The 232,400-nt window shown below is 40.8% G+C and overlaps 3 protein-coding genes, 1 long non-coding RNA gene and 1 pseudogene across 9 annotated transcripts; 1 reads left to right on the top strand and 4 right to left on the bottom strand.

The window, feature by feature from the left end:
* Positions 1–8,942: 8,942 nt before the first annotated feature.
* LOC124146364 (cholesterol transporter ABCA5-like) lies at positions 8,943–137,536 on the bottom strand. 5 transcript variants are annotated; one of them, XM_048392195.1, is made up of 33 exons: positions 137,079–137,536; positions 136,732–136,847; positions 65,436–65,533; positions 64,046–64,427; positions 62,766–62,878; positions 60,788–61,008; positions 60,195–60,555; positions 58,332–58,479; positions 56,659–56,851; positions 55,802–55,860; positions 54,988–55,121; positions 51,880–52,032; positions 50,798–50,917; positions 48,584–48,722; positions 47,633–47,723; positions 46,634–46,773; positions 45,078–45,191; positions 44,132–44,542; positions 42,299–42,429; positions 39,890–40,147; positions 37,354–37,485; positions 36,471–36,623; positions 34,504–34,641; positions 26,072–26,161; positions 25,666–25,872; positions 22,831–23,049; positions 21,688–21,860; positions 21,409–21,484; positions 18,666–18,760; positions 17,548–17,667; positions 16,510–16,751; positions 15,960–16,015; positions 8,943–14,425 (listed from the first exon to the last, which is right to left on the bottom strand). In XM_048392195.1, exons 3-33 carry the CDS (start codon positions 65,517–65,519, stop codon positions 14,282–14,284), a joined length of 5,097 nt encoding a protein of 1,698 aa, XP_048248152.1. In that variant the 5' UTR covers positions 65,520–65,533; positions 136,732–136,847; positions 137,079–137,536; the 3' UTR covers positions 8,943–14,281. The 5 variants fall into 5 exon arrangements, with proteins under 5 accessions (XP_048248152.1, XP_048248151.1, XP_048248150.1 ...); XM_048392194.1 differs by lacking the exons at positions 136,732–136,847; positions 137,079–137,536 and adding exons at positions 67,717–67,720; positions 68,749–68,809 and having other exon boundaries at positions 65,436–65,537; XM_048392193.1 differs by lacking the exons at positions 136,732–136,847; positions 137,079–137,536 and adding an exon at positions 78,016–78,121.
* Positions 20,190–21,044, bottom strand: LOC124146367. Of its 2 annotated transcripts, none has more exons than XR_007219925.1 (3): positions 21,025–21,044; positions 20,350–20,959; positions 20,190–20,297 (listed from the first exon to the last, which is right to left on the bottom strand). It is a non-coding gene; the product is annotated as an uncharacterized LOC124146367 (long non-coding RNA). The 2 variants fall into 2 exon arrangements; XR_007219924.1 differs by having other exon boundaries at positions 20,190–20,412; positions 20,591–20,959.
* Positions 96,107–97,177, top strand: LOC125378060 (annotated as a pseudogene).
* LOC124146366 lies at positions 131,995–133,460 on the bottom strand. The gene has a single exon (XM_046516630.2). The coding sequence runs from the start codon at positions 133,319–133,321 to the stop codon at positions 132,074–132,076; it is 1,248 nt and encodes a 415-aa protein (XP_046372586.1). The 5' UTR covers positions 133,322–133,460; the 3' UTR covers positions 131,995–132,073.
* Positions 137,537–209,776: 72,240 nt separating the features above from the next.
* LOC124146314 (neurogenin-1-like) lies at positions 209,777–210,874 on the bottom strand. Its single transcript, XM_046516559.2, has one exon. The coding sequence runs from the start codon at positions 210,771–210,773 to the stop codon at positions 210,321–210,323; it is 453 nt and encodes a 150-aa protein (XP_046372515.1). The 5' UTR covers positions 210,774–210,874; the 3' UTR covers positions 209,777–210,320.
* Positions 210,875–232,400: the final 21,526 nt, after the last annotated feature.

Raw genomic sequence — 232,400 nt, 5'->3', positions numbered from 1 at the left:
TATTTTAGAAGTCATGGTGGTCAAGTTGTCTAAGGCACCTCAGTTTGCTATACAGAGTTGTTTCCCTTAGGCATGCCAAAAACTTATGACCATGGGTTTGAATCCCAGTTCGCCTTGATTTTGAGTTCAGTTATAAACAAGAATCAAGCACTTGTCATTGATGAACTATGAATGTCTATTGCTTTGTTTTGTTAATGTTTGTAGGACCATGTGGAGTCAGGGTAGAATAGGTCCGTACTACACCGTGCTTGTCAAAAACGCTGACTGAAAGGGGATTGGGTGGCTTGGCTCTGTCATAGGGCTGGCTATTGATAGAGATCATAGAGATCGATAACTAAATAGTGATCAATTATCGATAAATATCGGAGAAGTAACTTTGAGCAAATATGTTGCTAGCTCAGAGACAAACAACAATATTTCCCATCACTGGGGAATTGTGACACATTTATGCATGGATTACTTTGTGGATGTTTAAGATATAACAAAATCAGTTGCTTTCTCTCTTTGGCAATGGACAAAAACAAGTCTGCTTCGGTAAATTATAACTTTATTTCATTACAATAGTTTATGTAAGATGTTATCGATGACACAAGTTTCATATAGATAATTGTTAATGTTTCTTCACATCAACGATAATTCTGATTATCGATCTCTTTAGCCAGCCCTACTGTGTCATTTGGCTGAATGGGGGTCATCATTCCCTAATGTCGTGGATCATTATTCCGGGTACGATGACTTGCAACCAACCAAGTCACTAGCCGGGCCACCTGATCTGATTGGTCTCGCCTTGTATGATAATGGTGTGTGTATATGAGCCATTCCTTCAAATGTCAGGATGATTTTTCTTAAGATTGTTTATCAATATATGTGTTAATCTTCTTGAATATATATAATTGTAATAAGAATCACTGCCGACAATTTGTTCATTACACATCCTCTACAGACATCATTCTGTGGAACGGTTTGATCGCATCGTCTGTCAATACATATGCCCTACCGACGTCTGGAACAGTTTGATGGAATTGACTGTCAATACATACCCTCTACTGATGTCTGGAACAGTTTGATGGAATTGACTGTCAATACATACCCTCTACTGATGTCTGGAACAGTTTGATGGAATTGACTGTCAATACATACCCTCTACTGATGTCTGGAACAGTTTGATGGAATTGACTGTCAATACATACCCTCTACTGATGTCTGGAACAGTTTGATGGAATTGACTGTCAATACATACCCTCTACTGATGTCTGGAACAGTTTGATGGAATTGACTGTCAATACATACCCTCTACTGATGTCTGGAACAGTTTGATGGAATTGACTGTCAATACATACCCTCTACTGATGTCTGGAACAGTTTGATGGAATTGACTGTCAATACATACCCTCTACTGATGTCTGGAACAGTTTGATGACATCGTCAGTCACTGCCACTACTGTGTTTTTATTTTAAAACGGTCTCCTGTTGAGACATCCCAGTATACTCCTCCAGCAGGGTCTGATTTTATGGATGACCCTTGGTCAAGGTCATGCTATTTGAGAATCCTTTCAGTACACTCCAATATTATATGTAATCCTGGTGTAATGATATGTACCAGTGATGTAATGGTCATGAGAGTTCAGGTTGTAACTAGGATACTATACTATAAAATAGGTCAATGTGACCTACTTTTGTTCCGAGTCTACCATGCACTTGTATTTTGTGATAGATTCAAAGGTGTGCAATGGACTGCATCTGTTTTTGCATGTGTAGCGACCATAACATTTACGCATCCCAGATGGGATTCAAACCATGGACCTTCTAATCTAAGTTGAACGGCTTGTCCACATGACTAAAGGCGTGAACCCTGCCTGCAGGCGGACAAGGTAAGGAAGACCTCTGCGGATGGCTCCTCATCCTGCTCTACACATAATGCAAAGCATCAGTATAGCTCACTGCCCCAACATGACCACACAGCCCCTAGAGCATGGGAAGTATCATCCCCGATGCCATGATTAGATGTATTTATTCCATATCACATCGTGATTCCAACGAGAACTTTGTTGTTACCTCAGTTACTTCTTCATTGTTTTTGTTGTCATGTTTCTGCTTGAACCATTTGAAGTGTTATTCCTCTGTGTTTCAAAGCTTATATGTATAAATTCCGTTGCACATATCAGTCAGGAGTTTCTGCTTCTTCTTTTGAACTATTTTTTGCACTTGTTTCTTTTTTGATTTGTGATGGAATTGCTGCGTTCATGCCCATGCTATGCCCACCTTCAGCATCGTCAATACTTCACAGACTTGGATCCACTATGTTGCTGCTGCTGAGCTGGCCGCCGTCATATAGCTGGAATATTGCTGAGTGCAGCGTTAAACAACAAACAAACTAACCTTGTCAGCTGGCTGCCGTTATATAGCTGGCTGCTGTCATATAGCTGGAATATTGCTGAGTGCAGTGTTAAACAACAAACAAACAAACAAACAAACAAACATTGTCAGCTGGCTGCTGTCATATAGCTGGCCGCCGTCATATAGCTGGAATATTGCTGAGTGCAGCGTTAAACAACAAACAAACATTGTCAGCTGGCATATAGCTGGAATATTGCTGAGTGCAGCGTTAAACAACAAACAAACTAACCTTGTCAGCTGGCTGCCTTTAGAAAGCTGGCCGCTGTCATATAGCTGGAATATTGCTGAGTGCAGTGTTAAACAACAAACAAACAAACAAACAAACAAACAAACATTGTCAGCTGGCTGCTGTCATATAGCTGGCCGCCGTCATATAGCTGGAATTTTGCTGAGTGCAGCGTTAAACAACAAACAAACATTGTCAGCTGGTCTCAAGAGTATATATTGTGATGCACTCTGTGTGTGAGCCTATGTTCCCTGAGCATATAGGCTCATGCACACACAGAGTACGACACAACATATACCCTGACGGTACCGGTTGACAACAAATATATGTTTAGCCTGTTTATCTATAATGTTTCAATAAGGATGAGAAATTATGGATGTCAACTTCTTTATTATGAGGAATACAATGTTTAGGATTATTAAACTTAACTAGGGAAGCCACCAGTTAAGTTTCCACCTTTGTTATCTTATTACTTTTGTTGCTCTTAAATGTACATATCTATGTTCTCTGCTTCATAGCATCCATTCACCTGATGAAGTAAACATATACTCCGAAACGTGGTGTTCCTCATTATAAGAAGTTGACATCCATAAATTCTCTTCCTTATCTTCAACCCTGTGTAAGATGACCCCCCTTGAAAGCCCCCTAATTCTAGGTACGAAAACCCCACCTTATACACAGCGATATATGGTAATGAATGCACGCCCGTGAAGTATTGAAGATGAGTTTTCAAAAGTCTTTTTGTATGTTTACAAAATGACTGTTTTCTGTCAGCAAATTTTACTTTTTGAACAATAACTAGCATTTATCCCGGAATCATGGATACAAAATTGTAGGGGTAGTTATTGGGATGTTATTGCTGTCCTTCTACTATTATGATGATCGTGTCATTATGTGACGTGAGAATAGGACTAGTTTTCTTCCACATTTTTAAGTATGGCAAGTTTATTGCCATGGTGTTTGTGCTTCCTGACATTTCTGACAAACAAGGCCTTTTTTATTTCCTGTGTTGTTAAGGTCTGGTGGTTATATTTGAAATACGATTAATATATTTAAAAATGTTTTCTATCAAATTATTTCTTGATAGAAATGTTAGTCTGACGAAAATAAAGAAACAAAAATTAACAATAAATTAATTTTCTTCCTTTGACCAACTTTTCAAGTGTTTTCAAACTAAGCAGGAAAAACATGAACTAATTAACCTGTAAACCATGTAATTAAGAAACTGACACCTTAGTATTGCTTTATTTAATTGTATTGTTCAATGATATGTAATCAGCATTAACCCATTCCTAACTTCCTCTTTTGCCAACTGAACTTGGTTTTTTACAGATTTTTTTATTTTACAACTGAGCTTAAGGATTAGCATATTTATTGTTTATCAGATCAATATACTTATTGTGCTGTACCATTGTGATATTGTTAAATAACACATGTAATTGTAGACACTACCTTGGACTTTTATACATCAGTGGAATAAACCAGAAACTTGTGTTGTTCAAGAAAACCCCACATGTTGTTGGCTTTTCATTGAGTGAGGCAGCTATGATCGAGTGAGTGAGTTGGGTTTGGTGCTGCATTGATCAGTATTTCAGTTATGCCATGGGGAGAGTATACCAAGGTCATTCTGAAGATGTTTGTGTACCTTGAGACTTTATTGTCTTTCATACAAGGCAGATGTTTTACACATGGGGAGTCCAGTCTGTGCCCTGAGTGCAGGTCTGTGTTATTGGGAGTCCAGTCTATGCCCTGAGTGCAGGTCTGTGTTATTGGGAGTCCAGTCTATGCCCTTACTGCAGGTCTGTGTCAGGGGGAGTCCAGTCTGTGCCCTGAGTGCAGGTCTGTGTTATTGGGAGTCCAGTCTATGCCCTGAGTGCAGGTCTGTGTCATGGGGAGTCCAGTCTGTGCCCTGAGTGCAGGTCTGTGTCAGGGGGAGTCCAGTCTGTGCCCTGAGTGCAGGTCTGTGTTATGGGAGTCCAGTCTATGCCGTGAGTGCAGGTCTGTGTTATTGGGAGTCCAGTCTGTGCCCTGAGTGCAGGTCTGTGTCAGGGGGAGTCCAGTCTTTGCCCTGAGTGCAGGTCTGTGTCAGGGGGAGTCCAGTCTGTGCCCTGAGTGCAGGTCTGTGTCATGGGGAGTCCAGTCTGTGCCCTGAGTGCAGGTCTGTGTCAGGGGGAGTCCAGTCTGTGCCCTGAGTGCAGGTCTGTGTTATGGGAGTCCAGTCTATGCCTTGAGTGCAGGTCTGTGTTATTGGGAGTCCAGTCTGTGCCCTGAGTGCAGGTCTGTGTCAGGGGGAGTCCAGTCTTTGCCCTGAGTGCAGGTCTGTGTCAGGGGGAGTCCAGTCTGTGCCCTGAGTGCAGGTCTGTGTCAGGGGGAGTCCAGTCTTTGCCCTGAGTGCAGGTCTGTGTTATTGGGAGTCCAGTCTTTGCCCTGATTGCAGGTCTGTTTCAGGGGGAGTCCAGTCTGTGCCCTGAGTGCAGGTCTGTGTCAGGGGGAGTCCAGTCTGTGCCCTGAGTTCAAGTTTGTGTTATTGGGAGTCCAGTCTGTGCCCTGAGTGCAGGTCTGCGTCATGGGGAGTCCAGTCTTTGCCCTGAGTGCAGGTCTGTGTCAGGGGGAGTCCAGTCTGTGCCCTGAGTGCAGGTCTGTGTTATTGGGAGTCCAGTCTTTGCCCTGAGTGCAGGTCTGTGTTATTGGGAGTCCAGTCTTTGCCCTGAGTGCAGGTCTATGTCATGGGGAGTCCAGTCTGTGCCCTGAGTGCAGGTCTGTGTCATGGGGAGTCCAGTCTTTGCCCTGAGTGCAGGTCTGTGTCAGGGGGAGTCCAGTCTGTGCCCTGAGTGCAGGTCTATGTCAGGGGGAGTCCAGTCTGTGCCCTGAGTGCAGGTCTGTGTCATGGGGAGTCCAGTCTTTGCCCTGAGTGCAGGTCTGTTTCAGGGGGAGTCCAGTCTGTGCCCTGAGTGCAGGTCTGTGTCAGGGGGAGTCCAGTCTGTGCCCTGAGTGCAGGTCTGTGTCAGGGGGAGTCCAGTCTGTGCCCTGGGTTCAAGTTTGTGTTATTGGGAGTCCAGTCTGTGCCCTGAGTGCAGGTCTGCATCATGGGGAGTCCAGTCTTTGCCCTGAGTGCAGGTCTGTGTCAGGGGGAGTCCAGTCTGTGCCCTGAGTGCAGGTCTGTGTTATTGGGAGTCCAGTCTTTGCCCTGAGTGCAGGTCTGTTTCAGGGGGAGTCCAGTCTTTGCCCTGAGTGCAGGTCTGTGTCAGGGGGAGTCCAGTCTGTGCCCTGAGTGCAGGTCTGTGTCATGGGGAGTCCAGTCTTTGCCCTGAGTGCAGGTCTGTGTCAGGGGGAGTCCAGTCTGTGCCCTGAGTGCAGGTCTGTGTTATTGGGAGTCCAGTCTTTGCCCTGAGTGCAGGTCTGTGTTATTGAGAGTCCAGTCTTTGCCCTGAGTGCAGGTCTGTGTCATGGGGAGTCCAGTCTGTGCCCTGAGAGCAGGTCTGTGTCAGGGAGAGTCCAATCTGTGCCCTGAGTGCAGGTCTGTGTCATGGGGAGTCCAGTCTGTGCCCTGAGTTCAAGTTTGTGTTATTGGGAGTCCAGTCTTTGCCCTGAGTGCAGGTCTGTGTCAGGGGGAGTCCAGTCTGTGCCCTGAGTGCAGGTCTGTGTTATTGGGAGTCCAGTCTTTGCCCTGAGTGCAGGTCTGTGTCATGGGGAGTCCAGTCTTTGCCCTGAGTGCAGGTCTGTGTCATGGGGAGTCCAGTCTGTGCCCTGAGTGCAGGTCTGTGTCATGGGGAGTCCAGTCTTTGCCCTGAGTGCAGGTCTGTTTCAGGGGGAGTCCAGTCTGTGCCCTGAGTGCAGGTCTGTGTCAGGGGGTGTCCAGTCTGTGCCCTGAGTGCAGGTCTGTGTCATGGGGAGTCCAGTCTTTGCCCTGAGTGCAGGTCTGTTTCAGGGGGAGTCCAGTCTGTGCCCTGAGTGCAGGTCTGTGTCAGGGGGAGTCCAGTCTGTGCCCTGAGTGCAGGTCTGTGTCAGGGGGAGTCCAGTCTGTGCCCTGAGTTCAAGTTTGTGTTATTGGGAGTCCAGTCTGTGCCCTGAGTGCAGGTCTGCGTCATGGGGAGTCCAGTCTTTGCCCTGAGTGCAGGTCTGTGTCAGGGGGAGTCCAGTCTGTGCCCTGAGTGCAGGTCTGTGTTATTGGGAGTCCAGTCTTTGCCCTGAGTGCAGGTCTGTGTTATTGAGAGTCCAGTCTTTGCCCTGAGTGCAGGTCTGTGTCATGGGGAGTCCAGTCTGTGCCCTGAGAGCAGGTCTGTGTCAGGGAGAGTCCAATCTGTGCCCTGAGTGCAGGTCTGTGTCATGGGGAGTCCAGTCTGTGCCCTGAGTTCAAGTCTGTGTTATTGGGAGTCCAGTCTTTGCCCTGAGTGCAAGACTGCGTCATGGAGAGTCCAGTCTGTGCCCTGAGTGCAGGTCTGTGTCATGGGGAGTCCAGTCTTTGCCCTGAGTGCAGGTCTGTGTTATTTGGAGTCCAGTCTTTGCCCTGAGTGCAGGACTGTGTTATTGGGAGTCCAGTCTTTGCCCTGAGTGCAGGTCTGTGTCAGGGGGAGTCCAGTCTGTGCCCTGAGTTCAAGTTTGTGTTATTGGGAGTCCAGTCTGTGCCCTGAGTGCAGGTCTGTGTCATGGGGAGTCCAGTCTTTGCCCTGAGTGCAGGACTGTGTTATTGGGAGTCCAGTCTTTGCCGTGAGTGCAGGTCTGTGTCAGGGGGAGTCCAGTCTGTGCCCTGAGTGCAGGTCTGTGTCATGGGGAGTCCAGTCTTTGCCCTGAGTGCAGGTCTGTGTCATGGGGAGTCCAGTCTTTGCCCTGAGTGCAGGTCTGTGTTATTGGGAGTCCAGTCTTTGCCCTGAGTGCAGGACTGTGTTATTGGGAGTCCAGTCTTTGCCCTGAGTGCAGGTCTGTGTCAGGGGGAGTCCAGTCTATGCCCTGAGTGCAGGTCTGTGTTATTGGGAGTCCAGTCTATGCCCTGAGTGCAGGTCTGTGTTATTGGGAGTCCAGTCTTTGCCGTGAGTGCAGGTCTGTTTCAGGGGGAGTTCAGTCTTTGCCCTGAGTGCAGGTCTGTGTCAGGGGGAGTCCAGTCTTTGCCGTGAGTGCAGGTCTGTGTCAGGGGGAGTCCAGTCTGTGCCCTGAGTGCAGGTCTGTGTCAGGGGGAGTCCAGTCTTTGCCCTGAGTGCAGGTCTGTGTCAGGGGGAGTCCAGTCTTTGCCCTGAGTGCAGGTCTGTGTCATGGGGAGACCAGTCTGTGCCCTGAGTGCAGGTCTGTGTCAGGGGGAGTCCAGTCTTTGCCCTGACTGCAGGTCCATGTCATGGGGAGTAAAGTAGAGTCCTGAGTGCAGTGCATGTCAATGAGACCAGTCTGTGCCCTGAGTGCAGGTCTGTACCCTGAGTCTGTGTCATGGGGAGTCAAGTAGGGTCCTCAATGCAGGTGCATGTCTGCAGAGCATGGTCATGGTCCTCTACATGTGCATCTGATGATGTGCAACTGCTGTTTAACTCCACACTCGGCAACGTTCCAGCTATATGATGGCGTTCTGTAAATAATCAAGTCTGGACCAGGCAATCATGAGCAATGATCCACGAAATTGGAATACGATGACATGCATCAACCAAGTCAGCGGGCCTGACCACCCGATCCAGTTAGTCGCCTCTTACGACAAGCATAGTCGCCTTTTACGGCAAGCATTGGTTGCTGAAGACCTATTCTAAGGCTTGCTTAACTTAACTAAGTTGTTAATACAGATAAACAACCAACTCAACAATGGACTGAACCAATGCCGCTTCACCCTGAAGAGTGAGTGAGTTGGAATTAACGCCGCTTTGAATAATATTCCAGTTATATCATGACATGTCAGCTTAATGTGGGAAGAAAGCCCGAAGTGATGCAGGTCTCAGACGTTTACCACGGGCATGGGTATGGTGCTGACAAACCCAGAAACATAGTTGGGGCGAAACGGGATTCAAACCCACAATCAAGGTTTCTGGCGTGCCAAAGGGATGCAACTCTGCTCAACAAATTGCGGCACCTTATACGACAGGGCCATCCATGCCCCAGATGAGTTCCCAGCCCTGATGAGTTCGCCCTTTCTTTTGTCATGGTACAAAGAAGACGGACAAACTGTGTTTTCAATGTTAAGGTACCTTATCTATAGACTTAAATTAATTCATTTAACAGTGGTAAAATTAACACTTGATCCCTCAATGCAGAACGGTTTAATGTACAGATAACCTTGCACTACTTAATTCAAGGCCTGAAAAGTTAGTTTGTAACTAACTGAAAGTGTTATGACAAGACAAATGAAAAAATGTAAATAGTTTTTAATAATCTGTAACAAATTACAATAAAAACAATCATTCAATAACAGTAGACAGATGAACATACAAATATTCTCAACTATAGAAAACAATCTGGTAAAAATATTTCATTTTTGTCCAAATATCCGCAGGACTTTTCTTCTCAATATATAAAAGTCAAAAGAAAGACTTCCGGTATTCCCCTTAAAGTGGTCCCCAATCCTCATTTTCGGCCAAAACAATTTATTTTTGACAGCTCAGCCTCCACTATGTATTGCTAAAGTGAAAACAATAAATAAAAGTTATTTGCAGGAAGAATTCAAAATTCAAATGCATATTTCTATTTACTTTTGACAAAATATTTTATATTTAAAATTAATATTTATTGTAAATAAACATAATTAAATCCTAACAATTTTGTATTTTTATATTATGCCTTGTGTATTTTGGTATTTGATAAGAACATAAGCTTATCCAGATAACATTCTACACAAACAACATTGAATATCATAGCTTGGGTATTACTAGCTATCAGAAGATAAACACACTGGCCTATAAGGATGACATATCTAGGCTGTAAAAATATAATAAGTAATATAAAATTTTGGAATTGTTTGGTTGAAAAAAGAAAGAAATTGAAAACGAACTGCAAGAAACACATCTATATCAAATTCATTACTGGCAGTTACAGATGTCTGGGCTGGAAGGACTTGTCATGACAGGAAGGTGGTTGTAATACATCAAGCTTGTGGCCATGGCAGTATGAAGCTCAGCATGAAACCATGCTGCTCAACATGACATGAAACCATGCTGCTCAACATGACATGAAACCATGCTGCTCAACATGACATGAAACCATGCTGCTCAACATGACATGATACCATGCTGCTCAACATGACATGAAACTATGCTGCTCAACATGACATGATACCATGCTGCTCAACATGACATGAAACCATGCTGCTCAACATGACATGAAACCATGCTGCTCAACAGGACATGATACTATGCTGCTCAACATGACTTGATACCATGCTATGCCATGCTGCTCAACATGACATGAAACCATGCTGCTCAACATGACATGAAACCATGCTGCTCAACAGGACGTGATACCATGCTGCTCAACATGACTTGATACCATGCTATACCTTGCTGCTCAACATGACATGAAACCATGCTGCTCAACATGACATGAAACCATGCTGCTCAACAGGACATGATACCATGCTGCTCAACAGGACATGATACCATGCTGCTCAACAGGACATGATACCATGCTATACCATGCTGCTCAACATGACATGAAACCATGCTGCTCAACATGACATGAAACCATGCTGCTCAACATGACAAGATACCATGCTGCTCAACATGACATGATACCATGCTGCTCAACATGACATGATACCATGCTGCTCAACATGACATGAAACCATGCTGCTCAACATGACATGAAACCATGCTGCTCAACATGACATGATCCAGATCAGAAAGACTTCAGACCACTTGCCATGACATCCCGCCAATTCTCATGGCACCTATGACATTTAGGGGGAACAATTAAGGGAAACATATATAAAAAAAATAAAAAATTATACAATAAATGTGGTAAAATATATATTGGTATTCTAGTTGTCAATATATTACGTGCTGTACCACATGAGTGTAAGCCAATACAATTTATTTCATTTTATTGTTATCTTCATCTGATTTTCTCAGAAAAAAAAAAAATTTAATGCACAATATGTGAAAGTTTAGTTTCGTTGCCCAAAAGAAGACCCAATACTTTCATAGGCTGAAATATATGTAAATGATAGACAAAATATATGCCATTTTGACTGGGACAAGTTTACAGTAAAACTCTGACCCAAATATTTCGGTTAATAAGTGTCAGGTAAAATACCTGTTTCACACTCTATATCCAAGGTGATATTAAAGCATATCTGTTGACATACACCACAGTATTAAAAACAAACACCAAATATACCTGCTTAATGTTAAGTACGCAAACACATATAAAAAACAATAATTGTATCTCAATACTTGAAACAAGCACACTAAAAAACCTCAAACTCACATTTTAACATGTCAGTGTGTTAAATTCAGTAAACAACAGCTTATAAACTATTGCAATAGAATATAGAAGTCGTCATCCATAACATATCCTGTCTTTACTGTTATAAACTACTGGTAAACATGAGATCATTTCAAATAGTATATGTCTGTATAGTGGATATGTATGTGGTCGGCAATTATAAACAGGTTACAATTATGAAGTGATGTCTCCACTGGTACTCTAAATAGTGAGTAACTTTGTTCCATGGCAACTTTAAAAGTATAAAGTTTAAAAGAAACGGACAAAAAAGAATTGACATTCCTGTAACATTTCACAAAAATGAAAAATGGATAACAGAGAATTCATATTTTTACTCATTCTCCTGACCCAATATTAAAACAAAATCAAACAAATTCGTCATATCTTACTTATTCGATTCAACAAATTACATAGGTTTTTCATCTATTACAGTCCTTAAAACTCTACACATTCAGACAAGCATATGGCATGAAATTGTTCACTTTCTTCGATAAAATATCCTAAAAACTATGTTTACAATGGTGGTATGGTTCTAGGTGCAGATTTGAAGCAGATTTGAAGCCCTGCAGATAGATAGCAACACAGTCATTTTGATGTGTACAGATATGTCATACCACTACTGTTGCTGGTGCATTAGCACATCTTAAATATTATTCAGAACAATATGTAAATTGCATTGAAACACTTGCACCAGGTTTGGCTGCTGCGGTTTCAGAATGCGCAGTCCTGATACCGTATTCGACGTATTAAGCGCCCAGGGCGCTCTCAAAATTAGAAATAGGGGGCTCTTATTAGAATATTATTTTGGAGTTGAAAAGATAAATTTCGTGGTTTATGCTGACAGCCTGAAATGTTTATGTACGACAAATACATTTTTTTCCAAAATTTAATTGCCAATAATAAAGTGTGCATATAACACACGAGTGCGTATTATACGCGAATAGGGAAAGGAAGCGCTGCGTATTATATGCGAATAGGGGTCGGAAGGAGTGCTAATTGGGATTGTTCACTTGCCAATATATATGCAAATCTCGACGTGGGCGCTTATTAGAGCGGGGCGCTTATTACGTCGAATACGGTATGCAAATTTGTTTGTGGCAGTGGTGTAATGCTAAGTCTAATGGTTGACTGAGAAAGGACATATTACAACAGAGTTTCGGATTGGTTAGACATAGTCTGTCAAATGGCTGACTGAAAGAGACCTTCTGATTGGTCAGAGATACTCTGTCTTATGGCAGAATGAAAGAGACCTTCTGATTGGTCAGAGATAGCCTGTCTAATGGCTGAATGAAAGAGACTTTCGGATTGGTCCCAGATATTCTGTCCAGTAGTAGTGTAAGTACTGGTGGCATCAGACTAACTAACTGGGTTTCATTTAACATCACATCTTCTCATTTATCACAGGACTCTTGAGCTGCTGATTGAAGGAAGCTACAGTTACAAGTGTGGCAGATGGGATACAACTGGTCACAACTGGCAAGTGGCAATGATGGCAGGAAGTGCACAAAAAACAGATGTATAACCTTAATATGGAATTACATCATGACATTAATCAGTATACATGGATCAGTGTTAAAAAATATGCATGGATGCCAAGCGGACATAATCCCAATGTTAAATATCTAGAGGTCCCGAGGTCCCTAGGTACTGCTGAGCAAACCTCAAGGGACCCTTTCACTTCTAACCCTGGGGAAGGATCACACATGAACATACTTTTCTCATGGCTGCTGGCTGGTTATGATTTTATGGCTTTTAATGTTTTTAGGTTACATTGTTGAAGTATCACGAATGACTATTCCAGTAATGGTTTATCACGAAACAAACTTGACTGGACCTGGTCTTGATCCAACATCATCTTGGTATAAGTTCCACTGATGGATACAAAATCTCGAACTCCAAAAACGTATTCGAAATATTAATTTGCAGAAATGGATACAGAAACTTAAGTACAGACTATTTAATACTCTGGGTGGGCGGTTGGGTAGCCTGGTGGTTAAAGTGTTCGCTCGTCACCCTGAAGACCTGGTTTTGATTCCCGACATGGGTACAATGTGTGAAGCCCATTTCTGGTGTCCCCTGCCGTGATATTGCTGGAATATTGCTAAAGGCGGCTTAAAAACATGCTCACTCACTCATTAATACGTTAGTAAGATGAACATGGATCTACAAGTAAATTAGTAAGAAGAGAATTTGATTTTTATGACTTCATATTTACTTGACTTAATAATGCTCTTCAAGTGTGTGGTCCAAGGTTAAAGTTTAAACTAATCAGATCAAGATTTTTTCAGTTTCAAATTGTCAATTCAATCACAATTTACCTCCTGATATTTTGGCAAGAATTTAATCCTGTTGATCCTGGAATCCTGTTGATTGTCTAATGTGCTTTCCAATATTATTTTATTGTTCTAAAACTAGTTTTACAATTAGAATCTGTGATATTTTGCTAGTTGTTATACTGTCCTTCGACGACAGGTCTTAAGATATTATATAAATGCATAACTTGCTCAAGTCACGATATGGCTGAAACAATGCTGATGTGACTTTAAATATTAACTCACTCACTCACTCCAATATATACATGTACGTAACCATGGAAACTACACCTACCATAATGCTGTTATTAGTATATAGTTACATATGCCCAGTAGTTGAACGCAAATTAGTAAACGAAGGTATACACTGAATATGTTGATACGGTGATTAGATACATGTTTCAAAATGATGTCAAGTATAAAGTGTTTATCTCTTGTTAAACATATCATTGCTGTCAAACAGTATACAGTGAAACGTAATCAACTGATATCCTGATATTTATCAAGATATCCTGGAATGTAATACTTTCTTAAAATGTGACTTAGACTAAAATTAAGTCCCAGAAATAAAGTTATCTCATTTAAAAATTTAAATCCACAAAATAAAAGTAAAATTCAAATGGAGCCCAGAACAATGCTTAATTTCAGGCTTTGAGAATTCTAGGCTTGAATTGGACTCCTCCCAGAAAATCACATTGCCTTATATACATATACAATGTACAATGCATGTATAAAGTTATCAGTATTACTGACTTGTCACTGTGAGGCCAGCTGAATATGACCTCCGTCATGTTGCATGTACTTCTCTGGCAACAGATAGTTCATGATTGCATGGTACAAGTAGACCACGACAAAGGCTTTAAAATGCTTGCTGAGTCTTCTGCACTACAAAGTGCACCACAAAGCTAAGATGTTATCGAACTCCATTGGTCTTGATTCACATGCGCACACTGATGTTGCCTCTGCCGCGGCTGTCGCTGCCCCTGTCTCCTCCCCCATCAGACAGCTGCCTCATCAGAGATTTCGGCACATTGTCCTCTTCTCCTTCTTCATGCTGCTTCTTGGCAAAGTCCAGGAACACCTGCAACATTCAAGCCATTGTAGTTCTTCTTGTTTAATGCTGCACTCAGCAATATTCCAGGAATAGGGCAGGCTGTAAATGATCAATTCTGGATCCGACAATGGAGTGATCAAGAACAACAATTTACGTCATTGGGGAACAATATCATACTATCAACCACCTGTGAAGATTCGGTGTAGAATAGGTCTTCAGTAACCCATGCTTGCCTTAAAAGGCGACTTTGCTTGTCGTGAGAGGTTACTGAAAGGATCGGGTGGTCAGGCTTGCTGACTTGGTTGATGCATGTCATCCTATCCCAATTGCATGGATCGATGCTCATGATGTCAATCACTGGAGTGTCTGGTCCAGACTCGATTATTTACAGACTGCCGTCATATAGCTGGAATATTGCTGAGTGCGGCGTTAAACAACAAACAAACAATGCTATCGACCAAGTGAACCAGACTGCCTGAGCTATTAAGTCACCTCTTACAACCAGTATAGCTTGCTGGGAACCAGTTCTACCCTGGAATTCCCACTATTGTGAGTAAATCTTTATGCTGCTTATAGCATGTATAGTAGTCACTCACAAATCATCTGTCAGGGCCAGGCAAAAAAGTGATGAAATTTTAAGCAATGATCCACACTATCAGGGTACAATGACCTGCAATCATGCACAGAGACATGCCTGTCCCAATATTTGGTCGACTCTTAAGACAAGTGAGTGAGTTGGGTTTAACGCCGCTTTTAACAGTATTCCAGTTATATTGCGGCGTGTCAGCTTAATGTGGGAGGAAAGCACAAAGTGATGCAGGTCTCAGACGTTTACCACTTTGGTGAAACCCACGAGCACGGGTATGGTGCTGACAAATCTAGAAACATAATCGGAGCGAATCTTAAGACAAGGATAAGGTCATGGGGACATCCCAACAGCATCCTAAATGAAGAAATGCACACGTTTGTAGACTTTGATATTTAATCATTTAAAACCTTGCTCATTGTGCCTGTTTAAAAACTTCTCTTATCCCTGGCCTCACAAAGGATAAACCAAAATTAACTCAACTGGATATGGTGTCTAATAGATCAATCTGAAACATTTTTATCCTTTTTCTCTCTGTCCCATCTTTTACAAAACACTCTGTAAAGTCATGCAGGTGTCAAATGTTTAACCTTTGATGAAACCCATGAGCGGTATGGTGCTGACAAACCTAGCAACATAATCGGGGCGAACCAGAATTCAAACCCAAGGGATGCAACTCTGCACAGCGAATTGCTGCACCTAAGAGGACTGGGCCAGCAGTGCTCCCGTGGATGACTGAAGGGAAGATAATCTTGCTTCATTGACAAGCTGGAGTCCTACTCTACTTACTGGGGCGCTGTGGTAGCCTAGTGGTTAAAGCGTTTGCTCATCATGTGGAAGTCCCCTGTTTCATTCTCCACATGGGTACAATGTATGAAGTCCGGTTCTGGTGACCCCACAGTGATATTGCGGGAATATTTTTACAAACGGCGTAAAACCCAACATTATCACTCACTCACTCACTCCTGTACTTACCTGTTCCAGAGTGGACTGACTGAAACTGTACTCCTCTACATCATGGGTTTGTTTAGCTGAGGAAAGAAGAAGGGTTAACTATCAATAATTGGCAAATTACATGGCAGATATTCAATTATCAGTCTATACGAGACTGGCTGAAATGTTCTAAGCCTCAGCGGGATATCTCAATCGGATTGAAACAAACTTTTGCCAACAACAAGTACAATCATTTAATGAATCATAGACATAAGACATCGCTGGAAAAAGTGTGTAAACCTAGAAGGGAACTTTGTGGAGAAATAAATGAAAACCATCCACTTGGTACAGGTCTTTCACAGTTAGGCTCAGAACTTTTCAGCCAGCCCTTGTATATATATATTCATATATAGCAGCGTTAGAAACTAACTGTTTTAGTCCACTAGTCCTTATAACGATAACATATATATAGCAAAACCCTTAATAATGGCAAATTTCTAATGGTTCTTATGATACCTGAACTATTGGTCAGTTTGGCAAGGACAAATATGTAGAACCCTCTTATGTCAACACATTTGATATAAAGACTCACTTTGTTCAAGAGATGAGAAAGTTTCTGATAAGGATTTGACATTATCCCTGGGTATCTTGTACTGTCCTCGTTCCTCGAATCTCTCCATACAGGAGGCCTGTGGAAACAGAGCTACAACATGGCTCTCCAAACTGTCCATCCTAGCCTCAATGTCTTCTCCACGTCCCCCTGTCTTCAGTTTCACCTCCAGGAGGTAGCCGCTGCCGTACTTGTCCTTCAGGTGCTGTGTAGGCCCCAGACACCTGCAGATAGTGAGACGTGAAAGTGAGACATCTGTAGATAGTGAGAGAATGAGAGTGAGACATGTGTAAATAGTGAAACAACTGCAGATAGTGAGACGTGAGAGTGAGACATCTGTAGATAGTGAGAGAATGAGAGTGAGACATCTGTAGATAGTGAAACTGCAGATAGTGAGACATGAGAGTGAGACATCTGTAGATAGTGAGACATGAGTGAGACATCTGCAGATAGTCAGCACCTGTAGATAGTGAGAGAATGAGACATCTGTAGATAGTGACCATGAGAGTGAGACACTTGGAGATAGTGAGACATCTGTAAATAGTGAGACATGAGAATGAGACCTCTGTACCACAAGTTAGAGAATGAGAGTGAGACACTTGGAGATAGTGATACATGAAAGGGAGACACCTGGAGATAGTGAGACATGAGAGTGAGGTACTTGGAGATAGCGAAACATTAATGGTGAGACACCTTGAGACAGTGAGCATTGCACCGTGACGTCATAGCATTCCAGGGTGACGTCATAGCATTCACGTTGAGAGAGAGAGTGCTTCAGAAAATGACCGATAACATTTGTATTTTACAACGTCAACAAACATATGTGTCAGATGAGAAGGTTTTTTGAGTATTTCATGCCTGGAAATTTTATCATCTGAAAAGCTCTGGTTAAAGCTGTCCATTTAAAATGAAATTTTAGGGTAAATTAAAAAAATAACCGCATATCTGAACACATAATGTTGAAACAGCAATATGTTGTTTGGCAAAGGGAATGACTTGAACGTGTGACAAATTACTCACTCAATCTTTCCATTGACCATGATGGCGACTCTGGAGCAGAGGGCATCTGCCTCTTCCATGTAGTGGGTGGTGAGGATGGCGCCTCGCTTGGTGCCCTCGAAACTCCCACTGATTGTATCCCTGAAAACACAGACTCATATGGTTACACAATATCTGAGTGAAAGGCAGATGCTTGCATGATCCCAGAACTTGATTCTTCTGCATTTATCCCGGACTCCAAACCAAATGCTGTATTTGTAAATGTATTTTTCAAATATATGTTTAAACATGTAATTAATATTGTGTACATATGATCACATGTGTCTTGTTGACCTTATCCCAACTCATGATGTCAATCACTGGATTGTCTGGTCCAGGCATGATTATTTACAGAGTACTGTATATATCTAGAGTATTGCTGAGTGTGATGTTAAACAACAAATAAACAAACAATAATGGTCAGATATTGCAATACAGTGTCTTAATGTGTTCTATCATTGTATGCAATATGTGACACTTACATAAAAAAATCTCCTTCTTCCGTAGCAGGCAAATGCAATGCCAACAGTCAATGCAATAACATAACGCTAAGCTTTAAAACCTCTTTCTCTTCATTGGTCCTGTAATCAGCAAAATATTTCCACAAATGTCAGATTTCTGATATTTTACTGATACTTGCTGCACATTTGGGGCTACACTTGAACCTGAGAGCAGCTCCAAATAAAGGCTTGTTCTTATGTCCAGAGAGTGTTAACGAAAGCGTCACTGAATGTGATGAGGTGAAATGGGGTTTAACGTTACGATTATTGCACTAATACAGCGATGTGTGTGCGGACCTGTGTGTGTGTGTCACAGGTAGTACTAGTCCGGATAAATGCTGATTTTATAGTGCTAGCCCACTGAGATACCATGCCGCAGTTTTGACATGAATACCCCACTCAGACACAGTATACTGACTCTGAGCCAACCAGGCCTTGTTTTAGCCCCTTTATGCTGAGCCCCAGGCACGGTAACAACAAGTACCATCCTTAACGTCTTTTGGTATGACTGGGTTTGAGACCCGGTCCTTCCGCTCTCCGGGCGGATGCTCTACCACTAGACCACTGAATGTACTGGTATGATGAAGAGCAACAACTGACCAGAGGAATCTCTTGGACTGAGGGTCCATCCCGGTGGAAGGTTCATCAAGCAGCACAATCTCTGGACTGCCCAGCATGCTGATAGCGTAGCTCAGCTGTAACCATGGCAGAACAAAAAGAAATGCATATGAAGATAACATGTTGGTTTCATGGTCATAGTGAATATCGAAACTGCTTTGTCTTTAAAAGATGTCACTTTGTCTCTAAATTGTTCCACCACCACTTCCAGTCAACTTCCCCCCTCGACACATCTTCCTTTGCCCTCTCTAGTACACCAACCTTGACATGCCTTCCTTCTCCTTCCCTAGTACCCCCCATCAACACACCTTCCTTCGTCTTCCCTAGTACCCCCCATCAACACACCTTCCTTCTCCTTCCCTAGTACCCCACCATCAACACACCTTCCTTCGTCTTCCCTAGTACCCCACCATCAACACACCTTCCTTCGTCCTCCCTAGTACCCCACCATCAACACACCTTCCTTCGTCTTCCCTAGTACCCCACCATCAACACACCTTCCTTCGTCCTCCCTAGTACCCCACCATCAACACACCTTCCTTCGTCTTCCCTAGTACCCCACCATCAACACACCTTCCTTCGTCCTCCCTAGTACCCCACCATCAACACACCTTCCTTCGTCTTCCCTAGTACCCCACCATCAACACACCTTCCTTCGTCCTCCCTAGTACCCCACCATCAACACACCTTCCTTCGTCCTCCCTAGTACCCCACCATCAACACACCTTCCTTCGTCCTCCCTAGTACCCCACCATCAACACACCTTCCTTCGTCTTCCCTAGTACCCCACCATCAACACACCTTCCTTCGTCTTCCCTAGTACCCCACCATCAACACACCTTCCTTCGTCTTCCCTAGTACCCCACCATCAACACACCTTCCTTCGTCCTCCCTAGTACCCCACCATCAACACACCTTCCTTCGTCCTCCCTAGTACCCCACCATCAACACACCTTCCTTCGTCTTCCCTAGTACCCCACCATCAACACACCTTCCTTCGTCCTCCCTAGTACCCCACCATCAACACACCTTCCTTCGTCCTCCCTAGTACCCCACCATCAACACACCTTCCTTCGTCCTCCCTAGTACCCCACCATCAACACACCTTCCTTCGTCCTCCCTAGTACCCCACCATCAACACACCTTCCTTCGTCCTCCCTAGTACCCCACCATCAACACACCTTCCTTCGTCCTCCCTAGTACCCTACCATCAAAACACCTTCCTTCGTCCTCCCTAGTACCCCACCATCAACACACCTTCCTTCGTCCTCCCTAGTACCCCACCATCAAAACACCTTCCACCCACACCTTCCACCCACCACACCTTCACTTGTACTCTTGTCCTACACCCCCAACACACCTTCCTATGTCCTCCAACCCACCACATCTTCCCTTGTACGCTTGTCCTACACCCCCAACACACCTTCCTATGTCCTCCCACCCACCACACCTTCACTTGTACTCTTGTCCTACACCCCCAACACACCTTCCACCCACACCTTCCACCCACCACATCTTCACTTGTACTCTTGTCCTACACCCCCAACACACCTTCCTATGTCCTCCCACCCACCACATCTTCACTTGTACTCTTGTCCTACACCCCCAACACACCTTCCACCCACCACATCTTCACTTGTACTCTTGTCCTACACCCCCAACACACCTTCCTATGTCCTCCCACCCACCACATCTTCACTTGTACTCTTGTCCTACACCCCCAACACACCTTCCACCCACCACATCTTCACTTGTACTCTTGTCCTACACCCCCAACACACCTTCCTATGTCCTCCCACCCACCACATCTTCACTTGTACTCTTGTCCTACACCCCCAACACACCTTCCTATGTCCTCCCACCCACCACATCTTCACTTGTACTCTTGTCCTACACCCCCAACACACCTTCCTATGTCCTCCCACCCACCACATCTTCACTTGTACTCTTGTCCTACACCCCCAACACACCTTCCACCCACCACATCTTCACTTGTACTCTTGTCCTACACCCCCAACACACCTTCCTATGTCCTCCCACCCACCACATCTTCACTTGTACTCTTGTCCTACACCCCCAACACACCTTCCTATGTCCTCCCACCCACCACACCTTCACTTGTACTCTTGTCCTACACACCCAACACACCTTCCACCCACACCTTCCACCCACCACATCTTCACTTGTACTCTTGTCCTACACCCCCAACACACCTTCCTATGTCCTCCCACCCACCACACCTTCACTTGTACTCTTGTCCTACACCCCCAACACACCTTCCACCCACACCTTCCACCCACCACACCTTCACTTGTACTCTTGTCCTACACCCCCAACACACCTTCCTATGTCCTCCCACCCACCACATCTTCACTTGTACTCTTGTCCTACACCCCCAACACACCTTCCACCCACACCTTCCACCCACCACATCTTCACTTGTACTCTTGTCCTACACCCCCAACACACCTTCCACCCACACCTTCCACCCACCACATCTTCACTTGTACTCTTGTCCTACACCCCCAACACACCTTCCTATGTCCTCCCACCCACCACACCTTCACTTATACTCTTGTCCTACACCCCCAACACACCTTCCACCCACACCTTCCACCCACCACATCTTCACTTGTACTCTTGTCCTACACCCCCAACACACCTTCCTATGTCCTCCCACCCACCACATCTTCACTTGTACTCTTGTCCTACACCCCCAACACACCTTCCTTTTTGTTCCTCCAGACAGCTTCTTGGCTCCTTTCTTAGCATGTTCTTCAACCTTCAGAGATGCGATCATGCTGAAAATAAAAACACCGCATAATTCTAAAACAATTAGTTTTGTTATGATGGGTTTGTTTTGTTTGATTGTTGTTTAATGCCACACACTGGTGATCCTTAGTGTCACCACCCTGAAAAGTTACAACACCAATTTATCATCATTCAAACTTACTTTATGGATGGATGTGTTTTTTGTAGCCACATTTAAGATGAATATACATACCCATCTGCCATGGTTACACTGTCTTTCTTTGAGAGGCCACGGAGCAAGCCATAGAATTCAATGTGCTCACGTAGAGTGATCTTCTCCCATAATGCATCATGCTGGGCGCAATAGCCCATGGCTTGGAAAGCAGATGACATACTTGACCGTATGTCGTGTCCAGCTACAATAACCTACAATTGAAACAAATCATGTCAATGTGGTTGTGTGTTGTTGCATTTTGTGCAATACACCGGCAATAGTCCAGTAAATAAGGGCAGTCGGGTAGCCTAGTGGTTAAAGTGTTTGCTCATCATGCCGAAGGCCCGGGTTTGATTCCCCAGATGGGTACAATGTGTGAAGCCCATTTCTGGTGTCACCTACTGTGATATTGCTGGAATATTGCTAAAAATGATGTAAAGCCCTAATCACTCACTCACTCACTCAAGTAAATAATCCAATCTGGACCAGACAAACCAGCGATTGATGTTATTCAATTACGATGACACTCAATCAACAAGTCACTGAGTGTGATCACTGGATTCAATCGCCTCAGATGATAATAGTTGACTGAGGACAAGTTCTAATCTGGAAGACCATATGATGTTTTTATTTACTTGTACCAAAAACTACTGACATAACCTGAAGTATGGATTTCATCTAAATACCATGCTTTTGTTTTGTTTTGTTTGTTGTTTACACAGCAGTCAGCAATATTCCAGCTAAATAATTGAGTCAGGACCAGACAAACCAGTGATTGATATTAAGATCACCAACAAACATTGTAAGGGTATAATAATAAGCAACCAACAAAATCCCATATAGTCAGTCTTTTCTTGTGACAATAAAAGTAAGTGAGTTGGTTTAAGTGGTGCTTTAACTTCCAGTCACAACACAGCATGTCAGCTTGATATTGGAAAAGTTGAAAAGGCATTTAAAGACATTCTTATTTTTTTGTATGTTACAAAAGTGTTACAAATTAAGGGTAGTCCTCGAGAAACCTCGAGGAAGCTGTTTCTGATTGGCTAATGTTGACTTCTTGTTCGTCATTTCATTGTGCGGTCCCTGTAATGGGATAATCTTTGTTTAGCGGTAGTGAGAACTAAGATCTGGAACTAAGATCATGAAGCCATCATTTTTTAAAAGGCTACAACAGTACAGTACCTTTCCCCTAGTTGGCCCAGTCTCAGCAATGATCATGTTGAGAGCTGTGGTCTTGCCAGCACCGTTAGGTCCCAGAAGTCCGAACACTTCCCCACAGTCCACGGCAAATGTTGCATTCCTCACAGCAACGTTGGTTTTTTGCTTAGTTTTCTTACAGAATGCTTTGATGTCCTTTGCAAATTCTTTCCTGATGTTCTGAACATAGGCTACAGGAGCATCCTGAAAGAGGGTACAGAGATCATGCACTGGAAAGGGAATGGGAGTGTGTTCTCCAACACAAATCATTATTAATGTAATGGATCCTGAAAGCTTTTGCACTATTTGATGCATATGAATATATGGTTATTGAGTATTCGATGCACAGAGATTTTAACACATGAAATTTCTGGGCACTGAAAATTCAGTCACACACATAAATAAAACGTTTATCTCCTAAGTAAGACCCCTGTTCCTGTCTAGTGTCTGTGTTCAGGTAAGGGGCATTACTGCTGTTTTACGCAGCACTCAGCAGTCATGTACCTGTGTCCACCCTGTGTCCACCCTGTGTCCGAAGTGTCTCCAGCCATGTACCTGTGTCTGAAGTGTCTCTACAATCATGTACCTGTGTCCACCCTGTGTCTGAAGTGTCTCCAGTCATGTACCTGTGTCTGAAGTGTCTCTACAATCATGTACCTGTGTCCACCCTGTGTCTCCACAGTGATGTACCTGTGTCTGAAGTGTCTCCACAGTCATGTACCTGTGTCTGAAGTGTCTCCAGTCAAGTACCTGTGTCTGAAGTGTCTCCACAGTCATGTACCTGTGTCTGAAGTGTCTTCACAGACATGTACCTGTGTCTGGAGTGTCTCCAGTCATGTACCTGTGTCTGGAGTGTCTCCAGTCATGTACCTGTGTCTGAAGTGTCTCCAGTCATGTACCTGTGTCTGAAGTGTCTCAACAGTCATGTACCTGTGTCTGGAGTGTCTCCACAGTCATGTACCTGTGTCTGGAGTGTCTCCACAGTCATGTACCTGTGTCTGAAGTGTCTCCAGTCATGTTCCTGTGTCCGAAGTGTCTCCACAGACATGTGCCTGTGTCTGAAGTGTCTCCAGTCATGTACCTGTGTCTGAAGTGTCTCCAGTCATGTACCTGTGTCTGAAGTGTCTCTACAATCATGTACCTGTGTCCACCCTGTGTCTCCACAGTGATGTACCTTTGTCTGAAGTGTCTCCACAGTCATGTACCTGTGTCTGGAGTGTCTCCAGTCATGTACCTGTGTCTGAAGTGTCTCCACAGCCATGTACCTGTGTCTGGAGTGTCTCCAGTCAAGTACATGTGTCCGAAGTGTCTTCACAGACATGTGCCTGTGTCTGAAGTGTCTCCAGTCATGTACGTGTGTCTGAAGTGTCTTCACAGACATGTACCTGTGTCTTGAGTGTCTCCAGTCATGTTCCAGTGTCTGAAGTGTCTCCACAGTCATGTACCTGTGTCTGAGGTGTCTCCAGTCATGTTCCTGTGTCTGGAGTGTCTCCAGTCATGTACCTGTGTCTGAAGTGTCTCCACAGACATGTACCTGTGTCTGAAGTGTCTCTACAATCATGTACCTGTGTCTGAGGTGTCTCCAGTCATGTACCTGTGTCTGAAGTGTCTCCAGTCATGTACCTGTGTCTGAAGTGTCTCCAGTCATGTACCTGTGTCTGGAGTGTCTCCAGTCATGTACCTGTGTTTGAAGTGTCTCCAGTCATGAACCTGTGTCTGAAATGTCTTCACAGACATGTGCCTGTGTCTGAAGTGTCTCTACAGTCACGTCCCTGTGTCTGAAGTGTCTTCACAGACATGTGCCTGTGTCCTACCTGTGTCTCCACAGTCATGTACCTGTGTCTGAAGTGTCTTCACAGACATGTGCCTGTGTCCTACCTGTGTCTTCACAGACCTGTGCCTGTGTCTGGTGTGTCTCTACAGTCATGTACCTGTGTCTGAAGTGTCTCTACAGTCATGTACCTGTGTCTGAAATGTCTCCAGTCATGAACCTGTGTCTGAAGTGTCTCCACAGTCATGTACCTGTGTCTGGTGTGTCTCTACAGTCATGTACCTGTGTCTGGAGTGTCTCCAGTCATGTACCTGTGTCTGAAGTGTCTCTACAGTCATGTACGTGTGTCTGGGGTGTCTCCAGTCATGTACCTATGTCTGAAGTGTCTCTACAGTCATGTACCTGTGTCTGAAGTGTCTCAACAGTCATGTACCTGTGTCTGGTGTGTCTCCAGTCAAGTACCTGTGTCTGCAGTGTCTCCAGTCATGTACCTGTGTCTGAAGTGTCTCCACAGTCAAGTACCTGTGTTTGAAGTGTCTCCTGTCATGTACCTGTGTCTGAAGTGTCTCTTCAGTCATGTATCTGAGCCCTAACTGTTCTGCACAAATAACTGATTGTTCCTAACTGAGTTGCACAAAAAAATGATTATTTCTACCTGAGCTGCTTAAACAACTGATTATTCCACCTTGATCTACACAAACAACTGATTATTCCTACCCGAGCTCCACAGATAACTGATTATTCCTACCTAAGCTGCACAAACAACTGATTATTTCTACCTAAGCTGAACAAACTGATTATTCCTACCTGTTCTGCGCAAACAACTGATTATTCCTACCTGTTCTGCGCAAACAACTGATTATTCCTACCTAAGCTGCACAAACTGATTATTTCTACCTAAGCTGCACAAACTGATTATTCTTACCTGAGCTGAACAAACAACTGATTATTCCTACCTGTTCTGCACAAACAACTGATTATTCCTACCTAAGCTGCACAAACAACTGATTATTCCTACCTGTTCTGCACAAACAACTGATTAATCCTACCTGAGCTGCTGTTTGAAGGGAATTAACTCTGTTTCTCTCCTCTGCGACGTCTTCATCTTCATCGCCGATGACATCTTGGTTGTCCTCGGGGATGTCATTGACTTTGGAGGTTCCCTGACAGTTCAAAGCCTCTTTGCTATTGCCACCTGTGCTTCGTACATCCAGCACCCTCAGCAAGACGTACAGCAAACCGCAGTGTACTATAGGCTGTGGACAGACAAAAACTGGTCCTGAAATGCTATGATCACATTTTTACAAATCATACATAGTTTATATAGCAGGGTCAAAATTACTTCTGACATCCACATAGATGTTATTGTCATAAACTGATTATATGAACTTTTGTTTTATCCACACACTTCTTTTGTATTCACAGGACAGATAATAATGAAACTAGTAATCTTACCATGAGAATTGTAATCAGAATGTTGCTGTCGCCTTGGAAGTACATCCCAAACTCAATCTCTGTTCTCGCGATGAGAGATACCCTGTGAATCTACAACAATGTACACAACACGACTTTAACCTTTAGCCTGCTGAATTTTGTAGAATTTTCCTATTCGGAATATTCTATAAGTAATACATTACCACTGTTATACCGAGGCTGTTGTCTCCCACAACTGCTGCTATAGCGAAATCTACCACAGAGATCTCAATTACCTCATGCAGCACGTGCGTAGCCACCTAGCTGCCATGTGACACCCTTCACTCTTGTCTCCTGCGAGAGCAAGTGCTCGGGGGACGGACGGGCGGGCAGCAGCCCAGTGGTAACGTATTACTTATAGAATATTCCGAATAGGAAAATTCTACAAATTACATTAAGTAATACGTTACCACTGTTATACCGAGGCTGACTACCACAGTAGGCGGTGGGGAGCACCTACAACCCGAATCCTGACTGCTAGCGTTCCTTCCGACCAGCGGAAGTAAACACCAAGGCGGAAGCACTCGATGCGCATGCACCTAGCTAGGCGTTACCCTATAGGAATACCAAAGCACTGTCAAGCGCATACCGTAAGGCTCAATCGTCATTGCCAAAACGATTGGTGACTCCAAACGGCCCCACTGGATAGGTATTTCATCGCCGCAGCGGATGAGAACACTGTATCCGCGTGAGCTTAATCTTAGATCAGGTTAAACAGTCGAAAAGAGGGAAATTAATTTCATTCAGACCGTATATCCCAGAGCAAGCCTACTTAAAGTATGCATTAGGCGCGTGACCTAATTCCAGTATTTGTAAGCATGCATCACAAGGTTGGGATACACGACAGACAATTAAAGACATAATTGTCAAAATACAAATAAGGACAAAGCACACAAAAAGCCGCCCTCACCTGTGGTGTGAGTGCGCTGGTTTGCGGGACCCCAACTCCTGTACCCACGGCAGTGGGAACATTGGAGTAGACCCAGATTGACCACCGTGCAAGGTCAGACGCCTGAGGAGTTCGGAATTGCGCTGGGCACACCCCTTAGGTGCCCGCTTGCGCCGCGATCCGCGGGCCAAGACGGTGCACACTCTCCACGACGGCATCAGCGACCTGTTTGAGGTAATGATTGGCAAAAACCGAGTCAGAACGCCAGTAACAACCTCGTAATATTCTGCGAACAGAGATATTCGAGTGTAGGGCAAATGTTGCCGCTAGCGCCCTGATCACGTGCGGGTTTGACCCCGCTACCGGTAACCCCCGAGACCGGTACGCCAGATTGATGACAGAACGAAGCCACAACGCAATCGAGTTGCGAGGTATGTCAACCGTGCGATTAGGGTTACACGATATGAACAGACGGTCACGCCCTTGTCTACGTTCATTCGAAGCCTTAAGATAATACTTAAGGGCCCTAACCGGACACAGCGCTCTGTCCTCAGTATCAGCAGGATGTAAGATTTCTTTGAGTGATCTTACAGTGAATTCTCTCTCCGTTTGCCCGACTCTCTGATTCTTGGCGACGAAGCCCATGAGCAGGCCCAGGCGGACCGCTCCTTCGTCACCCCTATCGAATCGTACCTTGGCGACATCAAGTGCATGAATTTCGGATACACGTGCCGCCGTGGCAAAGGAGAGGAGAAATGCTGTTTTCCAAGTCACATGCCGGAACGAAGCACTATGCAAGGGTTCATACGGAGCTTCCGTAAGTGATTGCAACACTAGGGAAAGATCCCAGGCCGGTGCCCGAAGGCGGCCCTTCTTAAGATCGTGCTGTTTGAAACCCTTGATAATACCCCGTATCACCGGCTCTTTGGAGAGACTGGTACCCATAGCAACGTCCCGAACCGTAGCAACGGACGAGACATAGTTGGCAATGGAACCCCCGGAGAGTTTCCGGGTCTCTCGCAAGTGAGACATGAAACGAGCAATATCCTGCACAGATACCTTATCTGGCGAATGAATGTGATGTTTACAACACCACTTCGTGAAAATAACCCAACGTGCATTATACACCTTCTGGGTAGAATCACGATGCATACTAACGTATGCCCGAGACGCCCGGCGAGAAAAAACTTTACTCCTCAGACGCTCGGTGACAACATCCACGCGTGCAGATTGAACTGCCCTGCGTTTGGATGAAGCTGACGGGTGTGAGGGTGGATCAAGAGATCCGGTCTCACAGGCAGTGGAAGTGGCGACTGCGTGACCTGGGTCAGCAAGTCGGGGTACCACGATCTGTTCGGCCACATGGGCGCGATCAGTAACATTCGACAGCGAACTCCTCGGAGCCGGCTTAGAATGTGTGGTATCAACGCTGTCGGCGGGTAAGCATAAGCGACCAAGCCCGTCCAGTCTAACGCAAGAGCATCGTGATCGATGGCCCTCGGGACCGGGACTGGTGATACAAACAACGGGAGTTGATTGTTGAACCGCATTGCGAACAGGTCGACCATCGGACGACCCAAACGTTCGCACAGCCACTGAAACACTACTGGGTTCAGCATCCACTCTGTGGGGCTTGGATCCTGAGGCCTCGATAGAGCATCGGCCAGTACGTTCCGCACACCTGGGATGTGACGGGCGCGTATCTGGCACGGGACACTGTCCACCAGAGCGTAAAACTCGAACGTGAGATCGAGTAGCGAGTGACTGTGGGTTCCCCCCAGTTTGTTCACATAGGACACTACCGTCGTGTTGTCGGTCGCCAGCATGAGCCGGGCGTCGACGAGACGATGCTTCCAGTGATTGACTGCGTTGATCACTGCCTTGAACTCGAGACAAGTGATGTGAAGACCTAGTTCGTCTAAGCACCACAGCCCCGAGCTCACCTCCCCCTTTAGATGGGCGCCCCAGCCCACTAGAGAGGCGTCTGTATACAGGGTCAACGTGGCCCGGTAGGGCCGCATAGAGACTCCTGATAAGACAATGTAAGGGACCGTCCACCACTCCAGATGCGGTCGGAGCCGATCCGGGAGGGCGACGGTCGCACTGTTCACCTCCGTTGCTAACAACTGGATTAAAAACCGTTGCAGCGGGCGGAGTTGGAGACGACCCCGTGCGGTGCAGTCCTGGGCTGATACAAGTAGCCCTAACAGCTGTTCCCAAAAGTGAACAGTCTGTTGCACCGCTAAGACTTTGGCAATCATCGCCTGAATTTTGTGCCACCGGTCTGGGGGGACAAAGAGGCGATGGGACACCGTGTTGAACCGACCTCCGATGAACAGCAAGTTCTGAGAAGGGGTTAACTCGCTCTTGGGGAGATTGATAATCCACCCAAATTGCTCCAAGAGCCGACGTGCGAAATCGAGATGGCGTGACAGGGTGTCCGTCATTCGATTTGCTACTAGCGAGTCGTCCAGGTACGCGAAGTACCGGACACCCCTCCTGTGGAGGAACCCCACTATGGGGGTGGTTAACCGGGTGAACAGCCAGGGAGCGGACGTGTGAATCATTCTGAGTTCGGCACTGTCCTACTTGGGAACGAGAAATATCCTGGAGTAAAACCCCGGTGTTATTTCTGGTAGAGCTAACTCCCGTACTGCCCCTTCTCCACCAACCTGCCGATGGCATCGGCGAGGATGGGAAGATCGGTTTCCGAATCGAAACCTGCCAACGGGGCAACGGTGAGCGGCGGATTCGCTTTGAGATCAAGCCGATAGCCGTACCGAATCGTGTTGACCACCCACGGGTCGTCGAACACTTGTTCCCAATTCTCCCAGTAAGTCTGGAGTCTGGCTCCCACTGGGGAAGGAGAGGGGGCCCTGACAGGTTGCGACAGGCGCAACTGTCCAGGGCCAAGTGACTCGGGTTCGCCTAAGGGCCAACCGAAGTTGGCGCTGTCGGCATACGAACCCCTCCAATGAGAGTCACCTGGAGGGGCCCTTGCCGTCCGTCGACGACTTGGGCTTCCCCCAGTTCCCCGTTTTCCCGCGAAAGGGCAGCTGATTGCCCATACCGGAGCCCTCAGGGCGGGGCTACTTCCCAGAGGAAGAAGAACCCGACCCCTTAGACCTACCGGCCGCAGCAGCCTGGGGCGCGCTCCGGTTAGGAGCGGCACCCAGGCGCCTATGCAGGGACCCAACAAGAGCAAGTGTGTGCCGAGAGTCCTCGGCAACGTACTCCAGGCAAGCATTTAAACTGAGCAGGCAGTGGTAAATGCGCTGGTCACGGTCCGTGGGAGAACCTTCGACCAGACGGGCCGCTGCAGCCAAGTAAGTGTCTCCGTGAGACATGGAGTGCCGAGCGAGGGCGTCCAGCTGGTGCAAGGTAGCTTGCGTTACCGTAGCAGCCGGTGGGGCACGGACACCCAACCGCTCAACATGGGCCTCCGCGGTAGGACCAGCCTCGGGAAAGGCAAGGTCATGTACCGGGAATAAACCCTTTCTCCACGACGTCGGAGGCAACGGGAGACCCCGACCGGAGGCCGCCGCGAAGGCGTTCTCCAAGGAAGGCTTGAAACCGCGCAGCAAGGTTGATGCGGGGAAAGCCGAGTCGGAAGACTCATCGTATACCTCGGAGGAACCCACAGTCGTGGATTCCCCGCGGTACCGGCCGGGGCATGTCCTCAAAGAGGTCATAAACCATGGCCACGCGGTCCTAAACCGATAGCGGGAGCAACGGTTCGGGGGAAGGACCGGTGACCACGGGAGCCGCCGCCGTACCGGTGGACCCCGCGTCCGACCCCGCGGCCACCGAAGTGGCCGGGGACGGAACAGCCAGCGGCCTATCCTGAGATAAGGCCGCCAGCTTGGAGTCCACAAGTTATGCAAGTAATGCAGCGACGGAATCCCCGGACAGCACACGGGCCGCCAAGAGATCCGCCGCTTTACCGGTGGACCCCGCGTCCGACCCCGCGGCCACCGAAGAGGCCGGGGACGGAACAGCCAGCGGCCTATCTTGCGATAAGGCCGCCAGCATGGAATCCACAAGTTTCGACAACAATGCGGCGACGGAATCCCCAGACAGCCCGAGGGCCGCAAGGGGATCCGCCGCAGCCGAGGAGGTGGTACCCGCACGGGGACCCCGACCGGACGAACCGGCCACCACAGGGGTGGAGACGGACTGTACGTACAGCCGGTACCGCTCAAAATCCGCAGGCCCCAGGCCTTCGCACAGGATGCACCGGGTGTCCCCGCAAGGAACCCTGCACCGCGGGCAACGAACGTGGGGATCCCGGGACGACAAAAACTTTCTGCACACCCCATAACTCCGAGGAGCAGGGGTAGAGGGGGTGGATACTGGGGACATATCCATGTCAGACATTGATTGTTTGCTATAAACAAAGAACAAAACATGGTTACAACGCACGCACCACAATGATTCACAAACGAACATTTTCACAAGAAAATAAACGAGCAATGTGAACATATAACATACACATATAACTTTTATTAAAGAAATAAGTTATGTTAACCCCCAAAACATACAAGAACAGGGGAAACGTAAAACACAACGTGCATACGCGAACCCCGCAAGTATATAGAAAAAAGGGCGGGAAAAATTTTCCGTTTGGCGGGAAAATTATAACCAAGCGTAGCTACCGCAACGCCCCATAAAAGCACAGTTTATTAGATAATAAACTATAATAAATATCACCAAATCTTCAAGGAACGCTTCAGCAGGAGAAAACACGTCTTGCTAAGCAGACGAAGGAGACAAGAGTGAAGGGTGTCACATGGCAGCTAGGTGGCTACGCACGTGCTGCATGAGGTAATTGAGATCTCTGTGGTAGATTTCGCTATAGCAGCAGTTGTGGGAGACAACAGCCTCGGTATAACAGTGGTAACGTATTACTTAATGTAATATTTTCACACTTCTTACCCCTGCCTGATATGGCGATTTTTATTTTGGGGGGTCGTTATGCTATTCGCCTGTCGAATGGGTTCGACATTAGATGCATGGGAAGTGACACCTCTGTCGAATGGGTTCGACGTTAGAGTGCAGAGCTTTAAGGAGAATGTGTGTGCATGTGTTGTTTGTGTGATAAAGCTTTAATCAACTTTAGTGCATGCATGATCAGATCGTTTTATATGTGCATCTAAAGGAATTTTCAACTCAGACATTTTGTATATAACTTGATGCCTTCAGTGGGTAACCGGGTAGTAAATTTAGACTTGTCCCAGCCCTATAGTGGTAGTAGAATCGTGAATCATTCACTGTGAATTGTACTTTTTAAATAATCACATAAAGAAATTGATTTTAAGTGGTACCAAATTATGAAATAGCAGCATTCATTCCTAAACATGCATACAAATTGTCAGTGTCCCAGGTGATGCACTCTACCTGTTTTGTGCCTACTTACAATGTTTCAGTGTAAATACCTGGATGCATAACACCGCTGAAAGTCTAATGTATATGTTTCCTGTTTATTCAACAGATTGGATCAGAAAGTTGACACGCTAGATGAACATCTATGACAGTCATCACAAAAAATTATACAGCACAGAACAAGTATAAATCTAAATCTCGAACAAATTAATCAATTTGAATAATCTGTGGGAAAATTAAAATGTATGATAGTCCCTATCCAGTTGTCTTTAACTTCCATGACCGCTGGGACTATCAGAATGCAAATACGGTAAGAAAAACATGTGTACCGTATTCGACGTAATAAGCACCCAGGGCGCTCTCAAAATAGAAATAGGGGGCTATAATTAGAATATAATTTTGGTGAAAAAAATCCAGAGTTGAAAGATTATAAATTTCGTGGTTTATGCTGACAGCCTGAAATGATACAAAAGAAAAGTCTGTGCGTATTATACACGACAGATATATTTTCCAGGATCTAATTGCCCATAATTAAGGGTGCATATAACACACGAGTCTGTATAATACACGAATAAATAAGTCTCGTGTACATTGATCAATCGGAAGGGGTTCTAATTGGGATTGTTCAATAGCCAATGTATGAGCAAATATCGCGGTGGGCGCTTATTAGAGCGGGGGGCTAATTACGTCGAATATGTTAAATCATTTGGCACTGCTTGCAAGTCATATTATGATGGTATTAAATGACATGGGTTTGATATCCAAAACAAATGTTTCAATATAAATTCACAAAGGATGCCAACTTCACGCTTATTTCAACATCTTATCAAAACAACAGCTTCAGGTTGCCCAGCCAATCAAATCTCTAAAATGCTGAAAGGAAGGCAGTCATTGACTGATCACATCAAAATTCGGAGTATGTCAACTTAGCGACAGGAATGCTGAGAAACTTGAACATTAACCAATAACACAAGCCAGGTTTGTATGAGAGTATTATTTCATTGGGTCCTCGCTGTACTCCAACCAAATACCATCAAGAGTTTGCCACTGACGTGGCTATGTCTCCCGCCCCTGTTGCAGAATTTATGACATAATTAAATCTAAACAAACCCTAACCTTTTTTAACCGAGGTGGAACTTGTCATGGAAATTGTAAAAAAAAGAAGAGTTTGGAACCTAAGTCCATCTTGCTGCCATGGAAACATAAAAAAATTAAAATTTCTAAAATTTCTAAATAGCAAAAGGCATCAGTTCAGCATGTACCTGACAAACCTGCAAAGTTTGATGAAAAAATATTGAACGGTTTATGAGTTATGCTGCGGAAACGAAATGTGACGGACGGACGGAGCCCGTTTCTATAACACCCGCCAACTTTGTTTGGCAGGGGATAAATACTAAATACCAAATACCAAGTACTAGTTATAAGAAACAATATGAAATTTATTGGAGCCACTGATTACCTTTCACTTTAACTTTAAGTGCAACACCAATATCTTGACAGGCATTAGCGTGAGGGACGACTGTATTAGTGAAAAGATGGGCCGAGTGCAATCTCAGGATCGTGGTTTTAAATCCCAGTTCACCCTGATTTTGTTTCTAGGTTCATCAGCACCATATACCTGCTCATGGGTTTCATCGAATGTCTGAGACCTGCATCACTTCGGGCTTTACTCCCATATCAAGCTCACACGCTGTGATATAACTTGAATACTCTTAAAAGCGGTGTTAACCCAACTAACTCATTCACTGATTAAAGTCCGATCTTTTACTCCGATACACAAAGTCCATGAAAGAGTATGGTTTTACGCCTCTTGTAGCAATATGCCAGCAATATCATAGGAGGGGACACCAGAAATGGGCTGCACACTTTGACCCATGATGGGAACTGAACATGGCACTTTGGAGTGATGAGTGAGTGAGTGAGTATGGTTTTATGCTGCTTTTAGCAATATTCCAGCAATATCACGGTGGGGGACACCAGAAATGGGCTTCACATATTGTACCCATGTCGTGAATCGAACCCGGATCTTCTGTGTGACCAGCAAACGCTTTAACCACTAGGCTACCCGACCGCCCCTTGGAGTGATGAGCCAACGCTGCAACCACCAGTCTACCCTACCATCTCGCTGGGAATGTATTCTTACCCTGTCGATGTAGTACAGGCCTCCGATTAGGGCGTACAGTGGGTTGATGACTGTCATGACGTAGTGGATAGCTGTCGCAGCATCCGCCGACCCCAGCATGTCCGTGAGTGACACAGCGACATAAGGCAAAAGTGTACCCTGAAACACAAGGAGCGCATGTGTGGTGCTTAGACAGCCCTCACTGACAGCCAGAATTCATCATGCCATTATTTTGTAACATGCCTTGTATTATCAATAAAAAATAAGTGTCACACATGCATATCACCACAACTTTCTGTCAATTTCAGTGTACACATTCCACCCGGAGAGCGGAAGGTCCGGGGTTCGATCCCCGACCGTGTCATACCAAAAGACGTTAAAATATGGTACTTGTTGTTATCCTGTTTGGTGCTCACCATTAAGGGGCTAAAACAAGGACTGGTCGGCTCGAAGTCGGTATACTGTGTCTGAGTGGGGTATTCACATTATACTGCGGCATGGTATCTCAGTGAGGTAGCACTATAAATCGGCATCAGTCCGGACTAGAACAAGCAGCCACACAGCTACAGCCACAGCCACAGCCACAGCCACACAGCCACAGCCACAGACACACACAGACACACACACACGTTAAACCCAATTTCACCTCACCTCAGTGTACACATGATCAGCTTGTTTTATATGTGTATCTAAATACTTATTGCCAGGGCTCATTTGAACCAACTCTTGAGGCCTACATCGAATAGGGGTTGTTTTATGCATGTATCAAAATACTTTTTGCAAGAGCTCCAGTAAAACAATTACCAATCGGACGTTTTGTACCCAACTCTTGAAACCCACAATGGGATCTCCAAATAATAGGGGCTTGGGTACCCGGGTAGTAGATTTGGACCTGTCACTGTCCTGGCTGATGGGTAAGTTCATTAGCAAATATACACAGTATTGTACACAGCAAGTATGACCAGTAGTACTACTTACGTCTAATTCCCTACCCGTCAACCCCAAAACACAAGTCTAAGCTGCCTGAGAGTTAACTAATTATCAAGTCAATTCTTTTTCGCTCACAAAAATTCTCACTTCTTCATAAAGGTACAAACTTTAACATAGTCAAGTCTCGTTAATCCGACAATCAGCTTTACCTGACACTAATGATGATGGGAACTGATTAAATCAGTGCTATCTAGACCCGTTTATCTGAAAGTCTCGCACTCAGACTCAGACACACCTGTTAGCAACGAACTACTGAAATCACTCATTAATAAGTCTCGTTAATCTGACACAGTGATCAGTGTACTCTGTGGTAATCTGCCTGCGAGTACACAGCCCCATGTTTTGATGTGAGACGAGAAGGCTTGTTCCTGCATATTAAATGGCTGCAGAGGAATTTGCTTAACAATGAACAATTAATCCTCTAAATAAACAAAAAGGATTAATCACGTGTCTAGATTACCTCAATCTCATCAAAATCAGATCTAAGTTCTTGCTACTGTTGAGGATATCCAATGTTACAGGTCACATCAGGATGACCCTCTCAGGTGGTCACTTGTACGCGAGACAGGAGAGCCGTCTCGCGTACACGTTACGTCCTCTACTGTTTAGCGAACTTTGATTGACGAATGAAATGACTAGCTGGAAGTCAAGATTAGCTTTATGGCACTAGTTTCAAACTGTCTTTCAAGCTGTAGCTGTAGTTCAGAATGCCCTGTATTAAGTTTTTCGAGGTTATATGATAAGGAAACATATTCTGCCGTCAGGATAACATAATAGGAATATTACCTATTTAATTATTTTATTACAACTTACATGTATCATTAACTATTGACTCGTCGAAATTTCAATCATGAACGTTGATACTATTTAATTTATCTAGTATCTGACATACTCGTTAATCTGACATAATCATATGCAACCAACCATGTCGGATTAATAGGACGTGACTGTACTAGGATTGCAATACTTTTCACATGTGAATGTGAGGATTTACTCACAAATATCATGAGATTGGGCAGCACTGCCTGACACGTCTCGTACGCATCAAAGGCAAAGGACAAGTTGTAGACAACGAGGATGTTGGCAGGGATGTAGGTGATGAACAGCAACACCAGGGACACCATAGCTCCGGCCGAACTCAGGGAAGCTACCTGCAACAACAGAGCTCACACAATGATATACGCTTGTGTAGCATCGCTTCTGGGGTCTGATGTACAGTCTGGAAGGTAATTTAAGGTACCAACATTTACTACAATATCTGAAAAACTATCGGACCTACTCCAGTCAAAGTTGGTATGAGATTAAATAGTCATACATAACTGGATATTACATTTAAAGACAATCGGTGCATGAATAAAAAATCTGTCTATTTAGCTATCACTATATTTCATCAACAACCAGACCTGTTCGTCACGGGTGGAACGAGCATTCATTGAAACAGCCATCTGTATAATGCTACCCCTGCGTCACAGGGCCATCACACACGCACGAATACGGTGTTAGCGTTGGACGTCTCAACGTGCATGATTCCCGTGCACCCTTTCGAGTGAGTGAGTGAGTGAGTGAGTGAGTGAGCGCGCACGAGTGAGTGAGTGAGTCTGTTTATCACTGCTTTGAACAGTATTCCAGTTTTATCAGGGCATGTCAGCATGCAGGTCTTAGATGTTTACCACTTTGGTGAAACCCACAAGCACGAGTATGGTGCTGACACACCTAGAAACATAATAAGGGCAGACTTGGGTTCGAAAACCATGATCATATATGTTTCTTGCATGCCCAAGGGATGCAACTCTGTACAGTGAATTGTGGCACCTTAGATGACTAAAAACAAATATAAGGCCTAATTTTGTCGTCAACACAATGGGTAGAAAGTCCTACTACCGGCACGGCTCCGACAATGATGATGCAGATGACGACGGGGATGGCAAACATGGTGCAATTCAGTATAAACAAGGACGCCCAGTACATGTTGAAGGTGATGCCAGCCACTCTTTGCTGGCCTCGAGTTTTGGTCTGCAACAAGAGAAGAGAATTAGTTATTATTTTGTTTGTTTGTCGAGTTGCACTCAGCAATATTTCAGCCATATGACAGCGGTCTGTAAATAATCAAGTCTGGAGCAGATAATTCAGTGATTGACATGAGCATCGATCTATGAAATTGGGATACGATGACATTCATCAACCAAGTCAGCAAGTCTGACTACCCGATCCCTTTGACTCTTACGACAACATGTGTTACTGCACACCATAACCTGGATCTTCACAGGATGAAGAGCATTAGCATATATGTACATAGCAAGGCAGACATGACATCACTTTGGTAAGGTATGACATGCTCCCTTGACAACTAAACTGCCTGCAGAAAGCAGAGAAATATTAATCAAGCTCAGTATATACCTAATAATATATATTAATGTCACAAGGACAAATGTCATTCTTTTGATATTTGAGACTGAGAAAAACAAATGAAACCTTTCAAAAAATGTAATCATATGCAATGACAAGTCCCACTGGGCCCACTTCCACAAAGTGATTGCAACATACGAGTATGACTACTATGAGCCTATGTAAAACAAGGGCAGTTACAGTAGTTGTATATCTGCTCGAGGCAAGAGTGTCCACTAGCCTATATCCAAGTCTCTGATTGGACTGTCGATATGTGTGATAGACCCCCCATATTTTATAACAGAAAAGTAAGAGTGAGTGAGTGAGTGAGTTTGGTTTTACGCCACTTTTAGCAATATTCCAGCAATATCACGACGGAGGACACAAGAAATGGGCTTCACACATTGTACCCATGTCGGGAATCGAACCCGGGGCTTCAGAATGACGGGCGAACGCTTTAACTACAAGGATATCCGACCGCCCACAGTGTGAGTGAGTGGGTTTAACGCAGCTTTTAACAGTATTCCAGTTATATCACGGCGTGTCAGCTTAATGTGGGAGGAAAGCCCGAAGTGATGCAGGTCTCAGACGTTTACCACTTCGGTGAAACCCACGAGCACGGGTATGGTGCTGACAAACCTAGAAACATAATCGGGGCGAACCGGGATTCGAACCCACAATCATAGGTTTCTGGCGTGCCCAAGGGACGCAACTCTGCACAGCGAATCGCGGCGCCTTAGAAGACTGGGCCACCCGTGCCCCCCAACCGCCCACAGAAAAGTAAGAGTAAAACCTAGACTTTGATATAGGTTAATAGACACCCTTGCATCGGGAAGATGGTAGTTGTAGTGCTAAGATCGCTAAGAAAAGCAATGAGAGTCAAACATCGATGTTAAATATTTTTAGATATCAAAACCATAGTTATACATTTTAATAATTCAAAGAATACTACCTCTATTACATCATTGCTATAATCCTGTATTTTGGCTGAAAGCACAATATAACTAAATCTTCAAATTTTCAAAGGGGGGCTTCCTCACTATCAACTATAATGAGTAGTTGTACCCATATTAGCACATAGCTGCCTACAACTCTCACAGGTGGGCACTTATGGTTTAATAACATCACTTCCGGTTTGTGAAAACACATGGCCAGTACAATACTATTTTGAAACAGGAAAGACTATGCCTCATACTACCTTAATATTTAAGTTATGAACACTTCTGGTTTATTAAACATATGCCCAGTACAGACAGTGCTGCAGAGGTTGTCCATGGGTATATTGGAGGTGTATCAGGTATGAAGTCTCTAACATCTGTCATAAGTGCGTGGCTGAGAAAACCAATTGTTGCCCTGGCTGCACAGCAAAGTCAGTAAGTAAAGTAAATAGATATCTAAATTGAATCAATCTCATTCAAATCAGATCTTAGTTCTCGCTACCGCTAAACAAAGATCTGATGACATCCCATTAGGGGTCACGTCAGAACGACCTTTCATCCATCCAATCAGAGCGTCGCTTACCAGATCATGAAAGTGAAAGTCGGAATGTGATTTCTAATCATGCAGCCTCGATAACTTTAAAACGGGGTATTTCGAACGATAGTTATGGGCTTAACGACTGTATCTATACAATCTAGACCATATATTAGCCATTCCAGAATGTTCTTTTGTTCAGGTTTCAAATTTTTTAGCGAGAATTTGTCAAAATATTTTCGAAGCGTAGTCGCCAATTTGAAATTAGTGCCATAAACCACGAGAAAGCTGCCTTCTGATTGGTTAATGTCAACTTCTTGTCAGTAATTCCATTGGTCGGTCAGAGTTTGCGAAAGGTCGGTCTGACGTAACCCGTAATGGGATGTCTTCAGATCTTTTTTTCGCGGCAGCGAGAACTAAGATCTGATTTTAATGAGATTGAAATTGAATAAATGAATAATTAGTTGAAATGGATCAAAGACGTGTGTATATACATACGTCTTTGAATGGATCAATAGAAAATGGGGTATAGATCAACATAGAGTAAATGAACACATACCTGTCTCTCTACAACCAGGAACATAGCAAACCCAGGAGACAGAACTGCAAATGCCAGGGCCACAACCAGTGTTGCCGAGAACGCTGATCCACTGTATTTAAGTTGAGTCGTGATGGACGGCCACGGGAGGCTGCTCCCCGAGATGTTGGAGCCTCCAGTTACTATACTGTACAGGGTGTTGGACATGATGTTGATGATGGTGGGGAGGGAGTGGAGTGCGGTTGTGTTGTACAACGCTGTGTAGTTGATGTCATTGTTCTGAAATGGTGAGAGAAGTGAAGGGCACAGAGCTCCAGATAAGCTTTTGGTGTTGTGGGTATTTTACCCATGCATTTAAAAATCATTGGGTATCAGTAATTCTATCTGCGTATTCAAATTTCTGTTACCCACTAGTTTTTACACATGTGGGTATTTAAGTTAAATATTTAAGAACACTATTCATCTAGTCCCTGCAAACTGGTTTCGTGTGGGTTCGAGAGCTTTATAGGACACAAAAATACCATGATACTTCCACAAGAAAGTGTGATGGCAAATGATCATGATGTAACTGTCATCTTGGAGTTTGGCAAGGTTGACGGAATGCCCGTTTATAATTTCAAAATAAGTTGCTGATTTGCTAATCGAATACGCAGGGTTACTTCACAATATTTTGATGATACGCACAAGTCTTATTTTTGTAGCGTATCTGTAATGTTCGTTGCGTATTTGATACGCTTGGATTTTATTTTACTGCGTATTTCTGCATTTCTGATGCGTATTTTACGCAGATACGCAGCTTATCTGGAGCTCTGAGGGCACTTTTGTTTGGGCCTAGCTTTAAACTGTCATATACCTGGGTACTTTCAAGTAAACTAATGTACTGTGTTACTCTAACATCTAGTCTCATAACCAAGCCATGCATTCCATTACTGATATCAATGTTGTTTGAAAAGTCCCAAAGTCCAATGCTCATTCTCCTAGATCCCCGATTATCTGGTTAGCAAGGTGGTTTGATCAGAACGCAGATAGATCATCCCATGGGGGCAATGACACATCAGACCATACACTTTTGTTGCACTTATTTCCAGGAACATGAAAGTGCAGAGTCTAGACTTAGATCACCCAGGTACATTTGAGTAAGCACTGAAACCAGTTTCCAGGGCAACATCCACAGAACACATTTCTGGATCAACAATGGCAATGTAGTAATGTCCCTTTGGTGACTTATAGATGCTCCAACAGTAATGCATTATTTTTCTTTTTATTGGTGTATGGATATGCTGAATGTAAAAATCAGGAAAGTACAAAAACATAAAATTCTCAACTGAGAGGGTTTTTTATATTACTGATGAGTCTGAAAACCCCATTTAGTAATAAAATATATCACTAATTGTTTTCATGCAACTTGACACAAGATATCAAGTTCACGATGACATAATGGTACAACATGTGTCGACCAAATAAATGTGAGAGCGGCTAAGTAAAATACTGCTCATTAAATATGTTTACCAATAAGTCTTTATTTCTTTATATACTGTATTCGACGTAATAAGCGCCCAGGGCGCTCTCAAAATAAGAAATAGGGGGTTCTTATTAGAATATTGTTTTGGTGAAAAAAGAGTTGAAAGATAAATTTCATGGTTTATGCTGACAGCCTGAAATGTTTATGTACGACAGATATATTTTTCCAGAATTTAATTGCCCATAATTAAGGGTGCATATAACACACGAGTGCGTATTATATGTGAATAAATAAGTCTTGTGTACAATGATTAATCGGAAGGGGTGCTAATTGGGATTGTTCACCAGCCAATATATTAGCAAATGTCACTGTGGGCGCTATTGGGGTATTGGGGTGCTATTCGGTATTGGGGTGTGAAACAATAGCAAACAAAACTATGACTATAGGCAGGCTGTCATATATATGGTACCATCCAAGTACTGTCATATTGTATTCAGACAATCCAACCACAATGTATTTGTTACTGGAAGTTCATTCTTGTCAAGAGGGTTGAAAACAAAAGCAGTGTTAAAAACCATGGATCTTTGAGATTAATAGCTAAAATATCTGGATACTGGTACAATAAGTTTTACCTGTGATTTTTTCAAATTCAAAACCTTAGTCTGCCATTTGAATTCAATTAAATTTACAGATATCAATTCTACAGTTGAACCCCCTAAATTGAAAACTCAACTTTTCAAATTCCAAACCACTGGCTGACATGTGGTTTCAATGAAATTTACAGGTATGAAATCTATGTTTGAAACCTCTAAATTGAAAACACAATTGGTTTATCTCCAAATTGAGTATCCAGTCCCATTTTGCTAACCTCATTTTTATTCAATGTGAAAATAGGTAGACGGAGGTAGAGGGAATTCAAAGACATTATCTTCACATTTTGAATTTGGAAGTGAGTGTTGATGACTTACCGATGTCTGATATTGTTGAAGGTTGAAGCCAAGAAAGTGGTTTGGGTACAACAACAGGCTTATGTTGAGATTTTTATCAACTCGCCAGGTGTCATTTACTTTTGAGATAAACGTTGTGGAATCAGCATCATCTGTTCAGATAAAAAGAAATATTTTATGACACTCCTGTGCAGTGATGACTTATACTGCTTATGTAAGCTAATTTGTGCATCACCAGGTCAGACTTTTCTCGATTGTAAATAAACACGATTATATTTTTTGTTTTGTATGTTGTTTAACGCCGCACTCAGCAATATTCCAGTTATATGACGACGGTCTGTAAATAATCAAGCCTGGACCAGACAATCCAGTGATTGACATCATGAGCATCGATCCACGCAATTGAGATACGATGACATGCATCAACCAAGTCAGCGAGCCTGACCACCCGATCCTGCTAGTCGCCTATTACGACAAGCAGTCGCCTTTTACGGCAAGCATAGGTTGCTGAAGACCTATTGAACCCCGGATCTTCACGGGTCTAAACACGTTTATACTGTCACCAGAGCTGACCATACAAACTGAAGTCTTTCAGTGTCATTTACAGATTGCACTGCAGAATGATAAAGATAGCCTTCTACAACTATGACAGTGAGTGAGTGAGTGAGTGAGTGAGTGAGTGAGTGAGTGAGTGAGTGAGTGAGTGAGTGAGTGAATTGGGTTAAACACCCTTTGAACAGTATTCCAGTTATATCCCGTCGTGTCAGCTTAATGTAAGAGGAAAGCCCTTAGTCATGCAGGCCTCAGGTGTTTACCACTATGGTGAAAAGCACAAGCACGAGCATGGTGGTGACAAACCTAGAAACATACTTTTGATGAACTGGGATTGGAAACCACGATCATAGGTTTCTGGCGTGCCCATGGGACAGTGGGTTGTGGCACCCTAGATGACAGTCACCATTTCATGACAAATTTTTATTTAATTGTGTAGACTTTTCAATTATAAGTTTTTTGTGGTCAGCAATGATTATTTACAGGTTGTCATGACAGCTAGGATTAATTCTGTGTCTGCTAAACAGCATAAACTCGCTCATATATCCCAATTGCGTAGATCGATGCTCAAGTCAATCACTGGATTGTCTGGCCCAGAATCGATTATTTACAGACTGCCGCCATATAGCTAGAATTTTGCTGAGTGTGGCATTAAACAACAAAGAAAACATTTTATGAAGTCCCTCACATACTATGGGCTTAAAAAAATAAAAGAATTGGTTCTCGGGCAATTACTTTTGAAAATATAGTGCAGGCAGTCGGTGTTTTTTTCAAATTTAAATTTTTTGCTTGTTCAAACTAGTATGTAACCAAATAAACAGTTGTGTACCATCAACCTGGGAAAGGGCTTTCTTACATAGACAAGCATACAAACTCCTATTGCTGCCATTACCATAACACGAGATGCGCAGTAAAGCAGTGCGCATGTAAAGGGAAGTAATTGCATGCTTTGTTTTCATCGCATTGTCTTGTATTGGGATTTTTATAAAAAAAATTAGAATGGAAATAAAAATAAAACGTGAGGCGGACTTTATGATGATGCAGGCGTCGTCTGAGAACCAAGACTATTATTTTTAGCCTCGATGGATGAGAAGACAAGATGTGCCGCTCTTTCAGTGAGTGAGTGAGTATGGTTTTACGCCGCTTTTAGCAATATTCCAGCAATATCACGGCGGGGGACACCAGAAATGGGCTTCACACATTGTACCCATGTCGGGAATCGAACCCGGGTCTTCGGCGTGACGAGCGAACGCTTTAACCACTAGGCTACCCGACCGCCCGGCGCTGTTTCAGTGTACTTACTTTGAGAGTCAATAGCTGCCAGAGGAGCGGAAGCATACGTGGCAGATGTTGCGAACAGTGAAACTGGCTTTGGATTGGAGCTATCTGCGGAGCTTGAGCCGAGGGTGCTGAGGACGCAGCCCACCACCACAAATACAATGGGGAGAAGGATTTGGAAGATAACAGCCATTGGAGTCCGAATGATAATTAGGAATCGAATCTTCATTAATGCCCAGAATCGCTGTGATGTCAGGTTTTCGACTGTGGGTCTATTGGCCAAGCTTTGAGTAGGGTTCGAGGGATCCTTCATCTCTATGTTCACTTGACTTTCACTTTCGGAAAACACTTGCTGAGTGGATCTGAGACCATTTTCATCATAGGCAGGGTTTTCAATTCCACGTCCAGGAGCAGGATTTTCATCAGTGTCCTCACCTGCATCACAAACATGATAAGTGAGTGAGTGAGTTTGGTTTAACGCCGCTTTTAACAGTATTCCAGTCATATCACGGCGTGTCAGCTTAATGTGGGAGGAAAGCCCAAAGTGATGCAGGACTTTTACAACCCACAAGATGGGTAGAGTGCTGACAATGCAAGAATCATAATCAGTACAAATCTGGAATTCCAACCCCAGTCAGCGAATCTTTGCAGGGTGAGGGAGTGAGTTGGGTTTAACGCCGCTTTTAACAGTATTCCAGTCATATCGCGGCATGTCAGCTTCATGTGGGAGGAAAGCCCGAAGTGATGCAGGTCTCACACGTTAACCACTTCGGTGAAACCCACAAGCACGGGATTGGTGCTGACAACCTCAAACATGATAAGAGTGAAATGAGATTCATTGATCAGTTGCCAATATTTCAGATATAAGGCATCCTAAATGAGTAACCAACTGGTGCGTGCGTGTTATATATAACAGTGTTGACAACTGTTATGAAGGAGTGACTTGTGAGGGTCATGTATCCATTCGTACCTAGTTTGAGGAATACTTCTTCCAATGTTGTCATTGAAACACCATAGCTCTTTATACCAAGCTTTTCTGCCTGAGTTGTCCCGTTAACTTTCAGCTCCAGGGATGAAAACATATCTGTCAACAACAAAGAAACACATCTGTCAACAACAGTTCAACAAAGCGTGAGCCAGTACTATCGCTGAACGTAGGTTCCAATCCACGATTCACATCGACTATGTCATCCTTAGTCCGTCAGGATCATGCTTGATCCTATGGGTTTCATTAAAGTGGCAGCTGTCTGTGATCTGCATCAGCATGGCTCTCCCATTTAGAGGGTAGCTAGCTCCTGTGACATCATGTATTACATGAGGTTTCTCATACCAGTATACTGACCCCTAATGATGCTTAAAGGGCAAGTTCACACGGAAATGAACCTAATTTTCTTGTACTTTTTCCACAATAAAAGTGTTAACCTAGAAGTGTCATAGACAAAAATATAAAAATATCACAATTAATTAACATATGTTTTGCATTAAAACGATTTATATTTTTCACATTTACCAAGTGTTCTATTTCCATAACAAAAACACAATGGCTTATGCCCCTTGCAATATGACGTCATTGGTGCCAATTGATAAACATTATGACGTCATCATGCTTTGTTAGAGCCGCTTCACGTGGTGTAGGTACAGGTGTGTGATTCTAGCGTCTCAGATGCCAGCCAGCATAGTGTTATGCTGAGTCACCACTGCGCCGGAGTGTGTCGTAGGCCATGTTGTTTTACCGAAAACTGGTACTTGATATCTTTTGCGTTGAGAATAGACAGGGACCCAGTTGAATTGGCACCAATTACGTCATAATCTAAGGGGGATAACTCAGGCCTGTTTAGCTCGAAAAACGAAGGCCTCATAACGGCATATCATTTTCACACTATTGTGAGCTTCCTACTTTCACTGTGAAAAAAATGAGTGTATATTTTCAAACACAGATACTAACTAATTCTAAAATTGCGTTTTGTTTAGAAAAAGAAAGAAAGCGATTTTTGCGTGTACACTTCCCCTTTAATTTGCCTTGTATACTAGTCACCTTGATGTGGTTTGTACAAACTCAACCATAACCTGTGCCTCTCGTGAAATCGGTTTTCTTGTTGCCCGTGTGAAACTGATTAGCACTTGTCAAGTCCACTTTTATATAGGAGTGAGTGAGTGAGTGAGTTGGGTGTAACGTCGCTTTCAACAGTATTCCAGTTATATCACGGCGTGTCAGCTTCAGTGGGAGGAAAGCCCGAAGTGATGCAGATCTCACACATTTACCACTTCGGTGAAACCCTCGAGCACGACAAACCTAGAAACATAATCGGGGGCGAACCCACAATCATAGGTTTCTGGCGTGCCCAGGGGATGCAACTCAGCACAGCGAAACTCGGCGCCTATTTGATTGCTATTTGTTGGTGTCCATGCTCGGGATTAAGCTTTTTTTCTTTGGGTTAAAAAATCAGACATATAAGGCTGGCCTGCTGTGCTCAAACCAGCATTTATCCAACCCCCTGCCTTCGAACTGTTGACTGTAGGACTCACTTGAGAAAGTGGACACTTCCGAGAGGGGCAAGGTGAAGGCCAACTCCTTGGCATGGGAGCGTTTCATCTCGACACCCTTGACCTGCTCACTGAGCACAGAGCTCACAGTCTCTGCATTACAGTCAGGCTCGACCACCATGCTGGAAAACAGGATATATATCATAAATACACGAAACCTTTCCAAGGTCGGAAACTCCTTGCATCATAGTGCTAATAAGTTTCGGGTGCTGGCATGCCTAGAAATCATTTATTTATAATTCCTTGTGTTGATGTATTTATATCATATTTACATTGTAATATATTATAACATTAAAAATGTTCTAACTAAACTAATCTGGACAAACCTGTATTAATATGAACATACGAACACACCAAGGTCCAGGTGAGGTGAAATGGGGTTTAACTTCGCGTCCAAGATTATTGCACTTATATAGCGACGTGCATGTATGCGTGTGTGTTTGTGTGGTTGCTTGTACTAGTCCGGACTAATGCCGATTTATAGTGCTAGCTCACTGAGATACCATGCTGCAGTTTAACATGAATACCCCACTCAGACACAGTATACTGACTCCGAGCCGACCAGTCCTTGTTTTAGCCCCTTAATGCCGAGCGCCAGACAGGGTAACAACAAGTACCATCTTTTAACGTCTTTTGGTATTACAGAACCCCGGACCTTCCGCTCTCCAGGCGGATGCTCTACCACTAGGCGGTCACACCAAGCTGAAGACTGTTTAAAAGTATACCTCTTGTTGGCACATTGAGATTCCAAAGGGCACACCAGAACATCTTAATGATTTTTGTCATCATCCAAAAGTCATCGGTAGGTGATAAAAAAATAAACCTTGCCATGGTTTGGGTCCTTATTAATATAATAATTCTCAAATCTTCCAGCGGCACAGCAGTATTATGGACTCGTTGGTCCACTAGGCTCAGGATACCATCAGCATTAGACAAACTGACTGGCTAGCATGTTGTGTTATTGCATCCTTTCTTACTCACTTCAGATGGTAGCCAATTCCAAATCTGTTCTTGAGGAACAGTGAAGATCCTAGGCATCTGAGAGTGCCATGGCTGATGATGGCCTTGCGATCTGCGAGTATAAGAATACAACATCCATTTTAGCAGCATAGATGAATGGCCATCTCATTAGGTAAATTGTTAAATCAATAAATTTTGCAATCATCAGAAAAACAATGTGGGTTTTGAGTGGGTAAGTTGGGTACTCCAGAAACCTATGATTGTGGGTTCCAAATCTTGTTTGACCCTATTATGTTTCTAAGTTTGTTAGAACCATACCTGTATTTCGTGGACTTCACCTAAAATGGTAAATGTCTGAGACCTGCATTACTTTAGGCTTTCTTCCCACATTATACTGACAAGCTGTGATATCAGTGGAATACTGTTCAAAGCAGCATTAAACCCAATTCACTCACTCACTTAATGCAGGAGACAAGTCCAAAGTGTTACAGGTCCAGACAAATACTGTGTTGGTTAAACTGATGAATATGGGTATGGTGCAATAATCGGAATCAGGGTGAATCAGGGACCACCTGGTCACTGGACCCTTGCAGCAGTAATCGGAATCAGGGACCACCTGGTCACTGGACCCTTGCAGCACTAATCGAAATCAGGGACCACCTGGTCACTGGACCCTTGCAGCAGTAATCGGAATCAGGGACCACCTGGTCACTGGACCCTTGCAGCACTAATCGAAATCAGGGACCACCTGGTCACTGGACCATTGCAGCACTAATCGGAATCAGGGACCACCTGGTCACTGGACCCTTGCAGCACATCGGAATCAGGGACCACCTGGTCACTGGACCCTTGCAGATATAATCGGAATCAGGGAGAAACTGTGACCATGTGATCACTGGATCCTTGCAGGACTAGCGGACACAACTCTGCAAGATATGTGCATGACCCAGAAAAACATGTTGAGTTTCTTACCTGCTAAGATGTCTGCTTCATCCATGAAATGAGTCGTCAACAAGATAATGCGTCCCTTTTTGCTGTTCTGCAGGAGTGACCAAAGATGGCGCCGTGAGAAAGGGTCCATCCCAGCCGTTGGCTCATCCAGGAAGATAATCTGTAAGAGTCACATACATGTAATTCAGTGACATTATTGTTGTTTTGTTTAGAGGTAATCATGCTTGTAACACCAGTATGATGTCGTACAGCTGCATCTGAATGACACTAGTGTGACATACAGTTGTACACGAATGACACTGGTGTGACGTACAGTTGTACATGAATACCACCGGTGTGACGTACAGTTGTACATGAATACCACCGGTGTGACGTACAGTTGTACATGAATACCACCGGTGTGACGTACAGTTGTACATGAATACCACCGGTGTGACGTTCAGTTGTACATGAATACCACCGGTGTGACGTACAGTTGTACATGAATACCACCGGTGTGACATACAGTTGTACATGAATACCACCGGTGTGACGTACAGTTGTACACGAATGACAGTAGTGCAACATCGTACATATGTGTATGTGAATGACACTGGTGTGATTTCGTACAGTTGTATGTGAATGACACTGGTGTGATATCGTACAGTTGTATGTGAATGACACTGGTGTGATATTGTTCAGTTGTATGTGAATGACACTGGTGCAACATCGTACAGTTATATGTGAATGACACAGGTGTGATATCATACATTGTATGTGAATGACACTAGTGTGATATTGTACAGTTGTATGTGAATGACACTGGTGTGATATCATACATTGTATGTGAATGACACAGGTGTGATATCGTACAGTTAAATGTGAATGACACAGGTGTGATATCATACATTGTATGTGAATGACACAGGTGTGATATCGTACAGTTATATGTGAATGACACAGGTGTGATATCATACATTGTATGTGAATGACACTAGTGTGATATTGTACAGTTGTATGTCAATGACACTGGTGTGATATCATACATTGTATGTGAATGACACTGGTGTGATATCGTACAGTTGTATGTGAATGACACAGGTGTGATATCGTACAGTTGTATGTGAATGACACTGGTGTGATATCGTACAGTTGTATGTGAATGACACAGGTGTGATATCGTACAGTTGTATGTGAATGACACTGGTGTGATATCGTACAGTTGTATGTGAATGACACTGGTGTGATATTGTTCAGTTGTATGTGAATGACACTGGTGCAACATCGTACAGTTATATGTGAATGACACAGGTGTGATATCATACATTGTATGTGAATGACACTAGTGTGATATTGTACAGTTGTATGTCAATGACACTGGTGTGATATCATACATTGTATGTGATTGACACAGGTGTGATATCGTACAGTTAAATGTGAATGACACAGGTGTGATATCATACATTGTATGTGAATGACACAGGTGTGATATCGTACAGTTATATGTGAATGACACAGGTGTGATATCATACATTGTATGTGAATGACACTAGTGTGATATTGTACAGTTGTATGTCAATGACACTGGTGTGATATCATACATTGCATGTGAATGACACTGGTGTGATATCGTACAGTTGTATGTGAATGACACAGGTGTGATATCGTACAGTTAAATGTGAATGACACAGGTGTGAAATTGTATAGTTGTATGTCAATGACACTAGTGCAACATTGTACAGTTGTATGTCAATGACACTGGAGTGATATCGTACAGTTGCATGTGAATGACACTGGTGTGATATCGTACAGTTGTATGTGAATGACACTTGTGCAACATTTGTACAGTTATATGTGAATGACACAGGTGTGATATCTTACAGTTGTATGTGAATGACACTGGTGTGATATCATACAGTTGTATGTGAATGACACTGGTGTGATATCATACAGTTGTAGATGAATGACACTGGTGTGATATTGTACAGTTGTATGTGAATGACAACAGTATGATGTCGTACAACTGTATGTGAATGACAACGGTATGATGCGGTACAGCTGTATGTGAATGACAACAGTATGATGTAATACAGCTGTATGTGAATGACAACAGTATGATGTAATACAGCTGTATGTGAATGACACCAGTATGATGTCATACAGCTGTATGTGAATGACAACATTATGATGTCATACAGCTGTATGTGAATGACAACAGTATGATGTCATACAGCTGTGCCCTTGTGCCAAACTTGCCTTTGGGTCTCCAATGAGTGCCATAGCAACAGACAGCTTTCTTTTCTGTCCTCCACTGAGGTTCTTGGCAAATGTGTCAGCCTTCTCATAAATGTCTGCATCTTTCATAGCCCTTGTCACCTGTAACACATCATTGGTTGGTTTATGAGCACTTGCTCAACAAAAGTATTTAGCACCAGAAATATGAATACATCATGAATATTATGTCATAAAAACTACATCATGTAAATTACACAATAACAGCTACATCAAGAATATTATGCCATAACAGCTACAACATGTAAATTACACAATAACAGCTACATCAAGAATATTATGCCATAACAGCTACAACATGTAAATTACACAATAACAGCTACATCATGAATATTATGCCATAACAGCTACATCATGTAAATTACACAATAACAGCTACATCAAGAATATTATGCAATAACAGCTACATCATGAATATCATGCCATAAATGCTACATCATGTAAATTACACAAAAACAGCTACATCATTAATATTATGCCATAACAGCTACATCATGAATATTATGCCATAACAGCTACATCATGAATATAACACAATAACAGCTACATCATGAATATTATGCCATAACAGCTACATCATGAATATTATGCCATAACAGCTACATCATGAATATCATGCCATAACAGCTACATCATGAATATTATGCCATAACAGCTACATCATGAATATTATGCAATAACAGCTACATCATGAATATTATGCCGTAACAGCTACATCATGAATATTATGCCATAACAGCTACCTCATGAATATTATGCAATAACAGCTACATCATGAATATAACACCATAAAAGCTACATCATGAATATTATTCCATACACCTACATCATGAATATTATGCCATAACAGCTACATCATGAATATTATGCCATAACTACTACATCATGAATATTATGCAATAACAGCTACATCATGAATATTATGCCATAACAGCTACACCATGAATATTATGCCGTAACAACTACATCATGAATATTATGCCGTAACCGCTACGTACATCATGCATATTACATCACATCAGTAGTGCTTCAGGAGCCAAACTTACAGCTTCCTCCTTGCCATCTTCCGCAACGCCCTTGATACCAGCAAACACAATGAGATGCTCCTTAGTGGTGAGGTCATCGTAGAGGATGTTGTGTTGTGGACACACCCCACACATGGCCCGAAGGCGCTCCATGTCGCCACTGTTAGAAACATCCTGGACAGGACAAAACATTGTTCTATCAGTATCATGACGTGTTTCTTAAAATTCAAACATACACTCGTTACGTAATGACGTCTTAAATTGAACGATACTCTTTTTGAGAGGGTAGAAAGACAGTTTGAGAAAAAAGATATATACTCTTTATTTATTGTTCTGATGTTTGTGAAACATTCATGAAATACCAAACTTAATCCCCCTGTTCATAACTTTGACTTGTCTGACACTGCTGATCAGACTGTATTCAGGGAGTCATTATTATTTAAAAATGGGTAAATATATTTAGAGCTTGTAAATTTTATTAACATTCCTAATGAGTCTGTAAATAATGTTGATATCTCATAAAATAAATAAAAGACTTGTGGTCGTTGTTTATCATTTAATAAACCACTGCAGGGAGAATGAACCAGGCATTTACGGCCTCGTAGTTTATTCTCATTGCAGTGTTTACTTGTATGATCACCACGACCACGAGTCATTTATTCTTAAACAAATTGAGAAATTGGATGCAAAAAATTAAGGTGTGAAATGCCAACACTAATGGTTGTAAGTTCCACTAAGTTTATCAAAATGGGAGACTGCACAGTGGATTACGGCACCTTACATGCCTGGACCACCTGTGCCTCTTGCAAAATGCCAGAATATGAGGCCATTGCTAGTTTATTGTTCAAGTTAGGAGGTTACTTCTATATTAAGGTTATGTCACTAGTCATTTCCATTGATGATGGAATATGTCCTTACACGGCAAGTTTTCATATATAATTAGTAATTTTGCTGCAACAAATGGCAATAGGACATTTTAATGATTTTATCAGCTTTTGATATTACAGTGAACTACGTTTATAACGAACACGCTTTTAACAAACTGACGGATATAACAAACTTGTTTGATCCGGTCATTTGCATATGCTGTATATATGCTTATAACAAACTATGGTTATAAGGAACTAAAATGAGTGGTCCCTTTGAGTGAATGACACTGGTGTGATATCGTACAGTTGTATGTGAATGACACTGGTGTGATATCGTACAGTTGTAGATGAATGACAACAGTATGATGTCATACAACTGTATGTGAATGACAACAGTATGATGTCATACAGCTGTATGTGAACGGATATAACAAACTTGTTTGGTCCGGTCATTTGCTGTACATATGCTGTATATATGCTTATAACAAACTATGGTTATAAGGAACTAAAATGAGTGGTCCCTTTGAGTTCGTTATAACCATAGTTTACTGTACATTCTTTAATATCATTACCAAATTTGAAAAATATCTTTAGAACATTTTGGATGACAGTTGATCATTGTGCAAGATAATGAACATCTGATAACATATTTTGTTGTTGTTTTATCGCCACAACAAGCAATGTTCCAGCTTGAAGATGATGGCCTGTAAACAATCAAGTCAGGACCAGACAAACCAATGATTAGTACAACACTGCTTGTTGTGGCAATAAAACAACAAACAAATATGTAACATCCCATGCCAATGGGGTACAATTACATGTAATCAACCAAGTCTCCAGGTCTGGCCACTCAGTCTGCTAAGTCACCTCATACAACAAGCAAGGGTTGCTGGGGACTAGGGCTGGGACGAGTCCAAATTTACTACCCGGGTACCCGATCCCCTATTACCTGGCCCTACCCGGGTACCCGATCCCCTATTACCCGGCCCTACCCGGGTACCCACTGCAGGTCTCAAGAGTTGGGAACAAAATGTCTGATTGGGAATTGTTTTATCGTAGGCCTGGCCAAAACTATTTAGATTAATGTATCAAACGATCAGTACACTGAAGTTGACTGAAGTTTTATCTTTACTCAAACATATACCAGTCAAAAGGAATGTGTACATCGTCAGAAAGAAATGCGAACATTAGCGACTTTTGTGGAACCAATAAGCTATAGTGAGTTTTTGTCATCAAACCACGGGTCCGGGTAGTCCTGTGGGTACCTGAGTCCTACTCAGGACCTACCCGAGTACCCGAGTTACCCGTCCCAGCCCTACAGTCTACTAAGTCACCTCATACAACAAGCAAGGGTTGCTGGGGACCAAGTCTGGAATCCCCACGTTATTTTCACTCATATTGTTCCTTTTCCAGACAGTTGTATATTTTGCACATGAAATCATTGTGAGGGAAGGATATTGGTTCAGTACTGTTTCAACAGGTTATATTATCCATCGGGGACACGGGTGGCCCAGTCGCCTAAGCACCGTGATTTGCATCCCTTGGGCATGCCCGAAACCTATGATTGTGGGTTCGAATCCCAGTTCGCCCCAATTATGTTTCTAGGTTTGTCAGCACCATAACTGTGTTCGTGGGTTTCACCAAAGTGGTAAACGTCTGAGACCTGCATCACTTCGGGCTTTCCTCCCACATTCAGCTGACACGCAGCGATATAACTGGAATACTGTTAAAAGTGGTGTTAAACCCAACTCACTCACTACTTATATTATTGATCATGAAGATGTTGGTCACTTTGGTTATGCCCACAATCCTGATTATGGTGCTCACAAACCATAGATAATTATCCCGGAAAATCCGGAATTTGATTGGTTGTTGGTTTGTTGTTTAACGCCGCACTCAGCAATATTCCAGCTATATGACGGCGGTCTGTAAATAATCAAGTCTGGACCAGACAATCCAGTGATTGACATCATAAGCATCGATCCACGCAATTAGGATCGATGACACACTTCAACCAAGTCAGCGAGCCTGACCACCCGATCCCGTTAGTCGCTTTTTACGACAAGCATAGTCACCTTTTACAGCAAGCATGGGTTGCTGAAGACCTATTCTACCCCGGAATCTTCACGGGGCTCTGGGATTTGAACAGCGGATCCTGGCTAGATGCAACTCTGACCACAGAAGTGCAGTGGTATAGGAGACTGGTACTCCTTAGTTCGCTGTAATCATAACACAAGCTGACTCTGACTCGTAAACTAACCATGTCGTAGATTGTAGCAGTGCCACTAGTAGGGGGAGTTAATCCACACAGCATGTTGATGAGAGTTGTCTTCCCTGCACCGTTGTGGCCCAGCAAGGCTGTGATGTGCCCCTCATACATGTCCAGGGAGAGCCCTGAAGAAGATGAACCTCTTGCAGCAGCAGTTTATACGTCATGTTTGCTTGTTTGTTTGTTTGTTGTTCAACGTCACACTCAGCAATGTTCCAGCTATATGACTGCTGTCTGTAAATAATCAAGTCTGGACCAGACAATCCAGTGACTGACATCATGAGCATTGATCTATGCAAGTGGGATATGATGACATGCATCAACCTCTTGTTGCCTCTTATGTTTGTTTGTTTATTTGTTGTTTAACGCCGCACTCAGCAATATTCCAGCTATATGATGGCGGTCTGGAAATAATGACAAGCATGGGTTGCTGAAGACATATTCTAACCCGGATCTTCATGTGTATTATACATCATGTACATGTGTTGGGAATGCTATGGTTTCAATAATCCTTCCAACGTGGATACAGCCTATTGGAGAGGAGAGGAGAGGTGACGTTCTTTAGTACACATTTGTTTTTTCCTTTCATATTACGTCTTTTCATAAGATTCAACTATAAATATTGCATACTTTTCACTTTTATTTCCTTCGTATTGTTTTACCGGCATCTGTTTGTTTTGTTTTGGGACCTTTATTAGTAACTTTTAATTCTTTATTCGTAACATCTGACTATTATTGCATACTTTTGTCCTTTATTTCAACTTTGTATTTTTGGACTGAATGGCCGTCCATAGATATGGCCTACCTCGGACAGCGTGGACTGTTTCTTCTTTGGATGGAAAATCTTTAGATATGTTGTTGATTCTGAAACGAAAACAATAATGCACTGAGCATTGGTACCTAACACAATACAACCCTCCCATAGTTTGAGTACCTTCAACATTAATCAATAGGTGGTGGTTCAATGGGGTTTAACTAGGGATCCGGAAACGGGCATATGCGTCGGACATGTCCGATTGGGAATCTCAAATGTCCGGTTTAAAATATTGCTTACAGGACATTTAAATTTTTCTGTCCGGACATTTTCAAAAACAAACAACGCTACCTTCGGGGTCAAAATAATTGATGAGCATTATCGCATCCCTTCAGCGAATTCAGGTGAATAAACAGGTTTAACAAACTTGGTCAATAAAAGTATGAAATTTGATACAAAAAATCACTAGACATGATGATTTAAACTCTTTAACCTTTGCACAAAAAAAGTCATGTGCATGTGTGGTGCATGTGTGGTGAGTGTGTATGTGTGTGTGTGAGTGTGAGTGTGTTTGACTGTGTGTGTGAGTGTGAGTGTGTTTGTGTGCTGTGTTTGTAGTGGTAGTGTTAGCCAACTGAGATACCTCATGTGGAGCTGAAGTATGCCTCAGTTTAACATGGATACCTCAGACACAGAACACTGACTCCGATCTGACCAGTCCTTGTCTTATCCACTTAATGCCAAGTGCCAGGCAGGGTAACAAGAAGTAGCATCTTGGAATGCCTATGATAAGACGTGCCTGGGAATCGAAACCAGGCAGATGTTACCCACTAGACCGCGGAGGCAGTCACACCAATCAATAGCACTGACTGACACATCTATCCCACTCTCTGATCAGTTGTGTTTACCGGACTCCTGCCTTGTCCTTGAGATCTTGGTGCACGGGTTCAATATTAGGATTGCTGCCAGTGAAAGAGCCATTGATGCTTTGATGGTCATTACTGGTAAGGGCAGATAACTCTGAATCCCCACTTCTCTTCTTTTGACAGTAGTAGGATGGCATGAGGAAATACCAGGGGGGGTATCGAGGACCGAATTCACCTGGAACCCACAAATGGTACATACAGAATAAGGGGGAGGTGGGGTGCGTGGGGATTTGTCTTGGGACTGTAACGTACTTTGCGGACCACACCCACACCTTTATTTCATGAGACATTTTTTTCCAATCACAGTAAAATCAGATCTTTGTTCTTGCTACCGCTAAACAAAGGCACACCATTACGGGTCAAGTCAGACTGACCTTAAACCGACCAATGGAATGACTGACAAGAAGTCAACATTAGCCAATAAGAAGGCAGCTTTCTCATGCTTTACAGCACTAATTTCAAATTGGTGACTACGCCTCAAAACATATTTTGACAAATTCTCGATTAAAGATTTCAAACCTGAACAAAAGAACATTTTGGAATGGCTAATAGATGTTATAGATTGTATGGATTCAGTCATTAAGCCTGTAACTATTGTTCGGAATACCCTGTGTTAAAGTTTTCAAGGTTGCATGATTAAAAATCACATTCTGACTGTCATTTTCATGGTAAGGTAAGCGACGCACTGATTGGTCGGATGAAAGGTCGTTCTGACGTGAACCCTAATGGGATGTCCTCAGATCTTTGTTCAGCGATAGAGGGAACTAAGATCTGATATTAATGAGATTGCATTTTTCCACTGCCGTAAAAAACAAGCAACAATGTTTCATGACCCCAACTCCTCCCTATAATAAGTTTGCAGTCCTTGAAAATGATCAAATTTATTAATAAATTATTTAAATAAAATAGTACTGCCATTTTTTCATGAAACATCTGCGTATGATCCATGTATGCATGTCTTTCACTAGAAAAACAATGTAGGTTTGTTTAGATGGTAACCTCCGAATCATGCACTCACACATACAAACTGTAGTATGTTAAACATGGTTAGAGTGCTCCCTATATGGCTCTGTATGGAGCTATGTCACTGTTTTCTACTCTGCACACTGTATAAGTAATAATTATATATGAGCTTGGTGATTGGTCCATATTGCCAATAGTAGCGAATTGTATTTCAAGATGCATATTTCCATGACACTGACGAAACATGGCTGAATGGCCATGATGGCCGAACACTCATCCGTCAAATGGCAGGACAGGATATTTTCATTCATAAAGAAAGGCAAGTTATGTTCATGATGTTACAGAATATTCTAAGGGAATGCCAGACGATATTTGGGAAGCTAGTGCCTGTCAAGCGAGGACGCCGAAACTGTTGTTTAATGCTGCACTCAGCAATATTCCAGCTATATGACGGCTGTCTGTAAATAATCGAGTCTGTACCAGACAATCCAGTGATTGAGCATCGATCTACGCAATTGGGATGCGATGACATGCATCAACCAAGTCAGCGAGTCTGACCTCCCGATCCCGTTAGTCGCCTCTCACAGGAAGCACGGCTGAAGACCTATTCTAACCAGGATCTTCACGGTTAAGAGGTAGATGTAACATCAGCAGTGGATGTAGGTGTAGGTGTACCGTCAGCGTTGACGTACCGGGAATGACATGGTCGAAGTATACGGCTATCACTGCATACAAGATGATGTCAACGACCAGCATGATGATTGGGCCAGACAGTGGAAACTCCCCCTCGGACATGTTGGCGAATGTCATTCCTCCTTTAGCAGTGTCCAGGTAAATACCCTGAAAGGTCAAGGATCATACAGATACCAAGAAACAACAATCACATATGCTGAACAAAAGAAGTTAGGGATCATGAGTATCTAGGGGGACATTGTTATGGAATTGTGTTCTCAGTCTTCACTACAAAAATATATCCCCCAAAATATTAGTGTTTCCTGCAGGTGTTTAGAAGGGCAGGTCAAATCTCTCACAAAAAGAGAATCACAAAGAACAAAAAGGGCAACCCTAAAGGCCATTGACAGAAACATGTTCGGTTCCTAATACCCTTCCTGGTTCACGTTCCGAATTACTTACCGTATTTCGACATAATAAGCGCCCAGGAAGCTCTCAAAATTAGAAATAGGGGGCTCTTATTAGAATATTATTTTGGTGAAATACAACAGAGTTGAAAGATCGTAAATTTCGTGGTTAATTTCCCATAATTAAGGATGCATATAACACATGTATTATACACGAATAAATAAGTCTTGTGTACATTGATCAATCGGAAGGGGTGCTAATTGGGATTGTTCTCTAGCCAATAAATTAGCAAATATTGCCGGAGGCGCTTATTAGAGCCAGGTGCTTATCACAGTCTTCTTTGCTTTCTTTTCAAAGAAGATGACAACATTTCATGGCTTACTCGTTGGCCGCTTGTCCCTTTTCCTCTTGAGACTTTGCTTGGTAGGCATTGTGTCACCAAATACCTTATTATAAATACTGACTTGCTAATTACTACAAAAAACATTTATATTGCGGTTTCATAAAGGGAGGTAACTCTGATTGGTGACTTTGTTAAAACGCCGGAAGATTTGGGGCAGGATTGCTGCGACTTCAACAATGTCAGGGCGCCAGATTAAAAAAAAGGGGGCACGACAGAAAAAAGGCAGGGTGCAAGAAAAGACAATGCCCCACTAAAACGCACCTGAGAAAACACTAAATATTCATGATCCCTAACTATGTTTGTTCAGTATATAACAAAAAATGAGTATAAAACGAGTCATCAGTTGGTAAGTATCTATTTATCTGATCCAAGTTGGTTTGTGTAACAAAAAACATCATAATTAGTAAACAGTTAGCAACATCTCAACCTGATTTTTATCATGTTTTAGGTCACACATTTTTTATTTTAATATTCACTGGCCCGTCACCCCTACTGAAAGCAGCCGGTCCAAGATATAAATTAAACATCAAAACACATTTTTTATATTATGTCTCCCGCTACTAATATAAACTCTCTTATACAATAAAAACTGTTACATATTAATTCCATTCAATAAGCCATCTGCAATGTTTAACTTCACAGCAGAATGACTTAAATAAATAAATAAATAAATAAATAAATAAATAAATAAATAAATAAATAAAGTTTGCCTCAGTTTCAACTGACACAATCTTCAATGAAGGTGTTCTTAGATCTTGTCGAATTTATTTGTTTGTTGTTTAACGCCGCACTCATTAATATTCCAGCTATATGACGGCGGTCTGTAAATAATCGGGTTAGGACCAGACAATCAAGTGATTGACATCATGAGCATCAGTACACGCAAGTGGGATACAATGACATGCCAACCAAGTCAGCGAGCCTGTCCACCCGATCCCGTTAGTCACCTCTTACAACAAGCATAGTCACCTGTTACAGCAAGTATGGGTTGCTGAAGACCTATTCTACCCGGATCTTCACGGGTCTCTTGTCCTATAAGTGTAAACCAACACTGGAGAGATGGTTACATTACCTGGTCTATGCCCAAGGCTAAAGCAACTGGAGACAAAAGACAAATGGCCCAGACTCCTCCTGGGGCATAAGGGTAGTGATAGCCATCACGAGTGGTCTCCCTTGTCAGGCTAACAGCAAAATACAGACAACTGATTGCTATGGTTGCGAAACTTGTGACCATGCCTGCTGCCTGCGCCTTGCGGAAGAACGGTGTGACTGCAAACGCCATGGTGATGATTGAGATCCCATATAGCAGCATCAACAGGAAAAAGATGAACAAATTGCTGCTTCTGCTGTAGAACCCGAAGCCATAGGCAATGATAGTGATGACAGCTGTTACCACGGCGATGAGTAAAGTGTATGTCAAACTCCATGATAACCTGAAGCATAAAGGGCCGCTGTTATATCACGTGTGTCAACATAAGGTAGGAGGAGAGCCTGAAGTGATGCAGGTCGACATGGCCCCGACAAGCTCAGAATCATGATAACAGCAACTCTGGGACTCAATCATATTTTATATATCTGATAACACCAAGCTTAATGGGGTGATTTGTCTACAAACCAAAATCAGATAAACAACAAAAAAACAATACAAGGTTGATTTATTCGTACCACAAAACGGAGTCCCTCAGGCCCATCATTTTCATCCCTTCCCGTATCTTCTTCTCCTTCTCGGCTACTATGTTGACAGTGAGGAAGTTCACGAAGGACGAGTAAGCCATAACAAAGTAGACCGACGCCAGATACTGGATGTACGTGACATCACTCCTAAATTCCTCCTTGGGCATCATCTGGACAAACACTTCCGGCAGAGAGAAAGTTGCAGATTTTTTCTGTCAAACATAAAATGTAAAAACAAGGAATGAAATCATGGAAATGTGCTCGAACAAAGTTTCCAGCTTCTAAAATACAATTCACCCAAACACATCGCACCATCACCATGGTCACCACTCGAACAAATGGGTCACGCACTGTAATCCCATGCATAGCGACCTACACGACCTGATCATGTGCATAAACCTGCCACATCATTCTCTTTCTAGGGTGGGGTTGTCAGATGGGCATATAGTGTGTGAGACAGGATAAGTATATAAATATACAATTTATTGGATTCACAAAATGCATTTATCCCACAGTTGGAAAGTTGGATGCAGATACCCTAGCCTATATTAGACTACAACCATGAGACAAAGAGGAAGAAGTTGGTTCAAAACAGTGAAATAAATAAACATTTAAAACACTGCCTTGTGCCGAAAATGACACTTGTGGGCAGAGTGAGTGAGTGAGTTGGGTTTAACGCCGCTTTTAACAGTATTCCTGTTATATCGCTGTGTGTCAGCTTAATGTGTGAGGAAAGCCTGAAGTGATGCAGGTCTCAGACGTGTACCACTTTGGTGAAACCCACGAGCACGGGTATGGTGCTGACAAACCTAGAAACATAATCGGGATTCGAACCCACAATCATAGGTTTCTGGCGTGCCCAAGGGACGCAACTCTGCACAGCGAATCATGGCACCTTAGACGAATGGGTCATCCTTGACCCCCTTGTGAGCAGAAAAAAACCCACCAAAACTGGTAATATGATCCTGATACGCTAGTCAAACGTAACAGCATGAAATCAATTATAACATACAGAACATGTTTTCATGTATGACACCGCAACATCAACGACCATGTATCTGTAAAGAATCAGCGGCACACATATGACTAATAATCAATCCGGAACAGGTCACCAGTCAATCGATTCTACAAGACAGGACACAACACTCTCTCCCATGGATAACAGAGTGCATTGGCTTGGCATCTCTTTTAACGCTTCATCAAAGCTATGAATCACGCCCGAGAGATTGAAGCATGCCAAGACGAGAAGAGGAACGATCGACAATATCCAGTAGAGGGTCTTTGAGCCAGTACCAGACAACACAAATGCACAAGGCATAGGTGAGCGGAATAAATAGTCGGACACCATTGAAACGGGAACCCAAATAATCAACGAAACAATAAACACAGGAGCAAATTTCCTGACTTAAGATAAAGACCCTTCAATAATAGGGGAGAGAGAGACTTTGCTATGCAGGGCCATGGTAGAAGCAAGGGCTCTGGTCTCATGAGGAATGGACGCAATAGGTGGAGGCAATCTAGCAAAGATGTAAGCCCGTAGGACGATTGAGCAGAGCCAAAAGGGTATCATGGTAGGAAACTTCGGTTAAAGTTGCTGTTGAGAGAGGAATGAAGAGTCTCTTCCAGGAGTGACAAAGTGGTCTTGCATCACCAACAAGTGAGCAAGTATGGTTTTACGCCGCTTTTAGCAATATTCCAGCAATATCACGGCAGGGGACACCAGAAATGGGCTTCATTGTACCCATGTCGGGAATCGAACCCGGGTCTTCAGCGTGACGAGTGATAGGATAAGAAATGACCAATGGTGTCTATCCCTGAGAAATGTGCTCCACATGGTCAAATGATATTCTGTCGCTGGACACAAGCCTTTATCATGATCATCTGTGTTTTGAATCATGTTTTATATTTTTCTAACTTATTTCTCAAACTGGACTGTTTACATTTTTATTGTGATAAAATCCTGTCTTACCTTGATAAATGCAGCTTCAATGGCACGCTGAAGCCAAGCAAATCCAGTCGTGAGATATTTATTGGCCTTGCAGTTAGAATCTGTTGCAGCCCTGTCGGCCTTGAGGCATTCACCTAAAGTCAGATATATTCAGATTTAAGCAACATCAAAGAACAAGTTGTTGAGGCTTTGTCACTTAGTACATTATTTAAAATTGACAATAGTATACCTTACTTGTTTCTACACCATGAACACCAACAGAAATATTTACTGCTCATTAAAATCGGAACCATATATGAATTAAACAGGTCACAATGCAACAGAGGTGGTTCACCTGAAGTGTTTGAGAATTATTGTGTGTGACACTAAATATCAAAGTATACATAGTTTGAAAGTGTCATATGAACAAGTTAATACTCATAACATCATCCTTTCTGTCAGATACTACAAGTAGAGTGTGGTTTTCTGCCCATCTAAGCAAAATACTGAGTTCGAAATTAAGCATAAAAGTCAAGGCGTCTTTGTCACTGCCCTTATGCTAAAAGGTAAAGATTAGGGGGTCCCTAGGTTCAAATACTATTGGAGTAACCCACAAGGCGTCCAGTACCCCTCTTAAATTCGAGGAGCATGGGTGGCAATAAAGATACAGCGTTTTACAATTTATTGCAATACACTTTTTTTTCCAATTCATTTTGTGCTGCAGTCAGCAATATTCAAGCTGTATTATGTCAACCTGTAAATACTGAAGCCTGGGCCAGACATTCCAGTGATTGACATCATGAACATCGATCTATTCCATTGGGATACGATGACATGCATCAAATGAGTTCTTCGTTACCATCACAAAACTGAACATATACATTGTGCAAACACACCCTTTTCAAACATCATCATCATCATCATCATCATCATCATCATCATCATGTGTACAAGAACGCCTCCATGGTCTAGTGGTAGAGCGTCCGCCTGGAGAGCGGAAGGTCCAGGGTTCGATCCCGGGCCACGTCATACCAAAAGATGGTACTTGTTGTTACCCTGTCTGGCGCTCGGCATTAAGGGCTAAAACAAGGACTGGTCGGCTTGGAGTCAGTATACTGTGTCTGAGTGGCGTATTCATGTTAAACTGCGGCATGGTATCTCAGTGTGCTAGCAGTATTAATCGGCATCAGTCCGGACCAGCACAAGCAGCCACACACACACTTGCATGCACGTCGCTATATAAGTGCAATAATCTTGGACGCGACGTTAAAACCCATTTCACCTCACCACCTCATCATGTGTACAAATAATGAATTACATACCTTTGCCAGTGAACAACTTAGTACTAAGTAGGTCATCATTGTACGTTGTTCGTATTGAATAGACAGGATTATCTCCTGTGTCATTGAACACAATCCCGGCTGAGACATTGTTTGAAGTTGCTTTGTACAAAGCTACAGCTTCAGCTTCTGTGGCGCTGTAGATCACATTGAGGCTCCCAATGTAACCTTCGACATTGGCAATAATATCCTTGACTTCTGGTGTGTCTGGCACCACCAGGATGTTTCCTTTGGTGTTGAGGATGAAGCGTGGGTCTGTAAGATTGTACTGGGGGAACTCCGGGGTCGGGGGAGTCGTACTTGGCTTGGCGAGAGTTTTAATAAGTGAGAGGAGCAGGACAAAGTAGATTGGGTAAAACAGCTCCTGGAAGTCAAGGTTAAAACAGATGTCAAGGTCAAGTGAGTACCGTATATTGCTGTGTATAAGGCACATAAGGTACATGATGAGAATGTTTCAGGAAGACTTGGCCAAGTTTGGCAAATTATATTTGTCTAAGAATGTTATTATTTATATTACAACCAACTAACAACCTAACCAAACCACTGGAATGAGTGAGTATGGTTTAACGCCGCTTTTAGCAATATTCCAGTAATATCACGGTGGGGGACACCACAAATGGGCTTCACACATTGTACCCATGTCGGGAATCAACCCTGGTCTTCGGCGTGATGCGCGAACGCTTTAACCACTAAGTTACCCGACCGCCCCCTAAACCACTAGAGCTGGGACAATACACCAACTGTTCGATCCGATATGTATCATGATACCTTACTCACGATCCGATACATATCACGATACGTGCATGTGCTCTTATCTGTGGTACATAAGCCATCATAGACAGTATGGCCAAATACCTGGCACACTGATGATTAACAGTTTTCAGTGGTAAGTATGGCTCATTACGGATGACAATATTAATGTTTTCACAAGCATTTAAGTTAAGAATCAATATTTTTTACTCAGTGTGCTACTGTGATCGATACTTGTATGGAGAAGAAAAAATGGCAACCCACTGATGCATCGGTGTATCGTCCTACCACTACAAACCACATGAAATATCACAAAAATCTGCCTTGACTGACTCATAAACTGAAAATACTTTGGTCCTTCTTGTGTGAATCATGTTACTTTTGAATATGTTATAGAACATAATATAATACACAAACCAAAAGACAGATCTAGTTTCGGTTTTGTGAGTAAATGAGCGAGCAAGCATATTGTTACATGACCAACGTGCAGCCATTGTGGCCATCAAATCATAATTTGAGTCCTTTCTTCTGAAGAATCATAAAACCTATTCTACCATCATATCTCCATGTGGAATATGTTATTACTGATTTTCTCAATATACAATCACATTCCACCACATACCTGTATAAGCTGTTTCTTGTTCCGCTTCTTGAGGAGAATATTCCTCCAAAGCAAAGCTTTCAGCTGCCCGAATAGAGAGGACATTGCTCTGGCTTATTCTAAAACAAATGAAATATTTGCATGAACATAAAAACGAGTGAGTGAGTGAGTGAGTGAGTGAGTGAGTGAGTGAGTGAGTGAGTGAGTGAGTGAGTGAGTGAGTGAGTGAGTGAGTGAGTGAGGTTTAACACTGTTTTGATCAATAACAAAGACATGTCAACTTGATGTGGGAAGAAAGCCAGGCGAGTGAAGTGATGCAGGTTCTAAATGTTTACTTTCGTGAAACCAATGAGAACGGGTATGGTGAGTGACCAGGGATGGGTATTGGAGGTATTAAGCGTATCACAATATTTTGCGATGCACATGGCCGTATTGTGATACTTGTATATTGTATAATCCTAAATTTTGAATTTAGAAAAATCTGAAACATCAATGTAATTGGATGGAAGTTCACAAATAGATCAAACAAGGATGCTGGTACAACAATATGTTTATTCATTTTATTTATTTATTTGATAAATATTGGAGCCCTGGAAGCATGCTTCGGGGCAGCGAGGTAATTGGCAAGTGTATGACATGAAACACATGACAAAAGTCGTTATTTCAAATCACCCGATATACTGAGCATGAAAATATTACATTGTGATACGTATCGAGGAAAGAATGAACCTCAATTTACCGATATACTGGTAATACTGTGCACCCTTAGCGCTGACACATCTGGAAACAATTCAGGGTGAACTGGGATTCGAAACCACAATCACAGGTTTCTGGCATGCATAAGGGATGCAACAGACATTGCGTCTTGTGTACAAGGCGTACCCTATCACATTCCATACCAAACAAGAATCATCAGAAGATGGCAAGTCCCCCCCAAGCTATACAAATGTGAAAAAACAAATCATCTGACTTATGCTTTAAGTCCAACTTGTTGAGATTATTTCTATCTTATATGTCTTGTCTGTATACAAGAGCTGTTTTTACCCTGTCTGGCGCTCGGCATTAAGGGACTAAAACAAGGACTGGTCGGCTCGGAGTCAGTATACTGTGTCTGGGTGGGGTATTCATGTTAAACTGCGACATGGTATCTCAGTGGGCTAGCACTATAAATCGGCATCAGTCCGGACTAGTACAAGCAGCCACACACACACACACACGTGCATGCACGTCGCTATATAAGTGCAATAATCTTGGATGCGACGTTAAAACCCATTTCACCTCACCTCACCTGTATACAAGAGCAGTTGTTGAGCTATCAAAACAATACCATGGAATTGGGATTCGGAAGTTTGTATTTCTACGTCAGGTACACACCACTATGAGTCAAAATCAAACTTGTTGCCATGGAAACAGAAAAATCATAAATTCTAAAAATCCCTAAATAGCAAAAGGCACCAGTTGACAACCCGGTCTTTGTGTGTGCAGAGTTTCAAGAAAGAGAAAAGGTTCAAAGTCAAACTTTGAAACAGGAAGATATTAATTTTACAAAAAGTTCCAAATAGCAAAAGGCACCTCTTCCATGTCTTCAGCCCTTAATTAATGCATGTACCAAGTTTAGATGAAAAATGTTAAGTAGTTTTTTTAATTCTGCTCCAGAAACAACACCTACATATGTTTCAGCTAAGTCTTACTTCTTTCCAATTGGAAACAGGGCAAAATCAAATTTTGAAATATTCCTAAAGAGTAAAAGGCACCACTTCAGTCCTTGGTTAATACAAGTACCATGTTTAGATGAAAAGTCTTTCACAGTTTTCAAGTGGTCCTCCAGAAAAGACACCTACCACCCCTGCACCACCCCCACCCCCACCCCCAGCCTAATTTTTAGTCCAAATTGTTTCCAAGGAAATCAAGAAAAATAAAAATGCCCCAAATCTGCAAATAGCAAAAGGCACCACTTTAAGATCTGTTTGAACTGTTTTCGGGACGGATGGAAGGACAGACAAGGTGTCGATTATAAATGTGGGTGGATAAAATATAAACATTATCAGGTACCGTATTCAACGTAATAAGCGCCCAGGACGCTCTCAAAATTAGAAATAGAAGGCTCTTATAAGAATATTATTTTGGTGGAAAAACAGAGTTGAAAGATAAATTCCGTGGTTTATGCTGACAGCCTGAAATGTTATGTACAACAGATATATTTTTCCAGAATTTAATTTCCCATAATTAAGGGTGCATATAACACACGAGTGTGTATTATACGCGAATAAATAAGTCTTGTGTACATTGATCAATCGGAAGGGGTGCTAATTTGGATTATTAACTAGCCAATATGTTAGCCATTATTGCCGTTGGCGCTTATTACCTCGAATACGGTAAAACATATACACATATTGGCATAGATACAGGCATAGATAGGTACAGGAAAGTGTATTAACTGTATGCTTTTCCTTTGTTATTGCAGAACATCTCAAAATTTGTACTATAGATGATAACCATTTATATTCTAAATATAGTTCCTCAAATCTACGTGCAGAAATCCATTTGGGTTACAACCAAGGATAAGGAGACGGTGAGGCTAGACAGGTTGCCTTATTTACAACTACATGTTGTGTTTTCCCAAACACTCAGCACTCCAAAGCATGACAAGACATCAATCGATCATTATTGAACTTAAGGCGAGCCTTGTTAACAGCCAACACCAGTGGGTCACATCAAGGAAACCAGCTATTGTATTATACAGATAAAATCTTTACATCAATTTTGGCCACTTTTCTAATTCAGTTTGTTTACATTTTGTTTTCCCTTTGAACAGTATTCCAGTTATATCCCGTCGTGTCTGCCTAATGTAAGAGGAAAGCCCTTAGTGATGCAGGCCTCAGGTGTTTACCGCTTTGGTGAATTGAGGCACAAGCACAGGTATGGTGGCGACACACCTAGAAACATACTCGGGATGAACTGGGATTGGAAACCACGATCATAGGTTTCTGGCATGCCCATGGGACAGCGGGTTGTGGCGCCTTAGATGACAGTCACCATTTCATGACAAATGTTTATTAAATTGTGTAGACTTTTCAATAATAATTTTGTTGTTGTCAGCAATGATTATTTACAGGTTGTCATGACAGCTTGGATTAATTCTGTATGTGCTAAAGAGCATAAAACTCGCTCACATATCCCAATTGTGTAGATCGTGTGAATATGGTTCTACGCTGCTTTGATCAATATTTCAGAAATATCCCGGTGGGGGACACCAGAAATGGGCTTCACACATTGTACCCTTGTTGGGAATCAAACCCAGATCTTTGGTGCTATGAGCCAACGCTTAAACCACTGTTGGAGAAGTTCTCAGTCAGAGTGACACAAACTATTCAGTTAGGAATACATATAGAACAGAGTTGAGCAATATATCTTAATTGTTGCAAACTGCAAGTGCTGGCGACTAATGATTTATTATCACTACAACAACAGACATGATCAGGAACCCATACCTGTGATAGAAATTGGCACTCGTGCTATGGTTCTTGCCAAACTGCCCTATAGTTAAAGGATAGTTAGGGACTTGTAGAAATTTGCCAGTGTGATGTTCTATTTATTGTATACAGTGGTATATTTCAGTTTGAATTTTAGATTCAGTTTTCTGAAGTTGAGAAAAGTGATATTTTCACTGCAGTGAACATAACACTTGATATTTCACTGCAGTGAACATAACACTGATGGAACTATTGTCATAAAGAATTGTCTCCCTTTATCGTGAGTGTCAAGCCCATCCAGAAACTGTTGACTTTTAACCCTCTGTGTTCGGTAGGGAGAATTTACGTTTCAAAGTTTTACATTTGTAATGATTTAAATTAATTATCTGGTAGACACCCACACAAAAAGTATAAACACTAATAAATGGGTTATTTCATATATCTCTTGAAATATCATGTTGTTCTCATCTCGTAACGAGGGGAGGGGGAGGGGGTGGAGAGGAGATATTTCACTCAACACATGATATATCCTCTATATATCACTATATATCATTATAAGGACTAGGGGAGTAAGTCAGTGTTTATTGTAGCATGACGTATAACTTGATCTGGGTACATGACTGACTCATTATTGAAGCAATAATTGCGCAATACATCCATTCTGCCTTCTGTCGCAATAAACACTGCCAAGCCCTACAATGCACTACCCAATGTTGTTTCATATCACCTAGGGCCTCTGTGATTTATGTTCTTGTAAAATGTTGATACAACAAAAGAATGAAAAAAATAAAAAAGAATTCCCAATGTTTAAACCATTATGATGAACTCACTTCATGGTTTTGGTAATGTGTGGCTTTCCAAAGAGGTTGTGAATTATTTATGCAATAGTTTAAGCTTTGTCTTTCAGATAATCTGAGGCAAACATGGCACGAATCCATTGACAGTTCCTCTCATTCTTACAGTAAAAAAAGCTACAAGTCACTTCTACAGAGAGAGTTGTCTTTCTTTTCCAATAAATATTTCTTTAAATCATTACAAGCTAGATTTAGATGAAGTAACTTTGGTTTACATATAGAACCTTGAAGATACTCTAATACCCCTCTTGAGTAGATTATGTACTTATTGTCAATTGATTGGATAATATTTTATTGAAGATGAAATCAATGATTATTTGTGTGTAAATCATATAATGATGTAAAAAGTACTTTTAGGAATCGTATGTACATAATTTAGGAAATCAACACAATTTTATACACATCATTAGTAAGTTATAGTTACAAAAATGAAAATGTCCAAACAAATCTATGCTAATTTCTAAAATATGTAAATAAGCTTAGAAACCCTGTATTGTTAATTGTAAATACTTGTATATGAATTTCAACCTTTTTTAGGAAATGTAAAATGTAACGTTAACGTGTATTGTAAGCCAGTGGCCTTTACACAGAAATACAACTGTCTTAAAACTCTCTGTCAGTCTGTCTGATGAAGTATTGTTGATGCAGTTGATTCTGAGCCAGGAGTGAGTGAGTGAGTTTAGTTTAACGTCGCTTTTAACAGTATTCCAGTTATATCGCGGCATGTCAGCTTAATGTGGGAAGAAAGCCTGAAGTGACGCAGGTCTCAGACGTTTACCACTTCAGTGAAACCCACGAGCACGGGCATGGTGCTGACAAAACTAGAAACATAATCGGGGCGAACCGGGATTCGAACCCACAATCATAGGTTTCTGGCGTGACCAAGGGACGCAACTCTGCACAACGAATCGCGGCGCCTCAGATGACTGGGCCACCCATGCCCCCGCATTAATTAATGAGGGGCAGATAATCCACAATTACGAGTTGTAGTAGTGATGAATATAGAAAGAGTTTGCCGGAACCGGACTGTTTGTTCAACACAACTGTGGATTTTACACATTCGTGTTTGAGACAACATGTTGGACTTTTTGTTTTTGTTGGATGGTCATGACAATATAAGATTTTGTTTGTTTGGTTTGTTGTTTAACGCAGCACTCATCAATATTCCAGCTATATGATGGCGGTCTGTAAATAATCGAGTCTGACCAGACAATCCAAGGATTGATATCATGAGCATCGATCCACGTGATTGGGATACAATGACATGCATCAACCATTGGTCAGCGAGTCTGATCACCTGATCCCGTTAGTCGCCTCTTATGACAAGCATAGTCGCCTTTTACGGCAAGCATGGCCTGCTGAAGACCTATTCTACCCCTGACCTTCAAGGGTAAACAACATAAGAACATAACGAGTGTTGATATGTTGTTCGTTTGTTTGTTGTTTAATGCCAAACTCAGCAATATTCCAGCTACACGATGGTGGTCTGTAAATAATCAAATCTGGACCAGGTATAAATTGCTGAAAAATTTATGAGGACAGTCAGGATATATCAGTTCCCATACCAGAGCTTGTAGACCCCAGCGGCTAGGGAAATCTTTCTCAAACATTAGGCTGAAAAATGTTTGAAATTTTGTCTTATTTCAGTTTTATCACTGTGTGGGTTATCTAACTGTATTTAGTAATACCATTACAAAACATTATGACAGGCCAGGCAGACTAAACAAACATGATATTTCATTGACCACGATAGACAAGAGTAGCTTTGATATTCCTCTAACGGGCAGAGTGCAGGCAATTGTCCTTTTTGCCATATTTGCCTGTATGTATGGGCGGCCATTCGGTCAAAAAATACAAGGTTGAAAAAAAGGACAAAAGTATGCAATTAAGGTCAAATATTTATTCCTCATTGTCAACGTTCTTTCGTGCTCACTGACGTTCTTTATTGAAAACGTCCTTTAGTACTTACTGAAGTTCTTTCGTACACATTGTTTTCTTATGACGACTTTTCGTAACATTTGACTATTAATATTGCATACTTTTGACATTTATTTCAACTTTGTATGTTTAACCGGCGTCTGTTTGTTTTGTATTTTGACCTTTAGTAGTAACATATAGTTCTTTATTCGTAATATTTGACCTTAATTGCATTTTAATTGTATTTTTTGACTGAATGGCCGCCCATATGTATGGTAGTTACGCTACTATCAAATAGAAAAGTTTCAGGAACTATATTGACTGTTGTCACTGTCTGAGTGACTGACCAATCACTGACATTGCGATGACAATGCCCACATTCAGGAAAAACTTGCAAATTAGAAACTGCTTGTGAAGCATGATACAATTTAAGAATAACATTAAATGATAAAGATTGAGTTTAAAATCCTGCATGTCTCTGTTGGGATGGTAAATAGCCTGTATTAGGAATAAACACATGTACAATGTATTAACAATGTTTATTCCTGACACATAATATGTACCATCCAAAAACAGACTTTCATGTCATCATGACCACTATTTAGATTGTAAATAATTGGGTCAGTCTTAACAAACCTGGTATCAGGACCAATGACCAATGATCCATTCCATTCTGGTCTGAGTGATCCCTAGGTAACCATGTCACACCCTGAGAGCACAAAATGTATTTGAAATATCTCTTGCGACATTAGCATTGGGTACAGGTGCAGAGATAAACTTTGACCTAGAATCCAGATAAGTTAAGGTGTTTGATAACAAATGAGGTCAACACACCAAAGAAAACACTATACAGGCAGCGGCAGGCGTAATGACAGTTTGAAATAAGGTTTAAAATCAATCTTATGGATATTTTAAGGGTCAGGGTATACACATGAATGCATATTCATGAATATTCGATTCTTGTGACCACAAATAACAAATTCAATTCATGAATGGATACAGTTCGATCCACCGAATACGCGAGGGAATTGTAACAGCCCTACTGATCACGGTCAAGAATTGCTGCCCTGGCATACCACTCGCCTTTATGTTGCAAATTATGTTTTCTGCCATCTGTGAATGGGAGATAAATCCTTCATTCTTCTGTAAACATGGTCTCACACCACTGGCACACAGCCCGTTCCAGGTGTTACCTAGCACATGGTATTTGTCCCACAGTTGAGAAATTACACTTTTTGATTTGCCAAACATTCAGACAGCTTGGGATATTAAACGTCCCCTCCCTCAATCGTACTCACAGTTCGTCATTTAGTCTTTTCATTGAAATACTTCACTCAATTGCATTACGTGAAATTTCATTGTGATTAGATGTTGCATTTGACAGACGCAACGACACAGTATTGTAAATATACACCTCAAAAGGTATGAGTTACATTCAAATAATTAATTCCCTTATTGTTTGATGGTAGTGTATCATAAATTACATGAATTATGGGTACCTATCCCCAGCTGAAATGGCGATGGAATCACCATGGTATACCAGTGCTGGTAAATCATAGGCACCACGGATTAGCATAGTACATTTGACCTAATCAACCATGGTGTACCATGGTCAATGGCCCTTTACCACACAATTCTGTGGTGGTAAAATCTTCAATGACCATGGTCTATCATGGTAAAAATCTTCAATGACCATGGTCTACCTTGTTAAAATCTTCAATGACCATGGTCTACCATGGTAAAATCTTCAATGACCATGGTCTACCATGGTAAAATCTTCAATGACCATGGTCTAACATGGTAAAATCTTCAATGACCATGGTCTAACATGGTAAAATCTTTAATGACCATGGTCAACTGTGGTTTCTGATGACCATGGTATACCATGGTAAGAAATGAAAGTGACCACAGTTTTGCATGGTTTAGCATGATATACCATTGCCAGTAAATGGCACCATGGATTAATAAGCATGGTGTACCATGGTCAGTTACCCTTTACCACTCAATTCAGTGGTGCCAATTACCGCTGACATAGTGTACCATGGTGTACCAAGGTAAAATCTTTAATGACCATGGTCTCCCATGGTAAAATCTTCAATGACCATGGTCTACCATGGTTACCATAGTACACCAAGTGAAAGTGACCACTCAGGGCTCGAAAAATCCACTCATCCGCTCGTATTGATGAGTGGTGGCATGTGCAGGGTGAGAAAGAAGTGAACAAATGCTTGTCCTCCTCGGCGAGTACATATTTCAGTCATATCAATTCATCTCTTTTAAAATTCAATAAAATACTATATTTTTTTTAGTATAGCATTATGCGCACCAACCTCTAGGTGATTCAGCATTTTGGAAAAATATATGCACAGAAAAAATAACATCTTATCGCTTCAGCGAATTCAATAATTGCAGCTTAACGATCGAGTGATAACAAACATGGTCAATACAAATATGAAATTTGAGAAAAAACATCACTAGCCAATATTATTTACCATATAAATTGTCTTTCCTGTTCTGTGAGGCATTGTTTTATATGCAAAGATTAAGATTACTGTGTATTTTCTCGTAAACTAAGCCGGAAACAGCAATCAGCTGTACACTCTTTTTCTCTTATTCCACTGGTGATTCAGTTAAAATTTACCCAGTAATAAAACTTCAAAGAATTTGGATGCAATGATCGGCAGAATTGTATCAGAAATTTAACTTTTATTTTATCAGGAATAATATATTCCATTATCATATAATGGGTAGGTTTCTCGGCAGGATAAAGCCAACGGATAAAAACGATATCCGTTGAGATCATATGCAGATAGAGATGCAAATATCAAAGGTCAAGTAGGACTACTTTCACTGTTTATAAACAAACAAGGCGTCGCCCTTGTCATTTGGCGATCGAGTCAGAATTAACCATCCGGAGTCTGGATAAACTACAGGGATAATTGCTATCATTATAAAAAAAAACAGTCTAATATACTGAAAATCAGTGTCTAACTGTGATGTAGCTAAGGCATTTTATAAGTTTTGGCAACTTTGGAGATATAAATTTCGAAAAAAATTTGCGAGGGCACGATCGAGGCCTAGCCAAGCGGGATCAGCAGCCATATCTGTGCTTGTAGACCTCTGCAGCTTGAAACCTTCTCCACACTTCTAAACGTTATGACAGGACAGACCGACTCTCAACAACGTCTGACCGTGGCCGTGACGTCTCATAGACTAGGGTTAGAGTAGCTTCCCTTTGACAAAGGGCAGTTACTCTAGCGGACAGACCGATGGATTACCGCGAAAGGCAATTAAAAACAACTGTTGTTTTGCGTATACATGTTGCTTCGCCACTGTATAAGAAACAGATTTCAGTTGGAACTATATTGGCTACTGTCATTGTCCGACTGACACATCACTGACCCTGTGACGTAAAAAATATTAATGCGCGCATTCCAGGAAAACTCGCAATGTTTTAGCGATTTTAAAGCACAGAATTAAAGAATGACATTATATGATAAAGAGGTTATCACGCTTGTGTGTTTGGGGATGGTAAATATCCTGTATTAGGAATAAACACTATGTATTTAGCTCGCCAAGGCTCGTTAAATACAATGTTTATTCCTAATGCAGGATATTTACCATCCCCAAACACACTCTCGTGATAACCTCTATATATCGTTTCATTTTGGTTGCAGCTTTACCAAAAATATGAATAAAAATAATACTAACCATTACTAACACTGAATGGTGACATCTTCTGAAGATCTTAGCATAACCAGTTATTAATGGACAAAACATTTGAAATCATAAGGCCAGGCGTTTTATATTTTTTGGATTACGGACCCGCCGACTTTAATTTTTTAGAAAATGTAAAGAAAAAATAATCAGATTTCCATTTTTGTTTCCCCCGCCGATAGCTACTTAATCAGTTATTTTATTTGTTATCAACACCTTTCAGTAAAAAACATATGAATTTACCATTGTAAACTGGTAAAGAGATACATAATTGATCTTTGTTGATCTCTAAGCCGAACATGAATAGCCCCCTTTGACTATTGTCCTTGTTGTAAGTGGTAGAATTTTAATTTTTACAAAGGGCTTTATCGTCATCTGACTTTTTTTCTTTTTTCTTTTCCTTCCTCCAACCCTGGAGTTTGAGCTGAAAAATCTGTAGTCCTAAAAATATAAAAAGCCTGGCCTGAGACTTTGTTCATTTCAACGCTTGTATGTTTTGTACTAATACAGTAAACATATACCTGATCATAGAGGTTATAAGGAATGGTTAGTGTTAATATAACATTTGAACAAGAGCAAGAGCAAGACTTACCCAAGCTGAGTTTTTGCTTTGTACAATCGATCATCATATGACCCAAAAGATGAACTAGGATCACAGACTTGCTCATTAGAGTTACATTTTCACATTTTTTTAAAAGAAAATCACCCTTGACCATGTCGGAAGTCCATTTATGAGACTTTTTGTAAGAAAGAAAAAAGGCTCTTTTTCATTATTTTCACTATCTCAGCCTCATCTTTCATTTTTTAAATTTGGGCCAAAGAAGGACGTAATATTACATGATTGTTTCCACAAATATACCTAATGAAAGGCTGCAAAAAGCCAGGTATAGTACAGCTGTGTTATCACCACAACAGTGGTCTTGATATGCGGTCAAGTTTGTCATATTTACCTTTGATAAGGGCTAGTCAGTCATACCAGGGTTACCAGGGTCAGCGCCAGACATATCACCATGGTAACAGATATATGTGTCCTGTCTGCAGGTGTTAGAGACTACATATGTACTCATTAATGGGAACTATTTCCCAAAAGTAGAAGTAAATCAATAACTGACTTTCACATAATGCCTGATAAAAGGAGTATGAATCCTGATTGAGACTGCGTTCAACACAACCACTAGAACTGGTAGTCTTGAGACAAGTGAAAATTACGCTTTTTCACAAAATTTATTACGCCATGGACTAATTAGATTTAAAATGTTTAACTTGTTAAATCTACCCCTTGATAGGGAGCAAAATAATATAGATTAGTGAAACCGGTTGAGTAAATTATACAGTTCATCTTTGGATTTTTGTAATTTTTATATAGATCTCTCTCTGCCTCTCTCTCATAACAATAATAATAAAAATCAGTATTTATAATGCACTGTACATATCCAACAATAAAGTATTATCATGGCAATATTACATTTATTTCACTAGCGGATATGGAGGGATTAGGGGTAGAGGGTGGTGGGAGATGCATTCTCATTCACTAGTCTCTCATATTTAAAATGTGTTAGATCACCCCCCCGCCCCATGGTTTGGATACGCGCCATAAAGTCATTTAGTAGTTATATACATAATGCTATTCTTGTTAATGTCGAATGCCTGTGGAATGTTCTTGATAATAATTTTAAAATAGTCAGTAGGCAGTTCAGACTCATGCGGCTACTTAGTGAAAGGCAAGCTATGGGTATGTGTGTACCCGAGTTAACCTGTTGACATCGCGTAAGCACACTTTCAAAGGCTACATCTGGCTATGTAGAAGACAGTGACAGTAGATCGACTTACCCTGGTCAAGCTCTATACGGTTATGCAGAGTAGCTAAACAACCTGCCTGTCGACAAACAAGTCGATTATATCTACATGTACACCAAATGGTGTTTCTGTGGACGTTAAATTGTCTTGCAACATCACGTTGACTTGATCCTGCTTCAAGCATACCAATGGCTCGCAGACGCTCATTTTCGGACAGGCGTGCCATTTCGTAATGTTGAATAATTGCGTAATTTTGTTGTTTTTCTGAGTGGTTGTCGTCAGCACGATGCTAAACAATGCATATAACGCACATGTTTTTATACCCATTGTTGGGTAGTGAAATGCATGGGGCTTGCATAAAAGTCAACTTTTGCATGGAATGCATGCTTTTCTGCGGCAGTTTCGTTTTTGTGACTTGATTCCATACATGTACTACAATATTGAAAACCTAACTTTACTTATTTGAAAAATACACTAAAATATTGGTGTCACAGGAACTTTCGTTGTTGAGTACATATATGATCATATATATATGATGCTGTACACGTTAATATCGAATTCCCGTGGAGTGGTCTTAGTAATATTTTTTTAAAAAGTCTGTAGGCAGTTCAGACTCATGCGGCTACTTAGTGAAAGGCAAGCTATGGGTTTGTGTGTACCCGAGTTTACCTGTTGACATTGACAAGCACACTTTCAAAGGCTACATCTGGCTACGAAGAAGACAGTGACAGTAGATCGACTTACCTTTGTCAAGCTCTATACGGTAATGCAGAGTAGCTAAACAACCCGCCTGTCGACAAACAAGCCGACTATATCTACTAACTACTCACTACATCTCATTACCTGGTGATGGTCACCTGATTGTTTTGATGTCATCGTCACACGACTGGGTGGATTGCGCAAAGCCAAGGCTAGACCGAGTTGCTTCCCTTGGACATGCCTCTGAATGGACAAAAGGATTGGCTGCAGCTGCCACAACTTCGAGTGACGGTACAGTTACCTCCCTTCGTTGCAGACGACAAGGACTAAAGCGTTTCTATTTGCACAGGTCTCGTTCGCCACCTGTTTACATGTGACTTCGTGACCAATATGTACGCTGATGTTAATGTTCTGGAAAGACATCGTTTTGTCTTTACGACTCTCCAGGCACAGGGGCGTGTAACTAGGTCTGGGACGGGTAACTCGGGTACTCGGGTACTCGGGTCGGGTGGGTACTGAGAAGGACCCGGGTACCAACAGAACTACCCGGACCCGTGGTTGGTCATGTGATATATCGTTTAATGACAAAAATGATCTGGAACTATATGGTTACACTACAAGTCACTAATGTCCGCATGTCCTTCTGACTATGCACCCATATGTTTGAATAGAGACAAGAAAACATTGATGCAAGGCAAAAAATATTATTTATTTTGAGTATTGGGCAATACATGCAGTTGATACATGTGCATGGGATAGGTCTATTTAGAAATAGTTTCTTGTTTAACGCCGCACTCAGCAGTATTCCAGGCATATGACGGCGTGAGTCTGGACCAGATAATCCAGTGATTGACACCAAGAGCATCGGACTGCGCGATTGGAATATGATGTTATGCATCGACCAAATCGGCGAGACTGACTACCATATATGACTACCCAATCCTGTTCGTCGCCTCGTACAGCAAGCATTGGTTTATTTAAAAAGAAGATCGAAGGAAATGGAACCAATTTCTGGCACAAATGTAAACATTGGCAGATGCACATACTCAAATAAATGATCACATTCTTTTTACACTCGGCATTTGGTTATAATAATGTAAATGAAAATACTAAGGGCTCTATATGGCAAAAAAGTCATACTACGTAGATAAGCTCTTTCTGTCACAACCACAGATGCACATACTCAAAATATTATCACGTAGTTGGAGAACTAATCAATAACGGAGATTCCTCGTCTCTTGTTTTACGTTTTTGGTCAGTTTCTTTTTTGTATTTCTTTCTTTCAAAGAAGAGTACTTGTGATAATGATGAGTTGAGTTACTTGGTCTTTTTCTATGTACTGTTTTTTATCCAGTGTCAGTAACTGTTGTGGAATGTGGTTTACTTGTAACAATTACTGGTTTGAGTTCATATGATGATGATTGATTGGTTTGTCGTTTAACGCCGCACTTAGCAATATTCCAGGTATATGACGGCGGTCTGTAAATAATCGAGTCTGGACCAGACAATCCAGTGATTAATATCATGAGCATCGATCCACGCAATTCGGATCGATGCCATGCACCAACCAAAGCCTGACCACCCTATCCCGTTAGTCGCCTCTTACGACAAGCATAGTCGCCTGATATACTGTTAAGATGTAACATAACAAGTCATCCATACTACTAAACAGAAGTAAAACTGCTTGTCCATTCGGATCAGTCGGACCCAAACCATTCCGCTGATGAGAGTCAAATAATGCATACGAATCAAAATCCGTAAAGATTGCAAAAGAGACATCATTAAAAGTTACTAAAAGTGACTAGGATAACAATATTGCTTGTTGAAATGATTCTATGAAATTTGTTTTCCCTGCTTCAATATTTGGAGCACCCGTGACGGGGCCATAAAACTGATTATGACCTAAATACCCCTCATAGCCTTCGGTGTTAACTATGTGACTGTAGAGAGCTGTGCCTTCATCCAACAGATTATCGAGGTCAGTGGAACACGGTACAGACGCAAATAGATTTGAGTCATGGGACACAAAATATATGATAGCGACCAGATCTACGGCTGTACATTGAATTCCATTAAACGGTTGAAAAATACTACAGCCTTGATGCAAATTCGCCGACACACTACTCCGATTTTGCTTTGACTCAGCTACCAAACATTTCACATGTGGCTATGTGTGGTGCACTTATTAAAAAAACACACGGGGGACTGGGTTAATTCAAAATACGGAATATAACTATTCCAAATATTTCCAGTGAACATGAGCATCCAAGCAATCAAAAGTGTGGTATGTAGAATGTGGAATTCAGCCATATTACATTTAAATTGAGATGTCGTCGTTGTTCATGAATAAGCATTATTCAGAACATATTTTATATTATGCTGTCATTTACGATCTCCGGAGTACAGTTCTTCTATTGTATGCACCGTGAAAATACGAAAATAAGTCCTTCAGGAAAAAAGGACATCGGATTACACATGAATGGTTTAATAATGTCACCTAATGACCAGAAACGGTCAGATGCATCAATTAACTATACATAAACTCGATTTTGAAGTATCTCTTATTGCTGGAAAAGAATAGCATCAACATTCCACGCACATGATTTGTATGTTTTGTTTCCGTAAATGCGTGTTTTGAAATTTCAAATAAACCAACATGTCGACATATATGCTACAAAATTAACGTTTCCCGTATACTTCCCCGCCTTCAGGGCGGGGAAGAATAAAACTTCAGTCAACTTGAGTGTATGCATGACCAGATCGATTTATACGTGTATCTAAATACATTTTGTCCAGGGCTACAGTCAAACTATTCCCAATCGGATATTTTGTACCTCTCTCTTGAGACCTTCAGCGGGTACCCGGGAAGGGTCGAGAAATAGGAGTGTGGGTACCCGGGAAGTATATTTGGGCTAGCAGCTATAGGATAGAAATCTATATATGGTCACACACAGTGTCAGTATAGTATATATATAAGGAATCATTTTATATAGTATACTGTCACTGGGTGTGACCATATATCCTGTAGCTGCTAGTTTTTTTGCGTTAAAATACCCCGAGTCTCTACCAGCGCCACTCTTGCAAGTATACCGATCCTCGTTTTGAATGTTTTTGTGTACTGGGTCGGGTGAGAAGAGCGTAGATTAAGTGTATGTGTGTGTGTTCGTGATATTAGCCGAGACCCGTGATGGGGTCCGACATGCAGTCAAGACAGGACACTACACGGCCGAGAACAGAATTCCAAAGCAGATTGCATAACTGTCAACCCTAAAACACATATAGGGACATTAAGGTATAGTCTACTTAAGACCTAATTATGTTTCCCAGGTATTATATAAAGGATCACTTCTTGAATAAAATTCAGTATCTCACAATGTAGCTACAATTTTAAGTCGTGTGATAACACTGCGGAATTCAGTGTAGCACAGTGTACGACTCGTGTATTAAGTGTGCGGAATTCAGAGTCTCAAAATGTAGGAATCACTCATGTTCGTTTTACAATTCATTCATGAGACAGCTGTACACAATGTCATTAAAATCAGATCTTAGTTCTCGCTTGTGACAGTCGGAATGTGTTTTCTAATTTTGCAACCTCGAAAACGTTAACACGGGGTATTCCGAACGACAGTTTCGACCCTTACGACTGCATGATTATCGTCTATCTCTCGCTTCCGTGGGATAAACATTTGAACGGAGGAGGCGTTGCACATTATGTGGGAAGCACTGCTATGCAATCTCAACCATATATTAGACATTCCGAAATGTTCGTTTGGTCAGTTTTCAAAATTTTAATCGAGAATCGTGTCAACATATTTTTCAAGCGTAGTCTGAAATGGAAGTCGCCAGGTTGAAACGAGTGCCGTGAAGCTCGAGAAGCTTATATATTAGCTGCTTTCTAATTGGCTAATATCGTCATTTCAGTGGTCGGTCAAAGTTCGCGAAAGATCGTTCTGACGTGGCCTCAGATCTTTGTTTAGCGACAGCCAGAACTTAGATCTGATTTTAATTAGTTGTTAAGCGGCAGCCAGAACTTAGATCTGATTTTAATGAGTTTGCAGCTGTACATGGCCTTTTCTAATTTTGATTTTACCACACGATATGACATGATTCGTTTGGATGAAAGTGAGTGAATGAGTATGGTTTTACGCCGCTTTTATCAATATTCCAGCAATATCACGGCGGGGGACACCAGAAATGGGCTTCACACATAGTACCCATGTCGGGAATCGAACCCGGGTCTTCGTCGTGAAGAGCAAACGCTTTAACCCCTAGGCTACCCGACCGCCCCGTTATGAGGAAAGAAGTTGGCTATGCTCAGAGCCCCAGACTGCAACGAAAAACTGGTATCCATGATTGCCTTTGTCAAACAGCTAACCAACATCACTGTAGCCACACATTTGATCTACGGAGTCACTCTGTCAGATCAGAGAGTCAACAGGAGGGTGAGTGAGTTTTTTAAGGCCGAATTGGAAATCTTGCAGCCATTCACAACAATATTTCGGCCTATTTCTCATTAATTTTGTCAAAACTGACGGTAGGTATGGATGATTTTATTTACTATTTTAATAAGCTGTTTAGTAGGAAGAGACAATCCGAATCCATCATGGCTAGGTTTCCCCTGCGAATCTGACACTTTGATTACGAGATGTGCGAACAATCGAGAATCGATTATAAACGAAAACGAAACATTCGCTTCTTAACAGTGCAGTAAAATCTTGACATGGGTGGTCATAAGAAATTAAAATACAAACAAGAATACACTGGTCAGACTATAGACTTAAACTGTAGTTTAAAAAGCCGGTTCTTAACAGTACTAAGAAATACAATAACATTAGAAGCGGGGGATAGTTTGTCAAGGGCGGGCCATATGGGATAAGAAATAGATACACTGTATGTGATGCCCATTTCGGGAATTCCTCGGCCTCGATGCTACTGGAATATTGTGTGTAAAAGGTTCCCCACTCACCCTTGTAACAGAAGACACAGATAAGAATGAATATATCATTGTTCCTGACTAGTATTGCATCTGTGTTCAGTTAGTTATTAACATAACAAATTGTCAGTCAAAGATTAGACACCAAACAGGAAGATTTTCGTTTTCAAAGATCAGACAACTACATTAGCGCCTGAGACATTCAACCCCCATACAATGTGCTACATATATAAACAAGCGCAATGTATTGATCCGGTTGTTGCAGAAAAAGATGTCACGTACCCGAAGATTATTAAAGGCCCACTTATTTTCTTTAAAGGAGCTTCACACTGGCGCTTATCAGAAGAATTTTTGTATGTCTCGGTGGCCTGTCAATAATCAATTTCAGGCCCAATCAGTGTGTGATATTATGAGAAACGTCTCACGCCGTCGGTGCGCGATGACACATAAACGTCACACGATCAAATTTAGTCGAATCTTTCGATAAGCAAGAGTGTCGGCAACCTATTCTTAATATTCCCACCTTGTTCTTTATCTGAAATTCATGGGTAAAAGTGCTGTTAGAAAGAAGTGTGCAAAACAGCGATTATTATCCCTCTCATTTACACTCTCCTACCCAGAGTTCCATGCGGCCGGCAGCCAGCTAGCATAGTACCTCTGCCACAGGCCAGCGCCATGTGACGATTCGTCACATCTTTCACAGTCCATTCAAGATATTGCATATGCTTTTCATCCGTTTCATGTTTGACAAGTCTACACATTTTCATAAACAAATGTCAAAGAATGGTTAACTTTCATTGAGAAAGTATGCAAATACGTAAAAATCTACTTGTTTTTGCGTAGTTATCCTATGTTTACATTGGTTGTACGGCTCCACGTGCTGTCATCGAAGCCCAACGGAGATCTAGCGACACGGTCACTTTGATGCATAAATATATATTGTCATGCAACTCACTGTCGCAGTTGTAGTAGCATATCTATATAGATATGCAAAATAATATGTAAAGCGCCCCCAAATAATGCCATATGTTATGCTGAGTCACCACTGCGACGGAGTGTGTCTCATTTAGTCTCATTAAGGAAGTGACGTCAGGATGTTTTACTGTGACGTCATCCTTCTGTCATTGAAGTGACGCTCTAATGACTGCTCGTTGCTCTAGGTGTGTGGATTGATACCTGGATATTTAGACACCTACGTTCAATAGCGATACGACTGTAAGGTAAGGCACCATTGGGTACACATGCATTATACCGGACACCTATCCGCCATGTTTGTTTGATGCTACTAATAAAGCCGCACGCGACATCATCACTATTAAACATTACATTTATTTACTAAAGCATTAAGAAAGCTGTTGAGTGGATGGCAAGCCCCCCCCCCCCCCCCCCCCCCCCCCCAACCCCCTGTTATTTTAGCGAGGCGACACAAATGTTTTATCTCATCGCGTTTAGGATCTTAGCGCTTAGTTGATACCGGGGGGCACGGGGGGCCCAGTCGTCTAAGGCGCCGCGATCCGCTGTGCAAACTTGCGTCCCTTGGGCCCGCCAGAAACCTATGATTGTGGGTTCGAATCCCGGTTCGCCCCGATTATGTTTCTAGGTTTGTCAGCACCATACCCGTGCTCGTGGGTTTCACCGAAGTGGTAAACGTCTGAGACCTGCATCACTTCGGGCTTTCCTCCCACATTAAGCTGACACGCCGTGATATGACTGGAATACTGTTAAAAGCGGCGTTAAACCCAACTCACTCGCTCACTCACTAGTTGATACCTTAACATAGACGTACGACAGTCGGAGCGCTTAGGTTGTTTTGAACAACGGCACCCAAGGCCCCGTTCCACGAAGCAGACATCGTCTAAAAACAGGTAGAGTGGACATGCCATGAAACCAAAGAATATGTGATATGTGTAGCTGCGGTTATGTTGAGAGTTACCATTTTATATTGATATGTATTGCATATGAACACCTGCGGCAATTGTATGTACCCAAAAAGTATTATATTTTTCCTAGTTTACACAAATGTAACATGTTAATAATGTCTAAGAATAATTCGAATACTATACAAAATATGGGAATGTTTATTTTCTGTGCTAATAATTTGAGAAATGTGAAATATTACGCTGTTGTTACCGTGCCTGACGGACTTGCCGGAGTCAGTATACTGTGTGTGAGTCAAGTATCCATGTTTAACTGCCGCATGTTTAACAATGAAACCAGCATTAGTCCGGACTGGCACGCACGCACGCACGCACGCACGCATGCACGCACACACGCACGCACGCACACATGCGCGCACACACACGCACGCACACAGTTGCCAAGGTTACAAAAATATTATTCTCATTTGAATTTATATGCATCTATTTCAGCCTTGAAAGACCCCAGCATGGGACGTGTGACCAGATGGGTTGGGTCAGCAGTGCAGGTACAACACTTATCATCATATATACTCATATATGCTCAAACGCAAAAGACACGTATACGTGTAATACATTAGATAACATATCACTTTTCTAAATAGATTTAAGGTGCACCGGCGTTTTAATGGAGCTTTAGATGCCCGGTACGTTTTCTTTATTTAATTTATATTGATTATAAAATAATACAGGTACAACACTTATCAGTATATATACTCAAAAGCAAAAGAAACGGATACGTGTAATACATTAGATAACATAACACTTTTCTATGTCCAGCGTGTTTAATTGAGCTTCAGATGGACCCGGCAGGCTTCCTTTTCTAATTTAAATAGACAATATTTTTAATTATTTTATTTAGTCATAAAAAACAAACAAACTGAATTCAATTCTGCATAGCATGACACAAAATGCAGTGCTGATTGCATTCCCCATTTGAGACGTGTGCACAAGTTTGCAAAGAACAGATAATTGAAGGTGTGGCTTTTCATCCACAAAACATTAAAACGGCATCTTGAAGATTTTTGTGTACATAGTTAAAAGATCAATCTGTAACGCCATATACATATCAACATAATTATCATTTTCAATTAAGAATATGATTTTTTTATTATGTATCTGATCACATTTACCTTGACCTATATCGATCTGACAAATCAACCAGATAAACCTATCACGATCCGATAAATATGCAAATGAAGTCACCAATCGCAGGATCTGCTGTCAGATCGATGCATCAATGCGATGCCTACTTGATGCATAAGTTTTTTTTGTAAACAAATATATCTGCATGTCTTTTGGCACTATAGTCATTAATAGAACGGTTGACCCAGGCATTTTCTAAAGTTAATCACGTGAATGAAAATATCTCTTAAATTTCGATTATTCTAAGAATGACATGATATGCTAAAGATATTTTTACCCGTGTGTCACCGTATCGTGAATATACTAGAATATGAACAATACATATGCATTACTCGCTCGCATTAAAGGCTCGCATAATACATTTATTTCCATATATGGTGTTACGATACGAAAGCACATTCGGCTAATTAAGTTTACAGAAAACAATATTGTTATCATGCCTCGAAGTACTTTGGAGATGTATCACCATCCTCGATTAACCAGGGTATATATCTCCATTTTAACATGTTAAATACCCTGGACCCAATCGCCACCCTAGCTTCATTGTGACATCATTTCCGTTTCCAACGTAGCCCAGATTTAATTACATACGTGTAACTCGATCGGACGATGTTATTCCACGGACGTATATATATGTACGTCTTTGGTTATTCGAATCGAGCTCAAAACGAATGGGACACTTGTATCATCATAATATACTGTATATAATTGATGTACAATGCCCTGGATCATCGCGGATGATGAAGTATTTGTACTGAACGAAATATCGGCGGTTGAGTTATTGTGTCACAAACTGATGTGCCTTGTATATATAGCATTCACTTATTGGTTGTCCCTGTTGTTCCAATATTTGCGGGGCCAAGCCGTACATCACTATCTGTCTTACGCAGCCTGTTTCCGTCACGTGTAGGTGTTCAGGGCATGTGTTGGGGTACAGGCAGAGAAGGGGAGCTCGCAGGAGAAGAAGAAGAGGAAGAAAAAAAGGAGCGTCCGTCTCTGGCTGTTCAGACGAAGAGGGAAGGACGGGTGTAAAACATCAGTACCTCGGCTACCATCTGGACAGTCAGGTGAGAATATATACACAAGGGGGAAAGAGTGAAAACGGCTATCATCTGGACTGTCAGGTGAGAATATATACAGAAGGGGAAAAGAGTAAAAACAGCTACCATCTGGACTGTCAGGTGAGAATATATACACAAGGGGAAAAGAGTAAAAACGGCTACCATCTGGACTGTCCGGTGAGAATATATACACAAGGGGAAAAGAGTAAAAACGGCTACCATCTGAACTGTCCGGTGAGAATATATACACAAGGGGAAAAGAGTAAAAACAGCTACCATCTGGACTGTCAGGTGAGAATATATACACAAGGGGAAAAGAGTAAAAACGGCTACCATCTGGACTGTCAGGTGGGAATATATACACAAGGGTAAAAAAGAGTCAAAACGGCTACCATCTGGACAGTCAGGTGGGAATATATACACAAGGGTAAAAAAGAGTAAAAACGGCTACCATCTGGACAGCCAGGTGAGAATATTTATACTCAAGGGTAAAAAGAGTAAAAACAGCTACCATCTGGACAGTCAGGTGGGAATGTATACACAAGGGTAAAAAAGAGTCAAAACGGCTACCATCTGGACAGTCAGGTGGGAATATATACACAAGGGTAAAAAAGAGTAAAAACGGCTACCATCCGGACAGTCAGGTGGGAATATATACACAAGGGTAAAAAGAGTAAAAAACGGCTACCATCTGGACAGTTAGGTGATAATATATACATAAAGGAAAAAGAGTAAAAACGGCTACCATCTGGACAGTCAGGTGAGAATATATACACAAAGGAAAAAAGGGTGAAAACGGCTACCATCTGGACAGTCAGGTGAGAATATATACATAAGGAAAAATAAGTAAACCACCGCTTACATTCTTTCAAATGCTATCATGTGTTACCTTTTTTGGCGCATTTGTTTGAATTTAGGTGGGACATTCTTATTTTGAAATGCAGTGATAGATTATCTTATGACATATTCTGTAATGGTAATTCTCTTTCAATTTTTCCGGGGGCGGTCGGGTAGCCTAGTGGTTCAAGCGTTCGCTTGTCACGCCGAAGACCCGGGTTCGATTCCCGACATGGGTACTATGTGTGAAGCCCATTTCTGGTGTCCCCCGCCGTGATATTGCTGGAATATTGCTAAAAGCGGCGTAAAACCATACTCACTCACTCACTCACTCACTCAATTGTTCCGCTGCTTCATTGCGTCCTGTGATAGGGATCAGTGCTTGCTGAGACACATGCAGGAGACACAACTATCCCTACTGCTCAGCATCAGAGACACTTCAGGCAAAATTTAATGCCAAGTTATACTTCTATTAGTGCCAACATTTGACAAAAGTTTAATCCCTCGATGCGTGAGCCGAGTGACGGTGACGTGAGGTGAGGTGAGGTTTTAACGTCGCGAAGGCGGTCGAGGATCAGGTGGTTATAATGTGTGGCTAGGCTGTGTGTCATCATTCCTAGATGATGTGAGTTCCGACTCATGCTGTCAACCATTGCCTGTTATACACTCTATAAAGTTCCAAGTTATTGTTACATAGCTGCTATATTGCTGACTACGGCGTGAAACAACATTCATGTCAGTCAAATGTAAAAGACTTTCATCTTTCCTTGAAACAGGTGAGCAGGGAGATGTCGCTGGAGGTGGCATCAATGGCATTGCAATGACGGTCTCTCACCCGGCGTCAAATGCTGTACCGCCAGCTACTGGTTCATCAGAGGGCACAGTAGCTGATCACTGTTACAAGCCTCATGATACAGGTTCAACAGTTCCCAATGTGAAGAAAGGTGTCACGCCATTTGCTGATACATGTCATGGGCAACAATGTGTCGACTTCTCAGCATCCGAGAAACAAACAGAGGACACCCTACCGGATGACGAGTGTAACGAGAAAAGTACTGCCAGTCCCACATCAGCAGATGCACACATCGAGGACCAGAGCCATATTGCCAGTCCCACATCATCAGATGCACACATCGAGCACCAGAGCCACGTTGCAATTCCCACATCATCAGATGCACATCTCGAGGACCAGAGCCATATTGCCAGTCCCACATCATCAGATGCACATATCGAGGACCAGAGCCACGTTGCCGGTCCCACATCATCAGATGCACATATCGAGGACCAGAGCCATATTGCCAGTCCCACATCATCAGATGCACATGTCGAGGACCAGAACCATATTGCCAGTTCCACATCATTAGATGCACACATCGAGGACCAGAGCCACGTTGCCGGTCCCACATCATCAGATGCACATCTCGAGGACCAGAGCCATATTGCCAGTCCCACATCATCAGATGCACATATCGAGGACCAGAGCCACGTTGCCGGTCCCACATCATCAGATGCACATCTCGAGGACCAGAGCCATATTGCCAGTCCCACATCATCAGATGCACATATCGAGGACCAGAGCCACGTTGCCAGTCCCACATCATCAGATGCACATATCGAGGACCAGAGCCATGTTTCCAGTCCCACATCATCAGATGCTTATATCAAGGACCAGAGCCACGTTGCCAGTCCAACATCAGATGCACATATCAAGGACCAGAACCATATTGCCAGTTCCACATCAGATGCACATATCGAGGACCAGAACCATATTGCCAGTTCCACATCAGATGCACATATCGAGGACCAGAACCATATTGCCAGTTCCACATCATCAGATGCACATGTCGAGGACCAGAACCATATTGCCAGTTCCACATCATTAGATGCACACATCGAGGACCAGAGCCACGTTGCCAGTCCCACATCATCAGATGCACATCTCGAGGACCAGAGCCACGTTGCCAGTCCCACATCATCAGATGCACATATCAAGGACCAAAGCCCTGTTGCCAGTTCCACATCATCAGATGCACATATCGAGGACCAGAGCCATGTTGCCAGTCGCACATCATCAGATGCACATATCGAGGACCAGAACCATATTGCCAGTTCCACATCATCAGATAAACACATCGAGGACCAGAGCCACGTTGCCAGTCCCACATCATCAGATGCACACATCGAGGACCAGAGCCATGTTGCCAGTCGCACATCATCAGATGCACATATCGAGGACCAGAACCATATTGCCAGTTCCACATCATCAGATGCACATGTCGAGGACCAGAACCATATTGCCAGTACCACATCATCAGATGCACATATCGAGGACCAGAGCCAGGACATTTGTGGAGCGCCAGTTCGGAAGAAGACACTGAACGTGAAATTTCAAGAGAAAGTTAAAATTAAGGTGATTAAAGTCGGGGCACGTCATGTGCGGGGAGCGGCAAACCCAGGGAACAATGATTCCGGTAGAGCTCAACCTGACAAGACGTCTTCCAACACAACTGATGCTAGTTTAAACCAAGACAGGAATCAAACACAAATGAAACATTCCCCAGAAGACAAAGTCGCATCAACTACTTTTACCTATTTGAGTGATGCTACAAGCGAGTATCTGCGTTATGAAAGATCGGATAATGAACTGAGCGTCCACGGGTGTGATAGTTCTGAGAGTGATATCACAGATCTTCCATTTGACTCTTCGTTCCAGGTAGGAAAGACAAAGAGAGACGGAGAGCATGTGTATTTCACAGCTCACCCTAAAACACAAAGTACCGAATCTGATACAGACGCAACAAGGAGTGGTCTCAACGAATACCCAGACGTGAATCATCTTCTCAGTGTACAAGAAGGTGATGACAATCGAGTACCAGTTCTGACAAAGCAGAGCCCACAATACCAAGATCAGCTGAATACAGGGAAAGGAAGCCCCCGACTGCCAAGCAGAAATGGGAGGCCAAATAGAGAGGACCACGAGACTAAGCATTCACATGATGACTCCATGCATCAGGTCATGGCTGCTATAGATGGACATAAGCCACATGAGCAGAAACACGGACCAACGATGCACCGTGAGACAGCGGTACCACACGACGCACCTGTTACTGTCGGGGAAACATGTCTGCAAAAAGGGAATAGCGAAGATAAGGTGTCTGGAGGTTTGTCCTTAACGCACAGGCCATCTGACCAGAGATACAGAGGCGCCGAGGAAGAAGAGCCTCAGGTTGTAGAAGAACAGACAGGGAAGGAACAGGATTCATCAAAGGACAAAATGGAGAAGGTTCTGGAGTCTAGATACTACAGCTCCGCCTTGGAGTGGGCAGACCAGTGTTATGAGTTAGGGAAGGAAGAAACTCAACAGCTACTGTTTGCTATATACGGCAGAGATTACCTAACGAGACGGACTCCAGAGGAATCTCGTCCTGGCAGGGAGGTTGAATCAAGAACACGCCCTTCGTTGGACAATTCACGACAAAATGATGTAGCCATGTACCGCGCGTCAGCGTTGGAGTGTAGAAACCAGGGTTCAAACTTAGGAAAGGGAGAGACGAAGAAGTTCCTTCAAGACGCATGTGGCATTGACCCTCTGACAGGGGATATTCAAGGAAACGAGCTGCATAGGACATGTCACAAAACTGCATTAGATGGAAGGCCTTTGTGCTCAAGCTGTTCGCGTGGGCTGGATTCGGCTTTGTTCCATGCATCTGCCTTGGAGTGGAGAAACCAAGGGTCCAACTTAGGCAAGGAGGAAACACAGCGACTTCTGGGTGCTATCTATGGCGATGATTACTTACGTGGAGAAGCTACTGCGACACAGGAGCAAACAACGGGCTGCAACAAAACAGCTGAAAAGGAGGCAGCTGCCCACAAATTAGTTGCTTCACATCCGACCTCATCATGTCATACCAGGAACGTTCAATGGTCCCAGAAACGTGTGGAAAATCGTAAGCCTTTTGCAGCATATTGTAGAGCCAAAGAGTCACGGTTGTCTACACAGGGTACTGTGTTGTCCAGACACAAGGGAATGATTCCACGTGACCACGCGTTGTCAAGACAACAGGTTCGCCAATCCCCAGACAGAAGGTCATCACAACAGAAGGTCAGATGGTCGCAAAGACAGCGACAGGCCTTACAGGAGTTCTTTGACGAACTGGAGTACCTCGGAGGTTTGGACAGCCGCAGGATCGGCGGCTATGAGAGTCCGCGTGAGAGCAGACGACACAGGAAGTACGAGAAGAAACAGTCACGGGAACATTTGTGAAGGTCATGATGTAACGGAATATATTAATACGTGAGGAACACTAGCAGAATATGTTGAAATATAGAGAAATGAAATGTTGTATACCAAATTATTTTATTTTCTTGAAAGTTGATGAACTGTTATTTACTTGTAATACATGATGGCACTGTCACCTGTTCAGCAAGCACATGTGGTCATTCAGCAAGTGGGTGAACATGGTTTCAAATGACAAAATTAGCAAAACGTTGGAGAAAAGCCTGCGGTGTTGTAAACGTTCTTGAAATCAACGAGCACAGGCATGGAGTTCACAAACCAAGGCTCCTGATCATGGCGATTCTATTACTCGAACCATCCTGGCCCAAGATTCAAGTAAAATGTGTTTAGCCATCATAACTCACTTACGTCGTCAAACTGTCTTCTGAATGTACACTGAGCAAGAAAATCCGAACGTTTTAGATATTCATTTCCGGTATTGTTCATGTTTTGATGGGTTCGAATCCCAGATTCCCCCTGATAATGTTTCTAGGTCTGTTGGTCTGGGTGACCCAGTCGTCTAAGGCGCCGCGGTTCGCTGTGCAGAGTTGTGTCCCTGTGATTGTGGGTTCGAATCCCGATTCGCCCCAATTATGTTTCTAGGTTTGTCAGCACCATACCCGTGCTCGTGGGTTTCATCGAAGTGGTAAACGTCGGAGACCTGCATCACTTCGGGCTTTCCTCCCACATTAAGCTGACACGCCGTGATATAACTGGAATACTGTTAAAGGCGGCGTTAAACCCAACTCACTCACTCACTATGATGAGTTAGAGACAAGGGCGATGCTTCCAAAGCTACGGCTGTGAATGGGTGTAGGGTACAATGGGTGTAGGGAATTTCAGAAATAATACTCGAGATAATCGAGGATGTGTTATTTTTGGTTTAAACGATATGTACAGATGTATGTTGACCCCTTGGAATGCATTTACATAAAAAAAAGGCATTGTGTAATTTTGAAACACGCCATTGTTTATAGTTGTTTTATTGATATATGAATCATGATTTGTTATACACATTTATTTTCTCTGTGAAACATCTATTCAATTTGTAATAAATGATTTGTTTTCGTAGCTGTCTCGTGTTATTGATTTTGGAAAATAAGAATTTCATTGAACTCGCCAGATAAGTAGAATTGGGTACAATGTGTGAAGTCCATTTGTAGTGTCTCTCGTGGTGATATTGCTGGAATATTGCTAAAACGACTTAAAACCATACTCACTCACTACTATTAAAATGCACCACAATGCTTTGCACACCAATGTGTCGCCAAGGGTTATGACATCACAGTCAAATGACGTCACTAAGAAGGTGGTACTAGTATTTGCACACTCCATCGCAGTCGTGACTCAGCATAACACCACTGCAACAGGCTAATTTGCATATCACGTGTCCGGACTTTTCTCTTGTTTGTAAACAAACGCACTTTTTCAGAAATCAGTATAGAACAGACTAATGCAAGTATTTGGGGGCGCTTTACATATTGTTTTGCATAACTATATATATATGCTACTACAACTGCGACAGTGAGTTGCATGACAATATATATTTATGCATCAAAGTGACCGTGTCGCTAGCTCTCCGTTGGGTTTCGATGACAGCACGTGGAGCCGTACAACCAATGTAAACATAGGATAACTACGGAAAAACAAGTAGATTTTTACGTATTTGCATACTTTCTCAATGAAAGTTAACCATTCTTTGACATTTGTTTATGAAAATGTGTAGACTTGTCAAACATGAAACGGATGAAAAGCATATGCAATATCTTGAATGGACTGTGAAAGATGTGACGAATCGTCACATGGCGCTGGCCTGTGGCAGAGGTACTATGCTAGCTGGCTGCCGGCCGCATGGAACTCTGGGTAGGAGAGTGTAGTATTTGGTGAGTAACAATGCATCCGGAGAAGATGCTACAGTTCAGCATATATTCTGCATTTTAAAGAAAGCTATATTGCACTTGTCAAATCCTAGGCTTTCAAGCCTGCGTGCCGTTTAATAAGCTAACTATGAATTATGAATACTGAAAATATCTCGAGCTCCCCACTCCCCACAGTGTTGCAAGGAACGTCAGTGTAGTCAGTTAAATAACATTATTACCCTAATGGGGGAGAGATGAGGGTAAATTTGGTTGTCCGAAAGATGGCGGCAGCAACACGATCACCATGGCCATGACCACAGTTTGACACAAAAAACACTTTTTTAGATCGAACATGTGTTTATTCTTGGGCTGAGATTAGATACGAATCATAAACATTGCTTTTGTGTTCATATTTTATCATTTTAATGCGAACAAACATTAGTGAAACATAGACATAGGTCTAAACATTATCACAACATAATGATGACTTCGCTCGTCAAAAGTTAAAGGCGGTCCAATAAGATGGTCTATTTCTGATTGTGCTATGGATTCAATGGATTTTAATAAGGCCAGGTATGTGTGTGTGTGTGTGTGTGTGTGTGTGTGTGTGTGTGTGTTTGTGGCTGCTTGTACTAGTCGAGACTAATGCCGATTTATAGTGCTAGCCCACTGAGATACCCTGCCGCAGTTTAACATGGATACCCTACTCAGATATATCATACTGACTCCGAGCCGACCAGTCGTTGTTTTAACCCCTTAATGCCGAGCGCCAGACAGGGTAACAACAAATACCATCTTTTACTGTCTTTTGGTATGACGCGACTACCGATCTTCTGCTCTCCGGGGTGATTGAATATCAAGCCAGGGGAGATAACTCCTTCTGCCACTGCGTCACAAGACGTTCCCGGTTGTATTTCAGAGATTCATTTGATAATACTGACACAATAGATTTCTGGAAAATGATCGGCAGATTAGCTGTAGCTAACGACCGTACAGGTAAGTTGCCCTTTGAGGTCAGAGACACTGAAGGAAATATTGATTGTGATACTAACTCTGTCCTTGAAAGGTGGAAGGATTACAATGAGATCGAGAATATATACTGTTACGACCCACACCCTGATAGTAATTTTTATAATGAACACCTGGAAAATATCAAATTTTGTTGTTATAAAGGAAGATAAAACAAACAGTACTGTGTGGTCCCTTGAACGTCCCTATTTCGTTGGTGGAAGTAGAGAAAGCAACAGAGCGCGCTAAATCCAGAAAGGCGGCGGGTTTTCGATAATCTTCCTGCTGCGTGTCTGAAAAATCATGTCTGCGTTGACATATTGTTTAAAATAACGATTCATTGTTTTAATAGTGGTGTAGTACCTGATGCATGGCAACAGAGTATCATTAATCCTATTGCTAAATCCGACACCGATGTTCACAATCCTCTGTCATACAGGGGTATCTCTCTAATTTCTGTACCCTGTACAATTTTTGGTGACATTTTAAATGTGAGATTGAGTGAATGGTGCGAAAGAAATAATATTTTAGCCGAGGAGCAAAATGGCTTCAGAAAAAGGAGCTGTTTGGATCACCTCTATAGCATTTATACAATTATCAAAAATAGAAAACAATCAAAATTGTCAACATTTTGATGTTTTATTGACATGAAAAAGGCGTTCGATAATGTAAACAGAGATTGTTTAAGGTTTAATTTTTTTTTAAAAATGGCATAAACTAAAAAAATGTTTTAAGCTGTTAAAAGTTTATACAGCAATGTGAAGTGCGCTGTGAGAGTAAATGGTTTGTTTTCACCCTGGTTTAAGGCCCCACGGGGACTAAAGCAAGGATGTCTTGTCTCTCCATTATGAAATTGTTTGATAGGCATTACTTAGAAGTTGACGGATGACAAGATAGACACAGGTTTTATGGATAACAACTTCTTCAATAATGTGAAAAGCGACGTTTCGGTATAGATCCTTATACCGTTGTTCACCTTGCTTGACAACGGTATAAGGATCTATACCGAAACGTCGCTTTTCACAGTATTAAAGAAGTTGTTATCCATAAAAATTGTGTCTATCTTGTCTCTCCATTATTGTTCTCTATTTACATTAACGACCTTGTGGCCAATATAAAAAGCATGAACTGTGGTGTTGATAGAAATGATTTAAATATTGGTATTATGTTATTTGCTGATGATATTTTATTACTGGCGGCCACGGAGGATAAACTGCAAAATATGTTAAACGTGGTCAATGAATGGTGTCAATGGTGGAGACTTAAAACTAAGATTGTTCATTTTAGGCCTGCCAATACAAATTGCTCCACAACCAACTTTTCAATTGGTGAAACTCATTTGAAGTACAGTAACAATTATAAATATCTTGGTTTGTGGCTCCACGAACACATGGACTTTAAGTTCACAAATAATGAACTGGCTAAATCGGCAAGTCGAGCTTTTGGTGTTTTATGTAAAAAAATATTTTTATGCTGGTGGTTTTACTAATGCAATTTATACTAAATTGTATGAATCCTTGGTTCAGCCTATTATGCAATATGGTGCTTCCATCTGGGGGTTGTATGAACATAAACAGTTAAAACACTCTGCAAAACAAAGCATGTAAATTTTTCCTTGGCCTTAGACGTAATGCGTCAAATGTTGACGCCAGGGGAGACATGGGTTGGAAATCATGTGTCACTAAACAACGCATAGAAGTATTTGGTATGAAAATTACAAGATTGCCCCGTGTCATTCATGCTTGGTCAAGTAAAAGAGGGCGCTCATGGGAAAAGGAAGTTTACAAGCTAGCTAGAAACTTAAACGTCGTTGATTTGATCGATGTCCATTCGATGACACGTGGTCAGTTCACTCTCATTATTTCAAGTGGATGAAACTGCTTGGTTTTCAGAGCTGTGGAATGATGCTAATAACCCTAATGGTAATAAGCTGAGGACCTATAGATTGCTTAAGAAGGATCTAGCGCCTGAGCCCTATGTCTTATCAATTTATATCCATAGAAACACCAGAAAATGTTTGGCACTTTTACGCAGTGGCAGCCTCCCCATTAACATTGAAAAAATTAGGTACAGTCGTCCCCCTGTCCCCCTTCTGGATAGAACTTGCCCTTTTTGTTTTAACTCAGTAGAGACTGAGGTCCACTTCTTAATTGATAGTAACTTGTATGATGATTTACGTTATGATGTATAATGAACGCTATGTGTGAATGTGTGCCAGATTTCCTAAACTTATCTTCAACCGAGAAATTTATTACATCACTCAGAGGTGAACACGGGTGTTATACTCTTTTTAAGTTCACTGATCAAATATTCCAAAGGCGCTTGACACTTATTTAATTCTGTGTGCTCTTTTCTCTTTTCTACATGTATGTTATTATGCTTGCGAATAGTAGTATTTCTGCTTGTGATCAATATTATACTGTAATGTTTATGTTGAGTGTCGGTGAGAATAAATGCACTTCTGTGTGTGTGTGTGTGTGTGTGTGTGTGTGTGTGTGTGTGTGTGTGTGTGTGTGTGTGTGTGTGTGTGTGTGTGTGTGTGTGTGTGTGTGTGTACATGTGTGTGCGTGCGTGTGTGTGTTTGTGTATGTGTGTGTGTGTTGGGTGAGTGGGTGGTTAGATGTGAGTGTTTGTGAGACTTCGTGTTTGTGTATGATTGCGTGCGTGACTGTATAAGTAATTTGGCGAGTGTGCGTGCGTGCGTGCGTGTGTGTTCATAACCCAATCTTAACTTTACACATTGTGTTAGTATATGTCTTAATTTACCTTATCCAGACCATGACGTTATACATATGCTTTTATTTCTAGTGTCTCGTAGGCCATACCTGGTCGGATGTTATATTTTATTGATTGTGTACGTGTTTTAGTATGAAGTGTATCTCTCTCTCTCTCTCTCTCTCTCTCTCTCTCTCTCTCTCTCTCTCTCCACACAAACAAGGCGAGTTGAGTACTGAGATATCAACGCGATCTAGATGATTGAATTGATTTTAGCGTCGTGTCATTCGAACCGGAACCGAGTGGTATTTATCGACGGTATGTTTCTGTTTGTCATAACAGAGCTGTTGGGCCGTTGTCTGGACGGGTACTACAGGAGGGTATGCCAGGTAAATTATCTGTGTGCACCAAGCGCAGGTGCAGATTTGGGGAGATAAAAATATTTTGTGAGCCACATGTAAATTGCAACTGCTAATGAAAAGGACATAAATCACATTTTATTGCGTTATTGCGTCTATTCTCGATAGTTTATTTAATACAATAACAATGTTTACACTTAGTATACCCAAAGGTATATATCACGACCTATTCCCACGAAGAGAAAATACAAAGGACAGTAAAATTCAGGGATGTGGAACTTACTAGAAGTCAATAAAACATTAAATATTACTCATTCGTTCTTCCCATGCCCCTGTGAGAGGTTTGGAGGGGTGATATGGCGTTTAAGGACAGGCAAATGCTTGGAAAAATAATTATGTTTCAGACTGTTGAACAAAACAATTGTCTCCAAGAAAAAATACATTGTTTCAAGATGCTTTTAAATATATATTATTATGGCTCAAGGATTTAATTAAAAAATGTATGTTTTTTGAAGGTGTAGCTGTCAAATATCTTGTCTCCATACAAACTCCCAGCTGGTTTAAGTGTAAGGATTGCGTGGAGGATGAACTACATCGTTTTTAGTTTCACCTTTTTATGATAGTGACCGACTGGGCCTTCATATAACATGCGTGGAACGATGCTCATGGTGTCAATCACTGGACTGTCTGGTCCAGACTCGATTATTTACAGACCGCCGTCATATAGCTGGAATATTGCTGAGTGCGGCGTTAAAAAGAAAACAAAGAAACAAAGCATATAACATGTTAGTTTCATAGTGTGTTAACTCCCTTGCCTTCGGAACCCAAAGATCTTATTTATAAATAGTTTAACTAAGAGACCTGAGATAATATGTGGCTAAATATTTTATTATATTTATGTTGTATTTGATTTTATATATCTACATTCATGACTTTGTCTTAAAGCTTATTGTACATGTTGTACCATGTATATATCTTCTCTCATAGGTGAGGTGAAATGGGGTTTAACGTAGCGTCCAAGATTATTGCACTTATGTAGCGAAGTGCATGTACGTGTGTGTGTTTGTGTGGCTGCTTGTACTGATGCCGATTTATAGTGTTAGCACACTGATATATCATACCGCACTCAGACACAGTATACTGACTCCGAGCGCCAGACAGGGTAACAACAAGTACCTTCTTTAACGTCTTTTGGTATGACGCCGCCGGGGATCGAACCCCGGACCTTCCGCTCCCCGGGCGGACGCTCTACCACTAGACCACGGAGGCGGTCCTTCTCTCATAAGTCGCTGAGTCGACTGGTCGTAGTGTGCCACTTGTAGTAATATATGTACCACGGGGTTACATGGGATGGTCTTCGTGTTTCTATAACCAACAAGTTTAAATTGTGCAATTTTGGCGTAGACTACAATCCCTGTATACCAAACGTAAACTTTCATGCAACCTTTTTTAAGTGATCTACCACTGTTTCTAATTATTGGGTCAAACGTGTCACAGCTCTATTTGCACGTTTTCATATTGATATCACAAACATGTCGCTAAGCTTGGCCAGTATACAGCAACATTGTTATAGGTGAGGTGAGGTGAAATTGGGTTTAACGTCGCGTCCAAGATTATTGCACTTATATAGCGACGTGCATGCACGTGTATGTGTGTGTGTGGCTGCTTGCACTAGTCCGGACTGATGCCGATTTATAGTGCTAGCTCACTGAGATACCATGCCGCAGTTTAACATGAATACCCCACTCAGACACAGTATACTGACTCCGAGCCGACCAGTCCTTGTTTTAGCCCCTTAATGCCGAGCGCCAGACAGGGTAACAACAAGTACAATCTTTTAACGTCTTTTTGTATGACGCGGCCCGGGATCGAACCCCGGACCTTCCGCTCTCCGGGCGGACGCTCTACCACAAGACCACGGAGGCGGTCTGCAACATTGTTATAAAGGGACACCAGATACCATATACCGGTATATGGTATCTGGGAACACTAATAATAAGTGGCAATCTTGTGGCAATCTTGTGGCAATCTTGTGGCAAGACAATGACAAGCATAATGGTAACAGATTGCGCACCTATCGTCTTTTTTTAAAATGTACCTTTTACGGAAACACATGCAAAACATATTTCCTCGAGGGAAACCGCAGTATATTTTAGTAAATTTTCGATGTGGTATCCTACTGTGCCAGAACCTGCCATGACATTTTATATACCCGGAGGAATATTTTATATCATTGAATCTTAAACATTGTATTGTATATTAATGTATGTATATTTTAATTTTTAGCTTCTGCTTATTTTCACTATGTGCCTGTTTACAATGTACCGTCTCTCATAAATCGCTGTGCGATTGGTTGTATACAACTTTAATGTAACTATATTTTCAATTTGTTTTAACAAAGATGTGGTATACAAGTTAGACGTCAATCAAATCTTCCTCTTCTTCTTCTTCTTCTTCTTCTTCTTCTTCTTCTTCTTCTTCTTCTACAGTACGGGGCCTATGGCCCAACACACTACCTTACTGACTAAGACTTCATGTAATATAGTACGGTACCTATAGTACATGTGAGATTAGACTCAGGTTAGTGAGAAGTTTAATCTATTTAATGTTCTTATTCTACCTAACATTGTATTTGGGGCAGTCGGGTTGCCTTGTGGTTAAAGCGTTCGCTCGCCACGCCGAAGATCCGGGTTCGATTCTTGACATGGGAACAATGTGTGAAGACCATTTCTGGTGTCCCCCGCCGTGATATTGCTGGAATATTGCTAAAAGCGGCGTAAAACCATACTCACTCATCACTAACATTGTATTAACATTGTTTGTTAATCTTCATCGAGTTTCCTATATTCTATATCATTTGAAAGAAATGATCTAATTCTTTGCTAATAAAACACACGCAACCCGACCCAGATGAAACGCAATTTATAAACACAATCATAATCTGGTTAATCTGAAACACAATTAACAAGTTGGAGTAGCATACTCTGCCCACAGTTGGATGGGAGCAGCTCATTAATTAGTAGGTAAGACCAGGCAGCTACACTGGTCACACTTGACTGGTCTGTCTAACGATTGGGTCGTCTGACAAATGGGATGTCTGACAATTGGGAGTGGACCCATGACACGGCAAGATTACAAGTACATAATCACAATGATTGAGTTAAATCTTTTTGGATAAACTGTAACGTTCTGGAGAATATTTTTCGGAAAAAAAAATTGAACTCTACAGATGATACAAAAAGTGTGACATTGTTTCAGAAAATATGTTTACGATAACGGTAAGTGACCCTGTAGGTCATCATTTGAAAATTAATAAGGATCAGTGTATTATTTTTTATTTATTTAATATTTTTGTCGGGCAAGTGTAATCTAGTAATATCTAAAGTAAATCAATCTATATTCCACTAAAATTACTATTCAGGAATACTATGAACTTCGATAATTTCTTGATAACAGATATGCGTTTGGTGGTCATCAGTTTGGCAAACCTAAGGATATTTGGCCAATCGTAATAATATTTATCAATCAAAATGGCTCGTTTATTGGACAGCGATTGACAACGGAACAGGTAATGGAATTCGTCCCAAAGTGAATTTTTATTACATAGTGTGCATAAGCGATCTTCTTGAGGCATACCTGTCCATCTACCCGTCTCTACTGGCAATTTATGGTTACATGTACGGAAGGAAAGTAAAGGTTGAGAAATATTTCGAGGCAGTAGTAAGTAATATTCAAATGATGGGTAACCTTTAAGATACTTGTAGTAATTCCCTTTTAAAGAGTTGACGACACCACTTCTCCATGACTAGATAAACTGAAGGCGGAGGGTGTTCTCAAGTTGATAAAAAATATACGCTTTGTTAAAATCATCAGGGGAATCCACCAATAACTTACCATTTTTTTAGCAATTTTTATGCTGAGCGGTTCGCGTCCGGGGTTTTCCATATACCATGAAGTTGGCGTGGACCGTCTTATTCCTGCAGCTCGTGTTAAGATTTTTAGATGTACCCTTTCGATTATTTCGGAGTTATGGAAGCCCCATATTTCAGAACCATAGGGGCGGTCGGGTAGCCTAGTGGTTAAAGTGTTCGCCCGTCACGCCGAAGACCCGAGTTCGATTCCCGACATGGGTACAATGTCGTGAAGACAATTTCTGGTGTCCCCCGCCGTGATATTGCTGGAATATTGCTAAAAGCGGCATAAAACCATACTCACTCAGAACCATAGCGTAAGATAGTGACAACAATTCGATAAGGCAATCTCGTGGTAAGTGTACATTTCTGGCACATTTTAATAAGCTCATTGTAGCTTTCATGCGTTCAGCAGTATTTAACAGATGTATTTATTTTTGTATAAAGGGATACCGAAATAATTACAGATGGCAATGACTACTTATGTTTTTTTCTGTGTTAACATCTTGTTTCCATTAGTTACAGACTGAGTACTTATTACATGCATTGAGTGTATTCTGTAGCTGGTGTCTGCTTTCTCCAAGCAGTACTGTATCATCAGCCTATATAAGTAAAAGGGGTTTGATAAAAAATAACGATTCATTCCCGTTAGTGTATTCTAAATGAAATCTTTCCCCATTATTATCAATGAGATGTCGTTCTAAATCATTTAGGTATACAGCAAATAAGAGTGGTGACAGATTTTCCCCTTGTATAACTCCTGTTAAGCAATGGGAAAACTCCGACATATTACCATTTATCATCACACAATACACTTCTTTGAATTTAACTTTTGAAATTGGAATAAAGTTTGCAGAAGGACCCAGAACGTAAATATCTTCTACAGACGAGAACAGTAACGTCAAATAATTTCCCTGATTTTCTTCAAGAGGTGTTGTCTTATCGTTCACTGTCTCTAACACGACTCCCATATCACCCGACACAGGATAAACAAATTCCTCGGGTACACACACCATTTGCGGTTGTATCGGGTCACTCCCAAAACTTCTACATGCCAAAACATCTACACGGAGTTGTCATGGCTGATTGAGTTTACCTATTGTTATAATGGTATAGTCCTCCTGTAATTAAGACGACTCATTGGCTTCTTTACGATGCTGTTTTAGAAAGTCAAGGAAGGGTACTTTGGGAAGATTAAATGGTTACAGATGTAACTTATTTTGAGATAAAGAAGATTATAATAAAGACCAGTCACTTACAATGAAATTAACTGGTTTAGGAAATCACAATTATACACTGTTTGAGGTCAAAAGGTTTCATGTGTATGTAGGAAAAGCAACTTACAAGTTGTCGGGCTGTATGTTAGTATGTATGCTGGTTATACATGTAGGTTAGTTTACACGATTGATGAATTAAGTTGTGTGTATGTGGACGCATATGTGTATAGATGTATGACATGTATGAGATTGCTGTGAGTGTTCTGTATGAGATTGCCGAGAGTGTTCTGTATGAGATTGCCGAGAGTGTTCTGTATGAGATTGCTGCGAGTGTTCTGTATGAGATTGCTGCGAGTGTTTTGTATGAGATTGCTGTGAGTGTTTTGTATGAGATTGCTGCGAGTGTTTTGTATGAGATTGCTGTGAGTGTTTTGTATGAGATTGCTACGAGTGTTTTGTATGAGATTGCTGTGAGTGTTTTGTATGAGATTGCTGCGAGTGTTTTGTATGAGATTTCTGTGAGTGTTCTGTATGAGACTGCTGTGAGTGTTTTGTATGAGATTTCTGTGAGTGTTCTGTATGAGACTGCTGTGAGTGTTTTGTATGAGATTTCTGTGAGTGTTCTGTATGAGACTGCCGAGAGTGTTTTGTATGAGATTGCTGCGAGTGTTTTGTTTGAGATTTCTGTGAGTGTTCTGTATGAGACTGCTGTGAGTGTTCTGTATGAGATTGCTGTGAGTGTTTTGTATGAGACTGCTGCGAGTGTTTTGTTTGAGATTTCTGTGAGTGTTCTGTATGAGACTGCTGTGAGTGTTCTGTATGAGATTGCTGTGAGTGTTTTGTATGAGACTGCTGCGAGTGTTTTGTTTGAGATTTCTGTGAGTGTTCTGTATGAGACTGCTGTGAGTGTTCTGTATGAGATTGCTGTGAGTGTTTTGTATGAGACTGCTGTGAATGTTCTGCATGAGATCGCTGTGAGTATTTTGTATGAGATTGCTGTGATCGTCCTGTTTGCTTACCTGTTTGTATGCTTTGAGCTGGATTTTAATACGGATGTTGGTGCGGATGTTGGTGCAGGTGTGGATGTGGGTGTGGGTGCGGGTGTGGGTGCGGGTGCGGGTGCGGTTGTGGATGCGGGTGTGGGTGTGGGTGTGGGTGTGGGTGTGGGTTTGGGTTTGGGTGTGGGTGTGGGTGTGGGTGTGGGTGTGGGTGTGGGTGCGGGTGTGGGTGTGAGTGTGGGTGTGGGTGTGGGTGTGGGTGCGAGTTTGGGTGTGGGTTTGGGTTTGGGTTTGGGTGTGGGTGCGAGTGTTGGTGTGGTTGTGGGTGCGGGTGCGGGTGTGGGTGCGGGTGTGGGTGCGGGTGTGGGTGCGGATGCGGGTGCGGGTGCGGGTGTGGGTGTGGGTGTGGGTGTGGGTGTGGGTTTGGGTGTGGGTTTGGGTTTGGGTGTGGGTTTGGGTTTGGGTTTGGGTTTGGGTTTGGGTGTGGGTGCGGATGTTGGTGCGGGTGTGGGTGCGGGTGTGAGTGCGGATGCGGGTGCGGGTGTGTGTGTGTGTGTGTGTGGGTGTGTGTGTGGGTGTGGGTGTGGTCGCGGGTGTGGGTGTGGGTGCGGGTTTGGGTGTGGGTTTGGGTTTGGGAGTGGGTGCGAGTGTGGGTGTGGGTGTGGGTGTGGGTGTGGGTGTGGGTGTGGGTGTGGGTGCGGGTGTGGGTGTGGGTGTGGTAATATACAAAGTTATAACTAATTTATTTTTTATATATTTTAAGTGTACCATTATGTAATTAGTGTCTCGTAGTTTATATGTCTATATATTTTGTACTGCAGCATGTGACACTCTAATAAAACAATTTTTTCTTTTCTTTTCTTCTTCTGTATGAGTAAATTGTCTTCATTGTCTTCAAACTGTTTTGTTTTGTTGTATGTTGAACACTTAATTAATTGGACTGTTCCAATCAATGCCCAACAGGTAATAGCCAGGAGATTAGTGGTGCAGTGGACCATAAACTTTGTTGTTTTAAGCTGTAGAAGTTTTGGCATGTAGAAGTTTTGGGAGGACACCGTTGTATCGACAGGAACTTTCTCATTACTCGCATTGTCCAAGGAACACATGCTTGCCGTAAAAGTCGACTATGCTTGTCGTAAAAGTCGACTATGCTTGTCGTTAAAGTCGACTATGCTCGTCGTAAAAGGCGACTATGCTTGTCGTCAAAGGCGACTATGCTTGTCGTAAAAGGCGACTATGCTTTCCGTAAAAGGCGACTATGCTTGCCGTAAAAGGCGACTATGCTTGTCGTAAAAGGCGACTAACGGGATCGGGTGGTCAGGCTCGCTGACTTGGTTGATGCATGTCATCGATCCCAAGTGCATGGATCGATGCTGATGATATCAATCACTGGATTGTCTGGTTCAGACTCGATTATTTACAGACCACCGTCATATAGCTTGAATATTGCTGAGTGCGGCGTAACACAACAAACCAACAAAACCAACGTCAGAAGGTAAGTGATGTGTCATTCGGACAGTGACAACAGTCAATATAGTTCCAACTGAAACCTGTTTCTTATAATTATACAGTGGCGTCACTGAAAACAACAACTGCCTCACAAATTCGACTGGCCTTTCGCGACCTGTGAAGATGTGAGGGTAGAGTAGGTCTTCAGCAACCCATGCTTGCTGTAACAGGCGACTGCTTGTTGTAAGAGGCGACTGACGGGGCGAACGAGTGCAGCGTTAAACAAACCAACCAACCAACATGTGTGATCATATTGTCCGAGCGTCTCGCTTCACTATTTCGTCGTTGTCGAGACGGGTACTCAAGCAGGGTACCTCGGATACTATTGTACCCTTATCAAATTCAGAGTTTAGAAATGTACCTTAGAGCACGCGAGGGTGCAGTTTTGGGGAAATAGAAATAATTTGTGATCCCAATGTAAATTACAACTGCTAATGAAATAATAAATCAGATTTGATTGCGTTGGTAGTTATTTTTTATTCTTTCGTTAATGCTATCGTGTTTACACTTAGTATACCCAATGGTAAATATCACGACGTCTTTCACGAAGAGAAAACACAAAAGACAGTAAGTACAGGCCTAGGAAGGTGGAACTAACGAGGCGTCAGTTGACGTCATGCTCAGTTAGAGATGAGGAGAGGTGATATGGGGTTCAACGCCGCGTTCAAGGAAATATGCACTTGAGGACAAACCCATGCTTGGAAAAACAAATATGTTTCAGACTGTTGAAAGATATCTTGTCTCCATACAAACTCCCAGCAAGGTGTGCTGGTTTAGTGTAGGTAATGTGTGGAGGATGAATTACATCTTTTTTAGTTTCATCATTTCATGATAGTGACCGACTGGACCTTCATGTGAGTTTTGTAGTGAGTTAACTCCCTTGCCTCTGAAGAAGATGTAGTTCTAACCCAGATCTTATTTATGGATATTTATTTTAATAAACTCGTAATTGCATAAATACATGTCCAGAGATAACATCGTGGGATGTCTTAAACACATGCTAATTATATATACTATTAGTCAGAATCGTGGAATCGACTCTGCTATTAACACGTATTACATGAGAATTTCCCCTCGCTCGCTCCATTCTCTCGACTCTATTATTTACGGTCGTCCAGCCTTTAGGTAATAACCTGACCCCTTCAGAGACAAAGTGGACCTGCCCATGTAAAATCAGATAAAATAAGAGAAAGTTGAATATTTTCATTATATACAACGACCAAATGTAACATATCATAGTATAGTCAACAAGCAACATTCCTCAACACTGAAATGAGCTTTCCAATTTCTGTAGCTTTCGGATGAGGGCAGAGAAATAAGGCTGATCCATCAGGATGTCTTTGCTCACTGTCAGGTGTTCTAACAAACTGTTGTACATTTACCAGAACAACCCGTATCTACACATCGCCAGTGGACACATGTCAGACGCGTATTACTTCTGTATCTAATGCCATTTGGGATGACGGGACCTCCTTCAGTAACACCAAGTTACTAACAACTCATCTCCTGATAATTTACTGACTGAACAGTGGTTTTCAGAAATCTGTTTACTTAGTCTGTCTTACAGACCCTGATACAAATATATATCAAAAACAGCCCATGCAAGTCTATAATGTTTGGCAAGTCTAGATTACTGCAGTATCTGAAAATGAAGAGAATCACTGGGCTCCCTTTTTATTATATTTCTATTAAGATAACTGAGCAACTGTTTTTTCTGTACGATATGTTCACCTAAAATACCTTTCCCTTTCAATTATCGACAGTCATTAAACTTACGTATCTTATCTTCCACATGACTTTTTGTTATATTTTGATCCCGTTCCGTATTTGATTGTTCCATTCCAAAGTTTCACTTTTTGAGGTATACTAGTAGCACCCTGTTAACTAGTCTGTCTTACAGACCCTGATACAAATATATCAACTACAGCCCATGCAAGTCTATAATGTTTGGCAAGTCTAGATCACTGCAGTATCTGAAAATGAAGAGAGTCACTAGGCTCCTTTTTATTATATTTTTATAAAGATAACTGAACAACTGATTTTTATGTACGATATGTTCATTTCAGAGACTATATGTTAGTCTACTGTTTACTCAAAGGAAAGAAGTTAGTTAATCCTTGAACTATAAGTGTAAATAACTCATCTTGTTATTAGTAAGCCACAGTGGTTTTATGTTACTTTATTATAGGTGAGGTGAAATTGGGTTTAACGTCGCGTCCAAGATTATTGCACTTATATAGCGACGTGCATGCACGTGTATGTGTGTGTGTGGCTGCTTGTACTAGTCCGGACTGATGCCAATTTATAGTGCTAGCTCACTGAGATACCATGCCGCAGTTTAACATGAATACCCCACTCAGACACAGTATACTGACTCCGAGCCGACCAGTCCTTGTTTTAGCCCCTTAATGGCGAGCGCCAGACAGGGTAACAACAAGTACAATCTTTTAACGTCTTTTTGTATGACGCGGCCCGGGATCGAACCCTGGACGTTCCTTTCTCCGGGCGGACGCTCTACCACAAGACCACGGAGGCGGTCTTACTTTATTATAACAAATTATTTTCATGGTGTGTTGGTTAACTGGAGTATAAACGCTTTGAACCGTGTTGACTCTTGCGACGATGTTCACACAAGAATTTAAATTGTACGGTTCAAAGCGTTCATTCTCCAGTAAGCCTAGTGGTTAAAGCGTTCGCTTGTCACGCCGAAGACCCGGGTTCGATTCCCGACATGGGTACAATGTGTGAAGCCCATTTCTGGTGTCCCCCGCCGTGATATTGCTGGAATATTGCTAAAAGCGGCGTAAAACCATACTCACTCACTCACTCACTCATACTCCAGTAAATGAACATCAGGCGGCCAGCAAGCTGCCCGGAGAGTATACAGAGACTTAGACTCGCGTCTTCAGACACTGAAAGTGAAGCTTGTGCAAGGACAGATGACCTCAATGAAGTTCTTAGATGCTGCCAGAAACTGAAGATGTGAATAAGTGATAGATCTGCTTTCCACATATACTATATGTTGGCTCAAAGTGAGGATCACCCCAAGAAATTCTGCGGGTCCTTCGAATTTGATTGGTTTGCCCTTTATGGAGAGACGGGGTATCATAGCATCTTTCCCCCTGCGTTTGAAAAGAACTCCCACAGTTGTTTTCACTTGAAAGGGTGAACCCTTATTTATTGCACCATTGATCTACTCCGTCCATGGCTGACTGGAGTTTTTTCCGGATTCATGAAAATAATCTCTCTGCTTGTCGTAAGAGGCGACTAACGGGGTCGGGTGGTCAGGCTCGCTGACTTGGTTGATGCATGTCATCGTGTCCCATGCGTGGATGTCATGCCCATGATGTCAATCACTGGATTGTCTTGTCCAGACTCGATTATTGACAGACCGCAGTCATATAGCATTACTATTGCTGAGTGTGGGGTTAAACAACAAACCAAATCAATGCAAATTGTTTAATTTCATTTACCGGTCTTAGTATATGATCTAGACATGAGTGTCCATTCCTGAAGCCGCTTTGATCAGGTTTGATGTGGTTGCAAGTTTCAAAGATGATGCACGAGCCTTTTTTGTAACCATGGCTTCAAAAGGTTTGCACATGTTTGTAGTGAGTGAGATCGGTCGATAAGAAGCTGACGGGGCTGTGTCTTTCCCTTCAGAAGCGGCATAACAGCAGCTTGTTTCCATGTTTTGGGATTTCACTTTTGGACCATATGACTCTTTTTTTAGAATCGTCTTAGAGGTGTCTTACTATTGTCCTGGCTGCTGGGACTTGGGCGAATGCTGATTTATCCCTTTTGACTTATTAAGGGCTTTCTTTCTCACGCTCCGAGCTTTTGCTATTTCCCTGTTCCACCATAGTACCAGAGTTTTGCCGATTTTGTGTTGTTTTTTTAATTGATTGTTCAGCTGAGGCAAAAAAATCTATCCGAGTCAATTTCAGAGGATATGAATAATGTTCATTCCTCCCTGAATTTGAGTCAGTCAGTCTTTGCATAGTTATCCCCCGCCCAACAAAGTTGGCGGGGGATATAGAAACGGGCGTCCGTCACGTTGTGTTTCCGGAGCATAACTCAGAAATCGTTCAATATTTTTTCATGAAACTTTGCAGGTCTGTCAAGTTCACGCTGAACTGGTGCCTTTTGCTATTTAGGCGTTTTAGAATTTTTATTTTTTACGTTTCCATGTCAACAAGTTGGACTTAGGTTCTGTGAGGGTAGGGTTCGTTTCCGGAGTATAACTCATAAACCGTTCAATATGTTTTCATCAAACTTTGCAGGTTTGTCAGGTACATGCTAAACTGGTGCCTTTTGCTATTTAGAATATTTAGAAATTTTTATTTTTTACGTTTCCATGGCAACAAGATGGACGTAGGTTCCAAACTCTTCTGTTTTTTACAATTTCCACCTCGGTTAAAAAGGTAAGGGTTTGTTTAGATTTAATTATGTCATAAATTCTGCAACAGGGGCAGGGGATATAGCCACGTTAGTGGCAATTTCTTGTTCCATTTGGGCTGAGGATTGGGCTTCCGTGTTTGTTTCATGGGTAACCTTTATGGAATACGATAGCCATGCGTAATTTATTGTCATTTGCCAGTTTTGAGGTGATTAGTTGGGTTGCAAGGTTTCCTACATTCGTTTCGATGTATTTGGTACGGCTGACGTGGACAAGGCTGATAAGTCCTCCTCTCTTGTCACAAGGCATAAGTTTTTTTCTGTCTTTTCTATATTGGGTGTAACCAGGTAGTGTGAATTTTATTTTTGCTGAGTTGAGTCTCTTCACTGTGTTTAGTCTCCTCAAGGAAAGCTGCAGTCATAATACGGTAAACTACGTTTATAACGAACACGCTTATAACGAACTGACGGATAAAACGAACTATTTCTTGGCCCAGCCCATTTGCTGTATATGTTTATGACGAACAACGTATATAACGAATTAAAATTAGTCGTCCCTTTGAGTTCGTTATAACCGTAGTTTACAGTATTTTCTTCTCTGAAGTTCTAAAATAGTCAGCATCTATTTTCCGAAGCCACAAGTAATCCCAACCGGAAGTACTCAACGCTTTGTAACGAACTAAGCAAGAACAATGAGAATTTCGTTTTAAAGTTCAAAAACCGGAAGTGACATAATCCAAACTACAAGCGCCAATGACCTGTTCAAGAAACTGAGATAGAAACTGGTGACTTTCAGATTGGAGGTTTTAATGCGATATGAAACCGATTGCTTGTCAAGTCAAACAATGATACCTTTGTTGTAAAACGAGCAACAACCATGGGACTTTCAGGTTTATAACAATAAGGCCACCGCAAATGACATAATACAAACACAGGGAGTAGTCATAATTTGGTTATAAACTGAGATAAAACTAAGAATCTAATTAAATATACATGTTTTGTCTGAAACCGGAAATGATTATTTCGTTAAGCAAACTGACTCAAGAAGTATTATTTTTTGGGTTCAAAGTGAGTGAGTGAGTGAGTGAGTGAGTGAGTGAGTGAGTGAGTGAGTGAGTGAGTATGGATTTACGCCGCTTTTAGCAATATTCCAGCAATATCACTACGGGGGACACCAGAAATGGGCTTCACATATTGTACCCATGTTGGGAATCAAACCGGGTGTTCGGCGTGACGAGCGAAGGCTTCAACCACGAGGCTACCCAACCGCCCTTTTGGGTTCAAAAAGTCCTGACATAAGGTATCGTTTGACTTAATAAGGCCAAACGTATTTACACCTTGAGGCCATCTAAGTGAGCTAAAACGATACATTCAAAGAACACTGGTTTATTGCCGTCATTTCTGATGAACCAAAGGTTTCACCATGCGAATGAGGCGACTATACATGTCGTAAGAGGCAACTAAGGGGACCGTGTGGTCAGGCCCGCTGACTTGGTTAAAGCATATCATCGATCCCAATTGCGTGGATCGATGCTCATGATATCAATCACTGGATTGTTGGTCCAGACTCGATTATTTACTGACCGCCGTCATATAGCTTGAAAATTGGTGAGTGCGGCGTAAAACAACAAACAAACAAACAAACCATGCCAATGGGCAAAGGTATCTCAACCGTGATAAAGCAAAAAGGAAAGGTGTCCCTGGAGCCCTACATAGCTGTTCTCAACAATGTTTCATTATTTTTATTATGAAATGTATTTTAATAACATGCCTCTATAATAATTACATGTATTCTAGTGCAAATATTATGAATGTATACGTTTTCTCTCGTCTATGTGCTGCTTATGTTTTGTTGTGTGAAGTTAATTACTCGAGACGAATTTTACTGCCTGAATGTAAGGTGAATCACAAGACTGCGGCTTCTTAAATGTCACTTGAAGATAATGTTGAATAGTTGAAAGGGAAAACTGTCAGAAAAGCCCGGCAGTTAAGGACTGGTAATGGATGGGCGTTTAATGTCCGGTCAGCGCAACTATTTATTTTTTAGGGCGTACACATGTACCTATTGTACAATATTGTAACTGACATGTGCCACTTTAACAAATTCTCTCTGTCTGTCGGGGTGAAACGAGCCGGTATATATTTTTAGGGCATATATAGGGAGCGTTAAGAAGGGGGTACACACCACCCAAGGCCAGTCATTGCAATGTTTGATTTAAGTTCAGAGTTAAGAAAGTGTCTCCTATCAAGCTCAAAGGACAGTTGCCCAGTGTTGTCAAGCCAAGAATGAAATGAAACAGTAACTACAAGCTGGTTGGTTTGTTTGTTGTTAAACGCCACACTCAGCAATATTCCAGCTATATGACGGCGGTCTGTAAATAATCAAGTCTGGACCAGACAATCCAGTGATTGATATCATGAGCATCGATCCACGCAATTGGGATCGATGACATGCATCAACCAAGTCAGCGACCCTGACCACCTGATCCCGTTAGTCGCCTTTTACGACAAGCATAGTCACCTTTTACGGCAAGCATGGGTTGCTGAAAACCTATTCTACCCCGGAATCTTCACGGGTCGTATCTACATCCCTGGTACGGTTTACCAAGTAAACTCTTTGGAATAAGTTAATGAAAAAATAAAAAACTGAAGATACATATTTAATTAAAAATTAAAAAATTTGAGACAGTCTTGAAAAATAGGAATTCTACACAAAAGTCTGGTATTGGTGTCTTAATTAAAAAGAATATTGTCAAGTATGTGACAGTGCTTTATTCCGAGTGTGATGAATCACTGTGGATGAAGATGGACAAGTGTTTATTTCAGTCTTCGGGTTTGTTTATATTCCGCCACAAGGATCCAAATATTTCAAAAATGATAGTTTCTTTAACTTAAAAAGTGACATAACTGAATATGGAGCTCTTTTAAATAATGTTTATACATGTATAAGACGTGACGTTAATACCCTCACAGGGTCAGCTTCTTATCTGTGTGATATTAGCCGCGCCCTAGTTGAAATACCGACCTGACAACTGTGTCAATAATATGAACATTCAAGAGACTCGATCTTTTTAGGACCAATCTCATAATATGTGGAAATGTGGGTTTAGAAATTGGCAAACACCATGCAAAATTGTTATTCTACCATAGATGATTTTGTTTTGAATAGTTTGATTGATATGCTTAAATCTAAAAATAGATAATTTTTGTCATATTCTTAGATTTCCAGAAAGCCTTGGATTTGGTCTGGCGGGTAGGTGTATGAAAAACGTTAATTATTTTCATGGAATATCTGGGAAAATAGTTAAGGCAGTCTACAATATGTAAAATAATATCAAGTCACGTGTATCACCAGGATGAAGTGATTCTGCATCATCTAACTGTTGTAAAGGTGTACGCCAAGGAGAAAATGTGTCACCTCTATTGTTTTCATTGTTTATAAATGACGTTGAATCATATTTAGTGAATAGTGCTTGTGAATGTGTTAAGATTATTGATATTTTGGCATATGTAAATGATTTAGTATTGTTGTATGCTGATGACATGGTTTTATTTGTCGAGAGCCCTGATGAAATGCAACACAGTATACATGTATTTAGGGAGTATTGTTTGAAGTGAAAGTTAAGTCTTAATAATGAAAAAGCAAAAACAGTAATATTTAGCCCCGGAACCGCTAGAGTTAACGATAGGAAATTTTGTGGGGATATATAGTCTTTAAAAAACATTGATTGCTGTAATTATCTTGGGATAATATTTCATAAAAATAGAAATTATTATTCTGCTATGAAATCATTGCGAGAACAAGGTTTGAATGCAAATATTTTGTCTACTATAAAAAGCACGAAATGTAAACTAACCACCAGCTTTTTTATTTAGGCATATGGTTGTTCAAATATTATTGTATGGTAGTGAAGTCTTGGGGTCCAGTGATTTTGAAATGTTAGAATAAGTACATAGAATGTTTATCAAAAGGATTTTTCATTTGCGAAAATGCGCTCCTGCCTGTATGCTATCTGTTGAAACAGGTCGCTTTACTTTGAGTATTATTATCACAAAAACGTGTTTTATCTTATCATGGTGTAAATTAATGAATAATGAAAACCGGAAAAAGTTCTCATGTAAAGAGGGGGCACGGGTGACCCAGTCGTCTAAGGCGCCGCGATTCGCTGTGCAGAGTTGCGTCCCTTGGGCCCGCCAGAAACCTATGATTGTGGGTTCGAATCCCGGTTCGCCCCAATTATGTTTCTAGGTTTGTCAGCAACATACCCGTGCTCGTGGGTTTCACCGAAGTGGTAAACGTCTTAGACCTGCATCACTTCGGGCTTTCATCCTACATTAAGCTGACACGCCGTGATATAACTGGAATATTGTTAAAAGCGGCGTTAAACCCAACTCGCTCACTCACTCTCATGTATAGATGGATATAGTTTACCATATATTTGGAATAGTCAGATTGTAATCAGGAAGAAGTGGTAACGAAGTCAAGTTAAACAAACTTTGACAAAATAATTTATTACACTGTGGCAATATGATTAAACCTCTATGGGTAAGTCAAACGATTGTATTAAACCTATATTCGATTTAGAAGATTATATTTTATACCCTTAAGATTTCTCAGCCTATTCCTAAGTATAAAACTTGTAATAAAAGGCTCCCAGTTGAAGTGGGACGTTGGAATAATATAATTCCATTTCATAATAGAAAATGTCCAATTTACAATTCCGGAGCCGTAGGTGATGAGTACCACTATAATGTGAGTGTATATGTTTAGAACAAGACAGAAATAAGTTATTACCTAAGTACTGTTGTAGTTTGGATTTCATAGTCTCTTTACAGATTGTTTGTTTGTTTGTTTGTTTGTTGTTTAACGCCGCACTCAGAAATATTCCAGCTAAATGACGGCGGTTTGTAAATAATCGAGTCTGGACCAGACACTCCGGTGATTGACATTATGAGCATAGACCCACGCAATTGGGATCGATGACATGCATCAACCAAGTCAGCGAGCCTGACCATAACATTATCGCCATTTACGGCAAGCATAGGTTGCTGAAGACCTAACCCGGATCTTCCGTCTAAGAGAATGTAATAGCAAAATAATTGTAAATATACTCAATATATATTTAGAATATTCTTAGTGTCTTGTTACTTTTGCCTTGTTTAATACCTGAACACTGTAGCTGGTTATTAGAGAAAATATACTCAATATATATTTAGAATATTCTTTGTGTCTTCTTACCCTTGCCTTGTTTAATACCTGAATACTGTAGCTGGTTATTAGAGAAAATATACTCAATATATATTTAGAATATTCTTAGTGTCTTGTTACCCTTGCCTTGTTTAATACCTGAATACTGTAGCTGGTTATTAGAGAAAATATACTCAATATATATTTAGAATATTCTTAGTGTCTTGTTACCTTTGCCTTGTTTAATACCTGAATACTGTAGCTGGTTATTAGAGAAATTATACTCAATATATATTTCGAATATTCTTCGTGTCTTGTTACCTTTATCTTGTTTAATACCTGAATACTGTAGCTGGTTATTAGAGATAATATACTCAATATATATTTAGAATATTCTTAGTGTCTTGTTACCCTTGCCTTGTTTAATACCTGAATACTGTAGCGGGTAATTAGAGAAAATATACTCAATATATATTTAGAATATTCTTAGTGTCTTGTTACCCTTGCCTTGTTCAATACCTGAATACTGTAGCTGGTTATTAGAGAAATTATACTCAATATATATTTCGAATATTCTTCGTGTCTTGTTACCTTTATCTTGTTTAATACTGAATACTGTAGCTGGTTATTAGAGATAATATACTCAATATATATTTAGAATATTCTTAGTGTCTTGTTACCCTTGCCTTGTTCAATACCTGAATACTGTAGCTGGTTATTAGAGAAAATATACTCAATATATATTTAGAATATTCTTAGTGTCTTGTTACACTTGCCTTGTTTAATACCTGAATACTGTAGCTGGTTATTAGAGAAAATATACTCAATATATATTTAGAATATTCTTAGTGTCTTGTTACACTTGCCTTGTTTAATACCTGAATACTGCAGCTGGTTATTAGAGAAAATATACTCAATATATATTTAGAATATTCTTTGTGTCTTCTTACCCTTGCCTTGTTTAATACCTGAATACTGTAGCTGGTTATTAGAGAAAATATACTCAATATATATTTAGAATATTCTTAGTGTCTTGTTACCCTTGCCTTGTTTAATACCTGAATACTGTAGCTGGTTATTAGAGACAATATACTCAATATATATTTAGAATATTCTTAGTGTCTTGTTACCCTTGGCCTTGTTTAATACCTGAATACTGTAGCTGGTTATTAGAGAAAATATACTCAATATATATTTAGAATATTCTTCGTGTCTTGTTACCTTTGTCTTGTTTAATACCTGAATACTGTAGCTGGTTATTAGAGACAATATACTCAATATATATTTCGAATATTCTTCGTGTCTTGTTACCCTTGCCTTGTTTAATACCTGAACACTGTAGCTGGTTATTAGAGAAAATATACTCAATATATATTTAGAATATTCTTCGTGTCTTGTTACCTTTGTCTTGTTTAATACCTGAATACTGTAGCTGGTTGTCAGAGAAATGTAAGATTCCGGGGTAGAATTGGTCTTCAGCAATCCATACTTGCCGTAAAAGGCGACTAACGGGATCGGGTGGTCAGGCTCGCTGACTTGGTTGATACATGTCATCGATTCCAATTGCGTGGATCGATTCACTGGATTGTCTGCTCCAGACTCGATTATTTTACAGACCGCCGTCATATAGCTGGAATATTGCTAAGTGCGGCGTTAAACAACAAACAAACAAGCGTTCATGTAACACTGTGTAACAACGTTTTGGCGAAAAAAAGAACTTGAACGTAAACTTGGTAGAATGGTGACAATGGTGTAACTGCTGATAATATCGACAGTGATGATAGTATGTTTGTTTGTTTGTTTGTTGTTTAACGCTGCACTCAACGAAACTACAGCTATATGACGGCGGTCTGTAGGTATTCGAGACTGGGTCAGGCAACCATGTGAGTGATATCGTGGGCATCGATCTACGCTAATTTGATACGATGACATGCATCAACCAAGTCTGCAAGCCTGACCACCCGATCCCGTTAGTCACCTCTTACGACAAGCAAAGTCGCATTTTACCTGTGATATGTGTGCAGGGGTATAGAGAACACTACACTCTTTCTCGTTAGATACCATTTTTACGAAACGAGTGGATTTTGCTGAAAGCGACATGCTAGACTATTTAGTGAACATGTCATGTTATGATAAGTTGTTTACTGAAACAAATAGATACCAATCTGCCTTTTTGTCTGTTCACGCTGTCTATATATACTGGATTGTATTTCACTCCTGTGAACCTAGGTATAGAGCTATAGAGAAGTGCCCCATTACAGTTCAACCATATTGTAGGTAAGTCCAGGGTGTCTGTTGACCCGTGAAGATCCGGGGTAGAATAGATCTTCAGCAACCCATGCTTGTCGTAAAAAGCGACTAACGGGATCGGGTGGTCAGGCTCGATGACTTGGTTGATGCATGTCATCGATACCAATTGCGTGGATCGATGCTCATGATATTAATCACTGGATTGTCTGGTCCAGACTCGAATATTTACAGACCGCCGTCATATAGCTGGAATATTGCTGTATGCAGTAGCTCTTTGCATAACTAATATAGAATGCAAAGCGAATATAATGCGTTTGGCGATCTTGTTTGGTTTAAGGAAGTGTGTGTAAATGTCTCTCGCTTTCGTGTGATTCCTTTAGTTCTGCTTTGTAGTTGAGAAAGCGAATGACGCCTCGCGATTTTTTTATGAATGAAACAAGTAGTTACGATGTGACAGAGGTCACGGTTATCCAATCCAAACGAATAAAACGTGGTCAGCCTTGTACGACACACGTGTGACGTACGGATTTAGTACCTTACCACCTGCATCTTCACCACGTGGGTAATAAATGTAGTTATGCCACGATCAATGAGTGTAGTATTACCACAATAAAGTTTTTAGAAGGGAAATAATGGCAGTAAAGATAGTTTAATGTTTTCGATTCAAACGGCCCTATCGTGAACGCGCTGTTGTGTAAGCCGTCGAATACAAAGCTAAGTACGAAACAAAGGGACCTTCTTCTAAATGACAAATTTGACACCGTTGATCAAACAGCAGGTGTACAATATGTGAAGCCCATTTCTGGTGTCGCCCGCCGTGATACTGTTGGAATATTGATAAGAGCCGCCTAACACCATACTCACTCACTCACTCACTCACTCAAACAGCAGGCAAACAGTGAAATTTGGTTGTTGGTTGGTTGGTTTGTTGTTTAACGCCACACTCAGCAATATTCCAGCTATATGACGGCGGTCTGTAAATAATCGAGTCTGAACCAGTCAATCCAGTGATTAATATCATGAGCATCGATCCACGCAATTGGGATACAATGACATGCATCAACCAAGTCAGCGAGTCTGACCACCCGATCCCGTTAGTCGCCTTTTACGACAAGCATAGTCACCTTTTACGGCAACGAAGCATGGATTGCTGAAGACCTATTCTACCCCGGATCTTCACGGGTCAGTGAAATTTGGACATTGTTCACACAAATATGTTATTTTGAACGACAGCTCGGATTGTTCATTCACACCAAATCGCAAAGCCTTTCAGGATTTGCCGAAGTACGAACGGTACAGGTTAACAGGTAGACTAACATATACATTCGTCACCACTCGCCCCTTTCCGTAACCTGCAAGAAGACTCGTCCCCCTATCGATGAATGTTATGTGCGAAAATACGACAAACCAATCAGAATGCGCGTATGATTTCAAGTTCTTCGTCAAAGAATCCCTAAGAAATAATTTTTGTTTTTACATATGTCTTGCATCTAAAAATATACCCAAGACACAGTTAAATTTGTTCAATCATACTGTATAATTCGGCATGTCCAGATGTGCTTGAAAATTGCATCTGAAATATATATAATATATGGGGAAATATACGTGAACCATTGCGCAACGAGTTGTCAATTGTTTTAGGTATGCCCGTTTGCGCTAAGACGGAACCCGGTCGCAAAAATGGCCATGAGAAGGGCACGAGTCGCTATTCGGCTTGTCCCGGAATAACACGAGTTGGTCACGAATGTAACATATAGTCTCTGAAATGAACATATCGTACAGAAAAAACAGTTGCTCAGTTATCTTAATAAAAATATAATAAAAAGGGAGCCCAGTTATTCTCTTCATTTTCAGATACTGCAGTAATCTAGACTTGCCAAACATTATAGACTTGCATGGGCTGTAGTTGATATATTTGTATCAGGGTCTGTAAGACAGACTAGTTAACAGGGTGCTACTTTTGGAATGGAACATTCAAATACGGAACGGGATCAAAATATAACAAAAAGTCATGTGGAAGATAAGATACGTAAGTTTAATGACTGTCGATAATTGAAAGGGAAAGGTATTTTAGGTGAACTACAGCTGAATGAGAGGGTATAAAAATAACAATGGCAGTGCGAGTAAGTGCATTGCACACCTGTCAACATCACAAATAACAACCTCTCAGAGAAGCTATATATATCTTGACAAGTCATTTTGTCACGACAGTTAAACATTGTTATCATGATGGGTGAGGTGAGGTGAAATGGGGTTTAACGTCGCGTCAAAGATTATTGCACTTATATAGCGACGTGCATGTACGTGTGTGTGTTTGTGTGGCTGCTTGTACTAGTCCGGACTGATGCCGATTTATAGTGCTAGCTCACTGAGATACCATGCCGCAGTTTAACATGAAAACCCCACTCAGACACAGTATACTGACTCCGAGCCGACCAGTCCTTGTTTTAGCCCCTTAATGCCGAGCGCCAGACATGGTAACAACAAGTACCATCTTTTAACGTCTTTTGGTATGACGCGGCCGGGGATCGAACCCCGGACCTTCCGCTCTCCGGGCGGACGCTCTACCATTAGACCACAGAGGCGGTCTATCATGATGGGATCTAGACGTTGAAAAAAGTCAAAATTAGGCATATCCTGGTTTATATAAATAAAATCTATACACTCAGGTGTCAGTTTGTACGTTAGTGATTGTACCCGATCAACTTTTTTGTTATTTGTTAACACATAATTAAGTGTGTATGATATCCTACGAAGGGCTGTATTTGTATACAATGAAGACTTCTCTGATGGCAAAGTGTGTTGGCTAAAACGGCTCCATATGTCGCAAGTAAGCAGTCACAAAAATCAACACGTTTCTGAAATTCTTATTGTCCTGGGCCAGTTCCACAAAACTTTGTTTGTTTTGTTTGTTTGTTTGTTGTTTAACTATGCACTCGGCAATATTCCAGCTTTTTGACGACGGTCTGTTAATAATCGAATCTGGACCAGGCAATCCAGTGATTGACATCATGAGCATCGATCCACACAATTGAGATACGATGATATGCATCAACTAAGTCGGCGAGCCTGACCACCCAATACCGTTAGTCGCCTCTTACGACAAGCATAGTCGCCAATTACGGCAAGCATGAGTTTCTGAAGACCTATTCTACCCATGCGATCGTAGAGCTAAGACTATCGCAACATAACTTACGACCATAGACATAGACTTGCGACCGTCGTGGCGCTACGATCGCTTTATGGGACGGGACCCACGGGATATACTGTCAGCGGTGCTTAAAAACAGTGCTCTAAGCAAACCCTGTTAATGGGAGTCCAAATTCATCAGGTATTTGTGAAGCTGAGGTATACTACACGTTTTCCCGAGTGATAGTCCATAATATCCCTAATAAGGTAAAATATGAGGATGCCTAAAGCTATTCACAAAATCAACTGGGACAGGATAATTATGGTTGAACGCTTTTTATATCCGTCTTCCCGACACGGGAAATCAAGCATGACACGGCAGCCATCGTTATCCTTGTAAACACCCATGACATAGGTAAGGTTGAAACGGGTTCTCCCTTGGTGTAGGTGCGTGACCTATTTTAGAGAGATAACCTGATTGTCGGATCAAAACACATCCATTGTCTTGTTCACTTTGAGGCATACAATTGTCTTTTAAAGGCGGCACAATTTCAACGATGAGAAGCCATCCATAGAAGCAAAACAATCGACTCTCCTCAACTTCTCGAAGAAAGTAACATAATACAAACGGCACAGTATTGGCTACAATTAAGGAAAATGTTTCATTATTGAACAAGATACCAGTAATAACGACCTCATCATACCAGCTGTAACTATATCAGCATATATATGACGTTCTATGATCGATGTGCGTTTCGAAAATACGAGGAATATGAATTTGAATTTGTAAAAATTAATTCAATCTACTACTACACAAAGCCTCCGATCTGGTTGTTAAAATATTCTTGCAGGTCTTTGCATTTAACACGTCCCATTTTAATTCTGGAAACCCAAAAGTCCAGAAACTCTACGCTCTTTGCCCAGTCTCGGTTAAAGGTATTTACAAAATTAAACATGCCGTTTTCATGGGAACATACCAAGGAAGAAAAAATGAAAAAAAAATTGTTTAAAAACTCAATATTTGGACTATGTCGCCCATGGGCCTGCCCATGGGCGAAGTCTGGCCCATGGGTAGGCCCATGGGCAGGCCCATGGGCGAGAATATGTTCCTTTACTTAAAACTCATGTTTTTGTTTCGCAAATACATTTAATGTATTCATTCAAGTATCATGACACAAAATGTAATTCATTTTAACTTAATTCAACGATTTTATAACGATATTGAAATATTTCGCCCATGGGCGAGAAAAAGGTTTGGCCCATGGGCGAGAATATGTTCCTTTACTTAAAACTCATGATTTTGTTTCGCAAATACATTAAATGTATTTATTGAAGTATCATGACACAAAATTTAACTCATTTTAACTTATTTCAACTATTTTATAGCGATATTGAAATATTTCGCCCATGGGCGAGAAAAGGGTTTGGCCCATGGGTAGGCCCATGGGCAGGCCCATGGGCGAGAATATGTTCCTTTACTTAAAACTCATGTTTTTGATTCGCAAATACATTTAATGTATTCATTCAAGTATCATGACACAATATTTAACTCATTTTAACTTAATTCAACGATTTTATAGCGATATTGAAATATTTCGCCCATGGGCGAGAATATGTTCCTTTACTTAAAACTCATGATTTTGTTTCGCAAATACATTAAATGTATTTATTGAAGTATCATGACACAAAATTTAACTCATTTTAACTTAATTCAACGATTTATAGCGATATTGAAATATTTCGCCCATGGGCGAGAAAAAGGTTTGGCCCATGGGTAGGCCCATGGGTAGGCCCATGGGCAGGCCCATGGGCGAGAACATGTTCCTTTACTTAAAACTCATGTTTTTGTTTCGCGAATTCATTAAATGTATTTATTTAAGTATCATGACACAAAATTTAACCCATTTTAACTTAATTCAACGATTTTATAACGATATTGAAATATTTCGCCCATGGGCGAGAAAAGGGTTTGGCCCATGGGCGAGAATATTTTCCTTTACTTAAAACTTATGTTTTTGTTTCGTAAATACATGCAGGAGTTCTAACTATTTTCATGGCACATAATGTAACACAATTTTACTCAATTCAGCTATTTTACAGATTTATTGAAATATTTCGCCCATGGGCGAGAAAAAGTTTGGTCCTAACCGCACCCAACATCTTTAATGAACCCGGCCTTATCTCTCAAAACGTTTTGGCAGTTTATCATACGAATTCATGTGCGTGTACAACATTAAATTTTAGTTAGTTTCTATTTCATTTCCCATTTTATGACCCGTTGATACATCACACTGGGCAATTACGTGACAGGTACGCGTGCGCGTATTTTAATGGAAAGAAACTATTCGTCTTTTATTGCATAACGTTTGGCTGAATATCTTACATTCTAACGAAATCTCGAAATAATTATATAATTACAAGCAGTGTCGAACTGACCAGTAGGAATTATGTTTCAATGCGATTGAGGAAAACGTGAGTGAATATTGTGACACTAAAGCAACTTTTAACTGCATTGTCACTTTTGGTATGAAAATGGTAATAGTTAAGAAAAACGTAACAGCCTTCTTATGATAATTCTCATATTCTCATTAGTACGTTGTGTCTAATTACAGTGTCGGCCTTATTTACAGGTGATTCTACAATACTTGTTGTCGGACAATTACAATCTGCCACACCACGCGTGAATAAACAGTTATGCAGGTGTTGCTGTGGGCAAATACCTAGCCTGTACATGTATATTTTTGTGGATACATGTATTACATATTTTCGTTGATATGTGGATATATTAAACACCAAGACACAAAAAGTTTATGAAAGATGAATTTGTGCCTTAATATATATATTCAACGCGAACGAAGCTTGTATTTTCTCCGCGATCCTGATGTGTATCATCGTTTAATTGGTCATTCATTAAAAGTATGTTGTGAGGCGATATCAAAGGAGCCGCTCAATATACGCAGTGTCGTCCGTTTCGCGTGAACTACCACCCTACCCTGTCAGTAAGAGTTATGTAATCGGTACACAAATATATTTGGTGCGATGTCAGTGTGGAAGGAGTTTGAATTACGTCCGCCAGTGGCCACAGAAAGTATAGTACCAATCAACAAGGCCAATACCGTACTAATAACCTAGTGACTCGCGTAACAACGGCTGTCAATATGTCTGCTACATCTACCATACCATCATCCCTGTCACAACTGGCGTATTAACGGCTTATTCAAAATATTAATTGTAGAAATGTCGTTACCAGTCCTCAACTGGATGTTACATTCCTTATATCAGTTAACAGCCCTGTTTGTGAAAATATTTACTAGACATAAGATTTAAAGACTAATAAAATCAATTGTAAGTCCGCATAGACCATAAAACCGAATAAAATATGTCTTGGTGTCATCTCTTGTGTATTAGATGATGGCAATGACCGGAAATATTATAACGTTAGATTAAGAAGGAGAAACATTAAAGTGTTTTACAATACTTGGAAACATGAGCAATAAGATGTAGCAACATAAACATGCATGGAATAGGGAAAAAGGATGAAAACAAATTGAAAAGGATTTTAATATAACATTATCGAACTAAATAACTTGCCTGAACAGAAAGGGTACCCAAACTTGTTTGACAGTTATTCGTGTGTTGTAGACTGTCGAATGGGACACATGTGTGTACGTAGGGTAGGCATATCTATTGCAAGTTTTAGTACTCATACACTTTCTCTTTTTGTGTTTTGTTTGTTTGTTAGTTGTATAACGCCACACTTAGCAATATTTCAGCTGTATGACGGCGGTCTGTAAATAATCGAGTCTGGACCAGACAATCCAGTGATTGACATCATGTGCATCGATCCACGCAATTGGGATACGATGACATGCATCAACCAAGTCAGCGAGCCTGACCACCCGATCCCGGTAGTCGCTTCTTACGACAAGCGCTGTCGCCCTTTTACGCCAAGAATGGTTTGTTGAAGATCTTCACGGGTCTATTGAATGCAGGGATTTGTGTAAAGTCATTCAGACAGCATACAATGCCAACTAAAAAATTATACTCAGTGTCTCCGCAAAGTAATATAGTACGTTACTTAGAGTACATGTGAGATTATACTCAGATTAGGGAGATGTTTTATCCGTATAACGTGTTATTATTCTACCTAACAATGTATTTAATGAAATGAATGCAAAACAAACTCAACGGCTAAAAGGTTTCATTGAAAAAACTACCCGTAGTCTTGACTAATAAAACAACTGCAACCCGACACAGATTAAACGCACTTACAAACACAATCATAATCTTGTTAGTCTGTATCACTTACTTTGCCCACAGTATGAAAGTATTGGGCAGTTCAGTAATTAGGAGCCAAAACCAGGCAGGTACGCTGGTCACACTTGACTGGTCTGACTGATGATTAGGTCGTCTGACAATTGTGAGTGAACCATAGCAAGAAGTATCTACGAAACTATTTGCTCCTTTTATGGGACCGATTAGTTTTATGACCATGGGCCTCGGCACAAGCGTGGTGTTGGAAGACAAGTTATACATGTACATCCGATATGGTGACTGTTTTTTGTATTTGGTAATGTGTAGGTTTGTTAAATATCATTTTTTTCATTCCTTTTATTTCAATATGTAAAAACATAACTATGCGCTTAAAAACAGAGCTGACTTGATGGGAGATAGCCACCTCAGATTGTCTGTTGGACACGGTTTAACCTTACTGTGTCCTCACCCTGGTTGTTGTTACCGTTGTTATAAGGGATTAAGAGCTACGGCTCATTGCATTTTTGGTTACAGTCTGTATCACTAAAGTGGACATGTGCAGGTGAACTCTGTTCAATTAGAATATGAAATGCCCCAAAATGTGAACTCCAGACAATAATAACCTGAGGGTAAATCCACGTGCGTCTGCCTTTCCCCTCGTTCACCTTCGAAATCCTTGATTATTATATCATGCCAGAGTTCTGAAATTCAGTGACAATGTTGCTGAACAATAGAATCTGATTGACGTATTTTGCAGAACCTGTTTGACACTATGGGTTCCAGGACCACTAACACTCTGAGCTGAAAAAGTTTGGTCCTAACCGCACCCAACATCTACAAGTAATTAACAGTCCCATGCTGAGACCTTTCTCAAAATTCAGACCGGTGGCAGGTTGCCAACAAAGAGAAGAAAATATCGCAACCCCGACACGAGTGTGCTCAGTCAAACAATGAACTTACGACCGGCAGAAAACAACTCCAGTTGAGTATGCCGATGCTGTATCTCAGCCGTGTTGGCCTGAAAATTTAAACATGCTAATTAAATCCAAAATCGTATAATTATTTTTAATAGAAACCGTATCTTAATTTGTTCTTGCACTGCATCATATCGTGTATTTCATCTGTATATGTGTAATGTGTATATGTATCAATGACTACACTTATACCGCATATTCTGCAACAGACTATAATTAATCACCTTATTATTGTCTCTCCATTTACCATGGCTGACTGCACTAATACCCTTTTAACAGTGGACACCGATATCAGTATACATGTAGGCTTTTTGTTCAAAAAGGAATATGCAGGAAATTATATGTAACAATTAACTGTGTACTAATTACATGTTTGAATGTTATCAGTTTTACGTTCTGAGATACAGTGATGTAAGCATCTTCTAAAATCTTCTAAAAATATAATAAAATACAAAACTCTCTGCCGTAATTTTTTGTGGAAATCATTCGATCAAGTAAAAAATGACTGCGTGACAAGACGAATCAACTATTTATACCCGATAAAAGAAACTGCCGTATTTTAGGAACAGTGCTATAACAAGACATTTGAAATTTCTAACAAGCAGATACATTAGAGACAGTGACTAGACTACAGGTACGTAATCCGTATCAATCAAAGGTGTAAAAAAACTGAAAATCATATCTGTCGGAGACCTACCAAATTACCAAGTTTTATCATTACTATATTTATTACAATGCAAATACTTTAGTGATACATTTTTTAGAGGAGAGGGCATACACACAAGTATATTGCTTCCGTGTGTGAATGCAGGTTGTACTTGGTATCTCAGTTCTCAGTTTCATACCGGTTGTATAACTGAATTTGTATATGGAACCATGCGTACAGCATGACAATTACTTGCTATTCGACAGTTTACAACACACATAACACGGTCAAAAATTTTAGGCACCGCTTTTGCGAGTTATGTAGTACAGTAATGTTTTATTAAAATCTATTTCAATTTGTTTTCACCATTTTCCCTATTGACAGTCGTTGTTACGTGCGTCACTAGGTAATTAGTACGGATTGACCTTGTTTATTGTTTCTATACTTTGAGGATTTCTGTGACAACTGGCGGACGTAATTCAAACTCCTTCCGCACTGACACCGCATCAAATATTTTTGTGTAACGATTACATAACTCTAATGAACAGGGTGGGGTGGTAGTTCACCGGACGACACTGTGTATATTGGGCGGCTCCTTTGATATCACCTCCAAACATACGTTTATTGAATGACCCCATTAAACGATGATACACATCTCGATGAATATATCAAGGCACTAATTCATCTTTCATAAACATTTTTTTGTCTTTGTGCTTAATATATCCACATATCAACGAACATTTGTAAAACATGTATCCTAAAAAAAATAAACATTTTCAGGCTAGGTATTTGCCCACAGCAACACCTGCATAACTGTTTATTCACGCGTGGTGTGGTAGATCGTAATTGACCGAGAGCAGGTATTGTAGAATCACCTGTAAATAAGGCCGACACTGTAATTAGATACAACGTACTAATGAGAATTATCATAAGGAGGCTGTTGTTTTTTCTGAACTGTTACCATTTTCATACCAAAAGTGACAATGCAGTTAAAAGTTGCTTTAGTGTCACAATATTCACTCACGTTATCCTCAATCGCATTGAAACATAATTCCCACTGGTCAGTTCGAAACCGCATGTAATTAAATAATTATTTCGAGATTTCGTTAGAATGTAAGATATTCAGCCAAACGTTAGGCAATAAAAGACGAATAGTTTTTTTCATTAAAATACGCGCACGCGTACCTGTATATTGCATACCTGGTGTCACGTAATTGCCCAGTGTGATGTATCAACGGGACATTAAATGGGAAATGAAATAGAAACTAACTAAAATTTAATGTTGTGGAAAATAACTCCAATGAATTGGAGTACACGCACATGAATTCGTATGATAAACTGTCAAAACGTTTTGAGAGGTAAAGGCCGGGTTCATTAAAGATCGCTACAATATGTAAAACAGGTGAAATTTGTAGAACTAAAGGAAACATCCAACCAAATGCCCTTTTTAAATAGTAATGTAATGATATAATATAAAGTATATTTCACTTGATACAATATACTTTGCAAACAGTTAGTTGATGCTTGAAAGGGACTGACGTAAACATGGACGAAATATTTTAATAACGCCGTAAAATAGTTGAATTAAGTAAAAATTAGTTAAATTTTTGTGTCATGATACTTGAATAAATACATTTAATGTATTTGCGAAAAAAAACATGAGTTTTGAGTAAAGGAACATATACTCGCCCATGGGCCAAACCCTTTTTCTCGCCCATGGGCGAAATATTTCAATATCGCTATAAAATCGTTGAATTAAGTTAAATTTTGTGTCATGATACTTGAATGAATACATTAAATGTATTTGCGAAACAAAAACATGAGTTTTAAGTAAAGGAACATATTCTCGCCCATGGGCCTGCCCATGGGCCTACCCATGGGCCTACCCATGGGCCAAACCTTTTTCTCGCCCATGGGCGAAATATTTCAATATCGCTATAAAATCGTTGAATTAAGTTAAAATGAGTTTAATTTTGTGTCATGATACTTCAATGAATACATTTAATGTATTTGATTTGCGAAACAAAATCATGAGTTTTAAGTAAAGGAACATATACTCGCCCATGGGCCAAACCTTTTTCTCGCCCATGGGCGAAATATTTCAATATCGCTATAAAATCGTTGAATTAAGTTAAAATGAGTTAAATTTTGTGTCATGATACTTGAATGAATACATTAAATGTATTTGCGAAACAAAAACATGAGTTTTAAGTAAAGGAACATATTCTCGCCCATGGGCCAAACCCTTTTCTCGCCCATGGGCGAAATATTTCAATATCGCTATAAAATAGTTGAAATAAGTTAAAATGAGTTAAATTCTGTGTCATGATACTTCAATAAATACATTTAATGTATTTGCGAAACAAAATCATGAGTTTTAAGTAAAGGAACATATTCTCGCCCATGGGCCAAACCTTTTTCTCGCCCATGGGCGAAATATTTCAATATCGTTATAAAATCGTTGAATTAAGTTAAAATGAATTACATTTTGTGTCATGATACTTGAATGAATACATTAAATGTATTTGCGAAACAAAAACATGAGTTTTAAGTAAAGGAACATATTCTCGCCCATGGGCCTGCCCATGGGCCTACCCATGGGCCAAACTTCGCCCATGGGCAGGCCCATGGGCGACATAGTCTAAATATTGAGTTTTTAAACAATTTTTTTTTCATTTTTTCTTCCTTGGTATGTTCCCATGAAAACGGCATGTTTAATTTTGTAAATACCTTTAACCGAGACTGGGCAAAGAGCGTAGAGTTTCTGGACTTTTGGGTTTCCAGAATTAAAATGGGACGTGTTATTTGTAAATATCAATTCTGGACTGGACAGTATAAAACCACGTACCTATATTGCCTACCTATATTAAATCACTAAAAGTATAAAAATGAGAAGTTCAACATTTTTAACGACATTTGGAAATAAGATAAAGCCTAAGATCTTCATAGTGTGGACAAAATAATATGACAAAACATGCCTTTCATCTTCTATTTCATCCGTACAAAACGGACAGGTTCTCCCTGCAAGAGGTGTATTGGTGTAGCGTCCGGTGTCTACTCTTAGCGATGCTACACAACATCTACATCAATCTGCATCTGGATCTAATCCCTATTCATAACTTACGACTTGAATGTTTTCGTGTCATTTAACCAAACTATGTCTAGACAAAACCCTGGACAATCAAGAATGTGTACGCCATGACCATATATGAGCATAATGTATCAAAACGACTTTCAGCGCGAACGTATTTAGTAACTGAACGAAATGATCTGGTAGGGCAGTATTAATTTATCCCTGATTATTCAAGGCATTTCCTATTTTCGTTCAGACTGTACCACTCTACATGTCACCATATCAAATTGTGAACTATATTTTGGCTGGCCTGTAAACAACGATATCCATGTACATTTATATGTTAAGTGGCCCGTAAACAACGATATCCATGTACATTTATATGTTGGCTGGCCCGTAAAGATCGATCGATATCCATGTACATTTATATGTTGTCTGGCCTGTAAACAATGATATCCATGTACATTTATATGTTGACTGGCCTGTAAACAATCATTTTCATGTACATTTATATGTTGTTTGGCCCGTAAACAACGATATCCATGTACATTTATATGTTGTCTGGCCTGTAAACAATGATATCCATGTACATTTATATGTTGACTGGCCTGTAAACAAAGATATCCGAGTACATTTATATGTTGGCTGGCCCGTAAAGATCGATCGATATCCATGTACATTTATATGTTGACTGGCCCGTAAACAATCATTTTCATGTACATTTATATGTTGTTTGGCCCGTAAACAACGATATCCATGTACATTTATATGTTGTCTGGCCTGTAAACAATGATATCCATGTACATTTATATGTTGACTGGCCCGTAAACAAAGATATCCATGTACATTTATATGTTGACTGGCCTGTAAACAACGATATCCATGTACATTTATATGTTGACTGGCCCGTAAACAAATATATCCATGTACATTTATATGTTGTTTGGCCCGTAAACAACGATATCCATGTACATTTATATTTTGGCTGGTCCGTAAAGATCGATCAATATTCATGTACATTTATACGTTGTCTGGCCTGTAAACAAAGATATCCATGTACATTTATATTTTGGCTGGTCCGTAAAGATCGATCAATATCCATGTACATTTATATGTTGGCTGGCCCGTAAAGATTGATCGATATCCATGTTCATTTATATTTTGGCTGGCCCGTAAAGATCGATCAATATCCATGTACATTTTTACGTTGTCTGGCACGTAAAAAAATATATCCATGTACATTTATATGTTGTTTGGCCCGTAAACAACGATATTCATGTACATTTATATGTTGACTGGCCCGTAAACAACGATATCCATGTACATTTATATGTTGTTTGGCCCGTAAACAACGATATCCATGTACATTTATATGTTGGCTGGTCCGTAAACAAAGATATCCATGTACATTTATATGTTGGCTGGCCCGTAAACAACGATATTCATGTACATTTATATGTTGGCTGGCCAGTATTTTATCCATTTACATGTTGGTTGGCCAGTAAACAATGATATCCATGCCCATTTATATGTTAGCTTGCCAGTATTTTGTCCATTTATATGTTGGCTGGCCCGTAAACAACGATATCCATGTACATTTATATGTTGAGTGGCCCGTAAACAACGATATCCATGTACATTTACATGTTGGCTGAGCATGACCCGTAAAGATCGATATCCATGTACATTTATATGTTGTCTGGCCCGTAAACAACGATATCCATGTACATTTATATGTTGGCTGGTCCGTAAACAAAGATATCCATGTACATTTATATGTTGGCTGGCCCGCAAACAAATATATCCATGTACATTTAGATGTTGACTGGCCTGTAAACAACGATATTCATGTACATTTAAATGTTGGCTGGCCCGTAAAGATCGATCGATATCCATGTACATTTATATGTTGACTGGCCCGTAAACAACGATATCCATGTACATTTATATGTTGTTGGGCCCGTAAACAACGATATCCATGTACATGTGAACAGCGGTATTATTGTGCATTGATATGTTGGCTGGCCAGTATTTTGTCCATTTATATGTCGGTTGGCCAGTAAACAATGATAGCTATGTACATTTATATGTTGTCTGGCCCGTAAACCACGATAATTTGTCCATTTCCATGTTGGCTTGCCCGTATTTTGTCCATTTATATGTTTGCTGGCCCGTATTTTGTCCATTTATATGTTGGCTGGTCCGTATTTAGTCCATGTTGGCTGGCCAATAAACAACGGTATTTATGTACATTTATATTTTGACTGGCCAGTAAACAATGGTGTTTGGTCCATTTATATGTTGGCGGCCCGTAAACAGCGGTATTCTTATTACCAATGTCGTTTGACTGTTTAAGAGGAGAGATGAGCGCAACTTTTGTTGTGATCCGTTGGATAAAATTTGAGAAACATTTAAACATTGAAACGATGTTGTTAACATTCACAGAATGAATTTAAACACAGCAAGTAAATCGGACTATAATACAATTTATTTACATTGCGAGAGAATATATACAAAGCAGCTCAAAACGTGTTTGAGAAAAAAGTTAGGTGACTTTCACGTCAACATACTTGTCCAGTCTGTCGCCTCGTTTGATTTCATGAAAGAGTGACTTTGGCATTGTCATTTTCTGCATATTGTCTTGAAACAATTTTATCAGAATAATATTGAGACTTGATTGGTCAAACCTGTGACACTTGTTATACTCTCTTACCTTAACATTACACTTCAACATTTTGTGTGAACCATCTGGACACATACAGTCCGGAGCAAAGGCACAGGATAACCACGGACCGATGATGGCTTCTCTTACAAAACGGTCATTTGCCAATCCAATAAAGTTAGCCTCAAATTCCCAATACGGTGAAAAATGGCACGAACGCTCTCCGTAATATTCCATAATTGAAGGAGCGAAGTGTTGGCCGAGGGCGCGGAGTATTTTCGCCATTATGACGCCACTGGATTGGATCTGCTTTAACAGCGGCATCATGTTTGAGTTTGTAAAGCGAGTGGATGCGTCCGCCCACAGAAGGATGTCAGATACAGGTAGGTTCGCCGAGATGATAATGGGCTTCCACGTGTAACACTTCAGACGCTGAAGACGCTTGGGAAACGACTCAAAAGGAAAATCCCTGACTTCACACTGACAAAGATTTTCCATATTCCTCCGTTGCTCGGAGGTCATTCCGAGGTCGTACATGACAAAATGGAAATCGATGTTGGCCATGGCAGGAAACATGACCTCTTGCACATTCTTCAAGAACACAAGAGATTCCATGAAATGGTTATCTGATGTTGCGCTGACCAGCACAACTTTATGGTGACGCGTTCGCTTCCTCATATTACTTATGGCGTCAAGGTACACCTCAGGTACATGGTACTGAGATTCAATGAATTCTTTCAGATTGGTATGATTCACTGTGTGTACCTGCCCGGCACAGTTTGTATCAATACATGGGTATTCGGGGTTCAGTCCCTTTCTACAGCTACTGGCTCGGGTGACCTTTACCTCGGGTATGTCCGTCTTCCGTTCCTTGGTTAATCTTTCTATGTACATTTTCTCCAGACTTTCCTCTTCATCCACCGTTTCATCAGCAATGTCTGTATTGTCTTGAATGAATTTGAGAGCGTTCTGGTGGTCACTTCCTCGTAAATCGATCACAACTTTGCTGGTTACAGCACCTCGAAGCCTACCGCATGACAAAATATGAAGCAGCTGCCACACTATCATACACACAGCAAAGATCAAGAGGTGGTTGGTTTTGATCTGGACTGTACCCTTACACAGCTTCATGCTTAAGGGAGGGTCACACGACAAGGTTGGCCAGTTCTTACTCACAGAGCGAAAGGCTACTCCCCAATAGAGTCAACCAGAGAATGAAAAATATTGCTGTCAGCCAGCGTTGATATGCTTCCTAATAAGCCTATTGCAAGCGAGGGCAGATTTTAAAACTAGGGCAAACCGGTGGTCATGTGATCAGATTATATTGTCCCGGGTGGGTGACGCCCAGTCAGCACACATATTCGCGACCTTCCCAGCGACTATAGCGTCACACAAGTGTGCAATGCTAACGCTGAGTGTCTGTAATTTAGACAGATGAATGCATCCAATTAATTTGTGTTGTGACCATGGAAATTAGTTTTAGACAGATGAATGCATACAATTAATTTATGTTGTGACAATGAAAATTAAGTTTATGCATGGTTGAGCTGTCAGCAGTGCTTTGAACAAGGATTAGTTAACAGATGGTTGACTGACGCAAGGTTGTTGTTTATCTAACAACTTAATAAAGTAGAAGGGGCCATTGTCTCAGCAGGAATTTCATGACACAGCTCTGATTAGTTGCCATACAAACTGGACGTTTTAACGAACCAGCAGCCCTACTCCCTAACATCATGGGGAAATACCAGATTAAATACCCGGCCCGCGAGAAGTGTCGTCTCATATTTTCACCCTGAGATCCACATGAGTTATGCTAATTGACATACAAGTAACATCCACATGAGTTAAGCTGATTGACATACAAGTAACATCCACATGAGTTATACAGGTCAGTTCGTTATAACCGTAGTTTGCTGTATTAGATTCTATTGAAAACTTTATATTGAAAAGTGGCAGATTTTCAGTTAATTGAATCGTGAAATATAAACTGCAAATAGATTTATGATATATACACATCCAGCTTGGCATGTACAAATGTATTTGTTACATCTAACCATCATTGATGTATTTATTGTAATATGTCCTATGTGTAATGGAGAGGTATTAACATAAGCGTTTCGCTTGTTTACCAATCCATTTTCATTTGTTAAAACATATATGTTTAAACCATATGCTTGTAACATTGTAAGATTATTTAGGGTTTTGAATCCTGTCTGGTTTGGTGTTTTACGTTTATGAGTATTTTGGGGGTTTGAAGGAGACATTCGAGGTGTCTAGAGATTCCTATTCTGTTGTGAATAAGTCTTCTCCGCTTATGTTTTGGATTGAGGTGTCCATGTTGGTTGGGTGTGTGTTTAGTTGTCGTGTTGTGTTTGTTTGTTGGTGGTGGATTTGGCGGCTGAGATTTTTGTTTGGGTCTGGTAAAAATTAGTTGTTGCCCCAGTGGCTGTGGTGTTTTGGGTGTCCGGTCTGGGTATGTTGCTTGCTCTGCAGCCTGTTTTGCCTGCGGGTGTAGATGTTTTGGCGCTTTGTTGTATGGAGAACTCTGCCGTTAGATATCTCCTGGATGTTGGTGGGTTGGGTGCGGTGGGGACGGTTGCATTTTCGGGAGGATTTTATTTTTTAGATGTTGTGTGGGTTTTGGTGGTGTTATGATGTTTGTCTGTGGTGTGGGGAGTAGTTGTTTGGATGTGCGTGGTACTGTTTTTTTTGTTTGTAGTTCTGATGTGTCTATGTGTTTGTTTGCCTGTTGTGTGAGGGTGTGTCTGTGGGGGCAGTGATTTGATAGTGAGGTGTGGGTTATAGTTTTGCAATGTATGCACCACAGGGCGCGTGATCCTGGACAATGCGGTTGCGCGCAGTTTTTGCATTTGGTTATTTTAGGGTTGCATTGGGAGGTTGTGTGGTTACACTTTAGACATTGAGTACATTGTTTAACTGGTTTAATATAAGGTTTAACTTCTAGTTTATTTTGGGCGTTTCAGGAGCTTTTGGATTTTTTTCTGATTTCATGAAGTTGATGTGGGATGGGATTTTCCGTTCCTTGTTGTTTATATTTTGTGGGTACTGACAATTTGGAGTTGTATATTGTGACTGGAGTAAGCCTCTTGGGTGTCTAGTGTGAGGTCCTCATCCGTGTCTCTAGTATAACTCTTATGACACCTCGGGTAAATGTTTGCCAGTGTGGGATTTCGGTATTGACTAAACATTTCAAAGATTTGTCTTATTTGTTTAGCTGCTCTGAAAGCGTGCTCGTTTGGAAGTATAATTTGGAAACCCTTATTTTGGAGTTTTACGTGATATAAACATATTCATTCCATAAAGTGGAGGGATCGGCAAACAAGCACATTTTGCTTATCTGAATGCCTCTCCAAAACATGATACACATAAAAATTACAATGTATTGAAAGTGACATAAGAAATAGCATACATTATATAATTGTCATTAAAGATAAGTATTGTTCTGTAAGTGTTTAATTACTGAATTTATCTTTCGTAACTAGAGCTACGTTAAAATTTTCATCCAGCACAACAACATCGCAGTATCATATAGCAAAGCCAACATCTCAGACAAAATCTTTAAATCGGCAAGAAGATAGAATAAAAAGGTGCACTGATTTCAAAATTTCAAGATTTGTTATAGTCGTAAAATATGAATTTCCATTTAGAATTGAATTTAAATCGTAGTCTTTTACGACAAAATACATATTTTGCCTTAATGTACTGTTAAAGGGATACATAAGAAAGAAATGAAGTGCATTTTCCGTGTGATAGCCACAACAACATCTCGTGCTGTCGGATATAAATCTGGCAAATTTGTCGGCGTTAAGATCCGATGTAGGATAGGTCTTCAGGAACCAATGCTTGCCGTAAAATGCGACTATGCTTGTCGTAAGAGGCGACTAACGGGATCGGGTGGCCAGGCTCGCTGACTTGGTTGATGTTTGTCATCGTATCCCAATTGCGTGGATCGATGCTCATGATGTCAATAACTGGATTGTCTGGTCCAGACACGATTATTTACAGACCGCCGTCTTATAGCTAGAATATTGCTGCATGCGGCATTAAACAACAAACAAACTTCTATATTCTGCACTGTCTACATGTAGAGAAAGACCTTAACAAACTTATATTATTCAAGCTTCTTGTTATGCAATTTAAACTATAATGTAATAGAAGGCGCTATGGAAACGCCTTTCAGAGTCATTACGCATGCCTGCACACTTTGACGAAAACTGCACATACACAGCCCTGATGTGATGCAGTGAGGCTGCAACGTTCCCACAACTACTTGTGTGCAACGACTTCGGTATGTGCTACCCCCCAGAGATAACATTAACCTACACACGATAAACTCATAGACACCAACAGGCATTTATCATGAATCATCAAACTTAAACGATACCCAAAATTGTTTAAGCTGAAAACGCCCAGCCGACAGGTAGCAAACAAAGTAACGATTTAAGCTTATTTCTCAGAAAAAAACACCTGTTTGTGCCAAACAGGACTGATTTACATTGTTAGGTAACGTATATACATACCAGGTTTAAGCCGAGAGCTGCCCCAAGCTGGGCAATGTTGCCGGGTCCCACAGATGCTCTATGCTGAGGTGGTTGGTTGGTTTGTTGTTTAACGCCGCACTCAGCAATATTCCGGTCTGTAAATAATCGAATCTGGACCAGGCAATCCAGGGATTAATATCATGAGCATCGATCCACGCCATTAGGATCGATGACATGCATCAACTAAGTCAGCGAGCCTGACCACCCGATCCCGTTAGTCGCCTCTTACGACAAGCATAGTCGCCTTTTTCGGCAAGCATGGGTTGCTGAAGACCATGTCTACCCCGGATCTTCAGATGTGACATGTCTGGGACTTAGCTACTTACCGGGCCAGTCCAATGTCCGTATACCTTCTCGTCTGAGATAATCGATGGCGACCTTGGCACGATATGATCTGGCATTGTCATCTTGCAGTTCAACATGTCTGCCGATTTTTCAAACGAATGGAACGACCGGACGTTTCGTCAACACATCGCTGGACTGTCAAATGTCTATTCACAATAACCAAATCACTTCGCCTGTCATGTGTGATACCGCCCCACACCATAACTCAACCACCCTCAAACTGGTCAAGTTAAAGAATTGTGCCCTGGCATAACGCTCGCCACGTCGTCGCCAACAACGTGCTCTGCCATCTGTGAATGTATGTAAACATGTTGTAACGTCATGGGCGCACATCCCGTCCCTGGTGTTGCCAAGCCCACCCCACCCCCAATCTTTGCCGCCTATGGTAAGCTGTTTGGGTCACACCCTTCAAAGGACGCCTTGCATTCAGGCTGGTTGCATAAATCCGTTTTTTTAACGATAGCTGTTGAAATTCGCCTTCCTGATATTGTTTCTGTTATATTATACTCTATTGCACACAGCATCAGATGCGAATCTATTGCGCAGTGCAATTTGTGCAATGAGGCGATCTTGTCAGTGTGTCGTCTTTTTGGCCTGTTCATTTGGGCATTGCCTTGGAGGCATTTCAGCGTGTGCTTAGCTCAATGTCCCTAAGGCGTACACATTTGGGTCCTGTGTGCACGTTCATCACGTGCTGTTCATGCATGATATATAAAATTCATTGTTTTTTGTTGTTGTTTAACACCGCACTCAGCAATATTCCAGCTTTATGACGGCAGTCTGTAAGTAATTGAGTCTTGATCAGACAATCCAGTGATTGACATCATGCGCATCTGTTCGCATAGTGCTTTGAATTTGTCCCAGTCTGCCTTGTTGTAATTGCATTTTGGTTCTTGGGGTTCATTTGGGCCGGGGTTTGGACATCTATGTTTCCTATATTTATGTGGATTGGAAAGTGGTCGCTGTCGAGTGGATCCTCATGCACTTCCCACAAAGTGCTTTGGGCGGGATCAGGGGTACAGATTGTTTGATCTATAGCCAACACATTTTGATTAATTTTATCATATATAGTTATTATCTGGTTGTTATTTAGTAGTAATAGCTTTTTTTGTCCGATCCATTCGTCGATGGGTTTGCCGTTTCGGTCTGTTTTGTCTTTTACAACCCAGGAGGTGCGGTGGGCGTTGAAGTCCCCCAAGAAGATGGTGGATTTATGGTCTAATTGATTTAGGGTTTCTAAGTCTTCAGGTTTAACTTATTTTACTGTCTATTTGTATATGTTTACAAAGTTTATTTTTAGGTTGTGATGAGTAATTTGTATACCATAAGCTTCTAGATTTGTTTTTTTATTGGTATTTCTTTATGGTTTATGTCCTCCCTGACATATATGATGAGGCCACCGCCTGCTCTTATTGGGCGAGATTTGACTCTGTCGTGTCTTACCGAGTTATAACTAGGTAGGGTGAACTTTGATTTTGGGGAGAAGTAGGTGATATGAGAACCTAGTTTAAATTTTTTCCGAAACATAGTTTTTAATTCGTGGGCGGCCAGTCCATTGGCATTCCTTTGTAATATGTGTAGTCCTTCCATTATTTAGAGACATATAGTTTGGGGATTAAGTTTTATTTAGGCGTAGGTTGTTGTGGTTAGTAGTATAGTGTCACTAGGCAGGAGCTGGTTTTGGTTGATCCGGTTGATCCAGGCGGATGCGAAGGTGATTGGCTGATCCAAGTCACGTGTTCGGATAGGATGACTCATGCATCAACAGCGCGTCGGGAAAGGGTGGGGAATGAAAGGTGTGTGTTTATAAGGCAGAAAAGAATTCATAAGAAAACAAAAGTAAAAGGTTATGAATAGAGCTATGTGTATAGCGTGCTGCCCTAAATAGACAGACCGTACCCGTCAGCCCAGTTTGAATTAAGCGCGCTTGACAACTCACGTGGCCTCGTCGTTTAACCCGCGCTCGCTAGAGCGTGCGACCTGGTTTGATGAATGCAGGGTGTGTGTTAAAAGTACATCATACCACAATAGAGACGGGTTGTGTCAACATGATATACGCCGGATAATGTAGGGGAAAAAATGTACGTCTAGCTGGATCAAATTCATCTTGTACGGTCTACACGTTGTACACCATAAACGTTAGACAACCTGTATGGAAAAAAAAATAATATATACAGACAAAATAGATAAGACTTCACAATCAGCAAGCTAGCAGTGTCGTTTAATTACATTTAGCGCCCAAGAATGAGGTAGTCACGTCACCCTGCATTGACTATAACGCTGAAGGCAGCCGGATTTCGAATCACCCGCGCTGCGTACTATTGTGAACCATTTGTATAGAGGGCGTTCACTTATTCAGCCCTGTCCCGACTTGCATAGTTGATGTTTCAACGCTAGCGTTTTCTTTTAACGCGATAACAAATAAACCGTGCGGTTTGAGTTTTAACCGTGTAACATGATGTGCACAGTTTTACTTCAGAACGTGCTATTTTGAAAATAGATAGAAAACTGATAAGTACATGTACCAGTGTGACGGCACGAAGCTAGGTTTGTTGGGAAAGTGATGGAAGCAATCTATAGGACATTTTCATGTTTACAATACTCACCCTTAATTCGAAGAGAGAACAGAGTTTATCATGGAAAATTGTTTGACGAGGAAAATGTTTTATTGGAAATATATGTCGAAGCAGGTTTATTCATAGCTAATGTATAGCAGAGAGACTAAGCGACCGACCGCCCAAAACAATGTCAACATACCCCAGCCTTACAATTAATGTCAACATACCAGCCTCGCCTGAAGCTTCCCATTCATAAATTGTGTGACCAGTGTCCCGTATTTATGATATGCTAGGGAAGATGTGTTGTACATTTGTTATTTTAAAAGGGAGTTATTTCAGAGAGGATATATATATATATGGGTATTCCCCTCATTAAACCTTTCTTTCGTTGGTGTCTATTAAACGTATCCGGTATTTAATACATTTGAATGATGTAGGAAAGTATGTGCGTGTAGATGTTGTACCTATATCCGAACACGAATGTATCACACCTTTCAATAGATCAATTACGGTTCTAACCACGACACGCAACATGACTATGAGCGTGATTAGCAGTTCATATTTATAAACACATCGTAAATGACAGATTTCTGATGAATGAACTCGCCCGCACACATGTTCGCCCGAACTGTAAACAGTGACACATTGATAACAGGAAGGGTGTGTGGAATGCACTCGTCCTTGTAAGGGTAAAATACGCGTTTAAACTCACCATTTAAATGATGACATTACTTTTTAGATGTATTGGTATCAGTGAGTGAGTGAATTTAGTTTTACGCCACACTCGGCATTATTCCAGCTCTAGGACGGTGGTCTGTCAATAAACGAGCTTGGATCAGACAATCCAGTGATCAACAGCATGAGCAGCGATCTGTGCAACTAGGAACCGATGGCACGTGTCATCCGAGTCGGCGAGACTGACCAACCGATCCCCGTCAGTCGCCGATAAGCATGGGTTACTGAAGGTCGATTCTATAACCCGGACCTTCACGGGTGTAGTATGACGAAGACTATATACTAATATGATCGCTTTTTTAACATAATCACACATGAAGAAAGCATCAGAGATTAGACTTGACCCTAGAGATATATTTAGGAAGACTACGTTGAGAAAATCACAACAGAGAAAGAAACCACAAGCAGCCAAGAAGTCGCCGCTGAATACAAAGAAGAGACAGGTAACACCTAAAATGAAAACGATGTCAACCAAACAGGAATCGAAGACAACACCCCAACCCGTGGAAATGCAACATGTGTCGGAGGTGAAGGCTGTGGTGGAACGGGCACTTGCTGCCTTGAAGCGTCAACTGAGTCAAGGGTATAAAAGAAAGCTTCATACCCTCTAATCGCACACCGTATTGGATTACCATGGGGGTTGCCACCTGTCCGGACTGTGAAAAAATGTTTTCAAGGAGAGATGTCATGTTACGACACAGGAGAAATAAACATAGCATACCGCCGCCGTTACAAGTCCACCCGCCGCCGCAAGTCCACCGACCATTACAAGCCCACCCGCTAACGCCGCCGCCGCAAATCCACCCGCCATTACCAGCGCTTCTTCACCACATGTATGAGCGAAGACAACTGTGTCTTTCGTCTCTTCCAGCCTAGTTCCATGTATCTTAGTATCAGAATGTTCTGATAACTGGTGATAACCGGTGATGACTGGTGATAACTCATTTTTATGTATATGTATGTACTGTGATATTTCTCATTTTTACTCATATGTATGTGACGTCCTGCGTGTCTCGTAGGCCATAATGGCCGGACACTGTACACACTATTTGTGTATTTTTATTGTCACTGCTGTACAGTGTGTGACACGAAAATAAAATAATTTTCTTCTTCTTCTTCTTCTTCTTCTGTGACTCGGAAAGGGTCGGAAGGTCTGGAAGGGGTGTGTTTGTGCTGCCACGACTTGGCGAGCGTCCCGCATTGTGAGGGTGTAGGGGAGTGAGATGCTGTTTAGTCGAGTTTGTGGTTTTGAGTTTTGGGGTCGGTGGTTATTGGCTGTTTTTTAGTAGGATGGTTTGGGTTTGGGGGGGATATAAGGGTGATTAAAGATGTATTTGTGTGGTAATTGGGATCAGAAAGATGAAAGGCAGGGATTAGATGATGATGAAAGTGTGGTTGTGGAGTGTGTTTTGTGGATGGGCGCGGGTGGTGAGATTAAGATGTTTTTGAGGTGTGGGTTTGGATGAGAAGGATGAAAGATGGGGATTAGGTGATGGTTTGGTAGAGGTGAGGTGTTATAAACTGCAACTTTTCCATGACGCACAGCAGCTGAACAGAGAGGAGAGACTGAAGGATGGTCTGACAAATGCTCGTCTTTTTTAACACAGGCTGCCATCGAATGACTGGATTCACGCTTGGCTGCGTTTGACAACACACAAATACGCAGTGACGGCCGGTAGTATCCGATAATTGGTCGGGGAAAGATGAACTCGCGTCCGTTTTCGTTTGTTTGTTTGACGCCGCACTCAGCAATATTTCAGCTATATTACGGCGGTCTGTAAATAATCGAGTCGATCTAGCCCACCTAAGGCTAAAATGGTACAGAAACGACAAAAAATGGTCTCATCAGAATCAAAGACACAACAAAATAGAAGACCACAAACCAAATGGGAAAAAGTAGTCTTTAGCGCAGACTTCTCCCAAGATCTTAATAAGATCCTAACAGCTCAAGATATTGCCAAAGAGCTGAAGCACAAAAATATTATTCGAATAAATAAGTGTGGAAGAGGGGACAACCTCACAGAGTCAATTGATATGCCCAAAAGCATAAACGGGATCAAACTAAAATGGGATACCCCAAAGTGGCTTAGCAATGTCAGATGTGCGGTACATCTAGACAACAAAATTAATGACGACGAGCTTTATCAAATTGTCTGTCAAGCCCAAAAGAAAGTCACTCAACCTACAACCCTGTCGGCATTCAGGATCAAATCAATGGGCACAAACAACACACGAGTAGTAATACTCACATTACTTGGACAGTCAGTCCCCGGCCACCTTAATCTAGGTGGCAAGGACATAGAAACCATGCCATACAGGAAAAGGCCAACCCAGTGCACAAATTGTATGCTCTATGGACATACAAAAACATCATGTAACCAGCCACCCAAGTGCAAAAACTGTTCCCGAGTTTCTTGCAAAGAAAACTGCAACACATGGTGCACAAACTGCAGGAAAGAGGGTCACTCATCCTTGGCGCCGAAATGCCCTAAACGCTTGCTCATCAGCAAACGTATAAATAAAATACCTACTCAGCAATCTGAATCTATTCAAATCTATTCAACCCACTGAGGTCGAAAAAACCCAAGCGACTACTGATCACTCTACTGAGCAAACAATGGAATCTGTGAGCGCTGAGCAAACAATCGAAACTGTGAGCACTGATCCGCCTACTCACAGGCACAAAGCCACTGCAAAACGCAAGGGAAAAAAGACCCAAGCTTCCCAATCAAACCCCATGCCTTCTAATCCTCAAACTGAGGAACACAGCAAACGAATCAGTCAGGCAAAGAAAACACCAGCTCATGGTACACAAAAGGCTCAGAACACAAACAAAGTTGTAGAGTTCATTGCCACGGCATTGATCCAAATTACAAGCAGAAAAATGAGTGTCAAAGCCAAAGCCACCTGCATCCTCAAACTGGCTTCCAAAATAATGAAATACAAAGGAACAAAGAAACAGTTCCTAAATAGGGTATGCCCTAAAACTCAATAAGCGCTCATCTATAAATTATCATGGACTTGCTTTTACTACAGTGGAACGCAAATGGCCTTAAGAGCCACGGCAATGAACTGACTGCACTCGTCAAAAAAAAGGTGATCAAGCCTCATGTCATTCTAATACAGGAGACTAAACTCAGTGAAAAAGCCAAATTCACACTACCTGGGTATACCCAATATAGAAAAGACAAAAAAAGACTTATGTGTGCCAGGCAATAAGGGAGGAGGACTAATCACCCTTGTCCACGACAGCTGTACCTCCAAAAATATTGAAGCAAACGTAGGGAACCTTGAAACCCAAGTAATCTCCCTAAAACTGGCAAATGCCAACGAATTACGCATAGCTAACATATATCACAGGGTTACCCATGAAACGAACATGGAAGAGCTAACAAGACTAGCTCAAATAGTAGGCAAAAATGGGATAATCCTTGGTGACTTTAATGCCCACAGCCCTCTTTGGGAAGACAGGAATGATTCATGCAAATACGGCAAAATGGTAGAGAAATGGGTTGAGGACGACAATCTCATAACTCTGAACAACGGCAGTCACACACGTTATGACCAAGTCCACAACACGTGGAGTTCAATTGATCTCACAATTGCCACCAAAAACCTCGCCTCACATTGCCAATGGCAAGTCCATGACGACACTTGGGGAAGCGATCACCTTCCTATACTCACCTACATAGGTAGCCCACCACAATTAGAGGAACAGCCCAATCCTCAGCCCACATGGGACTATGCAAAGGCTGACTGGCCTAAATTCAGGAAGGAATGTGTATCATTCAAGTCCTCAGAAATTGCCTCGGATGATCCTGATCTTTTTTGCCAAAATCTCACCTCAGCAATTATTGCCGCAGCTGAAAAATCAATTCCAAAAAAAGACCACAAAACTGGCAAAACGCCGGTACCATGGTGGAACAGGGAAATAGCAAAAGCTAGGAGAGTGAGAAAGAAAGCCCTAAATAGGTCAAAAAGGGATAAATCAGCCTTTGCCCAAGTCCGAGCAGCCAGGACGAAAGTAAGACAACTCATAGACGATTCTAAAAAAGAGTCATGGCAGACCTTCTGCAAATCCCTTAATGAGAAAACAAATGCTAAAATAGTCTGGAGCAAAATACACGCAATCAGGGGTAAGCGTAAACCCACAAAAATTCCCAAGTTAGCGAACGCCCATACAGTCAAAGAAAAGGCCAACATTCTAGCTGAGCACTTCTCATCTGTCAGCAGCAACACAAATTGCAGCGAAGAATTCAAACAGGCAAAAATGCTTATGCCTAAGATCTCAAAACGGCCGCAAAGCAAGCATCTGGTATACAATATACCATTTACTGTGACAGAGTTTGATGATGCGATACAACATAGAAAAGGCACAGCACCTGGTCTTGACACAACCAGCTACGAGATATTGAAAAACCTACCTGATCAAACCAAAGGCTTACTCACTGAGTTGTATAACACGATATGGTCCAAAGGAGAAGTCCCAAAAGCATGGAAACATGCTGCGGTTATCCCGCTGCTAAAGCAAGGGAAAGACGAAGCCCTACCAAACTCTTATCGACCGATCTCACTCACCTCAAACATGTGCAAAGCCATGGAAGCCATGGTTACAAAAAGGCTCATGCATCATCTTGAAACTGGCAACCACATAAAACCTGACCAAAGTGGCTTCAGGAAGGGACACTCGTGTCTAGATCATATTCTAAGACTGGAAAATGAAATAAAAAAAGCCCAATTAAACAGACAATACCTAGCCGCAGTATTTCTGGACTTCAGCAAAGCCTTCGACATGGTATGGCATGACGGACTCCTCTCAAAACTATCACAAAATGGAGTTGAAGGGAACATGGCAAACTTCATAGACAGCTTCCTGCAAGACAGGTCGCTTTCAGTTAAAATAGGGAACAATCGATCGGATCCTATGGCACTGGACAATGGCACGCCACAAGGCAGCATTATAAGCCCAACCCTGTTTAATATCATGATCAATGATCTTTTTGACCATGTCAACTCTCCTTCACAAACTTCTAAGTTCGCTGATGACGGAGCAATATGGGTAAAGCACAGAGATATCTCACAAATCAGAAAAAAACTCCAGTCAGCCCTGGACGGAGTAGATCAATGGTGCAATAAATGGGGATTCACCCTTTCAAGTGAAAAAACTGTTGGAGTTCTATTCAAACGCCGGGGGAAAGATGGTATGATACCCCGTGTCTCCATAAAAGGCAAACCTATCAAATTCGAAAAATCTGCAATATTTCTTGGAGTTATCCTTGATCAACACCTCACTTGGCGCAAGCATATAAAATATGTGGAAAACAGATGTCAAAAAGACCTGAACGTATTACGGGCAATTTCAGGCACATCTTGGGGCACATCGAGGGACACTCAGCTGGACCTCTACAAAGCTCTTATCAGATCAAAAATTGACTATGGTTGTGAGGCTTTTCACTCAGCATCAAATACTGTCTTGAGGCGACTAGACAGAATACAATACAAAGCCCTAATACTGGCCACAGGCGCAGCGACAGGCACCTCACTAGAAGCACTACAAGTAGAAACGGGAGAACTCCCATTGAAACTAAGACGAGAGCAGGCAATATTATCGTTCTGGGGACGAACATCAAACCCTTTGGTTAAAAAGATATGGCAAGACAAAAACGCTCGAGATGAGGCCCTAGCTCGAAAAAATCCCTCACTAAAGCCATCTGGGATACTAGTACGTGAACTCATTCGAAGTCACAATTGCGATGACATTCAGCCTCCAGAAAGTCACTACAAAGGGTTACACCCTCCCTGGACTTTACAAACTCCCAAAGTTGACACTGCTTTAACATCAGAAGTCACTAAAAGAGAAAACCCAACCCTACTACGTTCAGTAGCTATCACTAAAATTCAAACTACCTGGGACAGCTGGGCCCATATATACACTGATGGATCCAAGAATCCTATCAACAACAGTGCTGGTTACGGGATCCATATCCACAGCTCCAAACCCCAAGCACATTCAGTTCGCTTGCCCGATGGTCAGTCAGTATTCACGGCTGAATTGGAGGCAATTCATCATGCACTCAAACTCATACCGGAACTCCCGGAAGCAAAGGCAGTCGTCCTATCAGACTCGCTAAGTGCACTTCAGGCCATCAGTGGAAGAAACTCAAACTCCAGGCCAAACACAGTCAACAATATTCTATACGAATATACAAAACTATCGGACCAAGGGCAACAGGTGGAGCTGTGTTGGATCCCCTCTCACATAGATATTCATGGAAATGAAAAAGCAGACTCACTGGCGAAGCTAGCTCTAGACAAAGCGGATATACAGCCTATTCCCTTTAGTAAACTAGAGATAAAAAGCAAAATCAAAGCCTCCATAGCAAAAAGATGGCAAACCCAATGGGACGCAAGTAAGATCGGCAGATGGCTATACAAAATTCAACCCAAGGTCCAACAAAAGCCAAACTCATACTCAAATGAAAGGAAAATTGAAACTGCTATCTCACGCCTCAGACTTGGTCACAAAAAGCACTATGACAAGGTTTGTTCATCTTGCAATCAGGCTGAAACCATTGACCACCTGTTACTAGAATGTCAAGACCATGCCCCAGCCCGGGCTAGGTTAAAACAAGAAATTGCAGTTAGATCCGCTATCTGTCATAGATCTCCAAAAGCCAAGAGATGCAATAGCGAAGGCCAAACTAACTCTATTTCTGAGAGATGGACAGCTGCTCGAACGTATATAAACAGAGAAGCCAAGGATAAAAATGAAATCATATCAATATAAGAAAATAGAAATCATATCAATGCAAAAACAGAAATTATGTGAACACCGAACTCACAATAGATATGTGAACCCTTCTCACACACAGGAGTCCCAAAGAGGGACAGGTCAGCCGAAATTGCCTAGGCAGAAGGCGACCTCTTAAACACCTAATGCAACAACATAATCGAGTCTGGGCCAAACAATCAAGTGATTAACCAAAGGGCAAAGATCTATGCATTTGGGATCGATGACATGCATCAACCAAGTCATCGAGCCTGACCACCCGATTCTGTTAGTCGCCTCTTACGACAAGCATAGTCGCCTTTTACGGCAAGCATGGGTTGCTGAAGACCTATTTTACCCCGGATCTTCACGGTTCGAGTCCGTTTTCAAGAACTCGAGTACCCGAGGGAAGGAGATGAAATGTTCTAGCACGGTGTGTCACATTTTGACCTTGATGCGCCTGAATGAAACAAAAGGTCGTTAAAGGGACCTTCTACTAAAATACACAGGAAATTCAACCATCTCACTACGTAAACGGTATCCGCCCATTAGTTACAGGTCCCAATTGTTCCACACCTTGCGACGACGTTCATACAATGTTTGGCCCTCCCTCTATGAAGGTTAATACTCCAATGAACTCACAGAAAGTGAAAGTCAATTCTTATAATTTTTTAATCACAATTTCTAACCTCAAAGGATTTAGGCCAAGGTCTAAACACAATTTTATTTAGTACGTGTGACTTCATGTTTACACTGACAGCCATACAACAACCAGCTATATCGCGGAATAAAATAGGTCCTCAAAAAGAGAGGTGACATGAGCGTATGGATGCACAACTTGCTCTCCAGAAACATCTTACGCAGTACATGTTTTCAAATCATATCCTCATTAGATGAGAAAGTTCTATAAAGAACTACCTCAGTAAGTCAGTCATAATGACAGTGCGTCGTAATACATTTACATCAAGTACAAGACGTCAAAATGGCCGACACGATTAACGTGACGGGAGAGATTTCCGAAGTTGTTAATGAACCTGTGGCGGTTACATGTGTTAGTCATCATTGATCAACTGACCGATCATAGAAAGGTGAATAAAGATGCGTCAAACAGACACTACGGTAAATTCATAGATTGCTGGAGACGGTCAGTGTCAGCCTAGACACGGAATCCTCACTCACTCACTCAGTCACCGTCATCGAGTCGATACTACGATAGTTTAGATGTGCATTTCTTGGTTTGTGCATTAGGATAGGCCGTAGCGAGGATATTCGTGAACAATCATGCAGTCACGCTCTCTGACATTTCTTAATGTAAACTGAAACGCTGAGACCAAGAATAAAGGTTCTAAATGTGGAAGTAGTCCGTCATTGTTTACGTCATTTCCAGAACACGGTCTCGTGAAAAACGTATGATCGTCAAATTGTGACGTTCATACACTTATGAACGTCAATTTTGCGGTCATGTGACCGACCTCTCGTCCAATGGAAAAGCCGTATATCGTGTAAACTTCAAATTAAAAAAATATTTTTTTTTAAACGTTTCAGTCGCTCATAACTCTGTTTTGAGTGGCCTAAGTAATAAATTTATGTTGTTTTATATATTTTTGTAAATTCTACGCTGTATTACTCGGTAGAGACTCAAATAAACAATTGTCTGCCCACCATCGTATCCCAATTGCATGGATCGATGCTCATGATGTCAGTCACTGGATTGTCTACAGACCGCCGTCATATACCTGAAATATTGCTGCTGAGTGCGGCGTTAAACAACAAACAAACATACAAAGAAACAAACGGCGTGTCACCTCATAGTGGGAGGAAAGCCAGATAGGAAGGACAGGACCATCCGTGACCCGATTCCTTGTTGAATAATCAGATGAAAATACATACCTTGATGTCTCCCTTTCTCATTAGCATTGCCAGTCTTCTGGGACAGCCAAATAAAACCAAAACAGTGTGTTCAAAGCTATGTACGTATACAATAAGCCCATGACTTCTTGCCAAGTGTGTCCACATGTATAAGCATGTTGTAAGTCTTCTTTGGTGAACGGTGTTCAGACATTATTATTATTATTATTATTATTATTTAATAATATTTGGACTTTAATAGTCATTTAACGCCCTTGCCTCAGGAAGATGAACGAGTGAAGGTCACGATGTACTAGGGAATCTCATATATCATCTGTCCTCTTTTAACCGGGTTACTTGGTGTTGACGTACATACATTCAAAATCTTTTTTTCAAGAGGATAATAAAACCTTTTCAATTTTATAGAACTTAAATTAAATTCTATTTTCGGTGTGTAACCCAAAGCTTATGGATAACAGAGTGCTCTTGTCATAGAGCTTTCTCTGTAGACACGATTACTGAACCAAATATACCCCTCCCTTTCGAAAAAGCTGTATGGAGACGGTTCAGCGCAGATACCCTAGGACGACCTTAGGATTTTTGTATATCAAAACTAAACCTTTCTACATGTTTTAATTGTAAAAAAAATCTTTGAAGCGAATCGTCAACAGCGCGCCTACACAAGACTGTCTGAAGTACCCGTCACGAACTCTCGAATCTGTAAACCACTCGTGTCATTCCGGGACACACCCATGAAGATCTGGGTTAGAAAATGACACGAGTTGGTTAAGATTAGAAACGCGCCCTTGCTGTCTATCTTTAACTTACAAACGACTGCTGATCCGTGACAGTCTGGGTTAAAATTGGTCTTCAGCAACCAGTGCTTGTCGTAGTTTGTTTGTTGTTCATCGCCGCACTCAGCAATATTCGAGCTATATGACGGCTAGTGGTGTAACGATACATCGAACTATCGATTGATTGCGATTGCTTGTCTCACGATAGTACACTATCGATTGCAACTTGAAACAATCGATACTATTGGCGATAGTTTGTCTAACTATCGATAGTTTCGATAGTTAATTTGTTTGGTACGTTTACTTTCTTAAAAAACATAGAAACTCCTATGATCATCTAACCTCTGTCGTGCTTTCGTTTGGATTGCACTACTCTGTCTGCTTGATTTAGAGTTACGTCCCTTAGCTACTCGTCGCTAGGCAACATTGACAAAATGGCGGACGCCACATGTCAGTTTTTGTCAACTTTGTTTCCTAATTGATATGTTGAATCGCATTTAGTCATTCAGTGAATGCCAATGTGACAATTAAACAGTTTGACAGTTTGTATTGTCAAATACTAGTCATTCAATCATATTCATTCACATTGGTGCTAAAACACTGCAGTAACCTCAGACTTTACCAGTTACATGAAGTGAAATTTTGTATTAAAATGTTTTTGAGAGGTCAATTTGAACTTGTTTTCTTCTCATTTCTTGTTTTCTTTACAAATAGTATCAGAAAGTTATAATTATTTTGATGATGTCCGTCAAAATGCTGAAATATATGCTGCTAAAGCCTGCTATAATTGCAAGTGAAAACTATCGCAATAGTATCGCAATAGTAGAGCCACTATCGCAATAGTATCGCAATAGTCAAAAATGCCTCAATAGTCACCCCTAATGACGGCGGTCTGTAAATAATCGAGTCTGGACAAGACAATCCAGTGTTCGCTGACTTGGTTGATACATGTCATCTTATCCCAATTGCGGGGTCGATGCTCATGGTGTGCATCACTGGATTGTCTGGTCAAGATTCGATTATTTACAGACCGCCACCATATAGTTGGAATATTGCGGCGTTAACAAACAAACAAACAAAACTTGACTACGGTTTGTTCTATCGATTTGTATCTCTTTTCAACCAAACAGTTCAAAACATTTATACACTGAGAGTTGTTGAATGTGGTACAGTAACAATTCTTGAAATAATCTCCAGTTTCAAAACAAAACATATCCACACACATACAACTCTATAGTGTGTTACCAGCTCATTCCGTGTGTAATGTCTTTAAAGTTGTTTGTAATATTCCGAAAAAAATAAAATTAAAGTAAAGACAATACAAAACAGCAAAAACATTTTCATACTATATATAAAATATTTCGTATTTGAATATGTAAAACTAACTGTGTTAAGCGTATCAAATTAAAGACGAGCAGTCTGAGCTTTCTCTTATAAACTGAGGGGCAAAAGAAAGTATTCCGATTTTGTAATTTATGTATTTGAAAATAGAAAGAAATGTTGTCGAATTGTATGTCTATTTGACCATCACTTATTCCTGCAACAACAGTTTGGAAAAAGTAATCTGTGTTAATCTGGGTAATTTTGTGTGAAAATAAATTGGAGAGAGAGAGAGAGAGAGAGAGAGAGAGAGAGAGAGAGAGAGCGAGAGAGCGAGAGAGCGAGAGAGAGAGAGAGAGAGAAAGAGAGAGAGATGTGTGGGTGTATCGGTGTTTGTCTGTATGTCTCTTGATGTTGGTGGTGTTCGTTGATGTATTGATAGTGGTGCTATAATGTTCACATAACACTGTGGGGTAGGGAGGAGGCAATCACAATGCTTCACAATGCATTACAGCTAAACATTCCATACCCGCCACATCCTTCTCCACTGCCGACCCCCCTTTTCACAGGCCATACATACTGTCATAGCGACTGATTTATGACTACCATTGTCTGCAGTACATTTGACTTCAAGGGCAATTTACCCTGTAGCCATGTCTCCATAACTTAATTGTCATTACGTTTTAGGCGCTAATCCCCGTTGTTAATCCTCACCAACATTTTATTGTATTTTGACTGTCAGTCAGCTTGGACTACCATATTACTTCTCTTTAACTACTGCTTTTTATAGTATGGCATTTATTGCCCTTATTGATCAACCCATGAACTGTGTTTGTTAATCACGCCCATATGTCCAAAGCAACGTCGTTGTCTCTTTGTCTGTCCATTGTTGTTCATTACTATATATGTGCTACCATTACACAGTTACTACGGTGTTAGTCAGGCTTGGTATTCCGAGTGCTGGCATAGGGACGACCTCGAGCAGGATATGCTGCTCGTAGGAAACGCCCTGAGGTGAGCTGGAGCTCCGCTCACCTCTTGTACGCCTGAGCTGGAAAGTCTGCTCATTGCTGTGTTTGTGTTGTCAGAGCAGGTATTCCGCTCATTGTGCAATTGTTGTTTAGTGTTTACATGTTGTGCATAAAGCGTTCCGGGACAGTGATGTCGATTTTGTCCTTTATTCCCCCAAGAGCTAATTCCCCGTCAACATGCACGTTGACAATACCATCATCTACGGAACCAGATTGGTGCCACTTTCTAAATCTAAAAAGGTATACGTAGATAATACCTTTGTTATCCTGTTACTTATTGGATAACAAGTTGTAATGTTATCCATGAAGCAGAAGGGAGAATTCCATGAGTCAGTGATCAAAGTCAAAGAGATGTTTCAGAATTTATTGTGAGGGCCAATAAATGATACATAAAAAAATCCAACAATAATCTCATATACATATTACATTTTGATGGGGAATTAGCATTTAAAATGGTAGAGTTTGTATGCATAATGACAATTATATTTCATTATTTCAACAAAACATTGCACAATTATCATTCATGAACCAGTCATACTATTTTATATCATATCTCAAAGATACCTTAAAGGTCGTCATATAAATAAGAAGGGAACGGGTGGCCCAGCCGCGATTTGCTGTGCAGTGTTGCGTCCCATGGGCACGACAGAAACCTATGATTGTGGGTTCGAATCCCGGTTCGCCCCGATTATGTTTCTAGGTTTGTCAGCACCATACCCGTGCTCGTGGGTTTCATCGATGTGGTAAACATCTAAGACCTGCATCACTTCGGGCTTTCCTCCCACATTAAGCTGACACGCTGTTATATAACTGGAAAGTTGTTAAAAGCGGCGTTAAACCCAACTCACTCACTCATAAATCATATATAAATGATATGTGAACCAAATTTTTGTATTAGTTCTCTATCGGCATGTAAATAATGTTCATAAATAAAAAAAATAAATTTCAATCATGATATTATTTGACATAAATTATAGAGTTTGTACAAGTGAGCTTACCTTAAGGTAGAAGGGACCATTCCATGTGTCAGTCGACCCATGAAGATCCGGGGTAGAATAGGTCTTTAGCAACCCATGCTTGCCGTAAAAGGCGACTATGCTTGTCGTAAGAAGCGATTAACGGGATCGGGTGGTCAGGCTCCCTGACTTGGTTGCTACATGTCATCGTATCCCAATTGCGTGGATCAATGCTCATGATGTCAATCATTAGATTGTCTGGTCCAGACTCGATTATTAACAGACCACACTTATATAGCTGGAATATGACGCCTTGTTATAGTGTAACTAAAGTCGATAGTAGCCAGATTCTCTGAAGAAGAAGAAGAAGAAGAAAGTATTTTCTTCGTAGATGTGCGTGGTATCGTCTACATAGATGATATTTTGTTAGAATGTGGCACTAACATGCCTCCATAACTATTCAACCTTGTCACTTCAAGTGATATTATGGAAGCTGGAGTCTAAAAAAAATGACAAATTCAAATGACAAAGGGTAGGATTTCAACCTGTGATTAAAAGGGCCGACTCTGTTGTAAAGCTCCGCAGGGGCGTGTCTTGCCTCTAACATCCAGATAATAGTTTTCGTCTCGGTAACGTTATGAATGCATGAACGTCTTCGCATCGGGAGTATTTCAGCCTTGTGTCGTTATAATCTCCCTGCTTTTCAAAACACTTCTCATCTCGATAGTGAAGCTTTTCAGTTCCAGCCTTGAAGACATTTTCTGAAGCCACCCCGAAAAACCCATTCACGTCAGCTTTGATGTGGGGTTTACTTTTGTGATATGATTTCAACGCCTTTTCAATTCACTAAACTTTAAAGAAATAAAAAACTTAGCCAAATTCATAACTATCGTATTCACAAATCTGGTCTCGGTAACGTAATGAATGCACGAACGTCTTCGCATCGGGAGTATTTCAGTCATATATCGTTATAATCTCCCTGCTTTTCAATACACTTCTCATCTCGATAGTGAAGCTTTTCAGTTCTAGCCTTGAAGACGTTTTCTGAAGCCACCATGAAAATCCCATTCACGTCAGCTTTGATGTCATCGTTGTCGTCATAGCGCTTTCCACGATGGTACGTGTTCTTTCAGGTTAGGTAACAGGTGGAAATCACTTGGTGCCAGGTCTGGTGAGTATGGGGGCTGGCATTCGTCACCACTCGCCCCTTTCCGTAACCTGCAAGAAGACTCGTCCCCCTATCGATGAATGTTATGTGCGAAAATACGACAAACCAATCAGAATGCGCGTATGATTTCAAGTTCTTCGTCAAAGAATCCCTAAGAAATAATTTTTGTTTTTACATATGTCTTGCATCTAAAAATATACCCAAGACACAGTTAAATGTGTTCAATCATACTGTACAATTTCGCAGGTCCTCGTGTGCTTTAAATTGCATCTGAAATATATATAATATATGGGGAAATATATGTGAACCATTACGCAACGAGTTGACAATTGTTTTAGGTATGCCCGTTTGCGCTAAGACGGAACCCGGTTGCAAAAATGGCCACGAGAGGGGCACGAGTCGCTATTCGGCTTGTCCCGGAATAACACGAGTTGGTCACGAATGGGGGGCTGGGGAAGCTCTTCGAACAAACATGTCGTACAGCAGCCTTCACATGTCGAAAGGTGTGAGAAGAGGCATTGTTATGAAAAAAATAGAACTCCAACAGTCAGCATTCCCCGTCGCTTTTCTTTGAAAGAATCTCTCAGGCGAGCATAGTAGGCACCAGTAATCGTCTTTTGACTTTCTAAGTAATCAACACTGATCACCCCCTTTGCATCCCAGAATACAGTAGCCATAACTTTCTTCACTGATCTCGAAGACTTGAATTTCTCTGGTGCCGGAGAAGTGGAATGGTGTCATTCCATGGATTTACGCTTAACTCGGAATCATAGTGGTAGACCTATGTTTCATCACCCGTTACTAATCTCTTTTTGAATTTGACGAAATCCTCCTGAATGAGCTCTAAATGTTCTCTGGCAATGTCAGTTCCTTTTTCCTTAAGATCAGAATTTAGAAACTTTGGCACCCAACGAGCAGATATTTTAATCATCTGTAAATGTTCATGAATAATAGTTTCAATGGATTCATAGTTTAGTACTGTGTCTTTCTTAAGTTCAGCAATGGCCATATGTCTATCTTATACATTACTGGATTCCATTCCAAATATATCTGTGAATGTTTAATGCAGGGACACTTCCTCTTCATAAAGCCTAAACCCAGTTTATTGTGCAATTGGGAGCTCCCATAGCTGGCACTAATTACGTTTAGACGGTGATTCCCTATGTGTCAGACAGTTTAGTAGGGATGGCTTATAAAAACATGTGGGGTTTACTTGTTGTGATACCGCCTCTGTGGTCTAGTGGTAGAGCGTCCGCCCGGAGAGCGGAAGGTCCGGGGTTCGATCCCCGGCCGCGTCATACCAAAAGACGTTAAAAGATGGTACTTGTTGTTACCCTGTCTGGCGCTCGGCATTAAGGGTCTAAAACAAGGACTGGTCGGCTCGGAGTCAGTATACTGTGTCTGAGTGGGGTATTCATGTTAAACTGCGACATGGTATCTCAGTGAGCTAGCACTATAAATCGGCATCAGTCCGGACTAGTACAAGCAGCCACACAAACACACACACGTGCATGCACGTCGCTATATAAGTGCAATAATCTTGGACGCGACGTTAAACCCCATTTCACCTCACCTCACATTACTTGTTGTGATATGATTTCAACGCCCCTTCAATTCACTAAACTGTAAAGAAATAAAAAAACTTAGCGAAATTCATAACTATCGTATTCACAAAACTTGTAAAACATCCAATGGATGAACAGCCACATCTTGGTGTCTATGTTAATGACACTTGTGCATTATTTGGTTTATGTTCTCTTTCACCACAAGTGGTGGTTTTATAGAGATATAAAAGTTTGAAGATGATAGATCAGTCCCAATACACTTCATCCCCCGAGTTGGACTGATCAAATAACTAAGGACCTTTATCTACTCATATACAAATGAACTCACCACACGAGGAGTGAACTGAGACTTAATGAACTCTTTGGTGATGTTAATATCTTGACACTAAGATCTTAACTCAGTATGACTGTTTTTACTAAAGCGTGTATAATTTCACATTTTTTTTTTTTAAAAACGTAACAATAATGACAGGGTTGCAAAAAAGTTGAATTTATCACGTCGCAGGTACGCCTCAGGAGCTGTTTCAGTATCACCTCTTCAATAAAAACAAGACCATGAAAACCTGTGTTCACTGGAGGTGTGTTGTGAAGACCTGTGTTCACTGGAGGTGTGTTGTGAAGACCTGTGTTCACTGGAGGTGTGTTGTGAAGACCTGTGTTCACTGGAGGTGTGTTGTGAAGACCTGTGTTCACTGGAGGCGTGTTGTGAAGACCTGTGTTCACTGGAGGCGTGTTGTGAAGACCTGTGTTCACTGGAGGCGTGTTGTGAAGACCTGTGTTCACTGGAGGCGTGTTGTGAAGACCTGTGTTCACTGGAGGTGTGTTGTGAAGACCTGTGTTCACTGGAGGTGTGTTGTGAAGACCTGTGTTCACTGGAGGCGTGTTGTGAAGACCTGTGTTCACTGGAGGCGTGTTGTGAAGACCTGTGTTCACTGGAGATGTGTTATGAAGACCTGTGTTCACTGGAGGCGTGTTGTGAAGACCTGTGTTCACTGGAGGCGTGTTGTGAAGACCTGTGTTCACTGGAGGTGTGTTATGAAGACCTGTGTTCACTGGAGGCGTGTTATGAAGACCTGTGTTCACTGGAGGTGTGTTGTGAAGACCTGTTTTCACTGGAGGCGTGTTGTGAAGACCTGTTTTCACTGGAGGAGTGTTGTGAAAACCTGTTTTTACTGGAGGCGTGTTGTGAAAACCTGTGTTCACTGGAGATGTGTTATGAAGACCTGTGTTTACTGGAGGAGTGTTGTGAAGACCTGTTTTCACTGGAGGCGTGTTGTGAAGACCTGTTTTCACTGGAGGTGTGTTATGAAGACCTGTTTTCACTGGAGGCGTGTTGTGAAAACCTGTGTTCTCTGGAGATGTGTTATGAAGACCTGTGTTTACTGGAGGAGTGTTGTGAAGACCTGTTTTCACTGGAGGCGTGTTGTGAAGACCTGTTTTCACTGGAGGTGTGTTATGAAGACCTGTGTTTACTGGAGGAGTGTTGTGAAGACCTGTTTTCACTGGAGGCGTGTTGTGAAGACCTGTGTTCACTGGAGATGTGTTATGAAGACCTGTGTTTACTGGAGGAGTGTTGTGAAAACCTGTTTTTACTGGAGGTGTGTTGTGAAAACCTGTGTTCACTGGAGATGTGTTATGAAGACCTGTGTTTACTGGAGGAGTGTTGTGAAAACCTGTGTTCACTGGAGGTGTGTTGTGAAGACATGCACTGGAAAGTGCACGACTGTTGTCGACTTTGTAAGAAATTGCTTAAACAGCTCTCTGAGGAAACGGTGATTTATACACATGTGCTATATTTTTGTGCTGAAATATATGAAGTTATTAAAATGATAAAATGCAGTATAAATTTATCTCTTTCGTCTTATTTGTAGAGTACAGTATCTGACAACTGGGGGACTAGCCCATTAATTGATATTGACAACAACAGCGGACAGAACAGGATTAAGTAATATAACCAGAAAGAATCTCGCTTGCGAGCCCTGCTTATTCAAACAGACCCTAGAGCTGTGGCAATCCTGACTTGCCAATTATTCTAGGCTTGAGTTAGGCTTTTTACCTTTTATTCTCGAGAACTGGGAGACAGACCAGGCACTACTTTACTTATACTAATAGTCTAAAAAAGGACCAGTGTTCTACTTCTAACAGTGCTACTACTATACTAACATTCTACTAACACTACTACTAACAGACCGCCTCCGTGGTCTAGTGGTAGAGCGTCCGCCCGGAGAGCTGAAGGTCCGGGGTTCCATCCCCTGCCGCGTCATACCAAAAGACGTTAAAAGATGGTACTTGTTGTTACCCTGTCTGACGCTCGGCATTAAGGGCTAAAACAAGGACTGGTCGGCTCGGAGTCAGTATACTGTGTCTGAGTGGGATATTCATTTTAAACTGCGGCATGGTATCTCAATGGGCTAGCATTATAAATCGGCATCAGTCCGGACGAGTACAAGCAGCCACACAAACACACACACGTACATGCAAGTCGCTATATAAGTGCAATAATCTTGGACGCGACGTTAAACCCCATTCCACCACTACTACTAACAAATACTAATACATAAAATGAATCATTAACAGTATTCACACACACACACACACACACACACACACACACACACACACACACACACACACACACACACACACACACACACACACACACACACACACATATATATATACTCACCGTCAAAAGAAACGTAAACCATAGAACATTTTGTGCGTTAAGAAAAGATGTTTCCAATGTGTTTCACGTAGTGATAAAACTAACAGTCAGTCAAGTGTTACCACAGCATGTCTTTATTCTTATATATGACGATATGCTGCACGTAATTTCCAAACTTCACAAGCTTATTGTGCACGAGGCAAATGGTGCATCTCGAGTCATGGATCTATGACGTCACATATGATGCGTTCATGAGCGTCGATTCGCACAACGACATACCAGTATGTTCGTTTGTTCGTCAAAACAATCTAATATCTCTTGAATATGAGTAAGTCTTCATATAAATTATTAACCATCATGGTTGGTATTCGCGTTTCTTTTAGCGGTGAGTATATATACAACTGTTATAAGGTTAAAAAATGCATCTAAAACATTAGAAAATGGCAACCGTTAATGCTGCAATGAGGAGTTGCATTAGATATAGTTTGTGACAGAACTTTTAGTTTGAAAGGAATCAATAGATAAAAGACATTTCACATTTATCACAAGTGTATTTTGGACATTTCATAATTATCAATGGATGGGTTCCTGGTTATCGTCTATGAGTTAATGAAACAAATAGAGAATTTCAAGGTATATTTCATTTGGAGCTTCCGCATGCGTGTCACAAAATCAATAGAGAGATGAGCAATCTGGCACGTAGGCTTCTGTATTTTTCCGATTACGACACACATGAGTTCATGGTCAGATCTAACTTTTAACGAATCAAAATGAGGTATTGTGACATGTGACAAGGACAGACCAGGCCCGAACACTATAGAATGATACCTTCAACATTAGGAGAGGAGAGCGCGGTTTGCAATCGATTGAGTCGAATCCCGATCTACGTTTTCCCCAGTTAGTGACGAGTCTGGCCGGTCTGATCCTGTCCTGTATTGATAGATGGGCTGAGAGTAAGTAAAACTATGTGAGTATAAAACTGGTGTTGCGTTTCTTTATTATGTGAGTATGAATGCTGATAGAGACAACATGGAGTAAGCGTCGTTAGACCAACCTCTCTTTGACGGAGCCGAGCCACGGAGGACAAGGCGAGTGGCAATGTCTGGCGTCATTGACCACGAGGACCAGGGACGGCAATACATTTAGTAACTGTATTAGGGTCGCTCTGGACGCCCGAAAGCAGTTACGACACAACGTCACTCCACTCAACTGTCTCTTTCAAATCAACCATATACATGAAAATAAACTCTCCCAGTTTTTTTATGTACAGTAAACTACGGTTATAACGAACTCAAATGGACCACTAATTTTAGTTCGTTATAACCGTAGTTCGTTATGAGCATATATACAACATCTATACAGCAAATGTCAAGGACCAAAAATTACATAATACATAGTCGTAATATCCGTCCGTTTGTTATAAGCGTGTTCGTTATAAACGTATTTTACTGTATATAAAATATCACTGAACTACGACAGTCCTCTAGAGGACACTTCCTCTGTATGTGTGATCCTCACATCTAGGCGATAGTTTCCCCAGGGAGTTGAGAGCACCTGTTTACATGGATGTCACGTCTGTGTCCACCCTACGTTACATACTCCCGGGCCCGCGAAGATCCGGGGTAGAATAGGTCTTCAGCAACCCATGCTTGCCGTAAAAGGTGACTATGCTTGTCGTAAGAGGCGACTAACGGGATCGGGTGGTCAGGCTCGCTGACTTCGTTGATGCATGCCATCGATCCCAATTGCGTGGATAGATGCTCATGATGTCAATCACTGGATTGTCTGGTCCGGACTCGATTATTTTACAGACCGCCTTCATATAGCTGGAATATTGCTGAGTGCGGCGTTAAACAATAAAAAAAAAAAATACATACTCCCGCAGAGGTATGCTGTGTGACGCTCACACTCTCTCCTATACGGTATCGGAGGTACCTCCTTCCTTCTTACGTTATTACAAGGATGACCGGCCAGTTCCGGGACACTATAATATAATACCAGCAACTACACTCACTGAGGTACGTGTCTATACCTTAAAATACATACAATACGTCAATACTCCGATTTAGGTTTCACTGAGTAGAACTGTTTACATATATGTAATTTAATCATTTGTTTTTTTTTTAGGGGCGGTCGGGCAACCTAGTGGTCAAGCGTTCGCTCGTCACGCCGAGGACCCGGGTTCAATTACCGACATGGGTACAATGTGTGAAGCCCATTTCTGGTGTCCCCCGCCGTGATATTGCTGGAATATTGCTAAAAACGGCGTAAAACCATACTCACTCACTGGTTTTTTTTTAAGTGGCTACTCGTTACATTCCATTTCTGGAACCTTGTATTAATGAAGTTCTGGCTGACTGAGATTACGTTGTCGTTGCTTTAAGTGTTTAAGAGGTCGCCTTCTGCCTTAGCAATTTCGGCTGACCTGTCCCTCTTTGGGACTCCTGTGTGTGAGTAGGGTACATATATCTGTTGCGAGTTTTAGTATTCATAAAATTACAGTTGTTTTTTTTTTAAATGATATGATTTCTATCTACGCAGATTACTACCCTGCCACCGCCTCCGTGGTCTAATGGTAGAGCGTCCGCCCGGAGAGTTGGGTATTCATGTTGAACCGCGGCATGGTATCTCAGTGTGCTAGCACTATAAATCGGCATCAGTCCGGACTAGTACAAGCAGCCACACACACACACACACACACACACACACATACACGTGCATGCATGTCGCTATATAAGTGCAATAATCTTGGACGCGACGTTAAACCCCATTTCACCTCACCTCACTACCCTGCCCCGCTATTTGAACTGACTCCCATAAGCTACCCCTGACCTCATTTTTGTCATACCAATGATCTCCCAAGCTATCAGCTATACTCAGTCACGCTTCCCTGAATCTTTTCTGTTCCCGTGGTATAACCTGACTGTACCTATCATCATCATCATCATCATCATCATCATCATCATCAAAATAATATTTTATTATAGTGTCACCCGCTGTACATATAAAAGAATGTAAAAACTCAGCGGTCGGCCACAATGGCCTACGGGACACTAAAAGACTAAAAAAACCCAATATTTAATAATAATGATGAAAATAACATTCATAATATCCCCCGTACAAACATCCTATATAAACACAAACACATCTAGGCCTTCACTCACAGCAGCTTACTCAAACCACTCAAACACACCCGCTCATTCAAACATACCCAAAACCCTCATTGACAACCGCTCAATCACATCCGAACCCTCAGCCACACCGTCACACAGTACCCTCACCCACACCCCATTCCTCAAACATACCCTCACCTGTACCCATCCCCGCATCCATACCATCTCCCTTATCTGCATTATCAATCACGCATCCACATCCTTTCCCGCTTCAACAAAAAGAAGCACCAACCACGTACAAAGACACTTACATTCAACTGTCAGAAATACACATTCCCAACTAAACAACACTCCTACACATACAATTAAACCCGACAATACGAAACAAGCATACAGCACAACCTTACATGCCTGTCACTCGTCACAGCTCGCAGCTGCTCCATACAACAACCGCAAAGCTTAATAATTATACTAATTACCCGTACCATAATACCTCTATCTAACGTACCATCTAATAATATTAACCAAAACTATCTGTGATCTTGACAGAGGTGAGGTGACACGTCGCGTTCAGGGTTATTGCACTTATATAGAGATACTAAAAAACATAGCCCAGTCGTCTAAGGTGCCGAAATTCTTTAGGCAAAGTTTGCTGTGATTTTTTAAGAACACGGTCTATCAAATATTAATGTAAAATATTGAAAATAAATGATCGTTATGCCAAGAAATGTTATAGTATACGTGTGACCCGTGAAGATCCGGGGTAGAACAGGTCTTCAGCAACGCATGTTTGTCGTAAGAGGCGACTAACAGGATCGGGTGGTCAGGCTCGCTGACTTGGTTGATGCATGTCATCGTATCCCAATTGCGTGGATCGATTCTCATGATCGAGTCACAGGACTTTCTGGTCCAGACTCGATTATTTACAAACCGCCGTCATATAGCTTGAATATTGCTGAGTGCGTCGTTAAACAACAAACAAACAAACAAAACATATGCACAAATGGAAAGTGAAGGTTGTATAAGTTGAGCATCTAGGATATATAGAATACTAAACGAGCTCCCGTGTAATACCAATTTTATGAAACGAGTGAAAAGTTCTGGTATCTGACGAGCGAAAGCGAGTCAGATACCACAACTATTCACGAGTTTATTTCTGGCCATTTAAAACGTTTTTAGAATTATACTGTTGAGACTGTGAATAGGCTGACACCTACACGATCCACGGCATAATCCAACTGAGTTTAACACAGCAATACTTCAAATATGTCAAAAGTTGAAACGTATGAATTTAATACCATCCAACGGTCCACCTTTAGAATTCAGGCGTCCGTTCCACAAAATTATCGTAGCGTTAAGGTTATCGCAACTCATATACTTTAACTTAGACCAACGACTGTCGTTGCGCTACCGTACGATCGCCTTGTGGAACGGGGCCTTACACCTCAAAGTTTACAACACGTCACAATACCCGATCGAGTGTGCATAAGCTCCTCTCAGTGATCTATCATCTCCACACGCAATGTCGTTGAATAAGCCAAGGGATGTTGAGAGCTTTCAATATTTGCTCGTGAAACGTGTTCCGAGAGTACATAAACACGCGTTTTGGTATTACACAATTTGAATACAGCTGTATGTTTATTTAACGGGTGATCTCTTCACGGGCAAGTAATAAAAAGCATACATGACATGTCAATCCAACAATCCACGAATTTAATATGCTAATGCTGTTATCAAATGCAATCATCTTAAAACATGTATGTATGTATGTATGTATGTATGTATGTATGTATGTATGTATGTATGTATGTATGTATGTATGGATTAACTCGGTCTTCATCGATACTACATCTTCTAAATGCCACGTAGAAATATCATATGTTGATGTAGGCGGTATCACGAGGTGCGTTCAAATCCGGGATTACATTTCACCACATCGACTCGGCTCAATATGCACTGCTCTGGAGAGGTTTAAATAGAATCGTAAACAGTGTGAAATCCTAAACTGTGTATTTCGTCATGATACAAGGATCATATGGCGACATCTGAACTACGCATTATTATATGTGAGGCCGTTCCCTGTGTACTGTATACTGATCATATCATATTTGATAGGTTAAATAGTATTTGTACTAAGACCTTCATTACACATGACGTGTTTCACCTGTTGTATGTTATGTAAATCAGACAGGGGAGATAAATAATCGTTGCGTTTATGTATACTGTACGGCACATGCACGTAATGCTTCTTAGAGCGCATGTCAGTCTGTTACTCCTGCACCATGACCGTGGAATTTATTTATTTTATTAAAAAAACATAACCTTGAAATGCATACAAAAGCAAGTCTAGCCAGCTCAAGCTAGCTCTATTCAGCATAGGGAATTATTTTTTATTTTTTAAGTCAAGAAGGATATTGTGTAATATAAGATTTCAGAGACTAAATGTTAGTCTAGTCTGTCTGTCTGTCTGTCTGTCTGTCTGTCTGTATGTATGTATCTATGTATGTATGTATGAAGCTATGTAAGTGAGGCAGTCTTCATTATACAATACTTTCTTCCTCTGCACTTATCGATGTATAACCTGGGCCTATGGCGGTTATATCACTTCTGAATAGCTCCTACTAAATATTACCGTGTCTGTTTGTAAGAGGGGGAGAAAAGTAGGATTTTACGCCGCTTTAAGCATTTTTCCAACAATATCATGAATTATCTTCGCACACCATACCCATGAGTTGAATCTTCGGTGTGACAAGCAAGGGACTTCTAAACTTCCCCAAAAATACAAGGTACTTGACCAACGGGGTATCTAGACTCACAATCATTAAGAAAGGTACTTGACCGAAAGAGTAACAGCAAATAGGTACTTGAGCTAAACTCGGCAATCACGGAAAAGTTGGTTACCAACGGAATAATAGAAGTTGTTAAGATGTGGCTACATGATGGTGGTCCGGCATGGTGTGTGCTGGGCTCCAAGCACATGTAGTCTTTATAAAGGACCCCCCCCCCCCCCCCCCCCCCCCCAACCCCCCACCCCCACCCCCACCCCAACCCCACCCACCCCCTTCTGTAAAATGTCGTCCCTGACATTTCAAATACCTAACAGCATCTGAAAATAAAAACCAACAAATTTACACATAGATACAAAATTGTCTGAACTATTTTTTTGTTTCTTGTTAACACTCAGACACAGCATAGTTTAACATGAATACCGACTCAAACACAGTATAGTTTAACATGAATACCGACTCAAACACAGTATAGTTTAACATGAATACCGACTCAAACACAGTATAATTAACATGAATACCCACTCAAACACAACATAGTTTAACATGAATACCGACTCAAACACAGTATAGTTTAACATGAATACCCACTCAAACACAGTATAGTTTAACATGAATACCCACTCAAACACAACATAGTTTAACATGAATACCGACTCAATCACAGTATAGTTTAACATGAATACCCTCTCAGACACAGTATAGTTTGACATGAATACCCACTCAAACACAACATAGTTTAACATGAATACCCACTCAGAGACAGCATAGTTTAACATGAATACCGACTCAATCACAGTATAGTTTAACATGAATACCGACCCAAACACAGTATAGTAAAACATGAATACCGACTCAAACACAGTATAGTTTAACATGAATACCGACTCAAACACAGTATAGTTTAACATGAATACGCATACCCACTCAGACACAGTATAGTTTAACATGAATACCCTCTCAAACACAGTATAGTGTAACATGAATACTCTCTCAAACACAGCATAGTTTAACATGAATACCCTCTCAAACACAGTATAGTTTAACATGAATACCGACTCAAACACAGTATAATTTAACATAAATACCCACTCAAACACGGTATAATTTAACATGAATACCCACTCAGACACAGCAGTTTAACATGAATACCGACTCAAACACAGTATAGTTTGACATGAATACCCTCTCAAACACAGTATAGTTTAACATGAATACCCACTCAAACACAGTATAGTTTAACATGAATACCGACTCAAACACAGTACAGTTAAACATGAATACCGACTCAAACACAGTATAGTTAAACATGAATACCGACACAAACATAGTATAGTTAAACATGAATACCGACTCAAACACAGTATAGTTAAACATGAATACGTATACCCACTCAGACACAGTATAGTTTAACATGAATACCCTCTCAAACACAGCATAGTTTAACATGAATACCCTCTCAAACACAGTATAGTTTAACATGAATACTCACTCAGAAAAAATTATAGTTTAACATGAATGCCCTCTCAAACACAGCATAGTTTAACATGAATACCGACTCAAACACAGTATAATTTAACATGAATACCCACTCAGACACAGTATAGTTTAACATGAATACCCACTCAAACACAGCATAGTTTAACATGAATACCCACTCAAACACAGTATAGTTTAACATGAATACCGACTCAATCACAGTATAGTTTAACATGAATACCGACTCAAACACAGTATAGTTAAACATGAATACCGACTCAAACACAGTATAGTTAAACATGAATACCGACTCAAACACAGTATAGTTTAACATGAATACGTATACCCACTCAGACACAGTATAGTTTAACATGAATACCCTCTCAAACACAGCATAGTTTAACATGAATACCCTCTCAAACACAGTATAGTTTAACATGAATACTCACTCAGACACAGCATAGTTTAACATGAATACCCACTCAAACACAGCATAGTTCAACATGAATACCCACTTAGACACAGTATAATTTAACATGAATACTCACTCAAACACAACATAGTTTAACATGAATACCCTTTTCAAACACAGCATAGTTTAACATGAATACCCACTCAAACACAGTATAGTTTAACACGAATACCGACTCAAACACAGAATAGTTTAACATGAATACCGACTCAAACACAACATAGTTTAACATGAATACCCACTCAGACACAGTATAGTTAAACATGAATACCGACTCAAACACAACATAGTTTAACATGAATACCCACTCAAACACAGTATAGTTTAACATGAATACCGACGCAAACACAGTATAGTTTAACATGAATACCCACTCAAACACAGTATAGTTTAACACGAATACCCACTCAGACACAGTATAGTTTAACATGAATACCCACTCAAACACAACATAGTTTAACATGAACACCCACTCAAACACAGCAAAGTTTAACATGAATACCCACTCAGACACAGTATAGTTTAACATGAATACCCACTCAAACACAGTATAGTTTAACATGAATACCGACTCAATCACAGTATAGTTTAACATGAATACCAACTTAGACACAGTATAGTTTAACATGAATACCCATACAAACACAACATAGTTTAACATGAATACGCACTCAAACACAGCATAGTTTAACATGAATACCCACTCAAACACAGTATAGTTTAACATGAATACCCACTCAAACAAAGCATAGTAAAACATGAATACCCACTCAAACACAGCATAGTTTAACATGAATACCCTCTCAAACACAGTATAGTTAAACATGAATACCCACTCAAACACAACATAGTTTAACATGAATACCCACTCAAACACAGCATAGTTTAACATGAATACCCACTCAAACACAGTATAGTTTAACATGAATACCCACTCAAACAAAGCATAGTAAAACATGAATACCGACTCAAACACAGTATAGTTAAACATGAATACCCACTCAAACACAGTATAGGTTAACATGAATACCCACTCAAACACAGTATAGTTTAACATGAATACCCACTCAAACACAACATAGTTTAACATGAATACCCTCTCAAACACAGCATAGTTTAACATGAATACCCTCTCAAATACAGCATAGTTTAACATGAATACCCTCTCAAACACAGCATAGTTTGACATGAATACACACTTAGACACAGTATAGTTTAACATGAATACCCTCTCAAACACAGCATAGTTTAACATGAATACCCACTCAAACACAGTATAGTTTAACATGAATACCGACTCAATCAAAGAATAGTTTAACATGAATACCGACTCAAACACAGTATAGTAAAACATGAATACCGACTCAAACACAGTATAGTTAAACATGAATACCCACTCAAACACAGCATAGTTTAACATGAATACCCACTCAAACACAGTATACTGACTCCGAGCGACCAGTCCCTGTTTTGTCCCCTTAATGACAAGCGCTAGGGAGGTAAACAAGTTCATCTTTTAACGTCTTTCGTATGACGCGGCCGGGGATCGAACCACCTGACGTCTGGAACAACCTTCCTTTATTAATCAGGATACAATCATCGCAATAAGAAGCTACTGAAAACCCACCTCTTCCGCAAAGCAAACCGAAGATGACTTCTACCATGTGTTGTCGTGTGTGTTTTCATTCTGCATGTACATCGCCACTGAGCTCCTCATCATGTATATTAGGCACAACAGAATTTCATTCATTAAATCATTCATTATTAATTTTGAGATATCGGAATCAACGGGACACTGAATGCAGTTGGAAAAGGGGGATAACTCGTAACACCTTCATTGACACGCGTGATGCATTCAAGGTTGCCATGCTTTTTAGTAATGGATACTTAATGATTGCACATTAAATGCCGAGAATCAAGCGGACTGTCACAAGTCTGATCGATGGCTCGTGTACTAATTTACCAGGCATTTTTTTATATTCTGAAGACAACATGAACACAAACAACGAATACATATAAGTTAATTTTTTACACTAAAGAATTCGATATGATAAGGACCCCTGTGCCCACTGGATTCTGAAATAATTTAGCACTCATATGGACATCACAATACCACTTTTCACATGTGTTCATATGAGACTCATTTCTAAATGATTCTTTTTCTTATTACCACCAAATTTAGAAATAAGTCGAAAATGAGCAATTTAAAAAAAATGTTTTGGGACTTTTATTTTCTGATTTTGGAACCAATACTACTCAAAAGAAGTCAAAGAACACCCGTTTCTTTCAAATTACTGCAGTTCATCTGTCATGCCATGTCTGTCAAAACGATGTCCAATAACTATCAGAACAGTATTTCAAAGTTCAACGTAACTTAAAACCTGACATTTAGAGTGGGACAAAAATATCACAACGCCCCCTTTGTAATTGATAAAGCATTACCTGGAATGGTGAAGTCACTGTAAAAGCGGTGTAAAATCATACTCACTCAGATGATAATGTCAGAGGGATGAAGCCTGAAGCGTACATAAAATAGTCTCACAAGGTCGTTGGTTGGTTGGTTGGTTTGATTTACCAGGAGTCGCAGTCTCAAGGAATATACCTAGAAATATATTTGATGTTTCTTATCACGATGAAACACGAGCACACACAGAGCCTGGATCACATGGTAATACATTCGTAGGAAGCAGATACACATGTATATTACACACAGTCAAACATGAAAAAACTTAACTGGACGATTTGTTTGTTTGTTTGTTGTTTTACGCCGCACTCAGCAATATTCCAGCTATATGACGGCGGTCTGTAAGTAATCGAGTCTGGACCATCTTGTAACAATGTATTTGTATTGGAGGAACCATCAAACGAGGGTTGGCTGAAAAGTTCTGAGCCTCACTACGTTGATGGAGTTGGCTGCTGATTAATTTTCATCATCATCCTCTGCGAGGACCGCAAACCTCTGCCAACGATGCTGGAGTGCCTTGATCCCACTGATGTAGAAGGCATCCTCATGGTGGTGTAAAACGTTCTCCTCAGCAGAAATGACATCATCATAATTTGCATAATGCTTGACAGACAGTATTTTCTTCGAGGGAATCTGACGGTGCCAAATCTGGTGTATACAGAGGATGTTAAGTAAGTTCAAAGCCGAAAAACGCCGCGATATAACTGTAATTCTGTTAAAAGCGGCGTTAAACCCAACTCATTCACTCACTCAAAGTCGAAAACAGACGTTTTACTGCACTTCGTTTGTGATATTCTTACGCAGTTGCCTTAGCAGATTGAATCATTTGGGCCATTAATGGTGTGATCTTTCGAGAAGTGGTCCACCAGTAGGATTCCTTTGGAATTTCAGAAACTCGAAGCCATCACCTTGCCAGCCGATATACCAGACTTGGCCTTCTTCAGAGGAGGAGACGTTGATATTTCCACTGCCTTGGCTGTTGTTTTGTCTCTGGCTGATAGTGGTGAACTCAAGACTCATCCATAGTTACAAGTCGCGCAACAAAAGCAGTTGGGTCTACTTCAAAACGACGTACATCTTCGAGATGGTGAACCTGGAACGTTTCTGATCAGGAGTCAAATGCCTTAGAACCCGTTGTCATGCCAAGTTCATTCCTCAGAATGATGTCGACTGTCGGACGAGAGATGCCTCCTGCATGGGCAATGTGACGTGTCGTGCGTCGTCGATCATCCACAACCATATCATGTATTTCAGCAAGATGTTCCTAACTGGTGGCAGTTGAAGGTCTTCCTGGTGTTGGATCATCTTCGAGGCTCTCTCTTCCCTCTTGAACTCTGCTGCCCACCTCTTAACAAGGGTGAAGGAAGGAGCATCACCCCGAGTGTTGACACCCTGTGGCTGTTGGTTGGTTGGTTTGTTGTTGAACGCCGCACTCAGCAGTATTCCAGCTATATGACGGCGGTCTGTAAATAATCGAGTCTGGACCAGACAATCCAGTGATTTATATCATGAACATCGATCCACGCAATTGGGATCGATGACATGCATCAACCATGTCAGCGAGCCGGACCACCCGATCCCGTTAGTCGCCTCTTACGACAAGCATAGTCGCCTTTTACAGCAAGCATGGGTTGCTGAAGACCTATTCTACCCCGGATCTTCCATGGTCTGTGGCTGTTGGAGCTGTCACTTCCATTTGGAGTAACTCAATGACAGCGCAGTTGCCTGTTATGTCCATGTTCATCAAAAGCTGAGTGCGGCGTTAAACAACAAACCAAACCAAACCAATTATAACTTGAAAGAACACTGCGATGTGAAAAGTATTTTTTATGACTTAACAGTTAAGGTTCATCTTTAAACCACAGTTTCTGTCTGTACGGTATAACACATCCCACCCTCCCAACTCATAATCCCTGTGTCGGATTTGGTCGGTTGGTTTGTTGTTTAACGCCGCACTCAGCAATATTCCAGCTATATGACGGCGGTCTGTAAATACTCGAGTCTGGATCAGACAATCCAGTGATTAATCATGAGCATCGATCCACGCAATTGGGACCGATGGCATGCATCAACCATGTCAGCGAGCCTGACCACCCGATCCCGTTAGTCGCCTCTTACGACAAGCATAGTCGCCTTTTACAGCAAGCATGGGTTGCTGAAGACCTATTCTACCCCGGAATCTTCACGGGTCCCCTGTGTCAGAAGGGCTGTATCAACCGAGTTCGTGAACCAACGAACCCACCCTCACCTCAACAGTAAATCGTTTCTTTACACAACATGGATGATGAGTGAGTGAACACAGAAATAATCTAACTGTAACTGTGACTTATAAATAATCAAATCACGCAAACCAATGACTGATAACACGAACAACGATCCACGGCATCGATGCACGGTGACACGCAATCTACATCATACCAAGTCGCGGACAATGACCAATAGATCGAATTTAAATAGATAGTGTATTTATTATTGTCTTACACAAAAATAGTTTTACAAACATAAATATGCAAACAATCGTTGCGCGTGTAATGTTTGTTGTTTTAAGCCGCACTCAAAGGTATTCAACTTCTGACGGCGGCCTGTAAATAATCGAGTCTGGATCAGACAATCCCGTGATTGATATCATCAACTGTATATATACCGAACAAAAAAGTGAAGGATCTATCTATCTATCTATCTATCTATACACATTAGGGTCGAACATCTTGGACACTGTTGGAGGTTAGTTTAGATATCTCTCTACAAATTCTATATAGTAATAGTAGTAATATATAAATAAATATAATATAGTAATAAATGTTTTCTTCAGTGTATAAAGTGTGCGCCCATGTGACTGAGCAAACTACAAACTAAATAAACCTGGTTCTAGTATTCATTGGGTCTTTGACAAGATTGATTTATATTAATTCACTTTGTGAAATCAATTCTTTTTCAAGTCGATGTGAAAGACGTATATCTTGATTCAGACTGGGATTATCATGGTGTTATACATCAAACGACATGTTTTATTAGCTTATCATACCAAACTTAATTTCACAACGATTGTCACGTGTAATAGCTAAAGGCGCTTTGCCTTGAAGGTCTGTCGGTCGAATTCAAAAGATGATAATAATAAGCACTTCAATGATAATTAAACCAGTGTCCTTCCGAAACGTGTTTCCCATTCAAAGACCAACCATAAATTTAACCCGGTGCCACGTATTCTTAGAGATTTAATGATAATTGTTAGTATAGAAACTCCTCAGAAACAATATAGTTCACTAAGTTCGGGCAACTAGAGGGTTAGTTTATCTTTCTAATTCAAACATTTGTGAACTTAAATTTACGCAACAAAAGGAACGACAACTAAGGGTCTAGTTAAACGCACAAGGGAAAAAAAGTGATTTGGCAGCGAACAGTGACCGTTCGAGCCTCGTGTCCAACCATTGTCAGACAAAAGGGCCCTGGAGATTGTGTATGGTTGCTTTGATGGCGGCCACCTCTTTTTTATTCAAAGATAATTTTCTCGACAATGGGCTCACACTGTGACCGGTAATTCCTACGCTGAATTAGCAAGTCAAAATTTTATTCCTATTTTTGATCGCGGAACGTATCTTTTATTTTATTTTCGCTGATGTTGACGGGCGTTCATGCATTGCTAGGACACGCAAGTACCTGCAAGCAGCGAAGAGGCTCGCAGAGGGGGACGCGATATGTAGTGATTTCATTTTTGTAGTTAACGGAGAGAAAAGATACGCGGATGTGTATTAAAGATACTGTGCGATAATCATTTTGAGATAATTAAAAGCGTCAAGATATAAGGGGGAGGGTGGTGGGGCATGGGGTGGGGTGTCATTTTCGTTTACGACTGGATTAACAGATTTCCGGATCGACAAATCACTTGGATATAGTTGTGCCCTTTATTTAAAATAACATAAAAACATCTTCAAATGTCAGATTTGCAGATGGCGTTGCTCTTGTAGGTCTTGTAATTGATAACGATGGTGACCCGTACCGTAGAGCTATTGGCAAACTTTGTAATTGGTGCCAAGACAACTTTTTTAATTCTCAATACAAAGAGATGATACCAGGCTTTAGAGTAGAAAGGCTAGAAATTCAGTGTTTATTCATATATAATTGCAGCATAGAATACAAATACTGAATACAAATACCATGGAACTGTTATTGATGATAAATTGACCGTTACAGAAAATACCAATAGAATTTACAAAAAATGTCACAACTTATACGTAAACAAAATCTTTTAATGTCAGCAAATTTACTCTTGTTCTGTTTTACAAAACCTTTATAGATCTTTTATTCAAAGCATCCTGTGTTTCTGTGTGCCTTGTTGGTTAGGATGATCTTTCTCTAAGATCCGTGAAGATCCGAGATAGAATAGGTCTTCAGCAACCCATGCTTGCCGTAAGAGGTGACTATGCTTGTCGTAAGAGGTGACTATGCTTGTCGTAAGAGGCGAGTAACAGGATCGGGTGGTCAGGCTTGCTGACTTGGTTGATGCATGTCATCGATCCCAATTGCGTGGATCGATGTTCATGATGTCAATCACTGAATTGACTCGATTATTTACAGACCGCCGTCATATAGTTGGAATATTGCTTAGTGCGGCGTATCTCCCCCCCCCCCCCCCCCCCTCATTTTTTCTGTAAAGAACAAAAACAATTTTTTTAAAATCATTAACATTGCAAGTAAATTACTAGGAATCAAATAATTGCTGACAGCATATTATTCATTCTTCCATATTTACTATTTTTTGTGTATGATCAGTCTACATTGTCAGAGTTTCTTTTTATGTCATATCGTTCTTTATAAAATCTTATGTTTTTAATTCTCTTTGTTTGTTTCATGTACATGTGTTATCCTACAGCTCATGTCATCACAACACTTGATGTATAACAAATTTTCTTTCGGTCAAATCAAGTATCAATCAAAATAAATTGTCAAGAAAACGGGTTTTGCAGACTAACATGGTCCGAAATAACGAGATTTCATTGCATTGATAACTACAGTAACCTACGGTTATAACGAACACGCTTATAACGAACTCACGGATATAACGAACTTCCCGACTACTTGCTGTAGTCATGCTGTATATGTACTTATAACGAACTACGGTTATAACGAACTAAAATTAGTAGTCTCTTTGAGTTCGTTATAACCGTAGTTTACTGTACATGATTTTTCCACGTTGTTTCAGCGAATTTCTGTTATAGATGTGCACGTCGAAAATTACACAAAATAACTATGTTTTTACCCACAAATATCCTGCGTCGAATTCAGAATGGATTCTTCGCATGCAAATGACGAGTCCCCCCGTGTGGACTCCCACAAGGCCCACACCTGTAGATGAGCTGCTCTCTGCTAATCCAGCGGATTAATTCATAGTCTTACAATAACACCAAGCCAATCACAGTAACGTCTAATTACTCATAGCACTACAAGCACGTTGTGGGCAAACCAGGCAATTATATAAGCGACGCAGTGAGCGGATCCCCTTTTTCAAGAAGCAGCGTCGAAGATGCATCCCACTTTTGTGACGGGAACTGTTGGCATGAATTGCGCACGTGCACTGTGCCATTTACCCTGCCTTTGGGTCACGGCAAACAATGGCTGGCTCGATCTTATTATTACCTGTTCGGCGGCAAAGAAAGAAACCATTAAAATACCTGAATAAGATCGATGTGGGCCTGTCTTTCTCTATACCGCCGTGAAGGGCTAACTGTAGCTCTCTGTTGTGTTAATACCAGGCATCTTGTTGCACTACAAGTTTAGCAGGTAGCACAATTGAAGATTGAAATAACCGACTTAATGAGACAGAACACGGTCTGGGGCAGCGCTGTGATAGTTTCTCAATCATACGCTCTCTTTTGTTGAATTAATACGAGGAATATAATTAGAAGCAAGTTTCATATGCTGTTTGGTGAGAGATGATAGCGTCATGATTGGGAGAGGTCTTTTTTAACAAACTTTCTTTTGTTTATTGTTAGAACTCTATGAATATGAATAACTGGTGTTTCTGATATAACTGGACTATTGTTCAAAGCGGCGTTTAACCAAACTCACTCACTCACACGCACTCTGATTTCAACACAGATCTGAATAAAACGCGGTTATAAAAAAACATCGTGGTTGGTATGTTTCAGTATATTGGTTGACTGAAATTGTTCAAAAGGGTTTATCACATAGTCTGTATATTATGTATAAATGGATCTTTGTCATGATCTTTGGTGTGTTCGATTCCGAGTTCGATCTGGTCTTCAGCAACCGATGCTTATCGTTGGAGGCGTCTAACGGGATCGGGTGGTCAGGAAATCTGACTTGGTTGATGCTAGTCATCGTATCCCATTTGCGCTTATCGGTGCTCATGATGTCAATCACAGGCTTGTCTGGTCCAGATTCGATTATTTACAGACCCCCGTCATATAGCTGGAATATTGCTGAGTGTGACGTTTAACAACAAACAAACAGACCTTGGCATGTTGCCAGATGCCCATGTGTCTCACCAAAGGGTGAGGGGGTGGGTGTGGGTGTGGGGGGTGGGGTGTGGGGGTGGTGGGGTGGTGGTGGTGATGGGGGTGGCGTGGGGGGTGGCGGTGGGGGTGGGGGTCGGTAAGTCTAGCACTTACGTTATCTTGGCTTTCTTCACACAAAATATCGTTCAAAGCGGCGTTAAACTTACCCAACTGACTAACTCTATAATTTCGTGTCTAATTGAGTTGTTCAGCCGACAAAGTTATTAATTAAATATTAAAAGACATTTTCAAAACACCCTGCAACTACACCCTGGAGTATGTTCTGTCAATACCTAGCTGATTTGTTCAAGTTGAACATGAAAGATCTCGACATCATTAAATGAAACAACATCCTTTGAGTTTGAATCTCTCCAGTTGTAACTTAAGAGGAAAGAATGGAGAACAATTTGACGGATGACATTTCAAGGTTTTTCAAATGAGAAGAGCTCACTCGACGTACTGTTTCTAAATAGCATTAAGGACATGACGGTTGGGTCGGTGTCAGTTTACCGCCGTAGTTGAAGTAGTCTGCCGGCTTTATCCACTCCAGAATCGTCACACGTGCAGTCGAGGACATAACACGAGGACAACACAACAGAGGCGGAGACCGGCCATAACGTAGGAGAGACCTCGTCGGAGAGACAGGAAATCGCCACGAGGGTGCTTGGTGTCCTCACAAAGTCTCAGGAATCTCGTTCACGCGTTGACCGCAAAGCATTGTGGGAATGTCACGTGACCAACACGAGCCGTCAGGTGGCGTTCTGGCTACTGCACGTGCATACAAGCAAGGGGAAGGGTTATTTCGAGATGATAGCGTCTGATCGGATAAGGAACTGATTTTATACAACATGGTTTCGGAAAAAGGAAATCAGACATACAATGAAGTTAAGATGATTGACTGACAAATATACATATTGATTTTGACCCCTGAGTAGAATAGGTCTTCAGCAACCCATACTTGCCATAAAAGGCGACTATACTTGTCGTAAGAGGCGACTAACGGGATGAGGTGGTCAGGCTCGCTGACTTGGTTGAAGCATGTTATCGTATCCCAATTGTGTGAATCGATGCTCATGATGCCAATCACTGTTTTGTCTGGTCAAGACTCGATTATTTACAGACCGCCGTCATATAGCTGGAATATTGCTGAGTGCGGCGTTAAACAACAAACAAACATATTGATTTGATTGAATGAAAGTCAAAACTCACTATGTGCAGATAGAAAATAACATTTTATTCTATTCACAGTACCAGTGTTTCGTACGATTTATAAGGAACATACTGAGAATGGACACGCATAATTTGCGCTCTAAGTCCAGCGTGAGTAGCGTATGTTCTTCAGGGTATCAAATTCCTGCAAAGTATCAGTCATGAACTGCAAATGACATGAACAACTTCATCGACAGCATATAACGCTATTAACAAAGTTAGAGAGAGAGGTTTTTTGAAGACAAAAATGGGTACAATGTGTGAATCTCATTTCTGGTGTCACCGTGATAATGCTGCAATATCCTGAAAGGGGCGTAAAACCATCCACACTCACTCATAATATTTAAGGCTCTGATAAAAGCAGCCAAACAGAATTCTTTTTCCACATTTTTTGTTCTTGGTGTGTTTCGCGAATACACTGGAATTCCTTTTCACCAAAATTCCATCCCCTAGAATTACAAATGGTCGCTGTGTTATATAATTACTGTTTTGCTTGGAAACTATTCTAACCCCACAGTACAGGGCGTTTATATTCCCCTTTGGTTTGTTGACAACGTGTCACGACAACATCTCTTTAAATTCTACAAAAAAAGGAATAAGAAAATACAGCACAACCCAATTTATTAACAGCTGGTATATTCAGATCACGAGGAAGTGTTACCGCCATGTTGAAAGCATGTTCAGTCCATCAAGCATGGAGCCTACAAACAGATTAATTAAGTGCTAATTCAGATTGGCTTGAAACAGACTCTTGAACTTTGTGAAGTCAACTACGCATTTGTGCGGATCCTACGATGAATGTTGGTCTGCAGTGACACGCCATGATGTTGCCATTACTTCCCGATGTCATCGCTTGTGACACGCGCGACCACTGGAGAAGCACGGACCTGTCACACCAACTCAACAATGTTCATCCGCGGCCATGTAATCATCTCAGCTAGGCATGGTCCGGATTGACCACGACGCCGCTCTCCACGCTGACCACAACTGTACGGTGTAATTGTCCACTTGCCCTGGCCATATCGCGCACAGTGGCCATTGTCCACTTAAGCATGGTAATTAGAGTTCAACCAGCTTTTGACATTATAAAAGATTGTCGCTTCATTTTTTGATTGTTTTGTCCCTAGTCATCGATTGAGATCTAAAGTAAGGGTGCCAATATTGGTTCCTTTGATGGCTCTGTGTTGTGTGTTTGTTCAGAGAGGAGGGCTGTATGGGTTGGGTGGTCTGAATGTACAACTGCTCTATTGTGTACCCTCCACTGCCCCCAGTAAGTAGCTTTCTGTCAGATGAATAAGTGTGAAAGCTTTGTAGGATCGTAAAATCAGGGTTTGTTTTTTGATGATACGATTTATATTCAGTCACTGCCTACCGTCTGTGCGAAAGTCGAGCTTCTGATAATGATGATGATGATACCGCGTACTCCTGTAAACCATCACCAAGATCGTGCATCGAGCCAACAGAATGTAAACATATACAAAGCAGAAGATATGAACTTTTAGATAATTAATTTAATAAAATCTTTGATAAATTTAGAGAAATATGTCGTCGTAAGAGAGACGTATTCAAAGAAAATGCTACTACAGTAAACTACGATTATAACGAACACGCTTATAACGAACTGACGGATATAACGAACTTTCTTTTTTGGTCCCGACTATTTGCTGTAATTCTGCTGTATATATGCATATAACGAACTACGGTTATAACGAACTAAAATTAGTAGTCCCTTTGAGTTCGTTATAACCGTAGTTTACTGAATTTACATTCTTGATTCTTGTAACAATAGAAATTCTAAAAGCATTCTGGTCTGAAGTAAAGTCACATCCACGAAGGCCAAGAATGTCAGTGCGATCTATAAGTGTTAGTAACACAGTTGATTGACTGCTTCAAAATCGTGTTAAATACCTCTGATGTTGTGACTTCTGTTTTGCAGAAATGCCATCGCTGATGATGCTTTTGATGATGGTTATTGTAACGTGTGTTGTGATGATGATATCAATACTTAACGTCACCATGACACAACGGCTGAAGATATTGTAATGCTATTGATGCCCTAAATATAGTAAAGCACTAGGTCCTAAGAATGTTTTAGCCGAGATGTTAAGATATGGCAGTGATGGTTCAATTCCATATCTTCTTACTCTTTATAACAATATTTTCAGTTGTACTTTTCCTGATGAGTGGCCAAAAGCATTATATTTCTTTTCCTTAAGAAGGGGAGTGTCCATGATGTAAAGAACTATCGGGGTATCACTAGAGTGGATATTTGTTTCCAATGTTTTTACGCAGGTTCTGCATGACAGGTTGGAACATTTTGTTAAGTTATATGACAAGCCTGCAGAATGCCAGGCAGGTTTCCGTAAGGGCTGTTCTACAGTGGACAGTATGTATATACTGCAATCTCCAGTTCAGGAATATTTATCGAAATCAAAGAGACCGTTTTACTGCCTGTAGAAGGCGTTTGATTCAGTTAAAAGGGATCTGTTATGGTTTGTTCTTCACTGGAACGGAATTCATGGGAAATATCATATCTATTGAAGAGGGTATTTATTCTAAAGCTTTATCTCCGGTTAAAATTCCAAGGAGCAGTATATCGGATAATTTCAATTGTTTCAGTGGTGTTAGACAATGCTCCATTAGGTCCTCTTTGTTTTTACTAGTTATTGATCACTTGGAGAATAATATCCAACAGGTTGGAGTTAGAGGAATCTTTGTTCAAGAGGAATTAATGGAACTATGTTTGCTTTTGTAGTATGACTATTTGTGTTTTTTTCCAGATACGGTTCTTGAGCTGCAGAGTAAAATAAGTGTCTTGCAAATATTTTGTAACAAAGGGGGTTTAATATTAATCTCGAAAAAACTGTTGTTTTAGTTTATGAAATGATTAAGAAATTATGAAAAGTTGAAGCTAAGGGAAAGTTTTGTCAAGGTTGATTTCTATTATAGCTATTTTGGATTTTTTTCTCCAAATATATTATATAGCTGTTCACATAGTGGTGTCCAAACCTGTGAGGCAGTAAAGCTCTGCATGGTTCCTATGAAACAGACCCGTGAAGATTCCGGGGTAAAATAGGTCTTCAGCAATGCATACTTGCCGTAAAAGGCGACTATACTTGTCGTAAAAGGCGACTAACGGGATCGGGTGGTCAGGCTCGCTGACATGGTTGATACATGTCATCGATCCTAATTGCGTGGATCGATGTTCATGATATTAATCACTGGATTGTCTGGTCCAGACTTGATTATTTACAGACCGCCGTCATATAGCTGGAATATTGCTGAGTGCGACGTTAAACAACTAACCAACCAACAACCAACCAACCAATCCTATGGAACAGCTCAGAAAAAAACTGAGAAATATTTCTTCACATGTATCGTTCAGAATGTTTGTTCTTCAGATTAAACAGATTATTTTTATGGTTCTGAGATGTTGGGTGCGCATTGATGCTTGTTTCTTGGGAACGTTTTCGAGGTAAGTTTTGTAAATTTGTTTTGGTTCAAAAGCTACACAGTTGCAGTGTAAGGGGAATGTGGTCGTTTTGGTATTCATGTTTATATTTACTCTACATGTTGATGTTTTAAATACAGGTTTAAAACTCCTTAAGATGTCTCGAGACAGATATCCAGACAATGTTACGATATGCTGGTTAAACTAGATGCAGTCGGGAGAAACACATGGGCCAAGAAATATCAAGAATATATTATTTATTTTCTTTTAGTTTGGGGTTTCGTGGGTAGGTGAGCCTGAATGGTTCTTAAATGAATTTATCTGTAGGTTAAAAACTGTCTGAGATGTCGAGTCACTCAAAAATAGAATTATGTTAAAGAAATCGCTTTCATTAGAGCCATTCTTGGCAAGTATTTTATCAAAAGAAAATAGACGTATGCTTACTATATTAATGATTGGTGAATTGGAATTGATGCATAATAATTGGAGGAGAATGGACATCGATGAGACAATTCGGCTTTGTCCATTATGTAACTTACTTGAAAATAAATTATTTTGTATAAATATTTCCCATTTTTCAATGTAAATAATTATGCTGATCCAAGGGATAGTTTGATAGACAGACAAAGAACACGGATACACCATGTACACAAAACATAGATCCCATATTAAAGCACATAGTCGTTATAGAGCCTACACAGAACATACACAAAGCCAACATAGAAGCTACACAGAACATACACAGAGCCAACATAGAAGCTACACCGAACATACACAGAGCCAGCATAGAAGCTACACAGTAAATACACAGAGCCAACATAGAAGCTACACCGAACATACACAGAGCCAGCATAGAAGCTACACAGAACATACACAGAGCCAGCATAGAAGCTACACAGTAAATACACAGAGCCAACATAGAAGCTATATTGGACATACACAGAGCCAATATAGAAGCTAAACAGAACATACACAGAGCCAACATAGAAGCTACACCGAACATTCACAGAGCCAACATAGAAGCTACACAGAACATACACAGAGCCAATATAGAAGCTACACAGAACATACACAGAGCCAACATAGAAGCTACACAGAACATACACAGAGCCAACATAGAAGCTGCACAGAGCCAACATAGAAGCTACACAGAACATACACACAGCCAATATAGAAGCTACACAGAACATACACAGAGCCAACATAGAAGCTACACAGAACATACACAGAGCCAACATAGAAGCTACACAGAACATACACAGAGCCAACATAGAAGCTATATCGGACATACACAGAGCCAACATAGAAGCTATATTGGACATACACAAAACCAACATAGAGGCTACGCAGAACATACACAGTGAGTGAGTGAATGAGTTGGGTTTAACGCCGCTTCTAACATTATTCCAGTTACATCTCGGCATGTCAGCTTAATGTGGGAGGAAAGCCCGAAGTGATGCAGGTCTAAGACGTTTACCACTTCGGTGGAACCAACGAGCACGGGTATGGTGCTGACAAACCTAGAAACATAATTGGGGCGAACCGGGATTCGAACCCACAATCATAGGTTTCTGGCGTGCCCAAGGGACTCAACTCTACACATCAAATCGCGGCGCCTTAGACGACTGGGCCACCCATGCCCCCCGACATACACGGAACCAACATAGAAGGTACATAGGACATACACAGAACTAACATAGAAGCTACACAGAACATACACAGAACCACCATAGAAGCTATATTGGACATACACAGAACCAACATAGAAGCTACACCGCACATACACAAAGCGAACATAGAAGGTATAAAGGTAATACACAGAACCAACATAGAAGCTACATAGGTCATACACAGAACCAACATAGAAGCAATATAGAAGCTACACAGAACATACACAGAGCCAACATAGACGCTCATAGAAGCTAGATAGGACCAACACAGAACCAACAGAGAAGCTAGACAGAACATACACAGAGCCAACATAGAAGCTATATAGGGCATAAACAGAGTGAGTGAGTGAGTTAGTTGGGTTTAATGCCGCTTTTAACAGTATTCCAGTTATATCACGACCTATCAGGAGGAAAGCCCGAAGTAATACAGGTCTCAGACGTTAACCACTTCGGTGAAACCCACGAGCACGGGTATGGTGCTGACAAACCTAGAAACATAATTGGGGCGAACCGGGATTCGAACCCACAATCACAGGTTTCTGGGGGGCCCAAGGGACTCAACTCTGCACATCAAACGCGGCGCCTTAGACGACTGGGCCACGCGTGCCCCCCGACATACACAAAACCAACATAGAAGGTATATTGGACAAACACAGAACCAACATAGAAGCTATATTGGACATACGCAGAACCAACATAGAAGCTACACAGAACATACACAGAGCCAACATAGAAGGTATATAAGACATACACAGAACCAACATAGAAGCTATATAAGACATACACAGAACCAACATAAAAGCTACACAGAACATACACAGAGCCAACATAGAAGGTATATAAGACATACACAGAACCAACATAGAAGCTATATTGGACATACACAGAACCAACATAGAAGCTACACAGAATATACACAGAGCCAACATAGAAGGTATATAAGACATACACAGAACCAACATAAAAGCTATAAAGGACATACACAGAGCCAACATAGAAGGTATAGAGGACATACACAGAACCAACATAGAAGCTATATTGGACAAACACAGAGCCAACATAGAAGGTATATTGTACAAACACAGAACCAACATAGAAGGTATATTGGACAAACACAGAACCAACATAGAAGCTATATTGGACAAACACAGAACCAACATAGAAGCTACACAGAACATACACAGAACCAACATAGAAGGTATATAAGACATACACAGAACCAACATAAAAGCTATATAGGACATACACAGAACCAACATAGAAGGTATAGAGGACATACACAGAACCAACATAGAAGCTATATTGGACAAACACAGAACCAACATGAAGCTACACAGAACATACACAGAACCAACATAGAAGGTATATAAGACATACACAGAACCAACATAGAAGTTATAAAGGACATACACAGAGCCAACATAGAAGGTATAGAGGACATACACAGAACCAACATAGAAGGTATATTGGACAAACACAGAACCAACATAGAAGCTATATTGGACATACGCAGAACCAACATAGAAGCTACACAGAACATACACAGAGCCAACATAGAAGCTATATAGGACATACACAGAACCAACATAGAAGGTATATAAGACATACACAGAACCAACATAGAAGCTACACAGAACATACACAGAGCGAACATAGAAGGTATATAAGACATACACAGAACCAACATAAAAGCTATATTGGACATACACAGAACCAACATAGAAGCTACACAGAACATACACAGAGCCAACATAGAAGGTATATAAGACATACACAGAACCAACATAAAAGCTATAAAGGACATACACAGAGCCAACATAGAAGGTATAGAGGACATACACAGAACAAACATAGAAGCTATATTGGACAAACACAGAGCCAACATAGAAGGTATATTGTACAAACACAGAACCAACATAGAAGGTATATTGGACAAACACAGAACCAACATAGAAGCTACACAGAACATACACAGAACATACACAGAGCCAACATAGAAGGTATATAAGACATACACAGAACCAACATAAAAGCTATAAAGGACATACACAGAGCCAACATAGAAGGTATAGAGGACATACACAGAACCAACATAGAAGCTACACAGAATATACACAGAGCCAACATAGAAGGTATATAAGACATACACAGAACCAACATAGAAGCTATATTGGACATACACAGAACCAACATAGAAGCTACACAGAACATACACAGAGCCAACATAGAAGGTATATAAGACATACACAGAACCAACATAAAAGCTATAAAGGACATACACAGAGCCAACATAGAAGGTATAGAGGACATACACAGAACCAACATAGAAGCTATATTGGACAAACACAGAGCCAACATAGAAGGTATATTGGACAAACACAGAACCAACATAGAAGGTATATTGGACAAACACAGAACCAACATAGAAGGTATATTGGACAAACACAGAACCAACATAGAAGCTACACAGAACATAGTACAGAGCCAACATAGAATCTATATATGACATACACATAACCTCAATAACCACAATATCATACCATAAACACACAGAGACCAGAGACGATGTGGGGCAAGGCGGGTGTGGATAGCACTAAACCTATGCATGTCTGGACGTTGTTGCAAAGTATTTCTCCAATTCATATTTTCAGACTCACTAATAGCTCGTTGTACCATGCTCTTCCATACACTCTTAGATGGAAATTCCCCAGAGTTGATTAGTTTATCTAAGACGCCTGAGAATCCATACTTTTGAGCCACATTCAGTAGATCATGTGTTATGGATCTGGCACATACACAGAGCCAACATAGAAGTTATATAGGACATACACAGAACCGACAACGTGTCTACATAGTTAGTTACAGCGTCGTTATAGACTCTACATAGGGCAAAAAGACTCTTCAGAGGACATATAGAGTCTACATAAAACATACAAAGCTGTTATAAGCCTACATAAGGACATATGCAGAGCCAACATAGAGTCGTTGAAAAATACACACACCTAAACAAAACAAGCTTAACACTTGCACACCATCCATTAAACATCCACACACATACATAATGCACACACAACATTTTAACATCATCTTCACAACACGCAAACGAAAACAACCCAAACCTACATAACATCTGCACAAAATCTATAAAACAACACCCACAGAACACCTACACAACACCCACACAACAACTGCACAACACCAACACAACACACGTACAACACCGATATAACATCCGCGTAACACCCACACAACATCCTCACAAGACCTGCACATCACCTGCGTAACACCAACACAACACCCACACAGCACTCAAACAACACCCACACAACACCAACACAACATCCGCGCAACACCTACATAGCATCCACACAACACCCACACAGTACCTGCACAGCACCCACACAGTACCTGCACAACACCCACACTACACCCACACTACACCCACACTATACCCAAACAACACCCACACAATGCACCCACTGCACCCACGCTACACCCACGCTACACCCACGCTACACCCACACTACACCCACACTATACCCACACAATGCACACAAAGTACCCACACTACACCCACACAACACCTGCACAACTCCCACACAGCACCCATCCTTCATCCACACAGCACCCACACAACTTCCGCGCATCACCGAGATAACACCCACACAACACCCGTACAGCACATGCCTAACACCCACACATTACCCACACAGGACCCACACATCACCCACACAACACCGAAATAACATCCGCGTAACACCCACGGAACGCCTACACAACACCCACACAGCATCCACACAACACCCACATACCACCCACACAACACCAACACAACACCCGCATACATCACCGACACAGCACCCATATAACACCCAGTCAGCACCCGCACACATGAAAACAACAACCATACAACACCCGCACAACACAAACACGGCACCCACACAACATGTTCACCCATTAGTAAGCATGGTTATTAATAGTCAGATTATTAGTTTTTAGGCTTAAACCGCTCTCCTTTTCACATGAAACGATAATTTCGAGCACAGTATTTCCCCAGCAATTCACTTCATGTAGAAAGTGAACATAGTATTTATGATATTTACAGAATATTAATTCCACGGACGTGAACAAATCCTTCTGACGGACATGCGCGATACGGTAGTGCAGTTTGCCGGCATTGCAATTGTTGCCCCTAAACAAAGACAATCAAATACCCATCCACTGTCCATCATGATGAATGCACAGCGTGACCCCGAATAACCTGCCAGGAACGGACAATACCTGTAATGACAAATAGGTCTCTTCCTTCCGCGCACCTTTATATTGGATGTAGGCAGTCGTCAAATGATGAGTCCACGTGGAGGGGTGCTCCCTCTCATTCCCTCCAGCCCCACCCCGAGGGTACAACATGTGAAGGTACCATACGACCTCGTGTAGCATGTCACAGCACCAACGCCGCGCTACGTGTAGGTTTATGGCAGGGAGTCATGCTGAGTCCTATTCTATTTATGATACTTGGCAAGTGTTTAGGCTTCAACTTCAAATAGATGGTTACTGTTTGCCGGGTGTGATGTGTTTGATCAACTGTTGGGGTCAACATTATGTCGTGTTTTATTGTCATACTGGTGATTAATTGTAAATGCATCCAGTCATAAGTGAAACATGAAACGGTGAGTGAGTGTACGAAGTCGGTATACCTACTATGGCGAATCACATAAAGCTTGATATCTACATCCACCTATCATACCCAGTGCTTTCTCCTGTATTGTAGTGAGGTATTAAAGCCATGAATGGACGAAGAAGGGTGGGTATCAGGCTTAGGTTTCACAACTTTGTACCTTTTACGTCCATTAAATCAAATAGACAGATTTCAAAGAATTGCTCGCTAATGTAATCGATTTTTGTTTCATAAAAGATCGAATGAATCTTTCAAAAATATGTCTCAGTGGTATTGAAACAATTATAATTCATCTATTTGAGCTCTACACATTAAGAAAATAGCGACTTTAACAGTGTCGTAACTGTATTGTTGTACGAAGAAAAAACACAACTTTGCATGTTTTTTAAAATAAACGTCTTTAAAGTTTCTTGGTTCAAGTTGTCGTATCCGTATGTAATACAATATAGTATAATAACTTTAAATATATATATATAATGTATGAAATAATGATGAAATGAATATTATGTTATATTATGACTTTGATGTGACGACATAAAGTATCTCATATGCCAGGGCAGTATTTTGCTTCTATCAGCTCTCGTGCGGACCTCTCACGACCTGTCCCACGTGAGTCACCGAGGCATGAATTGATGGCAAGTTTCGTCGTTTGTGAAGAAGCAATAAGATTTCGGCGAAAATAGGAGACTTGTCGCATGTATACCCAACCCTGGTGACAAGAGAAATAGATATATCAGAACCTCACAAGAAACGAATTGGTTATCATTTAAAGATTTGTTTGTAGAAAGCTGATGGAAACGATGCGGATATTTCTCCGGATTATGTTCGCCCATCCGCAGCGGGTTATGTCAATATATACATGTATTCACATCTGAAAAGATTTATTTCTTCTGAATTAAGGTTTTATTAATATAATTCGTAGGATTTATGTGCCATATGTATTATTATGCATCACCACTTGAAACATCCTTGACATTAAATCCGTTAAGATGTATACGTAGCGAATGTTAGTATGAAAAGTGACTACACTCTTTCAAGTTCAATAAAGGGGATTCAACACTGGCATCATGCTGACATCGGTAAATTACATTGCAAGTTTACCAAAGAAATAATATATAATAGAACATGAGAGTTGATGAAATTCAAACTTGAAGTAATGATAGCAGATGTGCCACAGAAATAGGGTTACTAGAGTTTGAAAAGGTTTCCGCATGGCGTCCGCTCGCTGTTCCATGCTGGTACATCTCGTGAACGTCTAAACACACCTATTATCTGTCTGATGGATAGGGTAACACAACCACTACCACATTCCTATACTATTAATCAACAACGAACAATGTGGAGTGTACATAGAATTGCATTCACAGGAGTGTGCGTCAGCCTGCACGCGTCAAGCACGCGGCCGTATGGCACGAGCTTGAAGGACGCCGCACGCTTCAGGCGCGTTCATTGCACGTGGCGACATCATTAAGACAATCACTCGCCCGTAACACTGCACGTTTTTTAAAAGATGCGCACTGATTTATTCTCCTCTTGAAATGAAACCTATTGACTTCCTGCACTCAAATTGTGAGTCAGTGATTCATTTGTATTTTATGAAAATGTTGAAATGGATTTGATTTTAAGAAAAAAAAGAAAAAAGATGAATAATGGCAATACATGACAAGTGATAGACCACTTGTGATTAAAATCTAAGTTATTACATGCATATTTGGTCGTGAATACTTCACAGTGTAATAAAATACTTATTATATGCAAACTGATGCATGTTTTTTTAATAAAGGCATTAATATATGGTTTGTCAAGAGCGTTTGAATGTTGGAACATATTCACAAACTCTAATGGCTGAATATCGTTTTTTTTCCCTGGTGCACACTATTCATTGAGTGAGTGACTGAGTTTGGTTTTACGCCGCTTTTAGCAATATTCCAGCAATGGGCTTCACACATTTTACCCATGTCGGGAATCGTGACGAGCGAACGATTTAACCACTAGGCTACCCGACCGCCCCTATTCATATGAAGAAATATAATTGAAATGAAACTTTATGATATGAACTCTTCTTTCATCTTTAAATATCGTAAGTAAACACTATCTGTGACTGTATGAAAAACAATACATTGTATGACTTACGTCATGGTCTTAACATGTACGTCTTAATCCTTAGATTAGATATGTTTCCATTATACCTGAAATACACATATTAGTCATTGTCCCTAAAGTTCACATGCACGTCTTTATCACTAAAGTATGCATGTTATTCGTTATCCCTGAAATATACGCGTGCATTATCCCAGTAATATACATACATATCCATGAAATCTTTGTCATCATTCTTGGAATGTATATAATTATTTAAAAAATGTTTCATGGTAGTCGTGTATTTCATTAACCAGTCGTAAGGTATTTGAAAGAAAATAATGTCATGGCGATCTCTGAAATGTACACACACAACCATGCCTGTACGTAATTGAATTGAATTGAATTGAATTGAATTGAATTGAATTGAAATGTCATGGCGATCTCTGAAATGTACACACACAACCATGCCTATACGTTGTGAATACGTAATTGAATTGAATTGAATTGAACTGAATTGAATACTTGAAAAAAACCTTTGTTTATCCATATCGCGAAAGTTAATTAAGCTACAGGGTATTATTATTTTTTTATTTTTCATTAGACATAGGCAAAATATAGGCTTTATCTGCCTATCACCCTTGGAAGCACTCATCCATTTATAGGTTACCGTACACAGGGTTCCTTTCATGTCTGTGAAGCCTTTGTGGAGATATGTATATATATATATATACATTAACGAGGTAAGAACATCACTGAAACATCTTTTGCCCTAAAGCAGTTTCGACATAAAACATAATTGTATTAAGGCTTGATTTCACAATAAATGCAGTTTATTACTGGATGTAAAGCCATCCTTTAGAAGTAGGCTTTCACTCTTTATTATTTGGGTTCAGTATCAGGTTTCAAGTGTCAAGTCATCAAAGAATTTGTCATGCAGTTTGCTTCATCAAAGGGTTTGTTATGCTGGTCCCGTTTGGTATGCTGATTCCTTCATAAAGGCGTTTGCCATGTTGTTCTCTTAATCACCGAGTTTGTCATGCTGGTCCTTTAATCACCGAGTTTGTCATGCTGGTCCTTTAATCACCGAGTTTGGCATGCTGGTCCTTTAATCACAGAGTTTGGCATGCTGGTCCTTTAATCACAGAGTTTGTCATGTTGGTCCTTTAATCACAGAGTTTGTCATGCTGGTCCATTAATCACAGAGTTTGTCATGCTGGTCCCTTCACCAAAACGTGTCATGCTAGACCCTAAATTGAAGTGGTTCTTTTGCGGATTCTTTCATCAAATAGTTTGCCATGCTGGTCCTTTAATCACAGAGTTTGTCATGCTCATCCCTTTATTAAAATACATTGTCATGCTGGTTCAATTAATCATAGAATGTGTCATGTTGGCTTCTTTGTGTCACGCTCGTCCCTCTATGCATTTGTTTGTATAATTGCTTGTCTTTTCATGAAAACTATGTCATGGTTATCCCTTCATTAAAGAGTTTGCCATGCCAGCCTCTTTATCAATGAATTTGTCATGCTGGTCCAACATCCAAGATTTTCAATTCAGCATCAGTCAATATATTGAGTGAGTGAGTTAACATTTAACGCCTCATTGCCATTGTTTCGACCATATAACAACGAGAAACATTATCAATACAACGTGTTATTACAGCAATTTGTAAACATATGTAGATGAGCAATATTACGTAAAATACCAAAAGCACAAAAACACTATTTCACCTTACTCTGATCATGCCATATATTATGTTGTTTTCAGGGATGTGAATCGAATATACGGTGTCCTTTTGAAGCAGCTTTCGAGCGGCCATTTCATTACCGGCATGGCTGGGCTTTCGCTAAGTAGGTTTTAGTAGGCGAAGGCTTTATGTAACAAAACATATAAACATGTTTTGTGGTTGAGCTAATCGATCTATTTACAGTAAAAAAGTACGGTTATAACGAAGTCAAAGGGACTACTAATTTTAGTTCGTTATAATCGTAGTTCGTTTTAAGCATACATACAGTATGACTACAGCAAATAGTCGGGACCAAAAAAGTAAGTTCGTTATATCCGTCAGTTCGTTATAAGCGTGTTCGTTATAACCGTAGTTTACTGTATTACAATAACCATGAACCAAGTTCACAAATCTGTCATCATTGTTATAAAACCTTTATCATGTTCCTCACTTCAAATTCTCTTTCAAGGGCAATATAAAGTGTTTACTCGAATATATTGTTTGTTTTAATTTTCGTAAGCACGTACTTGCTTTAGGTTTTAAGCCTGAATTGCGAAGCCTTTAATACTACCCCAAAAATGCAACATGCTTGCAGCCTGGTGAGTGATGGATAAATGTTCATTTTGCAGTTTATTATCTTAAAACATACAGTAAACTACGTTTATAACGAACACGCTGTTAACGAACTGACGAATAAAACGAACTTATTTGTGTTGTCCAGACCATTTGCTGTACATATGCTGTATATGCTTATAACGAACTCAAATAAGTGGTCCCTTTGAGTTCGTTAAAACCGTAGTTTACTGTATATTCCTTGTGAATTAAATATGAAGGAAAGGTATGGCCAGGACACATTTTGACCCACAGGATTTACCTCAAGTACAAAATGAGCAAAACAGTGTTAAAAAAGATATGATATGTTCATATGAATAAGAACTTGACTTGGTTCATTTCAACACATGCAAGTTTTGGACCAGAATAAAAGGGTGTAAAAAATGGATGACTTTAGAGGTTGTCAGGAAGCAGTTGCTTTTTGAATATGTCTTTGGCCCAAACTGATTTTCATAGGAGATGTAAAGAAAACCAATACATCTTCATCTTCATCTTGGGTCATGGGCCTGCTCTTTGTTAGATTTTCTCTTGAAGTTGGAATAAAGGCATTTTTCACCCATTTTAGCCTTTCGGGATTACTTGAAGATTCCAGAAGTTAAAAACACGCACGTGTAAGAAAGGAAAAATGCATGTCAGCCCTTTGAATATGCTAATTATTTTTACACCAATATTTCAAATGTTTTCCAAAATTTAAAATTTGAAATTTTCAGTCGTCCAAAATGGGCGCTTATACTCGTCTGTTCATTAACTCATGTTGATTTAAAAAATAAAAAATAAATATTTATGTCCCTAAATGTATACAGAGACTACACGTTCTCTTTATCTAAATGTCATACAGTTTATAATAAAACTGCAAATATGTGAAATATTCAGATGAACATGGGATAAGATGATATGCAGCCATCAATATATTTCTTCGTCATGCGTCCTCCGCCAGCACTACGGCAGGTTGGTTGACCACAATCCGCTGCGATCGCCTGCCATATGCTGTCGCTACCGTTCTATGTCACTGGTCGTTTTGAGCTCCTCATACGATTCGTGATGTGATTGCATTGAGCTTTCATTGAAGCGGATTTCAATCAAATCTCCTCCGCCATTGATTTCTATGGATGAAGATGGGAGCGCCTCCGATATTTATTTTAAAGCGAATTTCTTCTTAACATTGCGTTTTCTTTCCATTTGTACAAACGATACTAATCTGTAATGAAATGTTTCGTTTATTTGCCGTCTCTGAAAAAGAATAATGTAAAATTTAACATAACTTCGTTTTGTCACGTTCATAGTTTGGCAGCATCTGTTGAATTGACGATTAAATACGTTGTGTTTCCTCCAAGATAACGCATATTTAACTGACAATATAAATTCATTGTATGTATAATAAGTATCAATAAAACACTTTATCAGAACAGAACATAAACTATGTTATCCTAAGAATCAAGTCGGAAGCTGTTTTTTCAGGATACTTCGGGTAATAGCTGTAAAACTTTTCAATATGATTTATTGAAAGAATAGCGTGCATATGTCCCAACTGTTGTTTATTCACCCACCCCAATCAACATTTGCATAACTCCCGCAGTCTGAGCTTCCCAGTTGCCATAGTAATTAGCCAATCAAAGCGTGCGGTTAGCACCAATCAATGCGCCACGTGCAATATGGCTGCACGTGCCAAATGACCTATCAGGTATGGGAAAGAAAGACAACTATTCACTATGGGGAATCTTTTGTATGATTATCGATATGAGCACATCAGGATTTCATTCGGCGGAATCTTGCATTTGTACCTATTCTGGATCAATCAGTTAGCGGCACTCCCGCGACAGGTGTGGGGCGAAAACTGTTACACCACGGGGCACGTGAAAAGTCGCGCTTTCCACCTTCGCCATTTTGCGTGCGCATGCTCGGATTATTCGTGGGATAATTGATCCAGCAACGGTACTATTCATACCTGTCGCGTATAAATGACATTTGAATATTTGAAATAAATACGCGAAGCGTACACAAATTAAAAATCAAATCAATAAAGGTGGATTAAATTAGGGGAAGTGAAATTAACATTTGTAATATATTACATTCTAAAGGAAATCTTGAACGCCAAACAGATAAATTGGCAATAAGTTCCATTAAATGGAACCCCGTGAAAAGATTGAATATCGTATTTGTCCCGAAAGGTTTAACAGTTCTTTTTGAACTGCCTAACAAATAATTTTACCTGAATTCTGCACCAGCGATAAAATCAGAGAGTTTAAAAGGAAGTATATTTGCGAAAGATGTCTTCGCGATGATCATAACATATTGATTCCTATTGTGTAGCTGTACACTTAGCATGGGCTATGTTCCGTGGTATGTATAATCACAAAGGCGATCGCCATTGGGGGAACATTTGGGGATGAGTTTCCTGGTTGCTTAATGTTGGCCCGTTTGTTCGACACGTGGTTATTTCTTCAGGGACATCTATCATTCCCGTTTTGCTTGTTTTCAGAAGTTTGAAATTGGATCGTGAGTTATAGAAAGTATACACATTAATTGTACGTGATATATGTTCAAATGATACGTGTATGTACCGTGTCATTGCAATATGAGACCGCCTTCATGGTGTAGTGAATAGAGCGTATGGTTGGGGAGCGGAAAGCGGTGTCCATCCCCGGACGCGTCATACCAAAGTACGTTAAAAGATGGTAATTGTACTTATCCTGCTTAGCGCTCTGCATTACAGGGGTAAAACAAGAACTGGTCGGCTGATTGGAGTCTGTGTACTGAATCTGACAGGGGTATTATGTTAAACTGAGGGGTGGTATCTCAGTGGGCCAGCACTATAAACATCGGCAATAGTTTGATATGAACATTCACATGCGCGCACAAACACACGCACAAACACACCCACACACATGCAAGCACACACGCACGCACGCACGCACGCACGCACACACCTGCACACATACACTCTCTCTTTATCTTTCACACACACACACACGCACACGCGCACGTCGCTAAATAAGTGCAACAACATTGAAAGCGACGTTAACCCCCATTTCACCTCACCTCAAATAACAATATGGTTAGAATGTAAAATGATGACACATGGGAAAATCTATTTACATGAATGTCCGAATATGTGCGAACTGTGCTTACATGAAACAGACCGAGTTCTCTGCTTTGAACAATATTTCAACCATGTCACCGCGTGTCAGCTTAATGAGGGAGGAAAGCATCTAATGCAGATCTTTGTCGTTGACCGCCCCTGTGAAGCCTATGACACGGGTGGATATATAAAGTATCACTATTCACTATTACCTGAGTATATACTACTTATACACATACATGTACAGAGTAATCTGTCATAACCAGGCTCTGTCTTATCCGGCTCTCTCCCAATACCGGACAAATTAACGACCCTGTTTTTGCTCCAACATTGTTGAAAACTAATTCCCCCTGATGAAACACTGCATATGAAAGGACAGTAAGATCCACATAACAAAAGTACTTACAGATATTCAAACACCCATACACACCTGTCAAACTGACTGTGGGGGCGGTCGGGTAGCCTAGTGGTTAAAGCGTTCGCACGTCACGCCGCAGACCCGGGTTCGATTCCCGACATGGGTACAATGTGTGAAGCCCATTTCTAGTGTCCCCCGCCGTAATATTGCTGGAATATTTCTAAAAGCGGCGTAAAACCAAACTCACTCACTCACTCAAAATGACTGTGATGACACAAGGTGTTTGCAAAACGGAGGGAAACACGCGAAGAAGAAACGCAGTGAAAGCATTGGTAGCTAGATGAGTTATTTCTTTTATAACAATTATATATTTTTCATAAACTGACGAACAAAACTAAGCATACACTTGAAACTTGGATTTGACAAATAATTACAAAAGTTGATATGTTGTGATACACCTATTGTCATGATGCGTGTTATATCGCCTGCATCAAATACATCATCATCATCGATCAAACCACGGTGGATACTTTCTTTTGACCGAGTGAGTGAGTGAGTTTGGTTTTACGCCGCTTTTAGCAATATTCCAGCAATATCACGGCGGGGGACACCAGAAATGGGCTTCACACATTGTACCCATGTCGAGGAATCGAACCCGGGTCTTCGGCGTGACGAGCGAACGCTTTAACCACTAGGCTACCCGACCGCCCCTCTTTTGACCGAAAGTGTATTTATATTGTTTCTTTTTTTTTCAATGTGTGAAGCCCATTTGTGCTGTCCCCCGCCGTGATATTGCTGGAATATTGCTAAAAGCGGCTTAAAACCATACTCACTCACTCATTAATGAGTATTTTAATAATTAAAGTCAAAATTACAAAATTGTAAACATGTAAATATGAATAAAAATAAAAAAAACATCAAACTCGAACTCCATTATAGTACAAGAAAATGTAACTATCGACACAATAACGACTCTATCTCGGATACGGATAACTCGATCGTCAACGACTTCGTTTTAACGAGGTTTCGCTGATACAGCAATTTGATAGAGCCCAGTTGTGCGAGGCACTGCGTTTCGCTGTGTAGAGTTGCGTCCCTTAGACGTGTCAGTAACTTATGATCGTGGGTTCGAATCCAATATTCGTCCTGATTATGTTTCTTCATCTATCATCACCATGCCGTGTTCAGGGATTTCAAAGCTGCATCAATTTCCTTCCTTATTAAGCTGACACACAGCGACAACTCAAATCTCTCTCAGTATAATTATATAAACTGCTGTGGGGGAAGGGGCAGTCGGGTAGCCTAGTGGTTAAAGCGTTCGCTCGTCACGCCGAAGACCCGGGTTCGAATCCCGACATGGGTACAATGTGTGAAGCCCATTTCTTGTGTCCCCCGACGTGATATTGCTGGAATATTGCTAAAAGCGGCGTAAAACCAAACTCACTCACTCACTGTGAGGAAAAGAAAGTATATGCTAGAAAATTTGATTTTAACCAAAAATAAAAGACGTTACTAGGCTGAAAACAGCCATCTGTTGTGAGATACTCATTAATATGATGCATATACATGTATATCATATCGCCTATGATGCCCGTCTCAAATACATCACCATCAAATAACCATTTCTTGTTCAAAGAAACACGGGTGTATACTATTGACCTGCAGTTTAGTATTATACACGACATAGCAGTTTTAAAAGAAATTATTTCAAATAAAGCTAAAACTGATTCAAAAGTGTACTTGACATATATTCAGGTGTCAGTCACTTTAAATCATCTGGTATACCCACATGAGCTGTAAGTAAAGAGCTCTTGATGCGATAAGACCTCTTGACTCTTATGTTCAGCAGTCGACGTTGACCCCGAGGGAGTTACTGAACCCTGCCAGTGACCCCAGTAACCCCACGTGGTATACACGACCAGACAGGTGTCATCTTTACTGTGTCTCCTACAGCGCCATCTCAGCTCTTCCAGCGACAATAGAAGACAATACCACTAGCACTGAATAGCATGTCAGTTAATCCTATTCTAGTGGACAAATAGCATGAAAACTAACATGTAGATCTACTCATCGATTGTAACGTGTTTGCAATTAACATGTAATCATCCATGAAATCCAGTCTACGAATTGCTCTATTATTCGGCAATTTCTTTAATTTGCATCGAGATGACACGAAAATCCACATGACATGTCCACCATAGGAATCATGCACTTCTCACCAGAATCACTAGGATCGTGTAAAAAGCTATTACTTTTATAGGTATAAATTCATACGCTTCCAAATGACTTTCAGTAGAATGAAACGTTTCCAGTCGATTTGCTACCACCTGAAGACGAAAAGCGAGTTCATCGATGAGAGCTCCTTTCACAATCTAGCATCGACGACAATTTATACGTTTAAGTTAACCAGCCTGAACACGTTGAAATATTTTGTTTTGTTGCCATAAGAAGCCATAACGGCGTCATATGGGCCTTGAAACGTCTCGTCCTATGAGAATAACCCAAGCGTGACCGTAGCTCACCTGATCAGCTAGCGCGATCTTGGTCTGGAAAAAAGACCATTGAGAATTAATGAGCCGTTTTATCTAATCACAAAGTTCATTTACATTTTGATCCGACTAAGACGCTTTATTGAAAAGCGGATCTAGTAAATAATCGCTGTGTGCATATATCATTAGAGGTATTGGGTTCCTTGACACTTTCAGAACAATTCACAGCTTTGGCGACTAAAATAAAGACGTTGCTTGCGTGACCCCGTGTTTAAGGTCTGAGGTCAGCCATGACGTGCCCAAATCGATGGTAACTCGATCGCTGAAGAATTAATTTTCTGCTAAGGCGAGTAAATCATTGATTGACGTTTTGTGTATTGTCTGCGACCGTATTACACGCCTACTGGGTCTGTCATCGCCGACATAACACTATGTAAAGTTCGGGTCAAATCAGGTGTAAGACATACTATGTTAGCATTCACGCCGATTCTGTCGGAAATCGACGTGTACAATTTGGACGTTCCATTTCTGAATAGTTTACGTATTTCACGGGAAATGATCACGGTGGATTTATTTGTGATTAATTTATTCGTGAACTTCTTCTTCGTGTTGTATCTTTTCGCGAACACCTGTTGTTATCACTATTATAGAGTGAAATATAAACATTAATATATGCATCTGATGTAGTCGGACTCGTTCGATGGATTTTGCTTTTAGCAGATATTTCTTATGATTATTTGGTGTAAATGTAAAATATCTAAATTCGTACGGCTGTCACTTTTAGGTCTGTCAGTTACTACCGGTCGTACGATTAAACTTGAGAAAGAATATATTTTAAGACAACGTCAAAAGATTTATCTGTCTCAAATAACTACCTACTTTCACCTCATTGATAAATTTCAATCATGAATTTATTTGACATTTAACTCCCTACAACCAAAAACGAATATTTAAAAGATAGTGTTCATGATGGTTGTGATTTTGTCATTCGTGTGAAATTACCTGATTGAAATGCTTCATTTGTATAACACTTCACTGAACATTTATTGCCTGTTTTACTTCACTTCACAAACAAAGATTTATGACTTTAGACTTAAGAAATGTCACAGCGATAATACAGAAGTGCCTTATAGAAATCAAAGAAGTATTATGTTAATGTTATTTGGCGTTATATATACCCAATTCAATAAATCAAATCAATGAATGATCATTTAACAAGTCAAAGAATTCTTGTTTTAAAGGTGCTACACAGTGGCAACACATGCGGGTACCTTCAGCTCGGTTTCCTGTGTTCCAACCAAGGCAGTTGTAACAATAAGTCAACTGTAACCTGCCTATTTAAAGCAGCCATTTGCTTCAGATGCGCATTAATGCCACATGGTTATACGACCTTTCTATATCATTAGCCACTACTGAAAAAATAATATATTTTCGTAGATGATGCTACATCGACGTAGGTGATATCTCATCAACGTATATGATACTGTAATCTCCGTAGACAATACTTATATCTACGCGGATGAAACTTTCATCTCGTAGAAGATGCTACCCACATCTACCTCTTCTTACTCAGACAGTGATATTGTTCGATAGTAAATGATACTTTCTTCCATATACAGGAAAATATCATCTACGTGGATGACATGTATATATATTTTAGAATGTGGCACTAATACGCTTCCATAAGCTGCCAAAATGATGCTGCGACTGGTTTCCTTACTTTGCGGGTGAGCATTACCGAACGTATTATATTATTTTAATAAAACCAGGCCAAAAGGAATTTATATTCTTTCGGCCTAGGTTTAGTTAAAAATATGTGTTGTTATATATAATTGGTTTCAGTTGATAATTATTCATAGCATAATTTGACATGACGGTTGACATGTGATAATACGATGATTGTTGTTGAAACAATTGTCGTCAAATATAGATGAACATTTTTAATCTGGATTTCATCTCAAGTCATTTATCAACGCATTAAAGAAACAATGAGTGTTCAGTCAGCTTCAAACTCTCCCCCCCCACCCCCCCCCCCCCCACCCCACCCCCCGAGAGTGCATGCAAGTTTGATACACAGGTGTTCCTATTCACGAGGTTCAACTATATATGATACAGACGAATGGTCTCCTTCACGGCCTGATTTTTCACATCTTGTCGTCCGTACACTAGTACCGTAACCCGCTAGTTATATAACAAATAGACAAACTCGACTTTGACTATACATTTAAATCGAACAATGGTTTCAATTTTGCTCTTTCGAAGAACCTTTTCGTTGGCTGGTTGCGCGCACGCAATCATGAAAACAATGTGTCTCCAATCCAAACGGTCGTAACACACAATGTCATATTTCTACCCCACGACCGTTTATACGCTTCAGTGTGCATGTGTCGCACACTTAATACTTTTCATAGACATTACCTGCTTTCAGTACTGGCTGTGATATGTGAACAAGGGTTTGAATGTCATCTGACTCAAAGGCAACTGCGGCTTACCGCTAAAACTGGAAGGTATGAACAAACGGTTTCAAGACAGTAATAAATGCACCATAAAACAAGGCACGTGTGCGCCTGATTTTACACGTGCGGCCTACGTGAAGCGATTGTTACACAGGAGAAATGCTCAGCGGCCCAGAGCGCCACCCTGGCTTAACCCTGTCTGAAGTTTTATAGATATTTTAAAGGGTATTGGACTAGGTTTCCTCTTAACACCCCCGATGAATGCATGCTTCTACATCGTACGAACCGTAGTCGTCCCCTACACGTGCACCTCAAGAGAAATGACACGTCGCTCGAAACTTCTACTTCACCTTAATTGATTACCTCATCAACGGAGAGCACTTCTACCTTACAGAAACGCTCACCTGAGATCGACTGTGTTTTCCACTGCCAATGACGCTTCACCCATGGCAAAAAGTGAAAGTGTGTTTTTCAAATGTTCTTACTCCTCGTAAGAAGCAATTACGAGGCATGAGTCGCGCAGATATGTACAATGGGAATCTTAAAAAGCGTGTTGATTTTAAGATTAATTTTATTGAGGAAAGGGTAGGGAAATACGCTTTCTTCCTAATCAAATTTGATCATAAATTGAAATGAGACTTATAATGATCACTGACTGAGGTTGTGTTTGATCAGCTCGCGATCAGATTGAAAAATATACAGGAACATGATACTGGCTTATTTTTTTAGGGTTTGAGCAGCGCAGGGGTAGCGTAGTGGTTGTTAAACCGTTCGCTCGTTATGCTGAAGGTCCAAGTTTGATTATATATGTGCGTACAAGGTATGAAGCCCATTCCACGTGTTCCAAACCTAGACATTGCTGGAATATTGCTAAAAGAGGCATAAAACCAAACTCACTTTCTGACTCCTTTCGAATCCCCCTTTTAAAAATAGTGTCTCTGATAAATATATTAGCTGTTCTTTGGGTAGAATTATTATTTCTAGTTACATTCTGATAACATTTCTAAAAGCAATGTTCCATACTGTCATTCTCTCAACAGGAAATTGCGGAGCTAACTAAATTAAGCTCCTAATTGTATATTCAATTTGTTTTTTTTGTTTGTTCGCTTGTTGTTTAACGAGGCACGAGGTATGTCTGAGTCCCGAAGGATTAGCAGGACCGAAGCGAAAACCAACACCAAAGCACACCGCAGGTCGACTTCCTGATTTTCAAAAGGGCGGCCTCCTGTACAGACATCAAAATCGAGTCTGGACTAGACAACCCGGTGATTGATATTATGAGCACAGATCCACGCCGTCGGGGTACGATGACAAGCAATCAACCAAGTCATCGAGCCTGACCACCCAATCCATTCAGTTGCCTCGTTCGACCAGAATAGGTTGCTGATGACCAATTCTAACCCAACACATCATCGGGATGCTATACATATATAGGGTTATGTCTTTAAAATAGGTATTTAAGTTATTTTATTCTGCTACTGCCTCCCCTAATCTTAGAGTGTGTGAGTATGCCTTGACACCAGTTTGAGCATTATTCCAGCAATTTCACATCCCAACCACAACCTCAAAAGTGGTAGTTGTTTATACAGTGAAACCTCGGTATTCCGGTCCCCGTCAATCAGATTCCACAGGTCAAAATTATGATTAAAATTATATGAATGGATCACTGAAAGCCAGTGACGACACCAATTGCTCTTCTGGTATCAGCCGCCGCTCATACAATCTTCAGTGCTATTCAGTTAGGAGGTGTTAAAACTTTATGTAATGGTCATCGTAGCTTGGTGCATTATGTGGAAAAACAACGTGACATACGTGATACATTTCTCTGAATGTCTTCCATAAGGTTCTTGGATGTTTTCAGTGGGCCTTTGATGATAAAACCTTGATTGCAAAGCTTAGTAAGCGTAATGTGTTTTCCATGAATTTTGACTAAGTCGCTCATGTATAGCGCCTAATTCCCATGATTAGCGTTTAACATGGAGAAAATAAACACACAAAACAAAAAAAACACATGGTAGTCATCTTATAGTAATGATGGTATCCTGATTAATGGAGGAAGGATATTCAAGACATTAGGTGGTTCGATCCCCGGCCGCGTTATACGAAAGACGTTACAGTAAAGTACGGTTATAACGAACTCAAAGGGACTACTAATTTTAGTTCGTTATAACCGTAGTTCGTTATAAGCATATATACAGCATAACTTCAGCAAATAGTCGGGACCAAAAAAGTAATTTCGTTATATCCGTCAGTTCGTTATAAGCGTGTTCGTTATAACCGTAGTTTCCTGTACTTATAGATGCCCTGCCTGGCGCTTGGCATTATGGAGATAAAACTAGGACTGGTCGGCTTGGAGTTAGTAATGTTAAACTATGATATTGTATCTCAGTGCTGGAACTTTTAAATACACACACGTACACGCACACGTATATCCACACACTGCCATACACATGTACATCCATCCACGTCGCTGTAAAAGTTCAAACTCTTTTTAGCGTCCCCTTTAAACTCCATTTCACCTCATGGCGTTGGTCCGGAAATGTCGATTTCACTGGGATCAGTGCTTCCGGTTTCACGGTACACTAAACTACGGTTATAACGAACACGCTTATAACGAACTGACGGATATAACGAACTACTTTTTTGGTCCCGACTATTTGCTGTAGTTATGCTGTATATATGCTTATAACGAACTACGGTTAAAACGAACTAAAATTAGTAGTCCCTTTGAGTTCGTTATAACCGTACTTTACTGTACTTGGTTGAGAGGAAATCTACCTGTGTGTTGTTACGCTTACTTTCCTAGTTTTCAAGTTCGTCACGTCTTCACACACGCATTCAGAACAACATTTTCCTTGAGGAATTATTAACGACGGGGAATTAAATAATCCCCATTACTCAAATATGCCGGATATCGACGATATGGTTATCAGTTCGCCAGTAGATGTGCATTATTCAAGCATCAAGTCAAGTCCCCCTGAGCAGTTTACTGCGCTGCAACAATGTAACTGAAATCAAACGGACACGCCCGCATCCTTAGCATGTTTGATATTACGGTTTTATTGCGCTGTCCATTACGATTGCGTCAATCAACAAAATAAATCTCAGACGCTTTTGTAGAAGCATGTCTGGGTTATTTATGGTTAAAGGGGAAAACGTATGTTTATTTTAAAACCGTACTGTTATAATAAGTAATTATTAATAAGAAAATTCAGAAGTGTATTCATGCTTTTAAACAATGTCGGGCGTCATCATTTAAAAACTCAAAACAAAATGTTTAATGACTGATTTGCAGCATATTTTCTCTTTCTATGGCGCCTCTTTAATTCAGATGGGTGTAGTAGATCCTCCCGTTTGTCATATTACGACATTTTGGGGTCCGGGTTTGAGTCCCAGAAACCTGTAGCAGTGGTACAAAGTGACTCAGTGGATGGAGTGGTCGGGCTCGGTTACTGGATTGATGGCGTGCCAAAGCGACCCGACGGCGTGACTTTGCTAATAATGTCAACAAACAAACAAACTAACAAATAAACAAACAAAAACTTTCATGTTATGGGTGATTAACTACCTATTCCCATGCCGTGTATGTGAACCCTTTTCTGTGGACAGCTGAGTTTGTTTGTTTGTTTGTTTGTTTGTTACTTACCGCCGCACTCAGCAATATTCCAGCTTTATGACGGCGTTCTGTAAATAATCGAGTCTGGGGCAGACAATCCAGTGATTGATACCATGAGCATTGATCTACTCATTTGGGATACGATGACATGCATCAACCAAGTCAGCAAGCTTGACCACCCGATCCCGTTAGTTGCCTATTACGACAAGCATAGTCGCCTTTCACGGCAAGTATGGGTTGCTGAAGACCTATTCTACCCCTGAATCTTCACGAGGACAGCTGAGAGTTTGAGTGGGTGTGGCTGTGTCACTGGGAATCTCTCACCAACTCTTCCTTGATAGCATGCTGACCGTGTAACTAGAACATATTACCAACGTGTTGGTAAAATTATTGTTAGAACGTACTTCGTTTACAACCATTTGGAATATCAAGTGTTTATTTAACCTACATGTATGTCTTTAAATAATCGAGTCCGCACCAGATATTCCAGTGATTGACATCATGAGCATGGGGTACGATGACATGCATCAACCAAGTCAGCGAGCCTTACCACCCGATCCTGTTTGTCGTGAGAGGCGACTACCGTGACTTGGTTGATGCATGTCATCGTATCCCATTTGCGTAGATCGATGCTCATGATATCAATCACTGGATTGCATGGTCCAGACTCGATTATGTACAGACCGCCGTCATATAGCAGGAATATTGCTGAGTGCGACGTTAAACAACAAACAAATAAACAAACACACATGTATGTAGTGCATTAAATACAAATACACTACATGTACATGACATCTGTTTATGTTAATTAAAAAGTTGAAAATAACGATCATGATGGGTTAAGATGCACAAGGGGATGAAGCTAAAAACATTAAGCATCTCAAAGGCAGCTTTCCTAATTAGTATGTTATCTCTTAAAATAATTATTCCTAATATCCATGGTGAACTGACTACTCTAACAATTGTCTATTTACAGAAGCAGATATGGACAGGCTTATCTCACAAACACGAGAGCATATTTGTTGTCATGAACAACCACCCTCTTTCCTTTATCACGCGCATTCGCATCCGATTCTCAGATCTAGCAGCCTATTCTCACCTCCATATCAGCTCCAGCAACCTATTCTCATCCTCTGTTCAGCTCTATCAGCCTATTTTCATCCCCGTATCAGTTCTAGCAGCATATTCTCATCTCCATGTCTACTCTAGCAGCATATTCTCATCTCCGTATCAGTTCTAGCAGCCTATTCTCATGTCCATGTCTACTCTAGCAGCCTATTCTCATCTCCGTATCAGCTCTAGCAGCCTATTCTCATGTCCATGTCTACTCTAGCAGCATATTCTCATCTCCGTATTAGCTCTAGCAGCACATTCTCATTTCCGTATCAGCTCAAGCAGCCTATTTACGTCATCTGTTCAGATCTAGCAGCCTATTCTCATCTCCGTATCAGTTCTACTAGCATATTATCATCTCCGTATTAGCTTTAGCAGCCTATTCGCATCCTCTGTTCAACTCTAGCAGACATTTCTCATTCCCGTATCAGTTCTAGCAGCCTATTCTCATCTCCATGTCTACTCTAGCAGCATATTCTCATCTCAGTATCAGTTCTAGCAGCCTATTCTCATGTCCATGTCTACTCTAGCAGCATATTCTCATCTCCGTATTAGCTCTAGCAGCCTATTCTCATCTCCGTATCAGCTCTAGCAGCCTATTCTCATCCTCCTTTCAACTCTAGCAGCATATTCTCATCTCCGTATCAGCTCTAGCAGCCTATTTTCGTCATCTGTTCAGATCTAGCAGCCTATTCTCATCTCCGTATCAGTTCTAGTAGCCTATTCTCTTCCTCAGTTCAGCTCTAGCATCCTATTCTCATCTTCGTATCAGTTCTAGTAGCATATTATCATCTCCGTATTAGCTTTAGCAGCCTATTCGCATCCTCTGTTCAACTCTAGCAGACATTTCTCAACCTCTGTTCAACTCTTGCAGCCTATTCTCATATCCGTATCAGGTCTAGCAGCCTATTCTCATATCCGTATCAGCTCTAGCAGCCTATTCTCATATCCGTATCAGCTCAAGCAGCCTATTCTCATATCCGCATCAGTTCTAGCAAACATTTCTGAACCTCTGTTCAGCTCAAGCAGTCTATTCTCATCTCCGTATCAGTTATAATTGCCTATTCTCCTTGCCTTATCTGCTTTAGTAGTCAATTTTCATCCCTAGGTTTCCTGGATGGATTTCGTCATGGAATACTCCTCAAATTGTTTGGGGGCAAACGGACAGAATATTTCTATTACTTTAAGCATCCATCTCAAACAGACATCGGTGTTTTAGAATAAATATTACAAATTCTTCAAAATTTACCCACACCCACAACTGTTTTTGTGGCCATTAACGTAACAGATAACTTGAGATGAAAATATATTGGGCCTGTAAAGTAAAATATTTGAAGATTGTCCGAAAGTGGATTTTCTCATGGTGATATTGTTCAGATACAAAGCAATTATATTGAGAAATCGTTCCTGATGTATGCTGTGTGGACATCCATATTAATTCATAGAGCATAAACATATGTCAATTAGATAAACAAACACGACAAGAGTGATGAAAAAAGAAACCCCTAATCGAATTGTTTATGATATTTCTAATATGTTTATTCATTTGAAGAAAAAACACATAACCCTAAAATTGATAAAACAAATATTTTGCTATATTATACATTCACATAAAAAAAACCATGTTTTTAAACACACTTCAGTGTTAAAGAAAATATTTGAAATTGCATATTGTAGCACAGATACACGCATTAAGTTTAAAATTATTTGGGGGGGGGGTTTATCACACTAAAACATGTTTTATGCTAAGGTTACGTTTTAATGACAGTCTAAGCTTCCATAATTGCCAATTTAAGGAAGATCTTAATCATAACGGTACAGTTCCTTTCATCAATCTAAAAATCCTAATTTTGTCGGAGAGTAGCGTGCACTTTAAAACGTCGTTATTAACACTACTCTATCGCACGACCCAAAGACCTGGAGTTTCATCAACAGAAAATCCTTGACAGTCTCACAAAACAATACCCCGCCATTATCTCATCAGTGTGGAGTTAATGCTAATCGTCATATGGTAACCGTACGTTGACAAACACTTAATCGGCCCCATAACGGCTCAGCCAATCAGAAGGCAGTGTAAATATTTCAGTAAGACCAGGCTGCAAGCACGAAAACTACCCAAGCGTGACACACACACAAACCAGCCTTGTCGGGGCCTTTGTAAACATGGGACGGCCTGGCTTGTGTTACCGGTATTCTCGAAAGATAAACTGACAACTGGGGTTTCTAACTTTTTATAGTTTGGGTTATTATTTATAGCTTTTCACAAATGTATTTTGTAGTTTTCTTCGGTAATGATGTACTGATTAAACGCCCAATACAACGTGACGCTTGATAATGTTTTACATTTTTTAAAATTAACACTGTATGAGTAAAGAGTTGGAATATTGGGATTTTTTAAATAGAATTATGTGAAAATTAGTTTTCTTACAAAACATAATTGTTGTAATTTCGAACAGAAACAACAAAATATTGATAAAACTATTATGAAATCATTTCACACTCGCGTATTGATAATGTTGTATTTGTAATATGATATGTTATAACATTAATATCAGAAAAAAATATTATTAGTGTATCTAGAATTTTATAGCCAGGATATACGAAGTAAATGTTGAATGAGTCGATTTTCATCCCGGGATATAAGCTATTATTTCACTGTTACATGAACCATAATCACTTTTGAATAAATGAACCTGTACATATTATAAACACATTCGAGTAAAAGTTACATTACAAATTTAAAGAATTATAAATAGAAATTTATTTAATGTTGAAATATCATCTCTGCTTTATTGTTCATCGTGTGTTGTAAGATGCAAATATAATTGTACCTTGGAACTATAGTTTTAATTTATGTATTATTATATACAGACGATCGCCGCGAATAACTGCAAAATTGCTGGTGCGGCGTTAAGCAATATTCACTCACTATACAGACGAAATATAAAAGAAAAATAAATTAATTCTAAATTCTCCCCAAAGTATATTTCCCAGAATTAATGTTAATGAATTAATTGCGATACGCCTTTAGGGCCAGTACGACAGGTGACATCCGCCAGAACGCTCCTAGTCGATTAAACAGGTTGCTTCCAGAGAATTGATTAAAATTTGATAAAAATCGATTTGATCTAATGTTAAAGGTTTGGTCGATTATTGTCTCGTGTGTTTTTGTTTTTGTAAGTCGTTCTTTGATTATGGGTAGAACGTCACCCCCCAACCCTTTTGGCCAGACATTCGGAATCAATCATTCTTTTCATCACTGTACATGAATAATATATATGTATTTGGGCGAGTGTAGGGATTCCTTTAAACCCTAATGTCAAGCTGGCGTTCTGCCCGTCTACAGAATGCTTGCCGATCTCCATCGTTAATTATTCACCGGTTCCCCTCAACAGCCGGTCGCCACCCGGTTGTAAGTGTGTTCATCATGAGCTGAATATATGAAAGGGTAGATTTGTTTCTACACTCGCTTAAATGGTTGAGCAAATTAAGAATGTAAGAATCGCGTGGAAGTGAGTGAGTTTGGTTTAACGCCGCTGTGAACTTTATTTCAATTATATTACAGCGTATCAGTTGATGTGGGCGGAAAACATGGCGTGATGCAGATCTATGTTAACCATTTTGGCAACTTGGTTTGTATACTCCCCAGGGAGTTGAGAATGGAAACTGGAATGAAAACGGATCCTGTGGTTGGGGAACAAATAAATCCGCATTTGAGCAGACACTAGTACCTGGATATATAAATATAAATATATCATATAATAATAATAATTTTGATGAAATACGCGAGCAAGGATAACCCTCACAAACCTGGAAACATTGATCGTAGGTTTGTGGCACGCGTTACATGCCCCTAGTGCTCCCTGAACTGAAATCGGCAAATTCTTTCAGTACAATGATTTCTTGATTTAGAAATTTGTTAATCTGGCAAATTTCACAAAGCAACATTAGCGTTAAGAAGGTAAAAAATCTATGCTAAAGAGTTGGAGCTACGACGGTCTTAATCTTGGGGAACGGAAGCATGGACGATTTCACTTTGGACGCCACCGTCCGGATAAACGGGGGCTCGCTGTACCTCTATACCGAACCCACGCGAGTGTATTTTGTCCCTCTCAATACTTAATCATCCCCCTGAAAATATCGGTTGTCTCCACTATAAAAAGCATGTAATATTAAAACACTGTGTTTTTACTTAGAAAGATTCGGGTTGCGTCTAAACACGACCAATTCAATACCACGTTATTAAGCATGTGATACTCTGTATGCTTAAGCAGAATTATTTACCATTCACATACATTGCTTACATCTGGAATTGTTCATATCAAAGAAAGACTTCCCATGCTTAATGCGACGCGGCTGTTACAATTTGTGAATGTTTTAAAGGTGGTATTTACACAGAGCAAATATTACATAACCTTATCTGAACCTACGTTCACGCGTTATAAGGGGAGTGCATTATAAACTGCCGCACAAAAGAAAGTATGCCCTTGAAAATTGGATTTGGTAAATTAATTACAAACATTATCGTTACTTGGCTAACAACAATCGCTGAAACACTGCAAACTTAAAGCCCAAAACGCAACAATGATATCCGTATCAAATACATCATTATCGTTTAACCATTTCTTGTTTGTTTCATTTTTAGCCACCATCAAACATTGGTGTATATTTTGTTTTGCCTGGCAGTTTATGATAAATATGTATGACTTGCATACCCGATTATATCTTCAGATATAATCCCGAGGGATACTCGAGGGAGGCAACTTGAATAAAATTGAGGATAGGTGCAATGGGGGTTAACGTCGCGTCCAAGATTATTGCACTTGTATAGCGACGTCATGCATGTGTGTGTGTGTGTGTGTGTGTGTGTGTGTGTGTGTGTGTGTGTGTGTATTTTAGCCTCTTAATGTCGTGGTATTGAATGGGTTGTGTTCAAACGCAACCAGAATCATTTTAAGTAAAAACAAAGTGTTTCAATGTTAACGCCAGGCAGGGTAACAACAAGTGCCACCTGTAAACGTCTTTTGGTATGACGCGGCTGGGGATCGAACCCCGGACCTTTCGCTCTCCGAGCCGACGCTCTACCACTAGACTTATAGACAACGATTATAGGTCGATGCAGTCTTAATGTAAATAGCTGTAAGTATGGAGAAGAATCTGGATTTTCATTAGATATATTTGCATTTTCATTTCCGAGCTACACATTGATACATTCTCAATTTATTATCAGAAAACACGTTTGTGTTATCCAATTGTTAGAAGAATGGATGTGTTTCATATGACTACAATTAATCAGACGTGGCTGTTGAGTATTGCAACACACAGCCTTCCAAATGTGTTCTAAACTTGTCTTGAGTGGTATACATAAACACAGTTCAACAAGGAAATAAATTTTAGTCGACTTAAGCGAACTTATTGAACCATTTCAGTTTAAAAAATATGATAACGTGTACAAAAATAGATGGAAGCTGGATCCACGAAACAAATCATCCCCAGAAGCGTAATGTAGCATTGCCCAAGTCTGAAACCTGTCATTGTTGGCATTAGCTGTCATTAGTCAGTGTACGTTTCTATTAAGCTTCCCTGTTTCAGTTTGTTTGATAATTAAACATGAACGCCCTTCAGGCGTTGTGGTATTAATTAGGTTTTTTTTATCGAATGGTTACACAATGAAGGGTTTATACGAATTCGAACAGATAGTAGCTGTGAGTAGATTTGACTACAACTTGAAAATTTCCATGAAAGTTAAACACCATGTCTATCCTAACAAAGGATATTGATATTTAGTTTTTGCATTATTCTGTTTGAATAGTAGACGTACACTGCCTGCATCAGTGCTGTAATGTCAAGAGTAGTCACTCTTACCCAGGCTTATTCAGATGAGATCACGTAAGATGCATTTCTCAATAAATATTTTATTTTCAGTCGTTACAAAATAATTAGCAATTGTTCCAAAAGCCGAACAATATCGCTGGAAGATCCATCGGAACATGTACAATAAAGTCACATATAAAATATACCAATATTACCGAGGCAAGTAATATATTATTGTTTATGTTGCATATAGCCATGTCATGCAAACCATTTGGGAAGGTGAGTCATTGTTTACCTGGCTTCTGAATCACTGTTGACAATATGACGGCTCCATTGTCAGAAATAGCTACAGGAGATAATAACGATATCTCATTTCCATCAACAAATCCGGCACGATTAAACTATGTACACATGATTACACTGTTAAAGCTATAGTACAAATTGCACTAGCAAGAGTAAGATAAGTCCCATTGTCATCAATAGACAGTTAATGTCATTTGTTCAATGCACAATGGCCTTGTCACATATCCCACTCAGATGTGACTAAATCCTTAAATTCTGTATGATTCTGAAAGTCCATTGGTCTTTGTGATTTCTTCAAAAATCTTCTTCCGTGGTCCCTTGTGAGATTGTCTTCAGTCTTTGTCCAGCAACTCCTGCAGAGCTGCAATGTATGTCTGTGCCATTTGAAGGGTTTCATATTTGGACAACTTTCTGTCGTCACTAAATGCCGGTATGACATCCCGGAGTTCGTCGAAGGCGACGTTGAGACTCTGCATTCGTCGTCGTTCACGTGCATTGGCGGCGATGCGGCGTCTCCGAAGGACATCTCTGCCCCCGTTTCTTACAGGAGGTCTCATATAGAGGTTTGTCGTCTTCATCTTCTGGAAGCTTGGTCGGTCGGAATCTGATCTCCTTATTACATTGTCTATAGAATAGGTCCAGGATTGGTTGGAACCATCCTGCAACGGCCTGTCCGACAAAGCAGGTCTGGTTGTAGTGTCCGAAGAGTATATGAACTGACCACTTACGTAATTCTCTCGGTCAGATGAACTGTCCAGATCCCCACTTCTCTTCCTGTCAGACATCGTTCAACGGCTCTGTCAGTTCCTCAAAATGACACTCACACAGATCTCGATCAACCGCTTCAAATAGACACTTTTACAAATATCTCGGAAGTTTCACTAGCTGAGAGGAAATGGTCCCCTTAAATATTAAATTGATCCTGTTGGAAATCGATATACGAGTATTGATAAATATTTCACGAAAAATCGTCTATCCAGCCAATGAGAAAGGGGCGTTCCGCTCGAGTGCGCATGCCTTCAATGGCCTCACTCACATGACTTCTCGTCAATAGTTGAGCGCCGCCCATCTCGCGTGGTCACGTGCTGAGGTGAGACCCGTGAATGCTCCAGCGCGACTCTTTCTGTCTGGCACATGTCATGGAATCAATCAATCAAACACAACCTTTGTTCTAGGTCAAGGGTCATACAAATACTCAGCTTTACCTCGCGCCTCGCACGTGGCTCCTTCCAAGATCAAGTAGCAGCAAGGTTTTTTGACGAAGTTCTAGTGATTTCCACACTTTACTCGTTGTAATTGTTTTCCCCTCTACTTGAAAAATATTAATTGAAACGGTGTAGTATTGAAGCCTTGTAATCCGATGAATAATCTGTCGTACTGGAGAGATTTGAAACTTTACCATTTTGTCGTTGACGACCACAGAAACAAAGTAACGGTTCTCAGCGAGTGACAGGTACACCATATACCGGTTTCTCCTCAAGTCCCCGACAATTTATCACAGCATACAGACTACCATGGTCAGAATGTAAAGTTAATATATTAATTAAATATAAAGGGCGTGTTTACTGAACATAAAATGTGAATTTCTCATTATTGTGTACAGCGTCAATAAATAACATTTTATCATATTTTTATCATGTTATCCAAACACATGTGGAAAATATATTCTCACAATTTAAACAATAAGTATGTTTTGATGAAATGTTTATGTAAAGGGATAATCTAATTTTAAAATCAAGAAATCTCGTTATCCTTTACTGTTAGTATTTCCGGGACCGTCATTTCGCAGTCACACATTCTCCGTTAAAATGGATTCACCGGGATGGTATCGTACGGATCAATGGGGTTTCATATGAAACAGAAAACTTGTGGGTATAAACATGTACACAAATATGTTCAGACTGGGATACAAGCGACAAAAAAGCCTCTGACTGTGATCTGATCACGGAACTATATAGGTCCTTGATGAGACGAAGCATTGAGGCAGATGGGAGAATACTGACAATTAATGATAAAGTGTTAGATGTAGATATATTCTATTTCTATGAATGAAACTAAACTCATTCATTCATTTCTAAAAGCCATTTGTTCTTATCAATAATGAAGTCTGACCCGACTTCCGGGTTTGATGATTCAGGATTGAGTGAGTGAGTGAGTTCGGTTTAACGCCGCTTTTAACAGTATCCAGTTATATCGCGGCGTGTCAGCTTAATGTGGGAGGAAAGCCCGAAGTGATGCAGGTCTCAGACGTTTACCACCTCGATGAAACCCACGAGCACGGGTATGGTGCTGACAACCCTAGAAACATAATTGGGGCGAACCGGGATTCGAACCCACAATCATAAGTTTCTGGCGTGCCCAAGGGACGCAACTCAGCGAATCGCGGCGCCTTAGACGACTGGGCCACCCGTGCCCCCTTCAGGATTGAGAAAAGCTCTACATCCTGTTTGACGTACCTACATGGGGATCGAGTGATCGGGCTCTGTGACCGCGTCGAACGTTGCCCTTAATATCAACCACTAATTCCAATCCATCCAGTCTCGATTCATTGCATTCGACGTTATATTGTTGGAATATTACTGATTGCGACAACACCTAACCACACTACCGGGCAAAAGAAAGTACACATTGAAAATAAATTGGACTTGATAAAAAAATTACATAACGTTAGCCGAAACACTGTATGAAATACGTCACCATCGATTAACTGTTTCTTGTTTGCTTCATTTTAGCCACCATCAAATATTGGTGTATACGTTCTTTTGCTCGGCTGTTTATACCCTACATAAAGAGTATTCGAGGTTTACACTTAAAATAAAGTTGAAACTGCAATTAATAAAAGCAACAAAACCCTTTCCATATTCATAAGAAATATCTGCCCAAACAGAGCCGATTGAACGATTCCGACTTTAGTATGAGCATATATCAATGAATCACTATGAAATAGTGATGATACTAGGTGTTCGCGAAAAGGTGCGCGTATCCTGCCCCAACGGTGGCACCCGTCACAAACACATGCAATAGCAACACATGGTACAAGTCAAAATAGGGAATTGCATCTGACATAATGTTTGTCACTGATGCGTCAAATTTGGAAGTGTCCTCCACATGTCTACAATACAACTTTTTGAAAGCTTTACTGAGGCCTTGAATGCTGTAACCTTGATGAAACAACTTCTGAGCAAGATTTGTATGACGCTCTTTGAAGTCTTGGTAGAAAGAGCATGCTCGATTGTACCTAAAAATGCAGACACAAAGGGCTGGAGCTGCAGGAATATTGCTCGACATTTAGGGAAATTTGACTTTTTGAAAGTTGAAGTCATCCCTCTAGTCATGTTGTCTTGTGGAGAGTGTGTTGTCAATCTGAATTTTCATGCATTGATCCAAACATGAAACAGATGAAGCGATCTCATTGGTCTCCTTGATTTGTAGTTCAGGTGGGTAAATCAGTGGAGTGGAATTGGCTATTTGGTGGTTATTGGATATATCAGATCATCGATATACCTGAAGCTTAAGTTAAACTTCTTGGTCAATTTACCTTGTTTTGACTTTGCCAAACCGAGCAGAAATTCTGATTCATATGAAAGAAACAGATCAGCAAGAAGGAGAGCGCAATTGGTGCCAATGGAGATGCCTACTTCAATTCTTGCCTAAATGGGGGCGGTCGGGTAGCCTAGTGGTTAAAGCGTTCGCTCGTCATGCCGAAGACCCGGGTTCGATTCCCGACATAGGTGCAATGTGTGAAGCCCATTACTGGTGTCCCCCGCCGTGATGTTGCTGGAATATTGCTAAAAGCGCGTAAAACCATACTCACTCACTCACTCTTGCCTAAATGTCTTTCCCCCAAATTTAAGATATTATCAATGAGGAAATCCAGTGTTTCACAGATTGTTTTCTCAGTAAACTTCAGATGGCATTTGCTTTCATTTTTCACAAATTGTCCTGAACCTCTGCAGATAGATAGGTATCTATATCTATGGTCACCACGTTTTGTAACAAAAGCCCCATGGATCAAGGAAGGAAGTTTTCCCATAAGTTTGTCATTAGGGATTGTGGTGTACAAAGATGTAAAAGCAAATGTTTTGACAGAATTGAGCCTGGTTCTTTACTGAGAAATACTCCACGTCTTGGAACACCAGCGTTTCTTCTTTACTGGCTTCATTGATTTAACGCTGAAGTGTTATTACGGCAATATCACCTTTTGAGCACGAATCTTGCATGTTTTATGGAATAAATTATGATGATCGAAATAGCGTTTTTAATGCTTGTTTGAATAACATGAAAATGACATTTGGATAAAGATGAAAGAAACAATTGCGAGATTATCCTGATGGGTCACAAGTTAAAAAGATCTAACAGTTTCTTTTACCAAAAAACGACCGTTTACCGTTTAAAGTGGTCACTTTCACATTGTTCCCCTAGACAACTATGATGATTTGATGAACGGAAATCAATCACATCCCGAGGAGCATATCGGAAATACCCATTTAACATTTTTAGCCTCCCTCACTATTTTCTTTGTAATGCGGAAGTAGCGTATTGATCTCAAACTAAGATGACTTTTGAACCCCTAATGTGTTTTCAGTTGCAGTGATGCGGTCAAAATGAACATGTCTGATACATCAATTAATGCGAGTTTCTACTTAGGTAAGGGTAACGCTTGTAGTCCAAGAACAACTGATAAAAGAGGAGAGACGCGCAACGTCCAAACAAAGTTGCACCTGGACGAAAAGATCGATCACTTTGATGTCCACGATCTGAAAGAAACAATTGAAGATATTGACGATTGATAACCATTCTCTCACCTTGTTACACCTTGATATTGTCATTAAGCGTTCATGTATCGATATGTTTTCATAATCCCACATGTCACTGTATAAACTAATTAAATTGTGCACTTGATGAACGGAATAATACGTGTTTATTATTACACTTATAATTTCGAATGCAGGAAAGATCATGCAAGATTAAACTGCTCACTAATGAAAGTTTAATGTGAATATAAACACCGCTTTATGAGTATGCTATTAATTATATTCAAACGGTTTGAATATTGTCTTTGGGCAAGGTGGACTAGTGGTCTATATATAATTTTCAAGAATAGTCCCCCTTAACGTTCACGATCCGCTCAAATCTAAAATCCAGATTCGAGTCGATTGCGGTTCTTATGTCTCTCTCTCTCTCTCTCTCTCTCTCTCTCTCTCTCTCTCTCTCTCTCTCTCTCTCTCTCTCTCTCTCTCTCTCTCTCTCTTCGAACCCCGGTTCGCCCCGATTATGTTTCTAGGTTTGTCAGCACCATACCCGTGCTCGTGGGTTTTACCGAAGTGGTAAACGTCTGACACCAGCATCACTTCGGGCTTTCGTCCCACATTAAGCTGACACGCCGCGATATAACTGGAATCTTGTTAAAGGCGGCGTTAAACCCAACTCACTCACTCACTCTCTCTCTCTTGCAAATTATATTGTGCTATACACATTAACCTTTACTCTGATAACAATGTGGACAGTAACTAACACAGCGAAACCAGGGGCGGTCGGGTAGCCCAATGGTTAAAGCGTTCGCTCGTCACACCGAAGAACGGGTTCGATTCCCGACATGGGTACAATGCGGGGTAAAATCAAACTCACCCTCTCATAGCAAAGTCAGTCACAAGGGCTTGAACGCAAATGTATGTTATCACCGATTGCGAATGTATATGTAATCATGTTATTCACCAGAGTGAGTGAGTGAGTGAGTTGGGTTTAACGCCGCTTTTAACAGTATTCCAGTTATATCACGGCGTGTCAGCTTAATGTGGGAGGAAAGCCCGAAGTGATGCAGGTCTCAGACGTTTACCACTTCGGTGAAACCCACGAGCACGGGTATGGTGCTGACAAACCTAGAAACATAATTGGGGCGAATCGGGATTCGAACCCACAATCATAGGTTTCTGGCGTGGCCAAGGGACGCAACTCTGCACAGCGAATCGCGGCGCCTAAGACGACTGGGCCACACGTGCCTCTTATTCACCAGAACCACACGGGCATCTGACTAGATCACATTTAATATGGTATGTATCCGTTACCTGGATGCAGTGTATGAGTGAGTGAGTGAGTGAGTGAGTGAACGGGAGTTTATCGCTTAACGCTACAATACTGATCTTACATCTAAACAAAGCGATGGAGTGCTTAAACATGCGTGTGAGTGAGTGAGTATGGCTTTACGGTGATTTTCCAAATATCCATGGACAGTGTCATGCATTGAACCCATGGCGAGAATCGAACCCAATTTGTCAAAGCAAGCACTTTAACCACTAGGCCACCCGTGACGCCTGTGACAGGAACAGTATTCTGTTCATGGTGGGCAGGTGTATACCTGCCAGCTATATTACATCCACGCTTTGTTTTTAAAGCCGTTATCATATACAACGAAGGAGTATGGGATACAAGGGTTATGATATGAACGCTTTGTTTATAAAATCATTAAAATATACATTATAGGAGTAAACATAAGCAGGGTATTTAATAGTCTAGAAAATGTGTTAAGTAGTAAATGGTAGATAAAATATTAAACTTATCTATTATTTCCGCAATTTCATCAACATTCGTCCCGTTCTCCATTTCTTAGTAATAAAGTGTCGGGCAAATGAAGATATACGGTTGACCCATGTTTGATGGTGGGTGAAAAAAAACAAGAAATGGTTATTTGTCGGGGATGTTTTTGATACGGGTATCATTGTCAGTTATGTTTTGGAACTTGCAGTGTTTTCAGTATCGTTTTGATAACGTTTGTAATGCTTTGGTCAAATCCAATTGTCAAATCTCTTTTGCCCGGCCTTTTTATTTTTAACACGTTAACATTATAATCCTACTCATGACAAAATGATAAAATAAACATATCGTGTTTACAGTTATGTTCAATACAAAAATGTTAACATACATGTCCAAATTCAATGTTAGTTTCTGACGTTCACGGCGTTGCCGAAAAATTTGTTCTATTCAGGGTACGTTCGAAATTTTATACCAAATTTATATCCTTTTTAGCGGTAACCGTATGTCTTTCAATGATTGTTTATGCGTCTAATGTCATTTAGAGAACTGTGTTTAAAGGCAGTAAAAATTAACACACATTCACAGACGGGTTACAGCGTTCTCGTGTTGGCTTCACGTCCATGTTTAACCGTGCCATATAATTCCCCTCCAACTGTTTTTTCCCTTTTTTTTAGTTCAGTGTTCGACGCAGTTGATTGCTGTTTCGGGTGAACGACTTATAATGACTAATTTTCATTTACTGTGCTTATCCACAAACGACATTTTAGGATAATAAAAATAACAAAACAATCAATTTTAAAATTATTTATTTCCTGACACTACTCGCGTCAATGGCTATATATTCTGATAATGTTAGCTTACGATTGAATAACTCTCAAAAGGGCGGAATGGATCGGGGAACACGCTTGTTCCCAGGGAGCAACGACAACGATTGAGCCATGAATACCCGACACACTCGATTTACTTGCTTCGTATGAGATGTGTTGTTTTAATTGCGCATTGTCTTCGGCGAATCTTTCGCACACCGAGGATGACGGACAGAACAGGGCGATAGAACAGATTGAAAGATTCAGCAGGTGCCACGGCCAATTCTACTGAATCATGCAATTTTGCATTAAAACCATTATAGTAAAAGCACACCTTGAAATCAGGAAACAATCTTTACAATCTTCACACGCCGACGTAAACCACATTCACAGTTTTTATCTCGCGCTCCGCACGTGCGAGACTGCTCACTGAGGGACACGTCATTGTTGGTGATTGTTGCGCTGCATGAATTCAGTTGGAGAAATTTCCCTGATTTCATAAAAAAGGGCCTTTTGGAACAAAAATGAGCACCTAAATCGCATTTATATTTTTTTACGGGCATACAGTCGTGGGATGGTGTGAGGTTTGGGTTGCCCATTGACCAAGAGCACAACACTGAATCACGAGTTGCTGTGATACCGTTAATCTTTTTACCCAAATGTTGAATATAATTAATCAATGCCGTTTTATAGAAGATGGCTGAGTCTTGATAATGCATTTATTCAGCTCTAAAGACTATTTACCGAGTTAATGCGGAAATTCAGAATGGTAATATATTCACGTTTCAGGTAATACATAATTGGTAAACAGAGAGCGATTGTCGGGAATGAAATAAAAAACCGGGACGCATTAGAAATAGTTCTTAGCGCCGGTTCCACCGACGTGGTTTTTGTTGTCAAGGTCGTTTCCTATACAACCTGTTATTACGGCATCAACATACTATATAACGTTTTGTCAATGGAATTGATACCGTGTTAATTTCAAATATTATAATTACTATTGAATTATCAAATGAATTAAGATTAGTGTGCCGTTATTGTATTAACTTTTAAACATTGCTTGAACCAAAATATATCAAACTGACATAAATATAAAAATTATCATTTAGTTTTAGAATACCTGTGTATGCGATGAAAGTGTGTGAGTTTGGTTTTACGCCGCTTTTAGCAATATTCTAGCAATATCACGGCGGGGGACACAAGAAATGGGCTTCACACGTCGTACCCATGTCGGGAATCGAACCCGGGTCTTCGGCGTGACGAGCAACTCTATAACCACTCGGCTACCCGACCGCCCCATTTGCGATGATAACTTGCAGATCCATTTTAGAATTGGTCTTCAGCAGCCAATTCTTGTCGTTAGAGGCGACTCACGGTATCGGTGGTCAGGCTTTGTTTCTGCATGTTGTATCCCAATTGCCTGGATCGATGCTAATAACTGGATTGTTTGGTCCAGATTCGATTATTTACAGATTGCCGTCATATAGCTGGAATAGTGCTGATGGCGGCTTAGCAAACAAACATATAAACAAACACACAGAACATATGATAAGTTCCAGAACTTGCAGACGTTGGGGTATCCTAGTGGTTAAAGCGTCAGGTCGTCTCGCTAAAGAGACGGGTTCCATTATCACACTAGTCCAAGGAGTGATTGTTTTTTTGTTTTTTGTTTAACGCTGCACTCAGCAATATTCCAGCTATATGACGGCGGTCTGTCAATAATCGAGTCTGGACCAGACAATCCAGTGATTGACATCATGAGCATCGGTCCACGCAATTGGGATACGATGACATGCATGAACAAAGTCAGCGAGCCTGACCACCCGATCCCATTTGTCGCCTCTTTCGACAAGTACAGTCGCCTTTTACGGCAATCAATGGTTGCTGAAACCTTTTCTACCCCCGGTCGGTCCAAGGAGTGAAACAAAGGACGATGTATGTTTTGGCCCATTTGAAATGAGGATTTTAGTAATGTTTTGTGACCCTTAAAATTTTGGCATAAAAGTTGTCAAACATGTTTAATGGTTGTCAACGAGCCATTTTACTTTCTTACACTTGCCTCTTTTGGATTTCTGGCGACATGAAGTAGATTAACATGTGAGCAGCTCCAATTAACGAAAACGACACTTTTTTTTCGACCTTTTAGATAAGTTTGTCCGAGACCCCAAATGAATATTGTACCATATATTTGTACTGATGCTATCTGCATCTACTATGAAAATTAGCTTGGAACAGTAATGTGCTTATTTTCAAGCATTTAATGTTTTTAGAAACCTCTAAAATCCAACATTTCGTCACATTTAAGCACATTTCGTGTTTTATAAGTCCAAACATGCAAGTGTTGAAATTACATGTAACAAACAATGTTTCATTTGTAGAAACTCATCTAATATCTTTCAAAACTTCTAAACTGTTTTCTCATTTCTTAAACTATACAGATAATGTGGGCAAAAGAGACCCTTGGCATACCTTGCCTTTTCTCGGTGCCCCGTGTAATTTTGCTAAAAGCGGCGTAAAACCATACTCACTCATTGAAATGTACTGACTAGGTGACTTTTGAGATTCAGTCAAATGTTATATTCCTTGGCTGGTAGTTGCTTCCTACGCCAAAGACGCTGTTAAAGGAGGCCTTGACTCGGGCTGATGATCGGCCTTAGCTGGTTTGTTTGACGTCATTGAAACATTGCATGTACATTGTTTGTTTATTATCCTAACTACACTCAGATGTGTCTAAAACAATCTTGCGAAAACGTACTTGTATATTCTACACGGACAGAGATGACAGAGATAACATGTTTTATGACACTGATGTTATCATAATATTTGTATGTAGATTGTATATCCTTTGCTAGAGCGTCTCATAATAACGTATTTTAATTCAAATTTGTGATTTTAATGTAATAATGTACAGATCGGTGAGACTAGAATATATAATCTGTCTGTCCTCAATTCAAACGCAAGGCCCTACCTAAAACATCCGGATATTGACTGGCAATGTGTATCGGAGTTGCTGCAAAGCTCTCCTTTAAGAATTGTTTGTTTGTTGTTTAACTCCAGCTATATGAAGGCGCCCTGTAAATAATTGAGTCTGAGCCAGACAAACTAAACTGCCAGGCAAAAGTAAGTGTACACCCATGTTTAATGGTGTCTGAAAATGAAACAAACAAGAAATGGTTATTCGACGGTGATGTATTGGTATCATTGCCACTTGTGTTTTGGACCTGAAGTATGCAGTGTTTCGTCGACTGTTTTCAGCCCAGTAACTTTTTGATTACGTTTAAATTTTTTGATAACTTCAATGTTCCCAGTGTATACTCTTTGTTGCCTGTCAGTTTAGTACTGAGACCCGTGAAGATCCGGGGTAGAATATCTTCAGCAACCCATGCTTGGCAACTTTGCTTGTTGTAACCAATATTTCGAAGGTCACAGAACATTATTAAAATCTTCATTTCAAAAGGGCCAAAAAATACATCGTCCTTTGTTTCACTCCTTGGACCGACCGGGGAAGAACAGGTTTTCAGCAACCATTGCTTGCCTTAAAAGGCGACTATGCTTGTCGTAGGAGGCGACAAATGGGATCGGGTGGTCAGGCTTGCTGATTTGGTTGATGCATGTCATCGTATCCCAATTGCGTGGATCGATGCTCATAATGTCAATCACTGGATCATCTGATTCAGACTCGACTATTTACAGACCGCTGTCATATAGCTGGAATATTGCTGTGTGCGGCGTTAAACAACAAACAAATAAAAAGTTTAGTATTGATGATATGAGCAACACCCACGCCGCCCGATCACCAATCACCTAAGTCACCGAGCCTGACCACCCGATCCACTGAGTCCTCGCACGCCAAGCATTGGTTAGTGGGGACCAGTTCTAGCCCGGAATCCCCACCTGGACTCTAAGATATTTTTATTTGACATGCTTTAGGTTTGTTTGTTGTTTGTGATTGACATCATGAGCATCGACCCATGCATTAGGGTTACGATGACATGTATCAACCAAGTCAGCGAGTCTGGCCACCCGATCCTGTTAGTCGCCTCTTACGACAAGCATGGTCGCCTTTTACACAAGCATGGGTTGCTGCAGACCTATTCTACCCCGGATCTTCACGGGGGGAGACAAGCATGGGTTGCTGCAGGCCTATTCTACCCCGGATCTTCACGGGTGTATTTGACATGCACTCAGTACTGGATACACTGACGTCCTGTAGTGACAACAAATTGTAATATTTGAACAATGGTAACACATGTTATTTTCTATGTGAATACCAACATATGATGGATATAACGAACTTTAAGGACTTTGAAGAATCGTGCGAGTACTTACAAGAAAAGTTCATATCCCAACCTTTGAAGTATCTAAAAAACGGCAGTTGTTAATATCATTTAATCAGAATCACCTCATGCAATGTTTACTTATAACATTTTCGGTATGGTTCACTTGGTATTCAAACACAACCTTCAACAAAAACAGTATAACAAAAATCAACCATCCAAAGAAACCAATTATTTGAGAAGGAAATGTATAGTTTAGTTTTTTTTTGTCTTTATGGCCGTGAATTGAAGTAAAGCTAACGAGATGACTTTAAATCCAGCTTACCACAAAATTATGACTGTTTTTATTGCCGGGCTTTTCGACTTAAAGATGAAAAAGCATTTTCATAACTATAATTAGCTCGTAGAAGGCAACGTTTTCACGATAACGCCAGAGCACAGGGCGTGGCTGTATTAATTAAATCTGTTTGAATTTATAACGCCCTTAAAAGTTCCACCTGCCAATTGTTGTTGATTTGTCTGATAAGTTTCTTCGCTCTTTGAAGTTTTGTCTGGTTTAAATACTTTCCGTGATACTGGGTATTTAGACCGAACTCACCGCTCGCGTGTGTCGAGCCTCAGTCCTTATCCTCTTGTTTAACGTTTACGGCTGTTGTGTTGCTCGGCCTGCCCTATCAATTATGGCCTTGTGTGGGCAGCCATAAACAAGCTCCAACGAGCTTCTTTAAATGACTTGTTTATACATACACCACAAAAGTTGAATTCATCGTCCTTAAAATATTTATTTAAAATGAAATTTATTCATATTTTTTCCCCAAATCATAAACGATGTGTTAACTGATACACCACCGTCGCATGCGGGCGATGATTACGTCATCAACGATGACAACCGACATCTTCTCAGTTCCATAAATCATTACTAAACACGTGTATTTTCTTAATTTTTTAGATTTGCGATTCGCTTATGCTAATTTCAAGCATGAATCATTACGCTATATATACAACAATCCAAGGAAAAATGTCAACTGTGTCAGAACATAAACCGTTTTTTTAGCGATTAACCACTTCCCATTGGCGCATTTCAACTGTTATAGAATTTTCTCCTTAGCGTGTTAAACATATAGGCGTTTTTTGCACCGTATATTTGCAGTCGATTAAAATTTGGTTTCTCAGGTGTGGATAAAAAAACAACTTCGTTTCGTTTAACCTTGGTTCAGTCTTGGTTAACCACAGTTCATATACTCTGCAAAGCTCCTCAGGTGCACTGTGTCGTGGGCTATATGAATAATATCAATTTCAGAGGCAGTCATATTTAATTAATCAGAGTTATTAAACTTCGCTTAGGTCTCTTGATCAAGACAGTTATGAAACAAAAATAGTGCCCGTTACCTGACGGGTGTGTCCCGATTTCACTACACTCGGGAGATTTTTTTCTTCTGATTTTGATCACGTTTTACAATGTGCCGCTGTTCATTACCGCTCTGAACGTTAACATATTTACAATCAGCGCTCGGTCGAATCTTACTTTGTTGTTCTTAGCGATACTGCCAGCCTGTTTAAGAAACCGCTTTTGAATATTCTGTCCTTCTTAATTGGAGAATGCTTGCGGACATTGGGCGACTGAGCTACGTTGGAGACAGTCTATTGTGGAAACGCTTACCCGTTAGAAGCGGTGTCATTGAAATGTCTGGCTGGACAACACAATGGGGAGAGAGAGCGAGCACGGAGAATTGAGAGGCCATTTCTAAATTAAAAGATTACATTAGTCAGTCAAACACCTCAAATTGCGGAGCCAAAATTTAAAAATGTAAATGTGGGTTTTGGGTCTTCGTGTGTGTCAAAATTAATTTGAGCAATACAAATATTGTACAAAAGCCTATTTCGGGCAAAATTATAATCAGTATTTACTTTTTATATAGATTACGTGTAATTCAAGCAGGTACGGAATTTGGCTATTTTGATGAGACATGTCGGATTAATGTAGCTAATGTGAACCTAGAGATGTACTGATAACAACAGAAGCTTTTGGTACATGGTTGCTATGACAACGTTATCAATAAATTACTTAGTCCTGTAATGAAACAGGTACATTATGTATTAATATATTAAATATCAAAAGAGATATTGTTTAAAAACAGACTTTTATGTTTATATTTCTAATTAGAAACAACTGTGTTTAATATTTATATTTATTATTATTGGATTAAGCGGCCAAACTCATCTGCCTTAACTTGTGGTGCGACATTTCATCAAATTTTAGAATATGTTGTTTCTTTACCATCAAACATATTGCTGTGTAACATAAACTGCCGGTCAAAGATGTATACAACCATGTTTAATGGTGGCTCCAAATTAAACAAGAAAGCGTCAATCGATGGTGATCTAATGGTGATGTGTTTTGGTCCTTAAGTTCGTAGAGTTTCGGCGACTGTTTTCAGCCTTTTTTCATCACATTATTAAACTCCCTCCCTCCCTCCCTCCCTCTAGAGCTGAAGCTCTGTCTCAGTCGTGAAACGTTTAGAGCTAAACTTAAAACCTACCTGTTTGCAAGCTGCATACTTTATAACCTCATTCTCGATCTCAATTATTATTATTATTATTATTATTATTATTATTATTATTATTATTATTATTATTATTTATCTTATCCTTTGATATGGGCATACTGGAGTTTGTCCTTAATCTGCACCCCCAAGTACGTATTATTATTGATTTACAGACAGATTAAAATGAAAACTGCAGCAAGGGTTTAGGTGATCCTGGCACAGTTAGGCTGGTTAGGCTCATCATCAGCTCAGAGCCCTTGCAATTGGACTTCTCCCAGGAAGCGCTGCCTTGTCGAACCCACCAAGAATGTTTCGGAGACTCCCCAACACCGAGAACAATTGGGAGTCGGACAACTTGGTACTTGGGCAGCAAGGTTGACACTTTGTGAGAGATGTCCGCGTATATGCCTTGTCATCGTCATCATCATCATCATCATCATCATCATCATCAAACAACATTCTAGTGGTAGAGCGTCCGCCCGGAGAGCGGAAGGTCCGGGGTTCGATCCCCGACCGCGTCATACCAAAAGACGTTAAAAGATGGTACTTGTTGTTACCCTGTCTGGCGCTCGGCATTAAGGAGATAAAACAAGGACTGGTCAGCTCGGAGTCAGTATACTGTGTCTGAGTGGGGTATTCATGTTAAACTACGGCATGGTATCTCAGTGGGCCAGCACTTGGTCTATAAAATCGACATCAGTCCGGACTAGTACAAGCAGCCACACACACACACACACGTGCATGCACGTCGCTATTTAAGTGCAATAATCTTGGACGCGACGTTAAACCCCATTTCACCTCCCTACCTCATCATTATCATTATGATTATTATCAAGCTCTGCAGTGCAGCATTAACCCACTGGATGTCAGATATACTTGGACAGTCGTAGTATTAATTTATGCCTGGCAAAACTTTTGTTTGGTGTATATGTTGTTGTTTCGGTTGCTCACTGCCAATTCACAAAACGAGATAAATGATTCTTATATTGTAGTGGTTTTATATAATTGTTTGTTTCCCAAGGTATAAACTCTTGTTTTTATTCATGCAGACACTTTTGCATTTCAGAAATCCTTTACCCCAACCTTAATTTCGTTTATTGTGATAATGAAAGCAATTTAGAAACAAGCCGCTCCGTCCAAGTGCTGCGATAAGTTCACCCGATAAAAGGCAAAAAAAAATCTGCAGCTTATTAAAATAGGTTTTCGATAATGTTTTCGATTATGTCTAAAATAAACAGTTTGAAATTTGTCTCGTTTTAAAGTTCCTACAGCAATCACCTGTCCTTTAGACTATTAAAAAACAATGTATTTTTTAGTAGCCGCCCATGCAGTCATTTTCAGAAGTCGTTACCAACGATCCCAGGTCCTACCCCCTCCCTGATCTCAGAGCGCGACAGAGCTGTACTCTGTACCCTGTAAAAAAACATGCAAATGTTGTTTTTGTAGAACCAGTTGGAATTTTGTGTCGCCAACGTTGAAATAATTTAATGAGTGTATCGTGATCAACTCCATTTATTGTTAAAATGACGATCCCTACAAATGCAGGCACACCATCTAGATGGCCGATAACAGGTGCGGATTATAATAATGTACATTGCGTTATCAGAAACATAGATTTAAAGTGTTCCAGTGAATAAAACGACGGCATGAAATTACTGGCATTGCCGTAACCTCAATTGCTGAATTTGTACCGCAAATGCATGATTCGTGTTTTTCATTAAACCACCACATGCTCAATGCTACTGCCCACAAACAATAGGTGTTCGTGTGGATTGAGACTTGCAATCTATTTGTCCTGATTTATGTACATTTAGATTCCCGGGGATGTGGCATTTTATGGTTTATCCTGCAGAGACATGGCCCTGCTTCACGTTTCAATGATTTCCATTCGGTTAGAGTCAAAATTCGGATTTGTTTGAATTACCATGTAATTTTACAAGGCTGCACTCACTCGGGCTGGGGAACAACTCGGAAAAATTATCCAGAGTCCAAAAGTTTAACCTTGTTGGAAACGGAACGATAATAATTCATAATTTATTTTTCGCGTGTAACTTCCATCAGTTATATATCTGCTATAGATGCTTTTACAAATATGCTTTTACACATATGTGTTATGATAAATTCGTTCATACTTTTACAAGAAATGATTGGCGGTGGGGTAGCCTAGTGGTTAAAGCGTTCGCTCGTCACACCAAAGACCCGGGTTCTATTCCCCACATGGGTACAATGTGTGAAGCCAATTTCTGGTGTCCCCGCCGTGATATTCCTTGAATATTGCTAAAAGCGGCGTAAAACTATACTCAATCACTCCCAATAAATGAATGCATAATGCGTGAGTGAGTGAGTGAGTGAGTGAGTGAGTGAGTTGTGTTAAAGGCTGCATTGGTTATTTCAGTTTTAAAATGATTTCTTTATTTCCATTTTGTCTTAACTACTGTCAGAGATATATTTGTAAAAGCTTTGTCTGCATATTTGTATACGTCCATGTCTACTGCAGCGCTTTTGGAAGACACACAGTGTAAGGAATTTAGCGGTACAAATGCACAAGTTAATATTATGATTATGATTAAAGTAAATAAATATACAATTCAGTATAGATGACTTTCACTTCTATTTTACTACTATTTATCTAAGGTTGAGATTGACTCAATGAAAAATGTTTGTTGTTTAACGCCGCACTCAGCAATATTACCGCTGCATGACCGCGGTCTGTAAATACTCGGCTGGACCAGACAATCCAGTGATTGACATCGGGACAATCGATCTACACAATTGGGATACGCTGACATGCATCAAACAACCCGGTCCCTTCAGTCGCCTCTTACGACAAGCATGGCTTGCTGAAAACCAATTCTAACCCGGATCTTCACGAGTGTTGTCATAATAATGCCAGCAAGTTCAGAAATATATTTTCAGATAATTAAGATGTTTATGGCTTTAAACATTTCTTTAGTTCGGACATATTACACAAGGAGTGATATTTTTGTGCTATATACAATAATTTTTGTTCGTGGAGAACTTTACATATATGGGGATAGTGCAACTCGTCTCCAACAGAGGATGAAAAGCGTATAGACTCTGTCTTCGATCTCGTGACAGATGAAACGATATGACCGCCATAAAACAACATGGCCACCAAAGGTTGAACCTTTCAGTGAAAGAAAACTGTTTAAGTTTGTCACGGACATATGAAGAATATTTTAAATGAGCCAAATCACACACGCTGAAATGGCAGATTCAGTAAAGTCTGGTCGCTTCTCGTAGAGTTTTGGATATGTCGAGACATAAAAATTAAACGTAGCTTGCATGTGTAAAAACAATCCATTTTAAATGTCGTAAATTGTTTGATAAAAACATTAAATTTATTTTAAGTATGGCATTTCAATTTCAAGGACGGACAGACATAAATCCAATGGTGAAACGATGTCTTCCTTCCATGGGAAGTTGTGTTTCTGCTTTAGTTTAATTGGCGACAACACATTTGACTTGTTGTTGAACACGGAAGCGTTTGTGATTTAACAAATCAGGCAAAAAGAGAACTCAACATTTCGGCAGGATCTAAGACAGTGATAATAATACACATGAAGGGCCCGCGCGAGCCCGGGCCAGGCCAATTAGATTCCTCCTTTCATTGTTCCGACACTGTCTCCAAATCTGATATAAAATAACCATGAAGACGCTGACCTTTGACCTCAGGTCGTAACCTTTAGTTTGGGGTCAGCATAAAATTTGGTTAGATCACTGATCTGACATGAACTTTGTTGATGTGTGTCCCGATTTAAAAATGACTTTATACATACATGATTTAATACAGGATTCTTAATACATCTTCTTAATACATGTAAAATGCCGTGCAAAAGAAAGCATGCCCTTGACATTTGGATTACACCATCCAATCACAAACTTTATCAAAACGTCATTGATATATAATGCAGGTGATATAGCCTATAAGATACATCACCATCGAATTAGAACCTTTTTTTGTTTGTATCATTTAAAGCCACCACCATGGCTGTATATTTAAGAATTCCATCTAGAACGGTAACTCAGTGTTTACACTGACGGACGTACAACGGAATAAAAGAGTTAATCGAAACGAGAGATGACATGAGCGTATGTATGCTCAACTTTCCTTTTCAAGAACATCTTTTGTAGTTTGGTTTCAGCAAATTGATTCATTTAATATCATCATTAGATGAACAAGGCCTCTTAAAAACTATCCCGTCAGTAATTTTGACAGCACTTCGTAATATATTTACAATAAATACACGATGTCAAAATGGCTGACACGATAAACGTGACGGGAAAGATTTTTCGAAGTTGTTAATGAACCTGTGGCAATAAGAAGTGTTAGTCATCATTGATCAATTGGCCGCTCCTTGCATGGTGATAAGAAAGATGTGTCAAATAGATACTAAGGTAAATTAACAGATTGTAGTACACTGTCACCTGTGATTGTCGAGGGGGTCGAGTCAACAGTCTGGATGTGCATTTCTTCGTTGTATTCACGAGGTTCGGTCGCATCGAGGATATTCCTGAACGGACATGCAGTCAAACTCTATGACTTATCCCAATGTATGCTAAAACGCTAATTTGAAGATTATAGAAATTATATTTTCAGAAACAACGCTTCTGTGTTTATTTGCACAAGGGAATTCACAGGAATGTGGAAATAGTGAGTGTTCACGTCATTTGAAGAAAACAATCTCGTGAAAAACGCATGAACGTCAAAATGTGTCGTTCATAAACTTATGAATGTCAGTTTGGCGGTCATGTGACCGATTTCTCGTCCAATTGAAAAGCCGTATTTCGTGTAAACTTCACATTGAAATTTGTTTGCCCCGCAGTTAATACTATACGCAACATGTTTGATGGTAAAATAATAATATATTTTGAAAATTGATCGAATTTCTCTTCACTGTTCATCAGCATCGTTTCCTAAGTATAATGTTAAATCTTAAAACTGATAACTCTCATTTTCAATATAATATTTTACAATTATATTTCATCTTTGTTTCACCAAGAACCACACAGTTGGTCGTGTGTTTCATGAAAGCAGTACCCATCTACATATTTGATCATTTCGGGCTTTCCTCCCACTTTAAACTGACTCGCCGTGATATAAATAAAATACTGTTTAATTCACACACTACTAATTACTAGGGGCTCGGGTCGCTAGCAGCCCATGGTCGTGGGTTCGAATCCCGGTTCGTCCCGATTATGTTTCTAGGTTTATCAGCATCATACCCATGATCGCGCATGCATCACTTGGGGCTTTCATCCCACAGTAAACTGACACGCCGTCAAATAACTCGAATACTGTTTAAAGTGGCGTTAAACCAAACACACTCACTCACAAATTACAAATATACCAAACAGACAGTGACAAATGGCAATAAACTATTGTGAAAAGCTATTTTGTGTGTGTATAAATATTATCATGAGTCAAAGGTGAAAAAAACCTGACGGGCAAAAGAAAGTATACACTTGAATATTGGATTTGATAAAACAAATAAAATAAAAATATAATCAAAACGTTAAGGCTGCATACTTAAGGTCCAAAACACAATTTTCACAGTATGAAATACAATAAACTACGGTTATAACGAACTGACAGGAACCACTTAATTTAGTACGTTATAACCGTAGACCGTTATATGCGTATATGCAGCATAAAACAGCAAATGGACGGGGGCCCCAAACCGTTCGTTGTATCCGTCTGTTCGTCATAAGCCCATAACCTATAAACGTAATTTACTGTTCATCAACATCGAATAACCATTTCTTGTTTGTTCATTTTAACCACCATCACAGAGTAAAACAGTGCTATAAAATTTTACCTCGGCAATGTACATGGAATTGATTTGATTGAAATATACAATGATTCGCCACTCAGGTGCCTATCTGTCATCGGTACGCATTCACCAGAATGATGTATGCTCATAGACATTGAAATATGCGAGGTGCTTCATACTTTGCACTTATTTCGTACACCTTGAATGTTCATCGACACGTGCTAAAATAACTTTTAAAACGTCTGAAGTCAATTTAGTGTGACGATATGATATCATTTAAAACATCTGTATATTATCAATATTGTCTACCTCTTTTGATAACAGCTATGTCTTCATTCTCATCATTGTTGGTTAATGTGATGTAGAGAATCTTGTATTAGATAAGCCGGGTCAGGAGGGTGCGTTCCCAAAGTTGATAACAAAAAAGAAAGTATTTTGATAAGACATGGCCAACATTTCCAAACATTATCCTGCGATTAAACTTCAAAAAGCGCTATTGAAAAAAACATTTTTTACAGCATTCAAGCGATATGGGACAACAAGGTAAAGACGGGCTTCACAAATATAAGTCTACAGAGCGTCATCTTACTAATTGTGCTGTCGCTATCTCCAAACAGTCCTAATATGGTTTTAATACGGTTCAATTTGTCATGGGGTTGGGCGTTGAACGTCGCCTTCAGCGTGGTGCCGTCTGAAGCCCGTCTCGCCGAGTTAGTTTCGTAAGGGCGCTGAAATGGTGGAAAGATTTTGTGAGAGCCAAGAAAAACGGCTTTATCATTGAGGTCACGGTTGACTTAATGAACGGGGGTGGGTAGTACGGGTGTCGGAGGGGGGATATAAAGGGTGAGGGCTTTTGATCAAAGTCAGCGATAAGCTGTAAATATGGAGTAAATGGGAATGGTATGAACGGCCTGGTTAGGAGGAGGCTCATCTTTGCACTTGTCTTCCGTGCATCCTTTTACTTCATCGCTCCGCAGCCATCTTATACTCTCACGTTATTTGTAAAGATATGCCATAAAATATAATCACCTTACTTCGGGGTCCGGGACGAATCTAGCCATAAAAGTCAATACAATATGACAATGTAAAGCTTTGGAGTACAATACGGATGTTCTAAAGCCTTGTGAGGTTACGGCAACAATTATAGCTGTATTATAACGCGATTTAACCCATAATAAATTTCACTTATTTGAATTTTACGATAATGTTCCGGATTTTGATATAGACGTCGGGATGGATTATCTTTGTAAGTTCTGAATAGTTCTTCATACATTGAATGATCTGGACATTAAACTGAGAGAAATGATTTGTACTCAATTAAACTAAAGCAAGGGCAACTAAACTCAACTCATACAACTGTGCAAGGATCGGAATCTATCCCGGTGAGTGCTTGATTTGTACAAATTTGCATTTTGGTATTTTTGTAATTTGGCAACGTACGTATGTCTTGTCGCAAATTAACACATATGCTGTGTGGTTATCCGCGTGCACCAGTCTCTTCAAATCCCTGGTCATCTTGTAGAGCTTAGCCCCTTAGACGTGCCAGACACCTACAAACGTGGGGTTGAATTTCAGATTCGATATATATTTTAATTATATCTTTACTTGTAGGTTCGTAGCACCATACCCATCGGAAATGCTTTTCAAAATGGCGTTAAACTAAGCGCATTCACGTAACGTGGCCTCTTAACGCGAAGTCACGTAAAGTCCCTGAAACTCGAACATTGGTGTCGTCGAGTGTACCGATATTACAAACAATTCCTTCATACCTACCGTATGCATATAAAAAGGAACAACGTTTGTCTCGAAATACGAAATCAATCCCTTTCGGTTAGAATACTGAGTTCACTAATGGAAAGTGTATCCTTTAGTTCTTATTTCTTCAAATTTGAGTTTATCTCTTTATTTCGATTTTCTTAATATGGGCGTTCCCCGTGACTCCTTCCCATTCGAGACATCAGGAGTATATATTTTGTACTCTTTTATCACCATTAGGACTAAAATCAGTAAACTATCTTCGATCGTCGACAACCGTAGGTCTCTGAGCAAAGGTGGGAGTCTAAGCGGTACATAGTCTTTGTGACTTACTGTATTGAAAATGACTCACAGCAGTATTGTCCGACTCTATACGAGTGTTCTCTACACAAATGAAAAAAAATGCCGTCGACCAACAAGACCAACCACAATAATAAAGCACTTGTTACTCGTGAAATAAACTCTCAAATTATGACGTACGACATTGCCAAGGTGTTGGATTAAGTGGGGTGGATGAGGAGGGTGGGGTTGGGTGGGATGGGATGGGATACACCAGCCTCAAGCATCCTACCAGCACAAGGGTACATCGATGTCAGCATTAATGGTTTCCAAATTTAGTTAATAGGGAGGAAAGGTTATTGACTTTTTTTATAAAGGAATGGGCGTATAAAAGAATTTATCAAAGGACTATCAAACGTAACG

This window comes from Haliotis rufescens, unplaced genomic scaffold (assembly GCF_023055435.1).
Source record: "Haliotis rufescens isolate VD_foot unplaced genomic scaffold, xgHalRufe1.0.p SCAF_11, whole genome shotgun sequence".
In the NCBI taxonomy this organism is placed as follows: domain Eukaryota; kingdom Metazoa; phylum Mollusca; class Gastropoda; order Lepetellida; family Haliotidae; genus Haliotis; species Haliotis rufescens.
This window is presented reverse-complemented; position numbering and strand designations above follow the sequence as displayed.

Coding starts and splice junctions, on each gene's coding strand:
- LOC124146364 (XM_048392195.1), bottom strand. CDS start 65,519: ATGTCCTCTCTATTCGGGCAGCTGAAAGCTTTGCTTTGGAGGAATATT. Junction 46,774..47,632: donor GGAATTGGCTACCATCTGAA/GTGAGTAAGAAA, acceptor CCTGTTTTCCAG/CATGGTGGTCGAGCCTGACT. Junction 23,050..25,665: donor CCCTTCAAACAGCAGCTCAG/GTAGGATTAATC, acceptor ACCCTCTTTCAG/GATGCTCCTGTAGCCTATGT.
- LOC124146366 (XM_046516630.2), bottom strand. CDS start 133,321: ATGAAGCTGTGTAAGGGTACAGTCCAGATCAAAACCAACCACCTCTTG.
- LOC124146314 (XM_046516559.2), bottom strand. CDS start 210,773: ATGTCTGACAGGAAGAGAAGTGGGGATCTGGACAGTTCATCTGACCGA.